This window comes from Salmo salar, chromosome 10 (genome assembly GCF_965601325.2).
Source record: "Salmo salar chromosome 10, fSalSal1, whole genome shotgun sequence".
NCBI lineage: Eukaryota > Metazoa > Chordata > Actinopteri > Salmoniformes > Salmonidae > Salmo > Salmo salar.
Genome location: NC_138300.1, coordinates 90,721,131 through 91,007,450, shown reverse-complemented (window position 1 = coordinate 91,007,450; position 286,320 = coordinate 90,721,131). Strand labels below are relative to the sequence as shown.

Below are 286,320 nucleotides of genomic sequence, written 5' to 3'. Positions count from 1 at the left end.
CATGCCCCAACAAATTGAGTCTGGTCTCAAAAGGGAGTGCAACTCAATATTAGGAAAGTGTTCCTAATGTTTTGTACACTCAATGGGCAAACATCATGACTTATCAAGTAAAAATGACTTTTCCTGATAAAAAGTGGCTCTAGTGTATTCATGAGCTGATGATTAAATGCTATTTGGTCAATAAAATGACCCATAAACATGATTTACAGTACTTTTAATGTAAGGTTCAGGAAACAGATCCTTCATCCTCTACACCTTTCAACTCGGTTCTTCCACAGGAAGCATATTATCATGAAGTATGGAAAAAGTCTGTAAACAAAGTTACATTTCTATTATAAAATTGATATGTATGAATTACGTATTAATAACAAATCATATATTTGGCATGAATATTAAGTCGCAGTAACACAAAAGATAACAACTGGTTCCATCAGAGCTCTGATGGGAGACAGCTGGCATTTCCAGCTTTGCACCAGACCACAAATAGCTCCAGAGACCTTCCTTCCAATTAAAAAATGGATTGAAGAAAATACCCCTCAGACAGTACATTCGAGTCCAGTTTGATCTGGTATATGATATTGAAGAAAGAAATAGATGTTTACTTTGTAAATTAGAACACCACAAAGTTCCCTGTGTCACACAATTTTCAGAGACCTTGGTCTGGCCATGCAGCTCTGAAATAACACTTATCTGAGGCTCATTAAAACAGCCCCTCTAAAAAGCCCTCAGCGCCCCTCTCCAATGCCTGACTCTTCAATCTCTGCTTTTTCAATGGGGGCACTCTCCAAATCCAGTCATGGGGCAGAGACAGTCAACAAACCACATACAATACATTATCTTGAAACTTGATTTGAAATGTTCAACATTTAAAAAAATGATTTTGACAGAATTTGTTTTGAAAGCAACTGTAAGAACTTGTATATACAGTAATGTCTGAATGTAACAATATACTAATATAGAACTCCCCCCAAAATGTATTAAAGCTTGTTAAAGATATTACTTGAATTCATAGTAAGAATAATCATTAACACATTTACATTGCTACTGCATGTAATTGGCTGCAAATATATTATTTCACAAAACATAGGAAGAAAGTCTACAGGTGAAAGCACTCTGTTTATTTCTAAAGGAATAAAGCAGTAAGTAAGTGAACATTAGATAACCCTGTCGAACATCTAAAAATACCCAATGTCTCACAGTCTGGATGAGTTCTCTCATTACCAACTGTAATTAACACTAACCAAGCCCAGCGTAGAGTAGAGTAGCACACAACTGTTAATGTAGAGGTATGACATGTGTAATGAGAACGACTCATTACGATATGTAATCTTAGTTCCCTGAGGGAGAGGAACGAGATGTAGCACATAGCTAGGGGAATACACAACCACAACTCACGGGTCAGGCTGAACAAGATCTATAATCATGTGGGTTGGCCAAGAGACATGTCACTCATGAATTAAAAAGTCTCACTTTCCATGGGCGAAAATACAAATCCCACCTTCATACCCAGTCCAAAATACATCCCTATCCCAAATCCCTAGGTTCCACCTGGTCCTCAGCCTAGACAGAGGTTCCACCATATTGCTTACACCCATCCAATCCTGTCAGATCCATGAAAACTGTTTAGGGGTGAGGTTTAGGGTCATGTACCGTAGTTGAAGAGTCACAAGCCCTCCAATACTCTGTACAATTGGTGAATATCCTCAGGGCAGGGGAGAAAACAAAAGGGAGCACAGTAAACGAGTATGATCCATCTTTGAAGACAAAGCACAGGTATTTCTACATGTCATACAGCTGAAGTCGGAAGTCTACATACACTTAGGTTGAAGTCATTAAAACTCGTTTTTCAACCACTCCACAAATTTATTTTAAACAAACTATAGTTTTGGCAAGTCGGTTAGGACATCTACTTTGTGCATGACACAAGTAATTTTTCCAACAATTGTTTACAGACAGATTATTTCAAAAATTGTAGACCTCCACAAGTCTGGTTCATCCTTGGGAGCAATTTCCGAATGCCTGAAGGTACTACGTTCATCTGTACAAACAATGGTACGCAAGTATAAATACCACAGGACCACGCAGCCGTCATACCGCTCAGGAAGGAGACGCGTTCTGTCTCTTAGAGATTAACGTACTTTGGTGTGAAAAGTGCAAATCAATCCCAGAACAACAGCAAAGGACCTTGTGAAGATGCTGGAGGAAACAGGTACAAAAGTATCTATATCCACAGTGAAACGAGTCCTATATTGACATAACCTGAAAGGCTGCTCAGCAAGGAAGACACCACTGCTACAAAACCGCCATAAAAAATCCAGACTGCGGTTTGCAACTGCACATGGGGACAAAGATCGTACTTTTTGGAGAAATGTCCTCTGGTCTGATGAAACAAAAATGGAACTGTTAGGCCATAATGACCATCGTTATGTTTGGAGGAGAAAGGGGGACGCTTGTAAGCCGAAGAACACCATCCCAACCGGGAAGCACGGGGGTGGCAGCATCATGTTGTGGAGGTGCTTTGCTGCAGGAGGGACTGGTGCACTTTACAAAATAGATGGCATCATGAGGCAGGAAAATGATGTGGATATATTGAAGCAACATCTCAAGACAACAGTCAGGAAGTTAAAGCTTGGATGCAAATGCGTATTTCAAATGGACAACTTTGGAAGTATGCTTGATACTTCCAAAGTTGTGGCAAAATGGCTTAAGGACAACAAAGTCAAGGTATTGGAGTGGCCATCACAAAGCCCTGACCTCAATCCTATAGGACATTTGTGGGCAGAACTGAAAAAGCATGTGCGAGCAAGGAGGCCTACAAACCTGACTTAGTTACACCAGCTCTGTCAGGAGGAATAGGCCAAAATTCACCCAACTTATTGTGGAAGGCTACCCGAAACGTTTGACCCAAGTTGAACAATTTAAAGGCAATGCTACCAAATACTAATTGAGTGTATGTGAACTTCTGACCCACTGGGAAGGTGATGAAAGAAATAAAAGCTGAAATAAATCATTCTCTCTACTATTATTCTGACATTTCACATTTTTTAAATAAAGGGGTGATCCTAACTGACCTAAGACAGGGAATTTTTACTCAGATTAAATGTCAGGAATTGTGAAAAACTGAGTTTAAATGTATTTGGCTAAGGTGTATGTAAACTTCCGACTTCAACTGTATATCATGCATGTTTTTTTTCTAGTGGAGTAACTTTGACAACATACATAGGTTATTGTAATTAGTACCTGCATCTGTGCTCTTCTTAGGAGTGACTGAGGTGGCATGTAAAGCACGTTGTTTTAATGAGTAGATGATCTCCCCTGGGGATTTCTAAACCCTGGGGCTTTGGTTTTCTAGCCCATACTGCTTTGTTCTTCACACTGCTCAGTGCTTCTGAACTCCGCAGGGTGGAGGAGCACAAAACAGCTTATTGTCTGTTTGTTTTGGCTAGACCCTTTCTCGGGTAGAAGTACATAATTCCCAGCAACAATATGAGCTCCTTAATTATCTTAAATATTCAGACTAAGGCTTCATTTATAAAATGTGCCAGCCATCGTACTGAGCTCATAAAAAATTTAACAAGGTCAGAAATGAAACTCCTTTTCCCATTTTTCATTTTGTTCTTAATTTCAAGTATCATTTCATTTATCACTTAAATTGACTACCAAATAAATCACTGGCATTTTGTTGTCAGGTGACATTAGCAGTATCTCTACAATAAACACAGATTGAAAATCGGAATAATGTGATGTTGTACTCTGACCAAACAAGAGGTCCTACCCATTATATGAAACAATTAGAGACATATTTTTGTAATATCTTATGTATGTGAAGTATGATTCACTAGGGAATTGTTGGCTATAATTTATGAATGACAATTGAAAGAAACCATCTGTAATTGTTTGAAAAAAACTTGAGATCAATCAAAATACATTGTTATGCAATGGTTTTGTGAATACTGGTCCTACCTAAAACAAAAGTATTGGGTTTTGAATGATATTTTGAAAGCAGTGGTATTATTTGTCAGGTAAGCCAACATGGGATATACAGTAAGCAGTTTTATTGAGTGACAGTTCAGTGCTGTTAGAATGGCCTTCACTTAATCATACGTTACACCTAATATTGAACTGGGTAAAAATGCTGTGAGAGTCGATATTATCTCGCACCTCACCTTTGCCTAGTTTAAAAACCCCAATGCAGATAGCCCATTTGGACAACCTTATCAATGCTGCCAAAACTGAAGGTAAATAACATATAAAAAGCTAGTCTGGAACAAGATTCTTGTTGTCAGTTATCTATTCCCAATATGCATCTCCAGAAAAAGGGAAGATAGATGATTAAATAAAAAGTCAATTTATACTACCTGTTAACTCATTAAAGATGGCACTGAAAGAACATTCTTTTTCAGTCTCATCTAGTTATTGTATACTCAATTTCACAATTATTTTATATACAAGGAATCAGTTACAAGTCAAATATATTGAAAGCTTAGAAGGAACAATTTCTGCATGAATTTAGTCATTCAAAGGAAAGTGCCATGACATTTTTGAAAGTGAGATGCACCTCACAGTTTATATCGTCCCAGACACAACCCTTTTTATTCTTACATTGAGCCAACTGAGCCTAAAGCAGATAAATCTTCTCCAGATGTTGGGGCCCCTAAATCGTACCCCTGTACTAAGACTGCCACACTGACCAGGACAATGCAACTGATATGTGATACTGTATCAAATATCTGAGAAAGTATTATCAGAAAGTATGGATTTGATAAAGAGTATCAAAGTTTAATGTCTAAACTTATAATTATGCATATATGATAAAAACGTAATGAATGTTATCTAATCATGCCATGTTCATAAAAAGACTGACATTACTGTCTACCCAATCATTAGTGTTGCTTTGTTGTGAGTCATTTCAAACAATTAATCTGTTCCAATCCTTTCACATCTAACATCTAAGACCAGTTTTCACTTGAATTATCTCGCACAATCTGTTCACCTGCCACTGATTGTGTGGCACCCAGAATAAACAGCCTGCTTTGTCCTACATTTTCTGCGATAGATTCATAGTAGAATAGCACATTGTCCACAAAACAGGTGCATATTTTTTTTAAATTAGGGTATTGTGATGTTATTTTAGAGGAAAATAGCTGTAACATTCTAACTGCAGTACACTGCTTACTGCATTTCTATTTAATACTGTGCATTTGTTCAATTTGAATAATGACTAGAATATCAAGTTTACATTTCTTCAATGTATACACTAGATAACGTTTGTTCCATTAACCCACTCTAACATAAAAGGTTGCCATAAAATGGAAGGTACACAATTTCAACTAAGCATTATGACTTCTAGCAGGCATAGACTATCCAATTCTAATCCATGAAAGATCATTTGGTATTCATGTCTTACAAATGTGCAAAAAATCCTTAGCTAAATAACTTTCGCAAGAGCATTCGAACAAATTACAACACATCCTCCACCATAAAATGCCAGTGAAATGATCCAGCAATGCCAGGCTTTGTCTCTGGAATTCTATAGAAACGCTATAATCTAAGCTTTCTTGTGTTTTTCTTCATGGATTTGGTTTTTCCCCTTATTTTACTATTTTCTCAAAGGTAAACAGGAGACAGACACAGGGAACTCGTGCAGCTTCCTCCAACAGGTAATAAACGTGCATGTCAGGCCTGAGCGTCACAAATGAAACATGCTTTGTTTAGGAATGATTTATAGCGCTGATGCCTGGGCGCACTTGGCTGTGACTAGCTGAGGGTTTGATAGTGGTGAAAGAGCAGTTGGGGGACGGGGGACGGGGGACGGGGGGACGGGGACGGGACGGGGACGGGGGGGGGGGGGGGGGGGGGACGGGGTTGGAGTGGGGAGGAGCCAGTGTCAGATTTGTCTTACAGGAAGACTGATCTGTACCTGCTCCGAGGATGCTCACTACAACACACAGCACTGCCATTAATCACATGGAGCCTCAGAGTGCTGTGAGCGTTGTCTTCCCCTGCTTCCCTCTGTGCTGCATGCTGCCAGGAGGCTGGGGAAACCAAGTCTCACCAAGCCCTTCACAGCAGCTCCAGGCCATTAACAGACTTCGACCGAGCTTCCTTAGACACAGACACCACTGGGACATACACAGTGCATAGTACTGTACTACCAGTGTAAAAGCAGGCAGATGTAGGGAGAGTCCCTAACTCTATTCCAGCTCTCAGGCCATCTCTATAACTACAGCATGAAAATCAGCCAATATTTGTCAAGCTCTTGGATACCTGGAAAAAGTACAATTAAGCAATAAAGCCCGATGAGGTGTGATATATGGCCAATATACCATGGCAAAGGGCTGTTCTTATTATGCACAACACAACGCGGAGTGCCTGGACACAGCCCTTAGCAGTGGTATGTATATTGCTCATATATCACAACCCCCTTACTGCTATTATAAACTGTTTACCAACATAATAATAACAGTACAAATAAATGTTTTGTCATACCCGTGGTATACCACGGCTTTCAGCCAATCAGCATTCAGGGCTCGAAGCAAAAAGTTTATAAGAATAAATAATCTGTGATTCAATCCAATCAAAACTGGGCCTTATAACCATATTTAATTTTGCTGTCTGGTACAGAGGGGCTTCCTCACTGTATTGTTGTTACGCTCGTCGATGGAAGGATCGGACCAATGTGCAGCGTGGTAGGCGTACATTTTAATTTATTAAATGAACACCGAAATAAAACAAATACAAACAAAAACGTAACGTTCAGTAGGGCATACAGCACAGTACCAAAAACAAGATCCCACAAACTAAGGTGGGGAAAAAAGGCTGCCTAAGTATGATCCCCAATCAGAGACAACAATAGACAGCTGCCTCTGATTGGGAACCATACCCGGCAAACAAAGAAATAGAAAACTAGAATGCCCACCCAAATCACACCCTGACCTAACCAAATAGAGAAATAAAAAGGCTCTCTAAGGTCAGGGCGTGACAATTGTTCTGACAAAGCACTGAGTCTCTCTGTCTCATATCCATCCTAATCAGAAAAGGTTTCCTGGATACACAAGATTTAGATCGTTCACTAGCATTGCAAAGGAAGAGCTAAGTCTAAAGGCGCCTCAAATTACAAACCAAATACGATTGGCTGCCGATATTCTACTTTTATCAGTTCGCAGGCGCTCTAGTCCCAGTATCCAGAACTGAATTTACAGTGCAGTATCCTGGCAGAACTCACCGAGTTAAACTGCTCTCAGATTTACTCAGTTGTATCTGCTGTTGCAAGGGTGTCCTTGAAGCTGACATTGTACATAAAGGAGGCAGCCAGTGTTTGACTTTGTTTAGGGATACTTCAGGATTTGGGCAATGAAGCTTTCTATCTACATTTACATTTAAGTCATTTAGCAGACGCTCTTATCCAGAGCGACTTACAAAATGGTGCATTCACCTTATGATATCCAGTGGAACAACCACTTTACAATAGTGCATCTAAATATTTTAAGGGGGGGGGGGTTAGAAGGATTACTTTATCCTATCCTAGGTATTCCTTAAAGAGGTGGGGTTTCAGGTGTCTCCGGAAGGTGGTGATTGACTCCGCTGTCCTGGCGTCGTGAGGGAGCTTGTTCCACCATTGGGGTGCCAGAGCAGCGAACAGTTTTGACTGGGCTGAGCGGGAACTGTGCTTCCTCAGAGGTAGGGGGGCCAGCAGGCCAGTGGTGGATGAACGCAGTGCCCTTGTTTGGGTGTAGGGCCTGATCAGAGCCTGAAGGTATGGAGGTGCCGTTCCCTTCACAGCTCCGTAGGCAATCACCATGGTCTTGTAGCGGATGCGAGCTTCAACTGGAAGCCAGTGGAGAGAGCGGAGGAGCGGGGTGACGTGAGAGAACTTGGGAAGGTTGAACACCAGACGGGCTGCGGCGTTCTGGATGAGTTGTAGGGGTTTAATGGCACAGGCAGGGAGCCCAGCCAACAGCGAGTTGCAGTAATCCAGATGGGAGATGACAAGTGCCTGGATTAGGACCTGCGCCGCTTCCTGTGTGAATCAGATGAACTCGTGGATACCATTTTTATGCCTCTGCGTGCTGTTTGAAGTAAGGTACTAACTAGCGTTAGTGTAATTGTTCACTAACATTAACTCAATGACTGAAGGTCTATGGTAACAGCTAGCATGCTAGTAGATACCGTAGACTTCCAGTAATTGCGTTAACGCTAGTTAGCATTGGTTAGCGAAACTACCTCTAACACCCTTCATAATGGAAGTACATAAACGCCTTGATTGCCAAAATCCCTAAGTATCCCTTTCATTAACCACTTCCCAGCCAAGTTCAGGGGACCATTGTAATCTGGATAGGCCTACCTGCAGTATTGATAGGCATGCACTGTATTTGAACAATCAGGTGACCCTTTTTCAAGTAGTGGCACTCAAGAGTGTTAGTTTAAAAGAAAGTTGATATTGATATCAGATAAAAATGGTCTGGGCTGGTCACAATTTACGTAGCCATACAACTTGTTACAGCATCCTCCCTTATACAATCTGAGATCTCTATGTAGCGGTGCCACTTATAGTTATATGTAACAATGTCATTGTATAGTCTTAAAAAGAAAGAATGGTTGCAATACTGACAAAAATAGGCCCTGAGATTGCAATGGTTACCCAAAGCCTAGATCTATTGTATCCAGCAGCCTTCGTTCATCACAACCCGACGGTCCAGTCAGGACATTGGGAGAAGGCGATTGTTCCTGTTCCCAGCTCCAGAACAGTGATGGCAGACATAGACTTGAGGCAGCATATAAAGGTTTAAAAAAAGGAGGACTGTGGAAAGCAAGACCGATGAAAGGGAATAAACTAATGTGTGTGCAGGAAGGAAGGCTAAGACAATGACAGGAAGCCCATAGCGCTAGCAGGTAACAGCTAGCCCAGACTGTAATAGCATTAGCCTAAAATTCAATATGAAACAGATCCAGTCTTTTACTGTGTATTCAGAATGCAGCCATCAAGTCTAAACACTACTTGATCAGTCACCATAGAATTCTATGATATCGTCAACATTAAAAATATGTTTTCCTGGCAAAGATTTTGATTTCAATTGATCATGCACCATGAGTGTTTAATCACAGCTAATAAACAGTTAATCTTAGGATGTAATAGTGGTAGCTCAGGAAGAGGAATAACGATCTGTCAGAATAGAACTTCAGCACACAAAGGCATGCTTTCAGTGTGGAGGGCCAGATATGTGAAGTCTACAATTCCATACACTGTTTAACATGTATTTCATTCAGTACACCATTGTGGTTTGTTTATCTAAACATCCAGAGCAAACAGTTTTAATGTGTGCCTAAGCAAATATTTGCAGCACTATATCAAATTCCCCCCCACAAAATTAAGGATATCAGGGAGGCCAAATGTTAGAGCCGTGGACTGCTCCACACAGAGATGGACCTATTGCAGGAGCAGCTCAAGTGTGCCGCCTCCAGGCTCGTAGATCACTGTGCCTGCCTTATTAAGAGCTTTTAAAAAAATCTGGCTTTCACTAACAACCCCCCCCCCCCCCCCCTATTCACAGGCAGGTAGGCAGGATGTACATTTTTACACTACTCTGCCTTAATTCCCACTAGTATCCCCAAATAGATTGGAAGAGTACATTTTCTGCGATAGATAAAAATACAAATATTTGAGGGGAAGAATGGAGAAGTCATGGTTCAGCTCAATGAGCTCAGGACAGAAGTGGTCCAAACTGATAACCCTCTCTCTCTGTATGCGTCTTTGGCCCTGTGCTTTCCATCCCCTCTCTCTGAGTCTCTGTAATAAGAAGAGAGGGATCAGACACGTACTGTAGGGAAGAAACACGATTGGTGCAGACTGCTTGGAGAGAGACAGGGCCCGAGGTCTCCGCATCCACAAACACAATAACCCCTCATCTTTAGGGAATGTCATGCTTTTACGTGATTAAATTTTACATCATAAAAGCATTTATATTGAGCCGAATATATTCATATTTACTACAAATGCTACTTAGAATTCAGAGAGCGCAAACCAACGGACAATCATTTTTTCTCCCTGAAACCAAATTTTCCTTAATGCAGTAGCCATGCAATCAATGACAAGCTCTATTTTGACCGCCATGGAGGGAACATAGAGGATATTTCATTCATTCTGCTCACAAGACAGTGACTTATTCTTCTCAGTGGCATAGCACAGTTTCACAGTCTGAGCAAGGCCCCCCATAATATTGCCATGGGGTATAGAGAAAAATGTGCAGTTTTATAGCTAATATCATGCTATTCTACACATTTTACAATGAGGCTAATAGAAAATGTTGCAGTTTTACAGCTCATTTCCTGTAATTCTAACCATTTTTGTCATGGCTTATGACATGTTCATATGCTATCTGGGGAGGAGGGCGACCTCTAGGGGTTGGGGGCCCCCAGACCCGTGCCCCCCCCCTCGCCGCCTTAGCAGTTAGAGATTACAGATCAACCATGAAATGTTTCAGTCAATGATTAGCGTTTGAACCACTAGCTCACTAATTAATTATCAATGGCTACAGACTAACCCATAGAAAATGGTTGCATTTTGCACATTTCCTGCAGTGATGTATATATTGGGTGTAGCCCAATGCCATTACTTCAATCACTAAAATAGAAGTCCCAGTTTTATGACAGCCTGCTGGGAATTTCCCACCATTTCCCATGCTCTTGACCTCCCACTTCCCATTGTATGAACGAGCAGGGGGTTTGAGGCCAGAGGAGCCAGAGGAGCCTGCCCAATGCCCCAGCCAGGCTGACGGATCGTCCTTCCATGGCCTCTGCTGCTCCTCCTGCACTGCGGACCCATTGTTCTGCCCGCTCAAGCCCCACCACAGGACACACCTCACCATTGTGTCTGACAGACCTGCAACCTGATACCATGGCAGCAGGCGCCTGCCTCCCTCCAGCAGACGAGTGATGCGGAGTGTGTGCGTGTGTGTGTGTGGTGATGTGCATGCGCTGTAGAGCTGAGGAGCTGGGTGATTGAACAAGGATATATGAGTTTATGCATCGGGTGGGGGTAGAGCTCACTATCAACAATACTAATGTGGAAAGAGATGACGAGGGGGGTGTTAAATAAGATGCATGGAGACATTGGTACCATCTGATGGATGTTAATTTATTGTGTGATTGGATCCTCGCTAGATTTGGATAGGGTAGATATACTGGGGTTTACATTCACTCCCTACCAGCACACTTTGGGGGATGGATCTGTAGACAAACCATTATTACCAGAGGATCAGATCAGGGGCATCTGGGACCAGCCCTACAGTACACTGTGAGAAGGTGCAAGCCTACACAAGCCCACATCTGGGAACACTGACACTGCTCTCCCTGTTGCAACAGCACCAGGACTGCAGTTCTCTCACACTGCCACTGAGATCAACCCAGGATGAGTGATAGTAAGACACAACCCAAAAGCCTGTGTACAGTAAGTACATCAAAGCAAAGCCCTAACTGTGGGTGGCTCCATGTGCATTTCACAGAGGAATAGTCCTCTTTTTATATAACACACACAGATGATTAAAGAGTTCAACACTGCTAGGGGACTAATGACTCCACTGGGTTGGAAGGGAGTCTAGGAGAAGAGATGGTTCCCTGGAGAGCAGTCACAGAAATGGGGATACACTTTAAAATATACAAATATATTCATCAACAAGCAGCATTCCTGGTTGTGTCTGCAGGTGGCAGAGAGAGAGGAGAGCGATGGGAGGCCTGATGGGAGTTAAACAGGGCATCAGAGGGCAACAACACACTGAACAATGAAGAGACACAGAGAACAAGCACCATGGAAATACTGCACTGTTTGACCTTACGTTGCCCATACATTGGCCATATGTTTTACTCCACTCTATTATTATGATTCATTGTCAGCTTTCTAAATATAACAACTTGTGAATATGATTTATACACTGTTGAATTTTTGCAGTGAAACATATCCCAAACTTGTAGTCATAGAGGCTGTGGTTTCAGTTTGCATGCCCAGCGATTCCCTCCTCAAATAGATAAATGGACAGTGCACTGTCCCATGTGAGAGCTAGTAGATGACAGAATGACAAATGGCTATGTTGTCCCTCGCACAGTGCAGGGATTATTGTCAGTCACTGTAGGGGATGGGATTAATGACCACAACCCAGTGGCAAAGGGTAATCACAGTAGATTAAGAAGAAGAAATCCCCCAGACTCGGAAGACAGTAACGGTGTCTCTATTGCAAGGTCCATAAGGACTAAATATTACCCATGAGAGGGGAGGACTGAAGCTTCCAGGTAATATAACTCCAGTCTTACACTGAGATGGTGGTTTGAATGGCAAATTGTACTAATATAGATAATATTTTTTCAAATAGTTGAACAGATCTTTAGAGCTCTGCTGCTCCCTTTTCTATTAAGATGATAGTCAAATGCGTTACAAATCCTCTTAAGCTGTAGGCTACACCGTGGGCTACACAATGAATCTTGTTTCAAAGGAATGTTTTCATTCCTGGTTATACCATTTACATGGTATTGTATGTACAAATCCACTAAAATGATTTCCCCTGTGAGCCAGACCCAGAGGGGATGACAATGTAAACAATGGTGCCAATTCTTGTTCAAACCAGCGGCACGAATGTTCACAGGTTTGGATTTGGATGAGGAGCTCAGCACAAGGTAACACTGAAAGTAATCATCATAAAGACACATGATTAGCCTAGGTGGATAAGTCATTGTTCCACTAACTCCGTGGCTGTTGCAGTCAGCAAAAACCTGAGATGCATATTTCTACCAACTGAGACATTGATCCAAATGTTATGAGTGTGCCCTCACACCAGGTAGCTGGGCTGCTGTGTGGTGCAACCAAATATGTTGTTCACAGCACACATTTAACCAGACCAAACACAAAACACACAGCACTACAGGGATGACGGGTAGATGGTGAGACTATGCAGAAGCACTGAAGAATATCAGTGATAACGGGGTCAATGGAAAACAAGTCATGGAGAAGGAAAGGAAAGAGAGGCGAGAGGAAGAAAGAGGAGAGGAGAGAGTGAAAGCCCCTCTGACTGGAAGGGCAGAAGGCATGCAGTGCTTGGCAGGAGTTCTGCTCCCAACAGCAGCTGTGGCCCCAGCTTATATCTTAAGGTGGTGCCTATTCCACCCGACACCCTATCTCCTGCTCTCTCATGTTTTAATTCGGGGGGGACCATCAATTATTGTCAGCAGTAATCACAGCTGTCCACTGGGGCACCGCTGAGGGGTCCCAGCTTGTCTGGGTGCATCCATTCACACTTTCCTGGCACCACTGACACGGGAATCGAGCCGGGCCTGGGCCTGCATGTGGGCCAAGCAAACAGCACCCAGCTCCAAAGAGAGGCTGCACCCCGTCCGGGACTAAGAGCTCATGAAACTGATTAACCTATATGCTCAGGGCCTATTACATCAGCAGTGGGAACGGGTCAGCATGGGAAATATTTGGGACTGATGGAGATCCATGTGATTAAAACTCCTTGCACCCAAAAGGGAATATGCTGTTTTGTTGAACTCTAACCTTTAATGGCATGGGTACTTTCATGGGCCTCTTTGACTGTCACGTAACACTGATACAGTTCTCCTTCCCAGAGTAATAAGACAGACAGAGTGGGGTTTTCCCCTCTCCCTCCCTCCCTCCCTCCCTCCCTCCCTCCCTCCCTCCCTCCCTCCCTCCCTCCCTCCCTCCCTCCCTCCCTCCCTCTCCAAAACTCATCTGGCTTCTTTGGCTGACTGCCTGTGTTTTTTGTTATTTCACTGTGAAAACTCCCAGCATGGGGTGGCACACCCACCTCTGGCAAGACACTGCTGTCAGAGCAGATCATCGGAGAGCAGCCTTCCCCTTCAATTAGCCCTCATCTGTCTGAGAGGAGGGCCAGGAGCACCGGAGCACAGGCAGGCACCCAGCCCAGCCAAGGAACAGAACAGCAATGAGAGCAGGTGGAAGGAGAGATGAGGAGAGATAGAGAAATAAGCTCCAAAACTCCAGACGGGGACTGAAATACCCTCCACTGCTGCACGCTAAGTCCCTCCATACCAAAGAGACCCCGCCATAGCACGTCACAGTAAACACAGCCCAGCGCTATGGAAACGCAGCCGTTTGGCACTAAAACATGTGATGAGATACGGCAGCAATGAGCCATTTAATTCCCTGAATAACTGGATCTCCTCATGCACTCCCTGTGACTGAGAGGGAGGAAAGACCGAGACCATGAAGCAGGGCTGCAGCACTGTGAGGCGTTCCAGTGAAAACACCCATCTCACATGTTACCAATGGAGTGAGACCAGAAACCACAACATACATGGCATTAATCCTCAATGGACAAATCAGGGGCTGTTCAGCGAGCTTGTAAAGAGACTTATGTGGGGGAGGGACTTCAGGGGGAACACAGAGAGTGAGATGGTGGAGGGTGGCAGCCATACAGCAACACCCGTAGGTTGTTTGTTACAAATGCCACATCCAGGTGGGATTACCACTGCTGCACCCCAGCCAGCTCTCTCTCTCTCTCTTTCTCTCTCTCCCTCTCAGTGGAAAGAGCCTGAGGTGGATGGTGGTAAACATGGGCAGCTGCAACAGTGGCAAAACTGTCCCACCAGGCACTGCTGGGGACCTTGAGCAGGGACATGGACAGGGGGACGTTCAGCAACTATCCCCCCCCCCCCCCCCCCCATATGTTTACATTAACATTCAATCAGAGTACACGAAGGAGAAGAAAGACATGTATTGCAGAATGAAAGACATCTTCCGCCCACGTCATCTTATCTCCTTGGAAATCATTTTCACAATATGCAAAGCCTCAAAACTCAAGCATGTCTAATTCAAACAACTTCATGGTTACCAGCAGATAGTTTGAGGTGAATGTCTGGCTGTGCCTCCACAAGATTGTCAGGAGAACTTGGGACTAACTTGGAAGCTCAGCATAATTCAATGCAGAACACTTGTCTCAGTCTCAACACCTACAGTTCATTCGTCCTGCTCCATTCCAGACTGTGTTGGGCTCGCTGTGGCCAAATGGGTCGAACTAAACCAGAATATATATTTTTTTAAATCACAGGGATGCTTAGGTATGCTGCTCCAATTACTTTTCCAAGCAGGTTTGTTTTTTCTCCAGCAGAAAGAAAAAGCAGAAACGTTCCAGTGTAATGAGTCCTGTGTGCTTGGAACCTCTACAGACCATTGTACCAGATTTCAAACCAACAGGCTAACACTACTTGTATGGAGCTGTATTCAGTCCAGAACTCAGAGTTGGACTGAGGTTTCAGACTTTTGATCAATTCTTCTGTTGATGTTAAAGTATTCTCTGAAGCTTTTGCATTTAAAAGTAATATTCTGTGCAAATATGTGGGCCACAGGCAAAGTGAGATAACTTGACCATATTTGGGGACAGGAATACTAAAAGGACAAAGGGCACAGAACAACACAGAGTCCCCCATTATTACAAATCTGCCCTCCAGTGGCACAACTCCTTTGTCCATTGCATTACTCCATTGTTGTTGTGGATCATAGACATAAATTCCAAGCATGCCAGACTAGGCCAAAATCCAACTCCATCTAGTCTCAGTGGGTCCATGTGCATCCTGTTGAATCCATATGTCACAGAGGACATCTCTCTTTATATTTCTCTATTTGTTCCTCTGCCATTCACAAAACAGACATATATGATTCAAGTTCAGTTGACAAAACATTTCATCACGGCACGATGAAATGGCTACCCCCCCCCCTTCCTCAACACACACACACATATACTGTACAGATTCCTCATTTTGTGAGATTATGATCGTACGTATCTAAGTATTGGACACTATCCGAACATACCTTTGTAACAAAACTCATCACAGACGCAACAATTTCGTTACACTCACAACTCACATATTTCCATGTCTGTACGTACCTTACATCCCTCAGAGTTGGACTGATTGCTTTGCCATTTTTGAGAGGGGGAAGAAAAGAGCAGAGGAAAGGAAAGATGAAACCGAGAGAGCAGGAGAATAGGACAGGATAGGACAGGACAGGAGTGCACATCCTCTTTCCCCACTAGAGCTGCTGTGTTGGATGGGATGCAGGCCCCTTTGGTGGGTGCTAGCTGTTGTCAGCGGAGACAAACTGCAGCTCCTGGGAGTGCCCCAGATCTGACAAGACTCTCCCCCTCCATCAGTCACGTCATCTGGCTCAGTGAAGGAGTCTGTGCCCTGCTGGAGGTCACCCTAACCAGGAGACACACAAGCTGTTCTCTCTCCTCCAGGTGTTCATTAATGCAATTGTCCTTGATGCCTCCCTCCATGGTACACAACACAAAGACACAAAAACAATACCTCCCACCCTGCACTGCTCTAATTAAACAGAGGAGTATATGCATCATGCAAAACACTAAAAGACTTAAATGTCAAACACAGCATATCCATAACACAGGCAGTAGTTTGTTGTTGTTGTGTTTGTTTGGGCGTCCGGTCCCACTCAGGCACCGACATGGCTGTGTATAGCCTGGAGTGTAAATCCCATGCAGATGTAAGGATAGAGGAGCCCTTTGAAGATGAGGACATTGGGGACAGCTGATGGGAATGCCAGCCCATCACTGGGAGAATGGAGATCTGGGAGAATTCAGCAAAACTCCTCCACTATCAGCATATGGGGCTCATTATCATATGGAACCAATCCCCCATAAAAGCTCTCTCTCTGCTTGCCATTCTACTCCCTATCATTGTATCACTCTCCCCACTCAGTCAGGCCAGAGCAGAGAGTGGGACGACCCCAGTCCAGCTCACAGCACCACTCTAAAGAGTCCTGCCTGAGTAACTATACCGCACCTCACCAATTCCTGTTTCCATTAAGCTGTTAAGCTACACAGTTAATTATCCAGGAGCATGCTCTCTCTCTGCTTGCCATTCTACTCCCTATCATTGTATCACTCTCCCCACTCAGTCAGGCCAGAGCAGAGAGTGGGACGACCCCAGTACAGCTCACAGCACCACTCTAAAGAGTCCTGCCTGAGTAACTATACCGCACCTCACCAATTCCTGTTTCCATTAAGCTGTTAAGCTACACAGTTAATTATCCAGGAGCATGGAGGCAGGGGCTCTGTGCAGGCTGTGATGACGATATGCTTTGCTGGGCAGGGAATGGAGAGGGCCAGCCGGGGGAGCCGTGTTCAAGCCAGGCAATCTTTCAAAATAAAGGGGCAGGCAATTAGATGCAGCGGTGCAACCAGAGATGACTAGTGTTATTGAAGATACTGGGTCGCTGCTCTAATGGGGGTATTTAGGGCTATTATGATAAAGATGTCAGGCCGACCTCCCTGCTGCTGCTGCTGCTGCTCTTACATGTGTTACCTCTGTGTGCAGGGTCAGAGAGTACAAATACTGTAAGTGTGATGCTTTCAAGCGACCCATGGCCACCCACATATGGAGCTTTGATGGGTCTGTAATCAAAATGTCTTGTTCAACATATTTGTTCAAATAACCTTTTCATACACAAACAGGGAGGCGGATTAGTCAATGTGTTTTTCTTTCAAAGGAAAAAGCACAGTCACATAATAATAGCAAGGCATTACTATTTATTCTTTACTTAAATGCTTGGAAAGTGTTTCATTTTGGTTGCGGTGAGTATGGTGGGTGTGAGGGCTCATGAATGGCTGACTTCGATTTAAGGCTTTTTAAACAAGTGACAGGCCTTTGCAGGATGGCAGACTGGAGAGAATTGGGGTTAGTAAAGTCCATTGAATGGAGGAAAATAAACCTAGTTGTGATCAGCCAGAGTGTGACCATGATTCACCACATCTGGTCTGGAGGAGGATTTACTGTTATTCTTTAATGGCTGAGGGAAGGTGTCCATCTACAAAGCCTCTTTTCATGTGGTTACTGTCAACAACACTGCTTGCGTCTGAATTGTTTCCATTCTCCCCTTTGCCTCAGACTGTATCCCCCACCCCACCCCCCACCCTCAGATCAAAGCCCTAGTGTGGGGAAATGACCAGGAGCTACTGATCCCCTTATAGACACGTCCACTCAGCTTCTTTACATCATAATGTTAGCATATGCCAGGGATGGGCAACTGGCGGCCCCCCTTTTGAAGGTCTTCGGATGAATGGATATATAGTAATAATAATTAGGTGTTTCTTACTCAGTCGGGGTCTCAAGCTACTGTTGCGAGTTAGAATAACAGAATACACAAGGTGAAATTTCGAAATGTTGTCTATCAGCAGTTGTACGCAGACCCACTCTGAACTGCAGCCCCTCATGATGAGTTCAGATTTTTGCCCATCCCTGGCATATGCCATCTACATGGTTGGCATGGATCAAAACTCACACTGTAGTCGGCAGTCCGCGCTGGCTATTGTTTGAAGCAGGTTCAAAGGAACACAGTGAGAGACAGGGTGCAATGTGGAAGCAACTCGTTAGTAGGTCTCCTCCTTTAAAAAAGCCCTGTTATCTGCCAACTGTCCAGCCAACAACCCCGTCCCCTGAAATAAATCCATTAGTATTAGGAAATCGTATATTTTCCTCAGTGCATTGATGTGATTAATGTGTAATGTAAAAGAGGGTCACCTGCTTTGTTTTCAATCTATCAATAACCCTCCTGATGGATGTAGGACAATCATTTCGGAAACAGCAAATCCCACTTAACTAAATGAAGGAAAGCCATGGTGATTCCAGCAGTGAAGCAGTGTTTCTGTGGCCAGCTGAGGCAGAACTGACACGCTGCAGCCCACTCTAAAACACTACCATACACTAATCAGGAGAGATTTGTGAGATCAGATCAAATTTGAACTACTCTAACATCCACCAAACCACAACGACTTTCAGATTTTCTTCATGTAACCACTATTCCAGGGTAAATCATTTTCTAGGACCTTTATGAATAATTATTCTACAGGAATAAAAGGTGGGGGAGAAATGTCAGCAAGGAAAAACCATTTGATGTAAATGTATGGGGTCCTGGAATACATTTGAATACACTTTGTAATGGTACACCTCCATAAATCAGGTACAAAGCATTCCCAGGAGAGCATACAGAGGAGAGACATGGGGTAAATACATACATAGTAAAGACCCACTTTTATTTATTTATGTTTTTTTCACACTGGGCACACACTGGTTGAATCAACATTGTTTCCATGTCATTTAAATGAAATTACGTTAAAACAATGTGGAATAGATGTTGCATTGTAGTCTGTTCCCAGTGGGGAGAGCTATTTCAGTGCTCTAAGTCATGAACAGTCAGTAGTCTGTAAATTGTATGAAGTCGGATTCTCAACATGACCTGCAATGGCATGTGAGTGGGTTAGTGTGTACCTAATAATATGTATTGGTCACATGCTGAAATATCAGGTGGTGGGGTTTTTTACTTTATAATGCAGAGCATATTGTATGATAAGATCATTTTAGGTCAGAGCCCTTTGGTGCGATATTGCATGTGACTCCCTGTATCGTATTAACTAAGGGGTGGCTATGGAGTAGGAAAGCGTTAAAATTGCAGCATTCAGATTATACACATTTTGTCTAAATCATATAAATAACAACATTAGGGGATTATTCTGATCTCTTCCTCTTAGTCTGAATCTTCCTCTTTTGGGAGGGGGTGTTCGTTCTCTCACTAGCGGACTCATCAACTTCAGCACTCTGTCATTATCTTTCTGTCACTTTGGAAAAGTCTCTCACTCCAGAAAAGAAGCATAGGCAAATGGGCCGGGGGCCCCTGTGAAACACTAGCCAATCAATCAGCTTGGTTTGCCCTTCTGGAGCAACAAGCTCACATCACATCCAGTCATCAGTCATGTGCTACCTCTGGTTGTCCTCTCTCCTGTTTTCACACCATTTCTCTCATTCCACACAGCTAACATGATGAGTTATTATGTTTTCCACCAACTTGATTCCCCACATTGTTTGCACTCACACTCCCTTCTCACTTCTCTGCCTGTGAGTTACGATCCCCTTCCCCAATTTTCCATCTCAATAGCTGGAGAATTAGCTCCAAATGTCTGGCAGGGTGTCAGTCAGCAAGCTGGGAAAACCTCAGGGAAAGATTACTAGCTTTGAGGGGTAATTCTGCTTCAGTAGAACTCCGGCAATAATATTAATCTTACCAAAAAAACACATCTTTCCCCTTAAAACACATGAGAAGGGAGAGGAGTGAGCTACATGCAAAGAGCCTATTCTGATTTTAACAGGGCCAGGGGAGCGTAAAATCTTTACACCTTCTCTACAGAAAGACATACATTACATTCATTCCTTTTCCCACTGTGAATCTCTGACACCTGGTCAGTATGTGAGACTGGCCAGTGGCCACTACTCAAGCTTCTCATCCCTGTTCGTGTTCCCAGACAATCCCTGTCTGTTCCTCTGTTCCTTCAATCATACCAATGCACCTAGAGACAACACATCATGTCAACAGTCAGCTACAGAATATTCCATTACAGGTGTAGGATCGTAATTTTATCACTCTTTAGTTGCTGAGAATTTTCCTGAACCGCAGGAAATGCAAATGAACCTCATGATTTACATAAATTCACTGAAAACCCACACTAACACACGGTCATATTAACAGTATGGCACTTTTCAAGTAGCCTCCTTTTGACCTGCTAATAGCCTTACCATGATCAAGCACAATTATGGAATAAATGTTGAAATCCTGTTGCTGCAGGATGATTTTGATTTTTTTTTACATCTGTAGGTCCCTAATGCCATTAGTAATAATGCACTAGGTCCAATCCCTCAGCCACAGTCAGTGTTTTACTGTTTATCACCTCATACATCAGCAAAACACAGGTGCTTACTGTAGAATAGTCCCCCACTCTGATCCACAGCCCACCTATGATTGGGATGACCAGCGTACAGTAAAGGCTGCACAGACAGTTAGGCAGAAAACTCAATAGAATTCAGCCAGCAACCTGGGGAGAAAATAGATGTCAAATCCCTTCGTGCTCCAGCGTCCTATTGATATATGGATCCAAGACAGCAGCAAGGTAAAGGAGATACCCCTGACCTCACAGATAAACAAGCCCTGTGTCAACTGAGCCTGAATAATCTTCACAATATTTACGTGAATGTATCACCATTCTCAACGGAATATGAAGATGAATACCAGTATAAATCTAAAAACGAATCAAGAAAACCTTTGAGCCAGGTCAATTGGGAGGTAAAAAGATTCCATTCTACCTACAAGGACATCAACACAAGGACACCACTGCATGAAAGACAAATAACCACTTGCATGAATCAAATTTATGATGGTGGTATTGGAGGGGAGACATTGTCTTCCTAAATGTAATGCCTCATCCTGTTGTAACATAAATAAGACAAGTTACAGCTTTTCCCAAAAGTGTGATACATATGCCTATGAAAAGCTCATTGTTCACCCTGCTGAGTCTCAAAAGGTCACTTTTAAAGTTGCTGTACTCCAGCCTCTGCCATAACATATAGACTAAGTTATGTATTCAACAATTCTGAGTTGACTACTCTAAATGCCTCAGGATTATACAACTCTCTGTCATTGTGGCAATTAGCCTCTGTGTTAGCTTCCATACAAATCAACACCTACATCGTTGTTAGCACTCTGACTTTTATAGATTGTTGAGGAATATAGAAAAACAAGATGTTTCTACGTGTTTCTAACATCGTTGTGTGGGCTTGTATTACAGGACATGTCTTGAATATCACATTGTACTGTATATATACACACAACACAACACAACACAACACCAAGACAATACGAATGGCTGCCCCCATCAGTGGGTGATCTGGTCAGTGGGTGCGCTCGCCCCCACCTGCCCAGAGACGCCTGCAGGGCGAAGCCCCCTCCCCCAGCCCAAAGGGATTTTCCAAGGGAGGTAAGGACCAAGCCCCGCCCGACGCCCGGGAGGGCATGGAAGCGAGCGCACCCATGACCAGCACACACACCGCTCACAGCATGAAACCAAAACAGAAAACAGAAATAACTAATCACAAAACATACAGTAATCATTTCCCCACCCCTGATTGGAGGACCTCAAACCATTATACTGTGCATGTGTGTATGTATTTATCCCAAAACTCAATCATTCCACCTTCAGACAGCCACAGATCAACCCATCTTTCCCAGTAAATCATCATTCTACTATTTCCTCTTGCAATTCTTCCTTGGTGTCTAAATAGGGACTTGAACCTCCCCATCTGCAACATTTCTGCTGAAATTGACCCAAAAACAAACATTGTACCCAAGAGCACATTGATATTTCCTATTCAGAGACTGTGGTCCTTCAAATCCCCCAACAATACAGTTTGCAGGTCCAACAGTGCCCTGATACTATGACATAATAACCATTCCTGGACCTGACTCCAAAAACCAGCCACTGATAGACAGTACCAAAAGAGATGCTCTATTGATTCTGTTCCTACGTGGCAAAGCCTGCACAGGGCTAACTGTTCAATGCCCCATACTGAGCATTCTTTTTGAAGCGAGAATTTTACATAGTAGCTTAAATTCAAAAGAACGGATTGATGAGTTTTGTATCTTAGTTCATAAACCCGATGCTGTGGTAACTTCAAAACTCTGTTCCCAAATATCTTGAATTTTGTGCAGCATAGTTGTCAACCCTCTTGACCGTAAGTGAAACTGATATATTTTACGATTTATATTGGTCATTTTAAGCCATATATCATTTTTAATTGGTGGCAGACAAACTAATTAATTCCTTTCTCTTTTAAGAAATTGCCTCTTCCATTTTTGTGGCAGTGCTGTGATGAGTTGGTTATAATTTTGTATTGAGCATACATCTCCATACACATTGATTAATTGCTTGAGTGACATAATTTTACATAAACATAATACTTACCTTCCTTATACATTCTCTTCAAGGTAATTGGTTTATCCTCTATCAGTACATTGGAGTTTAGCCATATTATTTGCTGTAATATATGTTCTGCCTCTTCTGGAGGATAAAATTGTAATTGAAACCATTTCTGTATGGCTTTGTTTAAAAAAGAGGATACTTTAACCAGGATTCCATTGTCAATCCACCGGAAATTGATTGTTTTAATCAGTTAAAACAGCAAAGAGTCACCTTTAAAACATCAGATGTACCTCTCTTAGTAGACTACTGGAAAAACTGGATATAGATACAGTTTCGGTATAATATAGGCTTTAAGAGAGAGGTTTAATGTCTTGATATTTAATAGTTTTAGCCCTCCAAATTCTTTATATAAATATACCCATTTAATTTTCTGGTTTGCCATTCCAAGTAAAATGAAATATTTTTTACTCACATGACTTGAAAAAAGATTATCCTGCAGTCGGTAGAGCCATGAACAGATATGTAAACTGCGATATCACTAGAGAATTAATCAGGGTAATTTTATCATCGATGGACAGGTGTCTCCCTTTCCATGCTTTAAAGATCCTTCTATCAAAATTGATTGCTGCAAGATCATTAAACTTTTCCAGGATACCATGCACATCAACTGCACCATCTGCTCAATAAATCGGGAGACCAAATAGCAATTTAAAGTTTGTGTCTTTTAGAAACCCAATCCATAATATAGGACAATTATCATAGTTGGGTTTTAATCCAGATAAACTGGATAAATTATCCAGGTCCTCAATGAGACCCTTCAGGATTAAAGATTGTGGACTCAAGAGAAAACTTGAATCATCAGCATACATTGATACCTTTGTTTCTAACCCATTAATTTCTAACCCCTTAATTTTATCATTGGATAGGATTTTTATAGATAATTCAATTGCCATAACAAACAAGTATGGTGATAGAGGGAAACCTTGTTTTACACCTCTAGACAATTCAGAATTCTCAGAGAAATAACCATTATTTATCATTTTACATACAGGAGGGTTATACATTACTTTTATCCATTTTATGAGAGATTCTTCAAAATTGAAATAATCCAGGCACTTATAAATAAATTCTAGCTGTACTTTGAAGATTATGCCTGGTTTCCCTGAATTCTCACAGTTTTCAATTATTTCCAAAAAATTGTCTAATGTTATCTCCAATATATCTTCCTTTTAAAAATCGTGTCTGATCGGGGAAGAATAATATCCGGTAAGACATTTTTAATTCTATGAGCAATACATTTTGCCAATATTTTTTAATCGCAACATTGAAGTGTGAGGGGCCTCCATTTTTTGGGATATTGGGTCTGTCAGGCTCCTGCATCAGTAAGAGATAAATCAGTGCCTCTTTTTGTGTGTCAGACAGTTTACCATATGATAAAGTATAGGAATATTTAAAACATGCTAGTAGTGTATCTTCAGTAATTCATAAAATGTTTGATATGCACAAAAGTATGTGGACACTCCTTCAAATGAGTGGATTCGGCTTTTCAGCCACACCCGTTGCTGACAGGTGTATAAAATCGAGCACACAGCCATGCAATCTCCATAGACAAACATTGGAACTAGAATTGCCTTACTGAAGAGCTCAGTGACTTTCAATGTGACACAGTTATAGGATGCCACCTTTCCCACAAGTCAGTTCGTCAAATTTCTGCCCTGCTAAAGCTGCCCCGGTCAACTGTAAGTGCTAATATTGTGAAGTGGAAACATCTAAGAGCAACAATGGCTCAGCCGCGAAGTGGTAGGCCACAAGCTAACAGAATGATACCGCCGAGTGCTGACATGCGTAGCACGTAAAAACCGTCTGTCCTCGTTTGTAACACTCACTACCGAGTTCCAAACTGCCTCTGGAAGCAACGTCAGCACAATAACTGTTCGTCGGGAGCATAAATGAAAGGGGTTTCCATGGCCGAGCAGCAACACACAAGCCTAAGATCACCAATGCGCAATGCCAAGCGTCAGCTAGAGTGGGGTAAAGCAAGCTGCTTTTGGACTCTGGAGCAGTGAGATGCCTCCAACTTTGTGGCAACAGTTTGGGGAAGTCCCTTTCCTGTTTCAGCATGACAATACCCCCGTGAACAAAGTGAGGTCCATACAGAAATGGTTTGTCAAGATTGGTGTGGAAGAATTTGAAAGGCCTACACAGAGCCCTGACCTCAACCCCATCGAACACCTTTGGGATGAATTGGAACGCCGACTGCGGGCCAGGCCTAATTGCCCAACGTCAGTGCTCGACCTCACTAATGCTCGTGGTTGAATGGAAACAAGTCCCCGCAGCACTGTTTTAACCCGTAGTATGTTTATTGTCATACATTTGCATTATTGTGAGTGTTTTCGCGCTTATTCACTTTTGCCATTGGCTGGAGGTTTTTTGACGCAGTTGCGTCTGTCTTTTGTGCTTCTGCGAAATAAAGTGCGCCTGATCACAACTCTCTGCTCTCCTGCACCTGACTTCTTACCAGTAGCGCACAACCATGACAGAATTCCACACCACCCATGGAATCAGCAGGAGCAGGTACCCCGGTCAGAGGAGTCGAGGAGCGCGTCCGAGAACACTCAGCAATGCTGCAACATCTCGGCGCCACGATGGATTGCGTTGTCCAGACCATGGACCGCTGGGAGAGACAGGGAGTCTCTCCAGCGCCTCGACCAGCACAACCGGGGTTACCTCTACCCGTCCCTCCTATATCTGGTCCCAGTGGGATGCGTCTCTCCCTTTCCAAGGAGTATGATGGGACGGCGGCAGGGTGCCAGGGGTTCCTGTTACAGCTGGACCTATACCTGGCCGCCGTTCACCCAGCTCCCTCGGGAAGAGAGAGGGTGTCCGCCCTTGTCTCGTACCTCTCGGGGAGAGCTCTGGAGTGGGCAAACACCGTGTGGGGAGAAGGAGATACGGCGTTGGACCACTGCCGCTTCCGGGCAGTCTTCGACCATCCGTCCGAGGGTAGAGCGGCGGGAGAACGGCTCTTCCACCTGAGACAGGGGACGAGGAGCGCCCAGGATTTCGCCCTGGAATTTCGGACCTTGCCCGCCGGAGCAGGATGGAACGACAGGGCCCTTATCGACCACTACAGATGCAGCCTGCGCGAGGACGTCCATCGGGAGTTGGCCTGCAGGGATGCCACCATCACCTTCGACCAACTGGTGGATCTGTCCATTCGGTTGGATAACCTGCAGACATCCAGAGAGGGCTCTGTCGTTTCCATCTTCCAGCACCACTGCTCCGGTGCCAATGGAGCTGGGAGGGGCTGCGCTTAGGGAGGCTGGAAGAGGGGCCTTCACATGCACCATCTGTGGCCGCAGAGGGCACACTGCCGGTCGGTGCCGGGTTGGTCCCTCTGGGAGTTGAGGCAGCAGACAGGGCTCTCTGGCGTCACCCCAGGTGAGTCTGCACCACTCTCATCCAGAGTCCTCTGTTGTCCACCTGTTTGTTCATGTTTGTTTTCCTGAGTTTTCCCCACATTCCCAGCATAAGGCGCTCGTCGATTCAGGTGCGGCTGGGAATTTTATCGACAGAGCGTTCACCCTGAGTTTAGGGATCCCCATTGTTCCTGTGGTTAGACCCTTCCCGGTACATGCTCTGGATAGTCGACCATTAGGGTCCGGGTTAATTAGTGAAGCCACCATCTCCCTGGTCATGGGGGGTCACGAGGAGAGAATCAGTCTCTTCTTCATTGACTCTCCTGCGTTTCCCGTGGTACTAGGCCTTCCCTGGTTAGCTCGTCATGACCCCACCATTTCATGGCAACAGAGGGCTCTCACGGGGTGGTCGCGAGAGTGCTCGGGGAGGTGTGTAGGGGTTTCCGTTGGTGCTACCACGGTGGAAAGTCCAGACCAGGTCTCCACCATGCGCATCCCCCCAGAATATGCCGATTTTGGCTCTCGCCTTCTCCAAAAAGAAGGCGACTCATTTACCACCCCATTGACGGGGGGATTGTGCGATAAATCTCCTGGTAGACGCTATACTTCCCAGGAGTCAAGTGTATCCCCTGTTGCTAGCGGAGACGGCGGCTATGGAGACATATGTCTCTGAATCCCTGCATCAGGGGTACATTCCGTCCTCCACTTCACCCGCCTCCTCGAGTTTCTTTTTCGTGAAGAAGAAGGAGGGAGGTCTGCGCCTGTGCAATGACTATCGAGGTCTAAATCAAATCACGGTGAGGTACAGTTACCTGCTACCTCTCATCGCCACGGTGATTGAGTCAATGCACGGGGCGCGCTTCTTCACTAAATTGGATCTCAGGAGGACTTACAACCTAGTGCGTATCATGGAGGGAGACGAGTGGAAGACGTCATTTAGAACCACCTCAGGGCATTATGAGTACCTCATCATGCCGTACGGGTTGATGAATGCTCCATCAGTCTTCCAATCCTTTGTAGACGAGATTTTCAGGGACCTGCACGGGCAGGGTGTAGTGGTGTATATCAATGACATTCTGATATACTCCGCTACACGCGCCGAGCATGTGTCCTTGGTGCGCAGGGTACTTGGACGACTGTTGGAGCATGACCTGTTCGTCAAGGCTGAGAAATGCCTGTTCTTTCAGCAGGCCGTCTCCTTCCTAGGGTATTGCATTTCCACATCAGGGGTGGAGATGGAGAATGCGCGTAATTTCAGCCGTGCGTAATTGGCCAACTCCCACCACGGTAAAGGAGGTGCAGCGGTTTTTAGGGTTTGCCAATTACTACCGGAGATTTATCCGGGGTTTTGGCCAGGTGGTTGCTCCCATTACCTCACTGCTGAAGGGGGGTCCTGTACGTTTGCAGTGGTCGGCTGAGGCAGACAGGGCTTTTGGGCACCTAAGGGCTCTGTTTACCTCGGCTCCCGTGCTGGCCCATCCGGATCCCTCTTTGGCGTTCATAGTGGAGGTGGATGCGTCCGAGGCTGGGATAGGAGCCGTGCTCTCTCAGTGCTCGGGTATGCCACCGAAGCTCCGCCCTTGTGCTTTCTTCTTTTTCTTCCGCTCAGTCCGGCGAAGCGGAACTATGATGTGGGGGACCGGGAATTGTTGGCTGTGGTTAAAGCTTTGAAGGCATGGAGACATTGGCTTGAGGGGGCTAAACACCCTTTCCTCATCTGGACTTACCACCGCAACCTGGAGTACATCCGGGCAGCGAGGAGACTGAATCCTCCTCAGGCAAGGTGGGCCATGTTTTTTACCCGTTTTGTGTTTACTCTGTCCTACAGACCAGGTTCCCGAAATGTTAAGGCAGACGCACTGTCCCGGCTGTATGACACAGAGGAGTGGCCCATGGATCAGACTCCCATACTCCCGGCCTCCTGCCTGGTAGCGCCGGTCGTGTGGGAGCTGGACGCGGACATTGAGCAGGCGTTACGTACAGAGCCCGCTCCCCTCCAGTGTCCCGTCGGCCATCTGTACGTTCCGTCTGCTGTACATGACCAGTTGATCTATTGGGCCCATACGTCACCCTCCTCTGGTCATCCGGGGATCGGCCGGACGGTGCGCTGTCTGAGTGGGAAGTACTGGTGGCCTACCTTGGCAAAGGACGTGAGGGTTTATGTTTCCTCCTGCTTGGTGTGCGCCCAGTGTAAGGCTCCTAGACACCTGCCTAGAGGTAAGCTACATCCCTTACCTGTTCCACAACGGCCTTGGTCACACCTGTCGGTGGATTTTCAGACCGATCTTTCTCCCTCACAGGGAAACACCACGATCCTGGTCGTTGTGGATCGTTTCTCTAAGTCCTGTCGTCTCCTCCCTCTGCCCGGTCTCCCTACGGCCCTACAGACTGCGGAGGCCTTGTTTACACACGTCTTCCGGCACTACGGGGTGCCTGAGGATATAGTGTCTGATCGAGGACCCCAGTTCACTTCGAGAGTCTGGAAGGCGTTCATGGAACGTCTGGGGGTCTCGATCAGCCTCACCTCAGGTTTTCACCCTGAGAGTAATGGTCAGGGGGAGAGAGTGAACCAGGATGTGGGCAGGTTTCTGCGGTCTTATTGTCAGGACCGGCCGGGGGAGTGGGCGGCGTTCGTGCCCTGGGTAGAGATGGCGCAGAACTCGCTCCGCCACTTATCCCCTAACCTCTCCCCCTTTCAGTGCTTATTGGGGTACCAGCCGGTTCTGGCGCCGTGGCATCAGAGTCAGACCGAGGCTCCTGCGGTGGACGACTGGTTCATCCACCGCATGGGAAGCCGCCCATGTTCACCTCCAGCAGGCCGCGCTGCTCCAAAAAAACAGTGCGGACCGTCACCGCAGTGAGGCCCCGGTGTTTGCACCGGGGCTCTCGACCCGAAACCTGCCCCCCCGCCTGCCCTGCCGGAAGCTGGGTCCGTGGTTTGTGGGGCCATTCAAAGTCCTGAGGAGAGAGAACGAGGCGTGTTACAGGTTACAGCTTCCCCCCGATTACCGCATTAACCCCTCGTTCCATGTGTCTCTCCTCAGGCCGGTGGTGGTTGGTCCGCTCCAGGAGTCTGAGGTGCGGGAGATTCCTCTGCCCCCTCTGGACATCGAGGGGGTCCTGGTGTACTCCGTCCGTTCCATCCTGGATTCGAGGCGTCGGGCGAGGGGCGTTCTGTACCTTGTGGAGTGGGAGGGGTACGGTCCGGAGGAGAGGTGCTTGGTTTCGGTGGCGGACGTGTTGGACCCTGAAATGCTGCGGGAGTTCCACCGTCTCCGGCCGGATCGCCCGGCGCCTCGCCCTCCAGGACGTCCCCGGGGCCGGTGTCGGCGCGCTGCTCAGGGAGGTACTGTCACGACTTCCGCCGAAGTCGGCTCCCCTCCTTGTTCGGGCGGCGTTCGGCGTTCGACGTCACTGGCCTTCTAGCCATCGCCGCTCCATTTTTCATTGTTCCACTTGTTTTGTCTTGTTCCCCGCACACCTGGTTTACATTCCCTAATCACACTGCATATATATATTCCTCTGTTCCCCCCCATGTCTTTGTGTGGAATTGTTTTGTTACGTGTTTAGTGTTACGTGCCAGACTGGTTTTTCCCCGTGTATCGTGTTTTGACCCGTAGTATGTTTATTGTCATACATTTGCATTATTGTGAGTGTTTTCGCGCTTATTCACTTTTGCCATTGGCTGGAGGTTTTTTGACGCAATTGCGTCTGTCTTTTGTGCTTCTGCCAAATACAGTGTGCCTGATCACAACTCTCTGCTCTCCTGCACCTGACTTCTTACCAGTAGCGCACAACCTTGACATCTTCAGAATGAAGCATTTCTCAATAGGGGCACATATTATTTCCAGCATGGGAGAGGTGTTCCTCTTACAAGTGCTGATCAAGACTTGTAACACACATGGCTTGGACAGCAGACAAACAAGGCCTGCTGTGTGAACATAAACTACTGGAAGAGTGATGGATGGTCAGTGTGTAAGACTATTGCTGTGTGATTCAGCTGAGGAGATTTCAAATCTACCCCATCATACACTCATCTCCATGGTCAAACTCGGGACACAGATGGTCAGACATATGTGTAATGGAGCATTGTCGCACAGATATTGAGGCACAATACAATATTGACAGAACTCAGATTCAATTCTGGTGCACTTCCGCGTGTGGTTACATGCACAGTACATTTCGTACAGTAGATGTAAATGTAAAGTCTCAAGTCTCCTCAAGTCTCTCTGGAGACTGGTCGACAGTCTGCCACACAGTCCCCTACCATCCACTACACTCCAGACTCCTTCTAAATGTATCATGCATCCATTAACGATGGGAGGGAAACAAAAGAGAGAAAGAAAAAAGGTAACAAGCATCTTTCCAGGGAAGGCCTAACGGGTTTGGAGCTCTGAAAAACAAGGCTAATTTAAAGGTTGTTTGAAGAGCGTCAGGCTGTGTTTACTCAGGAGGGGGGCTGTGAGTGAGTGCAGGGGGAGAGTCTGGGGTAGCTCGGCACTGAGGTGGCGTTCAGAATCTCTCCCCGGTGCTCTTCATCAATTTCCCCTGTCCGCCGAGAGTCTCTTCTAACCCACATGGCAGCCAATGGCAAAGGGAGTGCCATTACTCCATTATTGATACCACTGCATCACACGGCCCCCACTTTTCTCAACCAACACAGCAGAGAAGCCACAAAGGTCAGAGGACCATGGGCAGACATTTAGCCTCTCACTCACAGTCACAAAGTAGGTGACAAAACTCCCTCTGAGATCACTAGGACTGTTTATGGTTTCAATACATAGCAGGCCATATACGGTTCTGAGGGAAACTTCATGGCATGAATTTTTCTTCAACATTTTTTTACATAACTAATTATGGTTGAAAAAAGTAGTGTAAGTAGTTAACTCAAGGTCAAAATAACAGGAACTGTAAAAAGTACAGTTGCTTTTTGTTTCCAGTAACTTCATCAAAGTGCACTGATTGTTTATTGATGTACAAGAACACTTGTGAGTTTTCTCAAAAGAGCCTCTATCTAAGCACAGGGGAAAGTCTTATTTTCTTGGCAACAGTGCCTGTAGCCATGCAGCTTGTGAGACATCGGAGATCTAACATCTCTGATGCTGTTAAATAAACTGAGTAAGGAGAAAAACCCTATAAGCTGCAAAAAGCTGGAGGCAAAGAGTGTTAGTTTTCACCTGGATATCCATTTGCACAACTCTGGCTAAACAAATAGGTGAAATGTGGCCGCCTCATGGTGTGTTGACGCTGGACCTCTCAGTGGCATTAGCACAATAAACCATGAATTCCTGCTCCCTGAGTGAGCGAACTAGCATCTCTCACATTTTCCAGTGGTTAACACCAGGATGACAGAGGGCAGTGGTTTTAGCAGAGTAGGAGGGTGTTCCAGGGACACAGAGGGCTACTAGACCCCCTCTTTACCTGGAGCACTGCCCTCTGCTACACAGTTCAGGGGAAGCCTCACCAAGCAGACAAACTCCTGAGCACACTCCTGGAGCAGCCTGCTGTATGTTTACTAAACAGACTGTGTCTGAGCAAAGCTAAGCCTGGATACACTACATAGCCATCGCTCGCTGACAAACCTCTCCAATACATGTATCTCCCTGTCACAACGCTGCTAAAACTGCAATTACAAATGAATTTACACACTGTCAGCAAACAAAACATGGTTATTGGTTTACTGTGCCATTGTCTAAAACAAAAGGCAGACAATATCACCTCCAAAGCTTTCCAGAATCATAGATTTTGACACCAAATAGGAGTATGAGTGGAGGCTTTACCTCTGAAACAATGGGATATTTGTTCTCGGCATACGCCTACATTTAGGCCAAGGTTTGAGAGGATAAACAGCAGTCTAAGCCATTCTAAGACTTTCCATAGTATAGAACAATTCAAATGTGAATGTGAAGCTATTTTAAAACCCAAATGCAGGCATGGAATGAACTTCTGTTGGATGGAAACACAGCTTATCTTATCATAACTGTATCATGCTACTGCTATGGACAGTCTCGCTCCAATTCAAAGCTAGGGGCGCCTGGCTTAAGTGTTTGGCTTTGTTTCTTCTTCTTAACTGCTGCATTACTTGCACAAACGATTTGATTAAAGTACTGGGACACATTATTCACTCTGCGTGTGAAAAGCGGTCTTTATCTGAAGTGCAGCAGCTGTGAAGCTATTAGCATATGTGCTGTGAGTCAGAATAAGACACCTTTGTTGAAGTGTTAAACCACTTATGCAATTTTACAGCCAAGAATGTGCTCCAGATTTTTCCCAAAATTTGGTTTCAGTTCATTATAAATAATCATAAGATGGAGATAAATTCGGAGAAAGTTGGAAATCTTTCCTCCTCTCTGGCAGACAGCATTGTGTTGTTTAACTTCAACGTTGTTTTACCTCAAGGTTAGGAAAAGATGTGGCTCCTCGGATGAGTTTTTACCTGGTAGTGAACTGCATTTCAAAGCCTTGGCTATCCTAGAAAAATGACGGTACAGTATCATGTAACAGTACAAACACAGACTAAGCACTCAACACATACAACTTTAGATCATACTGTATGTTAACTGATATGTTAAACTATCCCTTTTTTTGGAAGGGTGTCTCTAATATTTACACAGTACTCCAAGTTCTGTATCATATTCAAAGAGCACATCTGAAGTTTGTGATTGGAAACACCTTAGAGAACGTAGGTTGAGCAATGCAGGGGATCATATGGCCGAGGGATGAATGTTTGTTGGTAAACTAAGAAAGGAAGTGGGGACATCTGTATGACTGAAAGTGAGGTGTTAGTTTGTGGCTCAGACAAATAACCATGACTTCCCTAGCAAACATGAGTATGATATCGAAAAGGCTTAGACAAATTCCTAAAATATGTCAATTAGTCCAATTGTAAGATATTTCTATCATGCTCCTTTCCAGTTGTTATGTTTTCACTCATAAACATAAGACCTGTGTATAAAAGGTTATGCTTGTAACAATTAAAAAAGAAAAAATGTACAACCTGAATACCATGCTGGATTCCTGAAACAATTAGAGATATCTGAGGGTAAATCAAAAACAAATCACTGTCCTTGATGAGATATAAATGGGTTCAAAGCTGTAAATGATGCATTGCAATTATATTCATTAGAAAATACAACTCTTGATGGTGTGTAAATAAGTTATTTTCATCTTCAACTCAATAAAGATAATGTTACTGTGAAACCTGTCTCCGTTACATGACTCAAATAAGGTCCTGTGGCTTGGCAGCTTGGTGTCTGTGTGGCAGAGAGCACAGTGCACCACACCAGGTGGGGGGTGGAAAGGTGGGTGCTGAGATGCAGACAGAGCGGTTTGTCAACATGAAAACAGCTCATGATCACAAACACAGAGGTGCTGCCTTGTACCTACAGTGCAGCCCAGGGGAAATCACCTGTAGTCCCTGTTCACCTCTCTATTTTTCACAGAGGTACAGCACAGGTTGGTCTATGACACTAATTATCTCTTATTGAGTCACTCATTTAGCTGTGTTTCCAAGAACTGAATGCTAAACTATAATCACACTGCCTAAAAATGCTACATAGTAAAAGACTGTCTGTCTGTGTGCTATTGCCTCCTTTAACCACATGCTAGGGGGGTTTGATTTAATTTGTAGCTGCGGGACATGCAAGTGATGTCAACAAGGTTGACATGAGCCCCTTGAACTGTGAACAGGATGGGGAGATTGTCATGACAATGTCTAAAGGTGAGGATTTAATTACAAGCAGAAAAAAACTAGGGAGGTTGGACAACTTTTCACATAAGCCTAATTGATCATTGACATACATGAAAATATAAAAGTTTTCAAATAATAATCAAACAGCAGCTCCCCTTTAGAATGCCCTTTGATGCCCAGGAAAGACCCAGAGAGGCCAGGTGTCACAGACAGTCCAGCATTTTCACACAAGACATTGTTACAAATATAGCCAGGAGCCCAAACTCACTGCAGACTCACTATAACAGCACTCACTGTGGAGGTTTCTTACATAAGCTAATAACAGTGGGATTTAAAGGTAAAGGGGAGAGATTGTTTGGCTGGGGGGAAGAAATTCAGAGCACACACAGATGTAGGAGAAGTCTGTGCCGTGGCTTAACTCCTCTGTCACTGGGTGCCTGCTGTGAAAACAACACCCCCCTTTTCTCCCTCTCTTGCTCCCCCTCGCTCTCTCCCCTGGACGCCAGCCTGACATACCAGACCTTGTTCGTTAGCGCATATTTTTATCCGCCGTTACTAAATTAGGAAGCCAGAGAGAGCAAACTGAGGGTGTCTGCCAAGGCAGAAGAAGAAGGGTCTGCTCAGGCCTGGGTTTGCTGAGGGCCCGTGCCAGCCCTGCCAGGTTCATTAAGAGCCACTTGGGTTTCAGAAATAGAAGCCCAACAGGGACCGAAGCCAAACAGGACCCAGGACAGCCCGGCCAAAAACTCACGGGACAAACAAACAAATAAACTGCTTTCTTATGCACTGCCAGAGTCAACCGGCAGCAGCCACCCTAAGGAGCTATTATAAGTTATCTTGGGCAGTTCTGCAAACAAGGTGAGCACTGCCGCAGGTTTAAAACTGGTGACAGCACACACACACTGCCAACCTGATAGAGAATAAATTAACCTACAAACTCTCTCTAGAGAACAATTTCTTAAAGCAGCCACAGAGACATCAATTCGTGTTAGTTTAGTATTTAAGACAGATGTTTAGATGGATATTTATAAAAAGTACATAACTGCTTGCTAGTTCAGCATGGTTTTAAGACAGGGATGTTTAGATAGATATTTATAAAGTACATTTACATTTTCTAATTTCTCATGCAGTTGGCATAATGTCTGCTCTTTAAGTGCTGATTAGGACATGGATAAAATGCCACCCTAGAGATCATAGTGTTGAAGCAGAATATCAATTGGGGGGTTCGCTGACCTATCTAACCTGCAGGACATTCTCAGATGGAACTTGATACAATTTACATTTGAGGGGCTTGTCCAGTACAGAGATTTCATGAACATCCAGACGTATTTGTGAAATCTGTCTTGTCTTCTTTAGTAACCTTTAATAATATTTTGAATAACTTCTAGAAATAAAAAGTATACTTATAGTATTGACCCAACCCCCAAGGTAAAATAAAAGTTTAAATCAATACCATATCAGTGTCTAAAGTCAGCATATTGCAGCAGCACAAATGTCTCCCTTCAAAATGTGTCAATGTATCACCAACACACACCATATTTAAGAAGGCCACAGAGCATGAAAGGGATGGATGTCTGGTACTTTACTGCCATCTATTGGATCATTAGAAAACTTTACTTCTCCAGCTGTGCAATACAGTCTATGGTCCAGCAGCCCCATCATCAGGGAAAGAATAAAGCAGGAAAGGGAAAGGGAAAGTCAGTTGTACAACTGAATGCATTCAACTGAAATGTGCCTGCCGCATTTAACCCAACCCCTCTGAATCAGAGAGGTGCGGGTGGCTGCCATAATCAACATCCACGTCTTCGGCTCCCGGGGAAAAGTGGGTTAACTGCCTAGGGGAAGAACGACAGATTACTGGCCCAACGCTCTAACCACTAGATTATAGCATGCTGCGTGTTTACATTATTACAGGCATGGCAATTGAGATCATGGTCACATCTGTCTACAGTTTAATCAACTCCAAATAAATGCAATAGATTGAGGCTGTTGTGACAGCATGCACTAAAACACATGTTATCGGAATGAAACTTTATAGCACTTATCTGAAGTGCACTTATCAGGAGTCACTTGTATTACAGAGTTTGAAATCCCAGCTATAGTTGTGTTAAATCTTAAGTAATAGGTCTACTCAAAATACTGATATTTTGGCACTATTTTGTGTGTATTATTATTTATTTTAATTGAACCTTTATTTAACTAGGCAAGTCAGTTAAGAACAAATTCTTATTTACAATGATGGCCTACACCGGCCAAATCCAGACGACGCTGGGCCAATTGTGCGCCGCCCTATGGGACTCCGAATCACAGCCGGTTGTGATACAGCCTGGATTATTCACTGCTAGTAAACCTAATAAAGTGAACACGTTATTTAATGCAGTCTAAGTATATTACCTTATTGACATCTTCAGCAAAAGAAGGGATTTGGCATAGCCCATTGAAAAGGGACAAATACACAGACCCAAAGACAGTAGGTAATGATGATGGATAGGGATTCCTCTAACTGGATTTCCACTTGGCTGGAGCAAGCTTTTATTAAATGTCTCCATTGGAAAATGATTACACAGTCCCATGTGGGACCGCACCAAGGTGGTCTGTATATCCTCACACTCCAGGACAGTTGACTATAAACCAATAAACCCATAAAGATCACCCATATTAGAAACTAATGGAGTAGTAATAGGAGCAATTTCCTCTTTCCCTAGTGCCCTTTAAAGATCCTCGCCAAAATAAGATATTTTATGAGCTGTTGAATCAAACAATAAGAAAGCATATTATTTATTGCTGCAATTATGACAATGTGCCTATTGTAAAGTCGGTCCTCAAGGAAACTAGAAATGCTACATTTTTCATGAAGGAGCTTTAGGAGGACAGGCTCATTGTAATGGCTGGAATAGAACGGAGTCAAACACGTTGTTTCCATGTGTTTGGAACCACTTCATTAATTCCATTCCAGCCATTACAATGAGCATTTCCTCTTATAGCTCCTCCCACCAGCTTGCACTGGATTTAACAATAAGTAGACAAAACCTATATAGCTGTATTACACCACCTTTTGTATCATGAGGTGAGGTCCTTAGAGCTAGCACCAAAAAGCACATGTTCTTGACATTAAGGATTGGAGCATGGGAATGATGCAACAACATAGCACATCAAACAGTCATATTTGTCTTCAGCTCCAGGTACTTCGTTTTTGCATTGCCTACTTACATTGGGTGTAACTTAAGCATTAAAGTGTGTTGCAGTAAGAGTGGTTTTGACAAACTGATGGCAATGTTTTCCATTCTGGAAATTTGTTTAGGATCACTCTTAGTCTGGAACCTCCCCCTCTTGGGATCTTTGAGACTAACAAGCTCCTCTACCAAGACAAGGTGGCAACACACAGAGAATATTTATTTATTTGTATTTGATTTGTCATTAAATGGAATGTGCCTGCCTCAGATTGCACTTTAAATCAAAGGTGGGGTCTTACTGCTCATTGGCTAACCAGCATTCATGTCTATACTTTGGCAGATTGTTTGGTTAACGCCATATCTTCAGAGTCCTGAGGCCTGAAACCCATACCATTAGTCTTTCTGAAACCCAATATTTAGTGATTGTTTGGGGTATTTTGTCCCTCTTTGTCAGACAATTGGCATAGGCTACAGGCCATATTTCACATTTGGTACATGGGCCACATATCACAATCGACACAGGGACACATTTCAGAATCGGCACACTGTCCACATTTGGAAGCTCCAACAAGCGGCAAAACAATAATACAAATGATTAGAAAATGCAATTTCCTTTGATTGCGTTCCTTCAGAATGTGTTTTTATATTTTAGTTTGAATTCTGAAAGTTCTGTGGCATTTCAGTTTAGAATGTTGAAGCCTGCATTCCACCATTGAAATCAATGGGGATACAACAACCTTCACAGTTTATTGTATGAATGGTAACAACACTTTAAATAGTACAGTACAGCACAAAAGTTTTAGGCAGGTGTGAAAAAATGCTATAAAGTAAGAATGATTTCAAAAATAGACATGTTAATAGATAATATTTATCAATTAACTAAATGCAAAGTGAGTGAACAGAAGAAAAATCGAAATCAAATCCATATTTGGTGTGACCACCCGTTGTCTTCAAAACAGCATAAATTCTTGTAGGTACACTTGCACAAAGTCAGGGATTTGGTAGACATATAGTCAGGTGTATAATTAAACAATTATACCAAACAGGTGCTAATGATCATCAATTCAATATGTAGGTTGAAACACAACCTACATATTGAAACACATTAACTGAAACAGCTGTACATCAACCACCCGAGCCACTGCCTGTTCACACCGCTATCATCCAGAAGGTGAGGTCAGTACAGGTGCATCAAAGCTGGGACCGAGAGACTAAAAAACAGCTTCTATCTCAAGGCCATCAGACTGTTAAACAGCCATCACTAACATTGAGTGGCTGCTGCCAACATACTGACTCAAATCTCTAGCCACTTTAATAATTAAAAATTGGATGTAATAAATGTATCACTAGCCACTTTATATAATGTTTACATCACCTACATTACTCATTTCATATGTATATACTGTACCATCTACTGCATCTTGCCTATGCCGTTCGGCCATCACTCATTCATAGATTTTTATGTATATATTCTTATTCATTCCTTACACTTGTGTGTATAAGGTAGTTGTTGTGAAATTGTTATGGTCGGAACTAGAAGCACAAGCATTTCGCTACACTAGCTTCCGTCCCTCTTCTCGGCCCTACCTGGGCTCGAACCAACGACTCTCTGCACACATCGACAACAGCCAACCTCGAAGCATCGTTACCCATCGCTCCAAGGTCTCAGAGCGAGTGACGTCACCGATTGAACCGCTATTACCTAGCTAGCCATTTCACATCGGTTACACTCGCATTAACATCTGTTAACCATGTGTACGTGACAAATACAATTTGATTTGATTTAGGAGTGGGAACAGTAAGTGTTTGTTGTCATTGAACTGAGAGACGACTGGCAAAGATTTGTATAACTAGACCAAGATAGCCCACAGCCTGCCGTTTCCAATGGGAACAAATTAGTCATAGTGGGCAGAGCCAAGCTCGAGCTAGCCCGTTCTAGCAAACGTCTGCATATTTCCGTTACGGAACGCCTACTTTGAAGTGCGCGTGTGCAATAGCGCAATTCCCTTTTGCACTCCTAAACAACGCGATTTTTTTTTACAACTTTGGCAAAGGTTCAAGTTTACGAAACGTAATCCACTCTGTTCATAACATATTCTAGTTTTGGGAACAGAAAACTATATTGAGATCAAATGCTTCATCGATGAGAAAATGTGCAGAATGTCGGCCAAAATACATCTCGTTCCAACTTCTCCCACTGGGCTACCAGTTTTTGGTTTTTGGTCTCATTGTTCTGTCTGTGCGACTAGTTTACATGCACATTTTTTTATTTTATAAATACTGCACCAAACATCTTAGCTCGATGTAAAATTGCACTACTCGGCAAAAACGTCAACATTGATGACATATTTCTTGATTTATCTTAGATGAATTCTGACTATTTTGACTAAGTGTTTCTGGCCATGTTGTTGCTAAGGTGTCTCAAGAGGGGAAAAGAACAGTAATTATTGCTTATTTTATCACATTTTTCAAGCGAAGGTCTTTGGTGTGTTTAAGAGTACAGGCGGTCCCTTCGCCTAGCTGAGTTATGCTAGGAGCAAACCGAACCTATGCTGACGCCTTTAGGCAAGGTTAGCAACCCTGTTCCTGGAAGGCCGTAAGCACTTCATCATTTTGATTTAACCGCCGGCACTCCGGGAACAGGGTACCCCTCCTGAGTCATCCAGTTACAGAACCCAGACAATCCGCACACGGGCCGAATAGCCACTATGCAAATTCCACACCCTCTTCTCATCAGGGAGCGGTTTCTGATGTTATAACACTGATGCTATGTCGGGACATAATGTTGTCTAGATGGAGTACAGCTCTATGCAGTTATCATGTTGGGGACAACAGTTGTTGACAACTGTAGCGTTTTATCTATCTTTTTTAACTAGGCAAGTCAGTGAAGAATAAATTCTTATTTACAATAACGCCCTACCTCGGCCAAACCCTCCCTTAACCCGGACGACGCAGGGGCAATTGTGCGCCGCCCTATGGTACTCCCGATCGGTTGTGATACAGTCGGGGATCGAATCAGGGTGTGTAGTGACGCCTTTAGCACTGAGTTTCAGTGCCTTAGACCGCTGCGTCACTCGAAAGCCCCAGTCCCGACAAACCATCACTATCACCACCGGTAACAAACTACACAAAATAAGGGTAGGCCAATCATTTAGTAAAAATGCCGCAATTGCCTAAAAAGCTAGCGTACAATAATCAACACGGCATGTTCCCCATCATTTATTTTCAGCTACATCCTGCCACCTTATCAGCTGTTGTCAGACATACCTGGGTCTGAGGAGTATGCCTTATATCACATATTCATATTTTTATTAATTCGAGCTAAAAACAAAGCCTGATTTGACATAAAACAATGTCTGCACAAATATTTACACGTGCATAAAGTTGGTCTGGTGCTGTATAACATTGTCGGTCACGTGACATTTTATCAGGAAGTTACATTTAGCGCTTTTGGATTTGTAAGTTTTATATTAGTGGATGCTTGATTGTATGAACACCCCGAGCGAACTGTTTGGGGTTGTACGATGAATACAACCAATAATATAAAAATAAAATGTCGCTCATTGATTTATGATGAACCTTTGCTGATTATGACTCATACTGCCGTATCCACGACAACGGATGTAAAAAAGAAACAAACATGGCATGAAATTATTCTGCAAAAGGTTTCTTTTTTTACATAAAACTGAACTCTAATTATCCAATGACAAACACACGCTCCAAACCAGGACTTGGATTAGTTGAAGGTGGAGAATCGTAAGTTATAAATTGTGCTTGTGCATGCATTGCTGTAAAACTGATGTTGGAAAAAAATATTTTCCTTTCGAAGAGATCAATTCTGCGCATTCGAGTCAATGTGAATTGTGCATGTCTATTATTAGAAAAATGCTGCTGATGATTATGTTACCCAGGCAGATCATTTGAAAGCACCTTTATCCTCATAGTGATAAAGGACTGGCAAGTGTCTCTCAGAGAGGAATGGATGACACGGGAGAGTCGATGATGATGACTCCTGAGGAAAAACTTACCCAGTATGATAGCAGGGCCAAAGCCTTTGCAGACACTCAACAGGTAGACCTATAGAGGTTTAAGTTGCTTTCCATTCTGACACCTGCATGCAATGGGGTGAGGTTGATATTACTATAACCAGAGATACCTGCAAAGTGTCTGAAGGTTGTCTTAACCTTCTGTAGATGTCATAGTCACCCTGTCATGTTCAGGAATTGTATCATTCTCTTATCAAAGGTATAATGCATGTACAGTACCACTCAGCATAAAGGCATTCTTCAGTACAGCATCTTGTTGGTCCTGTATGTCAACAATAATGAAATGTTTGTCTGGACAGTTTGATGCTTGTATCCAGGACCTTGTCCGCTGTGTGGCTCTTACAAGACTGGTGTATGGAGATGGGCAACTGAAACTAGCCCATGCCCATGTCAGACTGGCTAAAGCATACCTACAGTTTAAAGGTGAATTATGTTGTGATTAGCCTTTACAATGAGGTACCATTTATAAAGAGTTTATAACGGTTAATATTGTATATATTTATACCTTACCAAATCTTGGAATGACCCATGTGTTGTCCCTGATTCCCACAGGTTGGGCAGTGCAGGCCCAGGAGCACTCAGCCAGAGCCAGTGACCTGCTCCCCATCTGCACCCCCAACTCCACCAGCCGGGAGGACAGGGTCCACATTCTCAACTGTCTCCTCAACATATACCTAACACAGGGAGGCGCCACTCTGCTGCTGGCAAAATATCCTTTACCCACATTGTTTCTGTGATAAATCAAATTTCATTGGTGAATACAAGTGTAGACTTTACTATTAAATGACTACTTACGAGCCCATTCTCAACAATGCAGAGTTAAAAAGTATGACAAATATTTGCTAAATAAAAAAGGAAATAGTAACACAATAAAACACATTAAAATAACAATAACGAGGGTATATACAAGGAGTACCGGTACCGAATCAATGTGCAGGGGTACGAGATTGAGGTAATACAGTATGTACAGTTGAAGTCGGAAGTTTACATACACTTAGGTTGGAGTCATTAAAACTCGTTTTTCAACCACTCCACAAATGTCTTGTTAACAAACTATAGTTTTGGCAAGTCAGTTAGGACATCTACTTTGTGCATGACACAAGTCATTTTTCCAACGATTGTTTGCAGACAGATTATTTCACTTATAATTCACTGTGTCACAATTCCAGTGGGTCAGAAGTTTACATACACTAAGTTGACTGTGCCTTTAAACAGCTTGGAAATGTCCATAAAATGATGTAGAAGCTTTAGAAGCTTCTGATAGGCTAATTGACATAATTTGAGTCAATTGGAGGTGTACCTGTGGATGTATTTCAAGGGCTACCTTCCAACTCAGTGCTTCTTTGCTTGACCTCAATGGGAAAATCAAAAGAAATCAGCCAAGACCTCAGAAAAAAAATTGTAGACCTCCACATGTCTGGTTCATCCTTGGGAGCAATTTCCAAACGCCTGAAGGTACCACGTTCATCTGTACAAACAATAGAACGCAAGTATAAACACCATGGGACCTCGTAGCCATCATACCGCTCAGGAAGGAGACACGTTCTGTCTCCTAGAGATGAACCTACTTTGGTGCGAAAAGTGCAAATCAGTCCCAGGACAACAGCAAAGGACCTTGTTAAGATGCTGGAGGAAACAGGTACAGAAGTATCTATATCCACAGTGAAACGAGTCCTATATCGACAACCTGAAAGGCAGCTCAGCAAGGAAGATGCCACTGCTCCAAAACCACCATAAAAAAGCCAGACTATGGTTTGCAACTGTACATGGGGACAAAGATTGTACTTTTTGGAGAAATGTCCTCTGGTCTGATCAAACAGTTCTATTTTTGTTTCGCCATAATGGCCATCGTTATGTTTGAAGTAAAAAGGGGGAGGCTTGCAAGCCGAAGAACACCATCCCAACCGTGAAGCACGGGGGTGGCAGCATCATTACATTTACATTTACATTACATTTAAGTCATTTAGCAGATGACATAGCATCATGTTGTGGGGCTGCTTTGCTGCAGGAGGGACTGGTGCACTTCACAAAATAGATGGCATCATGAGGCAGGAAAATGATGTGGATATATTGAAGCAACATCTCAAGACATCAGTCAGGAAGTTAAAGCTTGTTTGCAAATGGGTCTTCCAAATGGACAGTCACCCCAAGCATACTTCCAAAGTTGTGGCAACAAAGTCAAGGTATTGGAGTGGCCATCACAAAGCCCTGACCTCAATCCTATAGAAAATGTGTGGGCAGAACTGAAAAAGCATGTGCGAGCAAGGAGGCCTAGAAACCTGTCTCAGTTATACCTGCTCTGTCAGAAGGAATGGGACAAAATTCACCCAACTTATTGTGGGAAGCTTGTGGAAGGCTACCCGAAATGTTTGACCCAAGTTGAACAATTTAAAGGCAATGCTACCAAATACTAATTGAGTGTATGTAAACTTCTGACCCACTGGGAATGTGATGAAAGAAATAAAAGCTGAAATAAATCATTCTCTCTACTATTATGCTGACATTTCACATTCTTAAAATAAAGTGGTGATCCTAACTGACCTAAGACAGGGAATTTTTACTAGGATTAAATGTCATAAATTGTGAAACTGAGTTTAAATGTATTTGGCTAAGGTGTATGTAAACTTGAGGGTAAAAGTGACCAGGCAATCAGGATATATAATAAACAGAGTAGCAGCAGCGTGTGTGTGTTTTGTGTATGAGTGTCGGTGTAGTGTGTGTGTGGGTAGAGCCAGTGCAAGAGAGTCAGTGCAGAAAAATAAAGATACAATAAAGGGGGTCAATGTAAATTGTCCGGGTCGACATTTGATTAACTGTTCAGCTATCTTATGGCTTGGGGGTAGAAGCTATTCAGAAGCCTTTTGGTCCCAGACTTGGCACACTGGTACTGCTTGCTGTGCGCTACCAGAGAGAGCAGCCTATGACTTGGGTGGCTGGAGTCTTTGACAATTTTTAGGACTTTCCAATGACACTGCCTAGTCCTGGATGGTAGGGAGTTCAGCCCCAATGATGTACTGGCCCATACGCACTACCCTCTGTTGTGTCTTGTGGTTGGATGCCGAGCAGTTGCCATACCAAGCTGTAATGCAGTCAGTCAAGATGTTCTCAAAGGTGCAGCTGTAGAACTTTTTGAGCATCTGTCAAATCTTTTCAGCCTACTGAGGGGAAGAGGTGTTGTCGTGCCCTCTTCACGACTGTGTTGGTGTGTTTGGACCATGATAAGTCTTTAGTGATGTGGACGCCAAAGAACTTGAAGCTCTCGATCCGCTCCACTACAGCCTTGTCGATGTGAATGGGGGCGTGTTTGGCCCTCCATTTCCAGTAGTCCACGAAGCTAATTTGTCTTGCCCACGTTGAGGAAGAGGTTGTTGTCCTGGCACCACACTGCCAGGTCTCTGACCTCCTCCCTGTAGGCTGTCTCATTGTTGTCAGTGATTAACTACTGTTGTGTCATCAGCAAAGTTAATGTTGGTGTTGGGAGTCGTACGCTGCCACGTAGTTGTAGTTGAACAGGGTGGACTGGAGGGGACTGAGGGGTCCCCATGTTGAGGCTCAGCGTGGCAGATGTGTTGTTGCCTACCCTTACCACCTGGAGACGGCCCGTCAGGAAGTCCAGGATCCAGTTGCAGAGGGAGGTGTTCAGTCCCAGGGTCCTTAGCGTAGTAATGAACTTGGAGGGCACTATGGTGTTGAACGCTGAGCTGTAGTCAATAAACAGCATTCTCACTTAGTTGTTCCTTTTGTCCAGGTGGGAAAGGGCAGTGGTGGCATGCGATAGAGATGGCGTCATCTGTGGATCTGTTGGGGCGGTATGCTAATTGAAGTGGGTCCAGAGTGTCTGTGATGATGGTGTTGATGTGAGCCATAACCAGCCTTTCAAAGCATTTCATGGCTACAGATGTGAGTGCTATGGGGCGGTAGTTATTTAGACAGGTTACCTTGGCTTTCTTGGGTGCGGGGTTTGGTGGTGTGGTTGAAACATGTAGGTATTACAGACTGGGTCAGGAACGGTTCAAAATTTAATTAAAGACACATGCCAGCTGGTCAGTTCATGCTCTGAGCACGCATCCTGGTAATCTGTCTGGATAAAGCTCAGGCTCAAGGAAATAGGCCTGAGCGTTAGGAGAATCATTAGGAGAATGATTAGATATTTGTAATGGAAGCCCCAAAAACATTAGGAGAATGATTGTCTAAATGTGAATTCAAACAACTGCATGGTTAAATGTCCATGGGTAAATGAATGTAGTACTGCTTTAATGTTGATTATGCAATACTCTTTAACCATCCCAACTCTCGAGGAAGCAGAGTCTAATCATCGAAAAGCAGAGAGGATTGTGGTAGAACTTCATCAGCTAGGAGGCATGAGCCAGGAGGAGAAAATGGAGACTGAGTTTGAGATATCCACGTCTCTGTCCAGGTATTATAGAGAGAACTAAACTGATCTGCAGAAATATTTCAAAAGTAACTTATTTGGAGAATTGTGTCTATCTGACCAATGTGGCCTTTACTACAACGTCCGCTGTGACAGCAGAGAGCACATTGATATTTACTGGATTCCTCTTTAGGTATCACACGCTATGCTACTCTATTTATTTCCACAGACTCCTCCTTCAGTATCATATTCAGGTTGAAGTCTGAATACCTTGGCACTTCTCAAACAAAAACAAGTTAATGTTCAAGTGAAGTGTCATTGTAGATTCAGATAAGACTGTTGTATCAAATATGCCTATATGTTCAGATGTCAACATACAGCCTGTTACCTTGAAGGCACAATAACAGCCTGTTATTAATACTGTTTATCTGAGTTTATCCACTGAGAAATACATTAGTTTTTGGCCACAAGATGGAGACAATGTCTAACAAGTCCACTGAGCAAATCCATCTATCGAGATACATTTTAATGGTTCATTTCACTCAAACAATGTGGTCTTTTCTGCTCTAGTTTAGACCAGTAGTGTCATGGAAAGTTTCTGAATTATCTTAACCTGGTCCTCACAGTAGAAGTGCCTAAAGTACCCTCAAAGTAGTTTTTCTTCTCCGGCGTAAACATCAAGCTGTTCTCTCAGGCCTGTTGTCAAGCCCATGGGGTGTGAGCATGCGCAGCTGCAGACCAGCTGTGACTGGGGTTATTGCACTTCCCACTCGTTCAGTGTCTGCTGGATCAGTGGAGCAGGGGTAGGAAGATAACACACCCCAGTCCTGCATTCATATTTCATGATTCCCTTCACTGCTCTGGCTGAAATAGCTAATCATTGTGTACTGAGGAGGCTTTTTGCACTAAACGGCATTGATCATTTTGTTCAGTTGTAGGGTAACACTGTTTTTGCTAAAGTATATTGATGCCTTCTCACCCTTCCACACTTAAGTTGTATTAACTTCACTGTTATGGATTTGTCAAAACATAATTTGAGTAATTCATGAATACACAATATTTGCTGTACAAGTCAATATTGATTACAAGACATGGCTGAGGCAAATGTGGTACCGATATACCCAGGTACTCAGTGTGGAATATTAGTAGCATTAGAGTTGTTTCAACTTGAAGGGAGCTGAGATAAAAAGTATTTGGGGGTGAGGTCATCCTTTTAAGTTTTTATGACTGACGGTTTGTTTTTACGCAATTTGTGAAATTAGAAAAATGTGCGGACGCTCGCTGGTGTGTAAGCTTGCTAAAGCTCTTTTGTTGGAGGATGACTGAACTTGGCTGGCTTCTGTAGCACCCTAGTCAACAGGACTGTAATGTTGTGTCCAGTGTGAATGTCCCCACAAAAGCCTGGAACAATAAAACAAGCTTTCACACAGTTTCAGGTCCAGTTGGAGATTTTCCATTTAACTCATTGTAGAGGTACAGTATATGCAAGGTGCCAGTGTGATGAGCACAATATGAAATACTGATCACAGTATTATAGTTTATTTTTGCCACCTGTACTTGTTGTTAAAAGGTTTTGAAAACAATCCTAATAAATGCAACAGTTGGACAATGAATGAAGATACTCATATAAATTAACATAAAGGGGTAGAACAGGGCTTCCACCACCAAAGACCTGCTCTGTCCACCCTACCTTCTCTGTTGACCCTACCTGCTCTGGTACCCTACCTGCTCTGTTCTACCCTACCTGCACTGTCCTACCCTACCTGCTCTGTCTACACTACCTGCTCTGTCTACCCTACCTGCTCTGTCTACCCTACCTGCTCTGTCTACCCTACCTGCTCTACCCTACCTGCTCTGTCTACCCTACCTGCACTGTCCTACCCTACCTGCTCTGTCTACCCTACCTGCTCTGTCTACCCTACCTGCTCTGTCTACCCTACCTGCACTGTCCTACCCTACCTGCTCTGTCTACCCTACCTGCTCTGTCTACCCTACCTGCTCTGTCTACCCTACCTGCTCTGTCTACCCTACCTGCTCTACCCTACCTGCTCTGTCTACCCTACCTGCACTGTCCTACCCTACCTGCTCTGTCTACCCTACCTGCTCTGTGTACCCTACCTGCTCTGTCCACCCTACCTGCTCTGTCTACCCTACCTGCTCTGTCTACCCAACCTTCTCTGTCTACCCTACCTGCTCTGTCCACCCTACCTGCTCTGTCTACCCAACATGCATTCTCCTGCACTGTCTAGACTGCCTCATTAATTACTGTTGTTGTCACGTTCTCTTACATAATTCAACAAGTGTGTCAATAGCAGGATACCCTCAGTTTAAAAATCAACACGTTTGGCTCTAGATTACACCTATCTAAACATACTTTACATTGTTTGTGAGATCAGACATCATATCACTTTAATCAGTGTTCATTTTCAAAAGTTGCTTTCCTATCCTACCTGCTCTGCTACCCTACCTTCTCTGTCTACCCTACCTTCTCTGTCTACACTACCTGCTCTGTCTACCCTACCTGCACCACCTACCCTACCTGCACCACCTACCCTACCTGCTCTGTTACCCTACCTGCTCTGTCTACCCTACCTGCACTGTCTACCCTACCTGCTCTGGTCACCCTACCTCCTCTGTCTACCCTACCTGCTCTGTCTACCCTACCTGCTCTGTCTACCCTACCTTCTCTGTCAACCCTACCTTCTCTGGGCACCCTACCTGCTCTGTCTACCCTACCTTCTCTGTCTACCCTACCTTCTCTGTCTACACTACCTGCTAGTCTACCCTACCTGCTCTGTCTACCCTACCTTCTCTGTCAACCCTACCTGCACTATCTACCCTACCTGCTCTGTCTACCCTACCTGCACTGTCTACCCTACCTGCTCTGGTCACCCTACCTCCTCTGTCTACCCTACCTGCTCTGTCTACCCTACCTTCTCTGTCTACCCTACCTTCTCTGTTCACCCTACCTGCTCTGTGCACCCTACCTGCACTGTCCTACCCTATCTGCTCCGTCTACCCTACCTGCACTATCTACCCTACCTGCTCTGTCTACACTACCTGCTCTGCCTACCCTACCTGCTCTGTCTACAGTACCTGCTCTGTTGACCCTACCTGCTCTGTTACACTACCTGCACTGTCCTACCCTATCTGCTCTGTCTACCCTATCTGCTCTGTGTACCCTACCTGCACTGTCCTACCCTACCTGCTCTGTGTACCCTACCTGCACTGTCTACACTACCTTCTCTGTCTACCCTACCTGCTCTGGCTACCCTACCTGCTCTGTCTACACTACCTGCTCTGCCTACCCTACCTGCTCTGTCTACACTACCTGCTCTGTCCACCCTACCTGCTCTGTTACACTACCTGCACTGGCCTACCCTATCTGCTCTGTCTACCCTATCTGCTCTGTGTACCCTACCTGCACTGTCCTACCCTACCTGCTCTGTCCACCCTACCTGCACTGTCTACACTACCTTCTCTGTTTACCCTACCTGCTCTGGCTACCCTACCTGCTCTGTCTACCCAACATGCATTCTCCTGCACTGTCTAGACTGCCTCATTAACTACTGTTGTTGTCACGTTCTCTTACATAATTCAACAAGTGTGTCAATAGCAGGATACCCTCAGATTAAAAATCAACACGTTTGGCTCTAGATTACACCTATCTAAACATACTTTACATTGTCTGTGAGATCAGACATCATATCACTTTAATCAGTGTTCATTTTCAAAAGTTGCTTTCGTATCAGCACATCTAATTTGTATTCAATTATAACTTTTTTAAATTCCACAAATTAACACCCATCAAGTGTCGACAGGGTGTGTTAAATCCCTGACGAAGCTAGCGTTCTAATAGATTCAATGGTAAAACAGGGTGTGTTAAATCCCTGACGAAGCTAGCGTTCTAATAGATTCAATGGTAAAACAGGGTGCGTTAAATCCCTGACGAAGCTAGCGTTCTAATAGATTCAACGGTACAACATGGTGTGTTAAATCCCTGACGAAGCTAGCGTTCTAATAGATTCAACGGTACAACATGGTGTGTTAAATCCCTGACGAAGCTAGCGTTCTTATAGATTCAATGGTAAGACAGGGTGCGTTAAATCCCTGACGAAGCTAGCGTTCTAATAGATTCAACGGTACAACATGGTGTGTTAAATCCCTGACGAAGCTAGCGTTCTTATAGATTCAATGGTAAAACAGGGTGTGTTAAATCCCTGACGAAGCTAGCGTTCTTATAGATTCAATGGTAAGACAGGGTGTGTTAAATCCCTGACGAAGCTAGCGTTCTAATAGATTCAACGGTACATCATGGTGTGTTAAATCCCTGACGAAGCTAGCGTTCTAATAGATTCAAGGGTAAGACAATGTACTGTATTCCACTGAGCCCATTTCAGCCATTACCAGGTTGTGTTTGACAGGTCATTACGAACATTTCCTTGGTCGTAACGTTAATGGGAAAAAACGTCTGGCACAAGCAGGAGTATGAAAGAGTCGCAGGAGTAAAATGAAAGCAATCAATCCAGCGATATTTAAGGGACAAGTAGATTTTACATAGATGGTTGAAAAAGACAGGTCCTCAGGTGGGCTTTGATGGGATAGGCTGTTGATATTAGAGGTTCTTGGTTGAGGCGGCTGTTATGGCTCTCATCCCCCACTGACTGTTGCATTTCTATGGCTACATGTCATGTTCTGGTCTCACATCTAGGTGTTGTAACAGTGGATTACCTGATGCTGCCTGAGGCACAGGAAAGGAAATGACAATGAACGATTGTGTTTTGTTCCAACAGGGCACCCACAGCCCAACAAAACACCACAGTTTAACAGCGCAGGCCTGCTGTATTCATTTTGCTGTATATTTCCACCTCCAATAGTTCCTTTCCTGGCTTTGTGAACACTGTATAATTTTCCCTGTATAAAGAGCAAACCTTCTAGGGCCCCTTCGTGCGTCAGTATTGGTCTGGTAAGCATTACTAAACAGAGGGCCGTGTGGGCTGCTTGGCAGTTCATAAGAAAATCAGTAATTACATTATTGCTCTGCTCTGTGGACAGTGAATTAGATGTCAGCTGCAGATGACATACTGCCTCCTGTGCCAGGAACAGGAAGCTTGGGAGGGTGGCATCAGCTGGTGAATGAGGGGATGCAGTGGCATTGTCCACAGGTCTGTCTATGTGGACAAGAAGGCAGTACCCTGGCCTGGGCAATGGGCACACAGAGCTTCTGCTAATGCAGCCAGCCGTCCCAGCTGCCGTTAAAGGCTGTGCTGTTCTCTGGAATTTCTGATGCCTGAGGGGGGAAGCCGTCCCATTCCCATGCAGGCCATCTCCCATCAAGGCTTGCTTTGATAATCAGGGATTGATGGGAAATCTCAGAGATATTAATTTAGTGCTACCCTCCACAACCAACATTTCACTGCACTAACTATACACACTGATGTTTTGATTTGTAGTCATTTATACTATACTAGTATTTATGGGATAAATAATAGAAAATGACTGTCAGCACAAATCACCTGCTTTACTGTGCAAGGACCATGTAGAGGGATTCATTAATGATGGGATGTTTTCCTGCCGCAGTAGTAGTCCTGTATCGTGGTATTGAAGTGAACAGTATTCCCTCTGAGGAAGGCCACCTACGAACAGCAGAGCTGAATTGAATTTAGACTCCATTAGTGTCTGAATCAAATCAAAGTTTATTTGTCACGTGCGCCAACATGCTTACTTACAGGGCCTAACCAACAGTGCAATTCTTAAGTAAAAAATAGGTATTAGGTATTAGAATCCTGTGGGGTGTTGAGGCTATTAGCAGGCTAGATGGATGGATGTCTGACTAGTGTCCTTGCTGAGGATGATGCAAGTCTCTGCTGTGCTGCAGCCCCCTGCTAGCATCCCATCACCCACCCCCCTATGTGGTGACTGAGGGTGTTAGACCACAGACTGAAGGCCTATTGTACAGAGATCCAGAGCTGGTGTTGTCCTCGGAGTGGCACATTATTAACTGCCTACGTGCTGCCTCATATCAACAGCAAATATACATGTTTTTACAACAGTGTCTTACAACAGGGGTGATTTGACCCTTTTAGTGCAGTTTTTGTTTTCATCTCATCAGATATCTGTTCACAGCCTATGTAAGGAACTGGCTGCATTCTTTACTGGTGCAGAGGATCTCCACTGTGTTGTGACTACCAGGACAAACCTAATTTAGACATCCTGGTGTGGAGCTCTTGTGTGGTTGCTCAGCGAGGTGCTGGACTTGTTAGGCAGTGTCAGTAAGTCTTTATTTATAATGTGGCTCTGAGAGCAACACACTCCTCAGTCTTCCCAGAGGAGAGACCATTAGAGACCATCTGAAAGGACACAGCCAGAGACGGAGTAAACAGTTCTTTGTGTAGGGATCTCCTATTATAGTCTGCACTCACTGCACCTGACATCAGAGGCAGCAGTCTGCTAGACCCAGCCAGGCCTAGTTCCACGTTCCTCCTCAGGCCCCACTCTTGGCACAGTTCAGACCAACACTCTGGGCCAAGATTTCAACACTGCAACATGCCTACAGAAAGAGCCCGACCACTAATGCTTTTCTTTACTCTCCCTCCCTCTTTCTCTCATTCTCTTTCTCTCTCTCTCTGCCCCATCCATCTCTCCTGCAGGGTGTACCAGCGGCAGGGCAGGTCAGAGGAGGCCCTGGCTCAGTGTGAGAGTAGTTTGCAGCTGCTGGAGGGCTGGGAAAGGCCAGGTCAGGCCTGCTCCGTCTATAAGGACATGGCTGCCATCGAACAGGCCCAGGGCCGCCTCGACAGAGCTTTAGAGCACCTCTCTAAGGTAAGGGACATATGAGACCTGAATACAGGGACAAAACAGCAACACACAACATGACTATATGAATAACTATATTAACATTACACACATGACTATATGAATAACTATATTAACATTACACACATGACTATATGAATAACTATATTAACATTACACACATGACTATATGAATAACTATATTAACATTACACACATGACTATATGAATAACTATATTAACATTACACACATGACTATATGAATAACTATATTAACATTACACACATGACTATATGAATAACTATATTAACATTACACACATGACTATATGAATAACTATATTAACATTACACACATGACTATATGACTGACTTAACATTACACACATACTGACTATATTACTCAGACTATATGACTGTCTTAAGATGAGCTGAGGGCTGTTAGAATGCCTCTGAGACCTGTTGTTTGGTAATGTTCTCCTCAGTCCTTAGTGTGATATGTGATCTGTCTTATTTCATGTGGGTTTCTGCTAGGCTCATGCCATAGCTCTGAGTCAGAGTCCTGGGGGTCTGGATGGGGCTCACATCGCTCACAGCCTGGCGTTGGCCTACTCTACTGTAGCAGAGCCCCACCACAGTGGTGAGTCTATTCATACAACACAGGACTGCTGCAGTGCACTATGGGGGAACTCTACTATATAGGGGATTGTTGTTGGGGACATGAATCCTTTTCTGTCTCTCTTATGTCAAGCCCTTTGAGTTCATACATTTGAAGGCAGGCTGATTATGGTTTTGTAGAAATAGCATGTTGTGTGAGTTCACCCCCATATCAATGTTCACCCCCATCTGAACTGTATGTATGGAACTTCACGGTATAGTTACATTATATGAACAACAATATATGAGCAACCACTACCAGGAATTATCAGCGGTGGAGGAATGGACAAACTAAGTAAAAAGCAATGCAGGCAGCACCAATAAGCAAACAAATAACTCCTGCATATCTTCCATCTGTGACTAGACTCAGCAGCACACTACTATGAGGAGAGTCTGAGTACATACAGGAGCTCCCTAGGCCCACAGGCTACTGTCACTCTCAACCTTCAGGATGACTACTGTCGCTTCCTCCTCCTCACTGGGCAGCAAGAGGTCAGTCCTGCATACACACATACTCACACACACTCCAATAGACCACCAACACCAGTGGTCTAATCACACTAACAGCATGTCTTCCAGGTGTTTACAGCATCACAGACATCTCTGTTCTTTTGCTCTGAGAGGTTTGACATTCTCAAGGGGACTTCCCTCTCTCAAATGGCATTGTGGGAATCCACCTTGCAGTCAGTCATGTCATGTTTACAAGGATAGTTTAATCTGCTACTAAGGATCAGGCTAGCTGAGGGTAACAGAGGGTGACAGGTGTTTTTGAGACAGGAGAGTCTGTGAAATGAATAGCCACCATAGTGAGCTTCAATTGCTTAAAGCTCCGTAAGACTGGCCATACGGAATCAGTAGAGTGGAAGACACAAATAAAATGCGCTAAGCAGTCACTAAGTAGTCATTAACCAATGTTGTTGTGTATGTACTATGTCAGAGGTGTGTAGAGATCCAGAGGGAGTCCCTGGCCTTGAAGAGAGAGACGTTCGGTGACCTGAGTCCTGAGGTAGCTGATACTCTGCAGCTGATTGGAGGAGTGCAGATGACCCAGGGCCAGGTGAAGCATGCCCATAGGACCATGAGCAAGGTAAACACTGGCATTATACCCACCATTCACTTTTGTTGCCCAATACTGATTTTAAAGGCCCAATGCAGTCAAAAACGTGATTTCCCTGTGTTTTGTATATTTTTCCACACCCTGAGGTTGGAATAATACGGTGACATTTAGAAAATTATGATAATGCTTTTTTAGTGTAAGAGTTGTTTGAAATTTCTGCCTGTTTTGGTGGGATGGAGTTTTGGCCTGCCTGGTGACATCACCAGGTGGTAAATTAGTTAATGGACCAATAAGAAAGAGAGTTCCAAACCTCTGCCAATAACAGCTAGTTTTCAGTTCTTCCCTCCCCACTCAGACCACTCCCAGACAGTCCTAGAACAATTCTTGCTTGAGAAATTGCTCTTTGTTAAGAAGCTTCTTTTTGACAATTTTTATTGAAAACAATAGTAAGGTACTTAATTGTTAAACAGAAATGATTTGATATTGAGATAAAAACGGCTGCATTGAACATTTTAAGGCAGTTTGAGGATCACTGGGCAATATTATGTTAAAACCAGTCGAATGATATGGCAAAATGTAGATTTCCACCCTAAGTAGACATACTCAAAAGTAATTATTTTTCATGAATTGGCCATAAACAATAACTAGTAATGCTGCAGGTAGCCTGGCGGTTAGGAGAGTTGGGCCAGTAACCGACAGGTATTCGGATCGAATCCCTGAGCTGACTAGGTAAAAATCTGTCGTTCTGCCCCTGAGCAAGGCAGTTAGCCCACTGTTCCCCGGGCGCCGACGACGTGGATGTCAATTAAGGCAGCCCCCCTCTCTGATTCAAAGGGGTTGGGTTAAATGCAGAAGAAACATTTCAGTTGAATGCATTCAGATGTACAACAAACGAGGTATCCCCCTTTCCTTTCTAGAAAGATCGGAACTCCCTTTTCTGGAGAAAAACTCATTGTTATGCATTGCTGAGGTGTACTCCCATTTTGAGGACACAATCTCAAGTACATAGTACACTATATATATATATATATATATATATATATATATATATATATATATATATACATTTTTTCCTATTATACAAGTGGGGCAATAGGGCTTGAAATGTCTGTAACAATAAAGTAACAATAAAATAACAATAAAATTAGAAACTACTTACTATAAGATTTCACCTTTCTTCTAACTGGAAAATAAACATGATCATATTTAGTGACAGTACAAATTTGGCACCATTTCATATAACTGACAACAGAGCATTTTCTGCCAAGCCTCCTCTGAGCGATGAAGAAACACCATTTCAGCCTCCTCTGAGCGATGAAGAAACACCATTTCAGCCTCCTCTGAGCGATGAAGAAACACAATTTCAGCCTCCTCTGAGCGATGAAGAAACACCATTCTAATTGCTGCAGACTCGTTACAACTTTAGCTTTGTACAAAGTGATTTCATGTGTCCAAGAGAAAGTGGTTGTTTCAATTCTATGAAATTATTTCATATTTTTTCACGTTGAGATCTCTAAATCCGACTGAGAATATCACAGCGAGATGAAACTACAACTGTTAGATTTGCTAGACTGTCCCCTTTATTATGCTGTCTCCCGGGCTGGGCTCCATCACTCAGACGGAGAGCAAATCAATTATTTGTCTGGATAAGCCAGAAAATGGCACTCCCTATGCAAATGTGGGGTGTGAAACCTGACACTTCATGTCAGCTCCACTGACAGAGTGGTAGGGGGGAGAGCAGGCAGATGAGGCTTAGTGGCACTATAAGGCCCGGGACCCTACGACATTCACAGAGAGCTTTGTACAACAAAATGTCAGTTGGAACCATTCCAGAACCTCTCAAAGTCCTCCATATAGGGGACTTAACATCTATTAGAAAAAGCACAGTTATATTTCATTATCATGTCTTCTCTATTACTGCTCAGTTGGATAAAACATGGCTTAATAACTAAAGGTAACTGCCAAAATACAGGAAACGCCAACATAAAGTGTCTTAATAGGACATTGGGTCACTACGAGCCAGAACAGCTTCAATGCGCCTTGTCATAGATTCTACAAGTGTCTGGAACTCTATTGGAGGGATGTGACCCTTCAACAAGAAATTCAATAATTTGGTGTTTTGTTGATGGTGATGAAAAACACTGTCTCAGGCAGCGCTCCAGAATCTCCCTTACAGTGAGGGAAAAAAGTATTTGATCCCATGCTGATTTTGTACATTTGCCCACTGACAAAGAAATGATCAGTCTATAATTTTAATGGTAGGTTTATTTGAACAGTGAGAGACAGAATAACAACAAAAAAATCCAGAAAAACGCATGTCAAAAATGTTATAAAATGATTTGCATTTTAATGATGGAAATAAGTATTTGACCCCTCTGCAAAACATGACTTAGTACTTGGTGGCAAAACCCTTGTTGGCAATCACAGAGGTCAGACGTTTCTTGTAGTTGGCCACCAGGTTTGCACACATCTCAGGAGGGATTTTGTCCCACTCCTATTTGCAGATCTTCTCCAAGTCATTAAGGTTTCGAGGCTGACGTTTGACAACTCGAACCTTCAGCTCCCTCCACAGATTTTCTATGGGATTAAGGTCTGGAGACTGGCTAGGCCACTCCAGGACCTTAATGTGCTTCTTCTTGAGCCACTCCTTTGTTGCCTTGGCCGTGTGTTTTGGGTCATTGTCATGCTGCAATACCCATCCACGACCCATTTTCAATGCCCTGGTTGAGGGAAGGAGGTTCTCTCCCAAGATTTGACGGTGCATGGCCCCTTCCATCATCCCTTTGATGCGGTGAAGTTGTCCTGTCCCCTTAGCAGAAAAACACCCCCAAAGCAGAATGTTTCCACCTCCATGTTTGACGGTGGGGATGGTGTTCTTGGGGTCATAGGCAGCATTCCTCCTCCTCCAAACACGGCGAGTTGAGTTGATGCCAAAGAGCTCCATTTTGGTCTCATCTGACCACAACACTTTCACCCAGTTGTCCTCTGAATCATTCAGATGTTCATTGGCAAACTTCAGACGGGTATGTATATGTACTTTCTTGAGCAGGGGGACCTTGCGGGCGCTGCAGGATTTCAGTCCTTCACGGCGTAGTGTGTTACCAATTGTTTTCTTGGTGACTATGGTCCCAGCTGCCTTGAGATCATTGACAAGATCCTCCTGTGTAGTTCTGGGCTGATTCCTCACCGTTCTCATGATCATTGCAACTCCACGAGGTGAGATCTTGCATGGAGCCCCAGGCCGAGGGAGATTGACAGTTCTTTTGTGTTTCTTCCATTTGTGAATAATCGCACCAACTGTTGTCACCTTCTCACCAAGCTGCTTGGCGATGGTCTTGTGGCCCATTCCAGCCTTGTGTAGGTCTACAATCTTGTCCCTGACATCCTTGGAGAGCTCTTTGGTCTTGGCCATGGTGGAGAGTTTGGAATCTGATTGATTGATTGCTTCTGTGAACAGGTGTCTTTTATACAGGTAACAAACTGAGATTAGGAGCACTCCCTTTAAGAGTGTGCTCCTAATCTCAGCTCGTTACATGTATAAAAGACATCTGGGAGCCAGAAATCTTTCTGATTGAGAGGGGGTCAAATACTTATTTCCCTCATTAAAATGCAAATTAATTTATAACATTTATGACATGCGTTTTTCTGGATTTTTTTGTTGTTATTCTGTCTCTCACTGTTCAAATAAACCTACCATTAAAATGATAGACTGATCATTTCTTTGTCAGTGGGCAAACGTACAAAATCAGCAGGGGATCAAATACTTTTTTCCCTCACTGTAAGTATTCAGTTGGGTTGAGATCTGGTGACTGAGATGGCCATGGCATACGGTTCACATCGTTTTCATGTTCATCAAACCATTCAGTGACCACTGGTGCCCTGTGAATGGGGGCATTGTCATCCTATATGGGCATAGCCATGGTAGTCAAAATAATGGGCAACTGGGCCTGCCCAGCATTTTTATACATGATCCTAAGCATGATGGGATGTGAATTGCTCAGGAACCACATCTGTGTGGAAGCACCTGTTTTCAAAATACTTTGTATCCCTCATTTACTCGAGTGTTTCCTTTATTTTGGCAGTTACCTGTATGTTTTAAGCGTAGGGAAATATGAGTATGTTGTGTTTACGTGGAGTTACTGTTCTCTCTCTCACCCACATACACTCAGGTACAGAGTATCGCCCTTTCTTATTGCCAAGTTATTTGAGAGGGCTCTGCTAAAGTCCAGTAGTCACAGGGCGTGGCAACCTAACATTAATACACCACAGAGAGTATGTTTATGAAGCTCCCTCATATATATATACACACAGAGAGAGAGTATGTTTATGAAGCTCCCTCATATATATATATATATATATATATATATATATATATATATATATATATATACTGCTCAAAAAAATAAAGGGAACACTAAAATAACACATCCTAGATCTGAATGAATGAAATAATCTTATTAAATACTTTTTTCTTTACATAGTTGAATGTGCTGACAACAAAATCACCCAAAAATAATCAATGGAAATCCAATTTATCAACCCATGGAGGTCTGGATTTGGAGTCACACTCAAAATTAAAGTGGAAAACCACACTACAGGCTGATCCAACTTTGATGCAATGTCCTTAAAACAAGTCAAAATGAGGCTCAGTAGTGTCTGTGGCCTCCACGTGTCTGTATGACCTCCCTACAATGCCTGGGCATGCTCCTGATGAGGTGGCGGATGGTCTCCTGAGGGATCTCCTCCCAGACCTGGACTAAAGCATCCGCCAACTCCTGGACAGTCTATGGTGCAACGTGGCGTTGGTGGATGGAGCGAGACATGATGTCCCAGATGTGCTCAATTGGATTCAGGTCTGGGGAACGGGCGGGCCAGTCCATAGCATCAATGCCTTCCTCTTGCAGGAACTGCTGACACACTCCAGCCACATGAGGTCTAGCATTGTCTTGCATTAGGAGGAACCCAGGGCCAACCGCACCAGCATATGGTCTCACAAGGGTTCTGAGGATCTCATCTCGGTACCTAATGGCAGTCAGGCTACCTCTGGCGAGCACATGGAGGGCTGTGCGGCACCCCAAAGAAATGCCACCCCACACCATGACTGACCCACCGCCAAACCGGTCATGCTGGAGGATGTTGCAGGCAGCAGAATGTTCTCCACGGCGTCTCCAGACTGTCATGTCTGTCACATGTGCTCAGTGTGAACCTGCTTTCATCTGTGAAGAGCACAGGGCGCCAGTGGCGAATTTGCCAATCTTGGTGTTCTCTGGCAAATGCCAAACGTCCTGCACGGTGTTGGGCTGTAAGCACAACCCCCACCTGTGGACGTCAGGCCCTCATACCACCCTCATGGAGTCTGTTTCTGACCGTTTGAGCAGACACATGCACATTTGTGGCCTGCTGGAGGTCATTATGCAGGGCTCTGGCAGTGCTCCTCCTGCTCCTCCTTGCACAAAGGCGGAGGTAGCGGTCCTGCTGCTGGGTTGTTGCCCTCCTACGGCCTCCTCCATGTCTCCTGATGTACTGGCCTGTCTCCTGGTAGCGCCTCCATGCTCTGGACACTACGCTGACAGACACAGCAAACCTTCTTGCCACAGCTCGCATTGATGTGCCATCCTGGATGAGCTGCACTACCTGAGCCACTTGTGTGGGTTGTAGACTCCGTCTCATGCTACCACTAGAGTGAAAGCACCGCCAGCATTCAAAAGTGACCAAAACATCAGCCAGGAAGCATAGGAACTGAGAAGTGGTCTGTGGTTACCACCTGCAGAACCACTCCTTTATTGGGGGTGTCTTGCTAATTGCCTATAATTTCCTCCTGTTGTCTATTCCATTTGCACAACAGCATGTGAAATTTATTGTCAATCAGTGTTGCTTCCTAAGTGGACAGTTTGATTTCACAGAAGTGTGATTGACTTGGAGTTACATTGTGTTGTTTAAGTGTTCCCTTTATTTTTTTGAGCAGTATATATATATACACACTCACACAGAGTCCCTGTCATTGTGAGAGCAGCTATTTCTGCCATGGTCTCTCAGGCTCAGTGCCTTGAGAATAACATGCTAATCTAGGCTCTGTGCAGTGTGCTCAGCCAGCCACTCTCTGGTGTAAAAGTCACACAGAATTAAATTGTGCTGCTTTCTCTTTTTGAACACAGCCAGATAGGTCTGGGGAGTGTGGACGGAGAGTGGAACTTTGCTCACCACTGTCAAATTAAAGGGGCCACAGACCCCAATTAGACTGTCAGACCATTATGTCCTTCTAAATAAAAAAATCCTGAATCTGTCCCTGTATACGGATGGAATTGAGACTTATATGATGACATTCACTCAGAAAACAGGTAACAAAAAGTTGCCTTACAAGTTCCTTGTCAACTCCACTGTGATTATGTGCCAATTATGTTTGATTTATAAAAGACACAGTTAATGCTTATAGCAAATACCTGTCATCAATAGCTATATACTAAGTATGACACACATATACATTGACACACTTTCTCCGTCCTTGCCTTCTGAGCTCGTTCTCTCCATCCCCAGAAACACACTAAAATAGCCCAGTTCAGGGGGATTTCAGAGTACTAGTAATAACAAGCCTGTAAGTTAAGGAGCCTTGTTGCTATGTTGCTTTGTTATTGTATCTAAGTGCAAAGTGGGTCCAAGTATCCCAGAGTGAATCAGAGCTCCCACACTCTGCTTTTTATCCGGACGAGATGGGTAACCTTTCTGAAGTACCGCTGACAGATAACGTGCAGTGTTATCATGTTCTTTCCCCCGTTATCATGACAACCGCTGCTCTCTGGAGCCATGATGTTAGATTTAGAAGTCTGGACAGAATCCAAGAGGATTTCTCAGAGAAAAAAATACATGAAACTTGACAGTGCGAGAGCTGCACTTATCCTAAACTTTTTCCTCTTTGGGGACTGTAAAGGAAGCCTGACTCTGACATGACCCTCAGAGTTTATGAAAGGGGAAAACAATGGCTCACACAAACATTTGTAGTTTTTCTCCATCTTCCTGTTGCAATAGAAGTCCTTCCATTACATAGTGCAGCAGGGAGAACTGACGAAAACATCCAAGGCCAGATGGCTATCTGCCAAAGTTTCCCGAGCCGTTTACTCTGCCGCTTCCATCACCAGGCAGGAAACATTGAGCACTCACTTTCCTTGGTTCCACAAAGTTCTGTTGACATCCTGTGATTTATGTTGATTGTGGAAATGTTTGATAATCTTTCTCATTGTTGTTATCAAACGCACGTGTGTGTGATAACAAGATTACTGTTTTCTATGGTTACAGTGCATTCAGCAAATCTGCTCTGACACAGATAAACAAAGTGGTCATTCCCCACTCATTTCCATTGATTAAAGAAAGTAATTCTTGATCATCACTGCTACTTGAGTTTACCTTTATAAACCTATTAAACCAGATCAGATGCCAGGTTTGTTATTGTTTGGTCCTAGAAATACCCTGAGATGTGCTGGTCAGTGTCTACTTCCTGGGGTGAGTCAGATAGACTGGTGTTATCTGAACCCTGGTTACTAGAGGGGTTATTTCTGGATGGGAAGAGCTCTCTACAGAATTGGACAGGAAGTATTTTGATACCCCTCAGCTGTCTAAATGTAGCTCTACCTTTTCATATTGTTTGTAGACAAAAACAATCCATCGGCCTCCCTACTTTTTTGTCATACGTTCACACAAAAGCACTGTATTCACTAAGTGCTTTGAACTTGAATTAACTTTAATCTCAGATTTTGTGCTAAATGATTCAGAAGTATGTCATATCCTTTCCTATTTAAAATCATATCTTACCCCACAGTGAACCTAGCCCATCGTTGTTTCTGTTTCAGTGTCTGGACATTCAAAGTGTCCTGTATGGCCCTCAGCATAAGAAGACAAGAGCCACGCAGAAGACAGTGGACATGCTTGCCCAGTAAGTCTGCAACCTCAGTAATGACCATCGATACCAACACATTATACATCCAATGCATTTATCAATAGGAACATTGTTGTGAGAGAAAGTAAAATAGTGACTTTAATGTGTTGGCAAAATGATGAAGGGCATTCCCTACAGTGTCTGCCCTGTTAAATGCATTAAACCCACATTGTCATTTACAGTAGTGTATGTTTTTCCAGGGCGCCTGAGGTTGCTGGGAGACAGAGGAGGGAGGGTAGCCTGAAAACAAGGCCTCCTTTCTGTGCAGTCCTACCTTCTTATAGCAAGGCAGGAGGAAACGCCAACATGTCAGACTCCTAACATGCCATCAGAGCTGAGCTGGATGAATGATCCTTGGCCCTCTAAGAAAATAAAGCCTCTCCCTTTGTCGCAAGGAGAAATTCTCTGAATTGGAAATGGACCAAGTAAGACCCCTGGCAATCCTTTCTGTTTTCATTGTGCATTCTCTGAGATATTAGTGTCTGGCTGTTGGCAGGACTACGCAGACAGAACTCCTCAGAATGAAGGTTCTACAGCTCAGAGAAGAGCTGCAGCGGAGGACTCTGTCCCTTCCTTGTCCCTCTGTGTATACAACAAAGACGATCAATGTTTATGTTGCGTTAATAAAGACTCAAACTCAGGAAACTCACTCAAGTAGTAATTTAATTGTTTTTGCAATATGAAGAGGTGTCCAAACAATGGTTGAAAACTCATTCTCACTAAATTCACCCATCTTTATTAAAAGAAGAATAAAGTAGGCTAATGCATGAAACACTTACTTTCAATATGTGAATAACACCAATGAATCATGAGGGTAGCAGATCCCTTTTTAAACATTCAAAATTGAGGCATAAAACGCTCTTTTGCACTGCAATGTGTACTGCACCAGTTTTGTGTTTAAACATGACACATTGGGTAGTTTGGAGATTTAATTTCACCTACAATGTTGCGTATCAAAAAGGACTGCCTTTTTGACAATGTTCTTAAACACAAAATGAACCTAAGTGTTTTGACCAAACGGAGTGTTTTATAAAAGTCTTTCACGCTATATTCACACACTAAAGAGATGTTTAAGGACTTGTACTGTGAAAGGCAAAACCTTTTTTCTAATGTATCTGGGCACTTAAGTACAACAACAAACCATTGTTTATAGCTAACCTCTTTCAACTCTAAAGTGCTCTACTTTAGGTAATTTGCATTCAGCTTTGTCACAATACAATTTGTAAAGCAATTATATTGTATTTCCACACTCTTTATGCTCTGTTATAACAAGACTGTGCCAAGTAAGCATAATGTGAAAGATCTGTGTTCGGTGTTTCTGCACTGTTGCATAGAAGAACTCTAAAGCAGCTTATTGAGGAAGAAGACCGGGGTTGTGGGGTGAAGCCATATTGGAGGTGCTTTAGTTTTTCCACACGCACGCAGACACACCACACACACACACACACAGGCAGTGCTACTAAGCTGGTGCGCTGGTCCTAAAATAGCCACGGTGGTACACACACTAACTCACCTCTGAGCCAAGGTGAATCCTGACACTGGTCACCAACACAAAAGGGCTCAAGCCCAGGCAATTCATATGTACTGTGGTTTACTGAAATGAGATATACAGGTGTCATCTCAGACACTAACCATCTGCTTATCTCCTCATTCTCTCTAGCTCTCTGTGTCTCTCCTCATTCCTCAAGTTCTTTCCACCTAGTTTAAAACCTCTGTCTGTCTTGCTACCACTGCCTCTACAAGCAGAGAAAAACACCTCTCTTTGGAATTCAAGATGGCCGGATTACTTCTCGCCGATCTAAAGCCATTTACAGATTAAAAGATCATGGTGAGGGAACCGGAAGGATAAACTATAAAATTATTTTGAGGGACAATTATTTGAAACGTATTAGTAATGTCAAACTTGCAAAGTGGTGATCAGAATCACTCGATAACACCCCATTTGATTTGACAAATTGCAGTTAAAAAATGTCTTTGTATTTCCAATTCAAATGATTCATAGAGGGTAGATTTCATTTGACAAGACATGATACACTTACTTTTATGCCCTATCATAAACACATTCCAATATATCCATCATAAGCACTGTAATGGAGGGTTCCACTTATTAACCACAGGAAGTCCCTCAGCAACAAACCACTAGCTTTAAATGTGGTTCCAAATAACATGGCATTACAGGAAACAATACGTGTACATTTTTTCTTCTAGCTACATACATGTTGAACCTGTTTTAAGACTGCAACCTTAACCATAACAATGAAGGATATACATGTATATTAGCATCATTCCATATTTGGTTAAAGTATCTCAGGCAAAAGAGAAGAGAGGCCTAAGCAGTGTAGTACAAGTTAGTACACAAATACATACACTCCCTACATATTTATTTGGACGGTGAAGCTTCATTTTTTTTATTTGGCTCTAAACTTCAGCATTTTGGATTTGAGATCAAATGTTTTATATGAGGCGACAGTAAAGAATGTCACCTTTTATTTGTGGGTATTTTCATAAATATTTCATAAATGAATGCACTTTATGTATCTAGTTCCCCCATTTGAAGGTGTGATAAGTATTTGGAAAATGTAATTAATAGTGTATTAAATTCAGGCAAGTTTAGTATTTGGTCCCATCAAGCTTATGACTACAAACTTGTTGAATGCATTTAGAAGTTTGTTTTGGTCGTATTTTGGATTATGTTGTGCCTAATCGTAATTATTGGTACATAATGTATTGAGTCATTTTGGAGCCACTTTTACGGTAAATAACAATGTAATGGATAATCATGAATGAATCTTGAATAATGATGAGTGAGAAAGTTACAGAGGCATAAACATCGTACCCCCCCCCCCCCCCCCAATAACCTCCCCTGTTATTGGTGAGAGGTTAGCATGTTTCACAATTCACGATTCATTCATGATTATCCAACATCCCGGTAGCATTCACATTCATGTAGAAGTGTTCAGAAACATATTGTATTCTTATTTACAATAAAAGTGAGAAAACATTATTTACCATCAATTTCTATTGGGCACAATATATAATCCGAAACAAACTGTAAATGCCTCCAATAAGTTTGTAGAGTCACAAGCTTGATGTAGTCATTGTGTTCTAGGAATATGGGACCAAATACTAAACATTTGACTACATTTAATACACTATAAGTGCATTTGTCCAAATACTTATGACACCTTAAAATGGGGGGACTAGATACATGAAGTGCATTCATTTCTAAATGGTAAAACAGATATGTCAAATCAAATGTTATTAGTCACATGCGCCGAATACAACAGGTGTAGACCTTCCAGTGAAACGCTTACTTAAAATGTATGAAAATACCCTCAATTAACGGTGATATTCTGTACTGTCGCCTCATATAATACATTTGATCTCAAATCCAAAATGCTTAATTAAATTAAATTAAAATTAATGTTTTAGCTTCACTGTATAAATAAATAGAGGAGTGTATCTTGCATGAAATTAATATAAAAAATGAACATATTAACATATGTTAACATATTTTCAAAGGGAAGTAGAGAGCCGTGTGAAAATGAGTAACCAATGCTATTTAACTTTTTGATATACAGGCAGTGGCTATCATTTGTATTCTTACCATGATTGTAGGCATAGCAATTTATGAATCACAACTAATGACGTCACCTTATAGTTCGTTGCAACTGATTGACTGGTGTGTGGCTTAATATGGGGAGTAATGTAATAAAATGATCTAATTTGAATCAGATCTCATCTTCATTAGATTCAAAATAGACTGTGGCAACTCTTTTCTCATGAGTGACCTTCAGTGGGGGATCCTGTCCTTGGCCTTTATTCACATCCATCTGGAAGGAAAAGGACTTCTCTGATGGCCCCAGCTTGATGTGCTTCTCAGTGACTTCAGTCGTGGACTCTCCTCCCTGTCCCTCATTGCTAGTCACCCAGCCCATCTTATTTGTGTCCAGGGTGTATCCTCCCTCTGCTCCAAGGCTGGAGTTGGAGGAGCGTAGAGCCGCCATGATCTGCTCCTCAGATACATCATCCCCCTGCTCCTCCAGCAGCCCAGAGTCCTCCAGCGTTGTTAGGCTCTTGAGCTCTGCCACGATAGTCGTGGTTCCGTTATCGGAGGACTGGTGTACTTTCTTGATGTCCACAGATATGTTCTGAGGACTATCACTGCCGCCTCTTGTGAAGAGCGCCAACTCTTCTTTCAGGCTCCCTGACACTGTTCCTTGGAGCTGCTCTAGGGCTCCCCTCAGCTGCTCTTTGGGGTCCAGAGTTTCCTCTCTCAGGTATCCAAGCATCGACTCCTGTACTGTGGGGGAGACATGGATGATCTCCTCTTCAATAATGCACTCAGGGAAACTCTCGCGCGGCAAGGAGTGGTCCCCCTTTATGTACAGGCTGTCTGATGCAGGTCTGCAACTAGCGCTTTCCTCAACAAACATTCTGTTCTTTGAGAGTCCCCCATCCTGGTAGTACCTTTCATCTGAAAGGTCGTCCACCACTCCGTAATGTCCATATGATGCAATACCACCACCCTCCTCAGGCTCTGACAGATTGGCATCAGGTGTAGAGACAAAATACTCTTGAGACTCTAGGTCGTGGCTGTAGTATGGAGATTCACTATCTCTGGAGTCTTCCTGGACCTTCACAGATCCACCATTCCTGCCATAGTTTTCATCTGTCATGGAGGTTTTCATTACTTCATCAACACTCTCATGGTATTTGGTGCCGTGGGGGTCATTCTCTAGTTCTTCAATCTGGAAGAACATAGAAGAGGGCTCGGAGAACTTGGGTGTGGACTTCTCCTCAAACTCATACTCCTCGTCACTGTAACCCTCCATTGGTTCCTCAATGATCTCCACATTGACAGTCTTGTTTTCCATGTCCTCTCCTCCATGCAGCCCAAGGCTGAGCAGATTCTGAATCATGTTTCCTGTTTCACTGCCCTTGATATCCTCCAGTGACACGTGTTTCACTCCCTTGCTGAGCAGTTCTTCCAGTGCAGAGTCCTCTGACATATCCAGCTCCTCCTGGACCTTGGACTCCAGGATAATTTGTGTCTTTGTTGACCCGTCCTCCTGCTCCGTTTTCTCCACATGGTAAGTGATTTTGGAGTCTGGAGATGAGCTGCAGACCATTCGATCAAAACCAGCAGGTTTCATGACCTTATCAATGAGTTCTTCCATAGACACAGAGTCTAGGACCATCTCATCACTTGTTGTGGTGCCTGCAACGCTGCCCTCTTTGGCATGCATCTTGACATTCTGAAGATGAAATACATCTCCTCTCACCTCTCTTTCAACTTGCCTCTCTGCTTTCTTTTTGCTGTCCTCCTCTGTGTTTCTGCTCAGACTCATCATTGGTGGTGACACTATTCTCACTGATTTGGTGTCAGCAGTGGGTGAGGCAATGGGACTGGACTTGTTTACTGTGCCTCGAGAATGGTCAAGAGAATCCTTAGCTGAGTGTTGTGACACCTCTTTGATTCTCACACTCCTCTCCTCCACAACTTTTTTCTGAGCATCTACATTCTTCTTGTCGGTACTCTGGGCCACAGGTTTAATAGTAGAAGATGAAGAGCTGGAGGATGCAGACTGGGATTTAGTGAACGAGACCATGTCCCTTCTGGCTGCAGGACTCTGATTCCTATTATAGCTGCTGCCTGTGACTGAGATAGGTATGACCCTGGAAGGACTGGTGCGACCATACTGAGATGGAACAGGTGATCTTCTCAAGCTTGAGGTTGGTTCCATGTATTTCACATCCAGATGCTTCCTTACATCTTGTCTGGCTGAGGTGGAAACTCTTGGTTTGTAGTGTTGCGGAGGCCTCATCTTAATATCTGAGGTAGAGAGTTAAGGACCAAATTAATATTATTATAAATCCTTTACATAAATAAATTGGCAAATGTCTATCACAGAGTATACAAAACATTAACAACACCTGCTCTTTCCATGCTCTTATAATGATCAGGTGAATCCAGGTGAAATCTATGATCCCTTATTGATGTCACCTGTTAAATCCACTTCAATCAGTGTAGATGAAGGGGAAGAGACAGGTTAAAGAAGGATTTTTAAGCCTTGAAACAATTGAGACATGGATTGTGTATGTGTAACATTCAAAGGGTTAATGGGCGAAACAAAATATTTTAGTTCCCTTTGAATGGGGTATGGTAAGAACTGCAACGCTGCTGGGTTTTTCACACTCAACAGTTTCCTGTGTGTATCAAGAATGGTCCACCACCCAAAGGACATCCAGCCAACTTGGCACAACTGTGGGATGCATTGCAGTCAACATGGGCCAGCATCCCTGTGGAACGCTTTCGACACCTTGTAGAGGTCAGCAACGAGTGTGGCTGAAATAGCGGAATCCACTAAATTGAATGGATGTCCACATACTATTGTATATATAGTATATATACAGTACCAGTCAAAAGTTTGGACACAACAACTATTTCAAGGGTTTTCTTTATTTTTACTATTTTCTATATTGTAGAATAATAGTGAAGACATCAAAACTATGAAATAGCACATATGGAATCATGCAGTAACCAAAAAAGTGTTAAACAAATCAAAATATATTTTATATTTGAGATTCTTCAAAGTAGCCACCCTTTGCCTTAATGACAGCTTTGTAGAAGATAGTAGAAGATAGTAAAAATAAAGAAAAACCCTTGAGTAGGTGTGTCCAAACTTTTGACTGGTACTGTATGTACGTGTGTGTGTGTGTGTGTGTGTGTGTGTGTGTGTGTGTGTGTGTGTATATATATATATATATATATTATATATATATATATATATATATATATATATATACACACAGTGAGGGAAAAAAGTATTTGATCCTCTGATGATTTTGTACGTTTGCCCACTGACAAAGAAATGATCAGTCTATAATTTTAATGGTAGGTTTATTTGAACAGTGAGAGACAGAATAACAACTAAAATATCCAGTAAAACGCATGTCAAAAATGTTATAAATTGATTTGCATTTTAATGAGGGAAATAAGTATTTGACCCCCTCTCAATCAGAAAGATTTCTGGATCCCAGGTGTCTTTTATACAGGTAACGAGCTGAGATTAGGAGCACACTCTTAAAGGGAGTGCTTCTAATCTCAGTTTGTTACCTGTATAAAAGACACCTGTCCACATAAGCAATCAATCAATCAGATTCCAAACTCTCCACCATGGCCAAGACCAAAGAGCACTCCAAGCATGTCAGGGACAAGATTGTTGACCTACACAAGGCTGGAATGGGCTACAAGACCATCGTCAAGCAGCTTAGTGAGAAGGTGACAACAGTTGGTGCGATTATTCGCAAATGGAAGAAACACAAAAGAACTGTTAATCTCCCTCGGCCTGGGGCTCCATGCAAGATCTCACCTCATGGAGTTGCAATGATCATGAAAACGGTGAGGAATCAGCATTGAAAATGTGTCGTGGATGGGTATTCCAGCATGACAATGACCCAAAACACACGGCCAAGGCAACAAAGGAGTGGCTCAAGAAGAAGCACATTAAGGTCCTGGAGTGGCCTAGCCAGTCTCCAGACCTTAATCCCATAGAAAATCTGTGGAGGGAGCTGAAGGTTTGAGTTGCCAAACGTCAGCCTCGAAACCTTAAAGACTTGGAGAAGATCTGCAAAGAGGAGTGGGACAAAATCCCTACTGAGATGTGTGCAAACCTGGTGGCCAACTACAAGAAACGTCTGACCTCTGTGATTGCCAACAAGGGTTTTGCCACCAAGTACTAAGTCATGTTTTGCAGAGGGGTCAAATACTTATTTCCCTCATTAAAATGCAAATCATTTTATAACATTTTTGATATGCGTTTTTCTGGAATTTTTGTTGTTGTTATTCTGTCTCTCACTGTTCAAATAAACCTACCATTAAAATTATAGACTGATCATTTCTTTGTCAGTGGGCAAACGTACAAAATCAGCAGGGGATCAAATACTTTTTTCCCTCACTGTATATATATATATATATATATATATATATATATATATTGAACAAAAATATAAACGCAACATGCAATAATTTCACTGACTTTACTAAGTTATAGTTCACATAAGGAAATCAGTCAATTGAAATAAATAAATGAGGCCCTAATCTATGGATTTCACATGACTGGGCAGGGGCACAGCCATGGGTGGGCCTGGGAGGGCATAGGCCCACCAACAGTGTATTTGGAAAGTATTCAGACCCCTTGAATTCTTTACGTTACAGCCTTATTCTAAAATAGATGAAATTGTTTTTTCCCCCCCTCATCTATCTACACACAATACCCCATAATGACAAATCAAAAACAGGTTTTTAGAAAATGTAGCACATTTATAAAAAATAACAAACTGAAATATCACATTAACATCAGTATTCAGACCCTTTACTCATTACTTTGTTGAAGCACCTTTGGCAGCGATTACAGCCTTGAGTGTTCTTGGGTATGACGCTACAAGCTTGGCACACCTGTATTTGGGGAGATTTTCCCATTCTTCTCTGCAGATCCTCTCAAGCTCTGTCAGGTTGGATGGGGAGCGTAGCTATTTTGCACAGCTATTTTCAGGTCTCTCCAGAGATCGGGTCCAAGTCTGGGGCCTCATTTATAAAACAGACTTACGATCAATTTTGATCTTAAGTATGACTTACGCAGAAAACCATGTATAAGTAGTTATTTATAAAACCTTACTTTGACCTGGAAATGATCTTATCTCTAAGCAAAGTCTTGCCTTGACGTAAGTGATTTTCCAGCTAGTTATGTACGGCTATTATTTTTTCCCAGTTTAAGGTCAGACCATTTATTTTTCACATCAGCCACAGTTCTGTCTTGCTGCCCCACCTCGTTCACTGCAGCGGCGACACACTCCCAAGCTACCTGTTTGGTTTTGTTTGTCAACCCACTATGTCGTCCACCGAATAATACGTGTTGCCTGTCTTCAATCTCCTCTACCATCGCCGTGATCTCGTCTTCCAAAAAGTTTGCTTTTCTCTTTTGGTCCATGGCTATTCCTGACTAAACCCTAATTTGTGCTAGCATTCTATAAGGGGAAATTGCGGATTGTAAGGCATTTTCAGTCGATTTTAAGTTAATTTGAGATTCTAAGATCACAGGTACGTAAGTTACAAATGGGCTTAGAACCTGTGTAAGTAAGGTTTTTTATGCTCAGTATCTTTTATGAATCAAACGTAAGCACACCGTCGGAAATTATCTTATGACTAAGTTCAAGTATAAATCTAAGAACATTTTTATAAATGAGGCCCCTGGACTCTGGCTGGGCCACTCAAGGACATTCTCTCTGTACTTTGCTCTGTTCATCTTTCCCTCGATTCTGACTAGTCTCGCAGTCCCTGCCGCTGAAAAACATCCCCATAGCATGATGCTGCCACCACCATGCTTTTCTGTAGGGATTGTGCCAGGTTTCAGGTTTCCTCCAGACATGATGCTTGGCATTCAGGCCAAAAAAGTTCAATCTTGGTTTCATCAGACCAGAGAATGTTGTTTCTCATGGTCTGAGAGTCCTTTAGGTGTCTTTTGGCAAACTCCAAGCGGGCTGTCATGTGCGGAGTGGCTTCCGTCTGAAGTGCTGCAGAGATGGTTGTCCTTCTGGAAGGTTCTCCCATTTCCACAGAGGAACTCTGGAGCTCTGTCAGGGTGACCATCAGGCTCTTGGCCACCTCCCTGACCAAGGTCCTTCTCCCCCGATTGCTCAGTTTGGCTGTGCGGACTGCTCTAGGAAGAGTCTTGGTGGTTCCAAACTTCTTCCATTTAAGAATTATGGAGGCCACTGTGTTCTTGGGGACCTTCAATGCTGCAGAAATGTTTGGGTACCCTTCCCCAGATCTGTGCCTGGACACAATCCTGTCTTGGAGAACGAAGGACAATTCCTTCAACCTGGCTTTATTTTTGCGCGGACATGCACTGTCAACTGTGGGACCTTATATAGACAGGTGTGTGCCTTTCCAAATAATGTCCAATCAATTGAATTTACCACAGATGGACACCAATTAAGTTGTAGAAACATCTCAAGGATGATCAATGGAAACAGGATGCACCTGAGCTCAATATCGAGTCTCATATCAAAGGTTCTGAATATTTATGTAAATTACATATGTCTGTTTTTTATTTTTAATACATTTGCAAACATTTCTAAAAACCTATTTTCATTTTGTCATTATGGGGAAATGATGAGGAAAATTTTTTATTTAATCAATTTTAGAATAACGCTGTAACATAACAAAATGTAGAAAAGGTCAAGGGGTCTGAATACTTTCCAAATGCACTGTATATATAGTTAGTGTAATTGAGTTAAAAAATATATTGCTACCAATAGGATGTCACCTATTGAAACATTTGAAACATGTACATTTACTGTCAAATGTATAGTAACACAGATTTCACAGCCAAAAGCATGACTTATTTGAAAATAATGTACAATACCTAGGACTCTTTCTCTTGACTGCAGATGTTGCTGATGCTCTCCTTCAATAAGTGCCCTATAGAAAAACAAAAACAAAAGGGCATTAAAACCAAGGATAAATACATGGTAATGATATGATTGGATTTGCATTCTTAGAGCAATATTGCTTCTTCAAAATTAAGCACTGGTTTATTTTCATACAATTACATTACAATTACATTCACCTCACAGGAGAATGCTGATCATCCTGCCCTGCCATCTCAAACCTCAAATCAAACACAGAGGTAGGCTACCAGACGATGAACACAACCTATGGACCTGGCCATATTCAGAAAACAGCAGGTCAACAACAACACTTTACTACAACAGACCTAAAGACATTAACAACAAAGACACTGTACCAGTAACGTTGACCAGCTCACATACCTCGGCAAAGCATTGGCTCCACAAAACAAGTTTTGGAAAACAAAATCTACCATAGGATACTTTTCTGAAGCTATAACCCCTCTGAAAGTCCACGGTGTGCCTCACAAAAGGCTCATGTAAAAATAACAACTACAATGCACCACTGTCTACTCTCTACTATAGATCCTAATGTGTTAACCGGCACGTACACTAACATACATACCAGCTTTCCCACTACCTCTCCAAGGAAGACAAATATTGTAAACAAAGTGCAGATGTGTCACCCTAAGTAGGCCTACTACAAGAGAGCTCAATTCAGAGTCTCGGGAGACCAGGGAATTGTCTGTAAAAATAGCTTTGACATTACATTTACATTTACGTCATTTAGCAGACGCTCTTATCCAGAGCGACTTACCTTGACATAGGCCCCAGACCAGGGAATTGTCTGTAAAAATAGCCTTGACATAGGCCCCAGACTAGGGAATTGTCTGTAAAAATAGCCTTGACATAGGCCCCAGACCAGGGAATTGTCTGTAAAAATAGCCTTGACATAGGCCCCAGACCAGGGAATTGTCTGTAAAAATAGCCTTGACATAGGCCCCAGACCAGGGAATTGTCTGTAAAAAATAGCTTTGACATAGGCCCCAAACCAGGAAATTGTCTGTAAAAATAGCCTTGACATAGGCCCAAGACCAGGAAATTGTCTGTAAAAATAGCCTTGACATAGGCCCCAGACCAGGGAATTGTCTGTAAAAATAGCCTTGACATAGGCCCCAGACCAGGGAATTGTCTGTAAAAATAGCCTTGACATAGGCCCCAGACCAGGGAATTGTCTGTAAAAATAGCCTTGACATAGGCCCCAAACCATGAGAAATGAAAAGAGACTCCGAAACAGACCGAAAAGAGACCAGTGTTCGTATTACATTTCTGAAAGAACTCTGGACAATGGGTAAAAACAATATCATTAAATGTCATTGCTTTATATAAATAACCATGTGCATCGATCATAGTTATGCTGTGGGACTAAAGTAGTCTCTGTTATGATAATGTTGAAGTGTTCTTGAAGTGACCCATGGTGACCAATGGGAATTGTAGTGACACAGTAATAGTCTGGCATTGTCATATCAGGGCTCAACAGGTTGACATCTCACAAGTAATAACCGCTTTTTAACACTTTTTTTCTAACAGAGAAATGAAAAGCATACATTTCCTGTTCACCTAAAACCAAACTATGACAAATGAGCCAAAATATCCCTACAGATATCACAATGTGGATAATATCAGGAGTTAATATAAGTAAAGGCTGTGTGGAGGAATGCTAAGTGCTCCTGCCAAATGGGAGGGCAACAGAGCATTTGCTTTGCAGCTACAGTGAAGGGGGAAATCACTAAATACATTCCAAGACCAACAACACTGCAGCATTGAAGGATCTGTGTTGGGCCTAACATGACAGAACAAGCATCAACAGGCAAAACATTTGTATTATTATACATAAGGCTGCTTTGTAATTCCATGGTACTATTAAATTGCAATATTAAACATATTGTTTTTACACAAGCACTGTCATCTCACAGTTGATTAAAAAACATAATGTTGTATTCCTCAGAATCAGCATCTTCAGCCAGCTCCTCTGATTTCCAAAGATAGTAAAAATGAGCTCTCCATAGGTCCTAACCCATGAGGCAGAATAAATGTCACAGTAAATATTTAACCATGCTTGGATCACATGGGAAGTAAGGCTACTATGGGTTGCATAACAGTCATTTCTACTAAAAGTCTCCATAGTGGTCTCTATTGAACTCAGAAAGGCCTAACCAGAGCATAAGAAGACCTACCTGTAGTAAGCCACCTCCATGCCCAGATCCATCTTGACCTGCAGGAGTTCCTGGTGGTCTCTGACCTTTTCTGCCATGGTGTTGGCCAACATTTCCCGCTCCCTCTCCAATTCATCAATAATCACCTGCAAAGAGACAATGGAATAGAATTGTGAACCTGTACATTACCTACTATCCTGTTCTAACATACTTCTATGAGACTATAATTATAGGGACGGTCTACATTTATTTTGTTCATTGCAATATCAGGTATAGGGAATTCAGATAAGAGATGGTGCCCTGAGTATGAATATAAAGACATCTTTCAGGCCACAAATTACTGTCCAGATTTGTCCCTCTACAGTACCTATATGATCATGCATTGTACTACTTGTCAGTTTCAATAGTATTTGGTTCACCATCTGACCCTCCTTGTTTATCCCTAAGTAGGTAACCGATTCAATTGTATTGAGTGTGTAAGGGTGAACTTTAGCAGTGCTGTTTGTGTTGTGCACCTGTTTCAAGGTGTTGCAAAATAAATGTACACATTCATGTTATTCAATCATTGCACCCACACTGCTCACACGTGTCAACGAGCGTCTGCGTAGCCAGGTGCTAAAATAGAACTTGGTTCTATTTGTGATGCTTAACACGCTACAAGTCCTTCCTCTCCCATCTCCTCATTGGTTTTTAGGAGCATTTATCCACGTGGGTGATTGAAAGATGAACTGAGGTCCACACTCCAAGCCAGTTGGTGGTGGTAATGCACCTTAAAGTTGGTTGCCAACCGCCATATAAAGTCCCAAGAAGAAGAAGCCTGAAGGAGGAGAGATTACTAGAAACGAACTCGAACCTTTTATCTGTGGATTAATTGTTGGAGTAGAGGACCTTGTGCATTTCAGGTAAAATAACAACCCAATGTTTATATCCCAGGACAAATTAGCTAGCAACAGCAAGCTAGCTAGCTAAATTGCCATAAATGTTGGCTTTTCAACCTGTCCCCAAATGAATATAGTTGGTTCAGAGTTTGTTTTGATATTTCAATCTGCGTGTCCTGATCGCCTCTGGTGTGGCTGGACAAAATCAACATGTGTACGATGGTGCACGAGCGCGAGCGGTGTGGTCAGCATGTAAGCCTGTGTTAACCTCAAACCTTATTTTTGGCTTTTATCCCAAAACCCCATTCTTTTCCCATTCATTTCCCCCATATGAATGGCTGAATGAACCAGATGTAACTCATTTCTGTTTTTTAGGACTACAAGCTGGTGAGCTCTAGTTCACTGTTACCTCTCATTTAAAGGAGAAGGAGGATGGACTGGATGAATCATGGGTGATCCCTCTAACAGATCAGACGAATTAGTCAGCTCAACAACTGTCCCTTTAAGTCTAGTCGGACGCTCACTGTCCTAGAGTGTAATATGGCATCCCATTGGATGAGTGTCAGGGTCAATTTCCAATTAATTTCTTGGGATTGCAACATCATTTTTAACAATTAGTCATGACTTGAGAGTTTTACAACAATATCATGCATAACGTACCTTTAAATTCAATGCAGTCACTTGCAAATGTGCATGGGAGAAACATGATTGACCTGCTTGGTATAGCTCTATCATTAGTAGGCCACTAAGGATTAGTCTCTGCATCAGCTAATTGGTTTAAGTGGCTGATGCAATCCTTTTAGTCTGTCCTGAAACACTGCACAACACTGCACTGGTGCAGAATGCATTTTTCTCTGTGGTTATGAATGGAGTTTTGGGCAGTCCTTTTAATGGCATGGGCTATAAATCAAAGCTCCTGAAATGATTTTCTAGATTTATTTGCTTCAAAACCAGCGACTGTGTGTTGATATCATTTATAGAAGTGTGATCCCAGTGGATGGATGAAGGCAGTGGATGTGAAACAACAGAATGGCACTCCCCACTGTGGTCCAAACAGGCCTGTCATGGAACATGCACTGGATGATAGTTTATATGCAGTAGTTGTGCACATTTAGAATCACAAAGTAGTACCATGACCCTTCAAGTTGGACAGTGATACTTCTGAACCACAAGGAGGTGTGGCTCATGTATCAATTCCACAGCTCCTGCAGTAACCTTTGCCCCTCTTTTTAATTCCTGTGGGCCAATATGATTGGTGATTGAGGTGCACGAGTACCTGAGCAAGAGTGGCCTCTGCTGTTTCACAAAATTAATCAAGTATGCATATTTTGTGTAGTTTAACATAACTTTGAAAGCATACAGCATACTGTGAACATTATCAGTGAAGACATAGCTGATCAATTAGTTCAGTACATTTTCATTTAGATTTTTTTATTTAAATTTTGACATTACCAAACACTAATTTATATAAAGACCCATCTGTCATCCTAATAATTATGCACAATGATATAAAATATGATAATAAGCTATAAAAAACACATTGTGGATGTTGGGGTAACAATACTGCTCTTTCTCGTCAGATCGTGGGTGTGGCACCTAGAGGAGGAGGTGGTCAGCTCTCATGGAAAGGCTGCGCAATCTGTGCGCAGCGTCCATCACGTTGAAGAAATACATTTTATGATCCGTGAACAGATCCAAAAATAACACACGTATTGCATTTTTTTTAATCTCTTCTAAAAAAAACAGCATGAACCACAGAGAGTGATGTATAAAGTAACATGGGTTGCAAACCCAATTTTCTCACCTGATACTTGGTGATGTCCCCATGGAAGTTCTCCTGCATGTCTATGAGCTGTTCCTCCAGGTGTATTTGAATCTGACCGTGCGTGTCAGCCTCTTTGCGTAATTTGTCAAACTCTGCGGCATAATGTATCTTTTCCCTTTGGAGATCATGCAGCCTCATCTGGTCGGCTTTGATCGAGTCCTCCATTTCTTCGACCTTCCTTCGATACATTTCGAAGGTGTCCATCCATCCATCGGAGAGGCTGAGGGCGTACTGTTGCATATCTTCCATCGAGACTGCCGGAGGGCCATGATACATTTTGATAACATTAGGTCGTGAATGGACCTGGCTCTGGAGTTTGGTCATTTCTTGTCTGTGCGCATCTTCAATAAATCTGCACTCGTTCTCAAGCTGGAACAGACGTTCCTCAAGTGCCCCATTAGTCTGTTGAGCTTTTTGAAGCTGCTTTTCGCAACCTTTCACCTCTCCATCAATGTCTTTCCATACCACCTGCTCCTCACAACACATAGACTGTAACATCTGAAACTCTTGCCATAACTTCTCTCGTTCCATCTCGGCTCGGGACTTCTCGAAGGATAGTTGCCCCACCGTTCTCCTCAGGTCCCGCATTTCGGCCATACATTTGTTGTCCCATTCCACCGTCTTCTCTTGTCTTCTCTTGTTTATTTCAGTTATCAGGATTGCATTTTCATGCTCCAACTGCTTCGTTCTTGACAGGTACTGGCCCAGTCTGTTGTTGAGCTCCTGTAATTGATATTTTTCGGCATCAAAGCTCCTGAATTGTAACATTTTGTAATTTACAAATTGTACACCTTTGCTTCTTTATATTTCGATAAAGGGGAAATGTACTGGTCTTATTTGCAAGTGCGTCTGTGAGCAGAGCTGTGATGCAACTATGTGATGAGGGCTTGACTTGTCAAGTGCAGAAGGTGGGCGGGGGCTTAATTATATGTTCTAAAGTCCCGTTATCCTGGCAGATGTTAGTGGGTTAGAAATCTCCTTAGCTTTCACAATGGTGGGCTACAGCTCTCCCAAGTGGCGAGACATTGACAATGCAACGGGGCGCGGTTCCAGCATAGATAATAGCCTACATCACGCAAATAAATGTTTTTAATTAGGCTTTCAATAAACTATTATTGATTACTCTCTTTATAGACATACATGTAATCCATAGGTAGAGCTTCTAATTCCTGAATGTACAGAATGTGCGTGGGTAAAATGGATGGTATCAGTTGCGCAAAATGGACGAAGTCGCCTTAAACTAACACATTTCAAAGTGGTGATAAAGAACACCCCCAGAGTGTTGAGTCTCCAACACAGTGGCTGTTACGAATTCCGACTTAAATTAACACTTTATTAGAGCTGATGCTGTAACATTTTCTGTGTTAGGGAATAACGTATGTAGTGTTACAGTATTTGTTTAGGTGTTGTTTTAACACTGTAGAGTGTAAAGCCTTATTTACATATTTGCCAGGATGCCTTTCTAATGAACGTTAGAGCTGCCTACCCATGACTGTGTTTGTTAGTGACAGACACATTCATGTTTTATGAATTACATTTTCCGTCCTGTAGCCTTCACTAAGTGACTGCCTAAGTAAATGTGTTTGAATTAAAAATAAACCCTTCGTTATCATACATTATATAAGGCATTTAATTGTGGCCAAGTTTTCCCCCAACATTGTGGTATGAAAATTCTGCCTCATAGGCCATATCAGACCTGCAAGTCACAATATGCTGGATGTGAAGTAATTTGTCATTCCATTGGAATCCAGCCATATGGAGGATAGTCAACAATTTGAACTTTTCATCACCCATAATCTGCATTCAGAATGACTGCTATGATGAACAACTTGCCAAAAAAGACTACCTAAACCATTTAAACTGGAACAATCATCTCAGTAACATGTGCAATAAATCCAACCACTTACATATTGGATAAGTTTAGAAAAATGTACATTATTTCTCTTAGATCAATTAATCAATCAATGTGCATGCAGAACCATAGATATTAAAGCATTCTATCCTAAAAATCAACCTGCAACAAAGCATGCTGGGAAATATGATGAAGCCCCTCCCACATATAAATTAACTTAACATAGTCAAGTGACAACAACACCAAGCAATGTTGATTCCACTGTGATTCAAATAACACTTCATTTATTCACTGCAGGTAGCTTCAATTTCAATCCTATTGGTGTTAACCCCACTAGAATCAACACTCAGAAATAACACGCACAACACTTGTAACCTCAAAACCGAGATTTTAATACCCAAACCTGAACAGTCACATTTTTTTGTCTTGCTTCAAAGTTTGCCATACATCTTGGTATAGCCCTGGGTTCTAGGGGTATCTCTCTGGAGCAAGACAGGGGAGAACAATGGCTACAGAGATAGAGATGTGGGTGGCTTCTGTCCTGTCAACTATTGCTGCATTGAAGGAAGACGAGATAGACTGAACTCCATCATACACATGAAGTCTCTCTCCAAGGATGGGTCTGGATGTTGTCTACTCAGGGGATGCAGGGAGGTAGGGATCTATATATCTCAGATATATTGTACATTAATAGCAAAGACACATGATAACTGTCTTCAAGACTCCTGAAGGCCCAGTCAAGGTGAGCACAGGCTGGGAACTGTTTGCTTAGATGATGGCCCCCTTTTTGTTACTATTCATACTGTATAAGTATATAGCCTCACTTGTTATTTTACTGCTGCTATTTCATTTTTTGTTACTTTTATTTTTACTTAACACTTTTTTTTCTTAACTTCTTAAAGCATTGTTGGTTAAGGGCTTGTAAGTAAGCATTTCACTGTAACCTGTTGTATTTGGTGCATGTGACAAATACACTTTTATTTTATTTTTGATTTGATCAATTTTTGATTTGATCAACAGAAAGTAATTCTGCTAAATATACAATTATGGTATACAGTCAGGTATGTTGAGATTTATAATTCATAAGTAATAAGTCATCACAACAAGTCATCTTTCTCATTCACTTTTTTATTCAAAATTTAAGAAAAAAGAAAATACAAGAAATTCTCATAGATACACATTAAGAGAATGGCATGTCAAAAATACACCAGCTCACCTATACGCATGAAAAAAACAGGAGGCCTCAGATACAGAACTTGCAAGAAGACAGTCTAGCCAAGCTGTTTAACCAAATCTATTTGCCAATCATTGAAATGACACAGCGATTCAGATTTTGTGAAAGTAAAGAATATAAAAAACAAGTAAAATCTTCTCAGTAGATCAAGGCCCATTTTGAAGTTGTCAGAATGCCAAGCAGAACAACAGTGCCTGAAAAATTATACTGATAAACCTCAAGCTCATTATTGCGATTTGATTGCACTGATGCATCTCATATAAACCTGAAGTTTACATATAAAACATTCGGAAGAAAATACAATTAAATGAATATTAATGAGAATTGAAATGCAACCTTTTCAGTCAATTTGATCTCCATTTATCTCCATGCAAACTGGCAATGCAAAAAGCAACTATTTATCTACTGTAAACAACTCTTCTTAAAACTCTAGTCATGTTATTTACTCTCTGCCATGACTACCCGTAATCTACTGGACATGCCTGTACTATTTATGTCCATGTGTTTGGTTGAGTTATGGGTATAATAGGTCTGTAACCTTCTGGTAACTAAACAACTCTGGCAGCGTTCCATAAAAACAGATATTCACTTCACAACAGGACAACCCTTTAACCCATTTTGATAACTGAAAATAGGAAGAAATAAATGTCACAGACCTGTATCTTTTATCATTACAGACACCAACACTTGAAACACTAAATCTAATTGTGAAACACTCCCAGCCATTATACTGTACTCAACAACAGAAGCGCAAGGCTCTTGTTAAAGCTAGAATCATTAGTTGCTACATACATTTTTGGACTTATGAATTATTGATATATACCCATTGATTCTTGAAGAATATAACTTATAAATACCCCAGGTGCTTAATTCCACTGTCATACCCGATCAGAACCCCAAATATAAGCTTTTTTTGCTCCAATGTTTGTAAACAACATAAATGTAAACAAACACTGTATACTGTAGCCTCAAAATATGGTTAAAATGTACATGTTGATATCATGGATGGTCAGTCCTTGCATCCATAGCTCTGTCTATATATTTGAGAGTGGTAACATTTCTCCAGGCCCATCCCTCAGCTTTTTACCAAAAAAAGAGTCAGGTTGACTATTTTGTTTTTGTTTCAACTAAGGATTCTAGCATTAAAAAGGTGACCTAGATTCTTTCTTTAAAATCTGGTAGCATATATACAGTATAAAGCCATTTGTTTCTGGAAATGTGCCATTCATCCAACCAAGTCTTTTTTGCTACACTCATTTCCCCCCCAATGGATTTCTTCCTCAAAAATAATAACTTCAGAATATACTGTAGAACACTTTAGCCTTCTGGGCTATGTTGAACTGTGAACCAAAAACCTTTCTCCATCCCACTACCGAAAAAAATTAAATATTGTTCCGTATCTAGTATAAACTCTAATATGCCCTCAGCTCCACTTGTCTTTTGCTCTACAAAATTGGATTTTCCCCTTTCAATGACCCTTAATCTATTGAAAAATACATTTAATGACAATTTGAGGTCTAAATCCAACGCTGCCATCTCAACCACACTTCTATTGATATTGGCCCAGTCTTCGAGGATTTACACCCAGGGATTGAGACAGTCTTTACTGCAGTGTTATTATCAGCAGCAGTAGAATAGAGAAAGAGGGTGCAGTCTTATGAATAATCACAATGAGGATGATGATGAAGAAGATTACGATGAAGGGACAGTAGAAAAATCTGATAAATCTATTCGAAGCCAATTGGAATGGTTTTTAAAAATCTTAACACGATACAAAAAAAGATAACTGCATTATTTGAATGTGGGAGCTTTGTAGGTGTTATTTAGAAAAGTGAGTCATTAGGGGCAGGTGGATAGGATGGAGAGATTAGATGATGAAGGAGTACAGAGGAAACAACAGTGTCCTGTCTGACAGATGCATGAGGAGGTGGAGCAGCAGCAGATGGCTGGAGATGTTTTTTTATACAGTTAGTCTGCTTTGAGACATCCCTCCCAGGACAGAGTATGTGGTGTCCTAACCATTTGCCTTCATATAACACAATTACTCCATATTGACCTAGTATATCTCTAATGCTGGTGATTTCTACACTCAACTGCTCCCAGCAACATAAACGACAAAGCTCTGTTTTGTAGTTGTAGCACTAACTTTGAGAACTTGTGGGGCAGTTGAGTCTAGGAGTATATGAGTATGTTGTCTTCACTAAGAGGGTTTCAAAGAAATAAGTGCCGTCATTTGTACTTCAGGGGAAATCCTTACTTTACATCACCGTACATACGATATTATCAATTAACATTTTTACATGAAGAAGTGTTTAAGCTGAAACCAGAAGCCAGTGTTGGCAAACATTCTATAGGAGTTGTTTCAATGTCAGTAGTGCTTTAGATGTCCAGAATTCAGGCTAAAGCCAAACATCCTCTGATCTACCTGGTTTCCCAATATATATTACATTGCAAAATGTCTTAAACGATCAAAGATGATAAATGCAATGTTCCCATTTTTCTTTACCCACATGTTGCTTAACTGCAATGTATTGATTTGCTTTAAATGTACCTAAATACATGATACAATAGAAAACAAAAGAAGATACCATTCAGCTTCACCCTTCTTACCAGCTGTGTGATCAGAGGATTTCTAGTTGTGAAATCATTTGCAGAGGAGTGGAGATGGGATGTCTAAGGTGGCTGTGTCGTGCTCTCTACCAATACATAGTGTACTGTGACCTCATGTAGCCTACGACAAACGCTTCCCATCACAATAGTAATTTAATGTTGTTCTAAGTTAGCATTATTAGGTAACCCGGTTAGCATGTTAGTGCTCGAACCATGAGGGTGGGAATAGAGCCATTTCCTGTGCAATACAGTACATGCCAGTCAACCTCTTTTATTAAATCAAAGCCATAATATAACCTGTACCACATACATTATATTCCTCATACTTTCAGTTTAACTACAAACATACTTTGTTTTCCATTTAAAATCTTTGGACCAGCACAACATTTTAAGAGGGCACGACAACACCAGTTCCCCTCAGGAGACTGAAAAGATTTGGCATGAGCCCAGATCCTCAAAACGTTCTACAGCTGCACCATCGAGAGCATCCTGACTGGTTGCATCACCGCCTGGTATGGCAACTGCTCGGCATCTGACCATAATGCGCTACAGAGGGTAGTGCGTACGGCTCAGTACATCACCAGGGCCAAGCTTCCTGACATCCAGGACCTATATACTAGGCGGTGCCAGAGGAAGGCCCAAAAAATGGTCAAAGACTCCAGTAACCCAAGTCAGACTGTTCACCCAAGTCAGACACGGCAAGTGGTACCAGAGCATCAAGTCTAGGACCAAAAGGCTTCTACCCCCAAGCCATAAGACAGCTGAACAATTAATCAAATGGCCACCCGGACTATTTATATTGACTCCACCCCCTTCCCCGTTGGTTTTTACACTGCTGCTACTCGCTGTTTATTATCTATGCATAGTCACTTTACAAATTACCTCGACTAACCTGTACCCCGGCACATTGACTCGGTACCCCCTGTATATATCCTCGTTATTGTTATGTAATCTTTTTGTATTACTTTTTGATTCGATTTTTTTTTTACTTTAGTTTATTTAGCAAATATTTTCTTAGCTCTATTTCTTGAACTGCATTGTTGGTTAAGGGCTTGTAAGTAACATTTCACGGTAAGGTTGTATTCAGCACGTGACAAATCAAATTAGATTTGACATGTAGTTGATACAGAACTTTTTAAGCATGGCACCAGATATAATTAGAGCCACCCTAGAGCCATCCCATCTCCACACCAACCGGGTTTGTGTGTGGTGTGTTTTGTTATTAATAATGTTATAACCTTATACAGACTAATGAGAAAAGGTGAGACATACTTTTCTTTTCATACACACTTAAAAAGAGTGAGGTAGATATATACTTGAAGGGAAGAAAAAAAAGTCCCCCAGCCATGACACCAAAGAAAGTACATATCAAAAATCCAACTTTATAATGAATGAAGGGGCATTTATACAGTGATTTAAACTGATATCACAAAAGGAAAATAAAAAAATAAATAACAATCCTACAGAGAATAACTTCAAAGCTGGAAACTTTTTCAAAAGATGAGGAGAAATCCTTCAAAACACTTTTCATACTGACACCCCCAGTAAGACCTATTCAATTCATGACATTGAAATGTGACCACTTCCCTGGACTTTAACCCATCCTTATTTGGTTTACAGGTGCCATGTTTAAGGAGACAAACAATAGAAACTGTTTTCACTTTGATCATAAGAGAATGAGTATGACAACACAAATGAAATGAATGATAAAGGAGAATAAAGCAGTAATGCTGCACGTGAAATCTAAGACACAAAAAGACAACTTTGATTATGGATGAGCTTTCTTTGAGAGGATGGCGAGTGGTTGGGATCATTAAGGCAAACGAGACAACCCAATTAGCCCTATCAGTTGAGAGGCAGGAAAATGGATGGGTTAAAACACCAGATCCAGTAGAAAAAAGAAGATCCTGTGTAACTGATCCTGACTTCAAAAGGAGGCACTGGGGGAGGCAGGTGTACTGCACATTTCAGTGTGGGGCTGGAGGGGAGGGGAGAGGGCACTATTGGACTCAACAGAGAGGTGAAACAAGCAGAGGACAGTAATGAGAATATATGGAGAAAGCAAAACATGTACTTCGACCTGAGATTAAGTTGCACCTAGGGGGCAATAACTAGGTACTAGACAACTGGTACAAAAAGGGTGCCAAACGTACACACTCGCACACGGAGCTACGGTGTCCATTCGAACTATTAATAATAATAATAATAATAATGATAATTATATAGAAATCTACAAAAAAGAATGCAAAGAAAAACATGTTCATAAAAAATAAAAGGCAATGGACAATATGTTGTGATACAGACAACCTGTTCTGGGGTAAAGAAGAGAGAAAGGTCATTTTTTTAAATAATTTTTTTGCTAGAAGTATGAAGCATAAGAAATGGACTGTAGTGGAGATCATAAAATAGTCAACCTGAAGGATTTCTTAATATATATAACATCCAAAAAAGAAAAAGAAAAAAATAGCAGCTTTATTCTGTACAGACATAGAAGAGAACATCTGAACCGTATAAAAGTTATAAAAGTGACAAACCAATGATGTGTGTGTGAAAATGATCCTAAGGTCTAACATACAACTGTAAGACCTTTATATAAATGTTTGAATTGTACAGAGAGACTAATGACTAGTCTAAAAAATACCTGCTGTGTACAATGCCTTTAGCAGACTTATGTATGCTCACAACGTGGAGTTCTGTTAAGTCCTTTAGTTCTCCTTGTATCAGAACTGATCCAATACCTTCCACTTCAGGTTTGTCTCTGTATGTGTTGTATTTTTGGCGCCAAGTCCTTTTTGTTCAACGTCTCTGTTGGTGATGTTGGTGTTTTCATCTCTCAGATGACACATACAATAAAATAGGACTCCAAATAAGGGCTCTGATGTGAACCCGAAAAACCCCAGAAAAGAAAACAGGCAAATTCCTTTTACAATTTGATTGTAATTGTGAAGTAGAAAAAGAAAAAAAACAGCAATGTGGGAGTTTTAGGATGCTTGATTGTGTTTCTCTCCATGTCCAATCAAAGAGAGAAATTAAGAGCAAGAGGGAGAAAATTGCTAACTTTGATTTGGCAAAACATATGGCAGATTTACAATAGCCCCTCCTCTATCCTATCTACCCACTCCTGAAAACATTCCCTCCTACCCCGGAATATTGACAGGAAAACCAATGAGCCTAGTCCAGAACACATCAATGTCTGAAATATGGGAGAAGTATATTGATGGAAAGAAGTATGGAAGAGGAGCTATATCTTACTGTCAAGAGAATCATGTGTTTGTATAGAAATACACAATCAGATATATACAACCTTCTCTCTGAAATCATCAAAAAGTGCTCTTCTGTCGGATCTGCTGGCAGATATGCTTAAAATAAGTTATTGTCTCTCACTTACAATACCTGTCAGTCAGGGAATATTAATAAGTCTGTATTTTTGTCTTTCTTTAAGGATTAAAAAAAGTAACAAATACTCTACAAGAAGGAAACACCAGAGCTCCCCAGTGTTGTAGTTCGGTTTGAGCCACCATGCTCCAAATGCTTTAACAGGTTTCTCTACTGTTTCTCAGTCTTGGTATTCAATCATAAATCTTGTTAATATTTTTTTTTTTAAGAAAAGACTCCTACTGCAGTAGAGTAGTATAATGTCTGTCAGTTATTCACTCATCCATCCCCCCATTAGAACTAAAGCGGAGGAGAAGTTTATGTTACCCTGTCTGAGAAGAGGAGGTGGAGAGGGGTGATCTGGCTGAGGGGGGCTAGGGATCAGCAGGCTGAAGACTGGGGCAGTGGCAGCGCCCGCTCGTTCTTGCGCCCCCCGTTCATGTGAGCGTAGTTCTGCGTGTCCTCAAAGTTCGGCCGTAGCACCACCACTGGCCCGTTGGCCGATACCTGTGCTGAATGCTTGTCCAAAGCCAGGCTTGGGGAGGCCGAGGCAGAGGCAGCAGGGGCTGAGGTGGAGGGGGAACCAGGTCCCATCAGGGTACTAGAAGGGCCTTGTATTGGAGATAACTGCTGGGGAGGAGGGGGCGCTGAGCCCCGTGTGGCCCCCATAGGTCCCTGGGAGGGCTGAGGGACGGCAGTGGGGGGTCTGCTGGGTGCAGGGTCCAGTGGCACATTCTCCATGTTCTCCACCTCCATGTCCAGCTCCTCAGTGTCTGGGGGCTTGTTCTCCTTGCTGAAGAAGAAGCTCATCTCACTGAACGGAGGCTCCAGCTCCTCCTTGAGGCTGTTGATGATCTCCAGGAAGGATGGACGCATCTTGGGGTTGTACTGCCAGCACATCCGCATCAGTTCAAACCTAAGGGCAACACACAGACAATCTCAATTATACATATATCATTACATCTTCTCACCAGAAGGTGGCAGAGTACACCAATATTATAGAGCCCATGAAAATGTTTCTGATACTCACTGAACCAAAGAACTTCCAGAACTTTCTATACAAACAACCACTGCAAACTATACATAGTATCTCAGTTTGAATGTACCATCATAATATACTGTAGAATGTGTACAACTACACTACATGTCCAAAAGTATGTGGACACCTACATCCCAACGGTGTTCGATGGAGTTGAGGTCAGGGCTCTGTGCATGACAGTCAAGTTCTTCCACACCGATCTCAACAAACCATTTCGGTATGGACCTCGCTTTGTGCATGGGGGCATTGTCATGCTAAAACAGGAAAGGGACTTCCCCAAACTGTGGCCACACAGTTGGAAGCACAAAATTGTCTAGAATGTCATTGTATACAGTAGCATTAAGATTTCCCTTCACTGGAACTAAGGGGCCTAGCCCGAACCATGAAAAACAGCCCCACACCATTATTCCTCCTCCACCAAACTTTACTGTTGGCACTATGCATTCGGGCAGGTAACATTCTCCTGGCATCCGCCAAACAAAGATTTGTCCGTCGGACTGCCAGATGGTGAAGAGTAATTCATCACTGCAGAGAAGGCATTTCCACTGCTTCAGAGACAAATGGCGGCAAACTTTACACCACTCCAGCAGACGCTTGGCATTGCAAATTATGATCTTAGGCTTGTGTGCGGCTGCTCAGCCATGTTAACCCATTTCATGAAGCTCCCGACGAACAGTTATTGTGCTGACGTTGCTTCCAGAGGCAGTTTGGAACTTGGTAGTGAGTGTTGCAACTGAGGACAGACGATTGTTATGCTCTATGTACTTCAGGACTCTGCGGTACCGTTCTGTGAGCTTGTTGCCGACTATTTCGCAGCTGAGCCATTGATGCTCCTAGATGCTTCCACTTCACAATAACAGCACTTACAGTTGACCGGGGCAGCTCTAGCAGGGCAGAAATTTGATGAACTGACTTGTTGGAAAGGTGGCATCCTATGACGATGCCACGATAAAAGTCACTGAGCTCTTCAGTAACACCATTCTACTGCCAATGTTTGTCGATGGAGATTGCATGGCTGTGTGCTCGATTTTATACACCTGTCAGCAATGGGTTTGACTGAAATAGCCGAATCCACTAATTTGAAGGCGTGTCCACATACTTTTGTATATATAGTGTAGACAGTAAATCATAAATGAACATACTGTGGAAGGCCAGCGACAGAACACAGAAAACGTCAAAACAACATAATAAAAGGAGAATCATTACAGTTGGGTGCGGTGCTCCCCCACACACCACATCTTAAATTATACACAAACAAGCTAAGAATACCTTCTAAAGCCTCAGAATACCTTCATAAACACCTCAGTCATCTCTGTCTATCTCCCAGCAGCCGCCTCTCTCTGTCTGATCTCACAACAGCCTGTACAGCTGGGTATTCTAGCCTCTCTGCACTAAAGCATTCTGGGTAGTTAAGCAGACACTTAATTTCAAACTACGTTTTAACCAGCCATGGGTTGTTTTTCACCCTCTCAGTTAGTCTCTTAAAGTTGTCTTTCAGATGGCTAAACTAAACCCCGGCTCCAAGACCTCCCATGAAAATGGCTGTAATGCTTGGAGCTGAGCCCACGCTCCAGAGTAACCTGTCTGCTTGGCGTTGGCCTGCTGCAAATTCTTCCTGAGCCATCTGTCGCTGTGTGTAACACTCGTTGATGTGAATACGCTGCAGTATATCCTCTCTGCTTGTCAGCACTCAGCTCCTCATCACACACAAACACATTCCAGGACCTTTTAGCAGATTTCACTCACATCATGATATGTAAACGTTGCATCGTTCACGACATTAAAAATAACCAAACCAAAGCTAGCCAGAGTAGAGCTAGAGAGAGCAACCTATGCTATGCCAGACCATTAACGTAAACAGGAATCTTCAGCTGTAGGCCATTAACATGTTCCCCAATATCACCACTCAGAATACCATATATTTTCATGCAGCTCCCTAACATTGGACCAAATGTGTAGTCATCCTTTACCATAGAACAGTAGTTCAGATATTGAAAAAATGTCTATCTGGTATAAATATTTCATTCTTCACTCATGCCCATAAAAATTCAGCTTTGAGGGAATGTAACCCTTTGAAAATCAGAATTTCCTAACTAATTAAGGATATGATACACGTGGTAAAACCTTTCAAATATGACTCATCCCTTTCTCGATTATGTTCTCCTTGTCTTCTCTGTCATTGATGTTGCCAATCATTTTTTTGATTACTTTATTGGCAAAGTGGGCAAACTTAGGCAGGAAATGCCAACAACGAAAAGTGAGCCATCATATTCATGCATGAAAAAAAAAATAATCATTAAAGAAAAGCATTGCAACTTTGAATTTTGTAAATAGTCTGGGTGAGGTGGGAAAATTATTGTTATCGATCAATGATGACAAACCTCCTGGAAGCGACAACTTAGATAGAAAGCTACTGAGGATGGTAGCTGACTCTATAGCCACTCCTATCTGTCATATCTTTAATCTGAGCCTAGAGGAAAGTCTTTGTCCTCAGGCCTGGAGGGAAGCCAAAGTAAATCCCCTACCCAATAGTGGTAAAGCGGCCTTCACTGGTTCTAACAGCAGACCTATAAGCTTGCTGCCAGCTCTTAGCAAACTGTTGGAATTTTTTGTTGTTGACCAAATTCAATGCTCTGTAAACAAATTAACAACAGACTTTCAACATGTAGAGAAGGGCACTCAACATGTACAGCACTGACACAAATGACTGATTAGTTGAAATAAATTGATAATAAGAAGATTGTGGGAGCTGTACTGTTAGATTTCAGTGCAGCCTTTGATATGATGGACCATAACCTGTTGTTGAAAAAACGTATGAGTTATGGCTTTTCAACCTCTGCCATATCGTGGATTCAGAGCTATCTATCAAATAGAACTCAAAGGGTGTTCTTTAATGGAAGCTTCTCTAATATCAAACATGTAAAGTGTGTTGTACCGCAGGGCAGCTCTCTAGGCCCTCTACTCTTTCCTATTTTTACCAATGACCTGCCACTGGCATTAAACAAAGCATGTGTGTCCATGTATGCTGATGATTTCAACTATATACGCATCAGCAACCACAGCTAATGAAGTCACTGAAACCCTTAAAGAAGGTTTTGGAATAGGTGGCCAGTAATAAATCTCTAAAACTAAGAGCATTGTATTTGGTACAAATCATTCCCTAAGTTCTAGACCTCAGCTGAATCTGGTAATGAATACTGTGGCTGTTGAACAAGTTGAGGAGACTAAATTACTTGGCGTTAACTTGCATTGTAAACTGTCATGGTCAAAACATATAGATTCAATGGTTGTTAAGATGGGGAGGTCTGTCCGTAATAAATAGATGCTCTGCTTTTTTGACACCACACTCCAAAAAGCAAGTCCTGCAGGCTCTAGTTTTGTCTTATCTTGATTATTGTCCATTCATTTGGTTGAGTGCTGCAAGGAAAGATCTATTTAAGCTGCACCTGGCCCAGAACAGAGCAGCACGTCTTGCTCTTCATGGTAATCAGAGGGCCGATATAAATACTATGCATGCCAGTCTCTCTTGGTAAAGAGTTGAGGATAGACTGACTGCATCACTTATTTTTGTAAGAAACAATGTGTTGAAACTCCACAATTGTTTGCATAGTCAACTTACACACAGCTCCGACACACACACACACTTACCCCACCAGACATGCCACCAGGGGTCTTTTCACAGTCCCCAAATCCAGAACAAATTCATGAAAGCGTACAGTATTATATAGAGCCATTACTGCATGGAACTTCATTCCATCTCATGGAAGTGAACAGCAAATCTGGTTTAAAAAAACAGATAAAGCAACACCTCACGGCACAGCGCCTCTCCCCTATTTGACCTAGATAGTTTGTGTGTGTGTATTGATATGTAGGCTACGTGTGCCTTTTCTATTTATTTTTTTTTAAATGTATTGATGTAGTTCTGTCCTTGAGCTGTTCTTGTCTATTAATGTTCTGTATTATGTCATGTTTCATGTTTTGTGTGAACCTAAGGAAGAGTAACTGCTGCTTTTGCAACAGCTAATGGGGATCCTAATAAAATACCAAATACCCCTCTCTCCCCAGACTCTGATTACAGCAGTGTTCACCTCTGCAACCCTGCTGGATCTACAGGCCTCTATAATGTAACTCTTCACTAACTCACTACAGTAGAAGTGACCAGCAGCTTTTCCCATATAAACCATCCCCCTAACCCTCACCCTCCCTCCCCTGCGTAACACAACCCACATGCTCCTGCAATCAGGACACCACTGCGAGGCTGCCATAGAAACCTGAGGTTTGTGTCTGCATAACACTCGCCCCTCTCTCACCTCTCTGTAAGGTGAGGTCAGCCATGGAGAGTGGAGGAAAAAAGGGAATGCCTTCACATTGAGATCAGAGGCAGAGAGGAGAAATGCATGTACACAGAAGAGCCACCTGACAGCTAAGGAGGCTGTTCTCTCCCACTTTCCAGACAGATATTTCTTAATGAGACTAGAAATTCAGGCTCTGTCTGTATGTCTCTCTCGCTCTCTCGCTCTCTCTATTACAGGATAGGGCTGATGAGCAGACACTGATCCGTTGCCTCGTACCCTCACTAATGGGGAATGAGGGAAATATTTCACACACGGGCCGTGGCATCCCTTCTATGGGCCTCGGCTTACTGCTGAGGCGGGAGCTCCTGTCCCGCCAGCTGAGCATGGGGGCCATGATGTCACTGAGCTCCATTTAAACCGTGACGTAAATGTCACCAGTCAGGCATTTGCTTAGCTCCCCACTGGCATACAGATCTCATGATATAGTATGCACATTTGGCCCCTCAATTCTAAATAGAAGCAGCAGAGGCAATATTCGCAAGAGGTAAATCTTTAGATTTAGCTAGGAAACAATGACAGTGAGCTGGTACTAAAGGACAATAATATCTGAAAATGCACCTAAAGAATAAGCATAACAGTGGAACAGGAAATAGGAAAAACATAGCATCTTGAAGGAGTGGCTAATAGTGTCATTGAGAAATGATCCTACCCCTGACCCAGCCCAAGAGCGACATTGACATTGAGAGAAAGAGCAGGGGACTCACAGCATGTCAGGACAGTTGTCAGGCTTGTCCAGGAGTCCTCCCTCCATGACGAAACGCAGCACCTGCTCGTTGGACATGCCCTGGTACGGCTGCTCAGACAAGGTGGCAATCTCCCACAACACCACCCCAAACGACCTGCAGGGGACGACCGAGAGGATACAGGCCTATTAGACAACACATGAGCTGCTGCATAACTGTGGTAGAACCATGCAGGGTAATACAGTCTAAAACATCCATACACTGCAGGGCATGTAACTAGTCTCTGGAAGCTCTTTACAATGATGGCGCTGCATAGTACAAGGTTGAGTAAGAATGCTCCCTCACAGTATAAAGCAGATGGTGCAAAGAACAGAAGAAAAGTTTATTCATAAATTCATGTTCCATATATTAATCAAAAAAGGACATAGACTGCATTATGTCTGCCATATGTAAATGCTTGTGTCATCTTGCCTTATCCATGTGTTGTTCATTAATATCATGAGACTGTATACTACCCAGAGACCACTAAGGAACTGCAACAGAAAACCAAAACCTAAGCTTGACACAAGAAAACAAAGAGTGCATCGTTGCCAATTATTATTTGTTAGCTCTCCAAGGCCACTGGCTAGGGATCTAAGACGGCTCTCAACACTCTTTAAAAAAGCCTATTACAACACTGACTTGTATCTAATTGGCTGAAACAGGAGAGTGTTGAAAGACAAAGCCACATTAAGAGACTTTTTTAGATAAAGACACCTACTGGTAAATCTCATAAGAGCCCAGAATGGGTTCCCACAATGCTCCTTTTCATCTGCCTGACTTCAAAGAGGAAGATAGGGAGTGGGATGTGGAGGTGGGTTTCTGTTGGCACTCTAACCCATAATTTGAAAACATCTGGAGGAGTTTAAGTGTGCTTGTAGGGACAGACCCGTGGGACACTTTCGATTGGGAAACAAAAACTAAGGAGCTAGTAAACAGCTATATTTCTCTAATGCAGCCCATTCCAGAGACAGAAATGGGTGGAGCCTTGATCTGCTTTTCTAAACTCACTCCATGGTACTGAGAGCACAAAGGTACATGACTAAACAAGAACTATTTTTCACTGCCAAGACTTACTGTATCTACTAACTATAATGGCATCCAGATAACCTCCAAACTTCCTTCCCACTGGGCAGACCCTGGTTGAATCAATGTTATTTCCACGTCGTTTCAATGGAATTACGTTGAACCAACACAGAATAGACGTTGAATTGACGTCTGTTCCCAGTGGGTTAGGACATGGGCTGTGTGTGTGTGAAGTGATCTGCCGTTTTTTCCCAAGCTAGGGCATGCAATGTTCTAGAACACATACAGGCCTCCTAACTCGGTGTGTGTATGAGTCAGGGAGGACAGCGGGGAGCTCGTACCAGACATCAGAATTTGTGGTAAACACGCCATCTTTCAGCGACTCTGGGGACATCCAGCGGACCGGCAGAAGGCCCTTTCCTCCTTTCCGATAGTAATCCGTCTCGTAGATGTCTCGCGTCATGCCAAAGTCTGAGAAGAAGAGGAGAAGAGAGGTTTAAATGGCCACTAAATATCCCACTAATGTGAGAAGAGGAGGCACATGAGGCCTTATCCATCACCTCACCTCTCCGTCTGTCCATTTAGATTTACGAGCTATTCCTCCCACTCAAGCACTCAGTGATCTCTAAATACTTACTTTGGAATACAGCAGAGGGAGTTTAGCATTAAACTTACAGCGGGGATTATGAGTACTACTGTATTTTGAGGCACTCACCTCCGATCTTGACTGTGAAGTCCTCCGCCACCATGCAGTTCCTGGCAGCCAGGTCTCTGTGGACAAACTTGTTGGCGTTGAGGTATGCCATGCCGTCCGCAATCTCTCCTGCCATCTGGATCATCTTCTTCAGCGGGGGCAGAACCTGGCTGGACGTGTTCTGTGGCAGAGAGGCAGAGACCTGAGCACAAGCAGGCCATTCAGTCTCTCCCTCCAACCTCCCTCTCCCTGTCTGCAGCACTGAACCATGGCCTGGCCTGAAGTCCAGGGCACACCACACAATGGGAGAGACCAACTGTGGATATATCTCCCCCTCCATGTCTTTCCTGTGTGTGTGTGTGTGTGTGTGTGTGTGTGTGTGTGTGTGTGTGTGTGTGTGTGGTGTGTGTGTGTGTGTGTGTGTGTGTGTGTGTGTGTGTGTGTGTGTGTGTGTGTGTGTGTGTGTGGACCAGAAGTCCCCGCAACAATAGTAAACAAACAAAAATTTGACCAACTGGGGACATTTTGTTAGTCCCCACAAGGTCAAATGGTATTTCTAGGGGGTTTAGGGTTAAGGTTAGAGTTAGAGTTAGAATTACGTCAAGGGTTAGGGTTAGGAGCGAGGGTTGGTTTTAGGGTTAGGGTTATGAGCTAGGGTTATGTTTAGGGTTAAAGTTAGGTTTTTGGGTTAAGGTTAGGGTTAAGGTTAGCGTAAGAGTACAGGCTAGGGTTGGGGTTAGGGAAAATAAGATTTTGAATTGAACTGAATTGTGTGTCCCCACAAGATTAGATATACAAGACTGTGTGTGCGTGAGTGCGTGTGTCATATTAATGCACTGACACAATGGCCGTGTCCAAAATAAATTGTAGGCATTTTGGGAATTCGAAAATATGTTTTATAGTATGTGAAATTTTGATAAATAAGTATCCTTTAAATGCCAGGATGTCAAACTCATTTGGGCTTTTCATTTAGTATAATTCGCTGCACATTATACAGGTGGAGAGTCGTATTTTCAAATCCACAAGTGTTTGACAGCAGCTGATAATCTGCTAATAGTGACATAAGGAGAGACGCTCTACCAAAATGGACGAATAGCGGGAAACAACGCAATTGCGCATTAGATAACGCATTCTCAGTATGAGTGAGTCTATTATGCTGATATTTGTTGCTTAAATTTTTACACAACAGTATGTTCTAAATAGAATGTAGTATGATTAGTACACACAGTATGCAGTTTTGGTAAGTAGTAGGCAAGACAGATTCAGGACAAGGCCATAGACTTGAGTTCTGTGAGAGACTATGAGAGAAAGAGCAGGAGGGGGTAATGTACGTACCTCTTTCCGGAGTGATCGCAGGTGGCTCTTCAGGTCTCCACGGGTCATCAGCTCCATTATCACCAAGGTGGGCTGGCCCTGAGAGACCACGCCCAGCAGACGCACCTACAACAATTAGAACACAGAACAGATATGGCATCAGAGGAAATGAGTACAAACAATTCTCATTGATGTAGTATTTCTTATGAAGCTTTTGGGCAATAAACATTATCTCTGTGCTATTATTGGGCAAAAAACATTATTTCTAAGTGTTATTAATCGAACTGACTGAAGTGATGTGGAATGTTCTTGCTTTTGAAACTACTCTGGCTCCTCTTAAACTAAAGCTACTGAGGAACTTTGAAGAAAGCAAGAAAAAAAAACTCCTCTTTGCCTCTAAATTATTCAAATTGAGCTTAATAATTAAATGTTTGACTTTTAAACATCCAGACATGCTAAAAGATTGTAACATAGTCTTTCCAAGGGGGAAATCCTTAACACTTCCGTTTAGCTGAATTAATGAGGATTTGGCTGTGATAGAGCTTAGAGGTCTCAGATCACACAGTTACAGCTGGCCTCAGGTTATACTGGAATTAAACTGCATCTCCTTGGGTAGTGTACCCTGGCTTTGACCTCTGACCTCAACAGCCAGCTCGGTGTCTCTGACCCTATGCATCAGGAGGGGTGACTTATAACTCCCAAGCTGATGGATCTCTTTCCTTTGTTTCTAACTTTTAACCTTTGAAATTGAGGCAATACCTTATAATTTAAAAGCGAATGTTTCTGAGCCAATATCCCTGATGTTAACTGGTGTTTTGGACTCTCTCACCACATGGTGACAGTTGAACTCCTTCATGACAGAGGCCTCGTTGAGGAACTCAATCCTCTCCCTCATGCTGGCTGACTCGTTGACTGTCTTGATGGCCACGCGGGTCTCAGGCTCGTCCTTAACCACGCCCTTAGCCAGGCCCTCATACACCATGCCGAAGGAACCCTGGCCCAACTCCTTGTGCATAGTGATCTTCTCCCTGGCCACCTCCCACTCGTCTGGAACATACACTGAACACAAGAGGAGAGGACAGTCAGAGACAGCCATCATCTAAGGAGACATTGACACAATCTCATCATTAAAATGACAGTAGGTCTTTAGAGGGTTCTTACTCTCGGCAGCACTGAAGTACTCAGGGTTGACAGAAGCATAGAGGACACCATTCCCCAGCCTGTCACTGTTCCTGTGGACACAAACACATCTGTGTGAGCCAGGGGAGGCAGATTTGGCAACAGATAAATGGGATTGTTCATTCAGCAGAAAAGCCTACGATCTTATGAACTGACTATGGCAGGAAAATGATCACAATAGCACTATTATATCATTAAACTGATTAATACTGCATTAGTCAAATGTTTTGTTATTTGTTCTAGTGACCACTCAGCTTCTCTTACCTCTTTTTGTTGATAAAGAAGAGTACAGTGATGAGGCTGGCGATGAGAATTATCACGATGATGGGGATGATGATGACCAGATAGAATGCGTTGTCATAGTCCCCTGCAACCAGATGAAAACAGAACAACTATTCAAATCTGACCAGTGAGAAAAGGAAGATGTTCAAATCGAAATAATTTCTGGGCATGAAAATCATCTATATAAAAAGTCATTTGAAGAGGGTAATTTATGTGGAAATGCATGTGTTCTCCATACGTTTGGGTGGGGGCACGTAGAAGGACACTGGCTCAGTCCAGGACCCGTTTCCTGCCAGGGAGGTGGCACGCACACGGGCAGAGTAGTTCCCATAGCCCAGGTTGGTCAGACGAGTTCCTTTGTGAACACGGTAGTGCTGGCGTGACACACACTCGTGTTTCTCAGGCTGGAAGAAAACACACACACAGACAGTGTCAACCTGAGGTTTGAGGCCCTGCAGAGCTCCCATAGGCCTCAGGCGTCCTGGTCCATGCAGACTCACCTCAGTGCCCTGGCGGAACTTGATCTCATACATCAGGATGAGGCCATTGGGGTTGACAGGCTCCGGCCACCTCAGCAGCACCGAGCCCTCCACCTTCTCATCCCGCTCCTGGATCACGCTGCCTGGCATGTCATCCGCTTTGTCTGATGGACAGAGACAGACACTGGATATCAGATGGCTTCCTACTCATTAGCCATGTCCAAAAAGGCATAGTGAGTCTAGAACAATAATCTATGCAGATGGCTGCTGTTGTTGAAGCCTTTTTCTAGCGACTGTGTGTAACTGCCTCACCTGCAGGTTTCGTCCTGGAGAAGACGAAGGCTCCAGCGCTGCAGCGACGGACCTCCTGGTTGCATGCATGGATGTCGATGCGGTACACAGTGAAGGGCTGCAGGTTGGGGATCTCGATAAACTCTGTCTTGCTCCGGTCCTCCATGAAGGGGAACTCCCTCTCAGGGGGCTCTCCTTCTGTCCTATTACCCTCCAGGCCTGTGGTGTTGCCACCCCGTGCCAGGGTGCTGTTAGCCACCCCAAATAGATCCCTCCGTCGCCGGTCTGGGGGTCTGAGGGACAAAGGGGGTCCAAAGAAATGTGAGAGAGACCCACTGACTGACTGCAGCACAAAAGGCACAAACGTGGCAAAGAAAGACAAAGGATAAAAGACAGAGGTTGAGGAGGAGGAGGAGGAGGAGAGCAGATGTGTGGGCTTTCAGCTTCTCTGGAAGGGAGCAGAGGCACAGTTAAAGAGGAGAAAGGGGAATACGAAGTCAGCCAGCCATACAGTAATATACTCTGGAACACCGGTTACAGACAGCACACTAGGACTGGGAATTGCCAGGGACCTCACGATATGATATTATCACGATACTTAGGTTCCGATACGATTGTATTGCAATTCTCACAATTCCCAGGATTCTATATGTATTGTGATTCGATACTGTGATTATATTGCGGTTCGATGTTCCAAACATATTGCTCACCATGTCTGTTGCAGAGGGACCAGAAAGAGCCATGAGCAAACACGTGTTTATCAGTCATGGAAATAAAAGTGCTGTAAACACATTGGCTCACCATTTATATACTGAACAAAAATATAAATGCAACATGTAAAGTGTTGCATTTATAAAAGGGTCCCATGTCCCATAAAGGGTCCCATGTTTCATGAGCTGAAATAAAAGATCCCAGACATTTTCCATACACACAAAAAGCTTATTTATCTCAAATTTTGGGCAGAATTCTTTGTATATCCCTGTTAGTGATCATTTACCCTTTGCCAAGATAATCTATCCAGCTGGCAGGTGTGGCATATCAAGAAGCTGATTAAACAGCATGATCATTACACAGGTGCACCTTGTGCTGGGGACAATAAAAGGCCACTCTAAAATGTACAGTTTTTTCACACAACACAAGGCCACAGTTGTCTCAAGTTTTGAGGGAGCATGCAATTGGCATGCTGACTGCAGGAATGTCCACCAGAGCTGTTGCCAGATAATTTAATGTTAATTTCTCTACCATAAGCCGCCTCCAATGCCACCTTAGAGAACTTGACAGTACGTCCAAGCTGCCTCACAACCGCAGACCACGTGTAACCACGGCAGCCCAGGACCTCCACATCTGACTTCTTCACCTGCGAGATCGTCTGAGACCAGCCACCTGGACGGCTGATGTAATTCTGTCTGTAATAAAGCCCTTTTGTGGGGAAAAATGTATTCTGATTGGCTGGGCCTGGCTCCCCAGTAGGTGGGCCTGGCTCCCAAGTGGGTGGGCCTATGGCCTCCAAGGTCCACCCATGGCTGTGCCCCTGCGCAGTTGTGAAATCCATAGATTAGGGCCTAATTTATTTATTTCAATTGACTGATTTCCTTATATGAACTGTAACTCAGTAAATTGTTGTTTAAATTGTTGCATGTTGCATTTATATTTTTGTTCAGTATAAAAAGAAAATGGGAAAAAAAGCTAGAGAAGGAGAAATACCTGAGTTTTGGCGCAAGTACAGACAATATTTTTTGAGAATCAATACAATAGTCACAGAATCTATATAATATCATCAAAAACAATAGTGCGATACTCTACTGTATCTAATTCTTCCCCCATCACTACATCACACAATATTGTACATACAGTATACTGTAGCCTACATACACCGCCCACATGACGTCATCGACACCGAGTCACACTGAGCAAAAACATCCCCTTCAACCTCACTGGACAGGGTGGGGTACTCTACAAGAATCCAGAATGGGAATAAGAAGTAGTCATAAGTACATATCATGTAGTAAAATGACAGTTTCCAGTGGGATACAACACAACTGAGAGTAGAGTACAGTATGTTGAAGTGGCCTGGTGTTATTTGTTGTTGCAGTGTGTCTGTCCAGCTGCAGTGGTCTGCTCCCTGCGGAGCTGTGTGGTGTGATGAGGTCAGAGGGATGGGAGAGAGGTGCAGAGAGAGCACACATCCACACACTGTCAGCTGCCTGCCTGTCCATACAGACCCCTACTGACTGTGTTATCCTACATGTCCTCATCCACAGGACAAATTCACTGCTCAGGGAAAAGTCATGGGAGAATAATAACCACCTGTTTGATGCATAGTGGTAGTTTTCATATGATAAAGAATGGGTAAATAAAGCAATAAACACAAAATCAAAATGGTAAATTTCACCCAAAAGAGCAAACAGGAGAGCCTGCAACAGGACTGCAGCCCTCTTTCATGGAGCGATGGAGATGGATGTAAACACAATCATGAGGATGATGAGGAGGATGATGGTGTGATGATGGAGAGCCGGCCGGCTGCAGGTGGACCCTGGCTGGAGCCACTGACAACATGTAGGCAGCGGCAGCAGCAGCTCACCAGATGCTACGAGGCGAGGCCACTGGGACTCCTCAACACACGGGGGACGCTGTGCCGGTACCGAGAGGAGCAGACCTTACCTAGAGTCACATTTTAGGAGACGCGGAATGACTGGCTCTCTCTGAGTCTCTGAAAGAATTCAACAGTCAGCCCACAGTGCAGTTAAATGGGCTAAGGAGAATACAGGACTGTCTGACAGTAGTGGGATGTGCTGTATATGTTGAACCAAATGACAGTGAATCCAGAATATATTTAGATTCATGCGGTATTTGCAGTACACTTGGAAAAGATAAAGTCAATATGTAATGTTGGTTAATCTTTACTTAGCTGAGTCTTTAAGGAGAGGTAAATTAGTGAATGACTGATGAGTTTATCTGAAATGACTGACCTCCTAAGAATTCCTTTCTAACTTCACCTAACAGTACCGGCCAGCAGGGTTTACACAAGAATCCAAGAGAATGTTGTTTCTGCTTTATTTTACATTCCAGCATCTAGACCTTTAGAAACTGTAGAAAGCCCATGCCAATGTCCTCTCAGAACTATTCCTTGCGAGTATGACAATATTATGAGCGGGTGACAAAAGACCTTGAGACTGACCGGGCACCCACGGGAAAATAGTATTTACTGTGAGTGGAAAAACACAGCTGACAGACAAATCTGTGGGAAGAAAACAGTAGCCATCGCACACCACTGTCAACATTCCATTCTGACCCTTTTAACTGCTCCAGCAAAGTCCACGGTCCAGCTCTCTCCAAAAGTATTAGTTACTATTAACAATACACACAACAGCACTAAGGACTGGCATAGCTTTAATGGACATCTTGTATAAAAGACAAGTGCTTGGAAGACAGCACAAGACGCCTGCCATTGAAGACTGGGTCACCCCCGAGATGAATGAGAGGGGTGATGGGTAGACCCCCCCGTGTGCCAGTGTGCCCAGGAGAGGGGACAGACAGCAGGAATGCCAGAGAGCTGCCAGGGCCAGGCAGAGCAGAGCAAGGGCAGACCTGTCCTCAGATGAACTCCAGACAGAGGACTGAAGCTGAAGCGTGACCATCTAACCAGGTGCTGACTACAGCTGGTGTCCTCCCTCCCCAGCTCCACTCCTACTTTCTCACCTTTTCTGCTGTGCGAGGGATCCTGAGTGGGACATGACTGCACACTCTGTCTGGAGCCAGAACAGCGTGATTTAACGCTACTCTTTTACCACAGCAGCTGAACACAGCAGTCTCTCATGTCAGTGAAAAGTGAGGTCAGAGAAAGGGGACCCGAGACTTTTTTACTTCATGCTCATATACAGTATCAAAGCTAGTGGTGTCTGAAGGATACACAGAGAGATAACCAGAGGCTAAGGGCAGTGCCAACAACAGGACAAAACACACAGAAACCTTTACTGTACTTCCTTCTACATGAGGTCATGTTTGCAACAGCCCAATCAGCTGATGTCCAGTCAGTGAATCTAATCGGTCATCACCCATCCCTGTCCCCTGACTATTCTCCTCTACTACTCGAGCCAGTCAGTCTATCCCACTGAATGGTGTTCACTGGTCTGGCCAGCTCTAAGGGGATCTTCCCTTCCCTTCTCTCCTCTCATTTATTTGAATTCCAGATGGCTTCGCTGTACATTTCCTGGCAGCCGGTCACTCCGAACTGCGCCGCGGACAAAGAGAGCGTGTGAGTGGAGGAGGAGGGAGAGCAGCGAGGAGGGCGACAGAATGGAAAACATTTCCTCTTCCCTCTGTTTCTGTTTCCCCCTCCCTTCGCTCCCTCGCCCCTTCTCTGTAAATCTTGAACTTTTCAAAAAACTCACACTAATTCAGAGGCACTTCCCTCGAGTGTTTTGAGATAATGCTGTGTCTGTTGTGGTGGAGGGCCTGTGCATACACAATAATAGCCTTTAGCGGGAGGCAGGCAGGCAGGCCAGAGACCTGGTACTCCTCGGTTTCCTAGACAGCTATACTATAACAAATCAACACAGTCAAATGCAGGGAAGAGAGAGAATGAAAACAATTAGTAACAATAGTGGTCTTGTTTTATTGTTTATTTTCTGAGTTGGACATATTGTTTTAATACTGTGAAAGATCGCATCACAGAGAAGGAAAGGGCATCATAACACTACATGAATGCATGAGCTTGGCCCAGCAGGTGATTAAGGGCAATCTGTACCAAGCAGGCTGGAGTCAGGACTAGGTCTGTGGCGGTCACGAAATTTCATCAGCCGATGATTCTCAAGCAAATAACTGTCGGTCTCACTGTAATTGACCGTTAATGAACATAAACACGTTTAGCATCTCCTGGCTTCCACACACAGCCTACAGCCACTGATGCAGACCTTTGGAACATCTACATTTTAAAAAGTCCAATAAATCCATGTAATATAGCCTACACCTTAACAATAAATCCATGTAATATAGCCTAGACCTTAACAATAAATCCATGTAATATAGCCTACACCTTAACAATAAATCCATGTAATATAGCCTAGACCTTAACAATAAATCCATGTAATATAGCCTAGACCTTAACAATAAATCCATGTAATATAGCCTAGACCTTAACAATAAATCCATGTAATATAGCCTAGACCTTAACAATAAATCCATTTATCATTTTAGACAGGTCTAAAGAAACATTATATGAATAAAATGTAGTCTATTTCAGAAGAACAGAATAGTTGTCCTTCTGTTAAGTCCTGATGTGACTATGCCATATGGCTGTGGGTGTCACGTCCTGGCCAGCAGATGGAGCTGGTGTAGTAGTTTGGGGGTCAGGACGTGGCAGTCTGGTGTGTGTCTTGTGACTCCTGATCAGGAACAGCTGGGAATCGTTGTTCCTGATTGGGAGTCACATATGTAGGAGTTGTTTGTCACTGGGGTTTATGGGTAATTATTTCTTGTTTAGTGTGTTTGCGCCTGACAGGACTGTTGGCTGTCAGTTTCCTTGTTTTGTTTGTTATAGTGTTCTTTCTAATTAAATTGAAAGATGAATACTAACTCCGCTGCATTTTGGTCCATTCCTGAAGACAGCCGTTACAGTGGGCTACACTAGTTCATTTAGCAGACAAGATTTGCTTAGAATTCCATGGCATTATTTTATATTATTTTATAGTATGAAGAATACAATTGAACAAAGCTGAATAAAATAGAAAGGATATTTTCTCCAAATGATTTGAGGGAGTGCGCACACGCGACTATTCTGTGTTGAGCTGTTAACATAGAAATAGGTACTCCTATATGCTTCATTTATTAATGTAACTTTAGTTGTTCTACAAACGTTGTGCTATATGTTCTGATTTTTAATACATTCTAAGGCTGCATGATGAGACTCTAATGATGATTTGAAAAAAGTCGCTTGAAAGGTATGAGCTCTGCTTAGTTTTTTGCGCAGGCTGTACACACTTCGTCAGTCTCTCATTCACAATTTGAGAAGCACTCGATAATGCCTCGAATTTCCAGGCGGAATCACCCTTGTGTGGCCATAATGCACCCTAAAAAAAAATCCATGACTTTTGCAGCCCTTCTCCCTAAATGCTGCCTGCTCCAAAACACCTCTCATCTCACTCACATGGTTCTCCATCACGTGATCAGGTCTTTCTCACAGGCTACAAGTGAAGACCGACACATCGGGGACGCAACTGCGCATATCCTTATCCAATTCCGAGGTGCATATTAAAGATATTGGAAGAACTGTCCACATTTACTTTTCGTCAGCCAACATGAGTAGGCCTAACGAAGAGCAAAAGCACTAGCCTACAGTATGTCAATCTACTAACCCCATAGTACAAAAGTCGACCTATTCTATTCTGTGCGAGAAATAAATATTCCAAACATAGTCTGGGACACGTGTGGGATGCAATGGATCCTTAAAATGTTGATAAATTATTAGGCCATTTCGTCACATTATGCACAGCTGTCACGTCCTGACCAGCAGATGGAGCTGTTGTTGTAGTTTTGGGGTCAGGACGTGGCAGTCTTGTGTGTGTGATTGTTCTGTGTTGGTCTTGTGACTCCTGATCAGGAACAGCTGGGGATCGTTGTTCCTGATTGGGAGTCATATATGTAGGAGTATGTTTGTCACTTGGTTTTGTGGGTAGTTGTTTTTGCACTGCGTGTTGTGTGCCTGCAAAACTGTTCCTGTCTTAGATATTGTTTGAATTTGTTAAGTGGATGCTCTACTCCTTTATTTTAATTAAAGATGAGTATTCACATACCTGCTGCGCCTTGGTCCATTTTTACAGAAGACAGCCGTTACAGAACTACCCACCACCAAAGGACCAAGCAGCGGAGAAGAGGACAGAGGCAAGTGAGGGAGGAATGTTGGAGGCAGCCCCAAGAATTTTTTAGGGGGGGGCACAAGGGCTATTTGGCGGGGCGAGATTACAGCCCCAGGCCAGCTCCCCGTACCCTTGTAGGGCAGACTGGACAGGTCCCGTGCTTTGGGGTTGGGGCTGTGGTGAGGCCTGGGATTTTCAGGCCGGTAGGCAAGGTACCAGCGCCCCGCATGTGCCAGGGCGAAGTAAGCATCGAGCCGGAAGGGGTGATGCCAACCCTGCGCTCAAGACCGCCAGTGCGCCCTTTCGGTCCGGTGTTTCCCGCCAGACGCACTAGCATGGAGGTGCGTGTCTCCGGGCTGGCACGTCCTATACCAGCCCCACGCATCAGGAGTCTAGTGTGTCAACCCAGCCTCGCCAGTCAACAGTCACCAGAGCTGCCCGCCAGTCAACAGTCGTCAGAGCTGCCCGCCAGTCAACAGTCGTCAGAGCTGCCCGCCAGTCAACAGTCGTCAGAGCTGCCCGCCAGTCAACAGTCGTCAGAGCTGCCCGCCAGTCAACAGTCGTCAGAGCTGCCCGCCAGTCAACAGTCGTCAGAGCTGCCCGCCAGTCAACAGTCGCCAGAGAGGTCAGACTGCCCTGAACTGCCGGAGTGGCCGGACTGCCCTGAACTGCCGGAGTGGCCGGACTGCCCTGAACTGCCGGAGTGGCCGGACTGCCCTGAACTGCCGGAGTGGCCGGACTGCCCTGAACTGCCGGAGTGGCCGGACTGCCCTGAACTGCCGGAGTGGCCGGACTGCCCTGTTCTGCCGGAGTGGCCGGACTGCCCTGTTCTGCCTGAGTGGCCGGACTGCCCTGTTCTGCCAGAGTGGCCGGACTGCCCTGTTCTGCCAGAGTGGCCGGACTGCCCTGTTCTGCCAGAGTGGCCGGACTGCCCTGTTCTGCCAGAGTGGCCGGACTGCCCTGTTCTGCCAGAGTGGCCGGACTGCCCTGTTCTGCCAGAGTGGCCGGACTGCCCTGTTCTGCCAGAGTGGCCGGACTGCCCTGTTCTGCCAGAGTGGCCGGACTGCCCTGTTCTGCCAGAGTGGCCGGACTGCCCTGTTCTGCCAGAGTGGCCGGACTGCCCTGTTCTGCCAGAGTGGCCGGACTGCCCTGTTCTGCCAGAGTGGCCGGACTGCCCTGTTCTGCCAGAGTGGCCGGACTGCCCTGTTCTGCCAGAGTGGCCGGACTGCCCGGTTCTGCCCAGCCCGAGTGGCCCGCATGCCTTCCGGCCCAGCCCGAGTGGCCCGCATGCCTTCCGGCCCGGCCCGAGGGGCCCTCCTGCTCTCCGGCCCGGCCCGAGGGGCCCTCCTGTCCTCCGGCCCGGCTCGAGGGGTCCGTCTGCCTGGCGCAGCTATCGGCTCCACCGAAGTGGGCGACGCCGAGGGTGGAGCAGGGTCCACGTCCTGCACCGGAGCCACCTCCAGGATAGGTGGGTTGGGGAGGGAGGGTGTAGCACAGTGCCGTCGTTGACGGCAGCCACCCTCCCTTCCCTCCCTTATTGTTTAGGGGTTATTGTTTATGGGTTTTGTTGGGGATTTTGTTTGTTGGTGTTTTTTCGTTGTTAGGTGCATTCCGGGGTCTGCACCTTGAGGGGGGGGTACTGTCACGTCCTGACCAGCAGATGGAGCTGTTGTTGTAGTTTTGGGGTCAGGACGTGGCAGTCTTGTGTGTGTGATTGTTCTGTGTTGGTCTTGTGACTCCTGATCAGGAACAGCTGGGGATCGTTGTTCCTGATTGGGAGTCATGTATGTTTGTCACTTGGTTTTGTGGGTAGTTGTTTTTGCACTGCGTGTTGTGTGCCTGCAAAACTGTTCCTGTCTTAGATATTGTTTGAATTTGTTAAGTGGATGCTCTACTCCTTTATTTTAATTAAAGATGAGTATTCACATACCTGCTGCGCCTTGGTCCATTTTTACAGAAGACAGCCGTTACAACAGCAATGCGCACATGGTAGTAGGCTATAAGCTCGAATGTTCCATTAGCAGAAAACATCATTATCAAAAGTGCATGCATGTAATGCTTTTATTATAAAGGTGCATTTTTATGGTGAAAATTAGCTTCCCCAAACTTGAAACTCAGGCGCTGCTTATATATGCCAGTCAGGCTCTAGACCCCTTGTAAAGCAGATTAATGTGCTACATATTAAGAAGTTATTTGGCCACTTTAGTTGTGATGCAAACCTTATCAAAACATATTGGCCTATGGGCTAGGCTACATAAGATGTATAACTATGATTAGAAAAATTCACAAAAAAAGGCATTGTTTCTTGCCTTAAGCTGGGCATCATTCACAAGTATTAATATATAATTCACAAGTGATAGGCTAATATTGTCACCCATCAGACTATTCTTGTTTTAATCTTGTCTTTACATATACTAAATAATATATGTGAAATATGTTTTGATTTAGAATTGACCATTATCATGCACCTGTCTCAAAACGGGGGCAGGGTGAAAAATGCATGCAATCTCTGCACTTAAATAACAAATGGAGGACACTTTTCCTGTGGTTTATTTTCATGCCAGCCAGGTAGGCTATACTCCTGTTGTAAAGATAAGCAATGTGTTTAACATTTTCTTAATATTAGGAAGGTTGAGAAATAAATATAGTAGGTCTAGCCCAGGGCTGCCCAACACTCTTCCTGAAGATCTACCGCCCTGTGGGTTTTCAGTTCAACCCTAATTTAACACACCTGATTCTACTAATTAGCTGCTCAACAAGACCTTAACTAGCTGAATCAGATACGCTAAATTAGGTTTGGACTGAAAACCTACAGGACAGTAGATCTCCAGGAAGAGGGTTGGGCAGCCCTGGACTAGCCTATAGAAAGCTGATGGGATCCTCCTCTTTTTAATAGAGGCCACCATCTCTCACGCAATTACATAACCTATAGACATGTTGCGCAAAATGAGCTCATGAGCTCTTATGAAGTGTTTTATTAGATTTTCGATTACATTTGCATTGATGTCAGAGTGACTAGAGGGACAATAGAGTGTTTTTTAATGGCGCTGAAGAGGATAACTCCTGCCTGTTATATCCTGTCCGGGGGTATCATTGGATGGGGCCACAGTGTCTTCTGATCCCTCCTGTCTCAGCCTCCAGTATTTATGCTGCAGTAGTTTATGTGTCGGGGGGCTAGGGTCAGTCTGTTACATCTGGAGTATTTCTCTTGTCTTATCCGGTGTCCTGTGTGAATTTAAATATGCTCTCTCTAATTCTCTCTTTCTGTCTTTCTCTCGGAGGACCTGAGCCCTAGGACCATGCCTCAGGACTACCTGGTATGATGACTCCTTGCTGTCCCCAGTCCACCTGGCCGTGCTGCTGCTCCAGTTTCAACTGTTCTGCCTGCGGCTATGGAACCCTGACCTGTTCACCGGACGTGCTTGTTGCACCCTCGACATCTACTATGATTATTATTATTTGACCATGCTGGTCATTTATGAACATTTTAACATTTTAACATCTTGACCATGTTCTGTTATAATATCCACCCTGCACAGCCAGAAGAGGACTGGCCACCCCTCATAGCCTGGTTCCTCTCTAGGTTTCTTCCTAGGTTTTTGGCCTTTCTAGGGAGTTTTTCCTAGGGAGTTTTTCCTAGCCACCGTGCTTCTTTCACATGCTTTGCTTGCTGTTTGGGGTTTTAGGCTGGGTTTCTGTACAGCACTTTGAGATATCAGCTGATGTACGAAGGGCTATATAAAAATAAATTTGATTTGATTTTGATTTGATAACGGACATCTTACATGCTCCTAACCAATTGTGCTATTTTATTTATTTTTTGCTTTGTTTGTAACTTATTTTTTTTACTTATTTTGTACATAATGTTGCTGCTATCGTCTCTTATGACCGAAAATAACTTCTGGACATCAGAACAGCGATTACTCACCACGAACTGGAAGAAGCTTTTCCTTTAACGAGTCCGACGAGAATGATATACTGCTCTCCCGGGAACAGGCCCAAATCCCCATCATTTGCGTGAAGAAAAGACGGAGGAAAAGAGGACGCAGACTGGGCTGCCTTCTGAGAATTCGTAGGCGAGCAAGCGAGTAAACTCCCACTGCAATCCATTCTACTTGCTAACATGCAATCATTGGAAAATAAAATGTATGACCTACGATTACAATTATCCTACCAATGGGACATTAAGAACTGTAATATCTTATGTTTCACAGAGTCGTGGCTGAACGACGACATGGATAATATAGAGCTGGTGGGATTTTCCATGCATCGGCAGGACAGAGAAACTACGTCTGGTAAGACGAGGGGTGGGGGTGGGTGTCTTTGTCAATAACAGCTCGTGCGTGATGTCTAATATTAAAGAAGTCTCATGGTATTGCTTGCCTGAGGTAGAGTACCTTATGATAAGCTGTAGACCACATTATCTACCAAGAGAGCTCTATATTATTCATAGCCATCTATTTACCACCACAAACCGATGCTGGCACTAAGACCGCACTCAACCAACTCTATAAGGCCATAAGCAAACAAGAAAATGCTAACCCAGAAGCGGCGCTCCTAGTGGCCGGGGACTTTAATGCAGGGAAACTTCAATCAGTTTCACCAAATTTTTACCAGCATGTCACATGTGCAACCAGAGGGAAAAAAAACTCTAGACCACCTTTACTCCACACACAGCGATGCATACAAAGCTCTCCCCCGCCCTCCATTTGGCAAATCTCACCATAATTCTATCCTCCTGATTGCTGCTTACAAGCAAAAACTAAAGCAGGAAGTACCAGTGACTCGCTCAATATGGAAGTGGTCAGATGACGTGGATGCTACACTACAGGACTGTTTTTCTAGCACAGACTGGAATATGTTCCGGGATTCATCCAATAGCATTGAGGAGTATACCACCTCAGTCAGTTATCGGCTTCATCAATAAGTGCATCGATGATGTCGTCCCCACAGTGACCGTACGTACAAATTCCAACCAGAAGCCATGGATTACAGGCAACATCCGCATCGAGCTAAAGGCTAGAGCTGCCGCTTTCAAGGAGCGGGACACTAATCCAGACGCTTATAAGAAATCCCGCTATGCCCTCAGACGAACTATCAAACAAGCAAAGCGTCAATACAGGATTACAATTAAATCCTACTACACCGGCTCTGACGCTCGCGGATGTGGCAGGGCTTGAAAACTATTATGGACTACAAAGGGAAAGCAATTCGCAAGCTGCCCAGTGACACGAGCCTACCAGATGAGCTAAATGCCTTTTATGTTCGCTTCGAGACAAGCAACACTGAAGCATGCACGAGAGCACCAGCTGTTCTGGATGACTGTGTGATAATGCTCTCAGTAGCCGATGTGAACAAGACCTTTAAACAGGTCAACATTCACAAAGCCGCGGGGCCAAATGGATTACCAGGACATCTACTCAAAGCATGCGCGGACCAACCCGGCAAGTGTCTTCACTAACATTTTCAACCCCTCCCTGACTGATCTGTAATACCTACATATTTCAAGCAGACCACCATAGTCCCTGTGCCCAAGGAAGTGAAGGTAACCTGCCTAAATGATTACCGCCCCATAGCACTCACGTCGGTAGCCATGAAGTGCTTTGAAAGGCTGGTCATGGCTTATATCAACAGCATCCTCCCGGATACCCTAGACCCACTCCAATTCGTATACCGCCCCAACAGATCCACAGATGATGCAATCTCAATCACACTCCACACTGCCCTTGCCCACCTGGACAAAAGGAACACCTATATGGCAATGCTGTTCATTGACTACAAATCAGCGTTCAAGACCATAGTGCCCACGAAGCTCATCACTAAGCTAAGGACCCTGGGACTAAACACCACCCTCTGCAACTGGATCCTGGACTTGATGACGGGCCGCCCCCAGGTGGTAAGAGTAGGCAACAAAGCATCTGCCTCGCTGATCCTCAACACTCAGGCCCCTCAGGGGTGTGTACTTAGTCCCCTCCTGTACTCCCTGTTCACCCACGACTGCGTGACCAAACACAACTCCAACACCATCATTAAGTTTGCTGATGACACAACAGTGGTAGGCCTGATCACTGACAACGATGAGACAGCCTATAGGGAGGAGGTCAGAGAACTGGCAGTGTGGTGCCAGGGCAACAACTTCTCCCTTAATGTGAGCAAGACAAAGGAGCTGATCGTGGACTACAGGAAAAGGTGGGTCGAACAGGCCCCCATTAACATCAACGGGGCTGTAGTGGAGCGGGTCGCAAGTTTCAAGTTCCTTGGTGTCAACATCACCAATGAACTATCATGGTCCAAACACACCAAGACAGTTGTGAAGAGGAGACTGAAAAGATTTGGCATGGGTCCCCAGATCCTCAAAAAGTTCTACAGCTGCACCATCGAGAGCATCCTGATGAGTTGCATTACCGCCTGGTATGGCAACTGCTCGGAATCTGACCGTAAGGTGCTACAGAGAGTAGTGCGTACGGCCCAGTACATCACTGGGGTCAAGCTTCCTGCAATCCAAAACCTATACAATAGGCGGTGTCAGAGGTAAACCCATAAAATTTTCAGAGACTCCAGTCACCCAAGTAATAGACTGTTTGCTCTGCTACCGCACGGCAAGCGGTACCAGAGCCCCAAAACTAGGACCAAAAGGCTCATCAACAGCTTCAATCCCCAAGCCATAAGACTGCTGAACAATTAATCAAATGGCCACCGGACTATTACATTGACCCCCCCCCCCCCCCCCCCCCATTTGTTTTGTACACTGCTGCTACTCGCTGTCTATTATCTATGCATAGTCACTTCACCCCTACCTTCATGTACAAATGACCTCAACCAACCTGTACCCCCGCACACTGACTCGGTACCGGTACCCCCTGTATATAGACTCGTTATTGTTATGCTATTGTGTTACTTTTTATTATTTTGTATTTTTTACTTTAGTTTATTTGGTAAATATTTTCTTAACTCTTCTTTAACTGCACTGTTGGTTAAGGGCTTGTAGGTAAGCATTTCATGGTAAGGTCTATACTTGTTGTATTCGGCACGTGTGACAAATAAAGTTCGATTTGATTTGAGTACCAGGCAGTTGATAAGTTTGGTAGGCTACTAATGACCATCAGCAGCATCAGAGCTTGGAGAAGCCTAATTACTGTGACTAAACGGTCACATGCCTTCATGACTCGTGACCTCCGGTGTGGCGGTAATACGGTCACCGCAACAGCCCTAGTCAGGACAAAGTATAAGCACTGGGATTTATCAAGCACCAGAGGCTTCACTCTGGGAGTTAACTAGGGGACTACAATTTGTTTTCCATTCCATTTGTTTTGAGATGAACTGGTACTAATTCAGTGAATACTCAAAACTGTACCCTGAATACACAAACACAGTACTGCTCATGCACTCATTTACCTCAGACACACACAGTCTGATCTGCCATCTGGTATGGGGAAACAAGTGGCCTGAGTTTACCCTGAAAAAGGCTCAATTTCAAAACGCAATCAGTCTCTCAGTGTGAGTGAGTACATCTGTGTGTCTGTGTGTGTATGACAAAGAGTGAGTGTGTGTGTGGGAATGGGTTGGAGTCTTTAAACTGTAAAGCATCCGTAGCCACGAGCAAGGTAAAATGATAACACAACACAGATGTCAGTCCCCATTCTGGCAAACAAAAGGCTAACGGGCTTATAGTGTGCAGCCAGCCCAGCGAGCAGAGCGCAGGCCCTTCAGACTCATTAATCAGATCCCTCTCCCCGGGTTTGTTTGTGCTGCCTAAATTACAGCCTGCTAGGCCTTAATATCCTGCCGCCGCTGTCGTCATGGTGATGGAATCCACAAGTGCCGTAAGCAGGCCTTTGATCCCTGCACCCGTGTCTCTCTCTCTCTCTGTCAGGGTCCTCTGACACAGTTCCAGCCCTACTCCCTCCCTACTACTCCCCTCTGCTCCCCTCCCTCCCTCCCTCCCTCCCTCCCTCCCTCCCTCCCTCCCTCCCTCCCTCCCTCCCTCCCTCCCTCCCTCTAAACCCTGATGATGTTTAGATCCTGTCAGTCCCAGTCCCAGGGCTGGGTAATTACAACACCACTGTGTCCTGACCCTGGATCTCTCTCTGGGCTATTAAAGAAAACAGGACCCAGATTGTGAGCTCAGCTCTTTGATAATCATCTACAAAGCCTCAGAAGGGTTTGGTCCAAAAGCTGTTAACAATGGGGAAGTTTTTAGGTAGAGTTTTACTATCTTACTGTTGTGTGATCTCTCTCCATAGAGGGAGGCTGCCTGCTGTCTGGCACCTACCTGGGGGTGAAGATGGAGTTGTGCAGGAAGTTCTCAAAGACTTTGCGGTAGGAGGCGTCGTCTATCTCTGCCTTCAGGTCCTCCTTGGTCTTGGGGCAGGGGCAGCAAGGGCCCTTATCCCCCCCAGAAAGGTCAGACTTGGTGGGCTTGGTGTCCTCCTCCATGTCTGCCAACCCCGTGGCTGATATCCTGATGGGGATCTTCAGCTCTGTTGTACAGTGGGAGGGGAACGGGACCCGTTAGTGAATTACATTCCCCAAAGAAAGCACAAACAGAAGGGGAATAAGGTACACCACCTTATTCCCCTTCTGTTTGTGCTTTCTTTGTACAGGGGATCTGAATACAAGGTTAGAACAGATACAGTACTTGTATTGGAGAATCAGTGCAAAAATCTATTCTATCGATTCCATAATGTACACAGATAAAAATACGGGTTGGTTAAGAAGAGGGGTTGGAATGCTGACCTTTGGAGCAGTAGTTGTGTTGGTACAGCTCCCTGTCTTCAGCTTGCTGCTGCCAGCGGACCAGGTAAAAAGTGAGATTGCCGTTAGGGTTGAGGGGAGGGGACCATTTCACCACCAGCTTTGAGGACGAGTTGGCATACGCACGGGCATCCATTGGCATAGACGGCTCTGTGACAAAAACACACAAATGTTGAAATGTTGTGATGGTGTTTACTATACAGTTTAAAATGTGTCGTTTTCATGAAGTGTTAAATAAGGGGGATACATTTGATGAAGTTCTGATAAGAAGTCTTTCAGTTTATCTTAGTTGGGTGAAAACTTATCCATGGCTGAGGTGACCTGCTGCTGTTTACAGAAGCTGTACTGTAGCCTAGTACTGTCTTACCTGAGGGTCTGGTACGTATGTAGACCACATCACTCTTGGCTCCCGGGATGTGTTTGTCCTCCACGACAAGGGTGATGGCCTTGACAAAGATGGCGTACTGGGTCCAGGGCTTCAGTGGGGACAGCAGCACACCAGGGTCTATCTCTTTGTCCTGAGGCAGGTCCACGTCAACCATGTTCCAACTGTTGGAGCCACACCCATCCTGGCCATCAAACTCTGTGATGTTCTGGTGCGGTCTGGAATGCATGAAAAACACCACCTTCGGTAAATGTGAAGTATAAAGGCTATATAGTAAAATAGTGTAATATCTGTGTGTGCTATATGCGAGCACTCACGCCTCCTTGTAGTAGACAATGAAGCTGATGAGGTCTCTGTAGTCTGGTGGTCTGTAGCGCTCCCAGGTCAGCTTGATCCGGTTACTCACCGTGCTGTTGGACTTGAACTTCAGGATGTGGCTCTCACCTATAAACACAAACCACATCTTAGATATCCCCCTTACAGGAAACTCAATAGTGATATGATAAAATACTACATTGTATTAATTCAAGTACTGAATGAGCATAGAAAGTTAAAGTTATCCCACTCCATATGTCCAGTGGTGTACTCACAGCTGGCTCTGTCCCCATTGTTGCGGAAATCGTCCTCCTCAAACTTCTCAGTGATGTCCGTCTTCTCCCACATCTTGTGTATCTCAGACATGCAGAGTTTGGGGTTGAAGCGGAAGGACAACCTCCCAGCCCTGATGGTCAGGTTGTGTTGGGTCCAGTCCCACAGGTACTGCAGGCGCTGGTTGTCGATGGCAGAGAAAGCATACATCCTGATAAGGAGACAACAGACAGGTGTTAACTTCCTCATACACCTAGTAGCTGTGCTGTGGGCATAAATAGGGCCAAACCACTTTTCAATCCATTGATTTACTTTAAACACACAATAGAGCACTGAGGATAAAGTTGTCAAAATGTTGTGGAGTGGTAGGCTTAGTTTTCCATCTGGTGGATGTGTAAAGGGAAGTAGATCGGGTGTCATTGTGTGGTTGTGTCTGTCTAACACTGAGCCGTACAGACAGAGAGGGCCAGAGATGAAACAGAGCGACTCAGAGCCTCTCAGCTCCATGGAACACCTCGGAAACACTCCTCCTGCTGTAACTCTAGCCTGGGAGGGATGACAACAAGAGGCCTGAGAGGCTTTCCCACCACCCTCCTGGTCATCTCCAGAAACACACTCCCTATCTCTATCTCACCAGCCCTCTGACAAGGGCTGGTGATGTCATGCTACAGCCAGAATAGGCTGGGAGACCTGAGAGTTTCTGTTCAGATAGATAGCTCATCTACCTTCTCATTACATCACAAGGAGAGGTGCCATGTTGTCTTATGGTGGTTTTGTGTGAATTCCTCACTGAAAATGTTATGGCTGGAACCTTACTTACCCTAGCCACATATAAAAATCATTCACAAGGCTTTCAAAACCGTGTGGGATACATCTAACATGAGATAAAGGCTGACACTTCCCCTAGTCCCCAGACACGGCTCGGACTCAGACAGTGGCCTGCCGTACCCTTCCATGAGCTCCTCCCCGTTAATGTAGCGCAGGCTCTTGAGGAAGGAGAGCGAGCCTAGCGTGTGGGAGTGGCGGATCCTCACATAGCCTGTCACTGTCTGGATCAGCCCCATGAAGCTCTCCAGCTCTGAGGCGATGTTATCTGGAGAGAGGAGAAGGGAAAGTTAGCAAACACATACTCAGACACAACAGTCAGCATGTGAGAACCCCAGTTCTGAACACATCAAATCCCACAGGCAACTGTACTGAACACATCAAATCCCACAGGAAACTGTACTGAACACATCAAATCCCACAGGGAACTGTACTGAACACATCAAATCCCACAGGAAACTGTACTGAACACATCAAATCCCACAGGAAACTGTACTGAACACATCAAATCCCACAGGAAACTGTACTGAACACATCAAATCCCACAGGCAACTGTACTGTCTAAAGATAAGCTGTAAGTCACCTTGTAAACTGAGCAAATACATAGCATAATAGCAAAATGTGATAATTGGTTTGGGGCACAGTGCAGGCAGCTGATGTAATGTTGACTCTGAGGCCCACACTAGCTCTCCCAGCGCCCCCCGTGCTCCCTTCCCGGTCTCTGGGGAGAGACAGACTGAGTGGTCCTGGTTACTGGTACTGGTACTGGTACTCACTGCCACGGCGGATGTTGATGTGCAGGTTGCCTTTGATGACTGTGCAGCCCATTAGAGACTGAGCAGCATCCACCGAGTCGATGGTCTTGGAGTCACAGATCTTATCACACAGGCCATCACAGGCACTGCAGAACATACTGTGATTGAGGAAGAGAGAGAAGAGGGAAAACAGTCAAGGAATGTCCTTAACCAAATAAATCTACAAAATTACAATTTCCAAGAAACCAGATTAAGATGCCTCACCCTAACTCAACCAAAATTTCAAAAAATGTGTCTAATGTTTGCTATGAAATAGAAGGTCACTTTCTTTATGAACTGTGTAATCTTTTATGGGTGCTTAATTGAACCCTTGGTTTTGTGAGAGTGACTCACTAAATGGCCCTAAAGACAAAGACTGATATGTCCACAAATATATGGCAACAACGACTCAACATGGAATGTTTGGAGAATGAAAATCTAAATATGGAGACAAGTTACCCTGAGTCACAAACAAAGACATTCTCTTATTCAAACAGGGGAAATGTCAAATGGGGTAAATGTCCCGAGTTGCAGTGCTGCTGTGAGGAATCCCTCCTGAATGCCTTCAAGCAACATTCATAAAGTATTTTTTGTATCTTAATGCACCAATGGATGAGTCTTGTATACCGGGCACTGAGGTCAGCATCTTTCTCTGATTCTGAATTACATGGAATGTCCACAAGCTTCAATCATTCATGACCTAACATGACTTTCTGCCTGAAGCATATTTAGCTCTGAAGCTTCTCTTTAAGAATGGAATCTCTGAGAGGACCAGGTGTGGAAGGGTTTCACATACAGTCTCTGAGAGGCCCAGGTGGGGAAGGGTTTCACATATAATCTCTGAGAGGACCAGGTGGGGAAGAGTTTCACATAGAATCTCTGAGAGGACCAGGTGTGGAAGAGTTTCACATAGAATCTCTGAGAGGCCCGGAGTGGAAGGGTTTCACATAGAATCTCTGAGATGACCAGGTGTGGAAAGGTTTCACATAGAATCTCTGAGAGAACAAGGTGTGGAAGGGTTTCACATATAATCTCTGAGAGGACCAGGTGTGGAAGGGTTTCACATAGAATCTCTGAGAGAACCAGGTGTGGAAGGGTTTCACATAGAATCTCTGAGAGGACCAGGTGTGGAAGGGTTTCACATAGAATCTCTGAGAGGACCAGGTGTGGAAGGGTTTCACATAGAATCTCTGAGAGGACCAGGTGGGGAAGGGTTTCACATAGAATCTCTGAGAGGACCAGGTGTGGAAGGGTTTCACATAGAATCTCTGAGAGGACCAGGTGTGGAAGGGTTTCACATAGAATCTCTGAGAGGACCAGGTGTGGAAGGGTTTCACATAGAATCTCTGAGAGGACCAGGTGTGGAAGGGTTTCACATAGAATCTCTGAGAGGACCAGGTGTGGAAGGGTTTCACATAGAATCTCTGAGAGGACCAGGTGTGGAAGGGTTTCACATAGAATCTCTGAGAGGACCAGGTGGGGAAGGGTTTCACAGAGGTGAATTATTCAGAAGACCTCTGCATGCAAATTCATAAAGCAAAAAAACAAACACAGGGCCAGAGACACCCCACAACCAATATGTCAGAGGACTGTATACAGTAACAATAGTGCTGTATATAATAGTATAGATTACCCATAACAGGACCATGATTGATCCTGGAGAGCCCTTTAGAGCCTATGAGGTGAAGTGTGCTCTCTGCTCTTTTACCTATTGCTCTCATTGCGTGTAAAGCCTGATGGACACTCAGGCATGCACTCTCCTTCGTGAATGACAAAGTCAAAGTCGCTGGGCAGGTGCACGCGGGCACACAGGTCCATGGTGATGCAGCGCCAGCCCTCGAACTTGTAAGTGTCTGGGGGGCAGTCCTGCACACAGCGGCCCTCGTGGTAGTAGTGCAGGCAGGCTGCGCAGGCCATGTCGTCGTCCGGCTCCGTACAGCTTCCCAGGCACTGGGCATGGCAACATTCACCACTGTCCGTACATGCCCTCCGCTCACACTTCTTCTCTGGGCACACTGGGCGAAACACAGAGAGAAACAGGTTAGTGAGATGACATGACAGGGTCAGAGTAAACAGTCACCATATTACAATAGGTCTTGATAACAGGGTTCGAGTAAACAGTCACCATATTACAATAGGTCTGGATGACAGGGTCAGAGTAAACAGTCACCATATTACAATAGGTCTGGATGACAAGGTCAGAGTAAACAGTCACCATTTTACTATATGTCTGGATGACAAGGTCAGAGAGAAAACACACTAATGCAGCTAACAGATAAAGCACAGCTCACTGTTTAAGCTCATATACAGTCTCGAAATACAATAAATTAAAAGGCTTTTAGACTGGAATACATTTATGAGCTTCTTCCCCTGGAGAGGAAAAACGGTTAAATGGGTTAACTATTATTAGACCTATATCAAGTGTTCTGAGGACAGGAGTGAGGATAGGTGACATGACGAGACTCAGATTAAGCTGGACGGTGTGTGTGTGTGTGTGTGTGTGTGTGTGTGCGTGTGTGTGTGTGCGTGCGTTTACGCACTATGTGTGCGTTCCTAGCCTGTTCTGTGCTCGTTGGAGGTCGAGGAGAGGCAAGCTTTAGGATTAGTGGGCTGTAAAATGGTAATCGCTGAGCAGAGCTGGGGAGCTGTAGAGCCCTGTCAGAGAGGAAGTGGTGTGCCGTCAGGGCGTCGAATGTTTGCGCAGGGCCCCACGCTGCTCTATGCCAGCCTTGTTAGTAAACTGCAGAGCTGGACCCACTACAGATACATATTATTGCTGTTTGGGACTATTAAGGGAATTTGAGGGAGGGGAAAGAGAGAGTGGAGAGAAATAGAGGTTGTCTCGCCAGTAGTTGGAGCTCCATTGACTCCAGGAGCAGTGGAGAGCTCCAGGACGAGGTCCCGCTGAGAAGAACCTACGGACGTACAGTACAGTGCACCCCCACCAGATTACAGTGCATCCCTTTATTCAAGTATGTTCTTTATTAAGGGACTTGCCACCCAAGTCAAGAGAAAAAGACTCCAAAGAAAACCCTCATCTTATGCATCATAGGCTATACAATCCCAGACAGCTAGACAGAGACAGAGCTGTCTGATTTTCAGTCAATTGCTTGAGAAACAACATTGATGTATTTCATTGGTTTACCAATATTGTGCCTTAACTAGGGACAAAAATGACACCACTTACAGAGCTCAGAACTCCTATCCAAACTACCAGAGCAGCTTCCAAGACAGATGAACTTCCTTCAAGACCGTGAGAAAATCAACAGTAAAATTATTATGTGGAGAACACTGGCATGTTTCAAATTAAGCTTTTAGCGACATGAATAACAGAATAGTCAGTGTTTACTGAGGATAGCAAAAGGACTGAACCGCACAACAATGTGGTATGAATAACAAAGCATTCTCTCTGGTTGAGACAGACACTGACTTTGGTTACAATAGTAGGAAAGACAGGCTCCAAACAGTCCATTGGATTTGCTGCCCTATCAACTCTACAACTACAAGACTTTAAATCCGCCTGTAATCAGCTCTGAATATCCGCCCAGGTATTAGGCCTGTGCTGTAAGATGTTTAGACCTAAGTGGTATTAACCCATAGTTAGTACTGCTTATTATAATCCTTATGTGCTATTTGCTGATGTCTCCGGCAAGAGAAGAGGAGGAGAGAAGACTCACTAGTTCCAATGTGTTAAAGGTCATCTGAGTTTGGTCAGAAAAGGGAAAATGACTTTTTCAGGGGCCCAAGGGATGCATGAGGGAAAGTGAGGCAGCATATCCCCATGGTAACTCATGCACAATGATAGGAGCTCTAATCTGGAGGCCAAGGGAAGTCTACTACACAGAGGCAAGTATGGGTGTGGGCCAAAGTGAATTGACGTGCAGGAGCCCTTGGTGACCCAGTGCTTTTTGCAAAGGATTGTCCCCTGTGTGAAGAGGATCTAGCTAGTAAAATACCAACTCCAACTGAGAAGGCCAACGGCGAGCAACACGACGACACTCCTGGTTCCTTAGCAACGGCCTCCTGGGGCCAAGCGCTGCAGGATGGACGGGCACAGCCAAACACACATACACGTCTCCATCATTCTGTCTGTTCAGGCCTATACATGCCACAGCACTAATGAGGAAAACCACCCATTGTGTGTTAATTGGGGTAATTAATCTGCATAATCTGCATTAGGTGTATACTGGGTGTGATGCAGAGCGAGAAAGAATATGAGAAAAATAAAGAGAGAGAGAGTGTATAGTAGGGGTGTTTTTTTCGAGAGACAAGTTTGTTTGCTTGTATAAGATGTGTCTGGTGTCAGAAGATCAGCGGTGCTTGTGAATCAGGGGAGAGAAGGAGTGGGGCTAAACTAATCTCAACATGAATATTTCATGCTGTTTTACCAAACATCTGTGTAAGTTAAGGAGAACGTGACAATGCACTACAGCAATTCTGCAGTGCAAACACATCATACTCCCACAGAAGAAACTAGCCTAGCACTTATCTTCCTAACAAGGGAGTACACTCTTTCATCATTCCCACTCTTAACCATTTCTCAAATAGTTGAGATTCTTTCTCACATTGGTCAAATCACAAGCTGAACATATAAGAGGTTACTCAAACATTCCATCAGAGTTTGGTAATCAACAGAAAAACTGAAAAAATGTAATGAACAAAAAATGCTAACATTTTCAGCTATTTCGTTAAAACAACACAGGCATGATCCTTTTTAATTCTTCTGATACCTTTAGCCAACACTTCGGCTAATCACTCCATTTATTACCATCCAGAATGTGATCATTTGTTTATTACTGATCAGCTCCTCACCTTTAGCACACAGGAGTGAATGAGGGAAAACCTTTTCTAAACCCTATCACAGGATAGACACAGTGGAATGAGTATGGGTGGCAAATGAGAACTACACTTCCTTAAATAGCCAAATGGTCCTTTTATGAGCTATATATAGATACACCATTCCTCGTTCCAATTCCAACTCTCTAACCAGGCTCTGGCTCAATGCTCCATAAATACCCAGCCATTCTGGACCTACTCCATGAAGAGAAATGCTTTTCCTTTAACTAGCCTATCCAATGCCAACACATATTAGTCATTGATCTCGGAGTTGATTCCCATATTTTCATGATGGAGGTGAACAGAGAGAGAAAGAAAAGCAGAGAGGAGGAAAAAAACAGGAAGCCATTCATTTCTTGGAACTCTGCCAAAAGGGGGCAGCCCAGGCAAACTCAAAGGGGCCTCGCTGGGAGAGGTTCCGCATCATTTAAACAGATTCCTCAATGAAGAGAAATTCCAAACATGCATACCTTCCGCTGGAAGGAAGAGGGGGGAGCTGCTGCCTAACAATCCATATAAGTCAAGCCCATTTCCCTGTGTGACCAAACAACCCGTGGTATCAAGGATACAATCCTGTATTTATAGATGCTCCAAGTGCAGCCAGCCTATTTCCACGCTGCTCGCTCTACACACAGCTATGCATGGCATTGTGGGTTTCCACTGCTTCAGAGGAAAGGGAAGAGACCACCAGACTACCTAACAAGGAAGGGGCTCCACGCAGGACTGGTCAGAGAGTATGTCTCATCAATTTAGGAGTTAGTTAGGCCCAATAGTGCTTATCAGGAAGGAGTGCTCTATATTGCACAATATTGGATCTATAGGAGATGAATCACAATTTACATGTATATCACTGAATTGAGGCTAAAATGTAAATAGATACAGTATAAAAAGTGCACTTTCAGTTATCCTTCATTAATAATTAAAGAGTTCATTACGATACTGGAACACTGGGCTTAGATAATATTAGCTGTAAATTGTTGTTGTGCCCAGTCATGTGTGACCGTCAGTAGAGAGAGCTGACAACACACTCCTGCTGCAGTGAACCAGAGGGTTGGGGAGTGGGTGTAGGGGTTTTGTACCATACTCTTATCCCTGCACAATCTCTCCCTCCCCTCTCCCAGTGAAAACTGTCAGGTCAGACGCCATAGACACTGCAGCTGCCCAGCCTGCCCCCGCTGCATGCTGCAAAATCACTGCAACGTGAGGAGCAGCACGGTCCATCTCCTCTGTAGTAAACAACACAATGAACACAGAGAGAGAGACAGAGAGTGGGCTCACCGCAGAGACATCCACACATTCCTGTACCCTCCAAGTAATAAAAGGAGAATGAACGAAGAGCTACAGTAAAATCAGTGCAATAACACACTGGAAAACCTAGATGCTGTATAAAAGCCCATTGACCCACTTGGATGTTTTTCCTGTCATATGTTGCTGCCTGTGGTCTGAAGTCACTGGAGGAGCCTATGTAAAGTATCCCCAGAGTGTTCTGGGCAGCTCAGTAATCAAGGAGCAGAATGTTAACCCCTTTATCCTCTGAACCAGCACAATAACAAACTTCAAGAGACTAGACTCAAATACAGGCTATAATAAACCCTGGATATCCTCTAGTTCTGTAGTAGAGGGATGAGAATGCTCATCTTGCTGCAGGAATGCGACTGCAGGGCCGGGATGCAGATAAGTGGTCTGAGAGGTTTGGCTGACAAGCAGCATCTGCATCAGAGAGAGAGAGTCAGATCCATGCATCGAGAGGGCTCGCTGGCGGGGGACATGTAATCATGGGGAGCTGTTGCGATCTTGGGTTTAGTAGCCTATGGGAACTTGATGTGACCCACCATCTGGCCGACGGCTCCCTCCCCCCTCTCCAGGGTTGGGGAGTAATGGACATGTAAGGGATTACAAAAAATGGTAACTGTAATCCGTTGTTACCAGCAAAAAATATTGTAATCAGATTACTGATACTTCTGAAAAACTAGACGCTTACTTAGAGGATTACATTTAACTTCAGAAAGGACATTTGCGGGAAAAAAATGATTGACACTTCTCTGTATTCTCAATGACATTCAAATCAGCATTGAAAAAAGGCACAAGTTTAAGTTTGTTCCACCTGAGCGAGTCTGACCAGAGACCACTATTCCACCTGAGCTAGTCTGACCAGAGACCACTATGATGACACACAAAATGTGTTTGATGGATCGCGGGAAAAGAGCAGGAATAGGCTTTTGTAGTCTACAGTCCAAGCTATGTCTTCCAATGGTGCGACTGCTGTCGGCATCCAAAGATTATCCAAATTGAATAAACGCTTGGAGGTAAAGATGACAGCAGTGGTGTAGTCTACGGTGATACGGATATCACTTATTATTGATATCTACAGTACCAGTCAAAAGTTTGGACACACCTACTCATTCCAGGGATTTTCTTTATTTTTACTATTTTCTACATTGTAGAATAATAGTGAAGACATTAAAACTATGAAATAACACATATGGAATCATGTACTAACCAAAAATGTGTTAAACATATATATTTAATATTTTTGATTCTTCAAAGTAGTCACCCTATGCCTTGATGACAGCTTTGCACACTCTTGGCATTCTCTCAACCAGCTTCATGAGGTAGTCTCCTGGAATGCATTTCAATTAACAGGTGTGCCTTGTAAAAAGTTAATTTGTGGAATTTCTTTCCTTCTTAACCTGTTAGGGCTAGGGGGCAGTATTGACACGGCCGGATAAAAAACGTACCCGATTTAATCTAGTTACTACTCCTGCCCAGTAACTAGAATATGCATATAATTATTGGCTTTGGATAGAAAACACCCTAAAGTTTCTAAAACTGTCTGAATGGTGTCTGTGAGTATAACAGAACTCATATGGCAGGCCAAAACCTGAGAAGATTCCATGGAGGAAGTGGCCTGTCTGACAAGTTGTTGTTCATCTTGGCTTTTTTTATTGAAGACTGAGGATCTTTGCTATAATGTGACACTTCCTACGGCTCCCATAGGCTCTCAGAGCCCGGGAAAAAGCAGAATGATATCGAGGCAGCCTCTGGCTGAAACACATTTTCGCGTTTGGCAAGTGGCCGATCAGAGTACTATGGGCTTAGGCGCGTGCCCGAGTCAACCCCATGCTTTATTTTCTTTCGTCTGTTTACCTAAACGCAGATTCCCGGTCGGAATATTATCGCTTTTTTACGAGAAAAATGGCATAAAAATTGATTTTAAACAGCGGTTGACATGCTTCGAAGTACGGTAATGGAATATTTAGAATTTTTTTGTCACGAAATGCGCCATGCTCGTCACCCTTATTTACCCTTTCGGATAGTGTCTTGAACGCACGAACAAAACGCCGCTATTTGGATATAACAATGGATTATTTGAGACCAAACCAAAATTTGTTATTGAAGTAGAAGTCCTGGGAGTGCATTCTGACGAAGAACAGCAAAGGTAATAACATTTTTTGTATAGTAAATCTGACTTTGGTGAGTGCTAAACTTGCTGGGTGTCTAAATAGCTAGCCCTGTGATGCCGGGCTATCTACTGAGAATATTGCAAAATGTGCTTTCACCGAAAAGCTATTTTAAAATCGGACATATCGAGTGCATAGAGGAGTTCTGTATCTATAATTCTTAAAATAATTGTTATGTTTTTTGTGAACGTTTATCGTGAGTAATTTAGTAAATTCCCCGGCAGTGTTCGGTGGGAATGCTAGTCACATGCTAGTCACATGCTAATGTAAAAAGCTGATTTTTGATATAAATATGAACTTGATTGAACTAAACATGCATGTATTGTATAACATAATGTCCTAGGGTTGTCATCTGATGAAGATCATCAAAGGTTAGTGCTGCATTTAGCTGTGGTTTGGGTTTATGTGACATTATATGCTAGCTTGAAAAATGGGTGTCTGATTATTTCTGGCTGGGTACTCTGCTGACATAATCTAATGTTTTGCTTTCGTTGTAAAGCCTTTTTGAAATCGGACAGTGTGGTTAGATTAACGAGAGTCTTGTCTTTAAAATGATGTAAAATAGTCATATGTTTGAAAAATTGAAGTAATAGGATTTTTAAGGTATTTGAATAACGCGCCACGGGATTACACTGGCTGTTGAGTAGGTGGGACGCTTGCCCATAGAGGTTAATGAGTTTGAGCCAAACAGTTGTGTTGTGCCAAGGTAGGGGTGGTATACAGAAGATAACCCTATTTAGTAAAAGACCAAGTCCATATTATGGCAAGAATAAGAAAAGAGAAACGACAGTCCATTATTACTTTAAGACATGAATGTCAGTCAATCCGGAAAATTTCAAGAACTTTGAAAGTTTCTTCAAGTGCAGTCGCAAAAACCATCAAGCTCTGTCACGTTTTCCCCCGCTCCCCCTCAAATGGTGCTCGACGTCGCCAGTTGTCTTATTATTACGCACACCTGCCACAATCGTTAAGCTCACCTGCACCTCATGACACTCACCTGGACTCCATCACCTTCCTGATTACCTCCCCTATATCTGTCACTATCCTTGGTTCTTTCCTCGGGTGTTACTGTTTGTGTTCCTGTTTTCATGTCTGTACGCTACCCGTGTTTCTTGTTTTGTTCCATGTTTGTTTGTTTATTAAATTCACTCCCTGTATCTGCTTTCCTGATTATTTGTGTACACGTTACAGAATAACGCCTCACCAAAGGGAAGCAACAGGAATGTTTTTTTTTTTTCTGGTCACGTTGGGTCCAAGTGCGGCTGCTGAAGCAACCAGGGATGCCTCAGCTGGCTCGTCAGGCTTCCATGCCTCAGCTGTCTCGACAGGTTCTCAAGTTTCAGCTGAGCTGTAGAGCCAGGTTCTCAAGCCTCAGTTTGCTCGACAGGCTCCTGCGCCTCAGCCGGCTCGTAAGGCTCCCACGCCTCAGCCGGCTCGTCTGGCTCCCGCGCATTAGCCGGCTTGTCAGAAGGCTCGTCAAGGTCCCGCGCCTTAGCCGGCTTGTCAGAGTCCCGTGCCTCAGCCGGCTGTACAGGTTTCCGTGCCTCAGCAGAAGCCACCGGCCCACTCGTGGTCCTCGGGACTGTCCCTCTGGTCGGCATCATCCAGCGGCTGGAGCCGCGCGTCAGTGGGGTACTGTCACGTTTACTCCCGCTCCCCCTCTCTAGCGCTTGACGTCGCCAGTTGTCTTATTATTACGCACACCTGCCAGCCACAATCGTTAAGCGCACCTGCGCCACATGACACTCACCTGGACTCCATCACCTTCCTGATTACCTCCCCTATATCTGTCACTCCCCTTGGTGCTTTCCTCAAGCATCATTGTTTCTGTTCCTGTGTTTCATGTCTGAACGGTACCCCTGTTTCTTGTTTTGTTCCATGTGAGTTTATTTATTAACCTCTACAGGATCGGTGTTGAGCTAACGTAGGCTAATGTGATTAGCATGAGGTTGTAAGAAACCAAAATAAATCCCGGGACATAGACATATCTGATATGAGCAGAAAGCTTACATTTTTGTTAATCTAACTGCACTGTCCAATTTACAGTAGCTATTACAATGAACGAATACCATGCTATTGTTTGAGTAGAGTTCACAATTCACAATGAACTTGAAAATGTATGAATAAACCAATTAGGCACATTTGGGCATACAACATTTTGAATAGATATGCAATAGTTCATTGGATCAGTCTAAAATATTGCACATACACTCCTGCCATCTAGTGGCCAAAGTCTAAATTGTGCCTGGGCTAGAATAATTAATTAAGGCCTTTGAAAGATGATGGTACAAAAGACAGTATTATCTTTCACCAGATCTAATGTGTTATATTCTCCTACATTAATTTCACATTTACACAAACTTCAAAGTTTCCATTCAAATGGTATCAAGAATATGCATATCCTTGCTTCAGGTCCTGAGCAACAGGCTGTTAGATTTGGGTATGTCATTTTGGGCGAAAATTGAAAAAAAGGGCGGATCCTTTTAAATTCACTCCCTGTACCTGCTTCCTGATTATTAGCATACACATTACAAGCGCTATGATGAAACTGCCACTCATGAAGACCTCCACAGGAAAGGACGACCCAGAGTTACCTCTGCTGCAGAGGAAAAGATCATTAGAGTTACCAAGCCTCAGATTGCAGCCCAAATAAATGCTTCACAGAGTTCAAGTAACAGACACATCTCACATCTGAACATTAACTGTTCAGAGGAAAATCAGGCCTTCATTGTCAAATTGCTGCAAAGAAACCACTACTAAAGGACACCAACAAGAAGAAGAGACTTGCTTGGGCAAGAAACACAAGCAATGGACATTAGACTGGTTGAAATCTGTCCTTTGGTCTGATGAGTCCAAATTTGAGATTTTTGGTTCCAACCGCCGTGTCTTTGTGAGACACAGAGCAGGTGAACGGATGATCTCTGCATGTGTGGTTCTCACCGTGACGCATGGAGGAGGAGGTGTGATGGTGCTTTGCTGGTGACACTGTCAGTGATTTATTTAAAATTCAAGGCACACTTAACCAGCATGGCCACCACAGCATTCTGCAGCGATACGCCATCCCATCTGGTTTGCACTTAATGGGACTATCATTTGTTTTCAACAGGGAAATGACCCAAAACACACCTCCAGGGTGTGTAAGCGATATTTGACCAATAAGGAGCAGGATGGAGTTCTGCATCAGATGACCTGGCGTCCACAATCACCCGACCTCAACCTAATTGAGATGGCTTGGGATGAGTTGGACAGCAGAGTGAAGGAAAAGTCCCAGAACAACAGCAAAGGACCTTGTGAAGATGCTGGAGGAAACAAGTACAAAAGTATCTATATTCACAGTAAAACAAGTCTTATATCGACATAACCTGAAAGGCCGCTCAGCAAGGAAGAAGCCACTGCTCCAAAACAGCCATAAAAAAGCCAGACTAAGGTTTGCAACTGCAAATGGCGACAAAGATCGTACTTTTTGGAGAAATGTCCTCTGGTCTGATGAAACAAAAATAGAACTGTTTGGCCATAATGACCATCGTTATGTTTGGAGGAAAAAGGGGGACGCTTGTAAGCCGAAGAACACCCTCCCAATCGTGAAGCACGGGGGTTGCAGCATCATGTTGTGCTTTGCTGCTAGAGGGACAAGCGCACTTCACAAAATAGATGGCATCATGAGGAGGGGAAATTATGTGGATATATTGAAGCAACATCTCAAGACATCAGTCAGGAAGTTAAAGCTTGGTCGCAAATGGGTCTTCCAAATGGACAATGACCTCAAGCATACTTCCAAAGTTGTGGCAAAAAAGCTTAAGGACAACAAAGTCAAGGTATTGGAGTGGCCATCACAAAGCCCTGACCTCAATCCTATACAAAATTTGTGGGCAGAACTGAAAAAATGTGTGCGATCAAGGAGGCCTGACTCAGTTACACCAGCTCTGTCAGGAGGAATGAGCCAAAATTCACCCAATTTATTGTGGGAAGCTTGTGGAAGGCTACCCGAAACGTTTGACCCAAATTAAACAATTTAAAGGCAATGCTACCAAATAGTAATTGAGTGCATGTAAACTTCTGACCCACTGGGAATGTGATGAAAGAAATAAAAGCTGAAATAAATAATTCTCTCTACTATTATTCTGACATTTCACATTCTTAAAATAAAGTGGTGATCCTAACTGACGTAAAACAGGGAATTTTTACTAGGATTAAATGTCAGGAATTGTGAAAAACTGAGTTTAAATGTATTTGGCTAAGGTGTATGTAAACTTCTGACTTCAACTGTGTGTGTATATATATATCATTCCGGACTCTGACATTGCTCAGATATTTAGAAATGTTTTATTTCCATTTTTTGGATTATGTATGTATTGCTAGGTATTACTGCACTGTTGGAGCTAGAAACATAAGCATTTTACTGAACCTGTTGGAGCTAGAAACACAAGCATTTTACTGAACCTGCGGTAACATCTGCAAATCTGTGTACACGACCAATACACTTTGATTTGATTTTCACTTTTGTAATATCTATGCTTTTCAAGGCCAGAAATAAAAACAATAAATATAATCCTATAGTAATAACAAAAATAGCAGTTATTAAATAAAAATAACACCTAATATTATACACATTGGATTATTATTATTAAACGCATTCTTATAATCCTAGATATCCAATTTGCCAGTGTTATGCGACGTGTGCAACAGAGTTGGGAAATGATTCATGATTTACTGGGGAGGAGTTTGAGGGGGTGTAACTGGGAGAGATTTCTTGTGGACTAATAACAGACGTGCAGGGGCGGCTCTGGATGATTGGCATGTTATTGAGTCTGGAGTAGAGACGGTAAACAATTCTTCTCTGGTGAGGGGAGTGGGAAGGGGAGCTGTAACCATGGTGATTAAACATGCCCTTTTCAGCATACAGTGACTATACCTTCAGGAAAAACATGAAAAGATGTTGTTTGATAAGATACAATACAATTTCACTCTCAAAACTCAAAAGTCCCCTTTGTTGTAGAAGATGTTATTTTGCCTTCGCTGGAACAAAACCTGCATGTTTTAGGGGCCAAAAACGTTGAGAAAAGAGTATCAAAGGAGTATGCTCATTATCTTATCACAACCATGATCTTTGAACGGTAGTTAAATGTCATCTTGTATGTCATCTGACCTGGAAACAAGCCTACATCTGTGGCAAATCAATGTACCATATGTTCGATTAGATTGTTATCTCCTTCCTTGCTCTATTAACATGAACCCATTAACAGTTCAAGTAATCTGCATGTATCCATTTATTGCAATTTCCAGCCTATACACCAAGACCATCTATGAAGATTGAAACTAGTGAGCTCAATGCTGACCCCAGCAGTCAGGTAAAGTAGCCACTCATTTTGTAAACAGTGTCAAAGCTCTCCATCTCAAGATTACCAGCAGAGCCAAGAGCAGTAGCAGCAGTCTGCAGCCGTCTGGACCAACCGCCTCCACAGGCCTGTGTAGCTCCTGCAGCCTGAGTCCTCCCCCACCCCCAGCTCCCTGGCCTCCATCAGGCCACATCCTCATCCAGCAACCCGATCCTCCCCTGGAGCCCCCAGCGGATCACTCTAGACACTTGTTTAAAGCACATCAGCACAGCGAGCCAGATCGAGAGAGGATGCTTCCTTCCTACACTCAGCCTAGAACAGCCAAAGGCAAACAGCACCAACAAATCCAAAACTACTGTTGCTGTTACAGCGAAGCGTTTCAAGGACTAGCTCAAATGGGCCGATTTAATCAGATGTTTTGCACATTTACAGACACAACATCCGCTTGTTTGTTCATGGAGTTACTGTAGGCCTACATGTTTTGCTTTAAACTGTATTTTTATGGTCAAACTCTGTAGTGTCTACAATCATACCAGATCTAGTTTTCTCATGCAGACAGCTGGCTCAGGAAAGCTTGAAAAATGTCTCTTCAGTGTTTTGCAGGTGTACGTGAACTCATTCCTCTCAGCCCAGCGTTTTAAGAGTCTCTTCCACTCCCATGCCCACTAAAGACCAGCACTGTGTTTTTCACTAAGGTATGTGCTGGTCTGTGTGTTCAGGCATGCATGGCATTTCACATCAGCCATGTTCAGTCACAACAACACACACCCCTTCCTTCCACCCTCAGGCCTCAGCCCACTGGAGCTGCTGCCTGCTAATGTTGTCTTACACATATGCAATACATTATTATATAGAAATGTGTTTTCCTATCGTAGATGCATGAGAGACCATTTAGTGGAGAGCATTTTGAGTATAGGCTTACTCTTAAGCAACTATAGTGCCACATACGATGTCTTCTGTCAAACACCTGTAAATATTGTTGTTATACTTTTTTTTCAAAATGGCTGAAATATCAAACATACTTTTAGGACTCAGGGAGTGGAAACATATTTAACCTTTATTAGCTATCAGCAGTGAGTCTTACACAATTATATACAGGAAGGGATTCTGGTCATAGAGAGATAGGAAATGTTTCGAGCCTCATATTTGATGGGGACCCTTCCTGGATCCTAAATGTGTTGTCTAAATATGGTGGTTGTGTGAGGTCCTGGGCTTCAGAGATGAGGCAGCCCAGTCTCTCATCCCAGTCTCCCAGGCCAATCTCTCAGCTCATGCCCAGACAGACACAGATAGACAGAGGATGCCTCTAGATCTTATTTTCTGTCCAAACAGTGCCCTCAGCATTCTCCCTTATTAATTCAGGAAAGTCTCCAAGTTCATCTGAGGACTCTTCACGGCGGCTGAGTTCAAGCTGTCATGAATGAAAAACAGGTTGGAACAGAACTCTCTCTCTCCTCTCACTCTTGTTTTCTCGTCTTGTCATCTCCCGGTGTGACTAACCTGCCTACTAAGACATTGCTCAAATTAACGACAGCGTGTCATTTGATCTCCACTCTCCTCCAATGTGGAGCGCTTTCAAATCAAGGAGTTATTGAGATGCCTGTTTTGTGACAGCCAACAAAATGTATCATGAAATAAACAGTGGCAATATAGTGCATACTGCATTTTTCTGGCAAACCCATTCACATAAGAATGTATAGCCATGTTAAAGACTGTCAGCAAGAGCAAATCAAATTACTGTCAGTTTTGTTCTGGTCAGGCATGATGATGATGACATTCATGGTAGAACACAAACATGGAAAGCATTCCGGCACACAAGGTTCTATTTGGCAGGGCCAAAGCAGCCATGTCTTCTCACTGGCTTAAACACACATTAGTATGGGAAAAGGCAAACTCGGTGAGAAACCAGGCTAGGATTTTTTTTCACCGATTCGGAGGTGTTTCCTCTGAGTGTAAGTGGCTTCTAAAAATACCTGAGTTACCAGATCTGCTTCATTAAATGCACTGTGTTTCCTGGCAGCCCTGAGCTGGCTGGCTGGCTAGTTGGCTGGCTGGCTGTTTGGCTGGCTGCCTAGTTGGCTGGCTGGCTGTCTGGCTGACTGACTGGCTGGCTGGCTAGTTGGCTTGCTGGCTAGTCTGTCCCTCACACCCCCACCCAACACATGACCATATAGTCCCTCCTCCCAGCACTACAGACACATACACCAGTACTATTTCCCTATATCCAAAGGAACAAAAACAACAGCACATGATTTCTTGCCACGTGTTTGCATGTTCACCTAAATTATGCCCCATACTCCCACTTAGCACATTCCATAGCATATACCATATTTTATTAAGTTGTGCTAGACTCCAATCACAACAATATAAATACACATGACTCCAATCACAACAATATAACTACACATGGCCTTTGTCCCCTTCTCCATGACTTGTTTTGACTGAAGGAGGCGTGAGTGACGCACTTCAGTGTGGCTATGCACCTCCCTGTCCCCAGACTGCAGGAGTCAGAGACTAGGAGCATTATAGGGGAGCATTACATCACATCACAACACAAGCTAATACTAAAACTGGCCAACACCTTGGCTGCAAACCGGTCCTTTTTCATGAACTGGATTATTACTCTGCCTGTAAGTATGCTGTCTGCACAGAACAGAGACTGAGAGTCCACAAGCACAGAGCCAATCAGAGCCTCTGGATTGTGGCGGTTCTGATGCTGCCAAGCCCTATTTTTGTGGATAGCCATCTGCAGCTTTGCGGCAGGCTTCAGTACGATTGGCACACAGCACACACACTTCATCCTGGCACTGCGGCTTGCACACACTGCTGGCACAACATCTGGATTTAAAATGACATCTGTATTTTACATTTACTTCAAGGAAGCCCTAATCCTGATTAAGCAGACAAACATTTACTCTCACTTAAAAAGCGGATGAAGCTGTATTCATATTCACTCTAGGCCTCCTCATTTGGATAAATTGGGAGTGCTTTACCAAAACAGATAATGTCATTAATGAATTGCTAATCTGACAGCTGGTGGATAGAAAATCCTCAAATTATACTTAAATGTGTAGTTGCAGTGTGTGTGTGTCTGTGTGCGCGCGCGTTCTAACCCAGACGACGGTTCTGTTGTCTTGAGCCACTCTTTAACAGAGGTTGTCAGGGGCGATACGTCTGACTCTGCAGTCTCTTCTCTTATCTTTCCTCTCTCGATCTCTCTTCTCTCCCTCCTATTTCTCTCCCTCTCTCTCTCTCTCTCTCTCTCTCTTGTACGACCGTGGCTAGGCAGCTGGCACACCCAGACCAGCCTTTGGCGAGAGACATTTTGTTTTGCTGCCTATTTCACTGGCTTTCTCTGTCTTGTTTTGTTATGGGGATGCCAGCAAGTGTCTTCCACTTCTCCGGCTGGCATTCCGATCTTCAAGAAAACGTTGGTGGCCACTTAAGATTTGACATCTGGCAGGGAGCCCCGTTTCCCAGTGTCATTTCATTTTCATATTGTGTTTCTCAAGGATTCACATGGTTGGTGTGCGGATGGTTTTCTACTTTAAAAAGGACCAGCCAAGGGTTCAACAAGTTGTGCCTGGTCTTGACATCTGTTGAAATAGGGCAGAAAGATAGTCTGCCCAACATCGCTAAGGGCTTTGTTTTGATTTAGGATTTTAGGCCTTTCAAGTGTAATGGTCTGATAACGCGCTCTTCAGCCTGACTGTATCAATAGGTAGGCCATGATAACATGATGACCAAGTACCCAACACAAAGTACCATAAGCTTCATTTCACATGAAAGAGACGTAGCCTAGGATCTTTCACATCACATGGATATCAAGGGTTCAATGCTTGTTTTGCAAATTTCCTACCTGCCTATCTATTGTAAAGCCCAGGGCTCTCTGGCCGTTCATGGACACTTGAACAAAAATACAGAGGAGAAAAAGAGGCCACTCATACTGAATTACTGCCATGTTTACACACTGATAAGATTATAGAGGTGTAGTCATATTAGAGGATACACTCCTTTTGTATAATTGACACAATAAATATTTAAGAGTGTTACACCCTCCCTTGTTTACAATTTCATCCTGTTTTATCAAAAGGCCAATTCAGAACACAAATAGTAGAGACAAGATATTAGCAATCTTCTTTATGCTCATCTGTTAGAGAGGACAATAAAAACTGCCGGTATGTGTTATGGTGAGGATTAGACGGCTTTGATTACACTAAGACGCTATTATATTGCCGTAAACAATGAACTCAGAATAGCTTGTCCTCATTAAGCATTGGGTAACAACAGCACCAAATAAGGCTCTGCAGTTACACATGCAGTGGTATAAAAAACGTCACTGTTTACAGTCTTTGAACAAATTAGGGGTTACGTCACCTAAGTTTCTCCCTCAGACCGCGCAAACACAGTTCGAGCTTTGCAGGACAAGTGAAGTTAATCTGGGGTATTGTACCACACCTTTTACACTACTGACTTCAGATATGACGTTTGACAGAACAATATTAAGATCTTCGAAGTAAAAAGGGACAGAGGCTGCACACAGCCTTGCTCTGGTACACAACAACAAGTAGTTCATGGAGAGGGTTGCTTGGAAATCCCCAAGTGTTGTTGTTGGTTAGGGAGAGGGGCAAACTGTGAGGTCGCCTGGCTGGCACGCGCAGAGTCAGACGCAGGGATCACGGGATTGAGGATAGGGGCCAGAGGCCAGGGGCCAGAGCTCAGAGCAAGCCTGGCCTGGTTAGCCCTGGTCAGCGCTCCAACAGTACACACTTCCTATTGGCTGCCGGTGACATCATCATTTTCTTCCCCCTTTTCACCTCCTCTTTTCAGTGAGAGGAGAGTTCTGCCCTTCCTCTCTCTCTCTCTCTCTCTCCCCACCACTATTTTTTGTCTCTCTTCCCCCTTTTAGGGACTCCGTGCAGCTCATATGGCCACCCTAGTACGAGAGGAGAAGAAACAGAGGGAAAGAATGAGAGAGAGAGACAGAAGTTTTAGTCACTGGTACAGTCATTATGAGCATCAGAACTATATAAGCCCATAATGCAGATAGGCTTAACTAAGCAGTTCTCTCTCCGTGCTTCCCCTCGTTTTGATAGTGTATCTCTTGTTGGAGCTGGCTGGCGGTTGGGCTGCGTGAGGCTAGTGTTCGTGTGCTGGTGTGGAAAGTGCACGCTGTGTCTGTGACATTCACAGGACGTGGCATGTGCGCAGGGCTGCAGAGCCCACCCCCAGTGATCCCCCTCTGACACATCACACTCAGTTACCATTAATGTCCACCGTCAGTGTGGGCTCCCATGGGCCAGTGTGAGGTCCGCTGAGACAGGGCAGGAACACACACACACACACACAAACACAAACACAGCTGCACACAAGCGCTCCTCAATCTAACAACCGACCAGTACTCCCTGGCTAAAACCATGTGTTATGGTGTGTTATTGTGAATAGAGCTTAAGTTGTACTGTTTCAAAACTTCCTTCATCACCAGCTGAACTTCACAAACATATTGGAAACTCAAGAATGAGGGAGACAGAGAAAAGGAGATACAGAGACAGGGACAGGCAGAGACAGGGACAGACAGGGACAGATAAAGTCAGGGACAGAAACAGACAGAGACAGGTACAAACAGAGACAGGGACAGATAGAGACCCAGACAGGGACAGACAGAGACAGACAGGGACGGACAAAGACCCGGACAGGGACAGACAGGGACAGACAGAGACAGGGAAAGACAGAGACAGGGAAAGACAGAGACAGAGAGAGACAGACAGGGAGAGACAAGGACAGACAGAGACCCAGACAAGGACAGACAGAGACCCAGACAGGGACAGGGACAGACAGGGACAGACAGGGAAAAATAGATACAGAGACAGACAGAGAAATAGATTGATCTCTGTACCAGACAGGTGTCACTTATCTGGCGGGGCAGGGAGGGAGAGACTGAGAGATGGAGGGGGGAAGGGGAAGAGTGAGTCAGCCAGTCTGCCTAGCAGCTCTGCTCTGATCTGAGACCTGGCCCAACAACCCACATCCCCCCGGTAACAGATTAGCCCTTAGTCGGATTAAGGAGGAGTCAGCGCAAGCTGCACGTAGGAGAGGTGAAATGTCGTCAGAGCACTGCAGGAGGAATCAAGGGGGCTGTGCTGCAGTGGAGAGCGCAACACAAGACAGCGGGGGTCCAGGGAGCAGAACGCTGGGCCAGGGGCAGATGGCCAAGGCTCTGCTCCACTCCACAGGCACGCCACGCCACGGCACGACACAGGCAACAGTCAGTTAGTCAGTCAGTCCCTAAAAACCTCCACACAGCCCCCCCCCCCCTCCCCACAGCCCCCCGCTGCTCTAAGCATAATCGAACATTCTGCAGTACATTTAAGGCACAAATCACAACAGAGCCATGGGTGAAATGGTGCCTGTGCATGTTTGTGAGAGTGTGCATGTGAATTGAGAGACCTCACTTGAACGGCAGTGGGCAGGACTGCTGAGAAGGACAATTAAATACAGAAACAGAAATCTAATTTGCATAAGTATTCACACCCCTGAGTCAATACATGTTAGAATCACCTTTGGCGGCGATTACAGATGTGAGTATTTCTGGGTTAGTCTCTAAGAGCTTTGCACACCTGGATTGTACAATATTTGCACATTATTCTTTGTAAAATTCTTCACGCTCTCTCAAATTGGTTGTAGATCATTGCTAGACAGCCATTTTCAAGTCTTGCCATAGATTTTCAATACGATTTAAGTCAAAACTGTAACTAGGCCACTCAGAAACATTCAATGTCATTTTGGTAAGCAACTCCAATGTATATTTGGCCTTGTGTTCTAGGTTATTGTCCTGCTGAAAGAAGCAGGGAGCAAGAACATGAGTCCGAGCCACAGGAAGTGCTAAACACCCACCACGTCAAACATAAGACTTCCAGAAATGATTGAAAAGGAATACCCTAGTTCTCTCCCCCAAACAAACAATGAATCCCATTGTAGAATGTTGTGGCACTCACAGCCAGGGGAGACATAAAGACACAGTTTGAAAAAGCCTCTCCCCTCTCCAAACCCCCTCCCTCTCAGATAGGACATTGACGAGGCCAGGCCAGGCAATGCCACAGCCCACTTCGCAGCCCCTGTTCTGAAAAATATGCCCTTTGTCTTCTTGTCGCCAGAGACCTCACAGAGCTAAACAGCCATGCAGACCCAGAATCAGAAGCACTACCGCTGCGAGCCAGCAGGGGGCTAGACTACACCAGGCTAGATTAGAGGAGAAAAACAGGCTGCTGCTGCCACTTTGTACTGTTTTAAGACTGGGGATTGAGGTACAGAGTAATGTTACCCACATAATTACACAGAGAACAACCAAAACAAAAATGTAGGAAGCAACTTTCCTAATCATGGGAAACATTACCAATACCAGACCCATGTTCCACCCCTAACACTATTTGTCCTCACTATAATAAAGATTTATGATGTTTTTAGTTACAGCATATTTGTATATGGTCCCTAGAGTATTTAATCTTAATATGTTGACAAAAACAAAATATGTTTTTCAGACATGATCCCAAAGTAAAAAATACTAAGTTCTCCAGTCACACTCAAGCACATAGTGGGTAACTACCAGCCAATCACATTACATGATCAGACACAATAACAAACAAACGATTCCTCATTGAGTCTACTCAATGGGCTTGTATGAAACTGAACAATTGTTAGCCACTTCAGGCATGCGAGCAATACAGTCCATGGCTTAGCTCATTCTGCCTGGGGGCTTTCCCCTAACAAACTACTATAATTCTATTTTCCCTTCATTCAAAAATAGGATATTTTGTTCCACTCACATGCCAGTGTAAACCTGAGCGGGCTCCTGCACCTGACCTTCCCATTTAACACAGCTAACCTGCCCATTCAGCAAAACTCCCAAACCATATCCTACTACAACCAACCAACAGACCAGACCAACAACCTCCAACACACCAACAAACCATCCTGTCCGGGTAGGAGGAAGAGAGATAGTAAAAGTTTCAGTTTAGTTTAATGTAGAACATATGTGCATTAAATTAACCAGATGGAATGGAATGTTCTCCACTACGTGCCTGTATCACCCAAAGTGTAGTATGTCTCCTGATTTGACATATACTTTTTTTACATTGTGCATTATCTCTGATGTTTGATGTAATCATTTGTTGAAGGTTCTTCATGAATGTTTAGTTAACTGTCACTGGTACGGAAGATGCCAAATTACACAGTCCTAGGGAAATATTGACTGTTACATGGTGGTGAAGTACCGCTCTGGAATCGGTTCAAAAACATGACTACGCCTGAAGATAACAAGAAAATAAGGAGTTTATCTAGCGCCTAAGGGAACTAAAAGTAAGGGCATGTTGATTAATCAAAAGTCATTTTCTCCCAAATGAATGTCCGTTGAGTCAGATTTCTCTCCAAAATGATATTTCCTCAAGGTGTTAAACCTTGACCTGGTTTTGCATTGCTGCTAGTCACATATCATCAAGCTATTACTGTGTAACAATGGTATCACAGTGTAGAGGCAGGGTGCGACAAGGAATCCCACTTGCTAGAGCAATGAGTTAGTTCCTCTAACTAACATGTCTCCTCCTAACCTGTGTGTGTTGTTGCCTGACCGGGCCGCAGACAGGGAGCAGATAGCTGCCTCGCTCAGCAAGGAAGCGGGAGCACGCTGCTCAATCAGTGACCCATCAATCACACTGAGAGAGAGGGAGAGGAGAGAGGGAGCAAAAACAGGAAACTGGAGACCATATCCTTTAACTAGCACTCAAAAGAAATGAATCAAGGAGCTGGCTAGGACTTTCCAAGCATTGGTTTCACTTGTGATGATTTGATTAGATCCACTGGTGCTGTGACCGTCTGAGAGTTCCCTATGTTCCGTCCTGCAGCCTGATGTGGTACCTGCTACTAGGCTATATCCAGATACTGCCAAGCCCACCACTGCAAGGCCTTAGGCCTCACAACACTGTACTGGGCTTTCAGACAAGTAGGGGTTTAAAGCACTTTGTTTTTAGGAAAGTATAGGTTTTGGGGAAAGGTTGGTAAGGGGAGGGGTGGGATTGGGATTGATTGTCTGTGTATTTTCCACAGTGTGGGAGAGAGAGAAGGAACAGGAACACAACCCAGCTGGAGGTTAGGTTAGCACCAGACAGCCTGCAGATCAAAGGCACATTCCAACCCTCCTCCCCAGTCCCAGCCTGGCCCTATTCTGCCTGCAGGAGGACATTCTTACTAACTACATGCAACACAAGGCACACCTGAAGCATTTTATTACCCGCCCGCCTGCCTGCCTTCTCTGGAGGGAACATAGACAGGCCAAATAAAACCTTACAACCTGTGAGCTCACACAGCTCAGTTGTTGGTGTTTTGATCAACGTGGCCTTAACTTTGAATGAGAAAATCTCTAGAACAGTGAACAGAGTGCAGTAACAGCGCCAGAGACGTTTGTTTGTCTCCATGGCCTCAGAGTAAGGTCAGACAAGAGAAGGGAAGGGCAGCCTCAGTTAAGTAAGTGCAGACGGTGAGTGGAAAACAACACTGGGGCCATCCTCCTAATGGCGGGGGGGGGGGGATCACCACAACAACACATAGGCCCTGGAAAACCACAAACTCTGAGTTACCAGCTTTCTTGGAAATCTGGCCAATTGTCAGGTATATATAATGAGGAGAATGAAGAGCCTCTGCTGAGGCTCTCATACTGTATATCCTCCAGTTAATCCACAGTGTCTCAAGCATTAGGCTACCTTTCGATGTTTACACAATGCCTTCTCATTTCTCAACGAGCCAGCTAGTTGCCTTTTTATGGGCTGCCATTTAATAAAATAAGAAAAAAACGAAATGCTAAAAAGTTCAGAGGTGGAACAAAGGGGAGATAAATCTACATTTGCGTCAGGAGGGGACAGGCTAAATGAAAAAGTCTCCCCCATGCCCAGTAGTTGTATCTTTGCCTAAACAAAATGGCCTTCTGCCTCCATAAAAGCCCCTGTATGCTTATTCAACAGCAGGCCTGAGTTATCTGGGCTCTTTCAAAGAGCTTTGGAAAATAAAAATGGAGGGAGGGCTGGTGGGGGTGGCGAACGTTTGACCCATTTCCCCTGACATGGGCCCCTGGTCCCATCATGCATCAAATAGAGTTCAGGGATGGAGGGGCAGCAATGCCAGCATTGTTGGCGGTTTAAGGATGGATTCAAGCAATGAGAGCATGGATCAATAAGTCTTGGCGGTCTGAACACCACGTCAGGGACATCCATGTAATATACTGCATCTACAAAGAACAGAAGTTTCAACTCACTGTGACCTCGCACTGACCATGTATAAGAAAAATGTGACAAACAATGTTCCCTCGGGACAAAGAGAGCATTTCCAGTGTTCCCAGTTCCATTGCTCCCTCTACGCCTTCGGGAGACACACTAATATTGATGTGTTTCATTCTACTGAGAAGAAGCAGACACCAATGAATTGTAATAATACATGCCGATTTTGACTCTACCGGTGGGAGAACTGAAGATACTGAAGATGCATATGCGAAAAGAGAAATATATCTTTAGATGCGGGTGTATGGGGGACATGATACGAAACAGTCAACACCTCACACACAAACATGTACAAACAGATACATAAAACCATTCCTGCAAGTCATTGAGGTGTTCACAATGTGAATTAGAGAATGGAAAACAGAAAGCGCTAGAGTGGGGCATTCTTCCTTCAACACCCCAGACAGAGGCTGATCTAGTCAGGCTGCAGAGTGAGCAGTTTGGGGCGGAAAGGAAGCTCAGCCCAAACTAGGTCTTTCTTTCCACACTGCTCTTTGCTTCGGAGAAGGCAGGAACAAAACACTAACACACAAAGCCTGCGGAAAGGAGAGGAGAGGCAGTGTGTGGGCCCACCCCAAGCTCCTCCTTATCCAGCGAACACATACACACACACACACTCCGCCACGATCGCCTCGCTGAGCTGCGTCACGCACACACCACCTGACCAACTCCCCCTCCCGCTCCCTCTCTCTCTCCCTCCCTCCTTCCCACCCTCATTCATAAAATGGCCGCTTCACAACTCCAGCTGCTGGCATGGGATTTATAGATGAAGAGTCACAGCCAGTGGCGGGATGAGAGGGAGGAGGGGGTGTTTGTGTTTTTCCATTTTTCTTCGCTCTGTCTCTCTATCTGTCTGTGTATCTGATTCCACACCCGCTTTTTTCATTACGCACGATGTAAGAATTCTCCCTCCGTTTGTCCTCACTGCGTATGCCAGCCTTAGCCCCTTTCCCTTGCCCTCCAGGGTTGTGCTCAGTTCAGAATTTAAATGCGAATGCCTCAAATTCCAATTCAATTCTTGACAAGATACAGAATTGCATTGAATTCAGCTAAATTAAATTCAAATACCTTCTTTTCTATATTAGGTGTAGTCTATACAAATATACTGTACATCTTGTACATAAAACATACATGCATATAAAATATTGATGGAACAATTGATTTTCAGGACAAACTTAAAATGAATGATCAAGGAAAATAATGAATCACTTACATTTTGTTCAATATGGGGAAAATATTACATTTCCCAGAATGCATTACTTTAACCCTGAAGTTGACCCTAAAGCCTTCAAAAAGTAGCCAAACAAATGAATTAGTTGGCGGAAATATAATTGGCTATTCTAAGTACTAACGTTAAACGAGTATATGAACATTGTTTTCAAAGAAAAGTGATATATTCTTTGGTATCTGGAAGTGTGACCTGTCAGAGTAAATGAAACTCTCATGTTCTATGACTGAGTGGAATTTCTTTGAATTGTACTGAATAAAATGTTACTTCCTGTCACTTCAAATTCTACATCACGTGAGGTGTGGCCAATTCATTCGAATTGCAACTCTTGAGTTGAATGGGAGTCAATTCCAAAATTCTGAATTGAACACAACCCTTCTGCCCCCCAAAACAAACTTGATACCCCCATGGCCTGGGAGGGAAACCGAAGCTCTGTCTCCAGCAGGGAGAGAGCGGGCAAGAGTGGGAGTGGGTGAATCCTCCTCAGAGGCCAGCGAGAGGGAGCAGGGACATTCTCACGTTCCAGTCCAGGAACACAACTTCCATGTGTCTGCTATTTTACCACATCACACGCTGAGCCTTGAGGCAAGGCAACATAGAACCTACTGTTACTGTATGATGCCCTGCTGTTTCTCTTTACAGAAACACTTTGTTTTTGTCTTTTTCTTTTATAGGATGCTGTAAAATGATCTAGATCCAGTGAGAGATTGTGTCTAAAAAGAGCAAACAGACAAGGGAAGGAGTACCAATGGACTGTATTCCTGAGCAGCTCATTCCAGACTGCCACAGCCTTATAAAATTATCAATCAGAGGGAGAGGGAAGGCACCAGGGTTGAGTTCCTGGAGAAACGACTGAGACAACAGCGTCAAAACCGTTCAGACAAAGCCACAGGGAGCAGGCAGGCATCCTGCATCAGCCAGTGTGTATGTGTATGCGCGTGCCTGCCTGCGTGCACGTGGATCTGAGGTGAATGAGTGCATGAGCGGTACTGCGTCTGATCCTCCTTTCCGCCACACTGCAGCGTCTTCTGCTGTGAGCAGACAAATTAAAACTCACTCAAGCAAAAGGCTTGGCTATACCCCTCTTCCTCTCCACCACCACCCTACTCCCTCTCTGCTATCCCCTCCCACTCCTCTCCTCCCTCCTGCTGCTGCAGCCCCTAGCCAGACAGGGGCACCGGGGAGCAGGGAGGATGGGGGGGGGTCACAGCCAAGCCAAGCGGACACACCTCTTGCCTGAGTGCATTTTAATTTGGGAGGGGTGGGGCTGGGCCTCTGTGGCAGGACAGGACACGCACGTGTGCCACACAAAGGGGCATGTGTTTATAGAACATGAGGGGACACACACAGAGTGACTGACAGGGGCCAGTCTGAGGACATAAACAACCCCTGCTGCCGCCTGCTGTCACCCCTCATATCATCACTACTCTCTAATGAACCAACATGGATACCAACCCCTGTATGACCCATTTTTTCACAATGAAATTCTGAGTCTCCTTTCGAACAGAATAAATATATGCATCTACAAAAAATGTAGTTGTGCACATACCTACTGTACTGTGCTACACTGTACACGTTATAAAGTCATTATTTTTAGTTTTTGAGTTGTTGAGCTATAACCAGGACATTACATTTCCCTTCCTCAGCCCACTACCCACGCAGGCTACCACCCACGCACCCACTACCCACGCAGGCTACCTCCAGCCCACCCACCCACCCACCGCCTGCCTGTCTCTCAGCCCTGGCCCAGTTCCACTCAAACTTTCCACAGATGGGCACGGGCTCTGTGGCGGTCGGTGTGTTTAGCATGCAGCCTGCGTCAACCACACCACAGCCTGGGGACCAGAGGCTGCCACCACAGGGGCGGAGCCAAGGGACAACAGCCTGACGGGGGCAGAGCTAAGGCATCGGCATGGCGACGTCACTCACCATATCTGAGGGGCCGACACGGGAGAAAGGCCGGTCTAACACACGGACCCTGCTGCATAGTGTGGTTTATGCAGCCAGGCTATTTATATGTGTCCCTCCTTCAGAGGAGGAAGCTGGACCTATTGAATCCAGATGTGAGAGGACAGAGAGACGGCACAAGACAGAACCAGAGCCTGAAGAGACAGGGCCAGAGTGGCAGCCTACTGTGTCTGAACAGAGAACACTGTCACACAAACACAGGTAGGATATGATAGGCCTCTGATTAATGTCACTCAACATGGGTTCACCAGGAGGAGATGGTCATTACATCCATACTCTATATTGGACAAATACAGATGAAAACAAAGTTACACGCGTATACATTCCTGTAACGCTTCAGACATGTAGAGACAACAAGAGACTGGACAGTACTGTGAGATGTGCAGGGCGGGACAGTGAAAATACCAACAGCCCATGCATATTTGTACCAAAACAAATCACACATTGTCAGTCACACACACACACACACACACACACACACACACACACACACACACACACACACACACACACACACACACACACACACACACACACACACACACACACACACACACACACACAAAGAGAGAAGCGCAGTGAATATAGGTCACCTAAAAGGGCCATGGTGAATCCATTTCCGGATCTTTCCATGTACTTTAATATTTAATCGGCCCTGGTCAAGCTGCATTGTTGATTTTATGAAATAGTCAGGATAAAGTAAGTGCTATTCTGAAGAGCCTATATCCTATAGTTTAGCCCAGCGCAGCTCTCCCCGCCCATGTAGGTCCATAGCACTTGAATGACAATGAGGGCTTGTGGGACAGGGCTAAATGTGTTGTGACCCCTGATGATGAATTGCCAGAGGCCAGCCTTACTGTGGGCCTGGAGCCCATTGATCTGCTGCAGACCCAATGACACATCATCAATCCCTAGTCAACAGCTCACAGGGGGGTTGTAGGGGCCACAAAGGCCAGGAGGTCTTCACTCTGACCCTCACTCCTCCTGCAGTGGTCTATGATAAGAGAGGAACCGTACTAGAGTCTCTCTCTCTCTCTCTCTCTCTCTCTCTCTCTCTCTCTCTCTCTCGACCTCCACAGTCATAGACTTACAGGACAAGTGATGTCCAGTCAAGAGAGCGGATTTCAGACCGTAGACAATGGAGAATCTGGTCAACCACTAATCCAGTCACCTCTGGCTCTATAATCATAGTACAGTATTCACATGTATTTTCAGATGTGGATGGATAAGTATTCAGTATAAGTATACTCAGATCAGTATTCTCTGAAATAATATACTGAACTTTTGATCCAGTATTGCATCTGATTTGCACCAGCCTGCATTGTGAAAGCAGACACACACGCACACACAAACATGTGTGGTTGTGGGACATCAGTTAGTATGAGGTCTGAACAGGAGCCATTGTGGACTGAGATCCCAGCCACACTGCAGCCTACTCTCTCCTCTAATATACCCAGAGATGAACAACGACGTCAGCCCGCAAGCAGCCTGCATGACGTCAACAGATATGTGCTTTGACCAGAAGCCTGAACTGTCTGGACGTCATGTTGAAATTGTGGCCCACCATAACAGAGCGTGAGATCAGCTTTGAACAGAGGAGCACAATAAAACAGCAGTATTTCAGTGCAAGCATCACTGTCAGTGCAATGGTACAATTATCTGTCTGCTCTCCTCTCCAATAACGCTGAGGTATTCCTGGTGCCCACAACACGTCCAGTGTTCATAGAAACACTCACGTCTTGTTGACCTGTGGGGGCTAACTTATATTTACAGAGAAGTGATAGGGATGGCAGAGTGTATATTAATAAAACACATTTTAACCAGGGGGAGATTTCAGGTCTCTCCAAATGAGTCAGCATTTCTCTATAAATCATGTCTTCCTTATTAACACAGTAGCCATGTGCTCTAGCTCTGTCCAGTGATGGGTAACACAGAATGACAGTGTTGATATTGTATTCCGTTACCTAATAAATGACATCATGTTGCTGGTCAACTAACTGAGTTGTGTAGATATGACTGGGTGAAAGGAACCAATGGGAGTAGCTCTGGGTTCGGTGAAGAGGGTTATAAAAAAAGAGCACATACATAAACCTCGGAGTGCATTCCATGCCTTCCTCTGCAGCCTCCATGTGCTGCACTCTGAGGCTCCTCCCCCAGGGCCACCCGGGCACGAGGCGGGAGCAGGATCTGACATTCCACAGGGCTACGTGTGACGCCACACAATAGCTTAGGCACAGGGGCAGGAGGCCTACCCTGCCAGTCCCAACACAACCAATCACATAAGGATGCATGGCCTCAATACAACAACTTTCTAACCAAGCACATCATGTCACATATTACTAGAACGTTTTAATTTACATATTTCCCCCCATTTTTTCCCCAATTGGTAGTTACAGTCTTGTCCCATCGCTGCAACTCCCCTACAGACTAAGGAGAGGCAAAGGTCGAGAGCCACGTGTTCTCTGAAACATGACCCTGTCAAGCCGCACTGCTTCTTGACACACCGCTCGCTTAACCCGGAAGCCAGCCACGCCAATGTGTCAGAGGTAAGTAACTACATCCAGCTGATGACCAAAGTCAGCTTGAAGGTGCCTGGCCCGCCACAAGGAGCCATTAGAGGGCGATGGGACAAGGAAATCCCGGCCGGCCATAACCCTCCTCTAACCCGGACAACATTGGGCCAATTGTGCGCCGCCTCATGGGTCTCCCAGTCACAGCCGGCTGTGACACAGTCTGGGATCGAACCCGGGTCTGTAGTAACGCCTCAAGCCTTAGACCGCTGCGCCACTCGGGAGGCCCGTAATACTTTATTTTTTTGATTTGTGATATCTGTTATGTTCCTGTGCTGGTCAGCTGGTGAGGCTACTGCACATATGGTCAAGGTTACAGACCTCCCCTCCCATCATCCAGACCACGTTACCATCAAAACACGGTCGCAGCGTTTGAACCGAGTCCAGTGACCAATGGGGACCGGAGGAGGGATAATGGGCTTAAGTGAGTGTCCAGACTACCCACTGCTCTCCTAAGCCTGTTTGACCAGCTGTCTGTCTGTCTAAAGACGGCTAGAGAGTGCCTCACTCACTCACTAACTTAAGGGAGTGCTCTGAGAGGCTAAACACACTCCTGCGTAGCGGCCTACCCTCCCATCTGTTCCACCAACCGCCAGCCTCTCCTCCAACACAACAAAAGGCAATATTGACTGGATGCAGAAAACAACAAGGGGCGAATCCAAAAAGGAAAAGCTAAAACTTTGAACTCCCTCAAAAACGTCCAAAAAACATAATACAAAACAAAAAAAGTAATCCTCAGTAATTTAAATTCACTCAGAGCCCTACACAGATCCGGGGAACTGAGAGGACAGAACTGCTCCAGTCAGTATTCCGTGCAGCCCCTCGCCTGTGACATCCTTCAATCCCAAGAAGCGTTTAGCTGCAGATATTATGATATCAATCTTTCTAGAATTCTTATCCAGTCCGGCACTGCAGTCTATCACCATAGCAATAAATGCCAAAAAGTCCACAGCATTAGACTGCGGTGCCTCCACCATAGTGACCGTCTCACTCCCACTGTCTTTCACTCTTTTTCGCTGCCTCGGCATAAGAGCAGTGGTATAAAGTACTTAAAAGTAAAAATACTTTAAAGTACTACTTAAGTAATTTTGGGGGTATTTGTACTTTACTTGACTATTTATATTTTTGACTACTTTTACTTTTACTTCACTACATTCCTAAAGAAAATAATGTTATTTTTACTCCATATATTTTCCATGGCACCCAGAAGTACTCGTTGCATTTTGAATGCTTAGCAGGACATGAAAAGGGTCCAATTCACACAATTATCAAGAGAACATCCCTGGTCACCCCAACCGCCTCTGCTCTGGCAAGAAAATGGCACCATCTGGTTTGCTTAATATAAGGAATTTTTTATGATTTGTACTTTTACGTTTACCTTTGATACTTAAGTATATTTTAGCAATTACATGTACTTTTGATACTTAAGTATATTTAAAACCAAAAACTTTTAGACTTTTACTCAAGTAGTATTTTATTGGGTGACTTTCACTTTTACTTACGTTATTTTCTATTAAGTATTCTTTACTTTTACTCAAGTATGACAATTGGCTAATTTTCCCAGCACGGCATAAGAGACACGCAGCTGTTAGGCTGGCGATCTCTGCCTCCTTCACCCTAAGAGGGCACTCAGGGGACTCATGTGCATGTTCTCCACCACAATTCCAACATTCATTGTCTTCTTCTATCTTAGCAAAATGATCACTCATATCCAGTTTCCTACAAACACATGACACATGTCCAAGCGCTTTGCAGTTTGTACATTGCAATACCCTGGGAACAAATGCTCTCACAAGATAATTCACATAACCCATTTTTGTGTATAGGGAGAGACCCCTCTTTAAAAAAGAGTAGCACTGACACACTTCTCTTTTCTTCCATTGACCATAAGAGACAACCGAGGAACACCAACTGCTCCAGGAGTTTTCCTCTTCATAATCAACTTCCCCAGAGACCCCAAAAATCACTCTTGGTGCCCTGCTCTGAAAATTTAAGCAAGTCAACTCTTTCGCCTTCAATCTGGTGAGGCCCAACGTGCGCAAATTCAAATTCGCTTCCACCCTGTTCCTCGCCACCATCTTCTTCTCCTTCGTTGGGGTTTTAAACCAATGTACATACCAATATGAGGTGCATTACCGCCACCTACCGGGCTGGAGTGTGATGGACACTATGGAGGTGTTCTAGATTCTACACTCTAGTCTACATGAATGGAGGAGAGACATTATTGCTGAGTGAATTAGTTTGTTCTGGACGGGTTTTGAGTAAATTGGGGAGGGTAAAGCTTATTCCCAGAGATGTGATCGTTCTTCTGAGCGTTTGCCTTTGATGTTCATAGGTTTGACAGTGAAGGAGGATGTGATCTTTAGTTTCTGCCACTGGACAGTTGGGATATGAACCTGTGTTAGCCGCCAACTTTATCCCCCACATCCCCCTATGGAGGGTGGGCGTGGAGCAGAGGGTGAGTGACGGAGACATCCAAGTAACCATCCCCACAGCACATAGAAGGTGGCACCGCCCACCACACGTATCATTTGTTGAGGCAGTGTTGCCAATTTAGGGCCTTTGTCGCTATATTTAGGGAGTTCAGACTCCAACATGGAATCCAAGATGGTGTAGCAGTCAGACGTCTTTGTCTTGTCGTGTCCCTTGTATATATCTTTTTACATATTTTTCTTCGCATATCTTATAAAAATTATTTCCTAAACCTCAACTTCTAAATACTCTCCTGCAACCCGCCTCACCCAATGTGGCGTGGATCTGTTTTTATTTCTAAAGTATTTCTATTTACTTTGGATCTGGAATCCCTCAACTGAAGCTAGCCAGCTAACTACCTACCAGCTATCAGTCAGCAAACCACTGCTAGCGGTCATCAGCTAACCTTTAGCTCGGAAAGCTCTCCCCAGTTTGTACAACGTGACTCAAACCAGAGCATAACGGACCTATTATTATTTTTTATATTTTTTTCCCCACATCCCCGGATTCCTACTGCAAACTCTGAACATTTTCATCTGGATATTCGCAACTAGCTAACCGCAATCCAGGGTGACTACTCCTGGCTAGCGTTTACATCCCGGAGCAAGCACCAATTAGCCTGAAGCTAGCCCGGCCAGGGCTCCTGTGCTACCACCGAAGCCCACTCCTGGGCTACAATATCCGGACCCCTTCTACTGCCGGTACGGGGCACGGAACCCCGCCGATCCTCTACGACTGGAATACCGACATAATCTGCCCGAGGATTTCAACAGGCCCCTCAGGCGCGATGTCCGCTGAAGGCTCATTCTGCTAACCGCGGCCTACTAGCTACCTAGAGCTACTTGGAACCCTACTAATTCCACGACTGGTCTATCGACGTCACCGCACGAAGAGGCAAAAACAGACTTACCCCCACGGCGACGTCCAACAAAGGCTAACTTGCTAGCCCCGGTCGGTTAACTGCTAGCTTGCTTGCCCCGGTCTGCAAACTGCTAGCTTGCCTGCCCCGGTCTGCTAACTGCTAGCCCTGGTCTGCCAACTGCTTGCTTGCTAACCCGGTCTGCTAACTGCTAGCTTGTTTAGCCCCGGCCTACTAACTGTTAGCTTGTTAGCATCGGCCTGCTAACTATCTGAATCGCCGTGTCCCCAGTCAGCCCAACCACTCACTGGACCCATATGTTCACTTGGCTACGCATGCCTCTCTCTAATATCAATATGCCTCGTCCATTACTGTCCTGGTTAGTGATTACTGTCTTATTTCACTGTAGAGCCTCTAGCCCTGCTCAATATGCCTTAACCAACCATGTTGTTCCACCTCCTACATATGCGATGACATCACCTGGTTTAAACGTCTCTAGAGACTATATCGCTCTCATCATTACTCAATGCCTAGGTTTACCTCCAATGTACTCTCATCCTACCTTACCTTTGTCTGTACACTATGCCTTGAATCTATGCTATCGTGCCCAGAAACCTGCTCCTTTTACTCTCTGTTCCAAACGTGCTAGACGGCCAGTTCGTATAGCCTTTAGCCATACCCTTATCCTACTTCTCCTCTGTTCCTCTGGTGATGTGGAGGTTAATCCAGGTCCTACAGTGCCTAGCTCCACTCCCACTCCCCAGGTGCTCTCATTTGTTGACTTCTGTAACCGTAAAAGCCTTGGTTTCATGCATGTTAACATTAGAAGCCTACTCCCTAAGTTTGTTTTACTCCCTGTTTTAGCACACTCTGCCAACCCGGATGTCTTAGCCGTGTCTGAATCCTGGCTTAGGAAAACCACCAAAAACCCTGAAATCTCCATCGCTAACTATAACATTTTCCGCCAAGATAGAACTGCCAAAGGGGGCGGTGTTGCAATCTACTGTAAAGATAGCCTGCAGAGTTCTGTATTACTATCCAAGTCTGTACCCAAATAATTCGAGCTTCTACTTCTAAAAATTCACCTTTCCAGAAACAAGTCTCTCACTGTTGCCGCTTGCTATAGACCTCCCTCTGCCCCCAGCTGTGCCATCGATACCATATGTGAATTGATTACCCCCCCATCTATCTTCTGAGCTTGTGCTACTAGGTGACATAAACAGGGACATGCTTAACACCCCGGCTATCCTACAATCTAAGCTTGATGCCCTCAATCTCACACAAATTATCAATGAACCTACCAGGTACAACCCCAAATCCGTAAACATGGCCACCCTCATAGATGTCATCTTAACTAACTCGCCCTCCAAATACACCTCTGCTGTTTTCAATCAAGATCTCAGCGTTCACTGCTTCATTGCCTGCATCCGTAATGGGTCTGCGACCAAATGACCACCCCTCATCAATGTCAAACGCTCCCTAAAACACTTCTGCGAGCAGGCCTTTCTAATCGGCCTGGCCGGGGAATCCTGGAATGACATTGACCTCATCCCGTCAGTAGATGATGCCTGGCTATTCTTTAAAAGTGCCTTCCTCACCATCTTAAATAAGCATGCCCCACTCAAAAAATGTTGAACTAGGAATAGATATAGTCCTTGGTTCACTCCAGGACCTGTCTGCCCTTGACCAGCACAAAAACATCCTGTGACATTCTGCATTAGCATCGAATAGCCCCCGTGATATGCAACTTTTCAGGGAAGTTAGGAACAAATATACACAGGCAGTTAGAAAAGCTAAGGCTAGCTTTTTCAAACAGAAATTTGCATCCTGTAGTACTAACTCAAAAAAGTTCTGGGACATTGTAAAGTCCATGAAGAATAAGAGCACCTCCTCCCAGCTGCCCACTGCTCTGAGGCTAGGAAACACTGTTACCACCGATAAATCCACTAGAATTGAGAATTTCAATAAGCATTTCTCTACGACTGGCCATGCTTTCCACCTGGCTAACCCTACCCCGGTCAACTGCCCGGCACCCTCCACAGCAACCCGCCAAAGCCCCCACCATTTCTCCTTCACCCAAATCCAGATAGCTGATGTTCTGAAAGAGCTGCAAAATCTGGACCCATACAAATCAGCCGGACTAGACAATCTGGACACTCTCTTTCTAAAATTATCTGCCGAAATTGTTGCAACCCCTATTACTAGCCTATTCAACCTCTCTTTCGTATCGTCTGAGATTCCCAAAGATTGGAAAGCTGCCGCGGTCATCCCCCTCTTCAAAGGGGGTGACACTCTAGACCCAAACTGCTACAGACCTAAATCTATCCTACTTTCTAAGGTCTTCGAAAGCCAAGTTAACAAACAGATTACCAACCATTTCGAATCCCACCGTACCTTCTCCGCTATGCAATCTGGTTTCAGAGCTGGTCATGGGTGCACCTCAGCCACGCTCAAGGTCCTAAATGACATCATAACCGCCATCAATAAGAGACATTACTGTGCAGCCGTATTCATCGACCTGGCCAAGGCTTTCCACTCTGTCAATCTCCACATTCTTATTGGCAGACTCGACAGCCTTGGTTTCTCAAATGATTGCCTCGCCTGGTTTAACTACTTTAACTACTTTAACTACCAACTACTTCTCTGATAGAGTTCAGTGTGTCAAATCGGGGGGCCTGTTGTCCGGACCTCTGGCAGTCTCTATAGGTGTGCCACAGGGTTCAATTCTCGGGCCGACTCACTTCTCTGTATACATCAATGATGTTGCTCTTGCTGTTGGTGATTCTCTGATCCACCTCTGCGCAGACGACACCATTCTGTATACTTCTGGCCCCTCCTTGGACACTGTGTTAACTAACATCCAGACGAGCTTCAATGCCATACAACTCTCCTTCCCTTGGCCTCCAACTGCTCTTAAACGCAAGTAAACTAAATGCATGCTATTCAATCGATCACTGCCCGCACCTGCTCGCCCATCCAGCATCACTACTCTGGACGGCTCTGACTTAGAATACGTGGACAACTACAAATACCTGGGTGTCTGGTTAGACTGTAAACTCTCCTTCAAGACTCATTAAGCATCTCCAAACCAAAATTAAATCTAGAATCGGCTTCCTATATCGCAACAAAGCATCCTTCACTCATGCTGCCAAACATACCCTCGTAAAACTGACCATCCTACCGATCCTCGACTTCGGTGATGTCATCTATAAAATAGCCTCCAACACTCTACTCAACAAACTGGATGCAGTCTATCACAGTGCCATACGTTTTGTCACCAAAGCTCCATACACTACCCACCATTGCGACCTGTACACTCTCGTTGGTTGGCCCTCGCTTCATACTCGTCGCCAAACCCACCGGCTACAGGTTATGTACAAGTCTCTGCTAGGTAAAGCCCTGACTTATCTCAGCTCACTGGTCACCATAGCAGCACCCACTCGTAGCACGCGCTCCAGCAGGTATATCTCACTGGTCACCCCAAAGCCAATTCCTCCTTTGGTCGTCTTTCCTTCCAGTTCTCTGCTGCCAATGACTGGAACGAACTGCAAAAATCTCTGAAGCTGGAGACTCATATCTCCCTTACTAGCTTTAAGCACCAGCTGTCAGAGAAGCTCACAGATCACTGCTCCTGTACATAGCCCATCTGTAAACAGCCCATCTATCTACCTACCTCATCCCCATACTGTATTTATTTATTTATCTTGCTCCTTTGCACCCCAGTATCTCTACTTGCATATTCATCTTCTGCACAGCTACCATTCAAGTGTTTAATTGCTATATTGTAATTACTTCGCCACCATGACCTATTTATTGCCTTAACTTACCTCATTTGCACTCACTGTATATATACTTTTTGTTTTCTTTTGTTCTACTGTATTATTGACTGTATGTTTTGTTTATTCCATGTGTAACTCTGTGTTGTTGTATGTGTCGAATTGCTATGCTTTATCTTGGCCAAGTCACAGTTGCAAATGAGAACTTGTTCTCAACTAGCCTACCTGGTTAAATAAAGGTGAAATAAATAAAGACTCCTCCAGCGACTTTTATTAGTAAAAGAGGCTAGCGACAAATTCAGCTACTTTTCAGGCTGCCTTTGGGGAGTTTTGCCAATGAGAGTTTCTATGGTTTTGATAGAGAGTTTCTATGGTTTTGATAGCATTAACCGAGATTTCCCACTCAATTCTGCCGCAAACGAGATTGGGAGAAGCTGACTGTGCAACAGAAGTTATAGCAACGGTGCACACACAGGCAGAGTAGCACAAGATAAGGGTGCGTGCGGCAGGAGAGGGGGTAAAAACAAAACGCTACTTTGGGGACCGAAGCTGTGGTACAGCAAGCAAATTAGTGCTGTGACATCGTCGTGGCAACATCAAAACGTAATCTTGCGACTTCTAGTGACAAATCAAGGAGCCAGTAGCAGTTCTCACTGAAAAATTGTTGGCACCACTGGGTTGAGGAGCATTCACATTATACTATGCTCGACACAACGTAGCATGCATGGTGATACGTCAGCAGTCAGCACATACATGTACAGTTGAAGTCGGAAGTTTACATACAACTTAGCCAAATACATTTAAACTTAGCCAAATACATTTAAACTCCGTTTTTCACAATTCCTGACATTTAATGCTAGTACAAATTCACTGTCTTAGGTCAGTTAGGATTACCATATTATTTTAAGAATGTGAAATGTCAGAATAATAGTAGAGAGAATGATTCATTTCAGCTTTTATTTCTTTCATCACCTTCCTAGTGGGTCAGAAGTTTACATACACTCAATTACTATTTGGTAGAATTGCCTTTAAATTGTTTAACTTGGGTAAAACGTTTTAGGTAGCCTTCCACAAGCTTCCCACAATAAGTTGGGTGAATTTTGGCCCATTCCTCCTGACAAAGCTGGTGTAATTGAGTCAGGTTTGTAGGCCTCCTTGATCGCACACGCTTTTTCAGTTCTGCACACACATTTTCTATAGGATTGAGGTCTGGGCTTTGTGATGGCAACTCCAATACCTTGACTTTGTTGTCTTTAAGCCATTTTGCCACAACTTTGGAAGAATGCTTGAGGTCATTGTCCATTTGGAAGACCCATTTGCGACCAATCTTTAACTTCCTGACTGATGTCTTGAGATGTTGCTTCAATATATCCACATAATGTTTCTTCCTCATGATGCCATTTATTTTGTGAAGTGCACCAGTCCCTCCAGCAGCAAAGCACCCAAACAACATGATGATGCCACCCGCGAGCTTCATGGTTGGGATGGTGTTCTTCGGCTTGCAAGCATCCCCCTTTTTCCTCCAAACATAACGATGGTCATTTTGGCCAAACAGTTCTATTTTTGTTTCATCAGACCAGAGGACATTTCTCCAAAAAGTACGATCTTTGTCCCCATGTGCAGTTGCAAACCGTAGTCTGGCCTTTTTATGGCTGTTTTGGAGCAGTGGCTTCTTCCTTGCTGAGCGGCCTTTCTGGTTATGTTGATATAGGACTCGTTTTACTGTGGATATAGATGCTTTTGTACTTGTTTCTTCCAGCATCTTCACAAGGTCCTTTGCTGTTGTTCTGGGATTGATTTGCACTTTTCTCACCAAAGTATGTTCATCTCTAGGAGACAGAACCTGTCTCCTTCCTGAACGGTATGACGTCTGCGTGGTCCCATGGTGTTTATACTTGCGTACTATTGTTTGTACAGATGAACGTGGTACCTTCAGGTGTTTGGAAATTGCTCCCAATGACGAACCAGACTTGTGGAGGTCTACAATTCTTTTTCTGAGGTCTTGGCTGATTTCTTTTGATTTTCCCATGATGTCAAGCAAAGAGGCACTGAGTTTGAAGGTAGGCCTTGAAATACATCCACAGGTACACCTCCAATTTACTCAAAGATGTCAATTAGCCTATCAGAAGCTTCTCAAGTCATGACATAATTTTCTGGAATTGTCCAAGCTGTTTGAAGGCACAGTCAATTTAGTGTATGTAAACTTCTGACCCACTGGAATTGTGATACAGTGAATTATAAGTGAAATAATCTGTCTGTAAACAATTGTTGGAAAAATTACTTGTGTCATGCACAAAGTAGATGTCCTAACCGACTTGCCAAAACTATAGTTTGTTAACAAGAAATTTGTGGTGGTTGAAAAACGAGTTTTAATGACTCCAACCAAGTGTATTTAAACTTTTGACTTCAACTGTAGCTTTACAGAGTCACATCTAACAATACAAATCTTTGTTTTCTAATCTATTTTTTGGTTAGCTAATAATTTCTGTTGACTGTAAATACTTGTTATGCATGCTTATGGTGTTATAACAATTCACTTTTCACACGTTGAACATTTTTTACTCTGTTGCTATGGTCACCGGTGGCTGCCTTCCTCTGCGTGTGTGTGTGTGTGATAAAGGACATCATGCTGCTTGCTTAACGAGTGCCACTTCCTCCCAATTCTGCCCATACCTGGCGCGAACTCAGGACCTCTCACAAACAAACGTCCTCCTCAAGCATCTTAGCCGATCATGCCACCTCAATAGCTAGCTAATGAGGCAAAGCAAGCAGGACACTTAAGGCTGAGGAGTATGTTTCACAGATCCCCATGTGCTACAGTATGTCTGTGTGTGTGTGTGTGTGTGTGTGTGTACGTGTGCGTGCGTGTGTGCGTGCGTGTGTGCGCAATTTATGGTTCACTTTCAAAACTAAAGTTCCTCATTAAAAGTGATGCAAAGGGATAGCGGAACAATGCCATATTTGGACTAGATAATGCTAAACAAGGTTGGAATGTTGTTACATAATAAAATATGTATACAATAATTCATTAATTTGACAATAAAAATAACTGCTGATCGATTAGACTGCATAATTGCATTGGGGCATACTTATATGCACTGTACAATAGAGCTAAGACACTAATATTTGTGTAAACTCTAAATAGTTCTACGGGTGTCACTGAGTAGGCTGATGCCCCATTTCATGAGTGCACAATCCATTGGTAATGCTGTACATGGCAATATGAATGCCCAATACATACAATAGACTGACTAGAAAGGTGATTTCCTACAGTCAAAGTCCTACAATAAGAGCGAAGACGCTAATATTTGTGGAAACTCTTCAAAATAGTTTTTTGTGGGTGTCACTGAGTAGGCTGATATCCCGTTTCATGGGTGCACAATCCATAGGTTAGGCTCTACAGTGTATATACTGTAAGTATGCCTCCAATGCAATTATGCAGTCTAATACATCAACAGTGGAATTTCCCCACCAACAAAATCCAGTTTATTGTCAGAATAATTAATTATTGTATTTAATTTTTAAATGATGTAACAACATTCTAACCTTGTTTAGCATTATCTAGTCCACATATGGCATATCCACTATTTGTATCCATTTGCATCACTTTCAATGAGGGACTTGTATTTTGAAAGTGAACCGCAAATTCCACTATTGTTCAGCAGGAGGACAAACACAACGTTGACCAACGTTCAGATAGAAATGTATTATGTAGAACAAACATGCCTCTCTGATTATAAGGAATCATGTCAGTTCTATTCACGGCCTTTCTATCTGCAACGTTCCAAGACGATTTTGTACTGAACCTACTGAGCTACAGGATACGAGCTCCGCTCAGCCTGTCGCTTGTCTGTCTGGAAAGCCTCCGCAAATGAAAATGTGTGGTGGGCAGGGTTGACCCCCGCCGTTCCGTGTGCCGTGGCGAGGGGCTTCTCTACAGATAAGGCTGCAGCTACACACACACACACACACATCTCTCTCTCTCTCTCTCTCTCTCTCTCTCTCTCTCTCTCTCTCTCTCTCTCTCAGTGTATTACACAAACATGTACTCTGCTGCTCCGCAGTAGCCGTGTCTCTAGTCTGCTGCTGTTCAAATGGCCATTCATGGCAGTGCTGTGGTGTAAGAAAGAATCCATCAGAGGAAAGTGAGTGTGTCCCCCCAGTGTGTGCCTCAGCAGCCATTTCCCTCCACACTCATCTCATTACAGCTACAGAAGTGGAGGAGAAGAGGAAAACAACCACCACAGTTCAGTGTGATGGAGTCTGCCTGTCAGCTCGCTGTCATCCCTGTGCAGTACAGTACTCTCTCTCTCTCTCTCTCTCTCTCTCTCTGCCTTCCCTGTCTTACATTCCCTCTGCTGTTAACCAGGTATTAGCCTGAGATGAATCACTACATTAATTGCTTGGGATAGCTAGGGGATCTCTGTGTGTGTGTGTGTGTGTGTGTGTGTGTGTGTGTGTGTGTGTGTGTGTGTGTGTGGTGTGTGTGTGTGTGTGTGTGTGTGTGTGTGTGTGTGTGTGTGTGTGTGTGTATGTGTGTGTGTGTGTCAAACCGTTCACTTACAACCAGTCCTGATGGGTAAATGTCCCTGTGCTCCCTCTGTCTCCTCCTTAAAATGCAACTCATAAGAGGAACAGCGGGGCACTTAACACCACTTTGTTAGAGGGACACATGGCACTCTCTCTTTCTCCGTCTCATTCTCTGTTCCTCCTCAACTCAGAGCTGTTCCCGTAAGGTGTGTCCCCACACCCCTACACCCCCTCCAAGTCGGTCGACTGACTACTGGTGTTCTCAGATTGCTGCAGCTGTCAGGGAGGCCCAGCGGAGTGAGTGTCTTGTTTACCTAACTCACTGAGGTGGCAGAGCAGAGGGCTACCCTCATCTGCCAGCCTGCCTGCCAGGCCGCCTCCACAGCAAGCAGGTTAAGGAATGGCTATGAGAAGAACTGAACTGGTGTTGTTACAACAAACCTGTTTGCTTGGCTGGCCCTCTAGACAGGTGCCCAGTACTACATGGCCTCAAACCCATACATCTGCCAACAGGCAGGTGTCATATTCTCTAACATGTGATTAATAGTCATGTGAGAACTGAGACTGGGGCGGTTGAGGGAATACCTCTGTGTTCTGTTGTACTGTATCATCATGGCACCTTTCTCCAGAGGGTACCTCTAATCCATTTAGTGAATTAAACAAAGGTATTGGTTCCAATCACATGGATAACAGAAAAAAGGGTACTGTTGACCCCACAGGGACTTCAAAAGGTTCCACCTGAGCCAATGGGAGAGTGAGGAGTAGTAGGCCATCCAGCTCTTCTTTCTCCAGGGTTAGAACAGCACACAGGTGAGCAAGCTAAGAGTAAGAGCAGGACATTTCCATGTAAAAGGACCCATGAGCACCAACACGTGAAGTTCATAGGAGCATGTCAAATGAAAGCTAAGTCTATATAACAGCACAGTACAGTATAGTACAACACAGTAGAGTACACTACAGAGTAGAGCACACTAGAGTTGAGTACACTATAATGTACTGTATTGTACTGTACTGAACTCTACTTTATTGTACTGAACTATACTCTACTGTACTGAACTCTACTGTACTTTACTTTACTGAACTATACTCTACTGTACTGAACTCTACTGTACTTTACTTTACTGTACTGAACTCTACTCTACTACACTGTTCTGTGCTATACTGTTCTTTAATGTGCTGTGCTATACTGTTCTCTACTGAGCTCTACTGTGCTGTACTTTGATGTCCAAACTTGTGAACCATAGACGTCTATGATTGGTTCAGATTTGATCTGGTCCGGACCATCCAAATTCGGTCTTGTTTTGGGCAGAGCTCATTAAAATAATATCAAGTGAGAAGAATAATACCCAAATATGCCAAGGAGGATATTGTATATTTATACCTTTGTGTACTTATTTAGGATACATCCCCATGAAGAAAATGACAATCATTGTGTCATGGCATAGCTGACACCCCATTATTTTCTGTGTAAATTGTTCAAAGTAGTCCTTGTGCATAGAGTTGTATGGTTTGTTAAACTTTGAAATCAATGGTTTTTGTTTGGCATACAGTTTAAGTGGAAAATCAGCGCAATTCCGTTACCGTGGAATTGACCAGCACCAACACATCAATGACACCTCCACATCAGACCAGTTACCTCAAAACAGCATAAACTTGCCAACTCATGGCACCACCTGCATGACAGCCTAACATTGCCCTTAAAGGGCAACTCCAAACAGTGCATTTCTACGTTTTATAGAAAAAATATAAAGTTAAAGCGTTTTACTGAATGACAACATCATAAATTAAAACATTTTAAAAACACTTATTTCCAAACACTATGAGATTTGAGGTAACTTGGGGAGTAAGAAAATACCCTCCCTCTGACTAGAAAAGATCATCAAGGACATCAACCACCCGAGCCACTGCCTGTTCACACCGCTACCATCCAGAAGGCGAGGTCAGTACAGGTGCATCAAAGCTGGGACCGAGAGGCTGAAAAACAGCTTCTATCTCAAGGCCATCAGACTGTTAAACAGCAATCACTAACTCAGAGAGGCTGCTGCCTACATTGAGACCCAATCACTGGACACTTTAATAAATGGATCACTAGTCACTTTAAACAATGTCACTCTAAATAATGCCACTTTAATAATGTCTACATATCTTACATTACTCATATCACATGTATATATTGTATTTTATACCATCTAGTGCACCTTGGCTATGCCGCTCGGCCATCGCTCATCCATATACTTACATGTACATATTCTCATTCACCCCTTTTAGATTTGTGTGTATTAGGTAGTTGTTGGGGAATTGTTAGTTTACTTGTTAGATATTACTGCACTGTCGGAACTAGAAGCACAAGCATTTCTCTACACTCGCATTAACATCTGCTAACCATGTGTATGTGACCAATAAAATGTGATTTGAACTGAGCTTTTTTAGGACCTTTCTTATCTTTTTAATCATAGAAACGTGCTGTTTTCACATATATAGACACTGGTATGTTGCTGAAGATAGTGTATATGAGATTGAAAAGTGGCGGAATTGCCCTTTAACTCTTTGCCCTGATTCCCCATTCCCTCAATGCATGGAGAGAAACAATGGAAATCCCAAATACCATTCGGCATCCGCTAATCTTGATTAACAGTTTTAAAAAGAATAAGAAGGGCGGAATTTGCTATAAATACCCTGATTTGTTGGGGTCTAAGAGGCTAAATGCGGCATGCTGGAGTAGCTGTGCTCTGATGCACTGGGGTGGGCTGAATAGGAAGAGATGTTTTGGGAGACTAATTTCCCGTCATACATTCTTTATTTGAGCCGTGTTCCTGTGACTGTTTAAACTCCTCTAATGCCCGTGATGCTACGGAGCACAAAGGGTTATTATACATAGAGCAGGCATCGTCATGGTGACAGGACAGAACTAGAACTAGGCCCTCTGGTTCTTCAACAACACACTGCTAGCCAATGAGGAACTCCAGATCCCCAATGCGCTCTTTAATTTAGCGACAATTTAAGATGATACCCTCTCAGAACTCCTACATATTTTCCACTTGCTTGCTCTGGACCAAATGACACAGGGAAAAACAATGAGTCATCGGTTAAATGTGCCGGCTTACATTGTTTAATTGTACTGATCCACTGAAAGGAGGGTAGGAAACGATGAGCACAGAAGTGCCAGCTGTGACAGAACTGTCTGTCTGGACTGAGGGGGAATTGAGGAACGGGGTCTTGGGAGGACAGAGGTTGTGTCCTATTTTTGCCTTTGTAATCACTGTAGCTCCCTCCAGTAACCACGAGCACAACCGTTCCTTGATTTTAACTGGCGGCTTTATTCTGTAGTTTTAGTCAGAATTATCACCTTCCGTGAGAACTATAAAGTAAATGAAAATACAGTTAAGCACACTCTTACAACTTTCTTGTCTTACGAGTGACTTATTAGCTTGGTATAACTCTGAAGTGCTTACATACATAAACAGTTTAGCTGGAGCTATAACAGTATCAGATTAAACACATTAATTAAGGAAAAATACCTCATTGGCTGCTAATTACAGAAGGGAGGAAATCAAAACTTCACACTTAACATTCCTGGCATGAATTCACGCTTCATCCTTAATTATTACAACGTTACCATCCTAACATACACACTTCAACCTTTACGAACTACACCCGAAGACATGAAAACTTAGCTAACACAGCGCGGGACTGCCTTCACTCCAAAGGTGTGTTGCTACGATAATGATCCCCGTTACAACAGTTATTAGCCACATAGTTCCACTTGTCTTATCATTTCCCCCGCATAGCGAACACGTAAACAATTCAAACAAAAAACAACAACATAGACTTATAGGTTAATTGTCAGTTACACTCCCACCAATCACCGGTGATTTCTGTGAAAGAGGTCTGCAGGTTTCTTGATCGGCTTCCAGGAGGGTGACTGTCTTATGGATGGGCCTCTCCAGATAGGTGGTTTTGGTGATGCGGTTACCTCTCTCATCCAGGGTTGAGTCGCTGATCAGTAACTTGAATCTTCTCACCCGGCCATCCTGTCCCGGGTACACTTCTGTAACCTTTGCCAATTTCCACTGGTTGCGTGGTGGAGTATCATCTTGCAAGATGACAATGTCATTAATCCTTGTGTTTCTTCTGTCTTTATTTCATTTCAGTCTGTGTTGGAGGTTTAGGAGGTACTCTTTCTTCCACCTTGTCTAGAATTCATTGGCTAAGAATTGTACTCTGCGCCATCTCTTGCGGAGATAAAGATCTTCCTTGATGAACTGTCCAGGTGGTGGTAAGATAATTGTGGACTTCATTGTCAAGATCTGTGCTTTGCTTAATGCGTTGAATACGGTTAGCTACAAAGATGTGGAATCTTCTGGCTTCATTGTTGATGTAGCCAAGAACTACCTTCGAGTCTGTCCAGAAGAATTCCTGTAGAACCTTGTATCTCTAGCTCCTTTTTGAGCATGTCACTTGTTCGAACAGTTACCACCGCTGCTGAAAGTTCCAGTCGTGGTATGGTCGTAACCTTAGAAGGGGCGACTCTCGACTTCCCATAACTAGGGAGCAATGAACTTCTCCTGCTATGCTGATTGTTCTGAGGTATGAGCACTCTCCATAACCTGAGGTACTAGCGTCGGAGAAGTGATGGAGCTCATAACTCTGCATTTCCTTGAAACTTGATGGCAAGTAGCCTCATTGGATCCCTTATTTCAGAAAGGTTTTGTAGACCTTGGAGCCAGAATTCCCACTGGGAACGTAGGTCATCTGGAAGGGGGTCATCCCAGTCGATCTTGTCACGACACATCTGCTTCCCTGCCAGGACAAAGGGTGCCACAAACCCAAGCGGATCATATACAGAGGCTACTGTAGACAACACTCCTCTTCTTGTGAGTGGGCGCTCCTTGACAACTACTCTAAACTGGAACTCGTCTGATGCGACACACCACAGTACACCAAGTGCCCTCTCCATGTGTGGTTCACCCAGAGCCATATCCAGGTCTTTGGCACCCTCAGCACGTTCTTCCTTGGGAATTGTGGCTATAACTTCCTTGCTGTTAGAGATAAACTTGTGCAACCGAAGTTTGCCAACCCAACATCAACATAAAAGTTCCTTTCTATGAACTGGATAGACTCCTCACTGAAGCTTCCTCGTCCTTCGGCAGCAAGATGGTTGAGGCCATAGTTGGCACACCCAGGAGATGAAGCTGCGCCGAACAAGTGGACCTTCATACGATACATTGAGGGTTGAGACTCTAGATCTCTGTTCTCCCACCAAAGGAACCGCAGATAATCTTGGTCTTCTGCTTTCACATGAAACTGGTGGAACTTGCGCTCTACGTCACACATGACTGTGACTGGACCCTTAAGAAAATGGCAAAGGACACCCAGCAACGTGTTTGTCAACTCTGGACCGGTAAGGAGATGGTCATTTAAGGACGTCTCTCGAAACTTCACTGAGCAGTCAAAGACGACTCGTATCTTCCCAGGCTTTTGTGGGTGATAAACCCCATGGTGCAGGATGTACCATGCTGGATGCTTGTTAATTTCCTCCTCGGAGACCTTCTCAGCATCTCCACAAGCTATGGTCTCTTCCATGAATGCTGTGTAGTCCTTATAGTACTGCTTGTCTCTCCTTAGCCTCCTTTCCAGGCACTTGAGATGGTGAACTGCACATGTCTTATTGTTCGGCAGGTTGGGTCTTTCTTCCTTAAATGGCAGCGGCATCTCGTAATGTCCACTGTCCTTGTGTCTGATGCCCGCTTTCATTTTTGTCAGGAACCGGATATCCTCTTGAGATATGAGGTCCTCTTCTGCAGCTCTCTCGTTGAAGTCGGATTCAAGCGTCTTGATAATGTCCAGTGCTGTGATTACCTCTCTTACGTGTGTTCTACAAACATAGTGTACTTGATTTGTGAGGTTGGAAGAACATTGAAGACTTGGCATCACCTGTCTAACGATAACCCGATGACTCATTCCAATAGCATCGCCATAGTCGATACATGGGTTTCCATAGCCAACTATGCTCCAGCCAAGGTCTGTTCTCTGAGCAAAAGGCTGATTTCCCTTACCAGACAAAAATTTTATTGGAAGGAGAGCCTGGGAGCAGTTGTAGCCAATTAAGAGACCGACATCCCAGCTCTGTTGAGGATCAATCTCCTCTGCAATGTGTTCAAGAGGAGACCATGCTCTTGCAGTCTCTGGAGTAGGAATATCATTACTGTTTGCCGGAATAAAGTCTCTTGAGTAGGTCGTTGGCAGAGGGATTTTCTTCTCCAAGTAAAACCCTCTAACCTGCAAACCAGACAGCTTCTGGCAGAGCACGATGGTATTCCTTGAAGCCATTGTAGAGAGTTTCAGTTGTACTAGCTCCTTCTTCGTATTGAGAGCTTTTGTTGTCTCTTCAAGGATAAAAGTGGTGTCGCTCTGGGTGTCAAGAACTGCATACACGAGAACTTCACGATTTGGCTCGCTTGTAGTTGACACCCATACTGGAAAGATTGTGGAGGTGTGAGTGTTGTTAATGTCCCTTACGACTCTGTAAGATATGGCCTCACTTGACGCTCTAGTCCCCTTATCTTGTGGGGGCTCTGTCTTCCTATCCCTTGACCTTTCTTTAGTACGATCTTCATGCACGCAGGATGGATGCCTCCTCTGACATGTGTCACAGGTGTTCCTGTTATCACAATCTTTCGAATGATGCCCAGGCCTTAAACAGCCAAAGCACAATTTATTCTCTTGAACAAACTTCTGTCGCTCTGCGGTGGGCTTATCCAAGAACTTCCAACATTTATGGAGACTGTGACCTGACTTCTCACAGAAGACACAACTAGTAACAGTATCTTTCTCATCAGAGTTAGTTGCTAATACCCTTGCTCCGGGGCTTTGAATCCTTGGCGTCTTAGGTTTTCCATTTTCGCTTGGTTTCAAAGCATGAAGGGATGTTACAGGATTGCAAGCGATCTTGGCTTCTCTCGTGAGAAACTTCACAAACTGACTGAAGCTAGGAAAGATTTCAGTTTCTTCTAAGATGTCTGTGACCTTTCTATTCCATCTTGAAGTTAGCCAATCTGGAAGTTTAGGGAGGATCTTTTTGTTTTCATTACAGTCATTAAGCACCTCCAGGCCCTTATTCTGAGACATAGCAGCCTCACAGCTGCGAAAAAAGTCTACAAGGTCTCTAAGTTCAAGACTGTCCTTGGATCCTATCTTAGGCCATGCATTAAGCTTATCTCTGAAGGACTTGGCAATGAGGAATTTGCTTCCGTACCTTTCTTCAAGAATGGTCCACGCAGCATGGTAGGCTGACTCTGTTCCTAACATAAAGTAACTTTCGATGGCTTTCTTGGCAGGCCCACCGACATATTTTCTTAAGTAATATATCTTCTCAGTTGCTGGTATGTTCTTCCTCTCTATCAGAGTCTGAAAAGAGACCTTCCAGTCAGTGAACGAGAGTGGTTCTCCATTGAATGTTACTGGTTCTGGTATGGGGAGGCGGCTTTCACTGATTGATTCCGCTAGTAACCTGAACATGGTCTTGGTGCCATCTTCTTGTTGTGTGCTTGTCACAACAGGTTGTGGTGAGAGACTGTGAAATGAGCCACTTCTGTGCATGACTTCTTTCACAGATTTGCAGTTAGAGAGTAGTTGCTCTTCTCGTCCTCTGAGTTTTCATCTTGCTCATACACTTGCATCCGTGCCTTGGCAGCATTTAGTTTCTTGAGCACTTGTAGGTGCTCTAACTCTCTATGCTTGTCTTCTAGCGTCCTTCGTCTGGCAGCATTTTCTACCTCTAACTTGACTCGCAGCGTAGCTTCTTCTAAGCTGCGTTTCACAGCCTCAGCTTCTTGCTCCATTGTCCTCTTCTTATCTTCATCTTCGAGTCTCTGAAACTCTTCTAGTTGGCAATCTTGCGTAACCATTACTTCTAAAGCTGCTTGGTTGGCAGCAACTTCTGCCGCAGCCTCTTGTCTCTTGACAGATGACACGCTTGAGCGTCTGGAGTTGACCTTTGAGCTGATTTGAGACTGGGAGGAAGCACTTGAGGGCTGATAGTTGAGACTTGACTTATGTGAGAGTTCGGACATGCACAAGGAATTGCTGTCCTTCCAGTGCAGCTCTATCTGGTTACTTTGACCTTCTTCTCTGCCTTTTAAATGACACCTTACAGTCTTGATAATAGACATTGTAACTGCTTCACAAGTATCAACTCTGCGGCGTATATCGTTGTTGGGAATGTCGATTTGACGCAAATTTACATAGACAAGGTTTAGCTCTGTAGAGGTATGGCTAATCTTGTTTAAGAGGTCTTCTAGTAGGTCTTCAGAGCAACAGCCTGTCAGTGACAGTTTTGCTTCCTTTTCCAGAGCCTTCCACTTCTCATAGCTGACCCTGAAATGATGTTCGAGCTGTCTCCACATTTCGTCGCGCAGTTCTCTGCCCTTTTCAGTTAACCTGTGGACCCTCTCACCTTTTCGTGGCTCTTGTTGTGATGTCTCATTAGCAGCCACTGTATCATCATTTGCTGGCAGCCATGACTCCACACCAGTCTGGGTCTCTTCCTGCTGCTCTGTTTGTTCTGATGAAGGCTTGAAGTTTGCGAGGTGTTGCTGCAGCTGCTCAACTTGACCCACCCCATCTCTATCACCTTTAGTGAAACTACCTCTTTCTGACATTCTAAATCAAATCAAATCAATTCTAGGTAAGGTTTGGATAAGTGAGTAGGTAATTTATACTCCAATTCACTGTAATTTAAACCTTAGTACATGGTATAAACATGTTTAATGCTTGTAAAAAAGGCTTGAACAAACACCTTACCAAACAATTACACTATTAACTTACAGGTGAAAATAGAATTAATAGGTGTACGCTGACCCTTAATGTTTTGTAACTATATATATATTTAGTAAGTATCAAATAATATTTTCCAGTAATACACATACCAGCGATACATTAAGATAGAAAGACCAAATGCATAATACCAGCATCTTGATGAAATACACAACTATCTCCAGTCCTTACGAATTGTAATCTTAAAGTCTCTTATTAGCTGTTCACAAGGCTAGGACCACCTTCAAACACCTTGACTTGTACTTGCGTGTCTGACTTTCCTGTTAGCCTTGACCTTATGTTGCCTCATGACGCTTCCTTATGTGGAGATTTTCTTCTTAGGTTGCAGGTAGGTGCAAAACTCTTATCTGGCAGATGACAGGGCCTACCAGGATTTGGGAATCTTGTAGATGTTTTACAGCTGGATGAGATTCTTCTTTGTCTCTTGCTCGTGAAGAGCATTGAGTTCTCACTGTAGCTCCCTCCAGTAACCACGAGCACAACCGTTCCTTGATTTTAACTGGCGGCTTTATTCTGTAGTTTTAGTCAGAATTATCACCTTCCGTGAGAACTATAAAGTAAATGAAAGTACAGTTAAGCACACTCTTACAACTTTCTTGTCTTATGAGAGACTTATTAGCTTGGTATAACTCTGAAGTGCTTACATACATAAACAGTTTAGCTGGAGCTATAACAGTATCAGATTAAACACATTAATTAAGGAAAAATACCTCATTGGCTGCTAATTACAGAAGGGAGGAAATCAAAACTTCACACTTAACATTCCTGGCATGAATTCACGCTTCATCCTTAATTATTACAACGTTACCATCCTAACATACACACTTCAACCTTTACGAACTACACCCGAAGACATGAAAACTTAGCTAACACAGCGCGGGATTGCCTTCACTCCAAAGGTGTGTTGCTACGATAATGATCCCCGTTACAACAGTTATTAGCCACGTAGTTCCGCTTGTCTTATCATTTCCCCCACATAGCGAACACGTAAACAATTCAAACAAAAAACAACGACATAGACTTACAGGTCAATTGTCAGTTACAATTACATAAAGCGCCACACACACACTGTGCCCTCTGTAACAATAGAAAAAACTTCTTAGGGATTGCCCCCTTTTTTTCAATTTTCGCCTACATGACATACCCAAATCTAACTGCCTGTAGCTCAGGCCCTGAAGCAAGGATATGCATATTCTTGGTACCATTTGAAAGGAAACACTTTGAAGTTTGTGGAAATGTGAATTGAATGTAGGAGAATATAACACAATAGATCTGGTAGAAGAAAATACAAAGAAAAAACCAACTGGTCTTTTTCTACTACCATCTTTGAAATGAAAGAGAAAGGTCTCAGTTGTAGCCATCACTCTGGTTGTAATTCCGATACTGTCCACAAGATGGCAGCAGTGGATGTGCAAGGTTTTGGATGGATAACTTGAAAAATTAGTGGACAACACGACTTATAGTGTGAAGTCCCCAGGTACATTTGGGAAAATTGTGAAGCAGACATTCACATTTAAATTCAATTTTTCTGCAAGAATATCGTCAAACCTGTATACTTGGACTTTGATTTAGCTTTCCAAGTATTAGTAGCCATATAAGTTCAACATTTGCAAAACAACCAGTTTTCATAACTTTATAATTCTGAATATCCTTATAATTTTTGTCCAAAATGAAAAGGTATGCTGTCGTACAAGGTTAGAAGCTACATTTTACGACATATATATGGTTTCCGGATACTCACGTAAAGCCCAGCTCATTGGCTATCTAGCTAGCTTTGTTTGACCCTGATTGGTGCTTATTTGACAAAGATAGTCGTTCAAGAGATGGCCGCCTGCGTCATCGGCGTGCCATGAAGGCGTCGCTCTCTGACCAAATATGGTGTCCTATAGGATATACTACACCCCTAGTGAAATAGTGAAGTCTTGTTACCTTCTAGGATCTCTGAGGAATAGATATGAATGTGATTTGACTCGTTCAAACAACGTTTAAGGTGAGATTTTCACAGATTCCTTTGTTTGCAAATTGAATGAGTGGAAATACAAAATCAATCGTGCATGCTATATGGACCTTTTTAGGATACGAAAAAGGATTTTATCTAACAAAACGACACTTCATGTTATCTCTGGGACCCTTTGGATGATAAATCAGAGCAAGATTTCAGAATGTAAGTACACATTTCACCTTCAGAGGTGAATTTATCAAACCTATCTGTTACGCTCGTTGTTTGAATGAGACCAAGGTGCAGCGTGGTAAGCGTACATCTTTCTTTTATTTGATGAACAATTGACAAAACAAAGAAAATACAAAACGAACGTAAAGTTCTACAGGCTTCACAGCAGCTATACAAAAACAAGATCCCCCAATCTCAGGTGGGAAAAAGGGCTGCCTAAGTATGATCCCCAATCAGAGACAACAATAAACAGCTGCCTCTGATTGGGAACCATACTAGGCCAACAAAGAAATATAAACATAGATTTGCCCCCCCATGTCACACCCTGACCTAACAAAATAGAGAATAAAAAAGGCTCTCTAAGGTCAGGGCGTGACACTATCGCGTTGAAAAAAGTGTTTTGTTGTTAGGAGCTCTCCTCAAACAATAGCTACTGTAAATTGGACAGTGCAGTTATATTAACAAGAATTTAAGCTTTCGGCCGATATAAGACACTTCTATGTACCGACATTTGTTGTTACTCTAAAATCTGCAATCTTGATATAATGCACTGCATGACTTACAACTGTCCCGTTGGCGGAACGCCGATCCTTAAGAAGTTTTGTACTGGCTTACATTGTTTAATTGTACTGATCCACTGAAAGGAAGGTAGGAAATGATGAGCACAGAAGTGCCAGCTGTGACAGAACTGTCTGTCTGGACTGAGGGGGAATTGAGGAACGGGGTCTTGGGAGGACAGAGGTTGTGTCCTATTTTTGCCTTGGTAATTACATAAAGCGCCACACACACACTGTGTCCTCTGTAACAATAGAAAAGTAATAACAACTGCATCAGCCATGACATGAGAGACAAAAAGTAGCCTTTACATAATCCTGTCCAGATCAGGACTTTTTATCCTGGGTAAGCAGGCCAGCAGTGCCCACAGGGTGAGGAGAGGTCTCCCAGCTCTGCCCTGCTCAGCAGCTGTTATACTAAAGATGAGCAGGCCAGGGAGAGCAGGAGGAAGAGGAGGAGGATGAGGTGGATGGGAAGAGTAGATAAAGAATAAATAGAGGACAAAGAGGAGATGAAGAGGAGGAGAGATGGACTAGGTGAAGAGAGAGGCTAACAGCTTTTGGCCCAGATAGAGCAGACCCAGAGGTGTTCAGACAAGACAAGTAATGAGAAAACAATAAACATTCTGTGAATTCTTCTCTCTGCGAGGGCAAGATGAAATGAGCACCCATAGCAGTGGCCTACAAAAGCAATAACAGTGAGGAGCTAGCGGTCTCTGTCCTCCTATTGTGCTGTTATGTAAAGCTGCAACTTAAAATAACAAGAGAGACAAACTCTCATAAGCTAGACATGACATCACCCGGCGATGAATAATAACAAAGCCATGCCAATCAAGTAGGGGCACTCTGAGAGCCCGAGTCCATACCAGCCAACACCACACACTTATCTTAATCAAGAATCTGACTGTTGCTTGACTTTGGTTTGAAGTGCCTCATCTCTCATTGCTGTCTCTCTCTGGCCCAGAGGCCACTGTCTGTCTCCTCTCTTTATCTACAGCCCAGCACGAGGAATCCCTAAAATGCAGCAGGAATGCCCACCAGGGAGGCCAGCCATGGGTCAACTGACTCCTGATGTGAGTCTCTCTGAGGGGATCAAGGCTCCACCAACAGAGCGCTGGGTTAGGTAAGAATGCCCCACCGTGGCTCATATCACATTCTCCATGCCAGTATTCGTTCCAAGAAACATAGACCGTTTGGTTTCACAGTAACCTTTATGAGTAGCTGTTTGATTTTCAGTCACCATACAGTGCCTTCGGAAAGTATTCAGACCCCTTGACTTTTTCCAAATTGTGTTATGTTACAGCCTTATTCTACAATGTATTACATTGTTTTCCCCCTCATCATCTACACACAATACCCCATAAGCAAAAACAGGTTAAGAAATAATTGCAAATGTATTAAAAATAAAAATCTGAAATATCACATTTACATAAGTATTCAGACCCTTTACTCAGTACTTTGTTGAAACACCTTTGGCAGCGATTACAGCCTCGAGTCTTCTTGGGTATGACACTACAAGCTTCGCACACATGTATTTGCGGAGTTTCTCCCATTCTTCTCTGCAGATCCTCTCAAGCTCTGTCAGGTTGGATAGGGAGTGTCGCTGCATAGCTATTTTCAGGTCTCTCCAGAGATGTTCGATCAGGTGCAAGTGCAGGCTCTGGCTGGGCCACTCAAAGAGATTCAGAGACTTGTCCCGAAGCCACTCCTGCGTTGTCTTGGCTCTGGACTTAGGGTTGTTGTCCTTTTGGAAGGTGAACCTTCGCCCTAAGCTGCCACCACCATGCTTCACCATAGGGATGTTGCCAGGTTTCCTCCAGATGTGATGCTTGACATTCAAACCAAAGAGTTACATTTTGGTTTCATCAGACCAGAAAATCTTGTTTCTCATAGTCTGAGAGTCCTTTAGGTGCTTTTTGGCAAACTCCAAGCGGACTGTCATGTCCTTTTACTGAGGAGTGGCTTCCGTCTGGCCACTCTACCATAAATGCCTGATTAGTGGAGTGCTGCAGAGATGGCTGTCCTTCTGGAAAGTTCTCCCATCTCCACAGAGGAACTCTGGAGCTCTGTCAGAGTAACCATTGGGTTCTTGGTCACCTCCTTGACAAAGGCCCTTCTCCCCCGATTGCTCAGTTTGACCAGGCGGTCAGCTCTAGGAAGAGTCTTGGTGGTTCCAAACTTCTTCCATTTAATAATGATGGAGGTCACTGTGTTCTTGGGGACCTTATATGCTGCAGATCTGTGCCTCGACACAATCCTGTCTCGAAGATCTGCGGACAATTCTTTCAACCTCATGGCTTGGTTTTTGCTCGGACATGCACTGTCAACCGTGGGACCTTTATATAGACAGGTGTGAGCCTTTCGAAATCATGTCCAATCAATTGAATTTACCACAGGTGGACTCCAATCAAGTTGTAGAAACACCTCAAAGATGATCAATGGAAACAGGATGCACCTGAGCTCAATTTCGAGTCTCATAACAAATGTAAATAAGGTACTTCTGTTTTCTAAAAATCGGTTTTGGCTTTGTCATTATGGGGTGTGTAGATTGATGAGGAAAATGTTTTATTTAATCCATTATAGAATAAAGCTGTAATGTAACAAAATGTGGAAAAAGTGAAGGGGTCTGAATACTTTCTGAATGCACTGTACATGTCATACCAGCACCTCACGGTGTAGTTGACAGGGCGTTATTACCCAGTGTCCATACAAGGCACTGTGTACTTCCCTCCCCATGGACAAAATGCCAGGAGAGCCAGGGCAAAATGAAATCCTGGAGAGGATTTTCTTTTCAATAATGTCTGTGTGCTCGCTTGTTTATTCCTGGTTGAGACATTTGCTTCCATGGGTTTAACAGAGCGGCACACTCTCGAAAACTCAATTAACAGATTTATAGCCCTTCAGCCTCAAGTCACACACTGGCTGGGAGAGAAAGAGGAGAGGGAGAGCAAAGAGCAACCGGGCTGCCCAGATGAACACGGACTAGCCTTGGATTACACAACAATAGGCTAATTTACATCTTGGAACCAATTCAATAATGATAGAAGCAGTGAAATGCAATATTCAGATCAAATAAAAAGGCCATGGTGCTACTTTGCCAAATGCCAACCAACGTAACAACAAGACTACAATAGAATGACTTCTCTATTCCATTGTCCATTTTAAGAAGCCAATGTGAGGTCATCTGGCGCCTTGTGTCTCTTCTCCTCCAATGGGAGAGCCAAGTGTAAAACTGCGTGGAGCAGAATAAGTCCAGAATAAGTGCATTCTCTCAGTGTTGATGATTCTTAGACAGACTCCAAACTAAGCAAACAGCCCATTAATCCCCAGTTGTAAGAGGCCATTAGCAAAAAGAGGGGCTTCAGTCTGCTGAGTAACATAGCCTAGTTTTAGCTTACAACACTCAAAGTTAGGCTGAGGCCTTTGATGACTCATGAAGACTGATGCCAAACTGGACAAATGGCAAACGAAAGAAAGGCTCATGCAGACGGGATTGAAGTGAGGATTTGTCTTCCTTCTGATGGGGTAGTCCAGTTATCCATCTCTCCTTCCTCCTGCTCATAGCAGTGAGGTGACACCACCATTCTCAGGAACTTAATCCGAATGAGAATGCCTTTGCTCTCAAAGGATGCCCGCAGCCCAAGAGGGAGATGGATGCCAAACAATTAAATGGAAACTCACTGGTTCAACAGTCACGGTCTGGAACCGTTTTAATAAGCTGGAAACTATTTCCAAAATGGTTGACGGTTCTGATGGCGACCAGAGACAAAGGGCCTCATTGTAAAGGGAGAGCGTGTATTTTTCTTCACTGATCAAGTTCACTGCCAAGAGGCAAGGAACAAGCGACAGACCCAAGAGCTGTCATCTGTTGTTTTTTCATACCCCCTGCCCCCACCACCACAAAAGGAGACAGACGAGACCTCCTCCATTGAGTGCTGCTAGAGAATGCCACACTATAACCATCCCCACCGTGGCCTATTGCCAATATCTGAATCAATCTATGATAACCCTAATCTTCCCCCAGTCAAAGGGGATGTAATTACTTGGAGAAGTTAAACTCAGTAAAACCACAAAACATTTCTGGAATGGGTGTGTCAGTTCACACACAAAAAAAATGCTAAGAGAGAAAATGTCACAGACAGATGCACTTCTTCTCAGCACAATGCCATCGTTACAATTACAGACAGCAAACAGTGAGGAGACAGAGCTGCTTTTCTATTACACTTCTCTCCCACAGTTTCTAAGCTATGGCTCACAACTGTAATCCACAAAAAAAGCCAATGCTTTAAGTCTTTAAAGAAATTATGAAAGAGATTGGTGTGTTTTGTTACTATCTAATCATGGCATGGCGTTGTTTAATGACAGTCATTTATTTGTTTAAAATTTACACTACCGTTCAAAAGTTTGAGGTCACTTATAAATGTCCTTGTTTTTGAAAGAAAAGCACATTTTTCTGTACATTAAAATAACATCAAATTGATCAGAAATACAGTGTAGACATTGTTAATATTGTAAATGATTATTGTAACTGGAAACAGCAGATTTTTTATGGAATATCTACATAGGCGTTCAGAGGCCCATTATCAGCAATCATCACTTCTGTGTTCCAATGGCATGTTGTGTTAGCTAATCTAAGTTTATCATTTTAAAAGGTTAATTGATCATTAGAAAACCCCTTTGCAATTATGTTAGCACAGCTGAAAACTGTTGTTCTAATTAAAGAAGCAATAAAACTGTCCTTCTTTAGACTACTTGAGTATCTGGAGCATCAGCATTTGTGGGTTCAATTACAGGCTCAAAATGGCCAGAAACAAAGAACTTTCAGCTGAAACTTGTCAGTCTATTATTTTTCAGAGAAATTAAGGCTATTACATGTGAGAAATTGCCAAGAAACTGAAGATCTTGTACAACGCTGTGTACTACTCCCTTCACAGAACAGCGCAAACTGGCTCTAACCAGAATAGAAAGAGAAGTGGGAGGCCCCAGTGCACAACTGAGCAAGAAGACAAGCACATTAGAGTGTCTAGTTTGAGAAACAGACGCCTCACAAGTCCTCAACTGACAGCTTCATTAAATAGTACCCGCAAAACACCAGTCAACAGTGAAGAAGCGACTCCGGGATGCTGGCCTTCTAGGCAGAGTTCCTCTGTCCAGTGTCTGTGTTCTTTTTCCCCATCTTAATCTTTTCTTTTTATTGGCCAGTCTGAGATATGAATTTTTCTTTGCAACTCTGCCTAGAAGGCCAGCATCCCGGAGTCACCTCTTCACTGTTGACGTTGAGACGGGTGTTTTGCAGGTCTAAAATCTAAGAATAAAAAATCTGAGAACAGTAATACTTCACACACACATGAAGGTGTGCCATCATTTCTGATGAAAAAAAAAACTAAATAAAAAAACTTGGTGGATATAGCATTTTGGAAATAAACTCTTGATGTACTTTTAAAGAAAGTTATTTTATCAATCAGAAAAGTGTTTTGTTCTTTCTGATGTTCATTTCTTCTCCTGTGAGTTTCTCAGCAACCTTAGTTGGTGATTAGTAAGAGGAAAGCTTACTTTGCCATTTCAGCTGCCCATATATCAACCCTGAGAATCAGCAGTGGGTCCAGGGGGTGACAGGCTTGTTTGATCTAGACCTCGCGTTACAGAGATGTCAGTGTTGTGTGTGATCCAGCCCACAGACCTATGAGTGCAGTGGGGAGATGGACTTCCTCCTTCTCTCTCTCTCTCCTCTCTATCCCCCCTCTCCCTCTTTCTCTCCCATCCTCCTTCCCTCCCTCCATTCAGAGTTTTTCCCGTCTGTCCACCTCCCCAGTAGCCAAGCTCTCCGGCAGGACGTGACCCGCCCAGCTCACGCTCACTCCATAAATCACAGGCCGCGTCTCCGCCGTCCACTTGAAAAGAGGCCGCTGCGCTGCCTTTCTTTGGTGTGCTCCAAGAGGCCGCTTCCTCCCACTGCGCTAGCCTGTTTTGAGCCAAGAGTTTAAACATATGCTTGTGTGCAGCACTTTCTAACACCCGCAGGCACAAAGTGACGCGCAGTGCACGGAGGTGTCTGTCTCCATGGCAGCATGGAGAGTGCGTTCTCCAGAGCACGTACTTACACGCTAAGAAATGGCAACCCCCTTCGATATTTACATACACTTCAATGCAAAATCACAATGGACTAGTGTGCTGTTGCGCAGCTTGAAGAGAAACAAGGAAGCGGAGATCACTTAAAATACTTTTAATGTATCAAGCTTGGTAAAGAGCGGAGACAGAGAGAGGCTGTGCTCCCCCACAGTATTGGATTCAGAGCAGTTCACTCACTCTGTATGGAGCATGACTCTTTACACTATCAATAAAAATCTACTCCAAAACAAAGAAAAGATCCTAATACAAATCTTAAAACTACCACACATTTAAGGGGAGAACATTAAATGACAATTGCCTAGCTTGAAGTAAAACCAACTAGGAAATACTGAATTCTAAGAGAGCTCAAAATCAAGTCTTGTACTCCTTTCACAAAGGATTCTTGGTATGTTGCCTATAAAAACAATTGGGCAATGTTTATATGATCCCCTTTCAAACAGCACAATTTTGACCTATTTATTACCGGCATTCACCTTTTATATAGCCATTGCTTTGTCTGTCAAGGAGCAAGAGACATTAAACTTTGACCCTGTTGTTGTGACCGTTGACATGGTAACCTGATGTGACAGCAACTTGTTCTATATTCCTCTGTTTAAATTCAGACTTTCCACTAGGGGTGAACAACTCCAGGATTTTGGGAGTCGACACCCACTCCTGTAGTTGGAGTCGAAGGAGTTGACTATTGCTCGACTCCTAAAACAAGCTGAAACACCACCTCATTATTACAGTCCTACTAGGAGGGGATTGGCATGAGCATGCTGCTGCCCATTTGCTTATCAGATTATAAAAGGCCTATTTTGTTTGAATATAGAAAATGATGTGTAGGAAGTAGATTATTTCAGTGATAATTCTGCTGTGTGCAGCCTTGACAGATTCCCATGGGATGATATGGCGCACTCTCAGTCTCTACGCTGATAAGCCTATTCTTTGCCGTGTTATATACCCCTATTCGGACGGGACAAGTATTGATAGAGACGCTGGTCATGTAATTATTATCCAAGAATATGCGTTATTCCAGAGGACAATTCACACAGGATTCGTTTTTCCAAACTGCCCCTGTAATTCTTAATATTTTTTCATTCAATTGATTCTTGTGATTGAAGCCTGGAGTGGAGGTTTGTATTCTAGCAGTGAAGAAATGTCAACGTCATGTCTAGACGATAACAGGCTACACTGATAACTCGTGCTTGCTTGGCTGCGAAATCTATAGGTGTCCTCATAATATTTAAATTGAGGAAGTGTGATCATAATCATTACTTTAGCGATCCATGGTAGACTTCCCTCCTAATAAAAAAGCCCTTCATCCTGCTGATTTGAGCTGCTGAACAGTATTTGCACTTGAGATGTGTTTAACGGTTTATGGATGAGAAAGTGAACTTGCCATTTCCAAAAAGTTTAGACCAGTGGGGAATTGGGAATGCCATGCTTTGTGATCTATTGCCTAGGACATCAACAGCCAGTGCTTCATTAAATAAGCTATAGGCAATATATACAAGACATAGCCTATGCGTACAGTTCTGACTGTCTATCTGTCTGCCTGCCCCTTCTCTCTACCTTGCTGGCTCACCTGCTCTTTCACTTTGCTATGAAAGATTAAGTGAGAGTGTGTTCAGTCTTCGGTCTGTTGCGTGTAGAATAGTTTACGTTAGCCTACTCATTGATAGCCTCTACTTTAGTGAACTTTTGAGACATTGCAAGCCCAGAAATTGTGAGATATATACAGCATTGCAAGATGCTGTGCCCATCCCCTCTCTTTCCCTCGCTAGCTCGCTCTTTCTTTGGTGTGAAAGATGTGAGAAAGTGTTTTCTTGGATGTAGCTTACAGCAACTACTCAGTCTCCTCTGTTGCAAAAATACTGAATCTTAGGAGTCAAATCGAAGATTGACAGCCAGAAAGGCGACATCATGAGTCGACAGGCAAGGAGTTGAGGAATCTATTATTTTGGAGTCGACTCTCCACCACTACTTTCTAATGCTTTTTTCAGTCACAATAGTAAGTTAGCAGCTTTCCATACTTGTAAAGCATTTGTAAATGAATAACCTTGTAATGTGTTAATTTTCCTGTTACGGTGAATAAAAAGTTTGCTACAGTTAAATACAAAACGTTGTGGTAATTCTGGTAATATATGAGCTGGATAGCAAGCTAGATAGCTAACTAAAAAGCTAGCAACTAATTAAAACATTGTCTAGAAAGTCCCTTTTAGTTGCCTGGCTTGTTAAATTGACATATCCCCGCAAAAATAATTTAACGAATGGGTTTTGTGTATATTTTTTTGTTGTTGCATGTAACGTTGCTATTTGGAACAGGCTGCTGCGGTGTCATGCCATTTACAGTACCAGTCAAAAGTTTGGACACCTACTCATTCAAGGGTTTTTCTTTATTTTTTACTATTTTCTGCATTGTACAATAATAGTGAAGACATCAAAACTATGAAATAACACATATGGAATCATGTAGTAACCAAAAAAGTGTTAAACAAATCAAAATATATTTTGGATTTTAGATTCTTCAAAGTAGCCACCCTTTGTCTTGATGACACCTTTGCACTCTCTTGACATTCTCTCAACCAGCTTCACCTGGAATGCTTTTCCAAAAGTCTTGAAAGAGTTCCCACATATGCTGAGCACTTGTTGGCTGCTTTTCCTTCACTCTGCGGTCCAACTCAACCCAAACCATCTCAATTGGGTTGAAGTCAGGTGATTGTGGTGGCCAGGTCATCTGATGCAGCATTCCATCACTCTCCTTCTTTGTCAAATAGTCCTTACACAGCCTGCAGGTGCGTTGGGTCATTGTCCTGTTGAAAAACAAATGATAGTCCCACTAAGCACTAACCAGATGGGATGGCGTATCGCTGCAGAACGCTGTGGCAGCCATGCTGGTTAAGTGTGCCTTGAATTCTAAATAAATCACAGACAGTGCCACCAGCAAATCACCATCACACCTCCTCCTCCATGATTCACAGTGGGAACCACACATGCGGAAATCATCCATTCACCTACTCTGCATCTCACCCACCGGTCTAATGTCCATTGCTCGTGTTTTTTGGCCCAAGCAAGTCTCTTCTTCTTATTGGTGTCCTTTAGTAGTGGTTTCTTTGCAGCAATTTGACCATGAAGGCCTGATTCACGCAGTCTCCACTGAACAGCTGATGTTGAGATGTGTCTGTTACTTGAAACATTTATTTGTGAAGCAAAAAGGCCAACATCCGGGAGGCCAGCATCCTGGAGTCGCCTCTTCACTGTTGACGTTGAGACTGGTGTTTTGCGGGTACTTCTTAATGAAGCTGCCAGTTGAGGACTTGTGAGGCGCCTGTTTCTCAAACTCGACACTCTAATGTACTTGTCCTCTTGCTCAGTTGTGCACCGGGGCCTCCCACTCCTCTTTCTATTCTGGTTAGAGCCAGTTTGCGCTGTTCTGTGAAGGGAGTAGTACACAGCGTTGTACCAGATCTTCAGTTTCTTGGCAATTTCTTGCATGGAATAGCCTTAATTTCTCTGAAAAATAATAGACTGATGAGTTTCAAAAGAAAGTTATTTGTTTCTGGCCATTTTGAGCCTGTAATCGAACCCACAAATGCTGATGCTCCAGAAACTCAACTAGTCTAAAGAAGGCCAGTTTTATTGCTTCTTTAATCAGAACAACAGTTTTCAGCTGTGCTAACATCATTGCAAAAGGGCTTTCTAATGATCAATTAGCCTTTTAAAATGATAAACTTGGATTAGCTAACACAACGTGCCATTGGAAAACAGGAGTGATGGTTGCTGATAATGTGCCTCTGTAGGCCTATGTAGATATTCCATAAAGAATCTGCCGTTTCCAGCTAAAATAGTCATTTACAACATTAACCATGTCTACACTGTATTTCTGATCAATTTGATGTTATTTTAATGTACAGAAAAATGTGCTTCTCTTTCAAAAACAAGGACATTTCTAACTGACCCCAAACTTTTGAACGGTAGTGTATTATATAGTAAGAATTCATATCTTGGAATAACAGAATATAAAACTGTTTTACTATAGAAACATTAGAATCTGCTCTTTCCGATCATGTAAGGAAATTAAAAAAACTGACCTGGATGAACATCTCAAGGATGATTTCAAAAAGTAGTTTTTTCATCCATGTTGGATGTGATCACACCGCGTGCTTTCTCTCCTTTCAAACTCCCCACCAGTTATTTTGGCTGAAGACAGGTAGCCTCCTAGCAATTTGTAGTTTAAGTTACAAACTTAAGCATATTAACCCATCATTTATTTGCTAAATATAAAGTTAAGAAAAAAAAGTTGAAATGGCAGTGTGCGTTCCCCCAGGCTAAATGCCAAAGCATTTCTGTGACATTAGACAAGAACTACTCAAGGACAGAACTACATACATTTCAATGGAGAGAATAAATGCATTAAAAGCATTTCTGTGATGCTTTGTGATTGACAAGGACAGGTTTGATGTCGGACAACAATATAATGTTCCTGATTTAATGCGTGCCAAAGACCGGTAAGATGAAAAGCGGGTCGCCAACCCCTCAGTAAATTACCGCAGTCACGAATAGGTTGGTTGGCGGAAATAAAAGCACAGGCTTTGTTACCGGCAATACTTTTCAGATATAAAGAAAAGGCAGCAAAAAGTTGGTGGCAAAAGCATCCTTGGTGGTCTGAAATACTTCCTTTACTTAGCCCTGCATACTTACACAATTACACCAACACTTAATGCTTTCAGTTAATTAAAACATGGCCAGTGTATCCAACAGTGTAAAAAGTTCAAAAGCATTCCATGTCACTCCGATAGCATAACCACTCAGTTAGGCAAGGGGGCGGCTCAGTCTTTTTATGATCATGAGGTCTCCTGAGGGATAGCAGCCTAAAATAATACCAATGGCAACACTGACTAACTAAGGGAGCGGGACAGAGTCCAGCATGTCTGACTATGTACCAGACAGTCATGCCAACATAATGCCTCACCATCTGACTCATCCTGGCTGACTGAACCTTCTCCTTCCTACATTAGACTACCTCACATCTGACACACTAGGAATCCAACGTGGATTACAATGTTTCTACAATCCAAGATAGTCCAAGAAAAGGATTAAAAAATGCAGGGGGGGAAATCGATGTCTTAGTGCAGTATTTTTCCATCTTAGCTGTGCTCTCTAGAGTGTAGATTGAACTCTCACACACAGACAAAGACACTCAGACACTCAGACACTCACACATCACTGCTTGGGTTCAGGCCTGAACTCTCCATGCTACTCTGTACTGAGGATAACCAACACCAACTAAGCCATCTGAGCACAACGTCAAAAACACACAGAAAAATCCCTCCAGACTCATTCCTAGCTTCTCTGTTGGTCAGAGGAGTGGGAGGAGAGAGACAGGAAATGAGATTCAGCAAGCATTACATCAGCAGCTATAGGGCCACAGTCCTCAGCCCAGGCTGGGAAACATGTGAACCTTAGCACCTGTTACACCTGCATCTCCTCCACCCGCTCAGCCAGTGCTGTGCTGAGGAACCCTGTGACACTGTGCTAAGGTCACCACTGTCTCCCACTGTGACAGCAAAGTGGAGGGAAAATGTCAGGCAGGGAGACGTGGTCTCTCCTCTGTTAAGCCCCTAGAGAGGCTCCAGCCAGCCCCTGTCTGCCTGGCTGTCACAAGACCACGTTACATCAACATTCCCTGTGCTGCACACCAGATGAAGTCAAGGACCACCAGGATCTACAGCACACAATGCTATACAAGGTCAGCAATACAGACACTACTGATGGCTGAAAAAAATCAATACAGTTACATATCGCAATATCATAATATCGATACTTTGACTCCAAGTATCAATAAAATATGTGTGTTTTTGTCAGGTAGCGTCAGCTAGCACTAGTCGTGAGAATTGTGAGAATCGCAATTCATATCGTACAGGCACCTAAGTATAGTGAGGATATCGTATCGTGAGGTCCTTGGCAATTCCCAGCCCTAGAAGATACGTCATATAATCCTCTCACTGCCAGCCAATAAAACACACTGTCCTCTCATATCAGTCTTATTTGATCAAGCGTCTTGTCAGCCAGTGGTTAGCAAACAAAAGCAAGTAGACTGACAGACAGCCTGGTTTCTGGTTAACTTCAGATCAACCTGAGTGTGTGTGGCCCATCTATACTGCATGGTCTCTTTATTTCACACAGCCCAGTGATGTTCACAGTCCCTGCGGGACAGACCACAGTTAAGCACATATTGGATTAAATGTTCTGCCCATGTATTAGACTGAGCAGAGCAATGGCGGCACATAGTGAATGAATCCGCAGTGAAGGAGAACAGATGACAGCACATGGGAGAGGGGGGTCAACTAAGTGCTTCATCTAATACAATCAACATCTAATACAATCATCCACTGCAATTGGCCATTTGTGTGGCACAACGCAGAAGCTCTTCGGTGCTGGGGGCACTAATCACGTTCCCTTGATGACTCTGATGTAAACAAAATTAGCCAGTCGTTTGAAAAATGCCATGGAGGGAAAGAGAGAAAAAAACTCCACACGTATAAATATGACCCAAAGGAAACGGCATTCCACAGTGCAGATGAATGACTGACTTGCGTACGCTGAGTGAGAAACATCAGAGACACAATGTTGCAATCCCCTTGAACAAATGCCACTTTGTGTTGCACACACACACACAACACACACACACACACACACACAACCCACACACTTCCTATCACACCACGCCTCCCAACCTCAACTAGCTCTATGTCTAGAGGACACACATCTGGAGTTGGGCTTTCACATTTAATGGCATTTGTCTAAACACACGCATCTAGCATGTAGGACTAAAGTTAATCACAGACAGCCACTCTCAAGCTGGTAACAGACAAACTTTCTGTGAGCTCTGAACTGCACCAGGCAAGAGAGAACACAATGTTGTTCAAGACAAAAAAATTGTATAAAGCGACCTTACGTAACACATCTTTTCCCCATTTTTGGAAATTCTTCAGAAACATTTTAACTACCCTCAGTGCCAGTATCAACAGCAGATACATGGACAGATAGAGCAGTAGTTTGGGTGGCAGGTAGCCTAGCGTTTAAGAGCGTTGAGCAAGTAACTGAAAGGTTGCTGGTTCGAATCCCCGAGCAGACTATGTGAAAATCACTCTGGATAAGAGTGTCTGCTAAATTACCAAAATGTAGTTTGGTTGGGTAGACAGATAGAGCAGTAGTTTGGCTTGGAAGACAGACAGGTCAGTTAGACAACTGTACCAGCTAAAACTACCAGCCTGTGATTCCAGGGGCTTTCCTCCACAGGAACATCAGTATCATTACCACACACAGGTGGACGGCAAGATAAACCATATATTACCCAGTTAAGGGGGTGGAATGTAAAAAAAACAAGGTCTTTAACAAGTTAGTACATGCCTGGCCAAGGAACAGTGCATACTGCAGTACATGACAACAACTCCTGACTGCAGTGAAGAGGTGGGAGATGGACCACACAGCACAGATCTGATGCCTCATATCATGACAGAAAATACCATTGTACAGATGTAGGATCTTCATTTGATCACTCTTTTGTTGCTGAGAATTTACATAAATTCACTGAAAACCCACACTAACACACAGTTATATTAACAGTATTACACTTTTCATGTCGCATAATATTGGCCAGCTAATAGCCTTGCCACTGATCAAGCAACATTATGGAATAAACGTTCAGATCCTGTTGCTGCAGGATTATTTTGCTGTGACAATACAGGTAAAATTAAGATCCTACATCTGTAACTCATGTATCAACAATAACTTATATGTTTGTCCACTCAATGTTACAATTATATCCAAAGGACCCAGGCAAGTGTAACAAAATAAATCCTAAAAATAATAATAATTAAAAAGAAATTGTTTAGCAACAAGGGGCAGCTTTGAGTAAATGAGTGTAAGTAATGTGGACTAATAAAACAAAAATGAGAATCGGAGGTGTTTACATGAACGCTGTGGACTGTCATGTTTATCAGAAGACCAGAGAGAGGTGGACCTTAAAGCGCACTCAAGTGCAAACAAGCCTGGCTCGGCTGGTCATGTCTCAGTAATTGATGTACTAATGGGAGAGGGTGGGGGGGTTGGGGAGAGAGTAAAGGAGGCTGGGACATCAAAGACTTGCTAGACGCTTATCAACAAACGTGCTCTCATCAGACACAAGAGGACGGGCAGATGAAAGGTAGACTAATGCACCTCACCCCACCGCTCCACTCTACTCTGCTCTATCAGCACTGGGCCTGGTTATGGGAGCCAGACGACCACACCAGAGGAGAGGACCGGGGGAAAGGGGGAGGACGGAGGAGTGGGACATGGAATCAGCCAGAACCCAAACATATGAGATAGGGAGTCAAGCCAGACAGTGTTTGGGCGGTTCAGTAAGACATCTGCACAGATACCCAATAAGCAACTTCCTCTAGGATTGGGGAAAAGATGGCCACACGTGGCATGAACAGTGTCTGTCTCCATAATGGCGCAGCGGTCTAAGGCACTGCATCTCAGTGCAAGAGACGTCACTACAGTCCCTGGTTCGAATCCAGGCTGCATCACATCCGGCCGTGAATGGGAGTCCCATAGGGTGGTGCACAATTAGCCCAGCGTCGTCCGGGTTTGGCAGGGGTAGGCCGTCATTGTAAATAAGAATTTGTTCTTAACTGACTTGCCTAGTGAAATAAAGGTACAAAAATATATATAATAATGTAACTTAAGGGCTGTTTTCCCACAATATACTTGTAATGATGCCAGGGGTTACCTTGGGAGAATTTTTGGAGGATATAGAAAATGTAACATGAAAAAGAGACAATAGTCTGCCGTCACCCTATATTAACCCATGGCCAGTCTTTAACCCTAATCTCCAACTGTAAAATTACAGTAAGGAAGACTAAATGAGTGTCCTGTGGGTCCTGAGCCAGATTAGCCGGCTGGATGAATGAGGATAGTGAGGTCTCCCAGGTGACGTGGCCTTTCCCTCCCCTCCTAACAGACTGAGATAGAGCTGCTGTTGGTGCTGCTCTGGAGACAGTCTATATTTAACACAGTAGCGGCCCGCTGTCCGCTGATGAAACAAGAGAGCAGCTGTGCTGAACCTCCTCAGCTCCCAGACCTTACTATAGTACTGCAGACAGGGATAAGGACAGGACAGGGATTAGGACAGGACAGGGATTAGGACAGGGCAGGGATGAGGTCAGGACAGGGATGAGGACAGGGATGAGGGCATGGCACCTAAATCCACCACTGATATGAAGACATATCAAATAACATAAGATCCTCCAAGAGTGAAGAGCATTTCTCACACAAGATCAGACTGAAACGATATTGAAACAGGCTGCAGCATTGTCTAACTCCTCTTTAGTCAATGTGAGGACTTCGACACCTCCATAGTTCTCTGAACAGGAGCAACTTAGACTTACCCCCACACCAGTGTTTTGTGTTAATGTTAGCTCTGGTGTTATTATGTTACCACAGGAGAGTGACACGAAAGACTTGTTGCGAGCAGAATCAACAAGCTTTGTATCATTCAAGACTGTTGCTTTGTGAGATGGTTTTAAAGTTCACAGTTAGCCATTGTTATGTTAATGCCAGCTGAAAAGTACCCAGGGCCTTGCCTTGGCTCCAAGTTGGAACAGGTCCGCCGGAGCCATGGCCCAGTGAGACACGGGTGCTGGCCCGCATAGCAGCAAAGAGAAAAGTCTGAGCCTTTTGGGTAAAACACTGGGGTAAATCCTCAGTGGAAATGCGCCATAAGACCCCATATTTCATCCTTGGCCACCCTGATGCTAACAGAGAGCCAACTGGTGAAAGGCCAGTTGGTGTGGCCAAGGAGCAGCAGTCCTGCCAGGAGCAGGAGAGATGGACAGGCTGAGAGGAGAGGAGAAGGCCAGCAGCAACAGCAGACCAGAGGAGCCCCATACACCTGTTCACATTACCCAGGGTCCTGACAACTGCTCTAGGGCTTGGGTATTAAACCCAAACAGACCGGGGGACAGAGGAAGGGGAAGCATCCTCCTTGTCCTCCCAGATGAGGTCAAGGTCATTCTTCATTCACAGACAAATGCAGACATGACTTACAATGCTAGGATAGACAGCAGCTAGACCTCACAGGTCTATATCAACAAGGCACTCTGTTCTCTGTTCACATTGACTGAAGAAGCTCAGTAAAGGGTTAAAGGGGAAGTGTGGTTGTCAGAGGCATTTCAATTAGCTGAGTAAGTCCATAAGATTTCCTTTGTAATTTTATGACACCCTTTTATCTCCTCAGTGCATATGAACAGACTGGCATGTTGCAGCCTGTTCACACACGCACACACACACACACACACACTCATACACACACTCCTACATGTGGCTTTTCTTTAGCTCTTAAGAAGTAACACAAAGCGCGTTGTTATGCTAACCTCTGTTATTTCAAAGAAGTTCCTACCCACTTCATTCCAAAAGAGAACAGTCATAAAAGTAAGTATTTTTTTCTCTAGACAAAGACCAGCTAAAGCTATAAAGAGCATTAGCCTTGACATCTGATTTCCATTGTTCCACACTCCTAACATGTACATCATGTTTACACTGCTTAGCAAATTCCCTTTACCATATTTCCTCATGATAGGAACTCATGGTGACATTGGCCACACTTTGTTATCAGCAGCAGTGATTTGAATTAACCTTCCATATCACATATCAGCTGTAAAGAGTAACAAAAACACGAGCTAAAATAATACGTGAAATTAGAAAAGACATTAGAAAGGACAGACAGTGATCAAACAATGTTCTGGAACTGAGACATCTCTGGGGTCACCCTTCTTCTACCGGCCAGCTGGTCTCTCCTCACTACCCAAAGGGACTTGGGTAGCTCAACTGAGCATCTCCGCGTAGCTCCACTGAGCATCTCAAGACCCACCCTCCTCATCTCAGTCATCACACGTGCCACATCCACACACTTTCCCCTCAGTGTGTATGTCATAAGCTTCTGCCTTCAGCCGTACACATTTATTCAATGTGAGAGGGCATCACACATGAACAGAAAATATACAAATAAACACACACACTATACAGGGAGAAGGAGAAGACGCCAGCAGAGAAGCGGATCTGATCTCGTTGCCCCTGAAACTAGTTGTTCACCCATGGCAGAACAATATTCTTCCTCTGTGGTGTGTCAAATATATCCACCAATACCGCACACACCCTCACTTCTGCAGGAGAGATTTGTCGGCAGGAGATTTTTTTTCCCCCGTTGTGGAATTAACTTGTGCTCTGAGAGCTTACTTGCGGGCATGGCGCATTATCCCCCCTGGCAATGCCAAGCCTGCCCAGTAGTGAGCAGTGGCTGCAGCGGGCACAGAGCTCAGGCAGGCAGCCCAAGCAGTGTGGAGCAGAGCAGAGCAGAGTGGAGCGGCTGCTCCTCTCACCTCAGTGGGGAGCAGCTAGCGAGTAGCAGTGCTAACAGGCGGAGAGGAGATAGGCCTCGTCCTTCCTGCCATTACACTGGGACTGAGCGGAATCTATCACAGAGCGGGGGCCCCACGGCGCTGAGAGAGGAAGTTATAGTATTCACACAGATTTATGAATGAGTGTTAAGAGTGCCGGATGAGTCACAGCTTCCGCACAGAGCGGCCAGAAGGCAGCAAGCAGCCCATCAGCACAGGCAATGAGTGGCTCGCACACACCGGCACCAGTCACTACGTGCATGCAGACGCACACACACACACACACACACACACACACACACACACACACACACACACACACACTCTCACACACACACACACACACACACACACACACACACACACACACACACACACACACACACACACACACACACACACACACACACACACACACACAAACACACAAACACACGCACAAACACATGCACACACACGCACACACACAATAGGCACACTGGGCGCGGACAAAGGCAAATGTGAGGGCATGGAATGCCTATGTGTGTGTGTGTGTGTGTGTGTGTGTGTGTGTGTGTGTGTGTGTGTTTTGTGTGTGTGCGAGCGCTCACGTTTGCGTGTGTCTCTATCCGTCTCTGTGGAGTGGCAGCATTGCTACACAGTCCAGCCTTTTAAATCATTGTAGAAGTGTCTGTGGTAGCAGCATTGCTACACAGTCCAGCCTTTTAAATCATTGTAGAAGTGTCTGTGGTAGCAGCATTGCTACACAGTCCAGCCTTTTAAATCATTGTAGAAGTGTCTGTGGTAGCAGCATTGCTACACAGTCCAGCCTTTTAAATCATTGTAGAAGTGTCTGTGGTAGCAGCATTGCTACACAGTCCAGCCTTTTAAATCATTGTAGAAGTCTCTGGGGTGGCAGCATTGCTACACAGTCCAGCCTTTTAAATCATTATAGAGAGGAATTGATGACAGTATTTTCATAACGGGTATTAAAATTGTACAAATACACCTCAGATAACCAAAACAAATGTACTATTTGAAGGACATTATTGTTAAAAATGCTTTGCATAGTAGTATATGTGTTGTTGACACAAGCCAGCATGTAAGTGGCTTGCCAAGCATTGCACTACAAACTAGCAATCCACTGAAGCAGATAATATATAAAACATTTGCTTTAGGGTAAAACTAAAAACAAACTGTCTGACCAATCATACTGTCCAAAGGAAACCTATAAAACCAATTGAACAGAAAAACTATTTGCAACCAAACCGTTTTATCCCCTTGCTTCGCGAGGGCTCTAGTTATTGGGGCCGACTGAAGAGCGTCTCTATAACAGGCAAACATATCAAGATCTCCTGCTCACATTTCTCAAGAATGACATTTATGAATGTCACCTAATGGGAGAAAATGTGTCAGAGGCCAGGAGAGGGGAGAATAACTGCATGGAATGTACTCACATACACACACAGACACACAAAAAACTATAGGACAACAATTATTTGTTCTTGTACCTGCACAGGTATTAAAGCTTATTAAGCACTATACAAAATGTCTGTTCATAGAAGGCCTCTGTCCACCGACCACTCTTTAAAATACATCACAGTCTGAGAACACAAAGATAGGGATGGGGTTGCACACAGGCCTGCCATGAAAGGGCTTGGCAACGTTCTCTAATGTCGTTTTATTCAATGGCACCATAGAGTAGCAACACAAGGAATCAATATTCCCTAGTCCTCTGAGGAAATAATTTTAAAAAAAGAAATAATAAATAAACACTGTGGTTATGCTAGCTAGCTAGCGTGTTGTGCAAGTCCAGTTTCCCATGGCTATTTCCCTCTTTCAAGAGGAGTTGTAGTGACCCATTGAGAGCGCTGCAGTGCTGAGGAGAGTGGAGGAGAAGATGAGGGATCTGATTATGCCGTCTTTACTGTGGGGGAGGAGGGAGTAGCGAAAGGGAGGGAGGGCACGATATGTGAGGCTGATAAACAGAGTTGTATGGCTCTGTCTTCACAGTGGAACACTGCCTGGGCAGAGCTGGGCAGGCATGCTTGGCACAGGGAGATGTATCCAGGAAGTGAGTCACCAGCAGCACTACCATACCCCCCAGGAAAGCACCGGGCTCTTGGAGAAAAGGCCAGACTGCTGGAACTGGAGCCTTTCCTGCTTTCTGTCCCTCACCACGGCCCTTTGATAAGCCTCAGAGAAGCCTTTCAAAATGTAAAGCCTTTCCTGCATGTCGAGGCAAGTGTCTGGGATTACGATGGTTAAACAAAAACAAGACAACCGATCGTATGACATAGCCCACCTAACGCCTCACGCACGCACACACACACACACACACACACACACACACACACACACACACACACACACACACACACACACACACACACACACACACACACACACACACACACACACACACACACACACACACACACACACACACACACACACACACATTCCCAGTGCCTGTCTCTACCACCCACATCATCATCTTCCATTCAGTGATCTCTTGGTTTTTCACAAACATTCTTTCTCCACCATACCACATGGCCTCTGTACATACAGGGTGTTCTGTGTGTTTCCCCTCTTTATCCTCTCAAAGCTGCAATGACTAAGCCAGCAGGAATTTCTACCTTATATACTCCCTTAAAGAGACAGTCACCAGCCCCTTTTCCCATTCCTGTCCAGTACACACTCTAGCTCTGCTGTAGATTTAATGTATCGAATCTCACAAACTAAACATTTAATTTAAAAGCTTTCATCACAATGACTTCCTCTAAAACGGCTCCCCCTGCTCTAAACCATGAACATAGTTCAGGGCAGAGCCCTCGGAGCAGTGTGATATCAAGTTGTACACTTGAAGCAAAGTAAAAGATACAAGCCAACAGGGTGTTATCAGGGGAATGTAAGTAAAGGGCAGTGTGGTTAAGAAACCAGACTCCAGAGTGTCATTCAAGCTGAGCGTATTGTAAGTAAATATTTAAACACATTAATGGGAAATGTTAGCTATATGAGGTCAGACGAATTGTGTGGTGGTGTGATCTGCACTAACAGAACAAGGTTGGTCGGGACAGCCTGGGTGCTGCTTATCAACCAGCCTCTCTCTCTCTCTCCCGTTGGCTGGCTTTGCTCACTTCTCCTCTGGGGGAGGAAGACATACCCGTCTAGAACAGAGTGACCAGAGGGCCACATTCGAAGCAGGCCAGAGAGCAGGTCACAAGACCCAAAAACACACACCAACAACACGCAATGTCACAGGGGCCACGGCCAGCCAAACAACTCAACTGGCGGCTGGAGTGTTGAGAGAATGAGCACAGTGTGTAAACAGTCAGGAGATATCTCACAGCTAAAGCTGTTAACAGTCTCTGATAAAGCTGGCAGAAGAGAGAGGGGGAAATACTAGTCAAACTATGAAGAAGGGCAATAAAAAAAGACCAAACTTGAGGGAGGGAAGGAAAGCGGGAAAGGGGTAACAGATGAGGAGGAGGGAGCTGGGCTGTGTTATGCCTCCTCCGGGGTGTTAGTGAGAGCCTGCCGTTATGCTTGTACACTTGACATTTCTGTGACATTTTCCCCTCAGCCCCCCTTCTCACATAAGCCATCCGTTAGCGCCTCTCCACATGCCATGGCCCGCTACTAAAGAGAACCCACTCCCCCCTTAAATCTCCATGGCCCAGGTCTGCCTCTTTCCAGACAAAGAGCCTAATACCAGCCAGGTAACACTATCCTACTCTACCCACGCCCAGCCAGACAGGAATATAGAGCCAGGAATTAACCTCGAAAGTCATGTGTTGCTATTTTCATGCCCATTTCTGAGGCAATCTGTTCCTTTCTAATTAAACATTTAGTAGATTGGTGTTGCTTAAAACTGTACACAGCGAGTTCATACAAGCAGGCAAGGCAAGTATAGAGTAATGCCTGTTTGACCTAACAAACAATAGCGCTCCAAAAAAACTTCCCCAGAGGCTAAAGTAGTCCTACTAGCAAACAGCATCTCCTAGTCATGTACTGTAATTAAAGAGATGCGTTCAGAGTAGAGGATTGGTCCGGATTGACTAGGAAACCGCTGCACAGCATGCCCTTGAAGAAACATCTGTACTGGAGAAAAACAAGGCAATTATGCAGAGGGGTGGAGACAAGTGGAGTATCTGCCCTTCAGTGAGAGCCAGAGAAAGTCTCATCTCTGCTAGACTCAGAGCCTTGAACATTGTATGGGTGAGAATTGAGCCTACAAATCTAGCTGTACTACCACTAAGCCACAATCACACACCCTCTAAATGAGCCATTCTATCCTGATATCACAATCTCTGTTAGTCTTTATTTGCAGAGTTGAGACCTCAAGTCTCAGAGTATTTACCCTGACATCTGCTAGGCTTTAAGGTGGGAGAACGGATCTGCGGGAGCAAATCAAAAAAGCCCTCTGTCTCCTTACCATAACAAATCTTAGGAAAAACAAAAATGTTGACCCTTAACATCAGATAAATGACAAGCAAATCTTTGTACATCAATGAAGTTAATTCCACACAGGTCACTTAAGCCAGTCCAGACTGTCTATACTGCAACATACAGTTAGATACACCAGAGACCATTACAACAAATACTATAAACATCCTCATTCATTTAATACTGCACCCAAAGAACAAATATCACAACAATAAAGTCCATTCCTTGAAACATAAATGGTCACTAATGAAGTCACTATTTAGAGGTTGATTTCCTCTATTTGTTTTCTGGGTCTGAAGGGAAGATGTTTAGAACTACCAGTTATCCATGGGAGCTGTAAACAGGTCTTCAAAAGGCCATGGCTGGGAGGACATTTTCCCATTATTATTTCATGTTGAGAGGAAAGGGGAGCAGACAGGCAAGTAGGAGGCTAGGAGAAGTGTTTTCCCCCAAAGCTCCTTGAAGTCAAGGTCGACCTACAGTAATCTCCTTCACAGGGTAAATATGCATCTGAATACCTTTGATTTGGACCAGTGAAAAACTGTCCACACAGTGAGACACTTGAGGTTTTAAACAGGCGCCCATTCCAACTCAAGCTCTGCAGTGTGTAATCGTCTAGACAAAACAAACAAATACACTACGGTGGGAGCCTGGTTGGCCAATACCGTGGCACTGATGTCACCCTCTCAGCCACACATCCACAACAACAACGCCAACCACAATGCCTAAGGAAGACAACAAAACAACAAGACCAAAACAACTTTTCCCACTATCCCTTGCCCTTAACTTCCAGTCCCAAATAAGTCAATTGTTGACTGTTAAAGTCTTACAATCAGATTTATTAACTTAAAATGGCAATCTGAGGTTGCTTCATCCATTTTTTGACTTTTTAATTAATTAAATGTACCATATAACTTAGAAATGCTCATGAGCTTAGTTCATCTGTCGTACCCCATCAGAACCCGAAATATAAGCTTGTTTCATTCCAATGTTTGTAAACAAAGTAAATGTAAACAAACACTATATAGCCTCAAAACATGGTTTAAACTATCATTTTTATATTAGCTCTGTCTATGAATTTCAGAGGGGTTACATTTCTCCAGCCCTATCCCTCAGCTTTTTACAGAAACAGGAGTGGGGAGAATGCTTTGTTATTGTTTCAACTGCTGATTGACAGTTTAATTCTCATTCTATATCTGTGAGTAATTGACATGTATACATTTAAAGTCCCAGTGTAGACAAAAACATGACTTCTTGTTTTTTTATATTTCTCTCCACACTATGAGGTTGGAATAATACTGTGAAACTTGGAAAATGATGATAATGCCCATTATAGAGCTGTATAAAAATACCTTTGAATTTTCAGCCAGGTTTGGTGGGATGGAGTATGTCATCGGGTATTAGTTAATAGACCAATAAGAAAGAGAGTTCCAAACCTCTCTGCCAATAACAGCTAGTTCTCCGTTTTTCCCTCCCCACTCAGACCACTACCAGACAGTCCCAGCAAAATTATTGCTTGAGAAATTGCTCTTGCAATTGAAAACAATCACAGTATGGTACTTCATTGTTACCCAGAAATGACTTGATATTGAGGTAAAAATGGCTGCATTGGACCTTTAAAAAAATAACTATAAAGAGGCTACAAGAAAACCATATCCTTCCTTTTTCATAGACTTTAAATACTTATGCTGTAGTGTAGTGTGTCATAACTCATTAATCACACCAGATAAGATTTAGTAAATGTTGACCTGATATGGTCCAGACATGAAGACTCACTGCCTCGCTTTTTGGCAGAGCAACAGTAACCTCAACTGAGAATGTATTTAATACCAGAAACTGTATTATGCACACATCCTTAGTTCTGTCAGCAAATAGGTTGATCTAAAGAAAAAACCTCCACAACAAACAGAGAGGAAATGTTTTTACTGGACGGGGGACAATCCTGCTCCCTGACAAATACAAAAGAAAACCAACATTGATTCATGCAGCGTAGCCTAGTGGTTAGAGCATTGGACTAGTAACCGAAAGGTTGCAAGATCAAATCCCTGAGCTGACAAGGTACAAATCTGTCGTTCTGCCCCTGAACAAAGCAGTTAACCCACAGTTCCTAGGCTGTCATTGAAAATAAGAATTTGTTCTTAACTGACTTGCCTAGTTAAATAAAGCTTTAAAAAAATAAAATGTTATTTGTTCACTGGGGAATTCCCAATTTGAGAATGTTTGCGAGACTGGAACCCACCTAACTACCTAGATCAAAGACACCTCTGCAAATAGTTGCATCACAAGTCGGATAGACAAACACTGCCAAATACCCCAGTTATTTGAGAAATAATCTACCTTAAAACCAGAGGTGGGGACTCGAGTCACATGACAGGTTTTGTAACTTTGTGGCACAGAGTTTCTGTGGATTACTCTCCATGCAGCCAGAGACAGTAGCCGCAGCATCGCACTTGTAAAAGAAACGTGCAACAGAATGGCTAGTGAAAAGCACACTCGGCCCTCTGATTGGACCAGAAAACTGTCAATCTAAACAGGTCAGGTGCTAGCGAAAAGATATTTGATTTTCGATCGGCTGCAGCGCAAAACTCAAATTGTAGGAAAAAGGATTGCCATAAATAAATATGCAGGTCCAAAAAATGGTTGTTAATAACTGTTTACTTTGCAAGCTCACCAGCAATGGGGCATCATGCAACAATGACTAGCATAGGCCTACTGGTCTTTTGGTACGGCAAAATCGCTTGAAATGTCAAATTTACTTGCATTTGGAATTTTTGTTAAAATGAATTATTACATAATCAAAATGTGTTGTAGACAAAATAATGAAAATGCGTGTCTGGTAGCCTCAATAAATAGACAAAGATTTGTCATTGCATGTATAGATGTAATTTTTATTGACTTTGTTGACTGTTTTCCTTGGGACTCGACTTGATACTCAGACCTTGCGAATTGAGACTTGCTTGTGACTTGAATAATAGTGACTTGGTCCCACCTCTGCTTAAAACCTTAAAAAACCAACACAAACAAATACAAAATTCTGCAGGAGTAAACAAAAAAAAAAGTAAACGGGAGCTCTGTGGACAGGCCGTCCTCTGTGCTGATGTAACTGGGTCTCTGCTGCCCAGACTGTGAAGAGAAAAGTTCAGAGCTCCTTACCTTTCTGGCAGTGGTTGGATGTCCAGCAGCGAGAGTTAAAGTTGCCGTTAAAGCTGGTCTTGATGCACTGAGCGTTGTCCTCCATGATGCCTGGACACACGTCACCACACTCCTTGGACTGCTTGTTCCCCGCGATGAAGTTGTTGAACTCTGCGTCCATGATGAGAGACCAGTCCACAGAGTCCAGGTAGCAGAGCTCCGGGTTCTTCTCGATCCGGATGGCCCCTCGTGTGATGTTCCTCAGGTTGTACAGACCAATGTCCTTCAGACTGGTCATCTCGAAGATCACCAGGGCGTAGTTGTAGAAGAGGTTGCGTCCGCGGATGACGTTGAGGTTGGGGAAGAGCGTGCTGAGGCTGTCCAGGCCGGACACGCGGAACAGGAGCAGGTAGTCGGTGATGACGGTCAGCTTGGGGAAGCTGAGGGAGCGGAAGAGCTCCTGGTTGAGGTTGTTGGTCTTTTCTCCGATGAGGAGGATCTGCAGGTAGCCCTCCACCACCGTGCAGTTCTCCAGACTCTTGAACTCACTGATGTCATTACGGATGTCGATACTTAGACCACAGACTGGAGGAGAGAGAAAGGGAAAGAAAAATCACACATTATTACACATCATAGTTGATCATTTTAAAACACAGTATTTGTGTCCCTTATTCAATGTACCTAAATAAAATGTAACCTTTAATTATATTATATATTAATTTACTTGTCTGCATACCTATTCATTGTATTCATCTGTTTACTATGTCTACCATGTAAATCTAATTTCAAGTCAATGTTTCTTTTCAGGGGGTGACCTGGCTTAAATGCGTACTGTCAGCCAGTTGTAAAATTGTAAGAAACAAATGAGAGCACCAAAATAACAAGCACAACACCCATTAAAAGGGCTGAATCTAATCTTCTTGAGATCATTTCTGAAAATATATGGACTTGATAGTAGCTTACAGCAGGACTTCTTGTGTTATGTTATACTATTTAGGCCATGCTTTGTTCTCTTGATGTACAAAAGCTTTTGTTTCATGATTGTAACTATTGGTCTGTAATGATGGTCCAACGTGACAACAAGGTCTGGGGCAGAGGCATTCTTTTTGAGACAAATGAGAGACAAACAGACAGGGTCATCTGAGGTGAGTGTGCTCTTCATACTGAGCAGACTTAGGAAGTTGTCTCTCAAAGACAAAGGTCAATATTTTGAGACACTCTCTTGACATGTATCTTATTAAGCTCTGGGATCCTAGGTTCCTCTCTTTTACCGAGATAACACCTCAGTTTAAAAACATCCCATCCCTCTCAGCTCAACACACAGAAAACAACACACAAAGCCACAGTCCCTGAAGCCTCTTCTGTCTCTCTCTCTCTGTTACACACACACACACACACACACACACACACACACACACACACACACACGCACGCACGCACGCACGCACGCACGCACGCACGCACGCACGCACGCACGCACGCACACACACACACACACACACCATCTATTATCAATCATCTCTGCTTTCAATTGTGTCTGTCAATTACACCAAGCAGGAATGGATACAAGTATAGCTAATGGGATGTCATCACTGAAAGAGAGATATGATAGCAGACCATATAAAAACCCAGCCGTTGTTTATATAAGTGCTTCATGTAGGACACTGAATATACTGCCCGAATGTAAACAAAACATCACACCTGCAATGCCTGTCGCCTGTCACCCTATAAATCAAAGACAATCCTTTCATTGTAACACTTGGAGTAAACAATCTCCTCTGGGTCTATTGATAAATAATGATGACAATAATGATTCTAACAGTCCATTTACACCAGGGGAGCAGAACTACAATTGTAGCCATGACAAAACATTGAATGTGTTGAGATTCTCAGGACTGTAGTTCAAAGACAAACCCAAACAAACAGTATCAACATACACAATCTCACAGTGGGAAGGAGACCTGTTACGCTCCTTACCAACTCCCTGTCCCTGTCTATATGTCAAGGCAGGTACTGGTCAAGACAGTACAGTGTCATATAGACGTAACAAACATAGAGAAAACACCACACCAAAAAAACATAGAAAACCCGACAGGTAGCCAAGAGGTTTTAAATGCTACTTGGAAGGTGAAACGATCCGTTGAAGAAATGTCTTGTCATATGAGCTCCTTTGGCTGAACCTGTTCTGTTCTTCCAGAGGCTTAGGACACCCTCTCAGTGAGCGTCACAGGGCCTGTGCAGCGAGACAAACAGTCGTGCTTCAAATCGCCCGGCCCTGATCCATGTCAACACACCATTTACCTGATACTATGATTTCTAGAGGTCGCCCGATTATGATTTTTCAACGCCGATACCGATACCGATTATTGGAAGACCAAAAAGACCGATACCGATTAATTCGGCCAATTTTTATATATATATTTGTAGTAATGACAATTACAACAATACTGAATGAACAATGAACACTTTTATTTTAACTTAATATAATACATCAATAAAATCAGTTTAGTCTCAAATAAATAATGAAACATGTTCAATTTGGTATAAATAATGCAAAAACAAAGTGTTGGAGAAGAAAGTAAAAGTGCAATATGTGCCATGTAAAAAAGCTAGCGTTTAAGTTCCTTGCTCAGAACATGAGAACATATGAAAGCTGGTGGTTCCTTTTAACATGAGTCTTCAATATTCCCGGGTAAGAAGTTTTAGGTTGTTTATTATAGGATTATTTCTCTCTATGCCCTTTGTATTTCATATACCATTTGACTATTGGATGTACTAATAGGTACTTTAGTATTGCCAGCCTAATCTCAGGAGTTGATAGGCTTGAAGTCATAAACAGAGCAATGCTTGAAGCACAGCGAAGAGCTGCTGGCAAACGCAGTAAAGTGCTGTTTGAATGAATGCTTATGAGCCTGCTGCTGCCTGCCACCGCTCAGTCAGACTGCTCTATCAAATCATAGACTTAATTATAATATAATAACACACAGAAATACGAGCCGTAGGTCATTAATATGGTCAAATTCGGAAACTATCATTTCGAAAACAAAATGTTTATTCTTTCAGTGAAATACGGAACCGTTCCGTATTTTATCTAACGGGTGGCATCCATAAGTCTAAATATTGCTGTTACATTGCACAACCTTCAATGTTATGGCAGAATTACGTAAAATTCTGGCAAATTAGTTCGCAACGAGCCAGGCGACCCAAACTGTTGCATATACCCTGACTCTGCGTGCAATGAACGCAAGAGAAGTGACACAATTTCCCTAGTTTAATATTGCCTGCTAACATGAATTTCTTTTAAGTAAATATGCAGGCTTAAAAAAATATACTTCTGTGTACTGATTTTAAGAAAGGCATTGATGTTTATGGTTAGGTACATTGGTGCAACGATTGTGCTTTTTTCGCAAATGAGCTTTTGTTAAATCATCCCCCGTTTGGCGAAGTTGGCTGTCTTTGTTAGGAAGAAATAGTCTTCACACAGTTCGCAACGAGCCAGGCGGCCCAAACTGCTGCATATACCCTGACTCTGTTGTACAGAACGCAAGAGAAGTGACACAATTTCCCTAGTTAAAAGAAATTCATGTTAGCAGGCAATATTAACTAAATATGCAGGTTTAAAAATATATACTTGTGTATTGTTTTTAAGAAAGTCGTGGATGTTTATGGTTAGGTACACACTGGTGCAACACAGTGCTTTTTTTGTGAATGCGCTTGTTAAATCACCCGTTTGGTGAAGTAGGCTGTGATTCAATGATAAATTAACAGGCACCACATCGATTATATGCAATGCAGGACAAGCTAGATAAACTAGTAATATCATCAACCATGTGTAGTTAACTAGTGATTATGTTAAGATTGATTGTTTTTTCTAAGATACGTTTAATTCTAGCTAGCACCTTACCTTGGCTCCTTGCTGCACTCGCATAACAGGTAGTCAGCCTGCCACGCAGTCTCCTCGTGGAGTGCAATGTAATCGGCCATGATCGGTGTCCAAAAATGGCGATTACCGATTGTTATGAAAACTTGAAATCGGCCCTAATTAATCGGCCATTCCGATTAATCGGTCGACCTCTAATGATTTCTGCTAATTTCCACAAAGCTGTATCTAACCTCACAACAATGACCATAACAAAAGCTCCCAGTTATCATTTTTATCTACTGATACTTAGATTTGAATTGAATGGAAGACAAAATATAGCATCTATACATTCATATGAATGACATCCATAGAACCCATACTGCACCATAGGCCAAACATTTACTCGAAAAAAAATCTAGAAGTATCCTAAATGAGATTCCACTTCAGTAATAAAAATAATCTTCAATCTATTCTGCCAAAAATAGTGAGCACATTGTTTATCAGGATGAATTTGCTCCTTTATTTGCTCCTGTCAGTGTGATGCACTTTTCCAAATTTAGAATGCAAATGATTACTTGGGTAGAAAATAGCATTTGCTTTCTCCTATCGACACGAATGCCCTGGGGCTCCACTTGTGAGCCATCGAGCTGCATGTCCTCTTTGTTTCATTGAGAATTTTTCCTCTGCTCCTTGAACAGCCAGAGGGAGGGGGAGGGGTAGAGCAACTCAAACACAAAGACTAATTTGTTTGTTAGTAAAGAGAAACTCTAGGCCTCACTTCCTGTTGGAGGCATTAATACAATCACTGGGAGTCTGGTGGGGAAGAGACAGGAGGAGGGGCAGTGGGGGATATTGTGGCAACGGAGGAGATAGGGATTCTGCCAGACAAGTCTATCTGAGGCCTTACTATCGGTGTAAACCCGTCAGCAATAAAAGGAGAAGGTGAAATGAATTACAAGTATTTTGGGAAGCTATAGTGGCAATTACCTAAGAGACCACGCTTCCTGAAATTATGAACAGATTGTCTAATACTATAACTAAACCTGTGACACTCCTACACCTGAACATGTCACGACATCTCTGTTCTGAAACCAACATAGAGGGAGAGAGAAAAGATGGAAATTAAGAAGGTAAGAAAGAAATAACGAATCCCACCTCACTGCTTTCTCACTACCTTGTTAAAGGCGTCAGCATGCTTCCGTTCGGCTGGCGCCTAGCCGAACTCGGCTAGGTGAACCGAATGAGTGTGCTTGCATACTCCCTTAAAAGACCTTCAATTGAAAAACAAGAGAAAAGCAGCAATAGTACTGTTTGTCCATTTTGAGACGCCATAGCCAGTATACACTTCCTCAAAAAAGTCAGAATCTAAGATAACTCTGTCATTAATATAGACGTTTTTGCTGAGGACATCTTAGTCACGCAATTTTACAGTATTTCTCATTTAAAAAATGTGCATGAAAATGAGCTGAATGACAACAAAGACTTCACTGAATAATCCCTACTGTTGACCAATCACCAACGAAGGGGCGTAGACTTTCAGATCTGTGCATCCTGACAAGCCTGGTCCATTTGCACAAAATATGATTTGTCTTCATACTTGCATAAGAATTCATTTAAACAGACAGTATGGGGAAATTAATACAATGCCTGCCCTGACAGCAGTCATTTCCTATTGTTGTGTAACGGCTGTATCTAGCAGTAACCACTGTCCTCACAATGGGATAAGCGCACATAGAATAAAGTGCTTCTCCCTGTCCCTGTTCACACTGCTGAGTAAACACACATATCTCCAGCGCGTAATGGGATCCAGCGGCTCATGTTCATGATTGATAACCTTGCCCTGACCTTCCACAGAAATGTTATCCCACACACACGCACAAGCATGCCCACACACACAAACGCACAAACACGTGACTCTGTAAAAGAGCCAGTGCATTTTTAGTCTGTAAAAATCCAAGGGTAGTAAACAACTTGACTATTACAATATATCAGCCGTGATCTTTTAACAGACTAAAAATGCAAATTTTGCTTTAACTGAACTTTGACTGACAGGTTAAGCTGTGCCGCATAACAGGAGAGGAAGTCAGTCCCTACGGGAAAGATCAGTATGTTGAGTTCTTTATCAAAGGTTACTGAAACCATTTAACAGTCTTGTATGAGACCATTCTCGGAAAGTAAACAACTGTATATTTTTCAGGTCTTCCCACTGTAAACCCCAGCAAGGTTGTTATGGGGAGTAAGTCCTTTAATCTGATGGAGACAAGCACTGGGGCTGGACTTTATTGAATTTAATCACCCACAAATTCATGTCCATCAGCACACATGATACTTTCCCCCAAAAATGTGCTCAGATATGCAGACAAATGTGAGCATCTGATGGGCAGTGCAAAGGCAGTGGACCTGGTCCCTCCCTCCATCCCAGTACCTCACACCTGCCACCTCAACTTCACTTAATCCCCCACATGCTGGAAGTCATCTGACCAGTGGTCTGGTGGGTCTTCACTTCAAAAGGCTCAGACATCAGACCCAAACTGGTAACACAACACTGTCACCCCCTACACGCGCACTCCAACCCCCCTCCTCGGCTCCATCGCAGCATGGCAGAGAATGGGTAAACACACACATACCTGCAGTCTTTTAAATGTAGTTTAGAGTGACATTTAATAGGTTTGCACAATCAGTTCCAATACCACGTATAGTTTACATTAACAGTTGAGCTATTGCGGTACAGCTAAAACATTAGCTCCCCACCCCTATTCCAGCATCTACAGCTTATTTATATGGTTTCATCATATCAAGTGTTACAAATCAAAGAGCTGCATATTACCAAAGAGAGGAGGTTCCCCCCCAGAACAATAATGCAAGTGATGAAAGTCCCCATTTCAATATGCATCTGCCCACAGTCTCTTGATCTGCAGCCTGTCACTGATATAGTCTGTGCAATCTATTAGAAGAGATCATATTTGCAATCATCTTGCAAATTGTACAGTACTCCACGGGCTATTAAAGCCACGGGTCACAGCACATGATGTTGTATGCGGCTGGCCAGAGATTGCATATATGCGCAAATACTCTGACAGCCCATTTTAAATAAGTGTTTAATTAAGCATTGTAAACCTCAGCTTGCGGCCTGGAGAAGCCGTAGGACAGCATTTGACTGCACTCTCACAAACTAGCACAGTGACACACTTTCCTATCCCTGCCTGCACAGGGGCATGCCAGTGAGACAGGCTGCCTGCCACGCTGCGCTGTACTGCAGTGCGAGAGCAGAACAGCGCACAAGGCACACACACACAGGCATGCCCACTGCACTGACTCCCTCATGGGGGTGAGGAACAATATGCCGGCATCACTGCCCCCTTAGCGGATCCAGGGCTAGGGGGTGGGCAGAGGCACAGAGCGAGAGACCGAGGAGTCTTACTGTCTCACCCATGAGAGAGAGGGTGCATTTCATTTTTTATTTAACCTTTATTTTGACCAGGAGTCATGCTGAGACCAGTCTTTTTTTTTTTTTTTTTTTACAGATGAGCCCTGTATACACATCAATACACATCAATATACACATAAAACTAATTCATGTCTGAGTCACTAGTCCCTGGCACGAAGGCCGCAGCACTGCAGTCCTCTGTACCCCTCAACCAAAGGCAGAGAGGGAACTTGGATGTTAAATGCAGAGGAACATCTACCCATCCCCCCCTTTCCATGTAACCTTGGTGACAGCTACTGCCATTCTGCTTTCCAGGAAGAATGGATCCAGTCGTAACTATGCATTAGCAATGCCAGGGAGTCTGCGTTAAACAAGGGGCAGGAGTCACAGGACATGAACAAACAGTGGATGCTAAGTCTAACAATACACACACAGTGAGATCTGTCTTCATTTAAGTCCAATAGTCCCTAACCAATAGTCCCTACCCAATAGTCCCTACAGGTGAGAATAGCATCATTATTCTGAATTGTAATTTTAGCCCTGAATCCCACACAAACCTTTACTTGAGCTCCAACAAGCGGTTAGTGGAGTAAAGTTATGAGTCATGCTAGCCAAAAGGAGTACCTCAAATAGTGTGTGTCAAAGTGTGGCTGGGGCTGGGGTTCGATAGGAGCATGTGTCTGCTGCCAGGCCAGGCTGTCCAGAGACCGCCCGTGTGAACAGCGAAGACCAATAAAACAGTTCACAAACTCTCCACTCTTCCAATCAACAAAACCATGTCTGTTTCCCTAGCGGGTGTATTTTTGCACATTCTATTTCCAAACACCAACTTTCTCCTCTCTCTCTCTCTCTCTCTCTGCCTCTCTCTCTCTCTCACCCTTTCTCTCTCTCTCCCTCTCTCTCGATGTATCATTGAGCCTTGTTTGCTGTATACTTGGAAGCAATGGCATGGAAAGTTTACTGTGGTGGGAGTTAAAAGGGCGCTTAATTACATTTTATTAGCAGGGACAGATTATTAAAATGCACAAGGTAAAAAGTATACAAGCCCTAATGGAGCATGACCATTCATTTGCTATGCCCAAAATAATTGTAAATTCTATACATAAAATATAGTCCCTGATTAAATTTAGCAGATTTTTTTTTACTTTTGAGCAATATCATTCTCATGTACACTACATGACCAAAAGTATGTGAACACTTGCTCATCGAACATCTCATTCCAAATTCATGGGCATTAATAAAGAGTTGGTTCCCCCTTTGCTGCTATAACAGCCTCCACTCTTCTGGAAACGCTTTCCATTAGATGAACATTTCTACGGGGACTTGCTTCCATTCAGCCACAAGAGCATTAGTGAAGTTGGGCACTGATGTGTGGCGATTAGGCCTGGCTCGCAGTTAGCTTTCCTACTCATCTCAAAGGTGTTCGATGGGGTTGAGGTCAGGGCTCTGTGCAGGCCAGTCAAGTTCTTCCACACCAAACTTGACAATCCATTTCTGTATGAACCTCGCTTTGTGTAAGAGGGAATTGTTATGCTGAAACAGGAAAGGGCCTTCCCCAAACTGTTGCCACAAAGTTGGAAGCACAGAATCATCTAGAGTGTCGTTGTATGCTGTAGTGTTAAGATTTTCCTTCACTGGAACTAAGGGGCCTAGCCAGAACCATGAAAAACAACCCCAGACCATTATTCCTCCTCCACCAAACTTTACAGTTAGCACTATGCATTGGGGCAGGTAGCGCTCCTTGCATACACCAAACCCAGATTCGTCCGTTGGACTGCCAGCTGGAGAAGCGTGATTCTTCACTCCAGACAATGCGTTTCCATTGCTCTAGAGTCCAATGGTGGCGAGCTTTACACCCCTCCAGCCGACCCTCGGCATTGCACATGGTGATCTTAGGCTTGTGTGCGGCTGCTTGGCCATGGAAAGCCATTTCATGAATCTCCCTGATGAACAGTTCTTGTGCTGAAGTTGCTTCCAGAGGCAGTTTGGAACTCGGTGGTGAGTGTTGCAACCGAGGACAGTTTATTTTTATCCGCTATGCACTTCAGCACTCTGCGGTCCTGTCTTTGAGCTTGTGTTTGCTACCACTTCGCGGCTGAGCCGTTGTTGCTCCTATACGTTTCACTTCACGGGCAGCTCTAGCAGAGCAGAAATTTGACGAACTGACTTGTTGGAAAGGTGGCATCCTATGACGGTGCCACGTTAAAAGTCACTGAGCTCTTCAGTAACACCATTCTACTGCCAATGTTTGTCTATGGTAATTGCATAGCTGTGTGCTCGATTTTATACACCTGTCAGCAACGGGTGTGTCTGAAATAGCTGAATCCACTCATTTGAAGTGGTGTCCACATACTTTTGTATATATAGTGTATATTCTGTACACTGTTTATTGTAAAAACAGATGGGCTGGCATCAACACTAATTTAGAGTACAAAAAATCGTTTAACCATTAAATTAATGTAAACAAGATTTGTTGCTGAAGTGAAATGGTAAACAAACATGTTTATTATCACTTGTTTACTGTTGTCTAGGCTGTATTGGTCTGACAGAAAGTTCTGAGCTTGTTTCCAGTCCCTACACATGATAGTGAGTTATATGTTGAGAAACTCACCACATGGCTTAGAGGTCAGTGTTAATGGACTGAGAGGTGTCATTAGCATGCTGTGTGTCAAGACACAGTTCAAGAATAAAATATTTTCATGGGCTTCCCTACAGAGGCGGTGGGACCTTGCCGGGCTCAGCAGGGTGCTGAGAAATGCCCCACTCTGTGATTCACAGTGGTGAGGACGCTGGCCTGATGACACTGGTCAATAGCTCTCAATTGAGTCCTCCTCCTTTTTTCATGCTAATTGAGGTCGTTCCCTGTCTTCTTTCCATGTGAAAATCATCTCCATTATTCCACATCCCCTTCCCTTCCTCTCCTCAGTCCTTGCACAGCACACAGTCATTCTTATCAATGACATCCACAGGGCTACACAAACACACTAGCTAGTAAGTATACGAAATCAACCAGAAATCAATCACATAGATAAAAACCCTTCATAAAGTATCCAAGTGCAAATGTAATTTCTGATGGATACCCATAACCATTTATAATGTAAATGCAACCACCAAAGTACTATAGATATAGGCCTCTATCAAAAATAAACAGCACCTGACAAACAAATAAATAACACCTGGCTGACAGTAGCTTGTAATAAAGACTGTGTCTAAGTACAATCTGTGTCTAAGTAATTGTCTCACCAATAAACAAATTGTCATGCCCTGACCATAGAGAGCCCTTGGTTCTCTATGGTGTAGTAGGTCAGGGTGTGACTAGGGGGTGATCTAGTATGTTTATTTCTATGTTGGTGCTAATACGGTTCCCAATTAGAGGCAGCTGTTTATCGTTGCCTCTGATTGGGGGTCATATTTAGGTAGTTATTTCCCCACCTGTGTTTTGTGGGATATTGATTGATTGTTAGTGTGTTTGGGCACTACATCCTCACGGTCTTTCTAAGTTTTGTTATTTTGTTTTGTTAGTTTCACTTTAATAAATATGTGGAACTATACTCACGCTGCACCTTGGTCCGCTCATTTCCAAGAACGTGACACAAATGACACCCCCTTATTGAGCAATTCAGAAAGTTAGTTTGTGTAGGGTCTTACTAATCTATCGATTTTGCAGGAGACATGATTCCGTCAGTGTTGGGTCCCTTTTCTCCAGCACACGGTGTTTAGCCTTAGAGATTCCACTAAGCAGCTTAACAGCAAATTTAAACAACATCAAAGTCAGACGTTACAGTAAATATTCCTAATATATTTATTCCTCAAGTTATTATCTTTCTATTATTTTTCTATTATTCTCTCTGCATTGCTGGGAAGGGCCAGTAAGTAAGTGTTTCACTGTTAGTCTACACCTGTTGTTTATGAAGAAAGTGCCAAATAAAATTGTATTTAATGGTAACAATCTGGCCATACTCTATTCAGAGGGGACAAAGTCTTCCTAAACTCACTGAGGCTCATTCAAGTTTTCCCATTCAGATAATACATGACTGGATAAAACATTTTTGTTCTATTTAGGTCATATACCTTCAACTGTCTTTACAGGTGTACATGAATAAGACTGGAGAATTGTATACTATGCAAACCTTAACATAGGTCCAACTTTAAGAGAAATATTGACAAAGGAGCTTGCTTCCAAACGTCAAGACCACTTTATTCACTCTTCAAAAAGACCTGTCCCTTCTTGTCCTGCCACAGTTGTCTTCTCCACCAACTCACAAGCCATTGCCTCTTCATAGAGACTACTCAAAACATGATGAAGCACACCATTTACATCAATCAGCACAATTAGGAGATTCTATGACAGGTTATAGGAACTATTGTGAGAGAGAATTGCAAGATGGATGGGGAATGTAGTTCAACAGTCCTCAAAGCAGAGGATGACCAAAACATTGGGAGATCTGAGCTCACGTCCAATGCATTGTTTTATGTAATGGAATATAACCTATTTCTTTACACGCTGCGCAATCCTTCAAAGTCATTGTGCTGCACTTGTGGGAACTACTTACATGTTATTTAAAGTGAATTGTTCATTTCTTTAACATAGAACTTGCATGTGGATGAGAAGTATTGTAAATAGAGAGAGGACTGAAAAGTAGCTCCGTTGTAAATGTGATTTTCCTGAACAGGTCATCTGCATTTCGTGTGTATTCCACCAATTGCTTGCTTACTCATGGCATAAACAATTGTTTAGCCTACGCGGGAATCCAACGACCTTGTCCCTGTTTCTGAATATCACACCACTTTCAAGAGGTCGCACAGACCTGTGGTAAAGAGATTGAGGCCTGTATCTTTATTTGAATACATAGAAGTGGGTAAGAGACTCAACTTTACCATTTTATATTTTAAACTAATTCTGGTGAAATAGCCTACTACTAGGTTTCCTCCAGAATGTGCAACGTGACACCAAGTCCTATATACTATTATAATACAATAATAACAATCGTTTTCTGTATTTGTTGTCAGTACATCAAAGGCCAAAAGCGAAGATTAGGCCTATATATGACAGTATTTTCCTCTAGGCTACTATGCTTGTGGATGTGCATGCGCAGCATGAAATTGGTTCGACTCGAAACCGTGCTTTGCCACCACCACTACGAATGCAAAATGGCCACATGGTTGAAGTAGTAACCTTCATCAATATATTCATCCTCGTTCGTTTGCGGAAAAGCATAATTGTAAAGACTCATTGTTACGGGTGTAATTCACTCATAGCCTAAGATTTATCCAACATGAAAAACATAATTTGTTTGTAAGCTACTGTGGAAATCTAACAATTCCAATGACTAATGTGATATGTTTACATTATGCAATGTACCATATGTTCAGCAATTTTCAATAGCTAAGATTTGTTTTAATCATACATTTGCTTTGGCTATTTACGCCAAATGTGCTTAATCTCTGAACTCATATGAGCCTGGCTATGAAGCCTACAATAACATGTAGCATGTAGGCCTATGTATCTCTTTAGTGTCATGTAGCCCATATGATATGGACCAAAAATGATAGCCCACTGATACTGTAGTCAGACCAACAATACAGCTGTAACTAAGTAACGTTAATAATAACAGATCAAATAGCTACAATCTCAAACGATAAACATTGTAACAGCAGATGTCATTGGCGGCTAAATGTTGAAGCATTGTAACGGCTCGCATGAACGAGGATAAAACCAAAGAAACACGCCAACGAATAGCTACAGTATTATTTTGATTAGGACATCACAATGACACTTACTTTTTCCATTTGCGGACAACAGGCAGATAGCGGAGACAGACAGCATCAGACCCCAAAACAAGGTCGAATTATTCCTCTCTGTCCCAGATCTCATTCCTGATCAATTATTAACCTCACTAAAAAGCAAATAACTTAATTCCAAAAAAGTGGAAAAGGGAGATGATGCCACCAAGATCACAAAAAGTAAAATACACTGTTTGACAGGTCGATTCAAATTCGTGTTTAGAGGATAGGCTACTCTTGTTCCAAGTCTCACGGTTTTGTGTATACGGGTATTATAAAAAATATATATATATAAGATGAAATAAATTAAAACAATTCGTTATTCTTGCCGAAGACAGAATGATTCAAGGGTGGCTGGCAAAACAGACATCCGTGCCACTGATTTTACTCGACATATGACAGTAATCCGCATCCTCAGTCTCCATCTCTTGAAACATCAGTAATGGTGTGCACGAGCTTTTATGACTGGCAATCGAACGAGATTCACTTGTAGACCAAAGAGTCTTCCGATCTTCTATCGTTAATTTCCGTCTGAGTGATGGGCATTAACAATAGAGTCTAGGGTGGAGGCTGAGATGGGAAATGAATGAAAACGTAACTCTGCTCAATAAACCCTCTCAACAAGACGCAATCCAAAATATCCGCCAGAACATAAATGGTTTCACCAATCGCACCCCCTTTTTCTCCCCCCTCCGCTTTCTGTCTTCAAGGTTAACGCAGTCAGTCGGCTCCTTTTTAGCTGAAAAAAATAGTTATGCCACGCGAGAGTAGACTATCGGGCTTCGGTTGGAGTGGAGTATGGTATACTTGCACCAAACTCAAGCTTCCGTTATGTCCTGTGAGCCGTATATGGTTGATGATGTGTATTTTTTCGTTTTATCGTACAGCTCCAGTAAGCAGCTATCCTATCACTTGCCCTCGTTCTCGGTCTAGTCCGTAGAATCACTGCTGTAAACAAGAGTCAGGTCCGCTCACATAGAAACACAGCGCTAAGCATAAGGCAAGTCATGGAGAAAAGCTGGAATGGAGTAGGCCTAGCCTCTGACATGGATAAGCAATGTTTAGATCTCTTTCCACTTAATTCATTCAAAAGTATGCAGTCCTGCAAAAAAAAATGTACAAATGACGCAAAGGTTTCCAGTAGATTTGTACACTGTTATTTATAGCACCCTTTATATAGGCTACAGTTAATAGCCTACATCTGTAATAAACAGTAACACATTGGTTGCATGTGTTTATATAGGCATATGACCAGACTACACTATTATTCATTATTAGACTACTTTTGTTATTACCAGTGCAGTCATGGGCAAGTGCCAAAAGTGCCACTGTTTATTACATTTATAAACTATCTAAACTAATAATTAAGAGTTTATAATCTACGTGTAAACCATTTCTAACCATAGCCAACCTTAATGTAAAGTAATGTAAATTAAGCTATTTGGTCTGATTAGTGGAAGCAAATGAAAAAGAAAAAGGCATTATTCTGCACATAGGTTTATCTATATATTCCATATATTATTTTGTGTAGTAGTAAGAAGTGCAATATCTAGAAGGAAATATCGTTTATTTGTTGTTTCCTGGGAATAGAATATTATATCAGTAGCCTAAACGTCATATGAAATCTAGAAACGTTAGAATCCAGCCCCTCTTGACGTTTGGCTGTATCAAAACAGGCCAGCCTAATCCCTCTTTCCGGGATAAACATTTAGCAAGCACAAAATATTTTTGTTGTTGTTTCACAATCACAGTGCAACATTGTATTTTCTGATGCATTGTGCTTTCTTAGAATGCAAAACAATTTATTATATTAGATTAGGCCTACTGGTATAGATTTACACAGAGAATATAAATAGCCTAGCGCCCTAGCCTATATATTAGTATAGTTCCGCAGTGCCTGTTTGATTGAATTCTGTCGGAATATTTTGATTGTAGGCTAAATGGATGGGAACGTCTTTTTCAAATGGTTTATCTCAAACAATACCCAGTTCCGATGTTTTATGTGCACATAGGCTACTTTGCCTGTGACACACGATTTCCCAAAGCAAATAGTAAAATCCGCCACAGATTTTTATTGAAATGCACGGATTGGACTCAATATTAGCCTTCATTCATCCGTAGCCTGTCTCTGGCTTGTTTTGCATAGATTGCGCACAATGGGCGGGCCTCAAATAATCAAAGTTAAATCTGCAACAGTACAATTCTGAATTGAATACATTGAATTGTGATGAAATAATAAAACTGGTCACCAATTCTTGTTTGACATTTTTGGTGTTAACTTATATATACATCATCCCATGACATGATTTTTGTTTCACAAAGTTTATTTTGTTTGGATTTGTTTCTTAACATTTTGTTACTTACAAATTATTTGTAAAAAAAAATCCATAGCATATTTGTTCAACCATGATAAAATAAATTATGTGGAGAATTATGTTCCATATTTTGTAACTTACAAATGTTTGTAAGTATAGCCAAAATCAATTTCATGTTGCCAAAATTAAGAATCAATTATTGATACTTAGTGTAATTTGTGTAAATAGTTGTGACTGCTTTAGATTTCAGTCAGTGAAGAATAGCTCGACTATTACAATTTATACTGTAGGAGTGTTGAGCTCAACAAGACAATTCTGTTTACACTGCCCTGCTCGGAGTGGGCAACTGTCGAGCGAGTCTTGTGCGAGACCTCCGGAGGTAGCGCTAGAGACGTGATAATTTCGCAAGTTTAGACAACACTATTTATTGTCTCTCGAGAATCGATATCTCTCGAGAACCTCTCGAAAATGTCCCTTTGCTGTCGTCAATGTCAAAACAGTCTAAGTTTGAAATTGTTAAAACTGAGAGAAGTAGGTAGGCCTATTTATGTTAATCTTACAGTTATGTGAAAAACAAAACAAACTTCTGACAAAATAATCAAAATCTACAGAAGATGGCATCATGGCTTGTTTGCCTCTTTTACAGCATCGTATGTGAAACATGGCATAGGAATGCCAAAAACGGTTTGATGTGTAGCCTACTCATTTTTTCTTTAATAAAGGAATTGTTATGAGAAAGTGTGTCTGTCATAATAACTTTGACTGACAGTGTGCATTTTATTTATGTTTACCTCAATTTCAAACTCATATTTTATAAACAACTAGACCTAAGCAGTGGCATCATGCACCAACTATTTTTTAGGGGGCACTGATGATCACTGTGTTTATATTTAAATGGATAGAATTAATGATGCCTCTAAACCTAAGGGAGAAAAATAAGACAAGAAACGAGATAGAGAATAAAATACATTTTTACTTGCACTCCTGAACCCCTATACTGATTTTGCTATCAACTATTGCTCATATAAACATTTGCAAACCGTTCCTTTCAATATTGTTTTGCCATCTGTCCAGACCTCGTCTATACAACGCTATCAAGAACATATACAAGCACAATTTTGTAACTGGCGCCCTCTGTTGCTACAAAGATAGTATTGATGCATCATTGAGCATTGGACAATGCACCTTTAAACAAGGGCATGAAACTCTTGAGTGTGTTGCTCTGTCAAAGCTTCTTCAGAGTGTGCTTTGTCTGACACCCTGTTGTATTGCAAGTCTTACTGCAAGCCAATAGACCAAATGGTCAGTCATTCACAAGTGTAGGCTTGTTCTTTTAATCCTAACTGGTACCTGGGAAAACGTGCATGGAAGCTTTGCAGTGTGGCCCTATCACTTGATTTAGAGAAGGCAGCAATAATATTCTCAAATCAGGTAGAAATTAATCCAAGGTCATTAATTAAAGGTCAAATGGAATAGTTCTTGTTGTAATGGCTGCCAACAAAAATACTTTATCTGCAGCATGTTTGATGGTCAGCAGAACCATTCTCTCAGAAAATAAAACTGTCTCAAAGAGATAAATCCTTTCACTGATTTAAATAAATATTACAAAAAAACAAGCAGAGGATTTCTGGCCACCCAGACTGCAGATATGTTGAGTCATCCTTGCATAATTGCACACTGTACTACCAACACAATGTCCCTGGTCTCCAGTGAATGGCCTGCCTGTCCACTTGCATTTGTTAAATCATCATAAACAATTACTCATAAAGAGTGGCGGCAGGGCCCACCTACCTTGATCGCCACTCGTTTGCTTTCATTCTGCCCTAGCACTCAAGTGGAAATAAGTGTGTTTACCACCAGAGGGTCACACATGCTAATGAGTAGCTGTTTGTTCTTCACAGCACTCACGCAGGAGAAAATGAATTTTAGAAAGTGATTATTGTGTGGGAGACAAAAAGTGATATTCCTAAAATCATAATGTATTTGTGATGCTTAAACACTATGCCTAACTATGTACATTTAGAAGTATAGGTGCATATTTCAAGTCATTTATTGAATATAATGTTTAACAAACTTCATCAAGGGTAAATGTTTACAGAATTGGAATAACCTGAACAACACAACAGAGGCAGACTTCCCTCACAGGGATGCGGAGATGGTCATTTGCAATATGATATTCTAATCCTGTTGACATATGTCTGAGTTATATATTGGATTTGTAACATAGACAATTGTGTGTGTGTGTGCGTGTGCGTGTGCGTGCGCGTGCGTGTGCGTGTGTGTGTGTGTGTGTGTGTGTGTGTGTGTGTATGTGTGTGTGTGCGTGCGTGTGTATGTGTGTCACAGGGAAAGCAAAGACTAGGTATAGGTTATGTCTCTGCCACCCTCCAGTATAATAGCTCTGCTGCCAAAACACCTTCATTGAGTCCACGATAATGAGAAACCCATAGCAGTGGAAAAACAGATTTACTCACTAGACTGCGGCTTTTCCCTGCAAGTGGAATTCCAGAAATGTATTCTATTTCTCTGTGGGAAGCTTGCGGTTTTGTGTAATGGTGAAAGAGACATGGATAGAATAAAGAAAAGGACAGACATGACTGGTGAACCAGACATGACTTAAATTCCATTCTGTGTCATGGGACCACAGGCAAAGGCATGGGAAAAGAATACCTTATCATAACACTTACTGAAGAAATGGCCATCAAAGACACAATTTACATGTAGGCATTGTTTTTAGAAATGGACTGAACTATTCAAACTTATAACCAACCTTTAGCCAAGATATGACATGCAAAAACACATAAAGAGAATGCAAAAGTACATTCAACTCTGGTGGTGATATTTACAATCTGGCACAGTTCCAATGGCTTCAAAATGGGGACCAAAACCTGACTACAATCAAATGTACACATGAAATGCCAGTGGGACACATTTGACCTATCAATGAGGATGTTTGGCTGGCCTGTTGTAGTGCTGCTTGTTCCTTATGGTGTTTAAGACCTGGGGGGTCTGAGGCCTTTTTAAACACTGCAAAAAATAATGAACAATGGCTCTTTATAAAATAGGACACCCAGCACAGGACGTGTCCCCATCAATTATGGTGACAAGACCGCACAGCAAGAGCATTAAAGCTACAGTGACCTTCATTGCAGTCTCCTCACAGTTTGATGATGAGCTGCATAATGTGCCCTTATGATTTGTGACTTTAGAGATCAGTTGGGTTGGTTTGGAGTTGCCCATTCCTCAATATACCACTGTGTCTGATTTGTGCTTAGGAACTAGTGCCAGGTATATTGCCACAAGACTGTAAGCCCCCTGAGATAAAGCCTCAAATTAGCTTCAGGTCTCAGACAAGGTTAGTGCATGGTTCACTAAACCACCTCCACTACACTTATGGTGATGCTCTTAAGACCTGGTTGTAACATCTATTCAAAGTCATGGGTTCTAAATCAAATCAAATTTTATTGGTCACATACACATATTTAGCAGATGTTATTGCGGGTGTAGCGAAATGCTTGTATGCCCATTTAAGGGAAACAGTCAGAGGCAGATATAAAAAACAAGGCTATTGAAGGATAAAGGTTTGCTGGTTTTAAACAGGTTAGAGTACAACTCATCAACACAGATAGCTTCTTAGATCTTTCGCTTACACTGAATAGAACTGACACTCCTCAGTTCAGTGCATTCACAGGACAATAATTGTTAATGAGCAAGTTACACAATATTGACTGACCAAAAACAGTGACAAATAAAACTACAGCATGAAAGAAAGAGAAAACAGTTAGGCACTGCATTAAAACAAACCGTTAATATTTCAGAAATTGAAATACAGTGCATTCGGAAAGTATTCAGACCCTTATGACTTTTTCCACATTTTGTTACGTTACAGCCCATTTCTACAATTGATTAAATCGTTTTTTCCCCTCATCAATCCACACACCCCATAATGACAAAGCAAAAACAGGTTTTTAGAAATGTTTGTAAATGTATATACTTTTTTAACGGAAATATATAATTTACATAAGTATTCAGATCCTTTACTCAGTACTTTGTTGAAGCACCTTTGGCAGCGATTACATCCTCAAGTCTTCTTGGGTATGACGCTTCAAGCTTAGCACACCTGTATTTGGAGAGTTTCTTCCATTCTTCTCTGCAGATCCTGTCAAGCTCTGTCAGGTTGGATGGGGAGCGTTGCTGCACAGCTATTTTCAGGTTTCTCCAGAGATGTTCGATCGAGTTCAAGTCTGGGCTCTTGCTGGGCCACTCAAGGACATTCAGAGACTTGTCCCAAAGCCACTCCTGCGTTGTCTTGGCTGTGTGCTTAGGGTGGAAAAAGTGAGGTGATCTGAATACTTTCTGAATGCACTGTATGTATGCACTACCGGTCAAAAGTTTTAGAACACCTACTCATTCAAGAGTTTTTCTTTATTTTACTATTTTCTACATTGTAGAATAATAGTGAAGACATCAACACTTTCAAATAACACATATAGAATTATGTCTAGTAACCAAAAATATATTTCATATTTGAGGTTCTTCAAATAGCAATCCTTTGCCTTGATGACAGCTTTGCACACTCTTGGCATTCTCTCAACCAGCTTCACCTGGAATGCTTTTCCAACAGTCTTGAAGGAGTTCCCACATATGCTGAGCACTTGTTGGCTGCTTTTCCTTCACTCTGCAGTCCAACCCATCCCAAACCATCTCAATTAGGTTGAGGTCGGGGGATTGTGGAGGCCAGGTCATCTGATGCAGCACTCCATCACTCTCCTTATTGGTCAAATAGCCCTTACACAGCCTGGAGGTGTGTTTGGTCATTGTCCTGTTGAAAAACAAATTATAGTCCCACTAAGCACAAACCAGATGGGATGGCGTATCACTGCAGAACTGATATGGTAGCATGGGTTAAGTGTGCCTTGAATTCTAAATAAATCACAGACAGTGTCACCAGAAAAGCAACCCCACACCACAACACCTCCTCCATGCGTTATGGTGGGAAATACACATGGGGAGATCATCCGTTCACCCACACCGCGTTTCACAAAGACCATGAATGCCATGAAGGCCTCATTCACAGTCTCCTCTGAACAGTTGATGTTGAGATGTGTCTGTTACTTGAACTATGTGAAGAATTTATTTGGGCTGCAATTTCTGAGGCTGGTAACTCTAATGAACTTATCCTCTGCAGCATAGGTCATTCTGGATCTTCCATTCCTGTGGTGGTCATCATAGCGCTTGAGGGTTTTTGCGACTGCACTTGAAAAAAACTTTCAAAGGTCTTGAAAGTTTCCGTATTGACTGACCTTTGCTTATTTGAGCTGTTCTTGCCATAATATGGACTTGGTCTTTTACCAAATAGAGCTATCTTCTGTATCCTCCCCTACCTTGTCACAACACAACTGCTTGGCTGAAATGCATTAAGAAGGAAATCAATTCCACAAATTAACTTTTAAGGAGGCACACCTGTTAATTGAAATGCATTCCAGGTGACTACCTCATGAAGCTGGTTGAGAGAATGCCAAGAGTGTGCAAAGCTGTCATGAAGGCAAAGGGTGGCTATTTGAAGAATCTCAAATATAAAATATATATTGATTTGATTAACACTTTTTTGGTTACTACATGATTCCATATGTGCTATTTCATAGTTGTGATGTCTTCACTATTATTGTACAATGTAGAAAATAGTAAAAATAAAGAAAAACCCTTGTATGAGTAGGAGTTCTAAAACTTTTGACCGGTACTGTACAGTTGAAGTCGGAAGTTTACATACACCTTAGCCAAATATATTTCAACTAAGTTTTTCACAATTCCTGACATTTAATCCTAGTAAAAATTCCCTGTCTTAGGTCAGTTAGGATCACCACTTTATTGCACTGAATGTGACATGTCAGAATAATAGTAGAGAAAATGAGTTATTTCAGGTTTTATTTCTTTCATCACATTCCCAGTGGGTCAGAAGTGTACATACACTCAATTAGTATTTGGTAGCATTGTCTTTAAATTGTTGAACTTGGGTCAAACGTTTCGGGTAGCCTTCCACAAGCTTTCCACAATAAGTTGGAGGAATTTTGTCTCTTTCCTTCTGACAGAGCAGGTGTAACTGAGTCAGGTTTCTAGGCCTCCTTGCTCGCATACACTTTTTCAGTTCTGCCCACAAATTTTCTATAGGATTGAGGTCAGGGCTTTGTGATGGCCAATCCAATACATTGACTTTGTTGTCCTTAAGCCATTTTGCCACAACTTTGGAAGTATGCTTGGGGTCATTGTCCATTTGGAAGACCCATTTGCGACCAAGCTTTAACTTCCTGACTGATGTCTTGAGATGTTGGTTCAATATATCCACATAATTTCCCCTCTTCATGATGCCATCTATTTTGTGAAGTGCACTAGTCCCTCCTGCAGCAAAGCACACCCACAACATGATGCTGCCACCCCTGTGCTTCACGGTTGGGATGGTGTTCTTCGGCTTGCAAGCATCCCCCTTTTTCCTCCAAACATAACAATGGTCATTATGGCGAAACAGTTCTATTTTTGTTTCATCAGACCAGAGGACATTTCTCCAAAAAGTACGATCTTTGTTCCCATGTGCAGTGGCAAACCGTAGTCTGGCTTTTTTATGGCGGTTTTTGAGCAGTGGCTTCTTCCTTGCTGAGCGGCCTTTCAGGTTATGTCGATATCGGACTCGTTTTACACTGGATATAGATACTTTTTTTACCTGTTTCCTCCAGCATCTTCACAAGGTCCTTTGCTGTTGTTCTGGGATTGATTTACACTTTTCGCACCAAAGTATGTTCATCTCTAGGAGACAGAACGCATCTCCTTCCTGAGCGGTATGATGGCTGCGTGGTCCCATGGTGTTTATACTTGCGTACTACTGTTTGTACAGATGAACGTGGTACCTTCAGGCATTTGGAAATTGCTCCCTAGGATGAACCAGACTTGTGGAGGTCTACAATTTTTTTCTGAGGTCTTGGCTGATTTCTTTTGATTTTCCTATGATGTCAAGTATAGAGGCACAGAGTTTGAAGGTAGGCCTTGAAATACATCCACAGGTGCACCTCCAATTGACTCAAATGATGTCAATTAGCCTATCTGAAGCTTCAAAAGCCATGACATAATTTTCTGGAGTTTTCCAAGCTGTTTAAAGGGACAGTCAACTTTGTGTATGTACATTTCTGACCGACTGGAATTCAACACTGGAATTCAACTGCAAATAAGGTATTTGTTTTTTATTTTTAATACATTTGCAAAAAGAAATCTAAAAACCTGTTTTTGCTTTGTCATTTTGGGCTAATGTGTGTAGATTGGTGAGGAAAAAAAGTTATTTAATCAATTTTAGAATAAGACAGTAACGTAACAAAATTTTGAAAAGGTCAAGGGGGTTTGAATACTTTCCGAATGCACTGTACATACTGTAACGGAAACACAATCACCTCAATGGAGTACGGTTCAATACTGATTGGACCCCCAATAACATCTATCCAAAGACAGAATAAAATGCAAAAAAAAATATCACTGCAGTGCAGTAGCGGAACTTTCAACTAAAAATAAATAGTCTGTCAAATTTTTATAAACAAACACTGATAATCAAAGTAAACACATAGCTTAAACTGGGGCACAAACTAACACTTTAAAAAAAGTTTTTTATCTTATTTAGTCTAACACTGTTTGTTGTAGATATTTAAAAATGTGATACAAACAACTTTTAATAGTAGTACTATTCAAACTATTTGACTGAAACTGGAAAGTGTTTTTAACTGGAAAGTGTTTTAACATGCTCAAAATCAAACTCTCTGACAGTTTGAACATCTTGAAGAAAAATGTGGCCTTAATTGGCCAAGTGTACTCTTGAATCTCAACCAGGCACAGCCACTCCACTCTAGGTTTTCCCCTAGGGCCTAGGCTTCTGCCTTTCTGGGCAGTTTTTCCTAGCCATTATGCTTTGCTTTCTCTTGTGAGGTTTAAACCAGGTATCTGTGTAAACACTTTTCTATTTTTTAACCTTTATTTAACTAGGCAAGTCAGTTAAGAACAAATTATTATTTACAATGACGGCCAAGAAACAGTGGGTTAACTGCCTTGTTTGGAACGACAGATTTTGACCTTGTCAGCTCAGGGATTTGATCTAGCAACCTTTCCGTTACTGGCCAAACGCCTTAACCACTAGGCTAGCTGCTGCCCCACTTATTGACAACTCCTGATGTAAAAAGGGCTTTATACATAACATATGATTAATTGAGAGGTGTGTACAGTGGTGTGATTGCCACCACCTCATACAGGTCAAGAAACTTTTTTAAAATTTAAATTCCATTGGTCCACCACACCACTCCCCTGTGGTGTGGTGCTACATAATGTTGACTTTACTCAGGGGTTTAGTCCAACCCAAGGTCATGCTTCTATTCTACCAGCCTGGTTTGTGAAATTGTCAGTTACTTTGAAAATACTGTCCAGACATCATAAATATGATGCGTGTGAACAAACAATCATGGGATAACCAAATAAAATGATCTCAGACCCATCCTATGTACTCCACCCAAAGTTTGAACATCTCTCCTTAGGCAGATGAAACCGTTTCTCATTGTAAGCTGAACAGATAGCACTCCTTAATCCTTTTAATACTCCTAAACAGAAGTATGTGGGGGTAGACCATATGCAATGTGATATGGACATATTCAGTATGTACACATATACTACCGTTCAAAAGTTTGGGGTCACTTAGAAATGTCTTTGTTTTTGAAAGAAAATCAAATTTTTGGTCCATTAAAATAACATTAAATTGATCAGAAATACAGTTTAGACGTTGTTAATGTTGTAGTCTAAAGAATGCCAGTTTTATTGCTTCTTTAATTAGAACAACAGTTTTCAGCTGTGCTAACATCATTGCAAAAGGGCTTTCCAATGATCAATTAGCCTTTTAAAATTATAAACTTGGATTAGCTAACACAACGTGCCATTGGAACACAGGAGTGATGGTTGCTGATAATGGGCCTCTGTACACCTATGTAGATATTCCATTAATAATCAGCCGTTTACAGCTACAGTAGTCATTTACAACATTAACAATGTCTACACTGTATTTCTGATCAATTTGATGTTATTCAATGGACCAAAAAATGCTTTTCTTTCAAAAACAAGGATATTTCTAAGTGACCCCAAACTTTTGAACAGTAGTGTATATTTATTATATAAATCATGATTTGGTGAGCTATATGTTAAGGACATATCAGGTTCAAAGCGTCACTACTCACATTCGGAGACTTTTTTTAGATTGTCCCTTTGAAATAAACGTAATATCGCCTATTCAGTTAAGCTAAACAATCCTGAACCACAGATTTTACATGGAGTACAAGTAATGATAGAGGAAGTCAAAATCACATCAATGTTTAGCCTGGTCTGATGGTGTGGTCATGTGTCATCCAGGTTTTATTCACTATTCTTTATCATTCTAAACTTTGGTGAAAGGTGAAGTGGAACAATGATCAAAACACAATTTGCCTTTAGGGTTTGAATATCACCTATATGTGACATCTTCCTCTAAATCCTCACCATGTTCTCCTCTACGGAGTCCTTTAATATATAAACTTAATGACGACAATGTCCCTCTTCTGGACGAAGTGGTTACTGCAGTCGTGTGTGTGTGTGTGTGTGTGTGTGTGTGTGTGTGTGTGTGTGTGTGTGTGTGTGTGTGTGTGTGTGTGTGTGTGTGTGTGTGTGTGTGTGTGTGTGTGTGTGTGAGACAGAGAGAAGCGAAGAAAAGAGAGAGAGAAAAAGATGAGAGATGTCCATTTACAATATTTGAAATGTGTTTTATGTGTATGTTACCTGAGTGGGACGTCCAATTAAGGGAGAAAGTGTGTGAACTGAGACACCCCCAGACTTGATGGTGCCATCCTCATGGCATCCCATGTAGCTCAGTTGGTAGAGTGTTGTGCTTGTAACAAGGATTGTGGGTTTAATTCCAACGGGGGACCAGCAGAAAAATGTATGCACTCACTACTGTAAGTCGCTCTGGATAATTGTGTCTGCTAAATCACTTACATTTAAAATAAGCAGGCTAGACATGAGTCAACATTGAACTGAACCAAATTAGCAACAATTGTCTTTCTAAACACACAGTCGCTGCTTAACAATAATCCCCCACCCCCTTGCTGGAAATCATAGCTAATGTTCATATTTTATTATATGATGTGGTGCGATGAATGTTGGTATGCGCTTTCTAACTCTATGCTGTACAGCATTCAATCTCCTTGACTCCATGTGTGCCCACACACACACGCATAGTCTCTTGGTTTTGTAGCTAGAAGGCTTGCAGAAGGGGCAGTGATATATAAAAAACAAAAATATAAACACAACATGTAAAGTGTTTGGTCCCTTGTTTCATGAGCTGAAACAAAAGATAAAAGCTGAAGAATATACACACATCCAGGTACTTTCCGCAGATCCTGGAGTTGTTGGCAAACTCATGGAAAACAGAAAGGAAAACGCTGCACACTGCTGCTCATGCTCCCAGGTGATTTTATTTATAACAACGTTTCGACCATTATATGCCTGATGAAGACCTAAGAGTCAAAACGTTGTTATAAATAAAATCACCTGGGAGCATGAGCAGCAGTGTGCAGCGTTTTCCTTTCTGTGTTTGCTGAAATAAAAGATCCCAGAAATGTTCCATATACACAAAAAGCTTCTCTTAAACAGCTTGATCTTTACACAGGTCTACTTTGTGCTGAGGAGTATTTCTGTCTGTAATTAAGCCCTTTTGTTTGTCAGGAAAAACTCTAATGAATTTATTTCAATTGACTGATTTCCATATATGAACTGTAACTCAGTAAAGTCTTTGAAATTGTTGCATGTCGCCTTTATATTTTTGTTCAGTATAACTTGCACTTCATGCACATGACTAATTCCATACAGCCATCAGCGTCTTTTCTCACAGTGGTATTAAAGATTTTTAGAACTAACCCAAGATAGACCACAGCCTGTCGTTTCCAATGGGAGCAAATGAATCCTAGTGGGCAGAACAAGCATGGAGGTGGGCAGAGCCAAGCACGAGCTAGTGAGAGCCTATTGGCGTGTTGTAGCATGTATTTATTTTTATTTATTTATTTATTTCACCTTTATTTAACCAGGTAAGCTAGTTGAGAACAAGTTCTCATTTACAACTGTGACCTGGCCAAGATAAAGCAAAGCAGTGCAACACAAACAACAACACAAAGTTACACATGGAATAAAGAAGCATACAGTTAATAACACAATATAAAATAAGGGGCTTTGGTAACAAAACGGATGGCACTGTGATAGACTGCATCCAATTTGCTGAGTAGAGTATTGGAAGCTATTTTGTAGATGACATCGCCGAAGTCGAGGATCGGTAGGATAGTCAGTTTTACTAGGGTACGTTTGGCGGCGTGAGTGAAGGAGGCTTTGTTGCGAAATAGAAAGCCGATTCTAGATTTGATTTTGGATTGGAGATGTTTAATATGAGTCTGGAAGGAGAGTTTACAGTCTAGACAGACACCTAGGTATTTGTAGTTGTCCACATATTCTAGGTCAGAACCGTTCAGGGTAGTGATGCTAGGCGGGCAGTGAACGGTTGAAAAGCATGCATTTGGTTTTACTAGCATTTAAGAGCAGTTGGAGGCCACGGAAGGCATTGAAGCTTGTTTGGAGATTAGTTAACACAGTGTCCAAATAAGGGCCAGATGTATACAGAATAGTGTCGTCTGCGTAGAGATGGATCAGGGAATCACCCGCAGCAAGAGCGACATCATTGATATATACAGAGAAAAGAGTCGGCCCGAGGATTGAACCCTGTGGTACCCCCATAGAGACTGCCAGAGGTCCGGACAACAGGCCCTCCGATTTGACACACTGAACTCTGTCTGCGATGTAGTTGGTGAACCAGGCAAGGCAGTCATTTGAGAAACCAACGCTAGTCTGCCGATAAGAATACGGTGATTGACAGAGTCGAAAGCCTTGGCCAGGTCGATGAAGACGGCTGCACAGTACTGTCTTTTATCGATGGCGGTTATGATATCGTTTAGTACCTTGAGTGTGGCTGAGGTGCACCCGTGACCAGCTCGGAAACCGGATTGTACAGCGGAGAAGGTGTGGTGGGATTCGAAATGGTCAGTGATCTGTTTATTAACTTGGCTTTCGAAGACTTTAGCGAGGCAGGGTAGGATGGATATAGGTCTATAACAGTTTGGATCTAGAGTGTCACCCCCTTTGAAGAGGGGGATGACCACGGCAGCTTTCCAATCTTTAGGGCTCTCGGACGATACGAAAGAGAGGTTGAACAGACTGGTAATAGGGGTTGCAACAATGGCAGCGAATAGTTTTAGAAAGAGAGGGTCCAGATTGTCTAGCCCAGATGATTTGTACGGGTCCAGGTTTTGCAGCTCTTTCAAAACATCTGCTATCTGGATTTGGGTGAAGGAGAAGCTGGGGAGGCTTGGGCAAGTAGCTGCGGGGCAAGTAGCTGCTTGGGAAAGTAGCTGCGGGGCAAGTAGCTGCTTGGGCAAGTAGCCCCTCCTCTCCCCTGTAACTACTCCCCAGGTCGTTGCTGTAAATGAGAATGTGTTCTCAGTCAATTTACCTGGTAAAATAAGGGTAAAATTTAAACAAATTTAAAATGACTTGTTTTCTCAATTATTTTAATCGTCTCCGCATAGGAGATTCGATAGACCGCTCTAACTGTTGGCACCTCAATCACCTTCACCCTTACAGGGCACTCCATGAACTCGGGATCATGATCCCCACCACAATTGCAACACCTTCGTCCTTCTACACACCATTCTTCAGCATAATCTGTCCTTCTGCACACACTTGAAACAACGCCAAATCCTTTACAATTCTTCACTCTGGGTGAATGAAAAAAAAAGAAAGAAAGTATGTCGGTCCTGTTATTTTTTTATAAAGAGCAACTACCTACTCATGTGAAGCTTGGTTATGTAAGATAGGCTACGTTGTAAGAGCTTTTGTCCCCAACCACTGCAGTGTTCAGACGCTGGGCACCAACCAAACCAGGAATTCTCTTCAGGTATTCAACTTGAACAAATGTTGTCACCCCTGAGATGACTCCTTTGACGGGTGCTCTACCCCGAAGTTCAAAACACAAAACTTTTGTTGTCTGGATTATTTTGAGGCCCACTGCAATCTTCCTCTGTTCTTCAGAAATGCAATTACAGTTTTTGCCGATTGCTTACACACTGAAAGTGAATGCTTAAACAAAAGCATCATGTCGTAAACAAAGGCACCACAAGTACAAATGCATTTTCTGCTTTGCACTTTGTTTGCAATTCTGCACACACTAGCAAAACACTACACACTGTTTCTTACATTAGACACTTTGTTCAAGAATGAAATCTCTTGCAATCATTGAGAAAACACTTCTATTGAAAATGCAAAACATTCCTGAAATTGGCAACACCCACACACACATGAAAACACTTATACAGTAATTGAACACCAATTAGTCTGAGCCTTAGCACTACAAATAGACCTCAGGTACACTCACCTCTTTTGTGAGAACTTTGCAAACAAGGAGGCAGTGAGAGCGAGAGGAAGAGGTAGAGGAAGATGAAGATGAAGAGGGAGAGGAGTAGGACCAGGACAAGAACAAAGAAGGGGACCAAGCAATAGACGGAGACATATTTCTGATGACATTAGGGCCACTTTGGTGGACCATGTCATAAATCATGGCCTGACGATGAGGGAGGCTGAGAGTCCAGCCCAACCTGAGTCGCTACACGGTAGCATCCATAATACACAACATTTAGACTGGAAAACAGTTATTTCTTCAACTTTCTACACTAGACTGTACCTATGTAATTGTTGCATATCATTCTGCATCACAGTACAATACAATGTAGTCCTACAATATTTAGGTCTATGCTCCTCAGTGAACAAAAAAATAGGTATAGTGCTATGAAGTACATGTAATACAGTTTTGATGTTACTGTGTACAGTATGACAGTACAGTTTGTAAAAAAGAACCTAACCAATGACATCATATTCTTGCATTTTCTACAGAACTGCCAGACGACCTCCTGAGGGTGGAAGGAAACGTCTGTTCACCCATGAACAGGAACTGGCCGTTGTCAATCTAGTGTTGGCGAACAACACCATCCGCCTACATCAACTACCAGAGAAAATGATCGCAGATCACACAACATTCCATAATATCAACCATGTCAGTAGGTCGACACTCTGCCGCATCTTGCGTCAACACCAATTTATGATGAAACAGCTGTACAGGGTTCCATTTGAGAGGAACAGCGTTAGAGTCAAAGACCCTCACTATGACTATGTGCAAGTAAGTGTCATTGTACTATACTGTAATACAGTAATGGCAGTAGATTGTGTCCTATTGGCACTGCATAGATACATTCAGACAAAGCAGTATGTGACCTAGGCAGTGGGGGAGGGGGATATGGGCAGGGGGGGTGTTGTCTGTGGGGGCACCTGCCTTGCCTGTAGTTTTGACTGAATGTGCCTGACCCAACCCAACCCAACCCACCCCCTACCCCCATCCTTGTATGAAAATGTAAACATTGTAGTCCTGTGTTTTGAGTTACACCATGTTCACTGTACAGTGTATGCATTTTCTGTTACAGAGAGTCCTGGACTTTGATGCAGCTGCACAGCCTCATGAGTTTATTTCATTGAAGCTGGATTCAATCTAGCTAAAACCAGGCGTCGGGGCCGAAACGTTATAGAACAAAAAGCCGTTACGAATGTCCCTGGGCAGCGCGGGCGAAATATCCCCTTGTGTGCCGCCATTAGTCCGCAAGGAGTTCTCCATCACCATGCCACCATAGGTCCCTACAATACTGCACACATAATCATATTTCTGGATACACTACATAATGCAGCTGTACAGGACGGACCAGAGCAGCCCAGGTTTGTTGTCATCTGGGATAATGTTAGTTTCCACAGGGCTGCTCTGGTCAGGGACTGGTTCACCAACCACAATAACTTCACAGTTGTATACTTGCCCCCATACTCCCCATTTCTCAATCCGATTGAGGAATTATTTTCGGCTTGGCGTTGGAAAGTGTATGACCGCCAACCACATGCTCGCCTGCCTCTTCTGCAAGCAATGGAAGAGGCATGCGGAGACATTGAGGTGGGGTCAGTCCAGGGTTGGATATGGCACACGAGGCAATATTTTCCCTGTTACCTAGCCAGGGGTGACATTGCTTGTGATGTGGATGAAGTGATGTGGTCAGACCCTAACAGAAGGAGGGATCCATAAACCATCTACCCCATGCCTTACAATCCCTTACAATACCATTTTTTGTTTACCATTGCACTGTAATTTTACTGTAATTTATTTTGTTTCCATGAGTTTACAGTAACATATTGTATTGATTACTGTACTGCAATTCTACTTTTCTTTGTGTTTATTTGTTGTCGTAAAAACCTGCAATGGCAAAAACATAAGCTGTCTACATTTTTTTCTGAAGCCTTTCTATTTTGTGTTCATTGAAATGTGAGTAGATGTATTGCACTGGAACAATCTTTCACAGAAGCCTGTATGAGAAAATTAAAAAGGTATACAAAGTACTAAAGACAGCAGTGTTTTGTATAAAGTACATCAGTGTGTTGCTGCTTTGAAAGAGTAATTCAAATGGTGCATGTGTGTATCATTTTGTGTAAAAAATGCCATTTTGAAAAAGGATTGTTAGGTTTTGACTGCAGATTTTCATTTTGACATAGAAGTGAGATGTTTATCTCCAAGTTTTGACACAATGAGCCAAAATCCGCAACAAGTATGTAAGCAATCGCAAAAAACTGTAATCAAATAAGACCACTCCTGGTCACTCTGTGACAGACTCCTGGTCACTCTGCGCAATACTTCACAATTTTCAACACCTCAAACGGATCTCCCACATATGCATCCTTACTCAACAAACGCATCCCAACAAGAAGTGATTCATTATCATTCATAAACGTATCCTCCACTCCAATTTTAGACAATTTCCTTTTTGTTCCAGTTTTCGATACTACTGTTGTCCATTCAGGACATTCGTCTTCACCAACTCTGTTCAACGTGATGCTTGATTCGAACTCAGCATCCACTTCCGCCATCTTCTCCCCTCCTTCCGGCTTGCCAATTGGAATTGCTCTTGATCCTCCCATTTCTTAAACCCATTGCTCTCCAACCCCACACTTCTCTCACACTTCTCTCAAGTCACTCCAGCAATGCAGCTACCTATGACTCGCTTGAAGTGCCTCTAAAAAAACAATGTTTTGATGTAAGTTTTCCCTGTCGCCACAAGGTGGTAGTGTTGCATAACATTCGTCGTCGTCCAGTTGACAGAATTTTTCAAGATGGAATCCAGTCGGACCTCGCAAACACAAAAGACAGGTAAAAGAGAGTAACGGAAGCCCATTATGTGACACAAATGGCTAGAATGTTCAGTAGACGATTTATTTTTCCTTTTTTTTATACTCTTAAGATGTTGCTGACAGTCAAACACGTTACACAGTCGTATTCCAAGCGTCTTGTAAAGTTCAGAGTTCATTTGCGAGCAGTCATAGACGCTAGACAATGTTTCAAGTTACGTTTAGACCTTGCTAGAATTAAAGTCAACACGGAGAAAAGATCACATGCGGAGTTTAATGTTATGTTTTACTTTTGCCCAAGGGGAAATCAAGGAAATATATCCCATTGACCTCCCAGATCTAGATTACAGGGCACTGAGTTCAACCTCTGAAAACATATTGACCTCCCTGGCGTCAAACACCTATGAAGGGGAGCATTGGTTTATACCCTCAAATGGCTCAAAGGTATGTTTTTTTAATGATGAGTTTCTGGTTACACTCACTCCAAATAAAACATCATGCTTCTGTAGGCTACAGATGAGCATCTCCCACCTTAAAAAAAAAGATTACAGTCAGAGTGCAGTATAACTGCAGTACACTGGAAATACTGCATCCAAAATAACAGTGGACTGCAGTTTTAAAACTGCAATCTTTTTTTGTAAGGGTCTTACAAAAACATACAATGTTGGTGACAGATCTATCACCTGCCAAATTGAACCCCTTCATCAGGTGGAGGTGACACATGATAACGTGGGCAGACTCCAGCTGTTCGGTGATGATGATCCACCTTGCACTCTGCTGACTCTGCACATGCCTGCAGATGGAACTCAAGGTTGATTCCCTACAGAGAAAGGTTGCCTTTCAGATCCGCTGTGTTTGGTTGATGTTATATAGGCTACAGTATAATGTTACATAGAATGTTATGTTTTCACAGTGGTGGCCCTGAACCTGCATGGAAAGTGGTGGTCTTTAAATGATGTTTTGAAGACATCCATCAAATCCAGATCTGGTCTTGTGATGGTACGTTCTTTACATTTGCACTTGTGTCCTCCATGGTAAGAGAGTAAAGGGCATCCCTCTAAATGTAAGCCTATACCATGACTTCCCATTACCTTCATTTTGAGATGGAGTAGGCACACATAAATGAAATATGCACTAAATTAAATGTTTTTACATGGTTATTACATCTAAAGGGTGTATTATTACATGTAATAACATGCAAAGACCCCTCCATACCTTTTGATATAATTTGATTTAAATACTAGTCCCACAAATACATCCAATTAGGTTTTAAACCAGTGAATGTGGCTTTTGTCAATGTATTTAGGATAAGGCTTAGATGTGTAGGTAATTCACAGGTGCAGTCTGTTATGGAGAGAGTGATACTTTTCCTGCTTAGTCAAATCATTTCTGGAGTTTTGGAGAAGCCTTCAGGGGAAGAGATGTACTTCTCACCTCACCCAATGAGGGAATTTGGCAAAATTCTATGGCATAATGGAGAGGCAGTTGGATTCTACACCATTAAAAAGAAAGGTAAGGCATTGTGTTAGTTTCTCATTTTCTGCCAGTTGACAAAAATATTGTCTTACAAAAAGATTCTCATCTGCACTCAATTTATATTTAGAACAGGGAGGGTTGCTAGGTCAACACTGTGCATTGCAACAAAATAGTAAGGCTGCACAGGCAGAAAATCAACCCTCCAAAATATAAAAAAATGCATGCTCTCGGTTTACACAATAGGCTCTGTATTTGTATGTGTACATGTTGAATTTGGGTGAGTCAGAATTAAAGGAAAGTGTCACATTCAATCAACCCATTCCTGTTTTCAAGTCAATCATTTATAAAAGCTAAACAGTGCAGGGAGGAATTTATTTTCTTTTGGGGGTTGCATATGTTTTTGATCATTTGGTCAAAGCAACATAATGTATAATTGGCTCTTTCAGGAAGTCTGTGTGATGGATTCACTCATCGAAGCTATCAGCTTTCTGTCCTTGACACTGTGTTTGTGAGGACTCAGTGGAGGAGGAGTGGTCTGGCACTGCAGATCCTGGCAGACTTCTGTAAATCCCTCCCCAACGAGGAAGTGATAGGAATCAGCTGTCCCATATCCCCAAGCATGATTAAAGGTGGGTCAGTCAGTATTAGAAATTCAAAGGTTAATTACGTCAATGCTGGTTGTACCTGTTGTAGTCATCCATGTAAAGATTGCTGAATTTATATAAGGACAAAGTCAGATAATATGAGGTGCTTCCAGTCAATTTGGAGATGGCACACGCTATCACTTGGTTGGACGCACAACAATTTATGGTGTGTTATGAAGGACTGTTTACCTAGTCAGAGATCTATGAGCCAGGAGAGGGTGGGGTGGGGTAGGGTAGGGTTTCACACTAGCTGTACTTTATCTTCCAGGATATGATTTACTGAGTCATAATGTATGTAGCCTAATCTTTAGACAGATCCACACTTTTAGATGACACTACATTTTAAATAATGCTAGCCACCTTGTCCTCTTAAAAAATAATTGGGCAACACTTTCAGATAAAATGTAACCGCGATACCCATACTATACTGTATGTCTGGACTCCAAAACATTAATAAGGTAATGAGGTTTTTAAAATGAGAAATTTGCTGCAGGAATTGTCAAGAAATGTACCTTTTAAACATTATAATGTCATGTTTATGAGCACAATTTACAACGAAACAAAGGAATGTTACTAAAGTAATGATGTCTTATGGGCAATTCAGGACAACGTCAAAGTTGCCCCATTTAACCCACAGTGATACTGTATTCTAAGTCAAATCTCAATTCCAGTGAACTGTCCATTGTAGATCTCCAACTTCCCCTCCAGTCATTTACTGAAATGTACATGGTATGTCTCCAACTCCCTCTCCAGTGTGCAGCAAGTATCTGCTGATGCACCAGGACCAAAGGGACCGGCTCTATGAGGTGGAAGCTCCTGGAGGCTGGGGCCAGAGACGGAACATATGGCTCAACATACAGCTCAACCGAAGCACAAACAGTGAGGCCCTCCCTAGGTTTGGATCAGGGTGTACCAATGCAAAGGTTGTGTGATAATGAGAGACAGACATATCACTGTAAACATCATAACATGGTCTGTGAATTGTAAGACAAGAAAGCACATTTTGAAAGCCTTTCACTTGTAAATAGGGTTCATGTTTGATTATATGATGTCAGGATTTTAGAGCTACTTTATTTGAATGCTATTTTCATACATTTTAAATGTGAAGTACATCTTTGTAAAGTGGGATTGTCTTTGTAGGCTCAAGTGAGGAGCAATGTCCAACAACATTGAACAAGGAGAAACTATAAATAATCATATCATCAGGTGAGGTCATTTTATTTTCTATTTCATTATGGTTACGGAGTAGTAGTTAGGAGGGACTGTTTATGACCTTGTTTTAGCTTTGGTCTCAACCTCAAGTGACTTTTAGAGTCCATCACAACAAATTTAGTAACCACTGGATATTGTAACTAAGACAATTTATAATATGTAGGAGTAAAATAAGCGAACGTATCCATGGGTTAGGGAAATCAATGTGTAATCAAATATATTAAATCTGATTTAGCCTACTCACATTGTCTGAGGAATGTGTATTTATAACTGTACTATCTGCCTCTTGCCTAACCCTTCCCTCAAGATGTCTCTTGATTATTGGTTTTCTGATGGTTTGTCTGCCGCCAGTGACGCAGCATCTTGTGATCACCACAGAAGTAAAAGAGAGAAGCTACCAGCAGATGAGGCTGAAGGGAGGGCTAATTCCAAACAGGCTGGGACATGATATTAAACCTCAGACCACAGATGGATCATGGTCCTCAGAAGACTTCAAGTCATGTTTTTTTATGTCATTTGTAGCAGGACGTAGAAGGGCATTTGTGTCAGCTGTTAATTTGAGCAACTATAAGGTGCTGACTAAGGCTAGAAATAGTGGATGTTCAAATCGTTTAAAATTTTGGAACCTGAACTGCAAATAATACATATCAGTTTCATATTCTGCTTAATAAAGTGATAACATCATCACTGTGGTTACATGGGTGTCTGTTGCAATGTGTTTACTGCTTTGTAATCATTCTCTCCTTCCATTGGATGTTAAAGTAACTGCCCAGTGAAAATCTCACTTGTAAAAGTTCATATTCTGTTAACTACTATCCAAAATAATGTTGTTGACTCGTCCTATACTCGTATTGGTGGCCAAAGCATAAATTGGAGAAAAAACACTTTAAAACCCCCACCTCAAACTTGGATCTCAAACAGACCATTTAAAAAATGCTTTCCATTTCCTCATAGAAAATTATGTCATCTCCTTGAGGAGGGAGGATGAGCTGGCAAATCAGCGGCCTAGAGGAGAATGAGCTAGCCAATCAGCGGACTACTTGCGTTCATATTTTTAATGACTGGTATACGCCCCCACCCCATTCTGTTGTTGGGGTACACCCACCCCATTCTGTTGTTGGGGTACACCCACGCCATTCTGTTGTTGGGGTACACCCACACCATTCTGTTGTTGGGGTACACCCACCCCATTCTGTTGTTGGGGTACACCCACACCATTCTGTTGTTGGGGTACACCCACACCATTCTGTTGTTGGGGTACACCCACACCATTCTGTTGTTGGGGTACACCCACACCATTCTGTTGTTGGGGTACACCCACACCATTCCAACTCAGAAAATCTGTTTTTTAACATACTGTAATGACCTGACTAGATCATAAAAGAACAATTGTCCAGACAGAGGATTGAGTTTACGAATTGACGGTTTATTAACCCATCTTTACACAGGCTACTGTTTGGCCGTAGCCCACGCCAAATAAATGAAAGATACCCCACAAACCAACTGTGACCTTCTCTTGTGAAGGCCAGACGTAAGAGATAGAACAATGGCTAAACCTGGTCTTAACTTCCAATGCTCCATCCCCCCCCCCCCCCCCCCCCGCCACTCCGCTAACCACCAGGATGCCCGGCATCAGAACGTTCCAGGCATTGGCAGATTGGCAGATAGCAGGTTGATTGGCATGTCGGACCCCGTGAACACTGGTAAGTACAACACAACCCACTAATAGCCTAACACATAACACACAGCTGTCTGTGCGGGTCGCTACAATACTTAATAACTATGTTTTTGGAAGGAAAACTATTTCACTCATATTGTATTTATAAGTCATATTTCTTAGAAATCTGTAAACACTGGGCAGTTACTTTAAACGTATGTGGTTTGGCAGGGCAACATGAATACACACACAGGTACACATTTTCAAAAATAGGATACATGAGAAATAAAGAAAAATACACAGGGGGCACATGCAGAATGCTTAGCAGAACTCCAGGCCTACTGCGTAAGAAAACATTAGTGGTGGAGAGTCCTGGACCTAGGAGAGGTAGTAGGCTGCTGCCCATCAGAGGAGGCTGGTGGGAGGAGCTATGGGAGGATGGATTCATTGTGATGGCTGGAATGGAATAAATGGAATGGTATCAAACACATGATACATATGGAAACCACATGTTTGACTCCATTCCATTAATTCCAATCCAGCCATTACAATAAGCCCTTCCTCCTATAGCTCCTCCCACCAGCCTCCTCTCCTGCCCATTCACATCATCATAGACCGTTATGGGTCAGCCTATTGGAATCAGAGCCAATGGTCCAATACCAAACAGTATAATTTAATTTCACTATCAAACATTTATACTCCTGTTTTTTCTGATCTGATTGATGATTTACTCACCTGTTTTACTCAGTGCTGTTGGCCGTCAATTCCAGTGCTATGCCGTTTACATAATTTCGGGACACACCGACTTTCAAAACGAGCACAACAAAACTTTTCCCCCATTTGACGTAGAATCAGGAAGTCACGGGATAGTTTTGCTTCGGGTTTTCGAGTATCAAAACAGTGTGATTGTTGCTTTCTCTAGAGTAAAAAATGAGCCGAATTTATAACAATACGTCCTTGCAGAATAAACCTGTTCATAATGAAAAGATTGAGCACGCGTGGGCACCCTCCTCATATCAGAGGTATGATGCCGTGATGCAGACTAAAGCTATTACGCTGCCTGCGGAGAATGTGTGTAATTCTGCATAAAGATAAACTATAATACTGCATAGAGATACAATATAATACTTAAATATGCCTAATGTTCTATTAAATGCAGTAGATGGCTCTCTGTGTGTGTGTGTGTGTGTGTGTGTGAGAGAGAGAGAGAGAGAGCGAGAGAGAGAGAGAGAGAAAGAAGAACTCGTGCATATAGGCTAAACTACAGTCCTGAAAAATGGTTTACTGGAGCCTACAATCCTTTTCTCCCACAGTGGTCTAGGTGTCATATTAGAGGGAAAGTTGGTTGATGTCTCACGCCATGTTATCACTGACGTCAACAATCAGAAGGTAAACTGACATCATGGAATAACCTCTTCAATCAAAAATGATTAGGCTATTTGATTGTTATTAGGCTATTTTATTTATATTTTATTTATATTATATCATTGTTCTTCTCTGCCTAAAGTTGTTCAACTGCTGGCTAATTGTACTAAAATGAAAGTGATGACCACATGAGGAACTAGCCCTACTTGGTTTTCTAGGACTCCTAATTTAAACAATCTAGATTACCACATGTTGTGCTGTATTGGCAGGACCGTTTCTATGTCCTATACAGATTACCACATGTTGTGCTGTATTGGCAGGACCGTTTCTATGTCCTATACAGATTACCACATGTTGTGCTGTATTGGCAGGACCGTTTCTATGTCCTATACAGATTACCACATGTTGTGCTGTATTGGCAGGACCGTTTCTATGTCCTATACAGATTACCACATGTTGTGCTGTATTGGCAGGACCGTTTCTATGTCCTATACAGATTGCCACATGTTGTGCTGTATTGGCAGGACCGTTTCTATGTCCTATACAGATTGCCACATGTTGTGCTGTATTGGCAGGACCGTTTCTATGTCCTATACATCAAACCTAGTCGAATCCACCGAAGGAAATTTGATGCTAAAGGAATGGAAATTGAACCAAACTTCAGTGATACCAAAAAGGTCAACACAGGTTATCTCATGTCATCATTCAGTGAGTATTGTTATCCACTTCTTCCATATTGTGAATAGGCCTACAGTCTGTCAGATGATTCACAGATGATTTAGTTAGAAGATACCTTATTGGTAACACCTTACATTTACTCATCAATGCTTGTTCAAGGACTCTCAAAATGATGTAAAAACTTTAATTTACCACCGTACTATATTCTTTGTAAAAACAACTCTAGTGGTGCTATCTGAACTGGTGTGTTTGTTTGTTTCTACCATGCAGAGGTGGAGGCTAAAGGAGAGACTGATTGCCTCACTGAGGTCCAGCTGGAAAACCTAGTGACCAAGGAGGATCTGGTGAAAGTGACAGGGAAACACTGTCTAAGTGGGACCTATGCTTTCTGGTACCCAGAGGGAGAGATGAGCAAGACTGAACTAGAAACAGGCCAGGACATTCGACTGAAAACCAAAGGCGATGGCCCATTTATCTGTAAGTTTGATGTTCAGCAATCCCTTGAAAATTAGCCTAAACCGAAGTTCCACTCCCAGTTTGATTGTTGCTCTAGACAGGATCAGCATTATGTACTTAGTTTTGGTCTGCTCTTTCAGTTTCCTTGGCCAAAGTCGATGGAGGCACAGTGACCAAATGCAATTTTGCCGGAGACAAAGAAGCAGGAGCATCTTGGACAGACAAAATAATGTCCAATAAATCCGATGCCAGCAGTGCAACGAAGTCTGAAGGCCATGGGGAGGGAGCAGATGAGGAGGAATGGGTAAGAGGAGTGGGAGATTCCTGAGGCATGATTTTCTTCCCCTTGCTAGTTTTTTAAGAACTTGTAGAAAATGATCTACATACATTATAGCATTTTCTCTGTACTGTATATTTTTTATGACACCCCATTTCAATTTTGAAACCCCTATCACTGTGTTTCTATTTTAGGATGATTGAGGAGATGAATGGAATTGCACAGTAAAACCTCCTTATTACTGTGTTGGTTTGTACGCCACGGTTCCACCCTCCAACAATGCTTGTGCCGCATATGCACACAAAAGAGGAAGAGGGTTGTTTCATTTTTTATTCAGCACTCCTTTTGTAATATAGAGTTCTCTACAAGAAATTGACAAATCTGGCTATTGCAGTGTATCTTCGGTATAGGGGTGTACATGTATTGCTTTGAACCTGTCTTTGGTAAACGTCATAAATGCTTTACTTCTCTACTATCTCTCTATTGAAAATGTATCCTTGTTTGTAGGAGGGTACAAATGATATGTACTGCACATATTAACCTTGTAATAAAACAAATGGCAATTTATCTGATGGGGTTGTTCTAATGATGTGTGTCATCCAAAATGTAAACAATCAATTGGGTAAGAGTGGTCATGCAAGGGCAGAGTTATAACTTTTACTAGTAGAGTAGCCATTGTCTGCTAATCAGAATATCAGTGTGTGCAAATGTATGAAGTTGCCAAATAGATGTAGGCTACAGTAGGTGATTTTAAATCATGCATTCTCCCCCAAAAAATTGAAACTGTTTGGGTTGCCAACATGAATGAATACATTACTTGTGTACATGTAACAAATAAACTAAATGTCTCTCAGTTTTTCTGAGTCCTTTACTAACAAATAATACACTTAGAAACAATTATGTATATATTTATTGTTGAATATTCCTCACGCCTCCTGACATGATAGCCCAAACATTTACATTGATTTAAAAAAAAAAAGGAAAATTACAAAAAAGGAAAATGGCAAGATGCAATACTCTGGTACATAATACTTTTACAAATACATAAAGACATATTATTGCTATAGTTGCGTGTTGTTTGATAGTCTTAACAGAATAATTGTAGTTATCAATGAACCTGAGAAAGTACTTTCTTTGGATTTGACTTTGTCAGTGTAAACAATATTGGCAAGTCTCAAATATAAATGGTGGATTTGTTACTTGTTGAAATAAAACAGAATTTCCCGTTGAATTAAAAGTGACGTAATTCCTTTCAAACATTGAAATATACATATTTATTTTAGAATAATATTGCATGTTGATTATATGGAACCTGTTTTCGCATGTAATTAGAATGAAATAAAATCTGTTTTTCATCCCATCAGCTCAGTTCAGCTGCTCTCACTTGATTCTTTTCTAAACCACTCCAGAACAGTCTGCTTGTTTTCCTTCACCCATTTAATGTTGGCCTGGGTTCTCTCAATGGCTTGCTCTAGGGCCCTGCTCGCAGAACCCAATTCCTCTTCATTATAGTTGCTCTGGAACTGCCTCAGCTGCACAATAACAATCAGGAAAAAGTTAGAATTAGGGCGGAAACCAGTAATTAGTGCTATGACTCAAAATTCAAATCCCACCAGTTGAACCTAGTCTCTCATCCCCAGACATTACAACTTAATCACTACATTCTATTTAGTCATTGAGGCAGAGGAGAGGTTTGTGACTCAGATATTGTTTTAGGCCTGCCTGTTACCAATAGGGAGAAGCTCACCTCTTGGAGCTCAAAGTCCGTGGAAAATCTCTGCGTCACTCCCTCAATCAGGCGGCCAAATGACATGATCCCTCCTCCGTACCTGAGGAAGAGGGCAGAGGTGAGATGAGCATGTTTGCTCAGCAAGCAGTTTGATAGAAGCCAATTTAGATGACTCCCTGGCAACTCCAAACAAATGGAAGATAAATTAGAGCAGAGGTGATTTCCTCTGATTGCCCAAGGAGATCTTAGTACCAGACATGGTTGATCGGTGTACGCCTTCCTTATTGGTATATTGCTTGAGGTTTATTTAGGTGATTTTTATGAGACACCATAAAAAAAACATAAGCTAGTAGATCATGAGTCCACTTTTTCAGTTGGAAAGGAACTTGGTTCTCTGGCTTGTTTGTCGTAACATTAACCCTATGTACAGTACTTAACAACAGAAACAAACATACTCCAAGCTGATGTATTTCCAGTTGGCGCGTACAAAATTCCAGGCTATTGCTTGCCCTGCCACATTCCTGGCTATGTAGTTGATGGTAGAAACGGCATCCATTTTTCTTATCAAGTCAGGGTTCAAAGTGTACTCAAGGTATCTGCAAGATAAGAAGGAAATGTCTGTTAAATGGTTGCACAGTAACTAAAGTTAATGTCCCAGAAGAGGGTGGTACAGAGGGAAACAATCTAACCTGTTCAGGAGCCAGATCTTCCTGGTGCATGAGAGGGCAAATCTTAATTTGTCTTTCTCCGATGCTGTGGTGGCATTCTGGAACATGCCCCAAGCGAATTCCCATTCCTTCTCTCCCCCAGCAGCTATAGCTTGGCAGTAGATGGTGGCCTTCAGGTTGGGTTGTATGCTGTGACAGAGGGGATAATCATAGAGAAACAGTATCTGTTCATTAAAGTTAAAAGGATCAATACACTCAATATTTCAAAAATAGCATATAACATTCTGGTATTATGTTATTGAATCAATATCATGCATATTACAGGTTATAAATGTGTTATGTTTGATGAATGATATGACTACCCCATTCAACTGTGGAATACAGTGCTAAGTGCATCTGGCTATGTTGGTTTGATGAAACTCAATTCCTTACGGATTGCTAGTTTTGTTTGTCATCCAGTTGTCAAATAGCTTTTTTGTCATTTTTTGGCAGTCTTCAATGTCATTGCTGCATGCGACTGAGATGGCATTAATCTGGTTGTACCTGGGAACAAATAAGATCATACTTACAGAGAGGAAATGTTCATGGGAATGCAATATCAGATGATTATGGGAGAAGAAAAAATCTCACTGTTCAGAATGATCCTCGGGGACTGTAGTGACATTTTCAAAATGTTGATATAGGCCACCAACTTGCTTTCGCATGTATGCCTGGGAAAAGCATGGGAAAAATACTATTACACTCTTATTTGTCACTCAACTGTGTAGTAATACAGTTTCCTATGATAACAGGGTGCTTTAATGTACAGTATCTGTATTTGAGTACTGACCTGCATTGGGCCATAGACCTCGGAGCGATCAAACATGAGAATGAAATAGTCCAGGTTTCTCAGGGCTGATTCCCATGGTATGTACTCTGTGTCATTCCGGAGGTACTTGGTAGTCCTCAGAGCCAGTGTCACATTAATATGTTTGGCCCTAGATAAACATTTAATACATCATATACAGTTGAAGTCGGAAGATTACATACACTTAGGTTGGAGTCATTAAAACTCGTTTTTCAACCACTCCACAAATTTCTTGTTAACAAACTATAGTTTTGGCAAGTCGGTTAGGACATCTACTTTGTGCATGACGCAAGTAATTTTTCAACAATTGTTTACAGACAGATTATTTCACTTATAATTCACTGTATCACAATTCCAGTGGGTCAGAAGTTTACATACACTAAATTGACTGCGCATTTAAACAGCTTGGAAATTCCAGAAAATGATGTCATGGCTTTAGAAGCTTCTGACAGGCTAATTGACATCATTTGAGTCAATTGGAGGTGTACCTGTGGATGTATTTCAAGGCCTACCTTCAAACTCAGTGCCTCTTTGCGTGACATTATGGGGAAATCAAAAGAACTCAGCCCAAAAAATTGTAGACCTCCACAAGTCTGGTTCATCCTTGGGAGCAATTTCCAAACGCCTGAAGGTACCACGTTCATCTGTACAAAAAAATTGTACGCAAGTATAAACACCATGGGACCACGCAGCCGTCATACCGCTCAGGAAGGAGACGCATTCTGTCTCCTAGAGATGAACGTACTTTGGTGCGAAAAGTGCAAATCAATCCCAGAACAGCAAAGGACCTTGTGAAGATGTTGGAGGAAACAGGTACAAACGTATCTATATCCACAGTAAAACTAGTCCTATATCGACATAACCTGAAAGGCCGCTCAGCAAGGAAGAAGCCACTGCTCAAAAACCGCCATAAAAAAGCCAGACTACGGTTTGCAACTGCACATGAGGACAAAGATCGTACTTTTTGGAGACATGTCCTCTGGTCTGATGAAACAAAAGTACAACTGTTTGGCCATAATGACCATCATTATGTTTGGAGGAAAGAGGGGGAGGCTTGCAAGCCGAAGAACACCATCCCAACCGTGAATCACAGGGGTGGCAGCATCATGTTGTGGGGGTGCTTTGCTGCAGGAAGGACTGGTGCACTTCACAAAATAGATGGCATCATGAGGGAGGAAAATTATGTGGATATATTGTAGCAACATCTCAAGACATCAGTCAGGAAGTTAAGCTTGGTTGCAAATGGGTCTTCCAAATGGACAATGACCCCAAGCATACTTCCAAAGTTGTGGCAAAAGGGCTTAAGGACAACAAAGTCAAGGTATTGGAGTGGCCATCACAAAGCCCTGACCTCAATCCCATAGAAAATGTGTGGGCAGAACTGAAAAAGTGTGTGCGAGCAAGGAGGCCTACAAACCTGACTCAGTTACACCAGCTCTGTCAGGAGGAATGGGCCAAAATTCACCCAACTTATTGTGGAAAGCTTGTGGACGGCTACCCGAAACGTTTGACCCAAGTTAAACAATTTAAAGGCAATGCTACCAAATACTAATTGAGTGCATGTAAACTTCTGACCCACTGGGAATGTGATGAAAGAAATAAAAGCTGAAATAAATCATTCTCTCTACTATTATTCTGACACTTCACATTCTTAAAATAAAGTGGTGATCCTAACTGACCTAAGACAGGGAATTTTTACTAGGATTAAATGTCAGGAATTGTGAAAAACTGAGTTTAAATGTATTTGGCAAAGGTGTATGTAAACTTCTGACTTCAACTGTAAGAAGACCTTAGCAGTCCAAAGAGGATATTAATTGCATCATGAAAGCATGATTTCCATAAGATTTCAAACCAGGAAAATGCAATCCCTGTAATGTGTAAGACATGTGTACCAGGAAAACCATGAATTTATCAGTCTTAGATGAGACTACCTTGCCAGGTTGAACGCATCATCAATAAGCTGTCCCCGGTTGATGAGTGGAATTTCCTGTGAATAAATCAAATGAATTCTAATTATTAAAGCAAACTACACAAGGGAGCTAGCATATTATCTTATTTGACTTATTAAGGGTCATGCTCCATGGTCTGTGACAAGGGGTTTCAAATAGCTGATGCATGCCAGGTGTCCGGCATTCTTCAATGTACTCACAAGAATGTACTTACAAAACCTTGTCCAGAACATTCTCTCCAAATATTTCTTACCATAACAAAATATCACCTAGTCTCCTTAGAAAATGCTACATTGTTTATTCTGTCAAGGACAGTTCATGATTGTACACAAGTGCAGCCTTCTAAGCACCTGCAATAATGTGCTGTTTTGTGTCTGACTAGGACTGTATGAACAATACTGTTCCACACAAATGAGGAAGACTTACATGAATATTCGTTTCCAGCTGAGAGAGCAGTCTATCCCAATTTGCTGGATCGTAGTTGACTCTGAAATATCCCATACAGTTTATGTTGGCAAGCACCCACTTGCCATCTTCAGACTTGAACGCTGACTTCCGCTCTGTTGAGCAAATACAGAACATGAAAGTAACATTTTGCCTCAATTAGGTTTTTATTGACAGAACTACTGACTAGCACCATTTAATTAGTTGGGTTTGCTGTTATCATACAGTATACAGCAGTGTTGTGCTCGAGGCCACCTAAAGGGAGACCAATTCAAGACCGAGACGAGGGGGTCGAGAACGAGTCAAGACCAAGGCGAGGGGGTCGAGAACGAATCAAGACCAAGGCGAGGGGGTCGAGAACGAGTCAAGACCAAGGCGAGGGGGCCGAGACCGAATCAAGACCAAGGCGAGGGGGTCGAGAACGAGTCAAGACCAAGGCGAGGGGGCCGAGACCGAATCAAGACCAAGGCGAGGGGGTCGAGAACGAGTCAAGACCAAGGCGAGGGGGCCGAGACCGAATCAAGACCAAGGCGAGGGGGCCAAGACTGAGTCAAGAACGAGGCGAGGGGGCTGAGACCAAGTTAAGACTGAGACCAAATCAATGCGAGTCCAATTTAAGGACATGATTGTAATTGTTTCAAATCACCTCCATAATAAGAGTCAGAATTCCTAGTATTTCAGTGTTCATATTTCAGAAGAACATATGGATTTTTTTGACATTCAGAATGGTGAAAAAATGCAAGCAGATGGAAAATAGAGAGCCACTCTACAAACAATCACTAACCCAAACGGGTCTCTAAATAATAGATAAAAATACTAAATATGTAACAACTTCCTCGTTCTACCCTTACCAGTGGCGACCTGTCAATCAGCCCCACATTTTTAGCACAAAAAAATCTATCTATATATAAAATCTATATATTTTTTGAGGGGGTTAACCTGTTTTGCGTGTTATTTTGGAATTAATTTGTGTCACATATCAGTTTGCAAACAATGTTAGCCAGCAGAAAATACGGAGCATTGCGCTGTGATTGGCTCAGTGTTCTGTCACTCATTGGAACAATACGTCACTGCCAAGTCTAAGGGTATAGCTAGAAAATCCAAGTCCCTTGGGTGCTGCCATAGAGTTACATTAAAAGTGCCCATCCAAGATGGCTCAAGATCATCGGACACAGATAAAAGGATGTCAAATCACATTATGTCTACAATAGCTTTGATTGGACTGATCATGTCAAAATCATACTTTCAAAACCTTAGCTAGCAGTCATCATCATGAATCAAGTTGACAATCTACTGGCAAATCCTTTCAATCGTTGTCATATGCAGATAAATAATGAAGAGAAATTATAGTTAAAACGTATCGGTGCTCATCAGCCATTGCACATAAACATTACACAACAAGTTGGAAATCGCAAATTCAACAGTGAGTGGTTTGGAAGGAATCAGTGACAGTAGCTGTGTGGTCCCAAATCTGGGTCTCTTTTCCAAGTTTGAAATTATAAATATTCAACATTGGCCATGCTGTCAATGAAGCATGATTTGTGCCACGCTCAAAACAACTGTTAACTCGGAACTGTGAAAACTTGACTTCAGTGTGTTCAAGACAACTGGGAATTCAGGAATAAACGAGCTCCGACTGGGAAAATACATTTTGAACAGTCATCCAACTCGGAATTGTAAATCTGGCCTCTTTCTAGAGCTACGACCTGAAGATCAATGACGTCATCATGATTTGACCTTGTTTTTTTTCAGAGTTCCTAGTTGTTTTGAAAGCACCATAAATCTAGATAATGCCAGACTTTGATGACAAAATTTGCCCATGAAGGACTGCCACGCCACCTTCCTGTTCAAGTGAGCATAGCACAACAAGGTGAGTCCAAAAATGTATTGTATGCTGCTGCATAAATTCTGTAATATGCCAGGGAGATATGTATACTGTAACTAACAAAGTAATACTAAGTGTATGCTGTGAAGTAAGATGTTAGTAGCCCATGTGCCTCACCCTAATAATTTGGTCTATTTACCCCTCTTAATTTCACCTACTGTTCTGACTTGGTGGTGCACATGTAGTCTATAACCTGTTTTAGAGAAATGCAATCATCAAATATTGTAAGAGCTTTCATTGTCTGCTTATATGCCCCCTTTATTTATCCAACGGTTCTGACTTGGTGTACAGGGAGAACACTGTAAGAACGGCTCATGTTCTGAATTCTGTCTCTGTACATTTCAAAAGTGCTAAACAAATAGTTATATTAACTACATCAGTCCTAGCTCGCTCATTAATGTCTTAATCTAAAATATGGATTGCCCTCTTATCTGATTCTCATCCCCTTGCGCCATAGTTTGTACCGCTCAATTGTCATTAAAAACCACATTTGTTTAAGCAAGTCAGCCATATCAGCCATGTTTTTTTAAAGGCAGTAAATGAGGCTGAATGAACTGTTTCGCTGCCAGACAAGGCTCTGCTGATAGCCAGGTGTAGCAGTGGTAAGATGTTGGGACTGCTGTTGGGACAGCTTTATGTAGGCCCTAACAGTTTGTGGGCACCGTTTGTCACCGTTATAGTGCAATTAATGTATTGTTTAGTGTTGTGGCTTTTCTGGCATACATCCCACTTAATTTTTTTTTGGACCCACCAAGATGTACAGTCGTGGCCAAAAGTTTTGAGAATGACAAATATACATTTTCACAAAGTCTGCTGCCTCAGTTTGTATGATGGCAATTTGCATATACTCCAGAATGTTATGAAGAGTGATCAGATGAATTGCAATTAATTGCAAAGTCCCTCTTTGCCATGCAAATGAACTGAATCCCCCAAAAACATTGTCACTGCATTTCAGCTGTGCCACAAAAGTACCAGCTGACATCATGTCAGTGATTCTGTCGTTAACACAGGTGTGAGTGTTGACGAGGACAAGGCTGGAGATAACTCTGTCATGCTGATTGGGTTCGAATAACAGACTGGAAGCTTCAAAAGGAGGGTGGTGCTTGGAATCATTGTTCTTCCTCTGTCAACCATGGTTACCTGCAAGGAAACACATGCCATCATCATTGCTTTGCACAAAAAGGGCTTCACAGGCAAGGATATTGCTGCCAGTACAATTGCACCTAAATCAACCATTTATCGGATCATCAACAACTTCACGGAGAGCGGTTCAATTGTTGTGAAGAAGGCTTCAGGGCGCCCAAGAAAGTCCAGCAAGCGCCAGGACCGTCTCCTAAAGTTGATTCAGCTGCAGGATCGGGGCACCACCAGTACAGAGCTTGTTCAGGAATGGCAGCGGGCAGGTGTGAGTGCATCTGCACGTACAGTGAGACGAAGACTTTTGGAGGTTGGCCTGGTGTCAAGAAGGGCAGCAAAGAAGCCACTTCTCTCCAGGAAAAACATCAGGGACAGACTGATATTCTGCAAAAGGTACAGGGATTGGACTGCTGAGGACTGGGGTAAAGTCATTTTCTCTGATGAATCCCCTTTCCGATTGTTTGGGGCATCCGGAAAAAAGCTTGTCCAGAGAAGACAAGGTGAGCGCGACCATTAGTCCTGTGTCATACCAACAGTAAAGCATCCTGAGAACATTCATGTGTGGGGTTGCTTCTCAGCCAAGGGAGTGGGCTCACTCACAATTTTGCCTAAGAACACAGCCATGAATAAAGAATGGTACCAACACATCCTCCGAGAGCAACTTCTCCCAACCATCCAGGAACAGTTTGGTAACGAACAATGCCTTTTCCAGCATGATGAAGCACCTTGCCATAAGGCAAAAGTGATAACTAAGTGGCTCGGAGAACAAAACATTGATATTTTGGGTCCATGGCCAGGAAACTCCCCAGACCTTAATCCCATTGAGAACTTGTGGTCAATCCTGAAGAGGCGGGTGGACAAACAAAAACCCACAAATTGTGACAAACTCCAAGCATTGATTATGCAAGAATGGGCTGCCATCAGTCAGGATGTTGCCCAGAATTTAATTGACAGCATGCCAGGGCGGATTGAAGAGGTCTTGAAAAAGAAGGGTCAACACTGCAAGTATTGACTCTTTGCATCAACTTCATGTAATTGTCCATAAAAGCCACTGACACTTATGAAATCCTTGTAATCATACTTCAGTATTCCATAGTAACATCTGACAAAAATATCTAAAGACACTGAATCAGCATACTTTGTGAAAATTAATATTTGTGTCATTCTCAAAACTTTTGGCCATGACTGTACATGCTAAAATCGCTACTGGCCCTTACTAATAGTTATCCCATACTTCCCTACTAGCTGCGCAGGTGACTTTTATTGTAATGAATGTTGTCCTGGAGGCAGAGCTAAGCGATTTCCACTAGATTGGCCAGTGGCAAAGTAAAAATTGTCTTTATATACAAAAACTTCATGAAAACAAACATTTGATTTTTGGTCTTTATTTAAGATCAGTGTTAGGCATAATGTTATAAGCGTGGTTAGGTTTCAAATCAGATTGTATGACTGTGCCAGCTATTGACTACCCTGCAGAGCTTCCTCCAGTACATGAGTCATCCCAACAAATGCCAACCTGCATTAGCGGAGCAAAGAAATTCGGTCCGTGCTATAACAGAATCCTTGGGATGTTCCACCCCCCATGTTCCATTAGGCGACAAGATATTAATGTATCATGAAAGGAGTGTGGATATTTGACCTGTGGAAGCGTTTTAATCCGTTGACTGAATGGGAGCTGAAAATTATGCGTTTTCTACTCTGCTGGTCTCGGGAAGAAATAACGAGTCCTCACGGTTCGAGACCGAGTCAAGACAAGACCGAGACACTCAATATGTGGTCTCGAGACCGGACTCGAGACCCACAAGACTGGTATACAGAAGGATATTTGCCATGTTCAGTCTATCTATATTAATGGAGAATTACTGTACATAACATAGCTCATCCGATCAGATCTCTCAATTACCCTGGGGAAAAGGTTATTCATTAGGTGATACTAAGAAATACATATACATAAACAATTGTACATAAGTTACGTAAGTTAATTCAATGTAATATTGCTTACCTTTAGGAACAGCCAGTACTTGTGTATCTAGTGCTGTGGGAGCTAAACCTTCCTTCATCACTTTGATTGGGACATGCCATGTAAAACTAATGAAAGAGATAAATTCATCAAAATCAATGGCATACTATTATGACCTACAGCCATTGATATTTACATATGCGAATAAAAAGCTTCAATGTAGGCCTAATTCATTACTATGTCATCCAATTTAAAGGATAATAATATAGTAACGTCTTATTTGAAATATACATGAGAACAGCATCATAATATTGTCATAAACATGTCATAACTGAATGTTAAGGCAGTGTCATTTTGCATGTATTAGAAATAGTTATGACAGGTGTTTGGACATATGTTGAATTTTTTGTTACAATTTAAGCTACAATTTTTCAAGTTACGCAACATAAACTGGGGGGCTATATAAGCATTTAATTCTACATGGAGGAGATGATTGTTGGTTCAGGAAACCTCTTCCATTTGTTTTCTCTCTCTGTGGTGTTTCTTGGCCTTACTTGTAGTCAGATGGTTGAATTAGGAGGAAATGTTCTTGAGAAACGTCCCCAGTGGTGGTGTTGATGGTGATGACTGGGTAGCCCATTTGCATTGTCCAAGTTTCCATGACTTCAGCAACTTTAATGTGGCCGCTGTCGTTGTCCACCGCCTAGAAAGTTATTGTCATTAGCATTTTAGACCACGTATTCATACCGCTAAAGCATTCTATACTTTTTTACGTGCTTGAAAGCACAGCAATTCATATATGAGTTTTGTGTTAATAGGCCTAGTAAAACTACTGTATCATCTTTTACCTCTTGTAAACATTCCCACAGGTCCTTGTGTACAGCATTACTATACTGGAAAGCCTGAAGGTATTTCTGAAACAATTTGAAACAATATTATTTACACACACTCTTAAGAATTGGATACAAACATGTAATTGATTATTGATCCACAAAAGGTTCCCATTAGTTTTGATACATCCATATGGAAAATTGCAAAAAAACAAATATACTAAAAAGATGTTCCACACACTGACAATAAGTCATTCTACACCTTTAATGGACAGAGACATATTTTGACTTACTTTCAGACCATCCATAAACACCTTATCCTTCAGATAATCTGAAAGCATTCTCAGCACAGCTGCCCCCTGAAGATTGGAAAGATATGTTGCTATTCATAGAGTACATGAACTCCTTGCATCACTATATAAAACATTACTGTACAATGTTAAACAAAACATTTTTGATATCGTCTCTCTTCCCCCATTGGGCTCGGTCGCATCCAGACCTTGCTGTAGGTGATGGAATCAAAAAGCTCAGTGATGTCACTAGGAGTTTGAACATCGTCCTCATTAGAGCTTAGAGGATGGGATGAGGCCAACGAATCCACTTGAAATGCAGTCTGGATGTCATTTAGAACAAACAGATCTTTCTGAAAAAACAAAACATTTGAAACCTCTTCAGAGTGTGACCACAATTTCCAATCTTATGCAATAGATGCAGAACAAATACACTGAGAATGGGAAGTCAAATTATTAAATGTTGATGGGGACATACTATGTTCCATTTTGGCTCAATGTGATCCACTCCCATATAGGATATATATGTTGCAAATCCCTCATTCAGCCACAGGTCATTCCACCATTTCATTGTCACCAGGTTTCCAAACCACTGAAAAAAATTATATAAGTGGTGTTACAGTAAATGCCACTACATTACAAGATCATGTTTTAATGAATTGTAGTTAACTTTACATTATACATCTTTTACTACATTTTGACATACAGTAATTACGAGTTTTCATACCTGATGGGCAAGCTCATGTGCAATAACTGTGGCAATCCACTCTTTGTTTGATGTGGAAGACACCCCTTCCTCATATAGCAGAGCTGTCTCACGATATGTTATCAAGCCCCAATTCTCCATGGCACCTGCACTGAAGTCTGGTAGAGCAATCTGATCTAAAGTAGATATGAAAGAGGTTATTTTATATTGCATTAGTTGTACATAACCGTATGCTGTTTGAATACATTTCAGCTGATGATTTCATTGAATTTCACAACATTATCAGTGTTCTTCTTACAATGTTTTAGACAGGTAATTTATGGAGTAAAGAATTAAATTGTTTAGATGGATTTTATCAAAATGAATCGTTGAATAGTGATGATATACCCAGGCTTATTTTAGATTGTTATGGTGCAATAGTGCACATACCTAGCTTGCTCAAAGGATAAATCATGCCAAATACTTCTTTACTCTCATAGAACGCCAGTATATTTCCAGTGATATCGGCAGCATATTTTGCATGTCCAGCTTTTATGGCCTCCGGTCGAGCATATGTCTTTAACAAACCAAACAGAGAATAAAAAAGTGAGTTTTAGTATCATATCAATATGATTTGGTGAGTAAACACATCTCTACCATGAAAGTCAGCAGTGTAGTCTAAACTGAATACATATAAATAGCATGGTGGTTTGCTTGAAATGTAGCTGGAATTGACATTCATTTTTAATTTACTACAGTATCAACTTTCTTTGACATGGCCATTGAAATACAAACCTTTTCACATGGTCCTTGTTATACCTATGTTACAAAATACAAGTCATTTTGTTTATATCATATAATACACTATTACAGCTATGATTCAACAACTATACATACCTTAATGTCAACTCTTTCATGTGTAGAAACTATGGAATCAAAATCAGACACTGTGAAAGCTAAGAGGTATGTTGACATTTTCTTAGTCGTTTGAAAGCGAGTGACTTCCCAGGTCTCTCCATCGATATCCTCAAGGGTTGTACCTAAAAGTAATAAACAAATACTTATTGTTTACTTTGAAAGTAAGAAAGAAAATAGCTTTGTTTTGACACAATCTACAGCAAATAGTCTACTCAATGTAAGCAAAAAGAATAGGAACAGTATATGCATGCATTAGCCTCATAATTAGTGAATTAATAGCTACAGTAGGTGACACATTTTCATGGGAATATCAATCAGTATTCTAAAACGCGCATTTTCCCACCAGTGGTGTTTCCACCAAATGGACTTGTTGAGGATAAAATGGACTCAGTGATGACATAGCAGACACAAACTGTACTTTTCCGCTTTCGTTTTCATGTGCCGAATAAAAATCTAAAGTCCAGTGTGTCTCCAACGCATTTTAAAAAGTCTAACGATAGCGTTATTTATGTCACAAAAACTGTTGTGTTAAATAGCAAATGTGCCTACTCTGGAACGTGCACTCTAGCCAATAGCTCGCAGATACAGCGGGTAGGCTGGGCGGGTAGGCTAGTCTACATGATGAGATTATTATGGATAAGAGCAAAACTGTTTTATTTGTCAAACGGCAGTCGATCAATATGTCACCAGAATTAGAAAGGAGCATCAATATCACTGTGCACATTCACCACCCTGTGAAGTTCATAAGTTATTTCATCTGTAGCGTAATAAACTGTGGAGTCGTAGTGGGAGGACCACACCAGGTATCATCGCGTGACTCCCAAGTTTACTTCGATATGATGGTTATTATATCAACATTTGCGTATAATAGCTTTCCACCACTATTTCTCGCATAATACATTTTAACGAAACAAAAAGATCCCATCTTGTCTAACGTATTTAGTTTTGTCAGCATTTGTAAAGTATACAGAAAAATGTGCTGTTTCCATCAGGCCTGTCGTGGATTTTCTATCTGATAAGTACTTTACCCGCATAAAAAGGTTGGATGGAAACCTTGTTATAGTTTACAAAGTCATGCATATAAAATGATGAATTTATTAAGAAGTCATAAGTGTATGTCTATATTGTTGAATATACAGTATAGCCTACATACGGTATGAATGTAAGACAACGTTTGGCCTTTTATGACAATAGAATGAAATGTGCTTCTCACCTGTGACTTTCCCATTTGCTAGTGCGTGCGTGCTTAACCTATGGATGATAGTGACTTTAAATTCAGCCTTCATGGCTGGCTCATCGAAACAAGGAAATACTTTCCTGGCATCTGTTGGCTGCATTTGGCTAGTAGCAATGAATCTGTGTGGAAAGTATATGTTGAAAAACAGGATAAATATTACAATTAAACAACAGCAATACAATACAGAAAATAGTTGCTTGTTATTTCATTTTGATTCGATTAGCTTTTCAGTTTTTAAAGTACCCAAGCATCCAATGTCTACAGTATAAACTGTGATGGACATTTATTGTGATAAAGTAGTGTAATTGTAAAGCCAATGAGGAAGTAACAATTTGTGTCAAATGACTGTCCTGATCTATTCAAGGAATGAGAAGCAAAGCTGTTGCTGAAGTGAACAGAGGAAAAATGTGCAACATTCTCTCAGGGGGTCTTTTTACAATAAACACTTTTAAGTGGAGCATATACTGTAAATACGAGCCAGGACTAACAACTGCTGGGTGATTTGATATGTCAAGAAATAAGGAAACATATTCCCATTTCTAGGGACATGTATTTCCCTAGAAAACATGACACCTTGACACACAATATATGATCGTTACCATGCTGTAAATCAGTGACCTGCTAGTTTACAGACCACTGAGCTTGAACAGAGAGCAGACAACGTTTCTCATGATTTTTATTCTATTGTACTCTCATGTTCCCCTAAAAAACATGATTTGCTTGCAGCTGGAGCTCCTAATTCTTATAAAGAGACAAAATGGTTTCATCAGAGGACATGGGAAAACCCATACCTGTACATGTATCCACTGAAGAGGCCACTTGGGGCTCTTTTTTAAGAAATTGGAATTCCATCTGCAAGCAAATCATGTTTTTTAGAGAAACGAGAGTACAATAAAATACAAATCATGAGAAACTTTGTGTCCACACTGTTCAAGCACTGTGATCTGTAAACTAGCAGGTCACTGATTTACAGTATGGTAACGATCACATATTCATGTGTGTCAAGGTGTAATGACCAAGTGGTTTCAGAACCATTAATACATTGAGGAAGCACTGCATATTAAAAGAGTAAGCTACTACTGCCTTACCTAACCCGTCAGGACTTAAGAGACAGAAACAGAGTAATCTTTCATACTATAGACTCCTAGATGTAACCATAGAACAGCCTTCGCCAAGAGGTCTGGATCTAATGACACAGTAGGTCAAAAGGTCTGGACATTTTACAGGTTCAGGAGTTAAGTGTGCTTCTCTTATAATCAGAGTCGCTGGACAACTATTACCTGTAAATTGCCTATGCCTTTATCATACTGAAAGCTCTATCCAACCAGAGCACTGTTTAGGGTGGTGGTTGGCGATCAATCCAGTTATGTAATGCAGTAGATGTAAACATATATTATCAGATTTGTACAAGTCTTACCTTTCGTCAAGATCGAGAGTTGTTTCATTCCCTAACCCCCTGTAAATGGGTTTTCATATGAGTCAAATCTAGCATTCTTTTCATATTTGTTTGACAACAAATAATTGATATTTTTCATTTTTCAGCAGTTATCAAAGAAACACTTACGTTTTAGTGTCATCCTTTGTGCGTGGTTCTTTTTTGTATGAACTCATGTAAAAACCAGCCAGATCATTAAGGAGCTCTCCCTCAAATGCAGTAAACAGACTGTAGTTCCCATCTTCCTCTAAAACTCCTTCCAGTCGAATCTCTAAGAAGTTGCTTTCATTATTATACAGTATGGTGTTCTTAACGTTGATGGTCCTTTTATTGTCAAGATCTTTCACTGTTACATCAGTCACATTCTGTTTACTGTGAAGGAAGATAGCTTTGGTTTTCTCCACACATCTAAAATACACAGTGGAGTTTCCAGTGAAGATGAGAGATTGGTTGGTAGCGTTGGGTATAACGGTGTAGAGGTGAGGCTGTAGGACGATGTCATAGCTCTCTGGAATCAGGTTTCCAGGGAGTCTCAGGTTGGGTGGTGGTCCAGTTGGATACAGAATAGTGGCATTAGGTGTTGGTGGTGGTGTGGGATTTATCTTGATTCTTTCGGTCTCATACACAATCATCATTGTAATTATTCCTCCAATAGATGAGACGGTCATTACCACTGTGGCTATGGCCAGAACCTTTGAGATATACACTCCTATGGCCATGTCCAGTCCTTCTGGGAGAGCCTCCCGCCTCCTGTTGTGTTGGTAAAGCTTGAAACTCAGAACTGAACTTGAAACAGAACTGAGCTGCTTTTAATTGGCTCTGTCTCCCTCTGACCTCCCATAAACATGCACACGGCTATGGGCATGTGCTAACCACTTATTGCTCATAGATTAAGCATTAACTTGCCATTGCGAGCAAAGAGTAAAACTGAAGGAGGTCGATGTTCATTTAAATGAAATCAGTCAGATTGTTCTCCCACACATCTGGCATTGGTTATCCTCTCATACCACCAATCCTGGGTTAGGTGAACCTCAAAAAAGGGACCGCTTTGTCTCCCAACCATCCCAACCATCTCAATAAGTGCTGGGTACAAAAAGTGATACTTTATAACGCGTAAGCTCCTCTCAAAAGAAAAAATGGCATTTAAGAGCAAGAAAAAAAGCATGTTGGCCCTCTGGTGTCTATGTTGATCCTCACGGTTCTAAGTAATGATAGAACCAGCTGTGTGGGACAGCAGCAAGAGCTGCAGCCCTCTAAGTCCTGAAGAGTTCCCTACCAGTCTTCCAAACAACGTCAGAGTGTTCTGGTGGGTCTGTCCCACCAGCACTGGATTACTACGTATTCAGGGAAAATTAGGAGCATGTGTTTGCGCGAGGAGGGTGAGTTATGGGGGAAGGGATTTTAGCATATTATTATTTGGAATACACCCCCCCCACCACCACACATTCTTTACCTCATGAGAAAAAAAATGGAAGAAAACAAAACATTCTGGGAAATTGGGTCTGTGACAAATATAATTACACTGTAGGAAATCTATCTGCGTGGTAAACCAAGATTCTACAAAAATAGATGCATAGGCCTACTGTATATACAGTTTATAGATTGAAGTACCTGTAGATGCTTTTATGATAGCAAATCAAAGAAAGCTTGTAAACCCTCAGACTATTTTGAATATTATTGATATAAACTACTTTGTTTGTATCAATACTTGAGATTGTTTTCCTCCTTTCCCTGACCAAATAAATCCAAGCATGACAATACCTTGCCAGACATTATGGTATGTGTTTACAATGGTTTCCAGTAGTAATTCATGTTTGTATCTAGTCATGGTAGAAAGTTTAATGTGCTTGATTCAGAGAAACAACTTCCTGCTTTTTTTTTTACCAGTTCCTGATCATTGCATAGAATAAAACAAAGAACGTGAAAAGGTTCCCAAGTTTACCATTAATATATTCTTTGCATTCTGCATTTTAAAAGTTAAAATACTGTATTTGGACACCCCCTTATTCAGTGTTGTCTTACTGTGAACAAGGTGTCTTATGTTAAGCTGTGAGAAACATTGCCATTAGGCATTTTATTTCCCGTGACAGGAAAGGCTCACTTTCAACTAACCAACCCTACATTAGTTAATGGTCCTCCTTTAAGTAAAATATCCCTAGGCACATATGCAATCACACATACGGTAAATGATATTCCCTCCACCCCCTTAAATTACAAACAATAGAGCAGAAAACACTGTACATGGGTCCTTTAATGGATCCATATTCTAAAATCACAGCAAAGGAGTTTTATATCAACAAAACAATGGTAAAAAGGAAATGTCAGCATACAATTCAGTGACTTGTTGGAACGTCATTAGCCCTCAGTAAATAGGCTTAACAACATTTCTGGTTACAACCTGATTAACGAGAGCACAGGCATTACTCATTTGCCCTAGATTATGTTTTACAAGTGCAGTTGGAAATACAGGCAAATTGCACCTTTTAAGATAAATCTTTAGGGTTAAATGAAAACATTACGGATAAGGTCGTCTCATGGTTAAGGGAGGCACTGCAGCATCACTAATTCCATTCTTGAAATAATTCATATTTGTATTTACTGTACTCTGCACGTTACCTAAAAAAATATATACTTGACAACATACACCGAGTATACAAAACATTAAGGACACCTGTTCCTTCCTTGACATAGAATCAGCAGGTGAATCCAGGTGAAAGCTATGATCCCTTATTGAGGTCACTTGTTAAATAAGGATCAAAAATGAAATGCACCATAATTTGGTGCAATGGAATGGTGAGGGAATGAGCTATAATGTTCCAGCTAACATTGGATTGGAGCCTGAGCATTTCGTTTACCAGAGCCAACTGTCCAGGTGTTGGAGGCAATAGCAGGACTGCTGGAGGATAGATGACAGTTCTCTGGAACTCTGCCCTCTCCAATCAGGAAGCAGTCGCTCATTGTTGAGGGCCTGTAGCTTGGTGGTCCCCTCTCTTAGGACCTGGTACAGACAGGGCCACCTGCTCTGTATCCTAAGCCTGGTTTGACGGTCTAAAGTAATGCCACGGGCAATCTTTTTGGCCCTTAGCTCCCGTAATGCTGGCAGATTAAGACGGGAGAAGACTAGACCATGACTAGGTGATACATCCAGGAACTCTAGAGACATGGACTCCAGCATGTAAGATATGCCAAGGTTTCTAAACGGCAAAAATATATGCAATGTCAGGGACTTAAGGTTGGGCAGTGACTTGGTCAGGATCTGCAAAGTGCTTGGGCTCATCCCTTTGAAGACCCAAAAGTACTTGAGTTCAAGGACACGGAGGTGCTGGAACTGAGTGAGGAGTGACACTGCTGTCTCAAACCAGTCAAAGTGCAGGCACATCTAGGTGATCTGAGGGCAACTGTGGGACAGTTTGTCCAGTAGTACCTGAAAGTTAGTGAACTGGTCCATCTTGATCTTGGTAATGTTGTGGTGGGAAATGGAGCCAACCCGCAGGTCCAATGGCTCCAGTAGTGCGAATGTCTAGTTCAATTCCAGTTGGCTGAGATCCCTGCTGTGGACATTTTATAGAAGGTCAGAGAGAAGCTCCCACCACTTGTTGCACTGGTCCCCCAGGTCAAAGCTGGCTTTTAGGGTGAGCAGGCTTGCACCATGGGATATGAGGTGGTGGGTGTAGTGGTGAACCCATGCCTTCCAAAGCTCAAACTCTCTGTTGGACACCAGCAGTCCTACCTGTCCAATGTTGAGCACTCCATGGCGAGAAAAGTCTGCCACTCTCCAAAGCTTCTCTGATCGCACAAGGCAACTCCAACTGAAGCATACAAGCGCAGAATTGGACTTGTCAACCTCAGGAAGGAAAGCACACAGAGCTGGCATTCCACTGGCAGAAGATTGAAAGGGAAGAAGTCGTCCCCTGCTTTGGCCATTCTTCTTCTACTGACAGGGACAAGCTTCTTCCTTGGGGACATGGTGTTCACTGGTGAAGGTCAAAATCTCCACAAGTCTGATATAGCTAGCTATGCAATAAATATTCTGGTCCGGTTCTTCTCAGAGCTGAGAAAGAGAATCAAATGTTTGTCAGCAATCATCTATAGTATACTAACTATTGTAACTATAACATTAGTCTTAACTTAACAATTCAAATAAAATGTTATTTGCCACATCCACATGGTTAGCTGATGTTAATGCAAGTGTAATGAAATGCTTGTGCTTCTAGTTCCGACAGTGCAGTAATATCTAACAAGTAATCTAACAATTCCCCAACAACTACCTAATACACACAAATCTAAAAGAGGTGAATGAGAATATGTACATGTAAGTATATTGAAGAGTGATGGCCGAACGGCATAGGCAAGGTGCAATAGATGGCATAAAATAACAGTATATACATGTGATATGAGTAATGTAAGATATGTAGACATTATTAAAGAGGCATTATTTAGAGTGGCATTGTTTAAAGTGTCCAGTGATCCATTTATTAAAGTGTCCAGTGATTGGGTCTCAATGTAGGCAGCAGCCTCTCTGACATAGTGATTGCTGTTTAGCAGTTTGATGGCCTTGAGATAGAAGCTGTTTTTCAGTCTCTCGGTCCCAGCTTTGATGCACCTGTACTGACCTCGCCTTCTGGATGGTAGCGGTGTGAACAGGCAGTGGCTCGGGTGGATGATGTCCTTGATGATCTGTAGAAGTGTCCGGTTACTGGGTTCATAGGTTCTATGTGTTCATGGAATAAAAGTCATATTCCTGCGTTTGCGAAATAGTACATCCTAGCTAACCGGCAGCACGAGAGCTTGTATAAAAGTAGTAAGTTCGCTAGATAGCTTGAGAAAAACACCAACGTAAATGCCTGAGCTTGTCATCGATGTGGAAACGAAAGAATGGAACAAATACGTTTTTACCTGCTCGAAATCTAACGTTATATAGCTAGCTAACAACTGGTGTGTTGTATTGAACCGCTTGTTAGCTAGCGTTATTTAATCATGTAACTTAGCTAGCTAGCTTGAAATTGTATGCAAAAAGAGACTTAGCTAGCTATAATGCTAACGTTAAAGAGCAACCTTGGTAGTTTGTCTTGGTAGCTAGTTAATTATATTACATAGGCTGCCGATATCAAATGTGTAATTATAAGACCAATTGGATACCAGCTAAGTCAAACACAGTAGTTAACTAGATACAGTAGCTAGCTGTTTGAAAACTGTGAATGAGTTGGGTCAGGGCTAAAAGGGATACCAATTTTGTAAAAGTTACGTCATAGTCCCGTTCACTACAACGAGAATGCGTCTTACACAGCGTCGAGTTCTACCGCAGACTGGACTTGATTTCCATTAGCACTTGCTGGCTAGCTGAACCACTGGGGAAAAGCTAGCTACAATTCGGCAATAAATACCATTCTACAGAGCATTACATGATGTAAATACAAACATGAATTTCGCTATCAGCTAGTAATGTTGCCCTCGTAGAACTTAAGAGGACAACTGCTAGAGATCCGTGTATGGAGGTTCTGAGTAGTGCTGTTTTTCTGTTTTACTTGACAATTAATTATTGCACCCACGTGCTCTACGAGTTATTTATTTTCATACTAACTGGCCACCAGACTACAGAAACTATAGCAATGGAACTGAAGTAATGGAATAGCAATAAGTATAATGTTAGCAATGTGAATATATATTTTTTATTTAATTAGGCAAGTCAGTTAAGAACAAATAATTATTTACAATGATTGGCCTAGCAGGGAAGAGTAGGTTAACTGCATTATAGCGGAACAACAGATTTTTACCTTGTCAGCTCAGGGATTCAATCCAGCAACCTTTTGGTTACTCGCCCAACGCTCTAACCACTAGGCTACCTGCTTCCACGAGATAGGAAAAAAAACGTACAAAGTCATTGGCTGCTTAATTTCATTTTTATTTTTCCCCTTTAAAAACAACAAATAACTGGAAGTCTTTAAAAGAGTGGAACCCTCACTCTCCTAATATAAAGTCGTACCCTATCCACCCCTATTCTCTTCCTTTTTTCTCTCCCCTCCCCTCTTTTGACTCACCACTCCTCTCCCCTAAATGTTCTCGCCTTTCTCTTCTGAAAAGTAAAAAATGTGTGTGAGGATGGATATGTTAGAACTACCCCCTATGCACTTATGGAGATTTTTTGATAGGTGTAAGTATTATGATAATGGTTGATGAAATCAAAGTTTATTTGTCACGTGCGCTGAATACAACAGGTGTAGACCTTACAGTGAAATGCTTACTTACAGGCTCTAACCAATAGTGCGAAAAAAAGGTATGTGTGTGTAGGTGATACAACCCTAACCCTTGTTTGATTGGTTAGAGTGTAGTCCTAGACGTGTTTTATCTGCTGTATTTAGAGTGGTGTTTTGTATGTATGTTTGGATGTGTTATGTATATTTAGATGTGTGTGTGTGTTAACTCCCACTGAAGTTCATTTTTTATATATTATCCTTACCTTGTTCTCAGCCTCTTGGTTTTGTGCTTTTCTTCTCGGCCTCCTGTTCTGAGACAAACCATAATACAAATACAATATAATTTTGAGTTTTCTTTGTCAAAGGCCATATTGTAGAATGGAAATGTTAAATGTACCGTAGATAATCATAGAAAACAATCTTTATTTTGATAGTATTCTGGAATAATCTCATTGTCTAGAGTATGGGCTGGTTTCCCAGACTCAGATTACACCTAGTCCTGGACAAAAAAGCATGCTCAATATAAATTCAATATAAAATAGTTTGTGCCCAGGACTGGGTTTAAAAAAGGAGAGGACAGAAGAGGAGAGGAAGAGGGTAAGATGGAATACTCAGTATTTAGCTTAGGTACAAGCATGCTAGGGAGTGTGGGGAGGGGCTATGGGTAGGCATGCCCAGGGTTCTCAGCCAGTCCCGGTAGGCTTGGGCCAGACACTTTCGGGAGTTATTAGATGTAGAAAAGGACAAAAGGAGGGGGTTTGTGGGAGCATGCTTAGGTACATCAGATAAAGACAGTACAGTACACCAGATGAGACAAGCTGACCATGGCCCCTAGGCAAATAAAAACTGAGTGCAACAAGCCAGGGACTCAGCCCATGTAATAGAGTCAGTGGTATGGAATCCCAGTTGAGAGTGAGGAGTCAATCAAGCAGACAGCAAGGATGGTTCATCAGTCCAGTACCTTCGGACCTGATGCCTCTCTGTTTGGTTCTCAGCATTAATGAATTAGGGAACTAGCGTCCTGTCCAGGGGGTATAGGCTACTTGTACCTCAAGCTGCCTTATGTGACAGAAACAGAAAATAGGCTTCTGCCCATATGGGTCGTTCATGCTCAGACAAGGATTATTTGACCAAGGCTTAGCTACAAGTTACTTACTTTAACTTACAAGACTGAAACCAAGTATGATTCTCTCAACATAAAAGAGGCGCTCTGTAGCCATCTGTTTTCTTAGATATTGGGGGAACAAGGAGTCATGCATCTTCTGTTTTCCCTTTCTAACACATACCCTTCTCAACCGACATCCCCTCCTCCCAATATCAGTCAATCATAATCACCTTTATTGTGCATCTTTATAAACATTAGCCAATTTCCCATTTCTGCTTCCCTCTTCTTATCACGCGCATGTTTATCCTCGCCCTGGTGTCAGGCGTAGGTTCTCCTCCCGACCACTAGGAAGGGGGTTCCGTCATAGAGAACATATTTTAGTTCCTAATGCAACTTTTTTCATGATGCGAGATCTGAGAAGTTAAACAAATGACACAAGTTAGAATGGCAGTTCATCTCTATAGTTAGTTTGATGGATAATCTAACATCAATTAACGTTAATAAACACACACGTCTCTCTACTTACAGCGAACTAGCTTTCTAACTAACGTTACTAGTCAACGGAGTTTGCTAGCTTGCTATCTAGTTTACTAACGACCTAGATTCATATCACTCCTTGATTAAATTCGAACTCACCCTTCTGTGCAGACAGTTTATCATTTTTGTTTACAACAAATGTGGTCCTTGTCTCCTGTCTATAATGGTTCAGACTGTCTTCTAAATCTTGTAGACAAGTGAAATACTATACCTGATGCAACTCGATTGGCACAAACGGAACTGTGACGTCACTTTTATAAAATCGTATCCATTCTAGCAGTGACCGGTGACGTGGTGTTATTGTTGACAACGTCATCAAATCGCGCGCCAAGGTTCTCTCAAATGTTCATGTGTTTCAAGTTTGAGTAAGCAGTGCGCAGGCTACTTCAATTTATAAAGCGTCGGCTACTGTGGTGTTTATTTTATTTTTTACAATTTAGTTAGGTAATACAACAGTTATTAAACTTCATGCACTCATGGATTAATCTCAGAAACTGTCGTAACATCAAACAAAGCCAATTGTATGTCCAGACATCTTTATTCCCATCTTCCCCTGACCGCCATCTTGAAATGTAAATGTTTGTTTCCTCTGATTGACGTTTAAACTAAAGGTAGCAATTTATATTTGTTCAGATCTCGTCGTGCAGGATGGATCACATAGTAGTACAAACGCAAGAATAACAAAGTGAGTATTTTGGACAGTGTGTCTCATCAGCGACACTTTTTTTTACGGAGATTTCATGGCCTTTGTTTTGGTGGAATAACGTTAGCTAGCTAGCTGTGGCATTGTTCGTTATGTCTTGGCCCAAGCTTTAGCATTCGTTAGCTTTCATTTATATATCTAACGTTAGCTAAGTGGGAAGCACATATTTTCAAAAGCAGAGTAAGTACTAATAACTGCATGTAGCCAGCATGAAGCCCCAGCTAACTTCGTAACTAGAACGCGCATAGCTTCTGCATCAGTCCCGAGGCATGTGGTGTTAGCATGCTAACGTTAGCCTAGATTTTTATTTCGAGTGGGATCTTGCATTAGCTAGTTGAGTTGATTGTTGTGCCACGTTACACTGGCTAAGACGACCCTATGTGTGTAGGTGTAAAGTTGCCTGTCGAGAAAGACGAAATTAATAAATAGACCAGATGAAATACTATGCTATGAAAACTCATGAAAGTTGACATGCAACCACAAGGTGTCAGCCTTTGATAAACCATTAGCTACCATCTGTTCAGGATCTTTGTTAGGCCCCACTTTCTGCTTAGTTGATGCGCTTGCAGTTTCTCCTTCAGGAGTAACTATCGATAACTCAAGGGGCTTACAGTTAAGCATTTCACTGTACTGTTTACAGCTGCTGTATCCTGCGTATGTGACAATAAAATGTGAAACTTGTCTTAGGTTCTCAACTGATGGTATGGAGCAGGGGTTCCCATACGTTTTCACTCAGGCCTCCCTTCCTGAATTGGGGAACATCCCGCACCCCCCTTGTGCGCACCACGTCTATTTCTATGGGCATAAACACTGTTCATGACTGATTGTTCACACCCCTCTTGTTGGCGGAGGGCAAATGTTGCAGGTTTAAAGCTTATTCCCTGCAATTCTACACATGTTGTCATGTAGTGCAGGTAATTGTTTTTGCAGTCTTAAAGCACATTTTCTTTCTCCATGTATAATGTGTATTTATGAGATATTTGAGTGACTCCAACATTACAAAAAAATATATGGGCTAAAAACCTAGCTAAAAATCGTTAGTTGGCTAGTTAATCAGGACATTTCTGACAAGGTATAACTAGTTCTCTAAGGTATGCAATGACTGACATGACGAGGAAAATTACACCTTGTACATTCTACTATTACAACTATCAACTGTCAACTGTTGTTTAGGTCCAGAATGCATAGTGCTCAATCCCTGTCAGTATCAAGATAAGATTCAACCACCCTGGCCTCCTAACCTCCCCTCATCCTCACTGCAGATCTTCAAGCACAGACTAGGGTAAATGCTGCTGGATCTGGCGTAATGAGGTAGATGGGGGAATCCAAGAACATGGTGTTGAATGGCAGGCGGCATTGCAGCAGATTCTCCAGTGATCGATCCATAACCTCGGCCAGGTCCCTGCGACAGAGCAAGGGCTCCTTAAGAAGTAGGAGATGTAGTCAACGTAAGTGCTGTTCTCTGGCAATGCTCACCACAAAATGACAGAACCATAAATGACCCCCTTCAGCTTCATTAAGAAATTACACTGCACTATTGGCAGATTTTTTTTATTGTACATTTTTTTGGGGGGGCTCAATCATTTATTTTTCAAATATTTCACCTCAGGTGTCATCAGTTCTACCCTTGAGGCAGAGAGACGTCATACCCCGTCGTCGGGTATGACTCCAAAGGAACTCTGTGAGAATGATGACTTGACTACAAGCCTTATTCTAGACCCCTACCTTGGCTTCCAGACCCATAAGATGAATAGCAGGTTTGTCTCTTTCTGGCTCACAATTGTCCACATTTGTCATAATAGCTTGTGCATAAGTCAGCAGCCAAAGTTTCACAACATCTGGGGAGGCGGTTTACTCGTATGCCTCAGACGAACTTGCCTATCACGATAGGTTATGACTCGATGCACCAGCTGCATAACATTTGTATTGAGAATGGTTTGGAAAGTGGTTAAAAATTGACTGATGGTGTGCTTAGGTTTCGACCCATCAAGGACCGACAAGGACATTTGAAGGAGGTGCTAGAGTGCTTTAAAAAACATGACAACCTCGAGAAGGCCTTCCATGCCTTGACTGCTGGGGACTGGTCAAGACCCCACTTTCACCACAAGACGAAGGCTCAGGGCAAACTCTTCAAAGAGCATGTAAGTTATCTAGAAATATCCGTTGTTGAGCAAAAAGCATGAACCATCAAAACAAAAATATGTGAAAACTATTATTTTGTGTGTGTTTTGGCAGGTTTTTGTTTACCTACGAATGTTTGCAACTAACAGTGGGTTTGAAATACTTCCCTGCAATCGTTATTCCTCTGAGCAGAATGGAGCCAAAATTGTAGCAACAAAAGAGTGGTAAGGATCTGAATTAAATTGTAGTAGGATACATTTTGTTTAAAGAAAATGTTGCACTGAGTATATAGTCATTTTACAATCTCAAAAATCCCTCATTCATATTTTCCCAAGGAAAACCAATGATAAGATGGAATACCTGGTGGGCTGCATTGCTGAGCTATCACAGCATGAGGAAAGCATTTTACTGCGACATGGTGAAAATGACTTCAGTGTGATGTACTCCACCCGCAAGAACTGTGCTCAACTGTGGCTGGGACCTGCAGCCTTCATCAACCATGGTATACATCCCCATGCACTTGACAATAACTATCTGCCTCATTCAACCCACTTATGATAGAATTCAAATACCTATATTAAGAGATTAAACATATCTGTTTGTTTTCCAGATTGCAGGCCAAATTGCAAGGCAAGTAATACCAATGCCTGAAAATCAAAAGTATTGTGTAAAATGAAGTGAATTGTACAAATGGCTAACAAATGTTTATGTATGTGTTATTACAGTTTGTTTCCACTGGGCGAGATACAGCATGTGTCAAGGTTCTGAGGGATATTGAACCTGGGGAAGAGATCTCCTGTTACTATGGAGATGGCTTCTTTGGGGAAAATAATGAACTCTGTGAATGTTACACCTGTGAAAGGTATCATTTATTGATTTAATATCAAACTTGTAGTTACTTTATATGTATAATAATGAGTCCTACTTTGGCTAGGATTTTGCTATTTCACATCTTCTGGTCCCTTCAGACGCAGTGCTGGTGCTTTCAAACCAAAGACCGGGCAGTCTACGGCCACTCCTATTATCAACAGCATGTATGGCCTGAGAGAGACAGACAAACGGCTCCATCGACTTAAGAAATTAGAAGACAGCAAATGCTCTGACAGTCAGTTGGACGGCTCTAATATGGATCCAGATTCTCAGGAAAATCGTGACACACATTCATGTAAGTGCACCTTTGAGGTTGAGCAGGGATTGACGTTAAGGTTTGCCATATTGCCTAGGCTAGGGCGAGTAAACTGAACGCACGTTGAGCCTGCTCTGTGGTTGCCCCATTGAGCAGGTGATTTCAACAATAAAACTGAAAACAACCAAAATGCAAAGAATTTCAGTGGCCTTAAACTGAGCTTTTTAGTTTCTGCTACATAATAATATTCTAATACATTGCAATTTTGCAATGATTGTCATTAGGTTTAGTAATGTTTGTCCAAATTTCTGATGACTGTTCTGCTGTTATTTCTTATTTTTCCGGTCCACATCTTAGCAGTAGGGTGGACAGCCTGCTCCAGTGTGACAAGGCTCAGTGACGCACAAGCCCTAAGCAGGCAAACTCTGTCCAAAATGCCTATGCCTACCTCATCATTCAATCAAAGACACTCAAAGAACTCCAACGTGCCAGAGAGACTAAACTCAAAGTCCGTAAAGCCTTTGCACAAGCTAGGAAGAAGGTGTCAGGTAACTGCTCACAGGTTCCCCATTGAGATGGAAGCTATGGGTTTGTGCCTTAAGGACCCCACAGAATTAGTCAGTAACAGGGTCTCACGAAAGAGTGCGATGGATAAGCAAGGACCCATGCAAGTGGTGGGAACAAGGGGTTGTCTTGTGCACTACACTGTGAAGGAACACAATCAGAACTCAATGAAAGATGGTAGTAGGTGCCCAGATGGTTTAGCTTGCACTCACAGAACTCGCAGTTCAACCAGAGCATCAGTTGGCACCCAGGGGTCTGACAACATTAAACTTGAACCAAACTGCGGTGTGGTTAGAAAGACCAAGCCTACAGACCTCGGAGAGTATGTCACAGATGGTCACTGGATAATCAGCCCAAGCCTGGATATCAAGTGTCCAAGTGAGACCTGTCCCAGACAGAGGCAAATGATAAATCAGGAGGAGCAGCACTCTTTCAGACCAGCATCCCTTCTCCAGGAGGGGGTTCCAGGCCTGCACCATGCAGCTCGTACCCCAGACATAGCTGAATGCAGGAAAGAGTTGCAATGCCTGCCTGATGGTCGTGAGTACTACAACAATCTGTCTAAGGGAGACAAGCTTCTCCACCTTGGCAAGGGGAAGAAGAAACAGCAGATTACGCGCTATGATTCCCAGCTGATCCTAGCCAACAACAGCTCAGGCATTCCCAAGTTAACCCTGCGGAGACGAAGGGACAGCGGCAGCAGTAGGATTGAGCCTGGTGAGTCTGACCCTGTCAAGTCCTCCAGCTCCACAAAGACCAGCATGAAATTTGGGAAGAACCATCACCATGCAAAGACCAAGAGGAGCTCTTATGCAGCCAGATGGAGTAATGGGACTTTCAGTCCTGCTCACCACATCCGCTCCTCCAAACATGGCCTCAGTCCTGTGGAACACATCCGCTCCTCCAAACATGGCTTCAGTCCTGTGGAACACATCCGCTCCTCCAAACATGGCATCAGTCCTGTGGAACACATCCGCTCCTCCAAACATGGCCTCAGTCCTATGGAACACATCCGCTCCTCCAAACATGGCCTCAGTCCTGTGGAACACATCCACTCCTCCAAACATGGCCTCAGTCCTGTGGAACACATCCGCTCCTCCAAACATGGCCTCAGTCCTGTGGAACACATCCACTCCTCCAAACATGGCCTCAGTCCTGTGGAACACATCCACTCCTCCAAACATGGCCTCAGTCCTGTGGAACACATCCACTCCTCCAAACATGGCCTCAGTCCTGTGGAACACATCCACTCCTCCAAACATGGCCTCAGTCCTGTGGAACACATCCACTCCTCCAAACATGGCTTCAGTCCTGTGGAACACATCCACTCCTCCAAACTGAAGATTCAGCTGCAGCATGAGTGGGACAGCAGGAGGCTCAGCCAGTATCGCCATGGTAGTGGGCCCTTCACAGGTATAGTAGAGAGGGAGGCAGGGGAGGTCTTTGGGCCCACAGTAGCAACATTTGGAATGCATGATGACACAGAGGAAGACTCGTCCTCTTCAGAAGAAGAGGATGAAGATTTATCTGACCATGAAGAGTTTGACGATGATTTTATTCCACTTCCACCAACAAAACGCCTCCGGCTCATTGTTGGTAAAGACTCTATAGATATTGATATCGCATCAAGGAGACGTGAAAATCAGTCACGAACAGTCAATGCATGAGCTCTATGAGTCTTTTTTTAAGTCAATAAAAGTAAAATCACATGCTGTTGTAAAATGTTAACTATTTTTGTACATGGTGGAACTTGGTTCGTTATTCATATTGTAGAATGTGTACATTTTACATGGCATACAATGTGTTGGCAATTATTTTTATATCTTCAGCTTTATTTTGTACAATTGTTAATTATATTTAAAGCATTTTTTAGTTTGTGTTGGTAAACATGCTAAATGTCGCAAGAATGGAACCTTTTAGGAACACACTGCAAACAAAATGTTCTTTGTCAACATGGCAGTGTATACATGCATATAAAATAATATGTATTTTATATATTGTTTTGAGAGCTTTTAAAAGGAACAGAATTCTTGTTTCTTGCTGGAGGTATGTGAAAATGTTTGACTTCCAGTGATTCCTGGGAGCTGGTCTCTGATGTTTTAGTCCCGTTGTAATCACTCATTCCTTAATCAAAATGTGTTGGTGCTTGCATAATGATTCTCTTGTTAACTTTTTAGTTTGTGCAGATGTGGTTATTTTGGATGTTATTTTATTTTTTGATCACATTTTTATTTTTCTATTCATTTCACTTAAGTCACTCAATTCTCCAACTGTGTAATTTCTCAGTATTTATTTCGCAATCACAAATTCAGAACTTACTTGGTCTGGCTTAGGTGGTGTAGATATTCAAACACTTTTCTTACTTTGCTATTTTGTTCACCATTTGATCATCAGTTCACCTGAATTACTTTGTCTGCTGTGTCTGAATTGTGAATGGTGTGGTGCATGTCTCAACTTTTTAAATTGCTCTTTATATACAGGACCAGTCAAAAGTTTGGACGCACCTACTCATTCCAGGGTTTTTCTTTATTTTCTTTATTTTATTTTTAGCGGCCCAAATAAATGCTTCACAGCGTTCAAGTAACAGACACATCTCAACATCCAACAGTTCAGAGGAGACTGCATGAATAAGGCTTTCATGGTCAAGTTGCTGCAAAGAAACCATTACTAAAGGACACCAATAAAAAGAAGAGACTTGCTTGGACCAAGAAACACGAGCAATGGACATTAGACCGGTGGAAATCTGCCCTTTGGTCTGATGTGTCCAAATTTGAGATTTTAATTCCCACCGCCGTGTCTTTGTGAGACGCAGAGTATGTGACGGGACGATCTCTGCATGTGTGGTTCCCACCGTGAAGCATGGAGGAGGAGGTGTGATGGCGTGGGGGTTCTTTGCTGGTGACACTGTCAGTGATTTATTTAGAATTCAAGGCACACTTAATCAGCATGGCTACCACAGCATTCTGCAGCGATCCGCCATCCCATCTGGTTTGCGCTTAGTGGTACTATAATTTGATTTTCAACAGGACAATGACCCAACACACCTCCAGGCTGTGCCAGCATATGTGAGAACTCCTTCAAGACTTTTGGAAAAACATTCCAGGTGAAGCTGGTTGATGGAATGTCAGGCATGTGTAAAGCTGTCATCAAGGCAAAGGGTGGCTACTTTGTAGAATCTGAAATATATTTTGAATTAACACTTTGTTGTAACTACATAGTTCCATGTGTGTTATTTCCTAGTTTTGATGTCTTCACTATTATTCTACAATGTAGAAAATAGTTCAAATAAAGAAAAACCCTTGAATGAGTAGGTGTATCCAAACCTTTGACTGGTACTGTATATTTTTTATACTAGGTTGATTTAAAGTCTGTTGTACAACTTTGGACCTGTCACTAGTACTGTGTGCTGTCATATGTAGGCTACTGTCTGTAGTCTTGATTAAGCTACCTTTTTTGAGTTGCTTGTATAATGTTGAGAATTACAGCTGAATTTGATAAAACATGGCTGTGTTTTCTATAACTTTGTTTTTCTTAACATTCATCTACTTTGGAAAAGAAAAACAATAGTTAACTTGTGCTTATTTCTGGTGAATGTTTTTATTTTACAGTTTGAGTACTCAATTTAAAGTTTTCTTCCAAATGTAATGTCTTCGTGACCTGATGCACTTCGCTGCTCTTTAAGAGAGACGTGGTCAAATCCATGAACTTTCTGGAACTTTAGTTTTCATTCTTAATTGCTGCCCTCACATAGATCATGTGAATTCCCTGAATTGTAGGATATGTTTTATTTATTTAACCAGGTAAGACCCACTGAGGTTAAAAACCTATTTTGTGAGGATGACCTGGCAAGGCAAAACAGATATGGCTGCCCTACATTCTTTGTAAACTGTAGGGGGTGTCTTGATATAGTATGTAGTATTTTTTTGGGAGACGTTGATACTTGAGAATGGGTAATGGGACAAATAGCATTTGAACTCCTTGGGTACACAGACTCGACCTCAGCTTTTGCCATATTAATTGATCCTTTTGTGCACACAGATCAACACAAACATTACATAGTCAAAACATTTGTTGGAAATGCATTGTGAAAATATGAAATTCCCAGAAGTCTCCCGTTGATGTGTAAACTGTTTTATGGAACGTCTTGTTGAATTAGATCTTGAATAACAAAAGCATAATTCATAGCATGGCATAAAGTCAGTTGTCTGCCCACCACTCTGGCAAACAGAGAATAATTGTTTTTCACGGATAAAAGCAATAGCAAGAGGACAATGGTTTGCTATCTATCATGTGTGAAATAACTACAAGGAGGCTTTCATTATGCATGGGACATGGTGCTGGGTTGGCTTTGTTTGCTCGTGAAAGGACGTGCCCGTGCCAACCAATGAGGGGAGAGAATGAGTGCGGTAGTATGACGTGTAGATGCAAATCCCCTCGATTTCAGCCTATTGCCTGACTCAGCCAGTGTGTGTCTTCAGTCTTCATTCCTTGCCACGGAACGGACCTGTTTATTCTGCTGTCTGAACAAAACGGACGCGTGTTATTGTTTTGCTGGGGATTAAAGAAACATTGCTTGAAATCAAATCGTATATTTTTCTTCCTCAACGCAAGACTGCTTAATTATAAATTTACTTTAAAAAAAAATAATATTCATAACTGTACGCTATTTAGTATTCATTTGAAGACAAAATGAAGACAAAATTTATCAACGGGGTGTCATCCTCCCCTTCTATGGCCTTGGGTTTGTTGGTCACTGAAAACGCACTTGAGGTCCAGCCAGACACTGAGGATGAATGCAAGGAAATCATCCGGCCGGATGAGCCCGACCAGGACACGAAACGCAAGGCGTATTTATGGTGCAAAGATTTTCTCCACGGTGCGTGGAAAACGGTGACAGAAGAGGATTTTCAAATCAGCATAATAAGGTAGATATGTTCTTTGAGGACATCCACCATTATTTATCACAATTTATTTGTCATATAGCCTACTACCCAGATAAACAGTTGCTGCGTTTGCAACTGCATATAGGCCACATTTTCTCGCCCTATAATTTAAATGAATGGTCATGATGGTGCCAGTGGCATTATGGGGTTAATAAACAGAGAATTTGATACTGGGTTACACCTAATGTTATTTAAAATTACAATGGTAGCTTTGCCTTACATGGGATTGTATTGTGTGTGTTTGTTTTTAAAGCATTACTTCTTATTTATGGGCTTTCTACCTTAGAATAAAACCGTAATTTAGGCCGCCACATCCATTGGTCTAATGTGTACACGCTGGAGACAGTGAAATGTGACGCTTTTATGAGCTTCATTTGTTTTTTTTTGTGACGTTGTGACAGGGGTGGCCTCAGCAACAAACTCTTCCTCTGCGCCTTACCCGACATCCAAACCAGTGTTGGTGATGAACCTCGCAACGTCCTCTTGCGTCTGTATGGAGCTATTCTACAGGTGTGTATGACAACAGACAATGCAATGTTGAGTGAATCAGTCCCATCTTACCTTTTTTCTCTTCAGTTTAATTGAAAACGTCCAGGTTCTGAATCTGAAAATGTAATCAATGTTCTTTAGGCTAAATACGTAGCCTACTGAAAGGTCCACTCTTGGACCCTTGAAAGTACAATTTGATTTACTCAGATTTTCTGGTCATGCTTTAGAATATAATAGAATGTGATAATATAAAAGTTTAGGAAAAGACATAGCTTACATGTATTCCCTGGGAGGTTCTGAACAGGCTGAAGGGGTCTTTGCTTTGCTGCTGGAATTTGGGGTTGGACAGAAGAGAAAGGAGATATATCTTCTTCCTCAAACATCTTTGAAATGCCCTTTGTGGCAAATACCCACCTGATGGCATGGTCTAGGGTGGCTCAAGCTGTGTGTGTGTGTGTGTGTGTGTGTGTGTGTGTGTGTGTGTGTGTGTGTGTGTGTGTGTGTGTGTGTGTGTGTGTGGTGCGTGTGTTTCTGTTGTTGTGGTGTGATGTACCACCATGGCTGTACATGCGTATGTTTTTTGCCGTAGGCCTTCCAAAAGGAGCGTGCCTTGAGCACACTTGTTTCCAGGTGATTCCACCATACCATACACGGTACAGTATGCGATCCCTGAAGTCTCAGTATTGTCCTCAACAAAGTTCACCCACATTGTTATGGAAGTCAGCTTGTGAATTGATGCACTTGTGAAGATATGGGGGGAATGTATTTTTTGACCTCTCCTATCATTTTATTTTCATATTGGAAATAAGTTGTCAAATACTATAGATGTTACAAAGGAGAGAACTCCAGTTGAAAATCAATAAATTAATTGGAGCAGCAATTAAAATGTGAGGTGTTGCGCTGTAATGATAACAGCTAGTGATGTATTTTGGTTTATTGTGTGCATCATGAGCTACAGCCAAAGGACACAGGATGATATCATTCCTGATGATGTGTCAGTAGGTCCAACCTACATTACTCATAGGTCACATGATGGTAGGCTAGTTAGGGCAACCCCAAGTTAACCTCCTGACTAAAATTAGATGACCAGATAATCCAGGTCAAGATTCAGTCAAGCTGACAAAGAACTGGATGTTCCTGTAGTTGGGGATGGGGATGACAAAAGCAACTGCTCTGTTCTAAAACAGTTCAGTGATAAATTATTGAAGTAACACTATGAAATAGAAAATAAAAAGAGACAGGCCACATTTCTAGTAAGAAGTAATACACCATTTGGAACTGGAGGACCCATTAATTAACCATTTACAATAAACCAGGAGATGTAAAGCACCCACGACTATTGTAAGAATCGAATAGAATGGAATATTAATATCTATTCATTATAGACTCAAGTAGTTTCTGAGTTTTTTTAATTGATAATACATGTGGTAAAGAGATCAATTGAACTTGACCAAAACAAGGAAAATGCCATGGAAACGCATGGGGGAAAGATCCCCGAATCTCCTCATTGCCCCCCAGCAAAATTAGCCTACATTTAGGCTATTGTTTATATGTCTATTTCACACTATGTTGAATAGTATAATGCTTGTATAGATGTCAACCCCAATACATGTTAATGTCAACTTCATTACAGTTAAAAATGACTGACTACCACCACCGAATTATGTATGCTAGCTATGCTACCAGTTTATACGAAAGGGAGTTAGCATTTAGCAGTTATTTCTTCTAAACCTGTAAAGAGAACACTTCTAAATGTTATGCAGTGAAACCAGACAAATATATCCAAATCGGACTTTAGTTACCACATTGTGGGCCTGTTAGAATACATGAAACATGATGGATTTGACGAATATCCACTTTGTTAGATCAGATTTGTTGAACGTGCGCCAATCCGGCGTATGAGTGGTTACCTGGTTACATGCACACAATAATGTGATTATTGTGGATAGTCAGATTAATATCATAGTTCGATTAAACCGTTTACATGCTTTGCAAGAAGAACGATTTCCCTAATAATCCTGTTTACATGGACACATCTGAAATTAGGCTACCTGGTGGCACTCTGATAAATGCAGAACATTGGCAATCAAAATAAACCTTCTTCCACATCGACAAGGTTATTTTTGGGAAGAATATTTGATTCTGAGTTTGGACATGTAAAGTTTATATGTGAAAACGATTTCTAAGACGCACGCATACCTTCAGTCGCGCTATAGAGGGAGGCTCGCTAAGCTGGTGCTAGCACATGCACAGATAAAATACACTGCTGTATTATCAAATATCTAATTTAGTTAATAACTCAGAAATTCGTTGAGTAACTGAGTTTCCTCAGAGGAAAAAATATTAAAAGTGCTAGTTCATAGATAGGACAACAATGTCAATACCAGCATTTTATGCCAAAGCATACAGTCAGTGCCAGCTGCCTTGATCAGGAGATAATATATGCCTTTCAGAGATAGTGAGAGTTTGTTTCTGTTTCTACAACTTTACTTTCTCAACAAGAAGGTTGTTAAAGGCACTGAGAGTTTTCCTATTGCCTTTTTGGCCGTCAGACTTGGGGACTATACTGTACTCTGTCATTGTCTCTTTGTGAGAATGCTATGTAGCATGATGTGTCTTTTGAGAAAATACATGTACTCATGGTTAGTTTCTTGCTTTTTCTTTCATTGATAGATGTCCTGTAATAAGGGGGAGCCCAGACAGTCAAACAAAGAAAATCTCTTTCAAGTAAGTAACTAATGGCAAAGGTGATTCACCCAGACTATTAGTTAGATTTGCTATCTGATTGTGAAAATGACCCCACAGCATGTGTCATTGTTCTAGCCTCGAAACTATGTTTTTGTATACATTTTCTGGAGTCTGTGATCAAATTAGTCTGTATAGTTTAGCATCAAAGGTTTTAGTAATTGCCAATGGACTTAGTTATCACTTAGAAAAATGTCAATCCCAGACCTTTCTCCCAACTGGATGGTGTAAAATGGTGTAAAAAATAGCACTGTTGAGTCATCTCTTTGGATTGAGGTGACCTCTGTTAGTCAGTTGATGATAAGGGTAAACATTAATATTCATGATGTTATGGCGTAAATCTGCAATTACTATCTTTTGCATGAGAGTCACATAGAGTTTGATCCCATAGAGGCTAATCCTAGCTTGGCTAGCCAGTCTGTCCCCTCGTAAACCTCACTGCTCCTTAGCCTTCATTTGCATGTTTATGGCCTTTTCCCTATATTGTCTTGAAACAAGTTCAAATTGACAACAAGATTGCCCATTAGGTTTTCAAAATACAGTTTGAGACCAACGTGGCATACTTCACTATAGACTCTCACCTTTATATGATGACTAATTCCAGTAATAGTGAACACACCACTCATAACCAATGTTCCCTCAACATTTTCTCAGCACTGAGCAAATTTGAGATCTGCTGAGCGCAAATTTGAACGTTGTGAAAATTCTGTGCAACTTCCAGTGCGCGTTTACTGTGAACACTGAGGCTGTACCCACTTTAAGTTACAGTTTTAACAGTGGCCAAGCAGGCTACTGTGGCTATTTGATCATAATGTAGGCCTAAACCGTTATTACAGAGAATCAGACAAATCATGCGACCCTCTGCCTATTGGCTACTTAGCTTATTCAAGCCTGTGTTAACATACAACACTGCCCCTTTAAGACAAAAAAAAACTCTTTAACTGACTTGCTTTTCAAAGATGGCTAGAAATGTAGCAATCACTCCCCTATTGCTGACTACAAATGATCTATAACTGGACTAATAACTCACTAACTACCAAAGGATATTAACAAAATGTGCACAAGTGGCTACATGCACCTCTCTCTTTAATCTCAAAACAAGCGTCTCTACTCAGGACCACTCATGCTGTAAACAGTCCAGTTCAAAGTAAATGTCATAAGACCATTTATGGCACTGGTCTATTTGCATATAGGCCTACTGCAGCTCTGATTGGTTATGCCGCACCGGTCTGTGTAGATAGTATGGGTAGTAATGAATTCTACTCCGATGCGTTCTACCTACAACAAAATCTCTTGTATAGTTAGTTTTGCATACTAAGTCTTGCATAGTTCGTCTCGTTTCGGTATGTTACATTGAAAGTGGCGAATATTGCGTTGATTTGATCACAATTTCCACAGTAAAGGGAAACGTTGATAGTGTTAACTAACAGGGAAAACTCTAGAAAGTTGAGTGAGGTTCAATCTTGTGCTTCTCTAGGTGGTCTGATATTTATTCTGCTTGCGCACAGTAATGAGGGAACATTGCTCATAACTGGAGCTTCAACTGGAAAATCCCCACAGCTGCTGTGCCATGGTCATGTGACCGTAGCCATGGTACACAGGGGGTAGAGGGAGGGGAAGTGGTATTCAGGGGATGGTACTGTGACATTGAACCTACTGTTAATGTGTTTTTAGCAGAACTTTCAAATTAGCATTGAAACTATTCATGCTTCATTTATATTACAGAAGGTGAGAGCATTGTGAAACTAAGGAGTTCATTCACACATTTGTCAACAATGATTTTTTAAGGTGGTGGAGTATGATTAATCTTATTTTCAGTCAATGGAGGTACTCATTACCCATGGCCATGGGTACTACTGATTGAGTTCATTATTGCTATCTGTCTTGTTATCCGAATGCACAGATATCCAGGTCTACAGGGAAACAAATCTAAGGCTAGACAAGTGACATGATTTTCCAAATACATTGTTTTGTCAACATTATGAAACATGGACCTCAGTAGTGTTTTTGAGGAAGTGTGATTTCCTTCCATTTCTCAGGATAGTAGTGCTAACATTAGGACAGGCCACAGTGGACTATGGGATCCTGCTGAAAGGGACACTTCAATGTTTCCCTTCCTGTTTCACAGAATAAATGTAATCAAGTTTTTAAATTTACAAATCATATATTGGGTTGCAACAAAGGAAGTGATAGCTATTCAAAACATTTCTTTTTCTTTTTTTCAACAATGAGGAAGGTTGGCGGAATGGAATGTTGAACAATTCCACAACAATGTCAACAGACCAGTAGATAGCATTGCTGATTATTCACCTGAAAAGTAGGCTACTTAGCCAGTTTAATTTGTCAAGCCTTGACCAGCAACCTGTTAGGGATGTAGGTCATAGAAATAGGTCAAAGAAAGTTAAATAAAAGTCATTGGGAAACTGAGGCTGGCTGCTGACCCACTTTTAGAGGGACTTTCTGGACATAGAAATGCACTGAACACATAGATGGCATACAGGCTGCAAGGCCACGGTGTGTGTCAGGATGATCATGATGATCAGGATGATCATGGTAACAGAGATAATACGTTGAGCAGATTTGCATTTGGCATCCATCAGCACTACAGAGCCCATCTGTAAATGTGTCAATGTCTATGAATACTTCGCAGAGTTTGGCTTAGTTTTTTGGCGTAGTTTTTTTTTTAGGTCTGCCAAACCAAGGGTCATTATGGTTTCATATATGTATATTGTCTATGGTTGATGGATCTCACCCCTTTTAAGGCAAGACATCCACACAGTGGATATACTGTACCTAAAGATGATCACAACATCTCTCTTGACTAGAGGGAAAGCTATCTTAGATGAGGACTATAGAATATCCCCATGCTGTCACTGATTATTGACTAATAATGTTTTTCCAAAGTCTATAGTCATATGAGGTCAGTCCACAGTGCATACAACAGGTCATAAGCAATGCACTACTATAATCTGTTTTCCTCCTATCTGGTTTCCGAAAGGAAGCGCCAAGCCACTTTGAAGTGCACCACTTAGCACATTCCTTGGCCAACTGTCAGAGTCCACAGGTCACTGCCAGCTCATAGCAGGTTACACTAGACCTAGATAAGGGCACCATTTGGATTGCACCCAGTGCTATGGGTTATGATTTGAGTTACTACTATACAGTGTAACATTGGAAATAGTTTTTATTGGCAATAGTTTTTAATGTACTTTCATTAATAACTACACAGAAACAAGGACCCTGTATTTCTAAGTGTTAACATAGATTTATTTGTAAGTTAACATTATTTTTTGTGGGCCTATCTTTTGAATGCTAGCTATATCAGAGCTCTGGCCTCAGATAATTGCTCCTGCCACCATTTTTGCTCCCCAGTAGAAAAGCCCAGGTGTCTTCTTCGGTTAAGCAGCCACAATTACTGATTGATGCTATTGGCAGGCTCTGCCTCTCTCAATACAATTGGCCCCTTGTTTAATCATTCTCATCATGTGGAACGCAACACAATTCTCCCGTGTCTGGTCCAAATCTGCTTATAAACCTACCACCGGGACGGACAAAAATATTCACTGACAGAGTTGGGAATGTAATTTCTTTAATTGAGGTAGCCATTTTACAGTTAACATGCCTCAAAGATCTGGATCTGAATCTGGATCTGTGTATAGTTGATTTATCAATTGTGAATGCTAGATCCCTGGAAAAAATACTCCCATCTCTTCCAGACAGCCGTAAGGTCATGTGCTCATCATCAGCTTCCTCTGTCTAAGCTGTTCCTAATTTAATGTTATGGAATTGAATGAGTTTCTGTCCTACACCTGATGGTGGTAGGTGGTAGGTGTGGACAGTTCCAGCTAACAATGGACCACAGTTTGGCTGCAGTCATCCAGCTCATCCTATTAATTGTCATCACGTCCGGTTGCCATGAAAACATTAACCAATGACTAAGTCATTTTACCTCATCATTTCTAAGGACGGGGTTGATTGTGCAAGGCAGTGACTGACAGTCACAAGGTTTAATAGGAGAAGTCAACAACCACAACTTTCTCTCATTCACCTATCTGCTTGTGTGCATGCTAATTCATGTTCTCTGTGTATGCAGGGTGCTGAGGCCATGGTGCTGGAGAGTGTGATGTTTGCCATTCTGGCTGAGCGGGAGCTTGGGCCCAAACTCTTTGGCATCTTCCCTCAGGGCAGACTGGAGCAGTTTGTCCCTGTAAGTTACTCTGTTGAGTGATAATCATTGATAGGGGGGGAAAAAATTATTAATGACTATGTGATTGCATGCTTGCTTGTGTGCATGCGTGCATATAGGTGTCTGGATCTGTGCATGTGTCTGTGTGTGTTTTGTTCAATAATGTGTGTTTAATTGATATAACAGGGAATACATGAACCATGCTAAATGTATTCCCTACTTAAAGTGGCAAAAATAGCTTGAAGTTATGTAATTTAACACTTTGTGCTAGCGAGAGTATTCTTGGTCAATTTAATACACGCCCACGTTGCCCAGGCATTCTCCCATAGCGAGAGTTCTCTTACTAAATTCAACCCATGCCTAGGCTAGACAGTTAGAATTTAAATCGGTACAGCCCATCAGAATAGTCATGTTCTATCTGAATCACGAGTTTTGCTTGTATGATGTACAGGTAACTGCCAAAATAAAATAAACACTAACACATGCGCGCACACACACACACACACACACACACACACACACACACACACACACACACACACACACACACCACACACACACACACACACACACACACACACACACACACACACACTGTAAATCCCCTATGCTCCTTTGAGAGTCACTGAGATTTCTTCTTCTAGCCATGGTAGTGAAAATAATGGGCAACTGGGCATTTTTATACATGACCCTAAGCATGATGGGATGTTAATTGTTTAATTAACTCAGTGACCACACCTGTGTAGAAGCACCTGCTTTCAATATACTTTGTATCCCTCATTTACTCAAGTGGGTAACGATTTACTTTGACTATCCATAACACGTTTATTACATATCTATAGGCATTTCATGAACGTGTTATAACAGGTCCCAACCCCATTATTAAAGGTTAGTTAAATAAATCCATAGCATATCTATAGCTCAGGCATGTCATGCTATGCAGGAGCTCATATTTAGGTATCTTAATAGATAGTGTCATCATTATCACTGTTCTCAACAGTGTTAGTGAATAACAGTGTTAGTGAATATGCCAAAAGGCCAAGCCACGTTTAGAAAATTAGGCTAATATACAGTACTAGTCAAAGGTTTGTTACACACCTACGCATTCCAGGGTTTTTATTTATTTTGACTATTTTCTACAGTGTAGAATAATAGTGAAGACATCAAAACTATGAAATAACACATATGGAATCATGTAGTTACCAAAAAAGTGTTAAACAAATCAAAATTGTAAAAAATCAAGACCTTTGAAAGTTTCTTCGAGTGCAGTCACAAAAACCATCAAGGACTATGATGAAACTGCCTCTCATGAGGACCGCCACAGGAAAGGAAGACCCAGAGTTATCTCTGCTGCGGAGGGTAAGTTCATTAGCGTTACCAGCCTCAGAAATTTCGGCCCAAATAAATGCTTCACAGAGTTCAAGTAACAGACACATCTCAACATCAACCTTCATTGTCAAATTGCTGCAAAGAAACCACTACTAAAGGACACCAATAAGAAGAAGAGACTTGCTTGGGCCAATAAACACAAGCAATGGACATTAGACGGGTGGATATCTGTCCCTTGGTCTGATGAATCCAAATATTAGATTTTTGTTTCCAACCGCTGTGTCTTTGTGAGACACGGAGTATGTGAACGGATGATCTCCGCATGTGTGGTTCCCACCGTGAAGCATGGAGGAAGAGGTGTGGGGGTGCTTTGCTGGTGACACTGTCTGTGATTTATTTAGAATTCAAGGCACACTTTACCAGCATGACTACCACCATATTCTGTAGCCATACGCTTAGTGGGACTATAATTTGTTTTTCAACTGGACAATGACCCAACACACCTCCAGGCTGTGTAAGGGCTATTTGACCAAGGACAGTGATGGAGTGCTGCATCAGATGACCTGGCCTCCACAATCCCCCGACCTCAACCCAATTGAGATGGTTTGGGATGAGTTGGACCGCAGAGTGAAGGAAAGCAGCCAACAAGTGCTCAGTATACGTGGGAACTCCTTCAAGACTCTTGGAAAAGCATTCCAGTTGAAGCTGGTTGAGATAATGCCAAGAGTGTGCAAAGCTGTCATCAAGGCAAAAGTTGCCTACTTTGAAGAAGTTTTGATTTGTTTACCACTTTTTTGGTTACTACATGATTCCATCTGTGTTATTTCATAGTGTTCATGTCTTCACTATTATTCTACAACTTAGAAAATAGTAAAAATAAAGAAAAACCCTTGAATGAGTGGGTGTTCTAAAACTTTTGACTGGTAATGTATAGCATGTGACTTACCTTCTTCTCCTTCCTCTTCTTCTTCTTCTCCTCACTGAGGTCAATGGTGCATGAAGATCCCCACAGGGTTAATGAAATGGCCTGTATATTATGAATCATTTTTGAGAATAGCAGTAAAAATGAAACATTTTAGTTATTCACTAGTACTCAGACCAAGAATCCACAGAGGTCAAGCGAGTGGCCTTTAAACATCTTCCTCTTTGATAAGATCTTAACTGTCAGGTTGACAGTGAGCCAATTAGAGGGCCTTAGGGCAATGGAACTGGTTATGCCCTCCATTCTTTTGACAACACTGTCAGCAGTCAATTGGTAATGGTGTTTCTGCTTATTGTTGCAAATAAAGCTGTCAGCGTGAGGGGAATGAAGACAACCTGTATTCAGCTAAGACTTGTAGACCTTACTTCCTTGACCTCTTTGTGTTAATAGAGTCGCAAACTGGACACGGGTGAGCTGAGCATGCCTAGCATATCTGCTGAAATAGCTGAGAAGATGGCCAAGTTCCATGGTATGAGGATGCCTTTCAACAAGGAGCCCAAATGGCTGTTTGGAACTATTGACAAGTGAGTTGGTATCTTATTAGAAACTGTAAACCCTCTTTGCCTAATTTGACCTCACTGAACGCTCCAAACAAACATTAGCTGTCACACATATCTCCTCTTACAAAATGGTTAGCTAGTTTGCTTTTGTTGGTCGATTTTCATGTCACCTGGTTTGAGGATAACAGAGAGCCAAATTATGTTTTCCTATGGCATTTGTAAAGTAAAACTACACATCAATAACAGTCTTGGTCAAAACATTTTGCCCCCTCTTTGATGTGTTTTATGAATGTCTTCTTTGCTTACACTTAAAACAGGGCATTTATGTTGTTAAAGAGTTTCGCTTATCAGAGTGACCTGCTTCGTGGTCTGAGGATAGTTTCAGGTAAATCACAGGGGAAAAGTTGCTTGTCAGCAAAATAATGTGTGATTTGTACGAGTGCTGTGTAAACAAGAAATGCATCGCTGTGATAAAATAGTGATCTGTCTTATCTAGAAACTCTACAACGGCTTGTATCCCAGTGTTCCCATACATACAGTACCCTGACTGTCCTGTTGTTTTCCCCCATCCACAGGTACCTGAACCAGGTGATGAGACTCACCTTCACCAGGGAGTCCCACATGCTCAAGTTTGCCCGTCTGATGAGCTGTAACCTGCCCCAGGAGATGGAGAATCTCAAGTAAGGCCCACATCACATCCACCCTGGTCCCTGCATTACGTACACAACAGTATTTAGACTAAGCACACATGAACGGACATGATTACATGTATATGCAGTAATTCAGTTATGTAATAGTCATATGGTGTTTTCCACTAAATTGGTGTGGAATCCAGTCAACAACAATAAACCAATAATCATATTAAAATATGGTTGAAATATGTTCTGGCATTTTGCATCCTGTTTTTGGGGGTAAACAGTGATTTAGTGGACTTAAATCTCCTGCTTTTTACCTGCTTAAATATGGCTTGTTTGTCTCTGTAGGTCTTTGCTGGACTCCACTCATTCCCCTGTGGTTTTCTGCCACAATGACTGTCAAGAAGGTAAGGGGTCTGAAGGATTCTGCACGCTTCGGTTTGTCTGGCACCTTGCCGAACTCCGCTAGGCGAACCGAACGAGTGTGCTTGCATACTCCCTTAAAAGACCGTCGCTTGAAAAACAAGGAAAAAGCAACAAAAGTACTGTTTGTCCATATTGAGACTGTGTAGCCAGTATACACTTCCTGAAAATAGTCAGAATGAATCTAAGATAACTCAAGAAATCTGTCATAAATTTGTACATTTTTGCAGAGGAGATCTTAGTCGCAAAATTTTACATCTAAATAAGATGTTTGGTGAAGTATTTCTCAGGTGAAAAAATTTGCATGAAAACAAGTTGTCTATCGTTGAATGGCAACAAACACCTCATTGAAGAATCCCTACTCTTGACCAATGACTGACGAAGGGGTGTAGATTTCCGGCTTGCCTTTAGAAAAAGTGTAGTGTGCACAAACAGCCTAAAAAAACCTGGCCAAAGACCAAAACCAACAAAAATGTCACAAGATGTTGTCATAATATATGCACTAATTGTTCTGATCTGTTTCGGATGGGGGGGTGTGTACACTGGCATAGCACACACCCCCCCGGGGCCAACCCTATGACAGGAATTAGCTTTAAAGCTGCTGAATTTTCTCTCAGCCTCATGGCAAAATGTGTAGAATAACATGACTTTAGCTATAAAACTGCACATTTTTCTCTATGCCCCATAGAGGGTTAGGGTGGGGGTTTGCCCTTGGTCGAACCTTACGGGGACCCCGCAAAACTGCTCGGACACTGTTAGGCATAGTATTGCAGTTTGTATAAAGCTAGTGAAGAAAATCTTTGAAATCCCTTGCTAATGTGTTGTACTGTGTGTATGTGTGTGTGGTGTAATAATTATTTGCTCATCCTTTAGGAAATATCCTTCTCCTCAGTTGTTGTGAAGGTACTGACAGACAGAAGCTCATGCTGATTGACTTTGAATACAGCAGCTACAACTACAGGTGTGTTCATGCTCAGGGCGCTAGTCAGTGTAAACTGTAATCATCCCCTTTACAACCAATTCAAACACTTTGGTCACAAATTGTAGTGAATGTACAACATTCTGGGTGTCTAAGAGCCAGTAAACATTGACCACACTGTACGATGTGGGAGGGCTGTGTCTATCCAAGGTGACACTGTCTCGGCAGACGGTAAATCATACCCCCCATGGCCGGTCCATTGTCACATTCTGAGCCAGACAACCTGTTCAATCTAATCATCCAGCTAGCTTTATGAACAGAATCTAACAGTGGAATCCCAAAGCTCCCCTGACTGTTCTCCAACCATATTCCTTCACATTCATAATTCACAGTTTCTGCCTCATGAAATATTCATAGGAACTCTATTGTAATGTCTGCTGCAACACAGCTATTGATGGAAGGAATTTACCCTTGTAATTTGTATTTGTCATGTTTTTAAATGTAAGACAAGAATGTAGCCACACATATTTCAGATAGATTCATTTAAAATCTATAATGTTTCGGCAGCAAGCTGTCTTCATCTGGGTTTCTGAGTTTTATTTCAGAATCAAACATCTTACTGAATGTTTTCCTGTACCACTTAGCCTTATTTGTAAAACATGGAATTCTTGAGTGCCCTATTTCTCATGAAGGACCTTCACTGTTATTGGCCTTGGCTCAGAGCCAAGTTAGTTCCGTCAAAACAGCCTACACTCTGTCCTGACCCTCAGGCTCCCTCAGTCATTGTACGTCACCACATGTGCTCGTCACTCTCAAGACGGATCAGGTTTCACTGGATTCTCCTCTCGTTCTCCAAGCTCTGATAGTATGGTGGGTAGAACAGGGCATCATTAGGAAGCTGAGTGTTCATACCATGGACTTCTGTACACAATGAGAACAGTCCAAGGAGCCCCATGTCAAACTCATATTTTGTTTGTTTTCCCACTGTTTTCTTCCCAGTTGGTTTCCTTAGCAGCTGGTGTGGCTCGCTTGAAAAGGTTTGAACTGTACAGGTTTTCAGCACTGGCCCATAATGCCGCAGCCAGGGGTAGAGAAATGTTGGAAAAGAGTTTAGCCTCCAAGTTGTTCCTTTTGTCTGGTTTCCACAGTAGCAGCTGTGGTTCCCTTCACAAAGAGCTACCCATTTGTGTTCCCTTTGTGAGAAATCATCTTATATTTCTCTTCCTTTGCTATGGTAACGGTTTACTGCAGCCCTAGTTGTCATTTGGGCATACAAGGAAAAGAGCCCAAACCATCATAATCCTCAATCCATGTGGCAATGCAATGTACATTGCAAGAATGTTCAGTTCTGCAACATTGAAAATAAGCTTATCAAATATCAGGTGTAACTGACAGGACTTCTGACCTGGCAAATGTGATATCATTGTTCATGTTTTTTCTCTCCATATTTTGTGTTTTCAGGGGATTTGACATAGGAAACCACTTCTGTGAATGGATGTATGACTATACAAATGACAAGTTCCCATTTTTCCATGTCAACTCAAATAATTATCCCACTAAAGCCCAACAGGTGAGTAAGGATGCCAGTATGATGACTTTCTGTCCTCTGAATCTGAATGAGTGGCTCTCTAGGCAAAAGACAGTCAATAACATTGTGATGTTCTTCTTTTCAGCTACATTTCATTGGAAGCTACCTGTCAGAGACTGAGCAGGGATTTGAGAATCTGAGCGCTGAAGACCAGATGAAACTCAAAGAAGAGCTGTTTGTGGAAGCTAACAGGTGAGCACCAAGTTGAAGTGGCCAAGGCTTTTCGCTGGAATGTGAATGAGGGGTGAAATTGACTATGAGTCATCATGACACATGAGGACAAGTTGACTTTTTTTTACAACTCTGAGGACACCTGTGGTTTAGTACTTAGGATGTGCCTCCTGTTGAGAGAGCAGCAGTAAATCATAATAATAATGAACCCCTCAGACTGGGCCTCTTAGTTACTGTAAAATTCTCCCTGGGAAATAAAACTGCAATCAGTCCAGTACTGATGAAATAACATATTTCCATGTGGCCGTCGCTGTGGACCAAAGGTTTTCTCAGTTCACCCAGATGTATGTTTAATGGACCATACTGCCATTGTGCTCGTCCACGGTTTTATTGAAACATTTGTCTGTTGGTAATTACACAGGTTTGCTCTGGCTTCGCACTTCTTCTGGGGTCTGTGGTCGATGATCCAGGCGAGAATCTCCACCATTGAGTTTGGGTACATGGTGAGTGTCCATTATCTGGTTGCCATGCCTTTGTTTTACACATTTATATGTGTTACATAAACAACACAGCCATTCTCCCTCAAACAAAATAAATGAGAAGTGCATGTTGCATAAGACAGGAAATGGAAGCATACAATTTATACCCAGACAATCAGAAAGCAAGCAATGCAGGTGTTCCTTGCTATGTTTGGTCTCACAGACTACTCTGAACTATACACAAATATTTTCCATGGTCAACCTGATAAAGATTATCTCTGTTATATTTCCTTTCTTTGCTGAAATATATATAACTGACACACATACTGTGCGAGGCGGATTTTCATTTTGATTCCTTTTCTCTCTCTCTCTCTCTCTAGCCATTGTCTGAAATCCATTCTGTGCAAATGTTCCAATATTTTTCTTTCCTTTGTCTGTCCACAGGAGTATGCCATGGCCAGGTTTGATGCATACTTTGAGCAGAAGCGGAGCTTGGGGGTCTAAGCGAGGGACCACATACTGTAACAAAGAAGTGGAGGATGAATGGATTAACAGAGCTTAATTGAAAATAATGCAGACAGGCAATCAGGGTGTAGGGCCATGCTTTAATGGGGAACCTGTGCTTTGGGAATTAAACGCTCGCTACAGTTGGTATCGCATGGACCAAAGTGAAACCATGAATATCTGGTTTGGTGTTGAATTATGCCCCATGCATTGCTGCTCAGTGTTTGCACAATACTGCACTCCTAATATTACACACGCTCACAGGGTCAAGATTGTTCTTGGCCTGTCTTTTCTTCAAAGAACATCAGGAAGATTAAGACAGGGATGAAAATCTTCATTCTGAATGGAGGTGTATGTTACATCTCCAGGAAGTCCATTCCTGTTTGGAAATGTTCTGGCGTAGCTAAAAAGAACAGAAGTCTCAATGAGCCTTAAAAATCCATGCTTATTGAAAACCCAGTAATCTCTTATCTGTGACCCAACGGCAATAGTACTGTGACATAAGAGCAAGGTTCAAAACATACGCCAAATAACTAAACTCTCAGTTTCAATTGATTATGTTAGTTTTTTTGCATCCATGCTATACAAGTCAGTTTTCCTTCATTCTTTATCAACAAAAATTCCTCTAAGATGACTTGCATATGGAAATATCTGGAGCCACCAATTAGATGGGTGCATCTCTGGCCAACAGCATTCCCCACCTGCAGGACTGTAAATATAATCTGATAAATGTGACCTGAAACACAGTATACTCTTCGAAAAAAGGGTTCTTCAAATGGTTCTTCTATGCGGACAGCCGAAAAACCCTTTAAGGTTCTAGATAGCACCTTTTGTTCTAAGAGTGTAGTAATGGTAACCTCACAACCCTACTCTGTACTTACCAGTTCTGGGGATTGTGTAGAGTAAGAGTATCAGCTCTGAAAAGGTCATTGAAATGGTATTGGTATTCAAACAGATATATTAATAATGAAAATGCAGGTGCTTCTACACCTGCATTTCAGGCTGGGTTTCTGTACAGCACTTTGTGACATCAGCTGATGTAAGAAGGGCTATATAAATACATTTGATTGATTAATTGAATATATCACAGATAGTACATTGGATAAGTAAGGAAATGGCAAACAGGAAAGCTCTCAGCTTTAACTCAAACAGACAAACTATAGAGATGTCCTATTCAGCTGGAGTAAACAGTTGCAGATGAAGTTGTGAGAAGAACTGTAAATAAGTTGTTAAAAAATCCTCATGTAGAGGTTTTTAATGTGTATAATGATATATTTAGAATGTGTTTGGGGACTGGAAATATTTACTTTACTTCTTTCTTTTTTTTGTGAAAAATTCATAACCAAACTGTGATAATTAGTGCTGTTTTAATATGAATTTCTATTCTGTATTTCATCATTCTATTTGTTTTATGTAAACATGTTTATTTAATCTGGTTAATATAATATTGAAACAAATATGAGCCTTCACTTTGAAATTACATTGTTGCGTAGTCTACAATGTCAGTGGCACTTCCATCTCATTCACCAGACACTTTTTCCCAATGCTCATACGCTATTAGCCTGGGAGCGAGATTAGTGGCACTTTCCTGACCAGTTGCATTTTTAAGGATAACGTTTTAAATGTTTTCCTTAAATGGAATATGTATTTTTCTTAATAAGAAAGTTGTCTCTTTCCTTGTTGAAACACGTCTCACTCCTGTTTTCTCAACACCTGCTACATCTATTGTGTGATCAACTACATTCCATTTTCAGGTATATGTTGTGTATATTTGTATATACATTACACCTCTCTTTCATGCTATATTATTAGTTTGAGACAATAAAATAAGAATTGATCCACTGTCACATACAGTTTTCTGAGTATATCCTTGGTGTATTTCATGTCTTGCCATTCAATACAGAGATCAAATAAAATGTAATTGATTATCAAAACATGAGGGAAGAAGGAAGTTCTCTACATTACACTGAATATTGTTGATTATGTATATTGTAATCTTATGGATAATTGAACTGAATGTCCAATTTGTATATGCTGTGAAAGGATCCCAACTACTCTATTTTGTGAGTGCAAACATTTAGCCTTGCTTACCTATAAAGATAGCTATGCAGATATACACTAAAAGAATAAAATATGTACCGTATAAATTCTTCCCTTGCAAATAGCAAGGGTAAAGTAATTTGAAAATGTACCACTATGGCAAGTTCATTATATACATTTACTGTACCTTCTACTGCTTTGCACAAGTACTACAATAAAGGTAAAGAAATAAAACGTGTATTCTTGCAAATCCGTCTGTATAACTGAGGGGAAAATATGATTAACTGTGACATTGTACCGTAGATTTGTGCCAATCACATTGTTTAATCTCTTTCAAAAAAGACAAAGAAGGAGAGATGACATAATAAGAAATACTGTAGTTCCTATCATAACTGTTGTTATGCGTTGTGTGTGGCTAGCACCATCATAGTCAATTACTGGACCTGATGTATGTTAATAAGTAGACAAAGTGCTGGATCAATGATAAGTGTATGAACAATTAGAGTTCACTTGGATGACTGGATAAGATTACTCAGAATGGGCTGACAGTCACATGCTATGTCATTCCTCTAAACCTTGCCTTCCTTTCACAAAGCAGTTGTACATTCACTTCCAATGACACATCTTTCATCTTGTTGCTTTCACCAGTTTATGGCATATGCCACGTTATCCTCGACGATTATGTAACTACTGTGTTTTTTTTGTGGTCCTGTCACCATCTCCTCTCCCCTTCTTTGTTTTTTTGCACATTGATCTCTCTGATGTGACAAATGGGGTTAAAAGTATTATATTCTCCAGGACACAGAGGTTTGACTATTCTAATGACACTGATAAAGACCTTGATCTACGTTCAACCAGTTCAAACTAACGCTACAAAGGAAACATCTCACAGAGCTGCCAGAATATCGGTGGGAGAATGGCTCTAATCTACAGCTGGGAGCAGAATAAAAAAACATTTGCTCCAGGTGGTCCTTGTTGTTTTAAAATACAACTCCTGCCTGTTGACCTTAGCTAACATGCCAGCACCACATCTGATCTGGCCTTGTCTTTTCTTGTTGACCCCATCATGGTGTGACTACTGGCCACATGCAGGGTTGAGCACAGAATCACATTCCTCAGCTAAAAACATGTTTGTGTTATCATTTAAATGGGTGTAGTTTCACGATAGACACAAGGTCTCTAGAAACTTCGAAGAACGGCAGAGCCTAAACAGATGAAGATTCATACTCCTGCCCTGTGGAATTGCAGTGTATCTATGAATACATTTTTACGCCAATCTATATTTCATCATGTTTATCTGATGTACTTTACAGAGTATGTTACCGATGAGTTTCTTTGTGTTACATCTGGTGCTCTTCAAATGCCTTTTTCTCTGTCTTTTCTGCCAGGCTAATTGGACATGTATCTCTGGCCAATTGGAAGTCCTTCTATACAGTTGGAGGGATGTCTGAAGGGCAAGTGCTGTGCTGCAGTAGCAGAAAATATTAATCAGGGAGAATGGAAGGCACAGAAGTGAGCCAGAGACCTGTCCTTGACAAAGACAGATTTTATTGTGGTGGAGATGGGTCTTTGGCTCGTCTCTAACTCTGCCTCAAAGATGGTAATGTGTGGGATTTGGAAAGTGTTCAACAGGGAGGATAAATAAGAGAGAAGACAGAACAACGCAGTGAGAAAAAGGGACTGATGTATGATGTGTGATGTGTAGCCCTCAGAATAACCTGAGGTCTGTCTGCCAGGGGCTTCCTGATGGACCGCCCCTAGGTGTTGAGGGTAGGCAACAACACATCCGCCACGCTGACCCTCTACACACAGCTGCACCATTGAGAGCATCTTGACTGGCTGCGTCACCGCTTGGTATGGCAACTGCTTGGCATCCGACCATAAGGCGCTACAGAGGGTAGTGAATACTGCCCAGTACAATGGGGCCAAGCTCCCTGCCATCCAGGACCTCTATACCAAATGGTATCAGAGAAAGTCCCCCCAAAAATGATGCTGTTCTGCTCTTGAGCAAGGCAGTTAACTCCCAACAACAACTGCTCCCCAGGTGCTGATGACATGGATGCAACTCTCTGAGTCAGAGTGATTGGGTTAAATGCAGAAGACAGGTTTTGGTTGAATTAGTTTGAGCAATTGTATAGGTACCTCCCTTTGCATGCACACACATGCATGCTGACACCACATATGCTACTGTCTATTATCTATCCTGTTGCCTAGTCACTTTACTCGTACCTATATGTACTGTACATAGCTACCTCATACCCCTGCACATCAACTCTGTACTGGTACTGCCTGTAAATAGCCATGTTATCTTTTACTGATTATTTTCATTAGTTATTCACTGTGTATTTATTCATTGTGTCACTATTTCTATTTATTTTTTATTTGTTGATCTTCTCTTTAACTCTGAATTGCTGAAAATAACCTGTAAGTAAGAATTTCAAATGTAGTTCCATCTGTTGTCTACAAAGCATGTGACAAATACCATTTGATTTGATTAGGGCTTGGTAGAGTCTAGAAGTTTCTCCTTTCTGCCAGGGAGAACCTCTCCCCAAGGGAGAATGTGGGAGAAGCAGAATGGAATGA

General features: G+C 42.7%; 8 protein-coding genes and 1 pseudogene across 27 annotated transcripts; 5 read left to right on the top strand and 4 right to left on the bottom strand.

The window, feature by feature from the left end:
• The first annotated feature begins 34,470 nt into the window (after positions 1–34,470).
• Positions 34,471–62,570, top strand: ttc23 (tetratricopeptide repeat domain 23). 2 transcript variants are annotated; one of them, XM_014124115.3, is made up of 11 exons: positions 34,471–34,751; positions 41,011–41,137; positions 41,412–41,535; positions 41,665–41,821; positions 45,404–45,529; positions 52,135–52,306; positions 52,815–52,920; positions 53,302–53,429; positions 53,875–54,024; positions 61,836–61,918; positions 62,122–62,570. In XM_014124115.3, exons 1-11 carry the CDS (start codon positions 34,675–34,677, stop codon positions 62,240–62,242), a joined length of 1,371 nt encoding a protein of 456 aa, XP_013979590.1. In that variant the 5' UTR covers positions 34,471–34,674; the 3' UTR covers positions 62,243–62,570. The 2 variants fall into 2 exon arrangements, with proteins under 2 accessions (XP_013979590.1, XP_013979592.1); XM_014124117.3 differs by lacking the exon at positions 34,471–34,751 and adding an exon at positions 40,518–40,822.
• Positions 62,567–78,139, bottom strand: LOC106560807 (synemin, intermediate filament protein). Its single transcript, XM_014124118.3, has 4 exons — positions 77,233–78,139; positions 74,572–74,696; positions 72,352–72,407; positions 62,567–67,757 (listed from the first exon to the last, which is right to left on the bottom strand). The coding sequence occupies exons 1-4, from the start codon at positions 78,019–78,021 to the stop codon at positions 65,653–65,655; spliced, it is 3,075 nt and encodes a 1,024-aa protein (XP_013979593.1). The 5' UTR covers positions 78,022–78,139; the 3' UTR covers positions 62,567–65,652.
• Positions 78,140–80,212: 2,073 nt separating this feature from the next.
• igf1ra (insulin-like growth factor 1a receptor) lies at positions 80,213–207,985 on the bottom strand. Of its 2 annotated transcripts, none has more exons than XM_014124119.3 (21): positions 207,008–207,985; positions 193,959–194,522; positions 117,614–117,920; positions 115,888–116,024; positions 115,235–115,379; positions 114,289–114,497; positions 114,016–114,142; positions 113,681–113,916; positions 113,296–113,463; positions 112,832–113,039; positions 97,727–97,998; positions 97,436–97,578; positions 97,174–97,339; positions 96,918–97,020; positions 96,636–96,706; positions 96,304–96,533; positions 95,496–95,600; positions 94,182–94,362; positions 93,808–93,937; positions 92,423–92,557; positions 80,213–87,240 (listed from the first exon to the last, which is right to left on the bottom strand). In XM_014124119.3, the coding sequence occupies exons 1-21, from the start codon at positions 207,099–207,101 to the stop codon at positions 86,706–86,708; spliced, it is 4,266 nt and encodes a 1,421-aa protein (XP_013979594.1). In that variant the 5' UTR covers positions 207,102–207,985; the 3' UTR covers positions 80,213–86,705. The 2 variants fall into 2 exon arrangements, with proteins under 2 accessions (XP_013979594.1, XP_013979595.1); XM_014124120.3 differs by having other exon boundaries at positions 94,182–94,341.
• A 17,524-nt stretch (positions 207,986–225,509) lies between these two features.
• Positions 225,510–229,705, top strand: fam169b (family with sequence similarity 169 member B). Of its 9 annotated transcripts, none has more exons than XM_014124126.2 (9): positions 225,510–225,697; positions 225,977–226,119; positions 226,384–226,486; positions 226,589–226,674; positions 227,013–227,187; positions 227,598–227,780; positions 228,549–228,674; positions 228,936–229,001; positions 229,386–229,705. In XM_014124126.2, the coding sequence occupies exons 1-8, from the start codon at positions 225,661–225,663 to the stop codon at positions 228,983–228,985; spliced, it is 903 nt and encodes a 300-aa protein (XP_013979601.1). In that variant the 5' UTR covers positions 225,510–225,660; the 3' UTR covers positions 228,986–229,001; positions 229,386–229,705. The 9 variants fall into 9 exon arrangements, with proteins under 9 accessions (XP_013979601.1, XP_013979599.1, XP_013979600.1 ...); XM_014124124.2 differs by having other exon boundaries at positions 229,359–229,705; XM_014124125.2 differs by having other exon boundaries at positions 229,315–229,705.
• Positions 229,706–231,382: 1,677 nt separating this feature from the next.
• Positions 231,383–234,296, top strand: arpin (actin related protein 2/3 complex inhibitor). 3 transcript variants are annotated; one of them, XM_045688208.1, is made up of 6 exons: positions 231,383–231,686; positions 231,978–232,053; positions 232,554–232,737; positions 232,978–233,184; positions 233,304–233,467; positions 233,635–234,296. In XM_045688208.1, the coding sequence occupies exons 1-6, from the start codon at positions 231,595–231,597 to the stop codon at positions 233,641–233,643; spliced, it is 732 nt and encodes a 243-aa protein (XP_045544164.1). In that variant the 5' UTR covers positions 231,383–231,594; the 3' UTR covers positions 233,644–234,296. The 3 variants fall into 3 exon arrangements, with proteins under 3 accessions (XP_045544164.1, XP_013979611.1, XP_013979612.1); XM_014124136.2 differs by having other exon boundaries at positions 231,384–231,686; positions 232,605–232,737; XM_014124137.1 differs by lacking the exon at positions 231,383–231,686 and having other exon boundaries at positions 231,983–232,053; positions 232,577–232,737.
• A 36-nt stretch (positions 234,297–234,332) lies between these two features.
• anpeplb (alanyl aminopeptidase, membrane like b) lies at positions 234,333–250,255 on the bottom strand. Its single transcript, XM_014124135.2, has 21 exons — positions 249,584–250,255; positions 249,437–249,475; positions 247,996–248,138; positions 246,762–246,904; positions 246,315–246,441; positions 245,907–246,061; positions 245,658–245,771; positions 245,389–245,532; positions 245,183–245,248; positions 244,908–244,973; positions 244,614–244,762; positions 244,102–244,187; positions 239,060–239,193; positions 238,616–238,671; positions 236,667–236,814; positions 236,468–236,547; positions 236,270–236,380; positions 235,859–236,026; positions 235,625–235,765; positions 235,188–235,269; positions 234,333–234,972 (listed from the first exon to the last, which is right to left on the bottom strand). The coding sequence occupies exons 1-21, from the start codon at positions 250,171–250,173 to the stop codon at positions 234,811–234,813; spliced, it is 2,904 nt and encodes a 967-aa protein (XP_013979610.1). The 5' UTR covers positions 250,174–250,255; the 3' UTR covers positions 234,333–234,810.
• Positions 250,256–251,687: 1,432 nt separating this feature from the next.
• Positions 251,688–257,532, bottom strand: LOC106560811 (uncharacterized; annotated as a pseudogene). The gene is made up of 4 exons (XR_014379085.1): positions 257,390–257,532; positions 256,984–257,166; positions 255,912–255,959; positions 251,688–253,505 (listed from the first exon to the last, which is right to left on the bottom strand). The product of XR_014379085.1 is annotated as an uncharacterized LOC106560811 (transcript).
• Positions 257,533–257,604: 72 nt separating this feature from the next.
• Positions 257,605–265,324, top strand: LOC106560809 (histone-lysine N-methyltransferase KMT5B). 5 transcript variants are annotated; one of them, XM_014124131.3, is made up of 12 exons: positions 257,605–257,734; positions 257,924–257,975; positions 258,681–258,907; positions 259,256–259,441; positions 259,603–259,750; positions 259,969–260,134; positions 260,229–260,338; positions 260,450–260,616; positions 260,725–260,744; positions 260,840–260,976; positions 261,083–261,279; positions 261,598–265,324. In XM_014124131.3, exons 4-12 carry the CDS (start codon positions 259,309–259,311, stop codon positions 263,469–263,471), a joined length of 2,952 nt encoding a protein of 983 aa, XP_013979606.3. In that variant the 5' UTR covers positions 257,605–257,734; positions 257,924–257,975; positions 258,681–258,907; positions 259,256–259,308; the 3' UTR covers positions 263,472–265,324. The 5 variants fall into 5 exon arrangements, with proteins under 5 accessions (XP_013979606.3, XP_013979605.3, XP_013979608.3 ...); XM_014124130.3 differs by having other exon boundaries at positions 257,605–257,811; XM_014124133.3 differs by lacking the exon at positions 258,681–258,907.
• Positions 265,325–266,440: 1,116 nt separating this feature from the next.
• Positions 266,441–283,544, top strand: LOC106560813 (choline kinase alpha). 3 transcript variants are annotated; one of them, XM_014124138.3, is made up of 12 exons: positions 266,441–266,729; positions 267,149–267,257; positions 269,910–269,963; positions 274,075–274,188; positions 276,869–277,002; positions 277,554–277,658; positions 277,962–278,020; positions 278,910–278,997; positions 280,417–280,525; positions 280,629–280,735; positions 281,136–281,217; positions 281,638–283,544. In XM_014124138.3, exons 1-12 carry the CDS (start codon positions 266,494–266,496, stop codon positions 281,695–281,697), a joined length of 1,257 nt encoding a protein of 418 aa, XP_013979613.1. In that variant the 5' UTR covers positions 266,441–266,493; the 3' UTR covers positions 281,698–283,544. The 3 variants fall into 3 exon arrangements, with proteins under 3 accessions (XP_013979613.1, XP_013979614.1, XP_082813355.1); XM_082957229.1 differs by lacking the exon at positions 266,441–266,729 and adding an exon at positions 267,826–267,889; XM_014124139.3 differs by lacking the exon at positions 269,910–269,963.
• Positions 283,545–286,320: the final 2,776 nt, after the last annotated feature.

Excerpts from the sequence above, each read along its gene's own strand:
- ttc23 (XM_014124115.3), top strand. The coding sequence starts at position 34,675 with ATGCACTGCCAGAGTCAACCGGCAGCAGCCACCCTAAGGAGCTATTAT. Across the intron at positions 34,752-41,010 it reads TGGGCAGTTCTGCAAACAAG|TGATAAAGGACTGGCAAGTG; the intron begins GTGAGCACTGCC and ends TTATCCTCATAG. Across the intron at positions 52,307-52,814 it reads CTTTAGAGCACCTCTCTAAG|GCTCATGCCATAGCTCTGAG; the intron begins GTAAGGGACATA and ends GGTTTCTGCTAG.
- LOC106560807 (XM_014124118.3), bottom strand. The coding sequence starts at position 78,021 with ATGTTACAATTCAGGAGCTTTGATGCCGAAAAATATCAATTACAGGAG. Across the intron at positions 72,408-74,571 it reads ATGGAGGTGGCTTACTACAG|GGCACTTATTGAAGGAGAGC; the intron begins GTAGGTCTTCTT and ends GTTTTTCTATAG. Across the intron at positions 67,758-72,351 it reads GTCAAGAGAAAGAGTCCTAG|ATATTAAGATGAGGCCTCCG; the intron begins GTATTGTACATT and ends TCTCTACCTCAG.
- igf1ra (XM_014124119.3), bottom strand. The coding sequence starts at position 207,101 with ATGAGATCTGGGACAGAGAGGAATAATTCGACCTTGTTTTGGGGTCTG. Across the intron at positions 194,523-207,007 it reads GTTGTCCGCAAATGGAAAAA|TCTGTGGTCTAAGTATCGAC; the intron begins GTAAGTGTCATT and ends TCTCTCCTCCAG. Across the intron at positions 87,241-92,422 it reads GACAACTGTCCTGACATGCT|GTTTGAACTGATGCGGATGT; the intron begins GTGAGTCCCCTG and ends TGTTGCCCTTAG.
- fam169b (XM_014124123.2), top strand. The coding sequence starts at position 225,661 with ATGGAATCCAGTCGGACCTCGCAAACACAAAAGACAG. Across the intron at positions 226,120-226,383 it reads TACCCTCAAATGGCTCAAAG|GTGGAGGTGACACATGATAA; the intron begins GTATGTTTTTTT and ends CCCCTTCATCAG. Across the intron at positions 227,781-228,548 it reads ATCCCCAAGCATGATTAAAG|TGTGCAGCAAGTATCTGCTG; the intron begins GTGGGTCAGTCA and ends CTCCCTCTCCAG.
- arpin (XM_045688208.1), top strand. The coding sequence starts at position 231,595 with ATGAGCCGAATTTATAACAATACGTCCTTGCAGAATAAACCTGTTCAT. Across the intron at positions 231,687-231,977 it reads GCACCCTCCTCATATCAGAG|TGGTCTAGGTGTCATATTAG; the intron begins GTATGATGCCGT and ends TTTCTCCCACAG. Across the intron at positions 232,738-232,977 it reads TTATCTCATGTCATCATTCA|AGGTGGAGGCTAAAGGAGAG; the intron begins GTGAGTATTGTT and ends TCTACCATGCAG.
- anpeplb (XM_014124135.2), bottom strand. The coding sequence starts at position 250,173 with ATGGCCATAGGAGTGTATATCTCAAAGGTTCTGGCCATAGCCACAGTG. Across the intron at positions 244,763-244,907 it reads TGTGGGAATGTTTACAAGAG|GCGGTGGACAACGACAGCGG; the intron begins GTAAAAGATGAT and ends ATAACTTTCTAG. Across the intron at positions 235,766-235,858 it reads AAGATCTGGCTCCTGAACAG|ATACCTTGAGTACACTTTGA; the intron begins GTTAGATTGTTT and ends CTTATCTTGCAG.
- LOC106560809 (XM_014124133.3), top strand. The coding sequence starts at position 259,309 with ATGGGGGAATCCAAGAACATGGTGTTGAATGGCAGGCGGCATTGCAGC. Across the intron at positions 260,135-260,228 it reads GCAAACTCTTCAAAGAGCAT|GTTTTTGTTTACCTACGAAT; the intron begins GTAAGTTATCTA and ends GTGTTTTGGCAG. Across the intron at positions 260,977-261,082 it reads GAATGTTACACCTGTGAAAG|ACGCAGTGCTGGTGCTTTCA; the intron begins GTATCATTTATT and ends TGGTCCCTTCAG.
- LOC106560813 (XM_014124138.3), top strand. The coding sequence starts at position 266,494 with ATGAAGACAAAATTTATCAACGGGGTGTCATCCTCCCCTTCTATGGCC. Across the intron at positions 277,003-277,553 it reads CTGTTTGGAACTATTGACAA|GTACCTGAACCAGGTGATGA; the intron begins GTGAGTTGGTAT and ends CCCCATCCACAG. Across the intron at positions 280,526-280,628 it reads ATCCCACTAAAGCCCAACAG|CTACATTTCATTGGAAGCTA; the intron begins GTGAGTAAGGAT and ends TCTTCTTTTCAG.